The sequence below is a fragment of the Pelmatolapia mariae genome, linkage group LG16_19, assembly GCF_036321145.2.
Source record: "Pelmatolapia mariae isolate MD_Pm_ZW linkage group LG16_19, Pm_UMD_F_2, whole genome shotgun sequence".
NCBI lineage: Eukaryota > Metazoa > Chordata > Actinopteri > Cichliformes > Cichlidae > Pelmatolapia > Pelmatolapia mariae.
Genome location: NC_086241.1, coordinates 65848543 through 66136900, shown reverse-complemented (window position 1 = coordinate 66136900; position 288358 = coordinate 65848543). Strand labels below are relative to the sequence as shown.

The 288358-nt window shown below is 41.2% G+C and overlaps 7 protein-coding genes and 1 non-coding gene across 13 annotated transcripts; 7 read left to right on the top strand and 1 right to left on the bottom strand.

The window, feature by feature from the left end:
• Positions 1 to 84624: 84624 nt before the first annotated feature.
• Positions 84625 to 87423, top strand: marcksl1a (MARCKS-like 1a). The gene is made up of 2 exons (XM_063498023.1): positions 84625 to 84941; positions 86055 to 87423. The coding sequence occupies exons 1-2, from the start codon at positions 84858 to 84860 to the stop codon at positions 86577 to 86579; spliced, it is 609 nt and encodes a 202-aa protein (XP_063354093.1). The 5' UTR covers positions 84625 to 84857; the 3' UTR covers positions 86580 to 87423.
• A 950-nt stretch (positions 87424 to 88373) lies between these two features.
• Positions 88374 to 88455, top strand: trnas-gcu (transfer RNA serine (anticodon GCU)). Its single transcript has one exon. It is a non-coding gene; the product is annotated as a tRNA-Ser (tRNA).
• Positions 88456 to 91204: 2749 nt separating this feature from the next.
• LOC134644729 (gap junction beta-4 protein-like) lies at positions 91205 to 99426 on the bottom strand. The gene is made up of 4 exons (XM_063497768.1): positions 99327 to 99426; positions 94678 to 94885; positions 91621 to 91922; positions 91205 to 91538 (listed from the first exon to the last, which is right to left on the bottom strand). The coding sequence occupies exons 2-4, from the start codon at positions 94846 to 94848 to the stop codon at positions 91205 to 91207; spliced, it is 807 nt and encodes a 268-aa protein (XP_063353838.1). The 5' UTR covers positions 94849 to 94885; positions 99327 to 99426.
• Positions 99427 to 104420: 4994 nt separating this feature from the next.
• LOC134645716 (protein tyrosine phosphatase type IVA 2-like) lies at positions 104421 to 112428 on the top strand. Of its 2 annotated transcripts, none has more exons than XM_063499263.1 (8): positions 104421 to 104527; positions 105082 to 105224; positions 106510 to 106635; positions 107692 to 108323; positions 108413 to 108505; positions 110017 to 110147; positions 110956 to 111030; positions 111118 to 112428. In XM_063499263.1, exons 4-8 carry the CDS (start codon positions 108228 to 108230, stop codon positions 111227 to 111229), a joined length of 507 nt encoding a protein of 168 aa, XP_063355333.1. In that variant the 5' UTR covers positions 104421 to 104527; positions 105082 to 105224; positions 106510 to 106635; positions 107692 to 108227; the 3' UTR covers positions 111230 to 112428. The 2 variants fall into 2 exon arrangements, with proteins under 2 accessions (XP_063355333.1, XP_063355332.1); XM_063499262.1 differs by lacking the exon at positions 104421 to 104527 and adding an exon at positions 104832 to 104919.
• A 3444-nt stretch (positions 112429 to 115872) lies between these two features.
• On the top strand, positions 115873 to 172108 carry LOC134645733 (apoptosis-stimulating of p53 protein 1-like). 3 transcript variants are annotated; one of them, XM_063499298.1, is made up of 24 exons: positions 115873 to 116309; positions 131949 to 132096; positions 133980 to 134087; positions 138332 to 138396; positions 151308 to 151403; positions 155688 to 155744; positions 156329 to 156449; positions 156710 to 156789; positions 156884 to 157051; positions 157473 to 157613; positions 157701 to 157896; positions 158250 to 158375; positions 162759 to 162826; positions 163094 to 163292; positions 163389 to 163616; positions 163709 to 163927; positions 165191 to 165341; positions 165460 to 165497; positions 165578 to 165945; positions 166053 to 166190; positions 167606 to 167739; positions 169136 to 169302; positions 169391 to 169590; positions 170524 to 172108. In XM_063499298.1, exons 1-24 carry the CDS (start codon positions 116301 to 116303, stop codon positions 170563 to 170565), a joined length of 3267 nt encoding a protein of 1088 aa, XP_063355368.1. In that variant the 5' UTR covers positions 115873 to 116300; the 3' UTR covers positions 170566 to 172108. The 3 variants fall into 3 exon arrangements, with proteins under 3 accessions (XP_063355368.1, XP_063355369.1, XP_063355370.1); XM_063499299.1 differs by lacking the exon at positions 158250 to 158375 and having other exon boundaries at positions 115874 to 116309; positions 170524 to 172107; XM_063499300.2 differs by lacking the exons at positions 115873 to 116309; positions 131949 to 132096; positions 133980 to 134087; positions 138332 to 138396 and adding an exon at positions 140758 to 140879 and having other exon boundaries at positions 170524 to 172105.
• Positions 172109 to 172255: 147 nt separating this feature from the next.
• sdsl (serine dehydratase-like) lies at positions 172256 to 177830 on the top strand. Of its 2 annotated transcripts, none has more exons than XM_063499302.1 (9): positions 172256 to 172317; positions 174309 to 174462; positions 174550 to 174586; positions 174675 to 174814; positions 174904 to 174992; positions 175079 to 175312; positions 175399 to 175529; positions 176876 to 176962; positions 177098 to 177830. In XM_063499302.1, the coding sequence occupies exons 2-9, from the start codon at positions 174316 to 174318 to the stop codon at positions 177199 to 177201; spliced, it is 969 nt and encodes a 322-aa protein (XP_063355372.1). In that variant the 5' UTR covers positions 172256 to 172317; positions 174309 to 174315; the 3' UTR covers positions 177202 to 177830. The 2 variants fall into 2 exon arrangements, with proteins under 2 accessions (XP_063355372.1, XP_063355371.1); XM_063499301.1 differs by lacking the exon at positions 172256 to 172317 and adding an exon at positions 172956 to 173083.
• A 9694-nt stretch (positions 177831 to 187524) lies between these two features.
• On the top strand, positions 187525 to 248204 carry syt14a (synaptotagmin XIVa). 2 transcript variants are annotated; one of them, XM_063500156.1, is made up of 9 exons: positions 187525 to 187583; positions 200428 to 200475; positions 215006 to 215158; positions 218767 to 218994; positions 233365 to 233636; positions 233721 to 234170; positions 235629 to 235818; positions 236353 to 236409; positions 241538 to 248204. In XM_063500156.1, the coding sequence occupies exons 1-9, from the start codon at positions 187571 to 187573 to the stop codon at positions 241849 to 241851; spliced, it is 1725 nt and encodes a 574-aa protein (XP_063356226.1). In that variant the 5' UTR covers positions 187525 to 187570; the 3' UTR covers positions 241852 to 248204. The 2 variants fall into 2 exon arrangements, with proteins under 2 accessions (XP_063356226.1, XP_063356227.1); XM_063500157.1 differs by lacking the exon at positions 236353 to 236409 and having other exon boundaries at positions 187526 to 187583.
• Positions 248205 to 250150: 1946 nt separating this feature from the next.
• On the top strand, positions 250151 to 269938 carry sertad4 (SERTA domain containing 4). Its single transcript, XM_063500158.1, has 4 exons — positions 250151 to 251745; positions 265362 to 265534; positions 266801 to 266919; positions 267127 to 269938. Exons 2-4 carry the CDS (start codon positions 265381 to 265383, stop codon positions 268006 to 268008), a joined length of 1155 nt encoding a protein of 384 aa, XP_063356228.1. The 5' UTR covers positions 250151 to 251745; positions 265362 to 265380; the 3' UTR covers positions 268009 to 269938.
• The last annotated feature ends 18420 nt before the right edge of the window (positions 269939 to 288358 follow it).

Sequence of the window (288358 nt, the reverse complement as noted above, 5' to 3'; positions counted from 1 at the left end):
GGCAGTGGGTGATATGACACGACACCCACTGGCTCACTGTGAATTCCCAGGACAATGACTTGCTCTAACCCAATATGTTCTCATCCCAGGGTGTAATATAATGCCATTTTGCTGGATGCCACCTGTGTCACCCTATTCTCGTTGGAAATATTGGCAGCCCAGACACACCTGTCCCATTTTCAAGACCCTGTTTGGAGGTTTGACAGAGAGCTTTGTGAGCCAGGCGACGGTGGTTTGTATCTCACTGAGACCTTAGTGTTTTTCATAGTGTTTCACTTTGATTTCACCCAATGATCTGTTTCATTTTCCTTTCACTCAGAATAAAAAAAAAACCTACTCAGTTATGTTTTGGAAAGCATAACTGTGGTTATGTTAAAACGCGCACACTGAAAAAAGACGGGCTGGGATTGACGGGCCGTCTCACTAATGCCATAACTCGAAGTGTTGAGCCCTTCTGCCAAAGGAAACTGTAAATGAGCCATGCTGTGACAAAACAGCATTAACTCACACCGCGGGAGCGAGATTGGCCATTTCATGGATTTTGAACATTTGACTGTTTGATTTTCAGCCCAACTGATGGCAGCGCACGCGTCCTCGCATACAGCTCACCAGGAAATGTCCAGAAAAGTTCAGAGCTGCGGTGCATGTGTGAAAATGGATTTAGCAAGGGATCGCTACTGCTGGAAGAGGTGCAGGGTACTCACCTTACCCTTAGAAGAAGGGGAAAAGAAAACAGCAACTGCAGGATGGGTGGAGAGGACTGAAAGAATGCCAGAGCAGCGTTCCTCCCTTTCCCCCTGACTCCCCCTTCATCATCACACTCCTCCAGTCCCATCATTCCTTGTGGCAGGAAATGGGGCGTGTGCCCTTTGACCTGTCAGGAATGTTTTCCTCCTCCGTCCCAGTCGCCCCTGACGGTCAAGCCCGTCACAAGCTGATAGAGTGGAGCCTGTGAAACAACACCGTCACCTCCTGCCCTGCCCATCCATCCGCTTACACGCGTCTACATGTGCGGTTTACAGAGAAATGCCTCATTTTTATCTCCACTCAATTTCTGATCTAATCACATAACTCGCTGTGTGCATCCTCTCACAAAGTGTTAACAAAAGTCAGGAAGAGGATACCTATGATTTGATGTGACACGGAGCCTGGCAGGCTCAGAGAGAGGCCTATCTGTCCCCGTGGCCGGCTGCCAGCTGCAGAGTGAGGTATTGCACTACAGCTGTGGGTGAGCTGCCTTTGGTAATGACTGTGAATGGGCTGTATCTACGGGCCATTACTCTATGGACTCAGCTGAGGCAGCAGGGTAATGCTGACTAATGGAGATTAACTTTTCAGCTGATGAATAGTATACCCCGCCGATGAGGCTCAGCAACAGCCACTGTCCCCGTTTGCTGATGCTTATTTGTTCATTTTCACAGCAATGACCATTAAAAGGAAAATTAGTTGGCATAGAGCTGTAGATAAGTTGTTGTTGAATGGAAGGGGAGAGTGTATATGCTCGCCAGCTATTAAAGTGTGAATCTATTAGACTGTATAAACCAGACAGCAAATTAATTTGTGTGTATTTACCTCATTGTAGCAGCAAGATTGTTTTTCCTGCAGTAAGCGCTTTGTTAATGAGATGACTGAAAAGCAATATTGGATGCAAACAGAAGTCTCCTTTTATATGAGTTGACAATACACTCAATTACCAATATTTGCCGAGCTTCGGGCCGTGACATTAAAGAGGAATTCTGTGGTTTTAATATTTCATATAGAAACATATCAGGCATGGGCTCATGTTATGAAAATAACCCTCTGTTTTCATTCCTCCGCTGACCGTTTCTGGCAAGGTGCCCTCTGGGGCTTTTCAAGATGGCTGTTTCATCTTATCACCTATTAGATCCAGATGAGACCCAGGCCTCCTCCTTCTGACCGACCCTGTCTCAACAATTCAAAGCAGATGGTGGCTAGCGCTGGCCAAAGCCGCCGTCTGAAGCTGTTGCGGTGTGAGCGCGCCGAGACAAGATGAGCCCGTGTTAGCTAGCTCGCAAATTCTCTTCCATTAAAGGGAGCGTGATGGAATGTCAGCGGCTGTTAAGCCGAGCTGGAGCTCATATACCGGAATAATCGTTTGATTTAAAAACATTGATCCTAAATGCTGTTTTCCTTTCGCGCAGCAAAAAGTGTCAGTCAGGATTATATCTGCGGCGTGACTGAGGCATGATCTCATAAACGTCCGAGAAACAGAATATGAAACAGAAGACTGACGAGACCCCTCCCTTAAAACACACATCATTACACCCGCACAATCCAAAGACAAGGGTCACAACATGTCACACACTCATAAAGCACTTCATTTTATGTCTCGAATGTTTTCTCCGAGGCCTCTTCCTTGATTATACAAAATACCGGTTTATTTTTCCCAGTCTTCACTTGAAAGTGTTGTGGGCCAGTGTTCCTTTGGCACCTTTTTTATTTGATTTCTATTGCTGTTTAAATATTTTTAGTTTACAGAAATTAAAGAGCTTGCACTTGTTTTTTTTGCTTGTTCTTCAGTTGTTGCACCTCCAAGCAACAACTGTGAACACCTGAGCTGTGCACAGTGACAGTCTTTGTGAATCGACTGCAGTCTTTTTTGACACTCGCTCACTGTTGGAAAACTAGAAAATGACACACACACACACACATCCACACCAAAAAGGAGGCAGCTTCTCTGTTGTCAGGCAGATTTATTTGCAGTTCAGTCCTCATGTTCTGGAAATAACATCCATGCGGCAGGTAGTAGGTGCTTTAAGATGCTGCTGTGAGCTCTGTTGTCTGATGAAGAGCAGGTGTGCTCCTTTTCTTCTAGTTCTGTCCCTGTTACATTGTTAAAGCTCAGCAACCAACTAAAACAACAGTATCGTAAGAAATATAGAATATTTCATTTCCAGTTTGGGTAAATTGTTATTCAGACAGAATAATTATAGAGCATCTCACAGTCCTGGTCAGTGGCAAAATACAAAAGACTGCTGACTTGACAGAGGTTCAGATGATGATCATCGACATCCACAAGGAGAGGAAACCGCAGAAGCTCATTGCTGGAAAGGCTCGATAGTTATTTTATGGAAGTCTATTATAAGGAAAGGCCCACAAGCATCAGCGATGACTGTGGCCGCTGGTGTCAGTGCATCAAGAGCCATGTCACACACAGATGTCTTCAGGAGAGGAGCTGGAACTGTCACTTTCCTAATATTAAGGCAGTTCCGATCCAGGGACCAGCATCAGAAGGGTTTGACATGGTGCAAGGAGAAAAGGAACTGGACTGTTGCTCAGTCGTCCAAAATCCTCCTTTTAGATGAAAATAAATTTTGTATTTCATAGAAATCGAGATCCTAGAGCCAAGACGAACAGGGGAGAGGCAGAAAATCTGAGATATTTGAAGTTTGGTGTGACGTTTCGCCAGTCTGTGATGATCTGTTGTGCCGTGTCATCTGCTGGTGCTGATGTTGGTTGGTCCGGTGTGTTTTATCAAGTCCAAAATCCATTTCAGAGCATTTCATGCTCCCATCTGCTGACAAGTTTTATGGAGATTTCCTGATTTCCTTACCCAGCAGGACTGAGCACCTGTCCACAGTGTCCAAAGCTGCTGCCAGTTGCAATCAGCTTGCCAATTCGCCTGACATGAAGCCCAAAGAGACTTTTTGAGGAATCCAGAATCCAGGGGAGCTGAAGGTTGCTATCTAAGCGAGCTGACAATCTGAGATACTGGATTTAAGATTTTAATGAACTCCAATAGAAGCCACGATCTTTAACATATTAAAGGTATATGTATAAGGGAGGTATGCATAAACCTTTAAATATGAATGCTTCAAGGTTTATTTTTTGAATTAAATTACAAAAGATGGACAAAAATGAGTTTGACTTTTTAGATGCATGGGTACATGAAAGATTTTTGAGCACATTTAGCAAAAGCTAAATTGCTAGATTTCCTTTAGGAGGTGGTAGATACCAAAAAGCAGCCATAGATATGTTTGGGGAACAGACACACAGCTTCAAATGAATGCAAATGTTGCTTTTCATCTGCTGTATGTGTTCAATATCTGCCAGCAGTTTACCATTGCGAATAAACTACTACTGAAGTTCAGTAGTACGAACATATATGGGAACATCCCTGACAGTTTTGAAGTCTTAGCTGGTTTCCTACCACTGTTCATAAACATCTGCGATGTTTTTCTGAATAGAACTTAAAAGCTAAAATTCCAGATATGGATTAAAAGACGACTATCAGCCCAAATCAAAGCATTCCAGCATGAAATTCCAAGCCTCGTTACCCACCGTGTCGTGTGTGCTTGCTTACCCTCGGTTTCCTGCTATCATGCTGTGAGGGCCTCTCCCCTCTTTAATCTGTGTTTACATTGCCGTCTGTCTCAGTTTGCCCTGGTTCCAGCCCCTGCCATGTCAAGAAACAGGGATTTCTCTCTGACCTTCTGTGACTGGATGACCTTTGGCCTTCCATATATGCGTTCACAGTCTGACACCAGACCAAAACTCCACCTTGACAATCTGTTGTGCAGTCCAGGATGCAGCTGCAGTCGTGCTAAAGAGGAAAATAATAGATGGACTGAAAGCAGAGAGAGCTGGGGACTGAATGATTTGCTGCTTGTCTGATTTTAACACGGGATTTTCACATTTGATTTATTGTGTTGTCATCTCTCCGTCTATCTGACTCTGTTTTCTCTGTCTTTCCCTCCCTCTCTTCTCCCCTTTTATTTCTCTCACTCTCCCATCGCCCTTACAGCAGTTTCCAATTAAGATTAGGCCCCAACATGGAGGAAGGCCAAAGCACTTTTGCACTGGTTGGGGGTGAAATGAGATTTGATAAATGGCTGAGAATTAATAGGTTATAATAAATAAATAGTAATGAGGCCAATAAAAAGATAGCATGTCACGTGTTTCCATGAACAGAGTCTGAGTTCATCCAGTGGAAAACTGCAAATTCAATCACGATAGAGTCAATTTAGCCATAATTTCCAAATCTGCCGGGGACAATCATCATTAGGTAAACTTCCTAATATAAAAAGTCTGCAACCTTTTAAGAGTTTATATGTGTGCGCATGATATATATATTTTTAAATATGTACTTCTGTGGATGCAAAAGGAAACTATTTAATTTTAGTTAAAAATGCTTATTTGAATTATGGTTTCTGTGTGGATTATTTGCTTACTGGGAAGTATCTGCTGGCTACCTGGGCACTGCACACAGCCAAAACATATAATAAACATGTAATGTCATCAGGTGTTAGTAGGTGGATGTTTTCTACCCTGGGATGTAGCTGTGCTCTTTCACACTCTTCAAAGTTTCTTTGTAAACAAACATGAGCAGGCTGTTTGCTGTAAGCTTAGAAATGATGCAATTTCTAAAATTAAACAAAATCTTTATTATCTTATGACTCACAGACACCATTTAACTTTTATTGAAAAACAGATTCAATTTTTATTCTCTGATATGTTGTTAGGTTAGTTTCTGTGGTGAGTTTGCATGCTCTCCTTGTACCTACGTCAGGATTCACCAGCTACTCCAGCTTCCTCACACAGTCCAAAAGCATGCATGCTAGGTTTGGTGATTCCACGCTGACAATAGGTGTGAATGCACAGAATTAAATGTTGCTCTCTTGCAGCATAAGGTGTTTCGAGTGGTCAGTAAAAGTAGAGTGCTAAATAAATGTGAGTCCATATATCTGAAGCATTATTCCAGCTGCAGACTTGGTGAAAACCTGAGGCCTGGAGTTATTCCGGAGGTATATGATCGTTTGGATGGAGCACAAAAAACTGAGTGAAACAGCAGTTCCAAAATCTCTCAAAACCAAAATCAGTGAACTTTTTGCACCCTCTCTTATAAGCGTCTGAGCATAATTAGATACTTCCCAATTTTAAAAAACTGAATGGATGTACAGTATGGTGCTTTGGATATGAATGTCATTATTTCTTGAAATTGAAATTCAGGGGCACTTATTTCTCCTTCCTGAAGTGCTATTAATCTCAGCCCTCTCTGAAGCCACCAAAATTCAGCCTTGAAATATGCTATTCGTTTTCCTGCAGACAGTTTGGCTTCTGTTAGTGGACTTATCCTGCAGCTGCCTCTCCTCTGCAATAAATTAAAAAAAGTTAAGTGAAACTTTGACAGCACAGGTTCATTTTCAGGAAACAGTTGTAGGCAAAACATAATGTACTGCATAAATAAAATAAAATGAACATTTTAATGATATTATCTTTTTTGTCATTAACTAGTTCCACCTCTTCTCATTTCCCAGGTGGCAGTTATATATTTTTGAGGTAAAAAAATATACGTGATGTAAGATCATCTTTAGTCCACGTTTAGTCTAAGAGTGAGCAGCAAAAGGTTAAACAGAGATTTCCACAGTCAGCAGATGTCTGTAGCATCCTGCACACTTTCCTCAGGTGTGCACCACGCCTCGCCTAAACCAAACAGCTTTTTCCTTGTAGCTGAAAACACGTTCGACATGGAAAACAGCTGGAAAATGTTCTGTTAAAGCTGCTGGTAACTCACAGATATACACAATATGTCCTATGCCTGTGTTATGGCAATAGTGAGGTCAAAGTTATAGATACTAGGGAGCTGTTAGCATACATCGTGAAGGGTTAATGATGAGAAGTGGCTGTATTTTTATCTACCAGGATGATCCGTGCACCAAGGTGCACACGTTAAATAACACCTTGTGTGCAACTGCGTGCCAACAGAACAACATCCCTCATTCACAGTCACGCAAACACATTATCTGAGGACATTTACAGCTTTAGATGATTAAAAAAAGGGTTATGTTAAATAATGGTTACAGTGCTAACCATTTGAAGCATTGGCATTTTAATAGCTGTTACAGTACACCATCACTGTGTCCTTGATGTTTTCAGAGAGGAGGAATCCTCTCTGGCAGGCATTGATTCATCGTAATGAAGACACTGGGTCTCCCTGTAAAGAGATGGCACTGATCAGAGGAGAGACCTGTTCATTCCACTGCAAGTATAGTTCAGTAAATATTTAGCATGTGATTGTTTTTAAGAATTCATCTCCTCCAAAAGGAAATCAGACATATCTTTGCTGCACTGATGTGTCCTAACACTTTGACACATGTGTGTTTTATGAGGTTACAGTGAGGCCATGATTAGGTTGTTGGCGGAGTGTTTTAGCATTTGCATGTTCCCATGTGTGTGCAGAGTCCATTGATCACGCTCGAAGCCTGGCAGCCAGGAGCCAGGTAATGGATGATGCTGCTGAGAGCTTTATGAACTCAGTGACCTCTTACAGTCCGACTCACAGAACGGGGAGCAGCTCAGACAGCAAACAGCATCTCAGAGCTTTGGGACAAGAGTCACCAATTTAATTCAGCTGTTCTCTATAGGGTCAGGTAGGAGCAACCACCCTGAGAGGGCGACCAGATGAAGGGATGAAAAACTTGTAGGAGGATGACTGACTGAAACTAAGTGGTGGAGAAGATAAAAGGTGGCCTTATGACAGATGCTGGGATTTACTCTAAAATGTGACACTGATTAAGTGATCTTCAATCAATCTATCGCCATTCCAGCTGCCAGAGCTATGCAATGAAATGTGCGTTTCTCACAATACAGAGTGCTGGTCACAGCGAAATCCCACCAAATGCTGTTTGTCCAGTTGGATCAGATGCTGGAGGAAAAGCAGCCACCCCTCGAGATGTGTTGATGTGACCAGCTCATGTTTCATAATGTTTCTTTGTTGATCTCGCTGCGGCATACCACAGAGACAGCCCCATGGTGGCCTCCATCCCAACTGCCACCATAATGCATTCCACAGGAAAACATAATTGGGACACAGAGGAGTCATGATCACAGAGCACCAGTGCTCCTATCCTACTCCCACTCCTCTGGGAAAAGGTTCCCATGCAACCCTGCATAGACCACTGTTAATCCGGCCATTTTCACAACCTCACCGTCAGTGCTGGATGAAACAGAAATGCATTCCCATCTCAGGGCGTTAGTGTTCCTGCTGGCTTCATACATGCACACACAAAGTCTCTTTTAGGGCTGGTAGCTTGATGTATGAGCCACGGGAGCATCATGTTTAGGATGGAGTGGGGGCGTGCCTTATGCATCTGCCAAACGCTGCACGACTGACACATGGTCCGAAATAATGAAGGGAGCAACAGTCGAGTTTATTAGGAATGTAAGAGTCACACAATGAAAGGTACAGACAATGTCTGCAGTGGATCATTTTGATTGTTTTTAACACTTGGTTCACTTCTTCACTTTGCATGCTATAATTTTGCTTTTCTCTGCATCATGAACCAACAGCATCACAGGAGGGCGATCTGTCTGCCTTTCTGTCCTGGCCTTACGAGCGAGGTGGTAACAGGAAGAACTCCGTCAACCAGGCGGTGAGGTTTGTGTACCATTTTTTTGTTTCTTTCTTTTTCACTTTATTTATAATTTCCAAGAGACTCTGATTTTGGGTTATGGTATGCCCATTTATAAAACGAAAGGACAGTTAGCGTTTCCTAGACATAAGTCCTTGTATGACCAATTTGTAGTGAAAGATGTCGCACTACATGCCTAATCTTTAGATGTTCAGATGTTTTATCAGGATAATGCCTTGGTTTAGTGCTTATAGTTTATAGTTTATTTATTTATATAGCACATTAATGACAACAGGAACATTGACCAAAGTGCTGTACAAGAATACAAAATACCTAGTAAAATAACTTATAATATTGGTACCAATATTATAACTGTACATTCAGGTAGAGCACACGAGAGGCAGGGCACACACTTGGCTGTTCCCTCTGCTATTCACACAGTGGTTCAATTAGAAATGACATAAGCTGTGTACTAGGAGGCTGGCAGGGTAAAGACCATTTAATATCCAGCTCTTATTCAATCAGACATTTGCATTCTCACATCTAAAAACATTCAGGCTGCAGTGCAGTGCACGAGTGCAAACATGTTTAGGGAGTTCCAGTCGCTCGCTGCGCCACTGTCACTGAGAAAGAGCCACATGTGGAGCCTACTACAGTCACAATTCTCAGATGGTTTCAGTGATTTGAGTCACACAGAAGACTCGACGGCTGTGTGATTAGATCTTCTTCCAACAGCGCTCCGAGTTATCTCACGGGGTTGAAGCCTCACGCGGCACTGGAATATCCCCATTAGCAGCTGGCACATATGGCTGGAAGTTTCATGTGGAGAAAAATCCATTTTACATGGTGAAAACACTGAAATGGTCCTTACTTCAGCTGTAAATCAAATATATTTTTTAGTTATTAAGCTTTTTTTTTTAACTGCATACACCTGAATCGCCTGCCCTGTATTAAACCAGTATTAAAATACTGACTCTCAAACCACCAGGGCCCCGTGGTGCAGTCCTGTTTGACCATTGCAGTCAGTCTCGAAGGAAATGAGAGCGCCACATTTAGTTTTTGCTGAGCTCATGATTTTCCAACACTTCTAAAGAAAGAAACAGAATCTCAAGATAAGAGGGAAGTGATGACAGAGCTTGCTCTATAGTGAACTTTCTTTGCCTGGCTCAGCCAGTGCAGCATCATTTGAGTGAATTTCCATTGAGTGTTATCCATTTTTGACTGTCCTCACTTGGCCCGGCCTGGCTGTGTTGATTGGTATTGCAGAGAGTCCAGACGAGACACAGTTATCCTCTATTGATCTACAGATGGCTATCATGTAGGGTTGTTCAATGAATCCAAGCACAGGGGAAGCATTTAGCTCCATGTGGTGTTTTTAAAATCAAGCTCTTCACTAATATACTGAACAATTCTTGAAAGTGACTACATGCAACTTTTAAAAGTTAAAAGGAAAGCTTTTCAATGGTGCATGATATAAATCCTTTTTCCTTTTCATGTTTCATAAATTTCATCAAATTCAAAGGAGTGTCAGCAATGCAAAACAATATCAAGAGCAGTAAAGCAAAATATGCATGCACATCTCTGCATAGCAGAACTAACACTGTGAACTAACACACTGGGCTTTTAACGCCATCACCTTAGCAAACACTTACAATTAATCCTACTTTCCTACTGTTGCATTAATCCAGCAAGTTTATAGCACAATTCTTACTACTCACTGGTCTTTTCAGTGTTTCCAGATGTACGACTTTGTGTAGGGTCAGTAGTTCTAAAAAAGTATGAATTATCATACACTGTCTGCATGAATGTCCATAAAAACTAGGTTAACTAGATTCACAACACCAGTAAAACCAAGGAGATTGCCTACAAGAGGTGCGCTACTGTACATCAATGGAGCCAACATCAGGAGGGCTTCCTCCTTTAAATCTTTAAATTCCTGGGAACTTACATCCGGGAGGATCTCTTTTGGTCTGCCAACACAAAGGCGGTGGTAACAAAATTGGAGATTATGTATCGGAATGCCAGGAGTGGGACCACGCCTCCAAACACACTCCTTCCGGTTCTCATCTATATAGGTTCCCCCAGTTCTGCAAGCTGTCATTCTCATTTACAATTCTTTAACTTCTTCACTTCTATTTAGTACATGGGGATCTGCCAGGCCCGGGAGCCGCCCCCAGTCCACTTCGAGGCCTTCCCCAAACGGCAGCTCAATTCATGTCCAAGCATTCACCTTTACCTACTAAAACACTGTCAAACCTAAAATGAGGACGTGGGCCCACCTAGTGAAATAAATAAATAAATTAGCCCAACAGAGACTAGATTTCCTGAGAGTGCTGTGGAGAAATCACATATAGCAGAAGCTGTTGTTGGAGTACTACTGCTCCACCATTGTGAGTGGTTTGCCAGCTGCTCAGTGCCAGGCAGGAAAGCTGCGCACAGGGTCACTGACTCCACCCAGAGATCCATCAGCAGGGCGGTGGGCAGCTCCTGGTGTCTCAGCAGGGCAAGCAAAGTAATGAAATACTCTTCCCACCCTGTGCACCACTGGCCAGAGGGCTGATGGTACAGATGCATGAAAAGAGACTTTAAAGTAATTTCCTCCAATGAGCCTTCAGAACTCTCATCTCCTGTAACTAAAAAAGGCCTTATGAAGATGTAAAACGATTTATCGAGTCATTTTAAGGTCAAAAGCTAGTCCTTAGGGTATCACATCATGTAATCATGTTGTGAATGTGTAAGCTCTATTTCATGCGTTCAGACTCAGTGCAGTCGTTCACACAAATCACATCATGTTGCTGGATAAATCTGAGGCATTTATTTTTTCAAACCAAGCTTCATTTTTTCCCTTTTTTTTATGTGAATCCGCACATCTGATTATTTAGATCACTGCATTTGGCAACAAGTGCACTCATAGCTCAAAACGTACACCAGTACTGAATATGCAGTGATATGGAGACACAGCTAGACTCTGTTCCAGGTCAGTCAGCTCTAAAATTATTTGTCTGCCTCCTCAGTTGTGGTCCCAATTCTGCTTACAAGAGCTCAAACTGCCCCCCTGACATCCTGAAATATGTATGAAAGTGCTTGTGATACGTCTTTAACTCCTGGATCAAACCATGAAATTCTCCCTTGTGCTGTCATCTCCTGAGAATTGGATGAACCCAGAGTTTCTGTTTCTTCCCTTTCTTGTTCAGACACATCAGGACCGGCTCATCATGGCTCGATGCCGACTTCATTTTTTTCAACTGAGCTTTTTCTGAGGACACATTTTCTATAAAAATGCAACACTGTGTTGTATAACGCATATACACACCAAAGTTTGGAACTGAAAAATTCTGAATTTTATGTCGCTTCTTCGCGATGCACCCAGTGTATAAAGGCCCTTAAGCTGATGGTAGTTGTTATTTCAGGTGCTGTTCAGTCTTGTAATCATCTTTGGGTTTCAGTTGGGATACATCCATAGATTGGTGCAATTTTAACAGTTTTTAGTGTTTCATACACACATTCTTAATGCCATATTTTATTCCCTGCATCTAAAAAAGAAAAAAGAAAATTCAGCCAGAAAAGATAAAACTTATTTGTCAAATACTGTCACTTCATTTTGTTTGCCACTTCATATGCGCCAGACTTTAGGGCACAATACGTAGTCAATGTCACCAACAGCCCTCAATGGAAGAGTTGATCCAGAAGCGACGACTGCAATGGTTTGGCCATGTCTGCCGCATGAGCAACCAATGCCCGACGTACCACCTTCTGCTGCAGCAGCACCCCGCCCACTGGAGAATCAAGCATGACTCGCCCAAGACGACTTGGATCAAGCAAACTGAAGACGCTCTTAAACCGTCGAGCAAGGAAAGGTCAAGGCCACAGATCGCAAGGCCTGGAAGTGCATCGTTGACCAAGATGAAAACCCTATGGCACAGTGGACGACCTCCCCTGCCAACCATCCAGAAGAAGAAAAGAAGACTTTAGGACAGGGAATTACCTGCAGGTTGATTTTAAATGTGGGACATCATGTTAATATGTGGGGCAGGGGGAGAAAGAATAAGATGCTTTTGGTTATTTGGGCGCCCCCACCCACAGGACCTATCTACCCAATAAAAACCTGACCTCCAAACTGGTTAACAGACACAGCAACCTGAGTGTAAAACCTGACGAACCAAGCTAACAACCACCTGGTTAAATTCTGCTGTGAATGAACTGAAGCAACTTTGGTTACAAACATTTTGGTACCCATGCAGACATTATGTCAACATAACAAATTAGTGTGTGACAAATGGGGCGCTCTCACAGCCGTAAAATAAATCAAACTTACTTCTCCACCTCGTTTAATTACAGTTTTGATCAAAACAAACACCAGCAACCACACGTTCTTAACAATAGTGAATCATTCCTGTCCCAGCTCTTGTAATAAATTTCCAGTGTCAAACAAAACCCCAATGCCACAAAGGAGAGAAACAGTTCGCAGACTTTTTAAACTCAGTACCCACTATTTTGTTTAATTTTGCTACCATAATTAAAGCTTCATATTCATGGGAAACAGAAGACTACACACTGATACGTCAACACTCACCAGCAACATCATTTCAACTATTTCTTGCAGTTTATTTACACTCGGCCTGGTGCTGAAAATTAAATGAAGGTTAAAAGTTTAACGGAGCTGCAATGAAGGCCTTTGGAAGGATTCTGATGTATAGAATGACTTAATTACATTCACAGGATTACTTTCTGTGATTAAAGAACTAATTAGGAACTGGAACGAGTTGAATATGAGACAAATAATAACTTGCAGGCATTGTTTTTCTGTTTGCACTGAGCTTTGAAAGCATTGTTTTCAGTCAGTACTGAAAACAGCTGGAGGGAAGGTAACGGTCTTTTGTGGGGGTTTGTGTGTGTGTGTGTGTGTGAACACTCACTGCATGCATTAGTAGATGACTAGAGTGCTGATGGGAAGTTGGGTGTGGCCTGTGTGTGTCCTTCCCCTTTCCTGTGTGACACTAAGCAGTCACCCCTGTGTTTACAGGAGCTGAGCAGCTGAGAGGCTGCAGAGGTGTCACTTCCTGCCACCAAGATTAAAACACATGCACAAATAGCCCCTTGCTTACATAGAGAGGGACACACAACTGAAATTTAGTGCCAACAAAGCAATGCTCATTTGAAAAACACACCAAAGACATTTAGAAAAATAAATAATGTTTTGGAGATGTATGAGAATAAATAAATGTGCATGTGCGCATGTAGGTGTCAGCATTTATATTAGAATAGACTACATAAAGCGCATTCACGCGTTCACACTTCTTGTGAGATTCGCACATATGATGAGGCATCACAAACAAATGCACAGAGAGCTCTTACAATAGAGGCTTGTTCTTGAGTCTAACCAACCAATGCAAGATTATTTTAATGATATAAAAGCAATCCCTGCATCGCAGTTTTTATATTCCAGCAGTTTTCAGTTTGCATCACTAGTACACTGTACACACACTTTAATAATGGGTCATTTCACAGTGAGCTTTTTTTAACCATGTCTAGTAAGAGGAAAGTTCACAATAGGATGCCAAATCCAGTAACTAAGATTCAAGCAGACACATCAGTCTGGGACTAGATTAAAAGTGCTGACTTTAATAAGTGCGCTTAAGTAGAAATCTCTGCAGCGTGCATGGATAACATCCAATGAATGGGTCACTGATGAGCAACCAATGTGCTATTTACACAGTCATGTGCTTTTGTTCAAAGCACCTTTCATCTCCAACTTACACAACTACTAGCATGTATAATAGATTCATCTCCAGTGCTCCATATTTCTAAAATAGACATTCAGAGCACAAGCAGAGTGTCGCTCACTTCTTTCCCCCGCTGCGACAAAAAAAGAAAAAAAGATGATCATAAAGCATTTTACGTAAGAAAGAGATTGAGCAGGATTATGACGATGGCAAATGTACACAGCCTTGCACATAAACACATGGTTAGCAGTGGACGAGAACAATGGCACAAGATCACACACACGCAGATGTGATTTGGGTCAACCAGCAGTGGACCAAGGTTTTAATTCTGCTAATGACTAAAATCTGTCTGTCTCTTTAGCATGGCTCGCTTCTGCCAAAGGTCACCATCTGAGGACGCACTCATCAGTAGGCTGCTAGTTTCTGCCTCTGCTTTGACTCTGATGAAAAGAAAGATGAAAGGGAGGAGGGAAGGAGAGACTGAGTGTCTTGTTTCCTCTCTGCCAGTGGAGGAAACTGATTGAGCAGGGGTGTGGGAACGCCAAAGCCAACAGCTAGGGGCTCAGCGGGGCGCCGAAGGCCTCCTTGGCAGGATGCAAGCAAAGGGGATTGTGGGAAATTACACGGGATTAGAGCGGGCGTCTAATGCTCTCATCCAGCGGGACATTTTCATCAAGAAACAGGGCTGTTGGACAGGCACAAAGAGAGAAAGAGAGAGAAACCTCAGCCGACCCTTTTCTCCAGCTCCCCAGGATTAGACTTTACAGAAAGATTCTTTCTTCTGCTTTGTGGTGCCTCCTTACAGAAATTGTCAGTGTGCATGGGAAGAAGGGAGCAGACAATAAGGAAGAGAAGGAAAGCATTAAGGATGCTGTTGGGTGGAAGTCCTGATGTTTTAGTTTGAGGTTTCACTACAGCTATACGTTCCTTTTGACTCCGAATGTTGTTACAGTGTTCTTTCTGCTTTCTGTCTAATGTTATAAAGAGAACAGAAAGAATCAGATCACCTGCTCGATCCAAAGACACTTTATTTGATAAAGTGATCAAATGCAGAGGTTTGCTGGTGGCAGCTGAATTACCACACCGACAAGCAAACTTCCTTACTGGTGGACATAAGCAAGAGTCGCCTGGTTAGGTTGTAACCCAGCCTGCTAAAATGACATTACACTCTAAAGTGGTCACCCTGAGGTCGGCAAGGTGGGTGGCAAGAGGAGAAAATGCAGGTAACCTGAGAAGGAATAATCAGATTTAAAACAAACACAAAAGATAGTTTACTTTCCTTAAAGTTTAGAAAAACGTTTTCATGTGCCTTAAGTCACTTTGTTCAAACGTTATTAACCAAGACCATCACCTTTCTTTCAAATAGAATTACTCTGCTTTCCCTATTTAGTCCTCTCTTCCTTCTCTCACCCCAACCGGTCGCAGCAGATGGCCCCGCCCCTCCCTGAGCCTGGTTCTGCCAGAGGTGTCTTCCTGTTAAAAGGGAGTTTTCCCTTCCCACTGTCGCCAAAGTGCTTGCTAATAGGGGGTCATATGATTGTTGGGTTTTTCTCTGTATGTATTATTGTAGGGTCTACCTTACAATGAAAAGTGCCTTGAGGCAACTGTTGTTATGATTTGGTGCTGTATAAATAAAATTGAATTGAATTTAGTCAAACATAATTCATACACTATTTTAATTAGAAAGACTGGGATAAGTCCATTAATCCCTATGATCTCTAACTGCCAGTTCGAATGTATCTCTATAAGAGGTGAAGAGCAGAAAACTCTATCATCTCCATGTTAATCCTTCTGTGTGTAAGGAACAGCCAATCCAAAGCTGAAAATGGGAAAAAAGGGAGAGGAAAGAGAGCTAAAATGACTTGTTTAAGACAGGATGAACTGAGGGGCAGTAAAAGATGAATAACAATTATTTCAAACTGTAAATAATGGAAAGGTATCCCATCCATCCACCCATCCCCTGCTTCATATCATCATATCCCTACTCTCCAGCTGCCTTCTCCAGAGGGACACTGAGGTGTTCCTATGCGAGCCAAGAGATATAATCTCTCCAGCGTGTCCTGGCTTTGTTCGCCAAGAAGGACATGCCCAAAACACTTTGTCTTGAAGATGGAGAAGCCTAAACCACATCAGCTGGCTCCTTTCAATGTGAAGTAGTAGCAGCTCTACTCAAAGTACAGAATTCCTCACCCTATCTTGTCAGGGAGAGCCCAGGCACGCTTCAAAGGAAACTCACTTCTGCACTCTTCATCTCTGATCTCATTCTTTTGGCCATAGGAGAGGGTGGTAAACTGACAGCTTCACTTTCACACCGGTACACCATCTGCATCACTACAAACACTGCACCATTCTCAGGATGTCACCATGTAATGTTCCAAAAAAGCTTGGCACTTGGGAAACATTAAGGGGAAATTTAGGAAGTTGTGGGAATCTAACCCAAATTTCAAAAGTGTTGGGATGCTGCAATGTAAAAACTATAGTAATAATAAAATGAAAACAGAATCAAGTGATTCACAAATCTCACAAACCTGTATTTTGTTCACAATAGAACATAAAAAAAACAAATCAAATGTTTAAGCAAAGGTATTTTACTGTTTCATGGAAACGATGAAGTCATTTTGAATTTAATGGCAGCAGTATGTCTCAAAAAACTTGGGGCAGAGTCAGCAAAAAGCTGGAAACACGAGTGCTTTAAAAAAAAAGCAGGAGTAACATTTTGCAACTATTTAAGTTAATTATTAACAGATTGGTAACATGACTGGTTATAAAAAGATAAAAAGAGTATCTTAGAGAGGCAAGGTTTCTCAGATGTAAAGATGAAAGCAAACACAGAAAGATATTTGTTTCCCTAAGGATTAACTATTCTGCTTTCCCTCATTTGGGTTTATCAGTCTGTAGAAGAAATTAGTTTACAAATTGTTAAACACTTTCAGGATATTGTTGCTGAAAGTAAAATTGTGAAGATATGAAATATGTCTTCAGCTACATTATCTAGAAATCTATAGAAATCTCTGTGTGTAGGGGACAAGCTGAAAATCACTATATTAAAACTTTTTGGAGAATTTCGGAGAACCTTGAGCTAACTAAAACTAAAACGAACTAAAACTTGGGATATAGAAAAACAGTCAACACAACATTTTTCAAATGTTTTCTGAACTCAAACTGACATTCAGAGAAACTTAATTATCAAAATGTCATATATAATAAGTATTGATTAAAGAATGTCCCTTTCACAACAACATTTTTTAACATTCCTGCTGTAAGACAGTGAAAAGAACATTACTAAAAGCAGACAAAGACAAGGCATTAATATGTTGCTTTGATATGTAATATGAATCAAAGTCAATTTATTACTCCGATACCTGGACGACATTTGGGGCATTTGGACCCACTCAACTGAAGAATTTGAGGAGTTTGTTCAAACCCTAAACAACCTAAACAATCAATAGCCTTCAATCAAACTCAAACAGACCCTGCACCCATCAGAAATTAACTTTCTCGACACCACCCACATTCAAAGGGCAGGTTTCAACAAAACTGGTAAATTTAGACATTAGAGTATACTTAATACCTACAGGACATGCAGTTCTTCAAAAAACCAGCTTCCACCCAAGACACACATTTAAGGGCTTTGTCCATTCACAACTCACAAGATTCAGAAGAATTTGCACATGAATGGAGGACCTGGAACAGGCAACCACCACCCTCTTCCAAGTACTTAAAGGTAATGGTTATTCACGCTCCCTACACAGGGAAAATCAGGAAAAAATCAAATACGATGGATAATGAACAACCTCGGAATGAAGAACCTGACCCAAGATTGATCCCAATCACCTCAAACTACTCTACCCTACGCGGTTAGGGCCCACCAAAGGCTGAAGCGGAACTTTGAGGAGATTCTCGAAGGGACGGATATCCAAGAAAATTGTAAAATAATTTCGGCTTACAACCCCCCCCCAATCCCGGAATGGGACCGGGACATCCCACCCCCAAAGTACCCACCAGTACTAAGGAATCACCAGGATCAAAGGACCTTCTTCCAACAATGGAGTGGAAACCTATTTTCGATCAACTGTGACTATCTATTACAATGTTGGAAATGTCACAAACAGTCTGTGGGGGAAACGGGAAACACCCTAGGGACAAAACTGTATGCCCACCAACACCAACACCACATAAAACGGGGCCCAAAGACAAACACCACACTAATAAGACATTTTCAAAAGCACGGACTTCATAAGTCCCCCAGTTCTTCAGCAGCTTCACTGGTTGCCCATAGAAGCCAGGATCAATTTTAAAATCTTACTTCTTACATACAAGTGTATCCATAAATCTGCTCCTTCATATTTGTGTGACCTGCTCCATATCACCACTGTTTCCCGCCCTCTCAGATCATCACCTGCTATTCAACTTACTGTTCCGTCCTTACACCTTATTACTATGGGGAACAGAGCTTTCAGTCGCTCTGCTCCCCGGCTCTGGAACTCTCTTCCTCCTGCACTAAGAAATATTGACTCCCTCTCCGTATTTAAGACACAGCTCAAAACACATCTGTTTAAACTGGCTTATTCGCTTTAATGCTGATTTTATCTGTTGTCAAGCTCTGTTTTGTAATTTTAACTTATTTTATGTATTTTATGACTACTGTTCCTTTTATTAATTGTGTTTTTTGTAAGGTGACCTTGGGTTTCTGAAAGGCGCCCTCAAATAAAATGTATCATTATTATTATTATTATTATTATTATTATAACCATAACAGCCAATGTTTTGGAGAGCAAGATCTCCTGGTCCGTAGAAATGAGACGACGGAGAGAGCACTGGTGGATGGAAAGGGTTGAACAGCTGGGCCCCCAACAGACTAAAAATCACGAATTTGGCAAACATCAAAAATTACTTTCTAAAAATCACAAATTGAGTAAACATCAAAATTCACTTGTTAAAATGACACATTTTCATTAAAAACAATTTAAAAACACATTTCTGTTTAAAACAAATGTAAAAACATACAATTTTTACATTAAAACCATAAATTCTTTTCTTAAAAATACTTTTTTGTTAGAATCCTTTAAAACACACATTCAGTCTTATGGCAGAATCATATCACAAACTTTAAAATACCTTTGCTTAAAACTATTTGAAAGTAACGGAGAAAACTCAAGGTTGTATAAAGGTGCACAGGAGAGAGCTGCTCATTCACACCTTGACCAGCGAAGATACAACATCTGCCTCTGCTCAGTCACAGTGCATTTTACTGTGCAGGTTGAAACATTGCTGTGGAGGCACACATTTTTTCATAAATATTATTTTTGCTTTTATGTAATTTTATTTTAATTTTCATTTAAAAACAGTTCATTTCTTTTCTATTTCTTAAACATTTATAAAAAAAATTGAGTTAGAAATATCTGAGTTAAAAAATTACAAATTTAATTTTGAATTTGGTAACCAACCAAAAGAAAAACTTAGTTGGACTGGAGCCTGGTGCATAACGGCAGACGCTGCGGACAATCCAGGGTTCAAACCTCTTGCCGAGGGATGAACCATGCACCGCCCACCTCCAATTGGAGGAGGGGCCCTAACTTTCATTCAAACCAATATCTGGCTAATAGGCCAAATTGTGGAGGGTCACTGAGAATCCCCTAACCCTAACCATCCCACCCGCACCCTCTTCCTCTCAACCCCTTTTTCCCTCCCCTCCACTTTCCTCATACCCTCTCATGGTTCTGGATCATTTTAATCCAGCATTTTGAATTTCATATGTTTTGGGTTGATTTTGTATTATGGGTTATGTTCTGGTTCTCTTCTTGTGCTGTGTTGAGTATTATTATTATCCTGTGTTTTGGTTTCTTCCTTCGTATTTTGAACCTCTCCTGTTCTGTGTCTTTGTGTCTGCCTTGTCCACGTCTCTGTGTTCCCTCTGTTCCCATGTCTGTGATGTCGTAGTGTCTGCTCGTAAGTCTGTGTCTGTCATGTTTCCTGTTTTACTTTGAAAGTCTGTGTCTAGTTTTCCTTCCTTTGTCTCGTTAAGTCTGATTTCTCCCAGCTGTGTTTCGCTCCTGTCTCCCATTCCCTGATTACTCCAGTGTGTATTTAAGCCCTGTGTTTTCCGTGCCTTGTGTCTTATCGTACCCTTAATATGCCATCTGTTTTGTGTCTCGTGGTCCTGTTTCTTTCCCAGCGTGAGTGTCCCAGTTTGTAGGTTCTTAGTTTTGCGTTAGAGGTTTTGATTTGGAGCCAATTTGATGAAGGGGAAGTGAAGGACGTCAAAGAGTGCCTGAAGGCAGGATTAGGAATAGAAAACTGAGCCTGTCTCCAATCAGAGACAGGAAAGGCAGTGTCCATCCCCCTTGTTATTCTATGTAATAATTTGTGAAATCAATGAAGGTATGTATTTAACAAGTATATTATTTATGGTTTTACTGTGAAAGGAAAAAAAATATTTAATAATAAAACCAACCAAATAAATCCAATAAAAGAAATAAAACTCCTCAAATTAATAAATCAGTGATTTGTGTCCATTGCTGCAACATTTCATCCAAGGTCTGGCCTTCCTCAGGCGAAAGCACACAAAGGAAAGTGAACCATGAGATTGTGGCTGCCATGAAACTCTCAATTGAGATGTGCTCTGTTCGAAAGTCTGAAACAGAGCTCTCTGTCATGCTCCTTTTATAACCTCTGTTCAGTAAAGTTTCACCTTTGGTTTTTCCTTTCTCATTCACATACCCAAGTCACAGAAGCCCATTATTGTGTATGTGGCCCCTTTCATTCAATTTTAAATAATAGATTCCCCATGGATTACGATATACTTTTATTTGTAGTAGATTTTTATACCCCCTCATGTTTACACATCATATTGGCATTACAAATTTGTAATTAATTTTTTAATATGGAAAATTTTTACATGTGTTTTAATATGTATTTTGTACTTGCAAATCATAAAATCATAAAATTTTATCTTTATAGTATTGCACATTTTTCATTCTAAACTTTGAATATTTAAAGACTTTTAACAGCCCAAATTTCTAATTCCCTCCAACAATTTTATCAACCCTACATATTCTCCAAATTTATAAATTTATAATTTTCAATTTTTAACCCCTCCATCCTACCCTACTGGAGTTAGGGTTAGGGGCGGTTAGGGTTAGGGGTGGGGAAATTTTCAGTGACACCCCCCAAATTCGGCCTAGTAGCCAGATATTGGTTTGGAGTGGAGGGCTACCATGTAATGCACGGGCTGACACATGTCGCTTATGGGTCACTTCTGACATTGCAGCAGGTACACAGAGTTTGATAGATTACCTGCTCTCTGTTGAAAGGTCGTTCGATTTTGGTAATTTCTTACCACTGTGGGGTCTTTTGCCGCTGGGATCTACTTATCCCATCCCGGGAGTTTGGCCCTTACCAGTAGATCCTGAAGATTAGGGTTTTTCTTGTATGCTGAAATTATTTTGCAGTTTTCCTGCATGACCGACCCTTGAAGTGTCCTATGAAAGTTCTGCTTCAAGACCTGATGTGCTTTCACTGCGTAGGAAGAATAATTTGAGATGATCAGGATTAGTTTTTGTTTAGGGTCCCTTATCCGGGATTCATTGACCGTTCTCGGTGTTAGACTTTTTCTTTATCTCCCTCAGTAGGGACTGGGGGGTAGCCCCTGCTTCTTAGGGCTCAATCAATGTGGTGATTGATTGTTCTCAGTCTTCATTCAGTGTTCAGAATGAACTCTGAGTTGAGAGTAGACAATGCCCTTGAATGTATGTTTTGGATAGAAGCTTGTTTTGTGTAATAGTGCGTGGGAGTCTGTGGGTTTGAAGTATATTTTGATGTCCAATTTACCTGTTCTGTTGAAGTCCAGGCCTTTGAATGTGGTGGTGTCCAAGAAGTTGATTTCTGTTGGGTCTAGGGTTGGTTTGAGTTTTATTGAAGGGTGGTGGTTGTTTAGGGTTTGGACAAATCCCTCAAAGTCCTTGGCAGAGTGGGTCCAGATACCCCAGATATCATCCAGATATCTGAGGTAGATTAGAGGGAGTTTGGAACATTTGAGAAAGGCAGATTCCTCCCATTCTGCCATAGACGTATTTACGTAGGCCAGCGAGAAACATTTACACATGGCCGTTCTCTTGATCTGTAGGTAGGTCTTTTGGTTGAATACAAAGTCATTACAGGTTAGATTCATGTGTAGCAGGTCCAATATGTGTTCATCTGGTCTTTTCTCATCTGGGTTGTTTTGCAGAGTTTTTCCATGCCCATGTGCGTGTCAATGTTTGTATAGAGATTTTCTACATCCATGGAAAACAGAAAACATGATTCGGGTATTTGTGTTAGGGATTTCACTTTTTCAATGAAGTCATTCGTGTCCTTGATATAGCTCCTGTGTTTTACGGAACTGGTCCAGGTATTCCGCTGATCCGTATGATTCGCTGCCACAATCTGAGACGATTGGGCGTCCTAGTGGGCATTTCCCTGGGATTGGCCAGTCCGTTGGGGGTTTGTGTATTTTTGGTAACAAATAAAAGAATCTGGGTCTTTTGGGGGGGGGGGGAGAGATGTGCCTTTTAATTATTATATTTTCAGTTAATGAGAAAAGAGAACTATTACTTCAGAAGCTATTTTGGAGCAACTTATTTAAACAAATAGTTGGCATTTAAAGTATGTCTTTGGAGAAAGTGGAAATCTGTTTGACTGGGAGGTCTAATCGAATAAATGGGGCTTTTATTTGCTGATGAAAGAGGCCACAATGATCAGTGACATCAAACTGGGGTTGCTCAAAATTGTTTTCTTTCTTCTGCTGGACCAGATAGCATTATCTGAGTTTCATATCTTTAAGAGGAAGTGCGAGTGAGTTTGTTGCATTTTTTCTCATCTTTGAGGTAATATTTGGTGTTTATTCTAGTTTCACATCTTAATATTTAGTCTCTTAGGAGAAAGAAAAGTGAAAATGGGTATATATCTAGGTGTTTGGACTGTGCATGTATTATTCATTTCATGCATGCTATTCTTTTTATGGCAGTTTTTATAGATATTTTACTTAGCGCTCAGTGCACGTTTGATTCGATGGCAGTGGTAGTCTCTAACCGTAATGGCTCCCTGTTCTTCTGGATATCTCTGACCCTGTAAGTATCCATTATAAAAGCACAATCGATGGCAGCTTTTGAAAATGCACTAACAGTCAGTGCTTTCCCCTCGGCTGAACCATCGGGTGTACGAGGTAAAGGGAGTCCATAAAAGCGACAAAAGAGTCCAGTCCCTGCTGCTTTTAGCGAGAGGCTGTAAACGCCGATGAGTTTATTTCCACTTTGCTCATCCTAATGCTTCAGGACATTTTACACACAGAGGAGAGAAAAACACAAAGCAATCATTAGTATACTTTTCCTATGGTTGGAAAAACAGGAAGGGTGCATCTTTATAGGGAAAAATAAAACCTTAATAACCTTTTTAATATTTGGGATGCCAGGTGCCAACTTCTCTGGTGTGCATTTCCCCTTTGACTTGCCTGGGCCTGTTCTCTTTGGGTCGCTGTTGAATGCAGTAGGACAAGTCACTGCAAAGCCAGGTTTAGATGCCCATTAAATTTGGCCTAATCACCTCCAATATAGCCGTGACTGCTTTGTGCAACTGGTCGCGCAGGCATAATTGGAATGTCGCCAAGTGATATTGTGTACAATCTAATTAAAAGATTCAAACTCCTTCATTTCTGCTTTTAAGGTTATCCATAAGTCATATAATTTCATCAACTATAAAATGTGATTTACATCAGAAGATCAGATTACTTCGACTGCTATGAATGCCACATTTCATACAAACAGAGGAAATGTCTGTGGCCCACTGCAGAACGAATCAGTCCTTCTAACTCCACAAGTCCCATTGATCATCTGACACTAACGGGGTTTTCCTTTTGACTGATGCATATGAATTTCTCTCTCTTCTTTTCCATTCTTTTTCCTTTCTACTTAATTTATGTCATAAAATATTTATTTTTGCCCTTTTTACCCCACAGCGCTGCTAACGTCACAAGAATCCTAAATTCCATTTGCTAACTGATACAAAAAGCGAAGTCAAACTTCAGTTTCTTACTTTCTACTCAACTAATTTTCATTTGAGGATTTCGAACGTCTGTCCTTCATCTATGCGTCAAACCAGTGGTAGTACAATTAGCACTAATTCCCACTAATATTTTGTTCAATTTGGTGCCAAAGGGCAGCCTTGGTAGAGTCGAACACCCATGGGGAGTAAGTCCATTCACCAAGGAGTCTGTGGACCCCTATTGTCTCCTTGGCTTCAGCAGAGCACTATTCAGGTTGATTTAATAGCACCACAGCTCTATACGCGAATGAAGCAACACTGTTCCTAATAAACTGGCACCTGAGTGTGTATCAAATATGAACACAGTGCTATTAATGTTTACTGTGATCCACAGCTTTTACGAGCACTTTGTTAAATACAGCACAGCCTATAAAGCTGTACTTTGAATACCACAGATAACACGCTGCAACTGCCAACCAACACAAACTGGAGGTCACATGATTCTGGTCTACTAATCCTTCCAAGAATCAAAGACTGCAGGCAGCAGGACTTTCCAAAGCAGAGCGCCACTTACACAGAATAACCACAAAGGAGGAGAGGGTACAGACAGTCTTGGTGTTCAAACCCAAAGACTGTGGTTCTCGTCTGTCTCCTGAGGGGCTCAGAGGCCCTGGGGTCCCATTTTGCACCCCACCTCGCTAATCTCTGCTCTCTCCAAGAAGCTGCAAATTCTCAGTGTAGAGCTGTGATGAATAGCTTGTATTTTATGATGCATAACAAGAGTGATTACTCACAGAGCTAATTATTCTTTTTGAGAAGTGTAGGGGGGAGACCGCGGCTTTGTCAGGAAGCATTTTTTTTCATTTATTGTAACCTCAAGTAACCCAAAGCAGGCAGGGAAAATAAAGTGAAGTGGTTTCTGTGTGAAGAGATTACATACAAACAACATATGGTTCTTCTATTTTATTTGGGTGTTTCCCTGAGTCCTCCTCTGTCATCTGGTTACCTCAGTGGCTTGGTTTCCCTACCTCACAGCTCATTTGTTTAGCCACGAGTCAACACGCACACAGGGTGTCACGTATAAAGAAGCCATTAGATAAACAGCGTAACTTGAGAAGTGCTTTCCCCCGCCAGGTTCGCGTTGTCAGCGACTCGATATCAACAGTTTTAATCTTCAAATTACTTCACTTCTTCCACCTTTGATCTATATCCAACCTCCCACCCACCCTCAGGACACAATGGATGTTTCACACATTCAGCTCAAAACTATGCCACTTCATGCCGCTTTGCATTGCTGCTGAGCAAGTGACTCACATTTGTGCAACAGCTTCGAGACAGGAAGTGGCAGCGTACTCAGCGCTTACTTAGAGTGTAATAAAGTTTATTGGTGTTTACGCTTCACTGATATTTTTGCTGTGGAGATTTTTATCATGCACAGAAGCTTCTTTAAAATTATAATTTTTGGAAAAAACGTAATTTAACTGGGCAATGAATGAAAGATAAGATCCAGGAGAGTTTAAAGCAGTAACCATAACAAACTTTGGCACAATAACTTCACACACAGCCACCGGTGAGTGCACTAAATATACAGCCTGTCCAGTGCAAAATCAACACTGTCACAGCTGGCAGCCTGTTTGCGCTGCCCAGACAACCGTCAGGCTCTATAAACAATGCCTCTGTACAGCCCCTGCCCCAGCTCGTGCACCCCACCGCACCATCTGTTTGCATTGCCTGCTGCATGACATCACCACCTGGGGTCAAAACCCCTCCAGCCGATTGGGCGGCTGGAGCAAAATTGCTGATCGGGTCCAAAGATCACAAAGTAGTGCCAAGAGGTGACATCAGCGTGTGGAGCTTAGCCAGTGACCGAGAGATGCCTGTTGGACTCTAAAACAACACACAACATACGATGTGGACCTTCATTCCATCCAGCAGATGAAAAGGATGTGAAGCAGCTGAGATTAAGTGTGTGGTAAATCAAAAAATGTGCTGTGGTTGTGCTTTGGATCGCTGTTTCTTACTGAATCACACATGCACTGTTTGTGATGACTTGACAATAGATGTGGGATCTGCTCCCCCCCTTAACTGACTTTTGTGTGTCTCTCCTTTATGCACATTAAAAACTGGTGACTAATAATGCATGAAATGTGTTGTAATTTGTCTCATCAGATGTACTTGTGAATCACAACTGACTACTGTTATATACACGTACTGTTTTCGAGACCCACAGTAATGACAATGCAAAGGGCCTGCTAGAATTCCTTTTTATTATCCGTCTTCATTCATCCATCCATTCATTTTCTGTTGTCGTCAGGGTTGCCATCAAAGCAATGACACTCAGACCTCCCATCCATATGTTCCCAAATTATCTGAAAGATGTAATCTCTCAAGCGTGTCCTGGGACAGAACTGGGGGGTGGGGGTCCTCCCTGTTGGACATGCCCAAAACACCACAGCGAGGAGGCAACCACAAAGTCAGATGTTGAATCACATCACCTGGCTCCTTTTAAAAGACGCTTTTATGCTTTTTTAGGGCCTGATGCTCAAAAATTAATTAAATCTTGAACACATGTCAGGCATGATTACAATGTATATATATTATGGGTACTGCACACAGGGGTGTGAAAAACTCCATAACGCCTCTTACAAAATTGCACTAAAGGAGCCTCACCACTGTTTCACATACATGTATGAAATTTGGGACACATGTGCTACTCTCCAAGATGCTGGAGCTATGTCCTAGGATCTTTTACAGAGAATTTAGATGTGTCGCTACAAAACGAGTCAAACCACAACCTACTTGCCACAGGAAGTCAGCACTGTAAAACTAGAACCCCTTTGATGATATAAAGTCACAAATGGTGTTAAATTTTCTGAGCCTGAAATTTTTTAAAAAAACTGAAGTTGTCCATTTCAGACCCTTTGACCTTCACGCCTGCCTTAACAGTGATCTTGGCCCTTTGGAAAGTTTTATAACACCCTAGGGGTGATTTTTGACACCTTCATATTTGATAAACAAATAAATGCTGTCGTCAAAGCCAGTTTCTCCCAGCCGATGGTCCTTGTGAAGGTTAATGGTGCGTTCCATTTGTCTTGGAAGTCAGATGCTGGAGCTGGGCATGACGTCATTCCCAAGTTGAGCGCATCCCAGTACCTGCTTGGCTCAGCTCCGCACAACTCAACTCGGTTTTTTGGGGTTTCCATTAGGGTGGTAGGAACTTGTTTAGTACCTACTCAGACAGGTTTCCAAGCAATGTTGGTCAATCAAAAAATGTCATGTCAGCAGACCACATGCAACCAATTGGCCTGTAAGTGGTGTCACTCAATGAGTCATGAAAGCGACTCCTTCACAAAAATACAGACTGCCATTTTTGAATCCTGGCGATGAGGGAAATGACTCCAGAAAACCAACACCGTGGTCCCGAGTCCAACAAAAAGCCACAGACCACACAGCAGGTCTATCACCGCCTCAACGTCTTTCATTGTTGTGTTTGTAGTGCATACAAATTACTTTATTGAACTTTTATCTATGTTGCTATAATATCCCACACCAAGTAGAGTCAAGTTGAGCCGAGTGGGTACTGGTGGAAAAGAGGCATAGGCCCTGACAGGTACACCACCTCTTGACCTACAGCCCCGTGACGATGGATGGATGGACTTCATTTTGTCCTGGTTTGTCCTGGTTATTGTAATGGTATCTATTTGGGCTCTGCTTTCTCAAATGCAACTTGTCCAAAATGCTGCAGCTCAACTCCAACACCAGACACACACAAGTGAAACCATAATTCATCGGTTTTGCTTGTTTGCACTGACTCCCAGTGCATTTTAGAATTAATTATAAGACTTCAAAGTTTATTCTTAAGCCAGGAAATTGGTAAGCACCATCTTACCTTTTTGATCTTTTAACTCGCTAAAAGATCAGCTGACCAGATGCTTCTGGATGTACCGAGAAGCAGAATATGGCACAGAGGAAATCAGGCCTTCGCTGTAGCTAACCCTAAACATTGGAACAAGCAGCCCCTTCACATTAGGACCTCATCAATGCTCGACATTTTCAAAACCTGCCTGAAATCTCATTTTTATTATTTGGCATTTAAACCAGACTGAGTGTCGGCTTCTGCTTTTTATTTGTGTCTGTTTATTTATAGTGTGTTATTTTGACTGTTTTGCTTTTATTCCTTTTCTTTTAGTTGTGTAATACTTTGGTCAACTCTTGCAGTTTTTAAATGTGCTTATAAATTAACTAGCGGGATTTATGTCATAAATATCAGCCGATACACGTGACAGCTCCAAATTATTACATTATCTGTTTTGTTTTGGGGGTTTTTATCCATAAAAACGCCACATATGCAGATTTGTGTTTGTGTGTTTATGTCCAGTGTGCTCCAGCTGATTGAAAAAAGCCAAAATCTCCAAAAGAAGCTTTATAAGCGAGTCACGTCTTAATGGACCGCTCTCCATGTAGCTTTGGTCCCTACAAGCCAGTTCCAGGAAGAAAGTCCTTTATCAGGACAAAGTAGGTCTGTTTTCCAGTCATTGCTGTTTAAGTTTTTTGTTTCCTAATGAAAAATCAAACTCCCCCTCAACATGACACTGATGAATCAGTTAGCTTTGAAACTATGTTTAACAATCTTTGACTAACCAGACTCCTGGAGAGCTTCCCACAAAGACTCACAGGGAGCACAACAGGAGGCCGCATTTACTGCTTTAGCGAAGTGGATAAAAGCTGGTCCCAGCAGCAGCTGTAAGACTCCACATACACTCCTGGGCTTAAACCTTCCCTAAACTTGACTGTGTTTGGAACAAAGACCCTGATGCTGCTCAGCTACACCGTTTTACTGACTGATGATGATGATGGGGACTGTGGCTTAAGTCTATAATCTACTGTTCACTATATGAAGCTCGTACTTTAATGCAAAGAGAGGATCATCATTTTCTGTCCCTGAGATTCTCATTTTTAAATTGTGACATCGGTGACCTGAGAGTGAGGAAATCCTTAAGTCCTTCTAACACCAGACCTTTCGGCTGTTGTGTTAAAAAAAAGTGGTATTTGGGATTTGGGGATTTTCGTAAGCCACTGTGTGCTTTTTTGTCCTTGTCTGTCCCCTCTTTTCATACGACAAAGAAAGAGTAAACTGTCTGTAAATCTTTGTTAAATTAGGGACTCTTTACTCATAGACGTAGCTGGATTACCCAGTTCCTTTTCTCTGTGAGGCTGGGAAAGGTAGGGGATTTTTTTAGCGCCTTTTACTGCACCTATTTGTAAATTCCTCAGTAAAGGTGGAAAAGAAAAGCACTTCTTCTTTTTGCTTTCAGTTTCCTTTTTTCCCCCTGGTCTAGTAGTGCGTTACACAATGAGTGAGTGTAAAACAAACCTTTAAAGCGAAAGACACTTTGTTATTGAGGTGGTGACAGACGTTCTGCCCCACATTTCACAAGAGAAGTCATTGTTGACGGCTGAGGGAAGCACCACGTGTGGTAAGTCGGTGACAGGGCATAAGAACAGGCTTGTGTTAGTCATTGTACATTACAGTTAATGCATCTGACAACCTGGCACTGAAACCACTGTACGAGAATCAGCGTGAAATCCCATCACAGTGTACAATTATGTCTCTCACACACTCATAGATAAATACAGTCATGCCGTAGTTACACACAACCTGTGCCCTTCTTGTGCAAGTGCTGGGGGAGGTGTCTTTTTGCTGTCTTGTCTGCATGGCGGATGGGCTTTGACTCAGTTATCTGGCTGGTGGTGGCTCCTTTGAGGAAGTTCCTCTGACAGCGCGAAGCCTGCATGTTTCTATTATTACCAGTAAAACAGTGACGTCTCTGCAATAAGTGGCAGCGGTTATGTGTTGCTTTACTTGAGGCCTGTGGTGCTTAGACTTCGCATAATCTTAATAATATGGATGCAGGTTTATACCTGGATAGATACAATGGTATCCAGTTGGACGGATGGAAAAACACAACGCGAGGAATTTTAAAGGTTCACACTATTTCCTGGTAAACAGAGACATTCTTTTATTTTAAAGAGACCTGCAGAGACATGGGTGAACGTTATCAATCACTATAAATGAGGCAACTCAATTTGTTCTTCTCACCCTCCCCAATGTCACTCTGTAAGGCAGCATTGATTGCAGTTATATTCCTGTCAACAGCAGCTTCATTCTGCCAGAAATGAACAAGTTACTGCACATCACCTGTTTTATGTATCGCTACGCCTCGTCGCTGCCACCAAAACTGTAACAGCGCGAGGCCTAACTGAAAATGAGAAAGTAGTTCTATTAAGTGTGATAATTAGCAGCTCAGTAAAGTCCTGGTGGAATATGATGGATGGCATCTGTTAGAACAGCAGTGTGTCTCTGTCATCTGTTTTAATGGGTTTTTTAACAATATGCAGGCTCCTTGGTTCAAAACAAACCTGCAGTGCAGACAGTAGTCGGCAGATTTTGGTTGCAACTTTTTGTTTATGATACTTTCAGAGTGTGATAGTTTCCTTATTGATAATGATCTGAAATCAAGCCTAAAACTTTTCCGGTACCTGTCATTTATCAAAACTTGTTTTACCAGAGTTATATAAAGCACTGGAATAGCCTCCAGCCTCCACTGGCCATTAAATTACAAACTGGTTGGTGCACCTGATGCTTTTGGCTCCAAGTACAATAAACTTTTTTTTATCTGTTTGGTGATAAAAATCTCTGCCCTAATACAATTTTGCCCACCAAGATTAACAGCGTGGTGAAGCTTCACTGTATAAATTTATTAGAATACTCCACAGTCATCGCTCACCTCAAATGCTCTTTAAGTCAAGAGAGTGATGGATTTTTCCTAGGTATGCTGGTTTTTCTCCTAGTACTAGTGAAAGAGGGTCTGCGGTCTGCAGAGGCTCTGAATTTACCAGCATGTACATCAAGTCTGAGCAAATATCACACTAGCAGTCATTCATGGGTTTCAGTCTAGTGCAGGAGTCTTGCCAGTGTGATTTTTTTTCTTTCTCCATGATAGGATGGATATGTGGCCCTTGTTAGGTGGCCTCGGGCTACAACTGAAAATCTGCTCTGTCATTTCCTTTTGTCAAACTTCTAGAAATAGTGGAGTCTACAAATGCACCATAAGAAATCTGTGAGGCTGCACTCACTTACAGCAGCCCCAGCATTTTTTTAGTTTTGATGAAGCACTACAGTTTTCTACCTATGCCAAAAATAAGTGAGGAGGACCAGTTAATTTAAGCTTTAAAAAGTATTTGTTCTACACATGTGACTACAGTTCAGGTAGGGTTAGGTTTGTATGGCCCCTCTTAATCCAAAGTCCAATTAGAATATAGCATATATGTAAGGCAGTGAAACAACCAAGCAGTTTATCAGGACAGAGGCATCCTGACAACTTGATCAAATCACACTTAATTTGGTGTCAGCACATGAAACAGTGGCACAGATATTACCTCAATTCCTGTTTAGCAACTGTGCCATTGATTTTCACTGGCGATAAACAAGAAACAGGTTTTGAAACTCTATAACCAGCTACTTTCTCACTCGTGAACAGTACCGAAAGATCAGAGAGGTGAGGTTCCATGTTGCCAAAGCCGGTTTAAACAGACAGGGTTCGAACCACAAAGGCCTCTGCCTTTGACCTCTGTCCAATCCACAATACACCGAACCGCTACAGCTCCTCCTACAGTCAGTGAGCCTCAAGGAATGTCTGATTTTGGCACCATAGGTTAAGGTGCTCTCAAAAACACCCCGAGCCCAGGCTTGGCTCCAGGATGGGGCCCCAGTGTCTTAGCTTTGTTGGAGCTTTCATCATAGGGGTCTTTTGAATCAAACTAAGTCGATGCCCTCTCCTCCTTCTGGGATGCAACTGATCAAAACTGCAAACGTAAAATCAAGTAAAATCAAGTTCCATCTGTGAAAAGAGAAAAGAAAGGGAAATATAATCGACAAAACAAAACTGTGGCTCAACACTTCTGTGTTGAGACATGATGACAATTTCTGTGGTTTCTTTCATTTTTGAAATACGCGAAAAGAAAATGACCTTGGTACTTCCTCTTTCCGTTCTTCAGTTTCATTACAAAAAGTCCGGGTCACTAGTCGCGGCACAATTGAGGAATTTCAATTATTCTGAAATATGATGAAAGAAGAGAAAAATCTGTGGGGTTTCCATGCACTTTCCTGGATTTGACCATCTCTTTGCTCACTCCATATGAAACTCTCACACATGCCCTGTGCAGAGCATGATACTGGAGAGTGACAGCGTTTTATGTGTGGTTATTCTGTGAATAATTTATTTTAACTTTAGTTGAGAGTCAAAACATGTTTCTGCGTGTTTCTGGAATTCAGTTTGAGCTCCAGTAACATGGGCCTATATTTTTCAGCAGGCTTTGATATTGAGAAGGCAGCACAGTGTTTTGACAGCTTTTAGAGTATGATGGAGAGAAAGGGGAGGGGGATGGGAAAGGAATAGAGGAGTGTGGGGAGGTGGGTGGGTGTGGCAGAGAAGGAATCCTGGGCTGTTCAATGTCACACGAAGGAGGGCTACAGGGAAATAAAAGGAGGATGGGGGAAGGTTAGAAGGACATGCTTATCAGGATGTTTGTGGAGATAGATGGGAGCAGGCTGGATGTCTGAACCACAACAGGATGGGGAAGTACTCCAAAGGGCAGGAGCTCATGGAGATAAACACATAATATGTACCGCACCTTCTTGCCAGGCTTCTCTCTTACACACATGCTCGCATAATGTCAAGTAACACTGCATAAAGGCTCGGGGTGTATGGATATTTAATGAAACACCCCCACTCTCATCCTCCACCAAATCTGCTCACTAGCACGGGAGTCCAATGGAGGAGGAAGAGGAAAGTAGGGCACGTCTGCAGATTTAATGAGCCCCCCCCCAAAAAAGCGCTGTATGACAAGCTTATGTTTGCTCCTCCAGTAGAGCTATACTCTCTTCAAAAGACAAACTCCATTCTCTTCTGACATACAGAAGAAATGCGGCGTTATTGAGGCCAACCCGTCCGATTTCCTTCAATTGTAAAACATGGTGGATTTTGTGGATACTTAACAGCGGGATGAAGGCCAGAGAAATGAGTCCCATCTACTGCGTGTCACAGCAATCATGTTTGATCGTTTTTAGAATGTAATCCCATTGAGTGGGCTTACCCTGCATTAAATCTCAAAGCCTGCTTTTCATTTCCGAAGTGCATTAGTTTGAGTCACAATGCTATTTTTCGCCGACAATTATTCAGAGATCATTAACTCAAGAATTCTCCTCATATCTGGAAAACAAGAGGGAAAAAACTGGGATGCACTGGGGATGTGGGAAAAAGGCTAAAATTAGCATAAAGCGACAAAGAAGAAGTTTTGGGGGTTTTTTGATGGTCATTAGGCCTCAGGGTGAACCAGCCTGAGGATCTGTGGTGCTAGTACCTGCATGGCTTTCTCTGATGCAGCTCTGAATGAGACTCTGTTTTAGAAGAGAGGTGCTCAGGCTGATTTCACCTGAGGAGATTCTGGATGCTAAAACAGATACGTAATGTCCCTTTGGTATGGCTAAGGAACACACCCAGATGCAAAAAGGCACAAATGTAAATACTTCACAGCAAATGCACATACTTACCAAGCAGGCAGCACTCGCCAGAACCAAGACAAAACAGGCAGCCATGTATCCAGAAACAGCTGAATATGTGGCTAATTACATCTTGAGGTAGGTCAGAGCTCATATTTGTCCTTCCCCCACACAAGACCTTATTTACCACTTGCAGCCTCATGCTTTATGCTAGCACTACACCAAGTCATTGTGTCTGTAATTGAGGACATGGGTTGTTTTCAACAAGGACGCCGTGTTTTACTGACCCAGGGTGCGGCGTGTGGCAAGGTGACTCAAATGTTTGCTTATTGGATGTCAGTAAGCAGGTTTTGCAGGAAGAATGTTAGTTTGTTTGTTCGCATTCTTGCTGCGAGGAATCACAGTGTGACATTTTGGTTTGTGGTCACGGTGACATTGATTCAAATAAAAAAAGAATAAAAAAAAAAAACAAGTTTACATTTTTTAGAAGACCACAAATTAAGAGCAGATTTTAATTATTGCTAGCACAATAAGCTCACCATGTGTTTCTTTTGTGCTTTTGATGGGATTGTTTTGCTTCTGTGTCTCAAATTCCTCCTTGAAAATGTAACGACAAACCAGCACTGCTGCATAAAAAGTCTCCTTCGTGACACAATTCCTTTGTTCAGTCTTGTCAATACCTGTTTCTTTTTCCAGTCTGAAATGAAAAAAAAAATGCAGCTCATCACGTTGTCTCTGAAAGTGTCTGTCATTTTCACCTTGTGTGAGATGGAAGAAGGAAGGGGGCACAGGTAGCAAAGCAGAGGGAGAGAAAAGAAGGATGGATGCTCTGCAGAGTATGTTTGATTGCTGTCTGATTACAGCTGCTGCTGGAGGGAAAGGCTGAGACGTTCTCCCACAAAAACCTACGCACACAACAGCGAGTTCATCTGAAGGCTGCTGAAATCAGATAGCTGGCTGGTTGGGACTGGGTCACGAGAAATAGGCTATAACCGCCACAGAGACAAATCAACTAGAGACGTGTATGTCTGTGCTCGTCAAGTGGCAACATTTTAAAGTTATTATCATGTGAAATGTCTTAAATAGCCAATGTGACATCACCAGCTCGGTTTGTGGACTCTTTTTTTCCTGAACAGGGGTCATAATTTACAAAATAAACGGGATGTATTTATTTAGGCTTAAACCTAATGATTGAGACCATAAACTCATTAGGGACATGTTGGCAGAGGACATAAATCAAGTTAGCAGTATAGTCTTTTTCTAATGCATTTCTATGCAATGTGGCTTCTTCTTGCAACCTGGGAAGTTGCCCCCTGCTGGCCATTAAAAAACGTTTTAAGGAGTCACTTTTCGACACTTCTATCTACGACTTACTCATGTTAAAACCGTACTCTTTATTTTTTTTTCTTTTTGAAGGAGGTTTTATGTGTGTGTGTGTGTGTGTGTGTGTGTGTGTGTGTGTGTGTGTGTGTGTGTGTGTGTGTGTGTGTGTGAGTGTAACAACATACTGAGGCTAATGCCATGCAGGCCTCTAGGTGTTTAGATGGAGTGGGGGTGAGTGGGTGTCGGGTCTGGGGCCCCTTCCATGCCATTTTATCCCCAGCGGCCCCTCTAAAGTTACCCACTGTCTGTGACTGTAGCCAGCAGGTCTCACATCACTATATTCACAAAAGGCTCTCTGTAACTAGATAGCCTTAACTGGTCCTGCATTGCTGTCATATTTTGGTCAACATGCATACTCTGTCAGTTACACATATACACTCTTCCTCTTTGTGTATCCTTGCACCTCTTCTCCTTGAGCTCCTTTTACCACCTCTAATCCTCTTTCCCATGCCAGAGCGCAGACTAGGTTATTACAGTTCCACTGTGGTTAATGAGAGATGTGAGGTAGCTACAAGGTAAATCACTCATCACTTGGCTGAGTTGAAACTGTGACAAAGCTGCTAACAAACAGCAAAAAGTGAAGCGTAGGGTGGTGGGGAAAAGGGGAGTTTAATTAATTTTTTGCTTTCTGTGGGCACACTTACATACAAAAACAAAAAATATCTATATGCCATCTTTTTAAACTAGACTGAAATATGTACAGACTGATCAGTGTGTGTGCTCCTGCCTTTATGTCTGTGATTAAATAGGGCCACACAGCTAGGAAATGAGTACACTGGGTAATGCTGTGGCTGTATTGATTTTCTGTCTGCCTTCGTCTCTTTCTGCTCTTCTCTACCACCACCTCCCAATCAAGGAAGCCTCAGCTGAGCCTGTATGAGCCCCTGTACGTGAGGCGTTTCACAGCTTCTCCACCCCGCACCAGGGGAAGGGAGGCTACTGGTGGAGTCCTCAGAGGTACCAGGAAGTGGAAGTTGCCTGCAGGAACACCGTCGACACAGGTGTGGTCTTTCCTGGAAACACTGGCTTTTTGGACGTGCCCTCAAGTCTAAACGCAGGCTACTGTCACCTCCACACTGGTGTGAGTAGACTGTTGATGATGGGGAGTGTGTGTATATTTATGTGTCTGCTGCCATTGTTTTACAATGCGCTTGAAAGGTCTGATTTTGAAGAGCTTCTTCTTAAGTTGAAGCTGGACGTCAGCACTCCAGCAGAAGTAGACAACAGATTACTAAGGACTCAATCAGCACTCTGCCAGCTTATCAGAGGCCTGGTGTGGAGCCACGGTCAGGAGCTCTCCTCATGCTGTCAGCCTGCTTGCATGACACCAAGGCCACATCTTCTCTTAGAAAGCCTGTGTGCACAGGATCACCTTATCTGTGACCGCACTGACCACCTTCTGTCATTATTGTGGTTATCACTAACTGATAAGATTGCATGAATCACTCTGTGTCATCAGTAACCCACAAAAACAAAAAAGGACTGCCCTAACATACAGTTTTAAAAATATTCCAGTTTGATAGTTACTACATGCCTCTCTACTGCTACAGTAACTTTCAAAATGTAACTCTCCAGAGTTGAGACCTTGAAGTAGAGTTGCAGTCTAAAGACTGGATTGCAGACATGGACAAGGATAGCTGGAGACACCACAGCTGAGTAGTCAATCCTGTTACACTTCTTTGAAGTCCACTGCCCGGGCACATGCATAGTTTCTGCATTCTAATGTAAATTCTCCACAAATGAGTCATGGTCCGCCAGGGTCCCAGTGACATAAGATTCATTCAGAAAGTATAAAACCCGTTTTATACAGCTCTCTCTTCCTCCCAAAACCATAGTGACTGCATCTACTACCAGACCATCAAAAACAACCTAAAAAAAACATTTTGTGGAAGTATTCATGAAGAGAGTAACATAACAACCTCAGCTACACCGAGGAGTAAACGAGCTAAATGTGGACTATTAAACATTAGGTCTCTCTCTCTCTTCTAACTCCCTGTAATAATAACTGATCAAAATACTGATTTACTCTGCATTACAAAATCCTCATTATAGCAGGATGAATGTTAATTTTAATGAATGTCCCTGAGTCACGCTGTCAGAATCCCTGAAGCACAGACCAAGGAGGAGAGGCAGCAATCTTTCACTCCAGCTTATTAATCAACCAAAGACCCAGACAGAGGTTTTAATTTATTTGAAAGCCTGACTCTTAGCCTTGTACAGCCTAACTGGAAATCTCAAGGGCCGGTTATGTTTGTCGTTATCGATTGTCCACCTGGCCCTTACTCAAAGTTTCTATCTAATATATCTGACTTTTCAAATCAGATTAGTTCAGATAAAATAATCATAGTGAGTGATTTGAGTATTCATGTAGATGCTGAAAATAATAACCTCAACACTGTATTTAATTTATTATTAGACTCGACTGACTTTTATCAAACAGTAAATGAGATATATGCACACTTCAAAGCATTCTAATCCGTTGCAAAGAAATTGGGATTTCACAAATTTAGAAGATCTTTGGCCTTAAAACAGAGTTTTTCACTCTATGAAAAATCCATTTCTAAAGCTAGGACATCTTATGATTTGTCACTGACAGGGACAACCCCAGTTTTCTTTTCAGCACTTTGTACTCATGGGAAGCTTTCTTCCCACATGAAAGTTATTCACAGAGTACTGGTCCCTTAGGCAAAATGATGAAAAAACACAACATACATTTTCATTGCTATGCAGATGATACCCTGCTATATTTTTCCATGAAGCCAGATAATACACATCAATTAGCTAAGCTACTGGCATGTCTTAACCTCCTAGGACCTGGCGTCCACATATGTGGACATCACATTTTGGGTTATTTAGACCAAAATACTTTAGTTATAGACACCAAAAACGTTTTTTACCCCTAAAACTGGGTATTTTTCTGTGGATACTTGCTTTCAAAAATGCAGCTTTCAGCACTTCAACATCAGCTTCATTTTTCAGAGGTTGTGTCTCTGTAGTTTTGCAAAAATCTGACCAAAAACCAGAGTACTGAACAAATTAAAAAATTGTCCTGATCTTCACTGCAGTTATTTAGGAACAAGAGCAAAAACTAGTAGAGGTAAATCCCCTGTGGACCATGAAATATAAAAAAGTAATAAGGTAGTCAGTCGTATTTGCTGAGATATTTGAGTGTGGCACAGCGTGGTGGACCAAGTGAGGGCATATTAACCCAAAGGTGTACATACATGCAACTAAAATTATTATTTTAATCTTGTAGGCTGTAAAGGAAATGTTTACAGACACATAGCCTTGTTGTATAGCCACACATGCAGTACCACACTGACCCCCATACCCATTTTTTTCATCACTAAATTGTCCATTCCCAATCCCCCCATCACCAACCCAATATTCTGTTTATATAAATATCCTCTACCCCTCCAGCTACCACATCCCTCCACGACCTAGAGGACATGACCTAAATGGGTGGGCTTAGTAATGGTCTCTATGCCCCACAGCATCTTGTTGTCATGACAGCAGAATGGTTGTGACTATCGAGGTGTGTCTGCCTGCTGAACTGATTGAGGCAATTGATATAAAAGCAGAAGAAGGGAGGGGTGAAAAGAGGTGCGATGGCACCAGTGGGTTTCAAGAGAGAAAATGAAACAAGTGAGGTGAACACTAAATCATTGAAAGCATTTCCCTGCAGCACAGCGAGACAGAAAGAGAGAGGAACAGACACAGGGAGTAAAAATGAAAACGTGAGAAAAGGGGAGAAAGTTGGAACCTTAAGCAAATGAACAAAGTGGCCTGGCACCACTGTGAACCAAGAGACTTTAGGAAGCAAAGGGGAAAGATAAAGAGAGATATTTAAAATAGAAATAGATGATTTTGAATGAAACGGAGAACGGTAGATGGTTACAGGGGAGAAAATGGCATGAAAAAAAGAAAGAAGTGAAAAGAGAGAAAAAGCCAGAGGGCTAATGGGCTTGTGGCTAATCAATCCTGAGTGATGGCCACTTTAGAGAGAGCCAAGCTGACAGATGGAGACCATCCCTCTGCTTTAACTCTCCCCTGACTCCTAACTCACCACACCAGGGCACATCAGAACCCCCCCAACCCTAACAAGCCTCACCCCCCCAGAAGGCATGTAACATCACGCAAATTCAACACACATACGGAGGCGCACTCGGCCCAGCCAGCGTCTGTCAGATCAGCCGATCCATTTAATGTGTGAGAAATGGCCATAAAAGAATCCTTACTGTTATTCCTGACGTGGATAAGTTTGAATGAGTGCAGCATCAGTTGTTGATTGATTCTCCATAACAACTGATTGGGCTAAATGAGCACTGGGATCGATCGCTGGCGACAGGAGGAGGGTATGGTAAATGAGTTATTACTCATGTGGCCAGCCACGTGGTACTTTTGTACACTTGTTCTCAGTGAGCAGAAAGAGAGACAAGAGTGTTCCCATTTATTCAAGATTACTGTGTAAATCAGTCACGTGCTACCACAGCAAGAAAGGCGCATATTTTCCACATGGCTGTGCAAACCCACAGCATGTGGACAGACATGGACAGCGGGATAATGAGTGGAAAAAAAGGGAAAATGGATGTTATTTAAAGATCCCCAGGATGCTGCGGTTCTTTGTAAATGCACAAGGTTTGTGGAAGGTCAACCAATAATACTTAAGAGTATTTCATACTATGATATTCAAACTGGTGCTGAAAAATGAAGCCAACGTGGAAGGGCCAAAAACTGCTTTTCATCTATTGGCTCCAAAAGTGAGTCAATCTCCAGACTGTTGTGTTTAAATGAGAAATAAACATGTTCACAGCCTGATACAACACAAAAAACAAAAGGTTTTGCTCTCTAGCCAACACTCTCATTCATAACTGTTTAAATTGTACTAGGAGTCATGCAATATAGGCTTGTGGCCATTTTGGTTTCAATACAGGCAGCTGTCTGTAAGACCTCATTTCCACTAAATTGACTGAAACTGACATCTCGACTGTCTTTGCGGTCTCATATAAGACCCTAGGATACATACAAAACCCTAGGACTATGACAGTGACTTCACAGTGGCTACAGCCATCTTTTATATACAGATGTACAATATGATGGAGAAGACAACTCTGCACACTTTTACTGTCCCTTATAAAAACACAGCAGTTCAGAGCACAACTGCCAATGAAATATTTCAATTTAATCCACAGCATCAAAAGTATTGCTTCATCATTAGAAGTTGTTCACAATCCCGTCCTTAAACCAAGCCAGAGCCCAAAGCAGTGCCAAACAAGAAAGCAGCATCATAAATTGCACTCTGCTGGCCCCAATAAAAAAAAGATTAAAGGGAAAAGAAGAGCAATCCAGCGACAGGCTGCTTGGACAAGGGTTGGATGGAGGGCTGCTATCAACTCCTGAAAGACAGCAGGAGGGAGGGAGGATTAGGGGGACAGTGCTGAGGCCTCCACTGATAGATATTCAGCAGACAGTCGCTTTCTGTCCTCACTATCAGCAGGGATGTTGCCACTGGGTCATGCTCCCAGGCACACAAGCTTCTTATGCAGCAGTGTCAACAGCTGCAAGACTCCAGTTGCTACTGTCTGCTCGTTTGCAACTGCATATACATTCATTTCTGAACATATGCATGTGCCACTCACATTTTCGCTCCCTGTACCAAATCATACAATCCAGCACACTGTCTGGTCTGTCCTTAGCCAGTCCTTTCGCCGGGGAACAGCTCTGTTTTCCTCACCCAGCTGTCACGTCAAAAGACAGCCAGTCAGTCAGCCGGCGAAGCAGCAACAGTATTCTTCCCCTAGACGAAGCTATGGCTCGGATCCTTTACTTCCTGAGCCATGGAAAAGGGTCAAAGCACAAGCCACAGATGGCAGAACTTGGGCCGTGCTTTGGAGAAATCCAACTCTGTTCAGAGCTGGAGAGCTAGAAGGTCAAAAAGGCAGAGAGAGGGGAAAAAGAAATGGATCTGGCTAGAAATGTGTGAGGAAACGGAGCGTTTGTTTCCACAACCCAGCGCTCACACACTGGAACACATCCATTAGGATTAGGCGAGAATCTTTATTGCTTTGCAGATCATGAGGTATTCTTTCAAAGCATACTCATTTTCATGCGTATTCATAATTTTCAGGCTCAAGTTTTGACAGTGTTGACTTTGCAGTGATGTGTGGTACTAAGATCAAAACGTTCCTAGACTAGATATCTTTCTTCGCAATGAAAAGCACCTTTGAGGGGGAAAAAAGCATCTAATCCACTGACATTTTTAAACTAAAGTCTGGCCTCTTTGCACTGTGAGAAAATCACCTGCTGAGCTCGGTAATTGAACGTCTCTGTTCTTCTATTATTATCCTGGTTCACCTTCGAGAGGCTGACATGCTTAATAATGAAGTCTTTGTTAATTAAGTCAGCTGATTAGGGACCTGATATATAATTAAATTCTCAGAGAATAGTCGAGAGGAATATCTCAGTTTCATTGTTATCCCTTTTGGTCTTAATCTGTGGCCCCTCGGTATCTGCTTGTTAAGTTTGAAGAAAGAGCCATTTCCGGAGCCAAAGACTCCTTCAGATCCCAAAAGTAAACAAACACCGAGGCACCGCTAAGGATTAAAAAGTGCCTTAATTCTTTCATCTCCAACCGAGTGATTAGTGTAGCTGTTTTGCCAGGTGTTAGAATCAAGCACAACATCCAAGAAAGGCAGGATGCTGAGCCGTGTTAGCAGTAAGTTACCCTACCAGTCAAAAGTCTGGCCTGTCTCACGCCTGGGTGAGTGAATTAACCAATAAATTGGGGAAGTCATAAAAAAAAGTTTATACATTACTTTTCAGTGCCATCAGCTCCAAAACCTCACCTCTCCATGTTACAGTAAGTTCACATAAAAGTCTTTGGAATGAGGTGAATTTGGAAAACTTCACTGTTGGCATGAAGGGCAGCAGGAGGCGAATGATTCAACTGTGCTTTTAAATAAGCTATAGGTTCACAAGGGCACTGGTATTGTTTGAATAAAGGATTTTCCACCTTTGTTTTAAAAAGTATTTCCCTCCAAATGAAAACAAAATCTATGTGAGGCTCTACCAAGAGGACATCAAAGTAACCCTAACTGCAATCTTGGCTGATAAGAAGCCTTCACACAATAACACGGCACACAATCTGATGTCAAAAAAGAAGATAAAAATGGCATCCCACACACAGAGATGCAGTTTCTGACACCCTTTAACCTGGAAGGAATTTTTTAAAAGCTAAAAAAAAATTTGCATGCGGACAAAAGTCATAAAAAAACTATCCGTGTACATCTGGGCGGGGACATAGTGAAAGGAAAAATGGAGAGAGCTCGGAGAAGCGTGATTTCATGGTACATTTTGAAAATATGTTACTGTAACTTGACTCCATCCGTTGGCTGGACTCCTCCAAAGTTAAAATTTCACTTCTAAAAGCACCATTACAATTTATGTTGAGCGTGTACATGCAGCTTTTCGGCAGCACAGTGGTTCAGTGATTAGCACTGTTGCCTCACAGCAAGAGGGTAGTGGGTTCAAACCCAGGCAGGGTTCTTCTGATGGTGCTTGTGTGGGTTGTCTCCAGGAGCTCTAATTAATCCTGCACCAAGAGAGTCTCACAAAGTCTCTTTCTCACTCTAATTGCTCGGTCACCCTGGAGTGAAAACAGGACAGGACCTTCCTTGCGAGCAAGAAAAAACTGTCATTTAATTGTAACTAACTGCCAGTCATGTGACCAAGTGTATCTATTTAATAACAAATATAATAGCATTAAATTTATTAGGCTGTTATTATTAACCTATGTAACATAAATGGATGAAAACGTATATGTACATGCCAAATGTCATTTCTGAATGTCTGAATTAGTTACTGATTAGTCAGATGCAATCTCTTTGTTTGCCCAAGATTGGTGGCACCTGCAGGTAAAGAGGGTCATTAATTACAGAACTGCCAGTTGTAGTTTATCTCCCCATGAGACCGATCAGACCAAAGTTTATCTTTAAAGTCAGAGTCCATGCAGGAGTAGAAAAGATATCAGCTTACACTAATAAATGACGCTGACTGTGACAAATGAGGTAATCATTAAAAACTAAAAAAAAAAAATCTGATTAGTCAAGTGCTAATGCTTGACAAACACCCTTTTCGTCACACCCTCTAATGTTGCTCTCTGAAAAATGATGCCGGGTGGCAGAAGGCGGTGTGGAGAACAGGTGACAACACTGCCTGGCCCCTCCCTTAGATGGCCAGTCAGGCTCAGTTTACTGAAGAAAGTCACACGGCAGATGGTGTCCAAGGAAGTGAATTAGCACCGAGATGCCTCGTCCACATGCACCAGATGGGGGTAGAAGGAGAGACAAAGAAACTGGGGGAGAAAAACAATGGCATAAAGGCAGCGAGGGGTAGGGGGTTGGGGCAGTGAGGATTTCTTCTGGGCTCATTTGTTTGTTTGCTTGTGGGTGTTTTAGCCTTTGTTGGGCCAATGCAGAGCTTGGCCAAGTTCACGAGCCTGTCAACTGTGATTACACCCATTCGGGGACTCATTTAGAGTCCAGATCTCATGTGTAACACCTCTCATTTTCATGGTAATGTTACATGTGTTGTGCAAAGCAAAGCTGGTCAAACATGCTAAACTGTGTTTTGTTTTCTGGTTGAAAAGGTGGAGATACCGCTGGCAAAAACTCAGGGAGAGGGTGCCTCATGTGAGTAAGAAATAACAACCGCATTGGTGTTCACCCAAAACCTGTTTCTAATATCACGTTTTTCCCCTCTGATCCCACTTTGCAAACTTTCTTGTCCTGTGAGGGTTCTTGAAGGCTCAGAGTGACCCTAGCGCCCAGATACTTGATACATAAACATTATACGAGTGGCAGATCGCTATTTAGAAAAACAGAAATAAGTGCAGTCCTTTGTGTTGGAGCTGGGGAGAAACAGCCATGTTTTGGTCAAGGTAATCCCACAGTGTGAGTGCTTCAGGAATGGGCTCAGGAATGTTAATAAGGAAGAAAAAGGGCAACATGATTTAAATGCCACACAGATGTGGCCTATCGGTGATGCAATCTTGCAAGGAAATGAGTTGTAGCGCTCTCAACCGCAGGGCTGTGTTGGAAGCTGTTCACTCTGTGCTGACTGTACACAAGGCTGTGAATGGAAATGTCAGAATAAAGTTGTTCTGTAACCCAACTCTGAAAATGTCCCAGGCTATCTTGTTTTTCAATCTCGCTCTCTGTCCACACCCCTCCACAGCCCATCTGGCTGTGATTACTGGCCGTGGCCTAATCCTGCACCGTGTCCCTTTTTCACACAATGGGGAGGGCCAGTTCTCTATTGTGTCACTCATCCCTCTTCTTCTACCTCTTTTCTTTGCTCGCTCCCCTCCCACCCATCCACCTCGCCCTTTCTCCATCTTTCTTTTTCGATCTCTGTCTGTTTTAACTCTTGTTCCTTTTCTCCTCTTTGCCTGACTGCTGCTGCATCTGTCACTAGCCGAGCGGCAAGCGTCTGTGTGGCCCTCTGCCAATGCTGACAGCTGGGAGAGAGAAAGAGAGGGGAAAATAAATGGCGGCGGGGAGAGAGGGAGGGAGGGCGAGCAGAGTGGGGGTCGATACATATCAACACAAGTCAAAAATTCCAATATCACCTTTCTGACTGCGCACAACATTGCAGAAGTTGCAAAAGAAATCAATAATAGTGACAGATAAATAACATTAAGGAGTGGAGCAGCAACTCGCAGCAACTGCATGAGCAAGCGTGTGCCAGGCAACCTTTTGTCCTTTCGCTTTTGAGAGATTACTTTTACTTCTTTTCTGTTTTTCACAGTATTCAGTTCCTTTGCCTTTGGCCACACTGGAAGTGGTTTAAAGAAGTCATATGCCCCTCCGTCCCTTTCCCTGCCCTCTTTTGGCAGGCGGCCCTGTTTCATGACACTCGGAGAGCTGGTCAAGTGTCTCTGAGTCCACTGCTCTATTTTATTGACCTTTGTTTGTTTACAGGAAGAATAAAATAATCACCGGATGGATTTTGTGTCCAAAACTACAGCATGAGCCTTGAATTTAAGTCATTATCCCCCAAAACAAGTCCCCCCAATTAAACGACATGTACTGCTGGCACTTTTCCAGATGCTTTACTATATTTAGTATTAAATGGTAATAATTCAGATTCAGGTGTAGAAATCATGTGAACCAGCTGTTTGCATCTTCAGGTGCACGGTTCATTTTCAGGGCATGGTGCTACAGTTTACTGCTTCACATGAAGAACAAGGACCAAAAAAAAAAGAAAATAGACAACCACTCACTGCTAGTGGTGGTTGATGCTGCAATTTAGGGCCAGAATTGCAGATACCAATACAGTACTTTCAAATAATAAAAAGCATGATTCTTGTTCTCAGAGAATATCTTCATAGAGGTCAATCTTTGGATCTCTGTAACATTGACCTCTACCTCTGTGCTCGGGCTCTGGGTGTGTCTAAGGGATTTACTTCCTCATCAGTTCGTTTCTTTTTGCTGCTGAGTCATGTGACTGCAGGACAACTAAACACATCAGAGCGTGAAAGAGGGGGCGGAGCAAAGTGTGCAAGCATGTTTGCACAGACATGTCTACTTTCTGATAAACGATAGAGAAGATAAAAGTTAGAGAAGAAGAAACAAAGTATTGATCCTAATATCAGTCCAATACTCGTACCGGCACAGGTATCAATACTATCAATATTTGGATCGATCCGCCTATTCCTACAAACTCGCTCAAAGTAGTTGACAAAGGGAGTGGGTATGGGAGGTATTTCAAACCTTGACTACGCCACTGAGACCATCACCATGGTTGTTTTTATGGAGCCAGAAGTGATTATATTTGAATAAGGGGATGCTAGCATGTTTGGTTAGCGAGGAGCATCCACAAACAGATACCTGCCTGTTAGTGCTAGGTAGTAAACTGGAAATAAAATCACTCTTTGGATGGTTTGTACCTCACAGTTAGCCATACTGCTTCTCAGATAATTCTGTATCAAATGTATGGTTGTCATGGATGTATAAACATGAGCATTTTATTTAAAATTAATAGCTGTGTTTCCATGTATGTGTCGAATAACTCAGTACTGGTTGCAGACTTATAGATGTGCACCCATTTTTGGGGAGGGCTGTGTTTTCCTGAGAGGACAGTCTTCATTATATGGAGTGGCTTGCAAGAGAAGTCCCAAGATGCATTGCTTCACTCAACATTCTGCTGAAAGACAGACTTCAGCAGGCTCGGGTGGGCTTTCGGGTGGTCTGACCCAAAGTATCAAGTAGCAAGACTTTGATGCTGAGCTACAATATATGTTTACATAAGCTAATATGGCAAAACGAGAGTTGGTATTAAATTTAAACAGTTGTGAGAAAAACTGCAGTTAATACAAATTTACAGTGTTGTAAAGTAGAGGCCCAGCGTGCTAAGCCTTCAAAGGCAGCAGATTAGTACATCGCCCACTCTCCTGATGCGGCATCGCTCGTGTGTTTGTATTTAATCCCGCGTACGACGTCAAGGGGAACACACTGGGTGACCCATCTTATAAATATTTTGCAGTGTGTTTATTTGGCAGCACAAAAGTACTCTCTCCCTCCTCTGCCTGCAGTTTAAAAACAACACTGGCATGTTTATAATATATACATACCAATATAAGAGAGCTCTAGTGGAAAAATATTTCTGTATTTGGCATGCAGGAATCTCAGGAATCACATGGTTCCTTCCTGAGATAACAGAGGAGAGGACTGCAGAGGGGATATGGGGAGTTTGGAGGGTGGGATGAAACCAGAATGCAGTATTCCAGCAATGAAGAAGGATCGTTGTTGCACTTTTTAATACTGTGTGGTGAAAATAAATATGCTGCGGGGGGAGAATGGAAGAGATTTATCGGAAAGATAAGCAGCAGATCGTGCAGGAAGAAAGAAATTAGGAAAAAAGAAGAGTCCGGGATTTGTTTCCACTGAGGTTCTCCAACATACACGATAAGCAATAACACTCAAGAGAGATGAAGCTTTCCCTGCGCAGAATACTAAACGGTTCACTCACACTCGGGAATGAGCAGGCTGTAGTAAGTCTGATTAAACGGTGGGGGAGGCAGGCAGGCAGAGAGCGAAAAGAGAGAGAAAAAAGGAGTAAATCTCCATTTTTTTCCATTTGGAGAATGTATGTCAGTAGGCTGCACTATCTGCCTGGCCCACATCTCTCGCTTCCACTTTCTAAGCCTTTGTGAGAAAGACTGATTCAGTGCAGTGAAGTACAGTAGTCTGTTGCCAATGCAGTCAATTCATATTCAGAGTGCGTACTCCACACTGTTGCACAGCTCACACTGCACGCTCACATCGACTGGCTAATGGATAAATTGAAGAGGTCTATCTGGGCGGCACATCATTAAAGTCGCTGTGCACTGGAACAGTTTTTTTATGTACTCTGAAGTGCATAATAAGCAGCATATGCTGTAATGTCAAGAACATTTATGCTAAAAGGGTTAAAAATACACTCATCTGCCACTTTTTTAGGTACACCTGTTCAACAGCCTGTTAATGCTGTGTATGCAGTCCTACCAGCTCAGAAAGGGAAGGCAACTAAATCACACATTGTAACCAAAATCAACAACATGAGGTTGGGGAAAAAAGTTGCCTGTTCCGATTCAACATTCAGAGGCTCAGGTTTGGGCATAAACAGCATGAAAGCGGTGATCCATCCTGCCTTGTATATCGATTTCTTGGCACCATTTGGACTCCTTGGTACCAAATGAGCCTACCTGAGTATTTTTCTGGCCATGTCCATCCCATTATGACCACAGTGTACCTGTCACCTGACAACACAAATCTGGAGGAACTGTGTGATGCTCTCATGTCCATACAGAGAAAATCTCTGAGAAATGGTTCCAGCATCTTGTTCCTTCTGTGCCATGAGGAATTAAGGCAGTTCTAAAGGCAAAAGCATCAACCTTACTGGATAACCCAGTCTACATCCTGAGCCACATCCACCCACAGCCAAGTACCAGTTTCCCACAGTTTGGCCCATTCTTAGTGCCTGTCCCGTCAAATTAAAAGCTCAGTTTTTGTCTGCTAGTTACTGAAAACTAAAGGAATTCTGAAATCCAAGTTCTGGGTTCTTTAACGCACTGGCCCCAACTTAAGGGCATTTTTTACTTTTTATGTCTTTTGCTCGAGCACACAGTTGAGGGCCACACATTAACAGGTCATTGAATCAGGACTCAGTAATGCTCTGTCTCTTTTCCTGACCAGCAGCAGTTACTGTGTTACTCTAACAACAAGGAGCTAGTAAGTAATATATAGAAAGGCATGCAAGCATTATTTATGCTAAGATAACAAAATTTCCTTCACTTTCAGGTCATTTTTATTCCCAGACTGTTCCAACCCCTTGAGGAGATTTCAAAGCGGATATTGAAAAACAAGGAGCATCCTGTTGTACACTGACACTGGAGCCAGAGGGGACGTTCATCCCCACTTCATAGATTCAGAGATGGGACGCCACTCCTCGTTACCACCAATTATCCGGCCGTCTGCGCGATCAATGAGACCTTGGAATGTATTTCCTCAATAGGTAATGAAATTTAAAACTTTTTAGATTATCAACAGCACTTGGGGGAATATCCCCCCAGCACAAACACAATTACCGGTATATGCGCACGCTCCCGGCCCCCAGACCTCCCCGTTGTCTCAAATTGAATTAGAACTTTAATGAAGAAGTTATTTACCTCTAGTCTGTCTTACCCTGAGAAAGCCAGGCAAAGACAAAGCAGACGTAAAGATGCACCACAGCCTCTTGGCTTATCTTAGTTTCTGTGTGTGAATGTTTAACAGACTCTGGTGATGAGGAGCTGTGCTTATGCATCTGAGAAATGTGCTCACATTCTGTTTCCTGTGTTGTGGTTCCAATGCCAACAGCTGTAGGGGAAGTCAGAGGGTGTTTGTGGCTTCGGCACTTGTCTGTGTATATATACACAACCTGCATGTGTGTGAGCGTACGTGGCCTGTTCCTCCACTTCTCTGCTGGGGCTGTTCTGTTTCCTGGTTGCAGGTGCTGCTGTGAGATCACTTCCTGCCGACTCCCCGTTGTGTGCGTATTCATGGGCTCCAGCCATTTCCTGTCCGCAGGGAAGAGGAAACTATAGGAAACAGGATGAGCATCCAGGGCTGGAAGGGTCACAAAGAGCTGGGTGAGGTGGAAGAAGGGGGTGATGACCCTGGAAATAGTGGAGAGGACCTCAGATAAGTGGAGAGACCCAATCAGGGCTTGTTTGCATAAGAGTGAATATGTTATGTGATTTTTAAAAAAAAGCTGTGGGTAAAAAAAAGAACAGCAGAACCCCATTTTATATATTTTCAAATAGTTAATTTTGCTAAGCCATTGTTTTCCCCCCAGGTCTGTATAAATATGAAATTTGTTAACTTAGTTTAACACAAAGGCTTAAATGAAGGTGACCTAACCACGTACTGTGCCACGTAGTGTGCCACGTAGTGTGCGACACAGTTAAGCTCACATCATTTTAATACTTTTTTTTTGTCCCAATGTCTATGTCCAGGTAGATAAAAAACATTAAATGTGTCTTTAACTGCATGCTTACATGACGATTTCATTTCTATGAAGAGCTATTAGCTGAAGATTTGAAATATCCCAGCATAGTGTGCAGCGTATCCTTTTAAAAATTGAGGAGACTGGACAAATGAAGAAGCTGCAGGCCTAAGCAAAAACTATTGATAGCAGATGAAGAGCATAGTTCATCTGAAAGTCATGTTCTTATGAAATGTTGGAAAAGAAAAAGTGAGCAAAGATCTAACACAGAATCTGACAGATGGATATGGCCCTTCATCTACTTTTCACCAAAGCCACCAAAGGAAGGGAATCAGGGGGGAAAGGTAATTTGGTACACCAAATTACACAAGAACTGGACTGGAAATCAGTGGCAACAGATCTGATGGCGTGAAATGAGAAATTTCACTTCCAATACAGATGGAGGAGATCAGGAGAGTGGTACAACAGTGAGTGTCTACAACCATCTGTAAAACACTGTGGAGGCTCTATCATGAGGTCAGCTCAGATTTTGATCCACCATGCAAAAAGATCTAGTAAGCATCAGAGTGGCAACAGCTAACACCTGCACACACTATCGATCATGGAATGACTCCCCAGAAGCCAGATCTCAACATTATTGAAGCAGTGTGGGATCATCTTGACAGAGAACAGAACAAAAGACAACATCCAAATAAGAGCTTTGAATGTTCTTCAGGAACTATTCCTAAAGACTACTTAAAGAAATTACAAGAAAGCTGCCTAAGAGAGTTCAACACAACTGAAGAATAAAGGTGGTCGTACCAAATACTGACTTTTGACCAAGATCATTAGAATTGTGCAAACTCAGTTTTTGCCTTCTATACTTTGTTTCCTTTTTTTTTTCATTTTTTAAAATATGTTTCACTAAACCACTGAATTTATTTCATTTTCCAAGCAAAATATAATGTGAGGTGGGGTGGCTTGAGACTTTTGCACCGTACTGTATACCTTTCTTACTGCATAGGGCCACTGGGTCCATGTTACATCAGCCAATACTAGTAAAACATTCAAATGTTCACTTTTCTTTCACCATTGCAGACACTAAGAGATAATGACAATAAGTGCAATGATGAATCAGCACAGGACTTCTTGAATAACCAGAAATGACTGGAATCCTTTAGGAACAGCCACAGTCTATAACCTCGTCAGGATGAGTAAAGGTCATGAGGCAGACGATGATGAAGTGAACCTTCCTGTTTGTTTCCCGTCGTTAACTCTGTCATATGATTTCCAACTGACAGCAAACTTCTCTTCGTACCTGGAAGCTGTCAGTTGGAAACTGGTGACAGGGGACAGATGTGACTCATGTATGATCACATACTGTATCTACTGACACGTACACGAACCCGTTCATTACCCACAGGCAATGTGAGGCACGAGCCCGGGCAGGCCTCTCATTTGATGTTTCTGCTACACTTCTCGCTGTCTGTCTTACGCTTCTTCCCTTCAGGGGCAAAACTCTGTGAAACACATTGTGTGAGCTTTTAACGATGTTCTGTGTGTGGGTGTTGATGCACAAGGCAGCAGGTTCATGACTTCTTCAAAGATATTTCTTCACTAACATTGGAGGTTATTGTGTCCTTTATGGACTCTCTAAACAGCCGGTCAGATTCTGGTCAAAATATAATTGCCAAAGAGTTCCCGAATGTGCTATAACTTTGAAAGGGCCCTTGCGATAAGAATCTTTTTATTATTACAATCAACTGCCCTGCATGTGCAGTAAAATGTATTTTATCTTCAGGGTCACCTTAAGCATTTACTCTCTCTCTCTCTCTGTATGAGTGAACAGAAGAAGAGGAAAAACTGAGATACCCAGAATGTGATCCGCATCTTTCCAGGAAATTCCTCTCCATCTTACAGCCTATCTCAGCTCCATCTGAAGATGAAGAGGATTCATCCGAAGTCAAAGAATGATCCAGTACTTGTTTTTGTCGAGCTTTAAAAACAGCCGCACAGATCCTGACTTACACTCAGCGCTCTGTTGACCTCTGACCTTCACATATCCTTCCAGAAGTTGTTCTATCTCTGAAACACTGCGCTTCATCTGCCCAGCTCTCTGGTTATGCTCTGCTCTTGTGTGTTTGCAAGATTTATGAATGAATTGGTGGGCCAAAGCCTGGCAGAGTTTCCTGTCTCGCTGGTGTGTGTGTGTGTGTGTGTGTGTGTGTGTGTGTGTGTGTGTGTGTGTGTGTGTGTGTGGGGATGGAACTTCCTGTGAAAAGATGTGTGATTTCCCATGCTCACACAGCTGGGCTGTGAGGCAATCTGGGAAAACACCCTCTGCTATAGGGAATATTAACAGGAAGCTAAAAATCACTCACTTGATATGATGAAGTTTGACGTTCCTGTTCTGAAGAAAGCCTTCATGAGGAGGAAATAAAGATACCTCATTTAATTCTCTTTTCAAGACCCTGCTTGTTTTCCATGTGTTGCTGGAACTCCTGGAGATACGTGACAAAGACAGACAGAGCGTTCTCAAAAGCACATGGCATTCATTGGTGTACTGAAGCATTCCAGGAATGTAAAGATACACAGGATGAAGGATGGAGATGGCTTAAATGCTTCAGTTCTCAAAACAGCTCAGTATGAAGCAACAAAGCTTCACGCCACTCAATTTCCAGAAATTAAAATGGATATTTCCAATATCAATATATAAAAAATATCAGCTGCACTGTTGTTTTGTTTGAGACTTCTGTTAAACTAAACACCCCCCTGATCTCTCACCTTTCCCCCAGAGTTGTGTCTTCAGGAAAAAATGCAGCTCCCACTCGAAGAACATGATGTGTATATGTGTTGAGATAGCTGGAGTGATAGTCATCTCATTTTTTACTGTGAAAGAATGAATAGCTGCCTTTTAAAGATCGTAGATAGCTATGAACCTCAGACAATATGAACGATCAGATGAATATCTTTGCACGAAGTGCTTCTTGGTTTTGATATAAAAGCATTTTTCAGGCATTTCATGTGCAGCATTAGTGGCTTTATCAATCACATAGTGGTGGTATCTATCATGCAGATGTCATTTTTACGTTACGCTGATGAAAAGCCAAGTTACGCATGCATGTGTTGCAGTACTTGCAACAGACCTTGTGATTCAGAGTGTTGTTAGCACAGAGTGCAGTGACGTATGACCAGATATTTGAACATTTAGATCTCTACACCAGCGTGTACGTGCATGCACAGGCTTTTTGTGCATTAGGAACAGTTATATTGTATCATAAATAATGTCTATATAACATATTATAAAATAAAAAATGCAACTGATCAGAAAAAAGAGAAAAGCATAATCAATGCAGTTATATGTAAGAATAAAAAGCGCATCCACATAGTTAGACATTAGCAGCAATTTGGTCAAATTTGGCAACTTGTGGTCAAAATAACTGCTGGAGACATGAAGTGGGTGAGTCCCAAGTTCTCAACTTTCAGGAGAGAGACTGAAGTGACTTCCAACAGGGGTCAAGAATACTTCTGGTTGACTTGATTATGATGACGGGGTTGTAGCTGAAAGAGTCAGATCACGTCACTTTTATTTATTAAGCACATTTAAAACAACAGTATCTGACCCGAAGCGATTTATAGTTAACACAAACATGTTAACATTCCAGGTGTCTAAAAGCAAAAATACAAAACCCCAAAACCCAAATAATCTAAAGCCTAACAACTATAATGAAAAGCAAAGTAAAAATTACACTAATTTAAAAAATGTGAAAAATAGATAAATTAGCGCAAAAAACCACTGGGTAAAATTATATCATCTGAGTGTTGGGGTTTTCTTGCTTGTGCAGTCTTTGTCTTATGATTTTCAAGCGTTACATTAAGTCAGCATGTTCAGATACTATCAGTTTATTGGAAACGAGTGATAAAATTTCGATTATTTGAATCTAGCATCATGGTAGATTTGGGAGACATGGTAGTTAGCACTGTTGCCTCACAGCAAGAAGGTTCAGTTTTCAAATCCAGTGGTTGGCTGGGTGAAGATAGAATGTTTTGGCTGTGTCTGCATGGGCTCTCTCCAAGTCTTCCTCAGTCTAAATACATGCATGTAAGGCTAACTTGCAATTCTAAGTTGCTTCTGGTTGTGAATGGTTGCCTGTCGCTCTGTTCAGACTGGAAACCAGTTCGGGGTATACCCTGCATTTTGCCCTATGACAGCTGGGATTGGCTCCTGCTACCCTGAAATGGATAAGTGGAAGAAATTCATGGCCCATATTTGATACGACACAGAGAGAAGGATTGTGTAGATTCAACCAGCAGAGAGGCTTTAGAGAAGCCCTCCAAAAGTAGTTTGAAAGTAGGTTGATTGAAAAAAAAAACTTCTCATCTTAAAAGTTTAGGGATCAACAACAGCACAACAAGCAAGAGCAGGATCAGTGAAAGTAAACAGGTACAGCATGCAGAGCTGGGTCATTGGTGGCAAATATAGACTACGAATGCAGTAGCATGCTAGGACCTTAACACGCTGTGTTAATGACTAACAATCCCCCATCCTCTGTCCTCTTCTTATTTACGAGGTCCTAATTGGCTGAAGGCTGCCTTTAGGAGGCAGCCGGAATGGGTCAAATTCATGACACAGACTCCTCTGATCTCTCCTGGGGGTCGGTTAATGGGGCAGGAGCAGACAAACACACTGACTGGTTATCCCCCCAGGAGGAGTGTGTCGCAGGGCCATTAACACTTTCACAAAAATATCTAGATTTATATGAGGTGTTAAACCTGAAGGGACAAAAGTCAATATCCTGTAAAAAAGTACAGACAAGAGAGCATCCAAACTAAGATGGTCTGTATGTGCTTTATGTAACTCTGCAAACTCAGGAATAATGATGAAAGATGATTAATCTGCCGTTCAGGTATGAGATTGTGCTGTTAGTCTTAAGTGGAAGCTCGTTGGTCATGAAAGGATTTCCTCTAAGGAGCCACAGCGTCTGCAATCTCAGCCACATACCCTCATCTTTCATATCTCCAACTTCACTGACCCTACTTATCTGCGTGGTTAATGTGTTTTGTCACTGAGAATAAATGCCCTGCTATCAGTGTTTGCTCTTCAGAGTCTCATCAGTTTGTGACTCAGCTTCAACACATCCACTATTACCCAATATTCTCTGGTCTTCCCGGATTCTGCCGACATTGTGAATTCTTTGAGAGTTTATCAGCGTGACGTTTCAACTCTTTAAATCTCTCCCTGTCTCGCTCTGAAAATCTTTTACACATGTGTCATCCAGTCACGTCTCTGGGGAAAACATGTAAAGGCACTTCCTGTGAGATGACTGACCCTGCATCCTGTGTGTGCTCCGCCGCCCAGCGGGTTACTGTCACTTCCTGCATGACCTGAGGGCACAGAGGGCTGAAGTGAACCAAAAGTGTCTGAGAGGGTAAAAAAAAAATCCAAATGTGATTCAAAGTTTGAGCAGCGTTCCAGGTGTTGTGCGCGCCTAAATATAAATCTTCATTATGACATGATGAAGGGATCATTTTAAAATCCCCAAAGAGGCTGAGAGGGAAAATAATGAGTATGCAGTGGCTCATTAGTCGTTCATTTTCATTCAGGAACAGATCCAAAGCTTTTGTCCCACTTTGTAGCTGCAGTGAAGCTATTTTAAAATGGAAAGAACGTGCTTCCTGCTGAAGCAAAAATACTAATTATAGCAAGTAATAATTGACTAAGTACCCTCTTAATGTGCTATAACCAGTTAAAATGAAAAAATAATAAAGTAATTCCACATTCAGGGGTTGAAATAACACTGTAATGTGCTTTGCAGATCCAGTATGTCTATATATATAGTGGGGGCATGACTTACAGACAGATGATAAAGCCTCGACTGGACCTTTTATACTGTTTCTTATTATCTGTCTTATGCACACTGTTGCATTGGCGTATCCTTAAATGAAACATGACCGATGTTTTAAATAATGAGGCCAGCATACGTACATGTAATAACTGTGAGCAAAACGCTCAGTCACCCTGAATGCTTGGGTTCAAACAGCTGTTTCCAAATCTGAGTGCTTTGTGATGTCAGAGAGGGCGGATATTTCTAAGGTCTCAGTCACCCTGGCCTACAGATGAGTTGGCAACCCCCTGGCAATCACAGGTCACTGGAAAAAATGTGTTTCCTCTGACAGGTTGTAAGCAATTTCACCTGGTTGCATTTCTGTGGTTGCTGACCCAAAACCCTTCTTGTGAAAGCAGCTCACCCATAGTTTGCATAGAAGATGCTGACTCCAAACATTTGCCAACTACTTTGTGAGATTCTGTTAAACTTTAAGAGATTGTCATGCTTGGTGTAACCAACATCTTGTTCTTTTGCAACTTTTACTTTGTGATCCAAACCAAACCATTTACCTTCAGCTTTTCAAGTTTCACTACAAAGCAACACTGCTAACGACCAGACATTGCAAGGAGGTTTTGTGTAGCTTACTGCCAACCTCTTTGCTGCCACTAGCTGGGAGATACACAGTTTTCCTTGGTGAGCAAGTAAGCAAGCAATTTTCGACAAGCAATGGCGAGAAAGTTAGCCATTATATCCCCTCTTTTTTTCAGCTAAAGTGCTACACCAAGGCTCCAAAGCTACTCTGACAAGAACAAATATCTCGACTTGGAAATTAACATATCAGGCCCCATTAAAGGATTTGGAGATAGTTTACTGAAGTGTTTTAACTGTGTTTACATCATCGGAGAGAAACAGCACAAGAAGTTCAATAGCAGCAAATATGGTGGAAGGCTTTTTATGAGCTTGGTGTCTAAACAATGAAAAATGATCCAGGAAGTTGGAGTAATCATGTCGTGTTGTTTCAAAGGCTGGAATTTTAGTTTCTGCCTAGAGAACTTTGTTTGTGTACGGCTGATAGTTATTCAGCAAGATGAACATTTACACCAGGAATGAAATTCATGTTTAGGGAAAATCAATGACTGAAACATCCTCCTGAGGCCTTTCCTCCTGCTTAGTCAGAACCAGCCTCAAACTTTACTTGCATGTCTCCAGCTGCAGCCATTATGTTTGGCAAAGATTGAGGGAAAAAACTGCCTCGGTTCCCTAGTGACTGTGTCAGCTCCTCGTTCTCTTAAATTAAATAAATCAAAAATGAGCACAGGGGGTGTTCCTGAAAACCTAATAAAAACCTAATAAAAATCGGGACAACTTCTTTAACAGAACAATAAACAATGTTATAGTGCTCTCTCATCTAATCTCTGGTTGTAAATGATTTAGAGCTTTATTATTTTTCTCATAACTTGATAACTGATTGTCAAACTAAAATCTGGGTGAAGCAGGAGGCAAATATCAGAAGATAAACAGAAAGTTGTAAACGGGAAGCAAAGGATCAGCTGAAGTTCAGCAATGACAAAACGAACAGAAATGTAACTGGCTGGAGTGACGATTAGGTGAAAACAGAAGATTATAATCACAGTGGAAAACAGGCTGCTCTAATATAGTGCGCCATATTAGAGCGGCACTGGGTGGGATTGTTATCCATTACCAGAGGAAGCACTGGGAAATGGAGTAATAAGGGGACAATATTTTACATATAGACATATTTTAAAATAAAAATGCATCAGTGCCTTTTGTCTAAATTAATAAACAGCAACTGCTCACTCAAGTTTATTAACTCTAGACCTCTATTTAGTTTCACTTAGAGAAGACTAATTATTTTTTAGCAGGAACTTATATTTGACTTCCTCCTGACTGTTCAAAAAGGGCCAACCCAAGACCCAACAAGACAGCATCAGTGACAACAGACATAACACTGATTTAGTCAAATTCACGAGAAGGAGGAACTGGGTTGCAAAACAGCTTGTAGAAGCAGCAACAACTCTAACTCTAAGGTAAAGAAGCTTATATACTTTGCCCTTTGTGTAATCACTAACTGGCACCGTGGGCTGCGCTTGTCTCTGTAACCTTTTCTATTTTTATATTTGATCTGTATATGTAGACATGGCACCAAATGTACAAAAGAGCCTTACACTAATTCCTGGATCCATATCCTGGCTTGACTCAAAGGGAGTTTTCATACCTGCAATGATTGGTGCGTTGAACTGAATTTGGTGCAGTTTAGTGTGCGGGTGTGAACATGGCAATTGCACTGGACCAAAATAACTGCCCTGAGAGCTCCTCCTCTAAAGGGTCTCGGTGCAGTTTGTTTATGGTGTGAACGTGATCCAACCTCGATCCAACCCAACTACCAGGTGTACATTGCAGGTTTAAGCTATGCACCGTCCCATAGCAAAGGTCATTAGGGTCTAATAACTAGCGGTGAAATAAAACCTACATTTTCCATGTTCTCCAAAAGTCCCGAGCACAGCAGCTTCTTGTATTTCCTGTATTTACTTTACTTGATCCCCACAGAGACACATCTGACCAGTAAACACACTGAACATGCTCATGTGGCTTATAATGACACATTACAATTTGCTCCTCCTTTTCCTTTGTTTAACCTGCCAAAGGAAAAGGAACCCTACCACCTGTAGACGAAACTAGAAGCTTGCAAACTCACCGACTGATTCGAGGTCTGTCCCTCACTTTCTTCTTCTTTGGTATATGTCACTAACTAATAAATGATGAAGGTGATTTTTTGCACATTAATAGGATTAAGAGTAGGATGTAGCATTTCAGAGTTGTCAGGGGAGTTTCCACTTTCCACTGTTTACAAACTGTGAGTGTTTCATTCGGGCGTCATCTACAGCAACTCCAAAGAAAGAAAGAATGCACTTACAGATGGACAGTATAATTACTACATGGTTACTCCTCTTTGCTGTAAAAGAAAATCCTCACTGAGTAAGTGAAGATTACAGATTTCCAATCTTAGCGAGGAAGTGCCACAAATGACCCTCATTCTGACACAAACCCGAGGAAGAATGCAGTCAGGCACGCACATGCCCTCTATGAAAAGTGGCACCCGGAAAAAGTGTCGGATTGTTTGCACTACAATGTTATCAGTGTGTTCACGTGGTGTGGTGAGTTTGTGCGAGTTTTGCATGCATGTTTAAACAGCACCTCGCTCATACCTCTCATAACTCAGATTCCTCAGATTTTGCATGTTTACAAACAGCTGATAGAGATTCTGCTTGTCCTCCTCCATCTTGAGATGAAGCTGAAGGAATGCTGGGATTTGGATAGTGAAGACATTTAACAGAAAAAAAAAGAGTTTTCTTCATCCCCTTCTCAAAGACATTCTCTAATCGTCATCTCTCCATCATTAACCTTTTTTAAGTTTTGCTTCTTTATGATTCTCTGTGCACAGGGGGAGTAAAACTGTTTTAGCTGAAGCTCACAGGACTCCACAGAAACCCATATACATGTTTGTGTCCAATCCAAGTTGGAAAAGAGAAGCTTTAAATGGGCGTAATTGTTCCCTCTCACCATTAGATAAGCTGCTTTTTGGGCCCAAAAGCCCAAAAAAATCATATTTAGAGCAGTACCTTCCAAAATACTCATGAGTATGACAGAAACTCTGGGCTTCAGTGTATCATATCATATTCTAGCTCTGCTCGTATCTTTTCCCAGTAATGCATTCAAATTGTTACCAGAAAAAAGATTCTGTAGCATACGGGACAATAGTGGACTGTGACTATCAGTGACACCTTTTGGGAAGACTAAACCTCTGATCTGGAACTTAACATGTAAAAGATGCTGAGCTTCTAAAACAGTGGTCTGGCCCTCATTTTATAGAAATGCCAAATGTCATTAAGGACAGTGCATGTAATGTCACGCTACTGCCTGACAATTTTTTTTCCACTTGAATATGATGAAAAATGAAACCACCAGCTCAGTAATGGAAGAATAAACATTTCCATCAGTGTCACATCTACATTAAAAGTTCCTTTTAAAGAACATCTGGTGATTTGCCTATTTACATAATGCATCTGTATCCGAATCTAAATTTAGCTTCTTGCTTAGAACAAATTTGACATTGTTGCACGCTACAGCAGTGAGGGTGATGCATGCAGTCATTGGACTATGCAGTGAACTGTCTGCCAACCTTAGTTATTTTCCCCTTTTTATACTGCCCCTGCAGAGATTTTAGAAAAAGAGGAAATTAGCTATTTTCTCATAAACCTTTGCTTTTCCTAGTCAGGATATTTTCCACATGATGCACCCCAAGCTAACAGTAAACTCGCTGAACTATTATCTGCAACATTCATATATTTGAGCTATCCAAGGTGATCTGATTTCATCAAACATCTTCATTCTCACCTGCATCTCTGTCCAAGAAAACAGTGAAAGTGGTTTTATTAAGATTATGTGGAGTGGTCAGTCTCATCTCCTCCTTACGTAGGAGAAATGCTCTTGGTGTGCCAACACTGGCTTTGGTTCAGAACATTGAGTAACAACACCAACAAGTGAAGCCTTTGCAGTTTAATAAACTGTAGTTCCTTTAGTGTCCACTTGTGGCTAGCCAACTTTACAACATTAAAAGGCATTTTTAAAGCCTGCTAAAAAAACAAAACAAAAACTGTGGATATCTTCAGCTTTATAAGAAATCTACACGATGGGATTTACCTATCAGGATAATGGATACTGGCACTTGACATTTGTCTGAACACAGGCTGCTAGAGCCTCACCTTTGATGCTTTCAAGCATTTTAAATGTTATTATCTGACAGATAATATGGTGGATAATTGTGCTAATATCGGGGCGATCGTGGCTCAAGAGTTGGGAGTTCGCCTTGTAATCGGAAGGTTGCCGGTTCGAGCCCCGGCTTGGACAGTTTCGGTCGTTGTGTCCTTGGGCAAGACACTTCACCCGTTGCCTACTGGTGGTGGTCAGAGGGCCCGGTGGCGCCAGTGTCCGGCAGCCTCGCCTCTGTCAGTGCGCCCCAGGGTGGCTGTGGCTACAATGTAGCTTGCCATCACCAGTGTGTGAATGTGTGTGTGAATGGGTGGATGACTGGATATGTAAAGCGCTTTGGTGTCCTTAGGACTATTAAAGCGCTATATAAATACAGGCCATTTACCATTTTAATAGCCCCTCCACGAAGTTTGTGCCCCAGTTTTGGTGGGTGAATTTTTTTATTAGTCTGTTAAACATTTTGTGTCTGAAAGTGTGGAATATTAAACCAACTGGTGACATCAAGGTGGCTGTGTTGATTTTTTTATACACAGTCTGTGCTCCAGAGGTCTCTCAGCTGCTACCGGGGAGCTGTGAAATTCTGTACATGACTTTTTTCCACTCGGAGAATAAAATTTATTGTATCTGGTGATCCTCTAACCTTTTCTCTATTAGCATTTCAAGGTTTTCATTAAATCTGTGACATCTCTGTAGCTAAACAATGGATTGGCACAAAATTTTAGCCAGAATTTAGTGTTTTATCAGATGAGACTGGTGACTTTGAATGATCTTCGGTGCCACCATGAGATAGTCATTTTGTGGTTCTGAGTGAAATGTTTCAACAGCTACTGGAATAAATATCATGAAATTTGCAAACGAGCAAGTAAAGTTTATTCTGAACACTCTGTAAATACAGCACTTCCTATACTAGACTGAATATTACACAAACACATTAAAAGCATATCTATTTTAGGCTGGAATAGTTTCATGTTTCTATCTATTAATAAGGTTTTTTGTTTTCAACCATGCAGTATACTAAACTGCTGATCTTGCAGCTATCAGTCGTATTTTGCAGCTTCTAACTCTTACATTTTATCTTTGTTTCCAGTGCTGACTTCAGCTCCCCTGTTGAGCCCCCATGTAGTGCTCAGGACCAGCACTGAGTGAAGGACGACATCAGACCATTTTAAGGGGATCGTGTTTCCTTCTGATGACCCAGGGGACAGGGGAAGGGGGGGTGGACCACTTCCTGTGGCCATCCAGCAAGCACCAAAAACGCCAAACCCTGCAAAGGCCAGATCAAACAGATGGACTGGACACAGTTCAGGAAAATGAATTTCTGCTGTAACTGAAGCTCTTCTGCTGTTCTTCTTTGCAGACTCACATTTCCTTCAGTCAAAGTTTCACTTCACCATTTCTGTTCAGCTTGATATGCTTGTTTCACGAGGTTCATTTATTTTTTGCCTCACTTGTATTCAGTTTCCTTCTGTCTTTTCCTTCTCATCCACTGCAGCTATATTTCTCCTTAAAGCTCACACCTCATTTCCTTTGAACCCACTCCACATTCATCTCATGTGTCTGCTCACACTGTTGACATACAGCATTCCCTCACAGCGCTGACACGATGTAGCCCTGCATCTCTTTGCTCTCCAAGATGAGACAGTTGTGCGACAGAGGCGTCAGATCTCTGACTATGAACATCTGGAGAATGTTAATGTAATCAACACAAATCAGATTCCTCTAACGGCCATTGGCAGGAGCTCCGGGCTCTGAAGGCAGAGATGGACTGGGGAGAAATGGAGGTAGCAAAAAAGGAAAGGCAGAGAGTGAGTGAATCAACGAGGAAAAGGTTGCTAGTTTGTGTCCTAGAAATCTAAGCTGACATGCTTTAGAGTATATAGCACATTCCTTTTCTTCTCTTGCTGATGGCTGTGGGGTTTTGCTGATACAGAGCAAAGAGAGAGCAGAGTGGAAACACTTACATGGTGAGAAAATGGGGCCCTCTTCGCAGCACAAATGAAATTCCACCCATGAGATGTTTGATCTTGTAGCATGGAAGCAGAGAGGGTTTCGGGGTCACATATGTCTGTGTGTAATAGAGAATGTGATTAGTTTGCCTGTTGAACGTGAGAGTGAGCCATTTGTAATGGTAACCTCTGACCTGGGCTGTCGTAACTACGTTTCCTCTCCCTTGGGTTAGTGTTTGTGTGTGTGCGTCGCGGGGGAATCGGATGTACTTCCTGGTGCACAGTCTCCATGTATCGCAGCGTAGTGACTGACTGGGAAAATAATGATAATGCAGGAGCAATGAGGTCATCCAGTTAAAGGGGCTCTCTCTCTCCCAGCCGAGTGACCCAGATTGCTGTAACGGCCTAAGCAGATTCTGGCCCAACCCCTAAAACCACTCCACCCGCATCGAGGGATTGTGGCCCCCAGGCCCACACAGTCGCCTCCTTTTACTTGTTCTTATAGTGGGTTTATCACTGTGAAACCCTCACTGTGCACTACTCCACTGTCCACAACTAACCGTAATCACTAATGTCATCCACACATGGCTGCTACACCATGCTACGCTTGCATGCGCCACATAAATGTCAACCTGTGCAGTCTGCTTCTGAGGATGCACACACACAAAAACATGCCATGTAATATATATAGCCTGTTTATTATCCTTTGTGCAACCCCCTGCATAAAAAGAGACCTGAAAGGAAGGAAGGCAGACAAAAAAGAAGAATCGAGTTTAGAGAAGGATGTGAGGAACAGGATGAGGGAAAAGGAAAGAAAGATACTTGGAGGAAGCCTGGAGAAGGTATTTATACTCTCCTATTGAGTCAAGAGACAGACAGCGAGGCAGACTAACAAGCATTCAGCCATTAACGAGGCAGAGGTATTAAGCCAGGTGGCTGAACCAGACGGTATGCAATCAAAAGTGGAGATGAAAACATCCAAGGGTGAAATTTTTAGGCACCTGAAGAAGCTTTTGTGATCTTAAAGCAAAGACAGGCATCATGTAACAGCTGGCAGCAAAGGGCAAGTAAAGGCTGTCTGATACAGAGTGGAGAGAGGTGGTGAGAGTTAACAGAAGGAGCTGTTCTTCTGAGTAGATGGCAATAATGAGTAACAACCAGCATCCAAGCCCTGTGAGATGAAGCCCTGCTTTCAAATTTTCAGCAGGGGTGTTTTAAGGATTTTCTAAATGGGGTGGCACAGTGGGGGATCAAGAACTGTTTGGCGAGGGGAGTGCAAAGAAAACAGGAAACAGTGTGAGAAAATTTCATTTTAACTCAGACAGACCTCAAGCATGCATGAACTTGCATATCTGCTTTGTAAAAGTATGGCAGCCACATTGATGCACAAATTCTAACTGCAAGGTGAAAGAGGTGACAACATGTATTTTGGTTAGAGAGGTAAATATGCATTATTTTATTAGGTGGTAGAGTTTGGGGGGGGGGGGGGGGGGTAGAATCCTTTGCAGAGTGAAGCAACTAGGATAGAAAGAGGGGGAGTCTATTTATCAGAGTTTTGCATCGATTATGACAATGAAAAGCAATTAATGAAATGGATAGGTTGTGGTTAAGGCATGCTGGAAAAGAGACTTAAATGCTGAACACACAGGCAGGAAGAATTAAATGAATAGTGATATTTTTATAAATCAATGCAAAAGGGGGGAAAAAAGTAAAACAAAATAAAAATCCAAACACAGAGCGAGAGAAGCATGAGAAATGAGAGACAGACACGCGGATGGAAAAGGTAATCTGACACAGGTGGAAACAATCAAAGACAGCTGAAACCAATGAGGACGCTGCAGACGATCACAGAAGAGTGAAAGCAACAAAAACAGTACAACTCACAACAAACTACTCCTGTATCACTCCAGGCTCCCTTTACACATGCTGAATGAAAACTGCAATTAGTTCTAGTTGAACCGAAACATACATTTTTTGCGTTTTGTGTGATGAAACATAAACTGCACCTAAAAAAGCCTCCAGGTGAGTGATAGCTAGAGGTAGACTTGAACAATAATTCAGGTGGAATGTATCTGTATATATGTCAGGGGAACCAGGCTATCTTATAAAGTTAGCCACTATGTTTACCTGAGAAGAAAGTTCCTGATAAACTGGGTCTGATCAACAAACGGCTCATTGGTCAGGCTGACATCATGTGATTGGACATTAAAAGTTGTTTAACCTGCCAGCTCCACGTGACACTAGTGCTGATCATTTTTTTAGTGACTGCTCCTCGCAACAGAGGAGCAGTCACCATGTCTCCTGCCTCCTTCATGCTCTATCCAGGCTGCACGCTCATCTAAATGCAGTCCTTTCAGTAGTGAAATCACATCTTCAGCACACTAACTCTGTTTGTGTATAAGGTAACCAGATGCCCCTGTTTTTTGTTGGCTGAAAATCTGCTCAGCTGTGGTTATAGAGGACATGTGCCTATGCATGCATCCTTATTGATACCCAAAGACGATTAACACAAAAACAGCATCTCAAATAACCGATAGAAGTCACTCCAACCAATAAAAGGTATAAATGACCATCCTGTGATGATAAAAACAAACTGTAACCTCCATTCATTCTTATAAGAAGTTGAAAAACTTGAATTCACATTTTAGAAATAAAAAAAAAAGGCAGAATTAACTCAAATGTTCAAAAGACTATATTAATAAGGAGGAGTAGACTTGATGCATGGATTGCTTCGACTCAATCCTGCTTGCTCTACTATTGCTTGTCACAGCACACCAAAATGACCCTCAGGCCAATGTCCTGGAAATGTGCCGCTGCTCCCAAGATGCTGTCTGCCCCTTGCAATAGCGTTATTTTTATGATGTTTTTGCTACTATTAGCCCTAATTCCTGTAGGTGTTACCTTTCGTGTTATTTTAACACTGCTCACAAGTTTCTGCATTCCAATCACACCTCCCCAGCTGATTTACTGCTGGTGTTTGACTACTGCGACAGCAAATAACAACAAAGTCCCATTCGCTGGAGAATATAGGGAGCTCTACATTTAGTATAGCTATAAGAATTTGACAGAATAAGTCAAAAATAATATTAAATATGTAATGTGTCATTTTTGTGGCTTTGAGGGATTGATTTTGTTTCAATCTTCATGTGCGGTTCTTAGAGACAAATCTGACAGCATATTAGCACGCATTAAGATAAGCCTGGTTGGATTTAATAAGCGAGGGCTCGAGAGGACACAAAGTTTGCAAGGCAGCTTGATTGCTATGCAGACAGATACAGCAATGTCTGTGATGGTTTCAGAATATAAGTAAGTATTTTCAAGAAGTTAAGGTTTCCTTGTGTAGAGTGGTTTTTTACTGCATTCCCTGTGGTGAATCTTTCTGAGAGGCTTTGTATTTGGTGGTGGTGGAGGTCTGTTTTGTATGGATGGAGGCCAAAATGCAGAGAAAAAGATGCTGTTTCCAATTTATCTCCATTATTGTTGACATGGCTTCAGCAGAGCTCAGAGGGGGGAGAGGGTCAAACTATCACCTTTTTCTGCCCCCGAGCTCTCCCACAGCTGCCACCTCCATCCTAAACAATTACTGTCAGAAGGCTGTGTAACTTACTGCACACCCTTTCTTGCTAACGCTCATCAAGCACAAACCCAGACCAAGAACAAACCAGTAGAGGATGGAAAGATGTTGGCATTTCTAGAAAAAGCAACCCTCATAGGCAGTTTTACCACTTGGCAGCCACTTTTGAAACGCCCCTGGCCAAACACAAAACCAAGGCCTTATTTAAAAGAATGGTGAGACAGCCATAACGGCAATTTCAAGGGTTCCCGGGACATAAAACATGCATTTATAGAGTCACCAGTCAATTTATAAATAAAATAAATGTTTAAAGTTTAGTAACTTTGCCCCGAAGTAAGGTTCACTGTTACACTAAGTAGTAACATGCTTGGCTTGATGCTTCCCTGTTGGGTTTTTGAGGGGGTAGAAATGACTTTTGTGTTATACATCAACCAGTTTGGCATTACATAATTTTCCCATAGTTTTCCATTCAGGATTCTTCCAGCGGTTTCTAGAAGAAGCCACACATTTTATAAACTGCTGACTTTTTAAACCCTCTTTCACTGTAGCCCAGGAAACCTTCTGTAAACTCCATCGATTTAACCGAGGCGCACGTGTGGGGCACTTGTGGCAGCTCTGATAATTGCAGGCATGCTGTGTGGCGCTTAAACATTTTAAAGCGGAGTCCCAAAAAGGCAGAGGCCAGGGAAAACCAGGTTTGATTTTTAGTCCTGCTTGATGAGATCCAGGACTTCCATGCCTACAATAGTATACTGTCAGTACTGTTTTCAGAGGTGTGGTAAGACTTGACTGATGCGCAGAAGCCAGTCATAATGAGCCATAAACTTAGCGCGGGGCGCGTTAATCAGCTTAGAAGTTTGTGACAACGCCTGAGAGTCAAATGGCGGGCTGCGCGGTAAAACCACAATGCATTATGAAATAAAGAGCTAAAGGCAGCCACTAACACAGTAATGTTATTGAGTTATCCCATAACAGGCTCAGCCAAATCCGCCTGCTGCACTTTGCTTAATGTACAACAGCTGGTGGCAGCTGGAGCCTGTGGCGGCCATAATGGATATGATATCATATCACAGTTCCCGCCCACTCTAACCTCCCATGATTCCTCATCTGTTGTCGGCTGCAGGAGAGTAGGGAGGGTGGCAGTATGAGTGGTGAGTGTCTGCAGTGTAGATATCATCCACAGCTTTCTGCCTCTTCTTTTATTTTTTTATTTATTTGTTTGTTTAACAAGAACAAAACATCGTAGCTGTCCCATTCAGTGTCTCTTTGTCAGCATTCATCATATCTTTCATATTTAAGCCTGACACCGTCATCATAGAAAATCCTAAATCACAATTTATATTCAAAGTAAAGAGTTCTGCTGATCATAATGTAAAGAAATATTTGACTCACATGTTCATGTTACTGTGATCACAGCCAAGCAGATTTGTTACTTTGCTTTAAGGTGGGGTGCACTAATTGTAAACATCAAATACTTTAGAGTACTACTGCATAAAGTTGCAAGTGGAATTTCCTATATTAATGGAAAATTAAAAAAAAACAAAAAACAAAACATGAAGTGTAAGTGGCATGTTGGTGCATGGTTGTGCGATGGGCTGGTTAGTACTATTACCTCACAGCAAGAAGGTCCTGGGTTCAAATCCAGCTGTGGAGTTTGGATGTTTTGTCCAGGTACTCCAGCTTCCTCCCACAGTCCAAACACATGCATGGTTAGGGTAAGGTTAATAAGTGTACCCTGCCATGCATCCCATGACTTATAGGCTCCACCCAAACCATGACTCTGAACTAGGTAACAGGGGGAAAGTGTATGATGCAGGGAAGTGATGCAATGTTATGTATTGGATTAGACCCAGTTGCCTAATGCACGTAAATGTTTTCAGCAGCAGGTAATGAGTCCAATTTCTCTGTACAGAACAGCTTCAGCTCTAAGATGTTTGCTGGTTTCCTCACATAAACTGTTTGTTTAGGATTCTTCCTGACCTTTTGTGTTAGATTGAGGTCAACACTTTGATTTGAATATTCTAAAACATCTTTATTCCACTCTGCTCTCTTTCCTAGGTCGTCATTTTACTGCCATGTTTTCTTATTTATCCAGAAAGTGTCACCTGGTCTCTGTACTGACCATGAACAATATAAAAGATGGGCATGTCGTGAAGTCAGACATTAGACTCTGCATTTTGAAGCTGCAGCATAGCTAGTAGTTAGATAGTTTGGTTACCCCAAGGCGGATCTGCATCCCCAGCTGGTATCGAACCAGCAACCGTTTACATAGCAAGCAAACCACTGCAATATGGAACCACTCCCTATATTAATATTAAAAAACCAAGCATCACTGAGTTATTATAAAGACTAGAGTGAAAAATGAAAATGTGAAAATCTACAAAACCTGAAGGTGTTGGTGTTGAATCTCCAAAATGCCGGTAGCATTCCTGTCCTTTAACATGACAGATATTTCTCCAAAGCCATTACTGCTGTAGCTGCTGTGTCATGACACCAACACCAAAGGACCCTTTGTGCATAAGAAGGGGGCATCTGACGAAACAGAGTTAAACTACACCCGAGGAACAGAGCTCATTATTTTTCTCGTGTGCTGAGTGCAGCTGTCTCTCTTTGTGAACCACTGTTTATTTCACAGACAAGTATTTTGATACTTTCCTTTTGAATTTGCAGGTCTATTCAAAATTTGTAGCTCTATTACTTATGTTGAGCCATCTTGGCCCATATGTAGTAAAACAGGCCCAAACCATGATACTACCACCACTATCTGCACAGATGGGAGACAAAGTTTCTTATGCAGGAAAAATGGACCATTAGCACTCAGCTTACAATATTGCTAACAGATGCGGCAAAAAACAATCTTCTGCCAAAAAGACACTTTTTTTGCTAGAAAAAAAAAGTTGTGTGAAACCTTCTGTGGCTCCAGATGAAGATGCAGTTAAGCCTTCAACAGATGAAGGGAATAGATACTGTGCTACTGTAAAAGATCACTCTGAGTGCTGATTACAGTTTGGTGTTTGGGTCGGTCAAAGCGGGCCTTCCTGCAGTGAAAAGCCACAGAAAGTTTGAAAGTTAAAATGCTGACTCTGTGACTCAGTAGCCGACCGTGAGTCAACCTCAACTTGGAAGTTTCATGATGGAGATCTGTGTGTGTTTGTTTGAAAGACTGCTCAAAGCCAGCAGACATGAAGTTCATCAGGTTCAGACTTCTCCATTCATGTGATCCCCATGCCGAATGAATTCCATCACTGTCGTCATGGTGTTGTCCTGGCAACCACTTAAATGCCTGTCATTGATGCTGCTGCTCAGTCAACAGGGAAAGTGAGCACAAGACAGAGAGTTGAGGTTGGGGGAAATGCAAAAGGATGGCAGGAGGAGGTCGAAAGGGGAAAATGTGGAGTTGGAAATAACTCTGGGAGATTTACAGTAAATGACAAGATGAGAGTAAATATTTGATGCGAGCTGACCATTAAAACATTTTCAATAATGTAGGGAGCCTGCGAGCACTGGCTGACATGCTAGTGACTTATGCAGATCCTGTTCTGTTCACGTGAATGTTGTCCCCACCTCTTTCCCCTGCAGGGATACTGGAAAAAAGCTGGGATGCACAGCAGGTACATGGTTTATTAATGATTACGACTCTATTTTTGGACTCTGTGTGAAGAAAGATTGCCTTAGAGGGCAGAAAATGTCCGGATCATGGACTTCACCTTATATCATGCAGGTTACATGGGCTTCATTCTTCTCCTTCTCATCGTTCATAATGCAGAAACATGAACAGATGCAAATTTTGCTTGCTCTTATAGCCAAATTGTCTTTCCTGTTACTTCTTTGCATTCCCCCCAGCTCCCAGTTCTTACTCATACAATCTCATAATGAAACAAATCTCTTTTATATTAATTTTTTGGCTTTGTTTTAGTTTTTTAACAGCTCACAAATGTAGCTACACATTCATATGCATATTTCACTCGTGTCGTGACATAAGAACGCCACTCTGCCCTCCCCTCAGACTGGGAGCTACAAGAGTAATCCATTTGCACAGCAGCGGAGGGGAGAGAGGGGCGACCAGAGGGACCAACATGTAGAGAAAGGGAAAAGGAAAAGGGCTGTGAGAGAGTAAGGTGCACCTGCAGACGGTCAGAAATAAAGACGTAGCTCATAAATGTTCTACACACAAACAACTATTAACTCAGTATTTGCAAAATAAGTAAGATGTTTGTATGTGCAAAGGCCTGCATGGCCTCTGCTCTTTGATGAATCAGTGGATGATATATGACATGTAATGATGCAAGCTGATGAAAAAGTGAAACGCGAATGTGCTTCATGCCTGCAGGGAGCGGGTCAAGGGTGATGAGAGCTGTCTTTTTCTATATGAGGCTGCTGGAGAGAAAAAGTTACACTGACTGATTTGATTTTGAGGAGTTTAATTGGGTTGTCACCTCAGTGGGGTCAGCGCCAGATAAGAAGGAATCAGCTATAACAGAGAGGCATTTGAACCAAATTAATTATAGCTGATTATAAAAGTAATAACAGCTATGTGACTTGCATATGGCATAGATACAAGAGCATAGTTAAGTACACATTTGTGCTTGCATTTCCATGCCAGTAAACCAAAGGTTATAAATAAGATGCACAATAATTTGCAATGAAGTTAGCAAAGCAGGAGACATTTCTATATAATTAATCTAAGCTTGTACACTTTCACAGGTTACACAACAAATTAAAGCATAAACAACAACCCCTTAAGCCCAATTAACAGCCTGTAATGCATAACCATTTAAAAGCGCCACGCTCATCATTTAATGTCTCAATAGTTACAAAACAGCAAAGAGTAAAAAACCTGTCAAGGTGCACAAATGGATATATGAACTCATGACACGCTAGGACTGATAAACTAATGAATGACTTCTTTCTAATTCCAAAGAGACCTGGGGGTATGAAGCAAATATCAGACACTTATCCCACACACTGTCTTCCTGCACGCCATATTGTAGTGTCAGGATGAAGTGTGGAAGTAAACGAGCAATTAATAACCAAAACATTAGCTTGAAATTAGTTGTTAGTGCCATGACCTATTGCCTGTGTTGGTCATGTTCCAACAATGTCCACATCAATGGACTTTAATTGTGAGTTTTGTGACTTTTTAAAGCTGCACAGAAAATGCCCTCATTAGCATTGCCTACGTAACATCTCTATCTGCTTTGTAATATAACTGACTGGTTGGTCACATCACGTAGGTGGTAGCTTTTAATTGTGTTGGTTAGAAAAACGCTTTAAAAGGCTCTGGCTTCATTTTGCATCACAGGCTTCTCTCTTTTACTATGAAACTAACCTATAAGCCGAACACTGATGCTGCACTTCAGACAGTGTCTGGGTTTTGGCACGTGTCAAACTCGAAGCCTGTGGGCCAAATACACCCTTTAAAAATTTCCTTTCAGCCAGCCCTTCAATTTAGGTTCTAGCTGTCAGCACACAGTCACAAAGGTCCCATGCACCAAAATGACAGGCACACTTCAAACATACCTGCAAGTTGACATGCCTGTTAACCCAGAATGCCACCAAAAAGCTGGTGCTGAAGGGAAACAATCTCAAGAGCGATTTGAGACTGAGTATTTGATTACAGAGTGTAAAGTGGGACCCACAAGATATCTGTTTTCCAAGAAGGGAATTTATGCCAAGATATAGAGTCATAAACACTGAACAGAGACTTAAAAAGTCACTGAACTAAAGAGGCATGCAGCTACAGCAAGCTAAATCTCACAGTGATGGGGCTGAAAAGGATTTTTCTGTGCAGTAAATTTTATGGCAAAAGGCCAGGATGTATGAGAAAGGCAAATTTCTCCTTTTTATGTTTTTAGGTAACACTTTATAATATGGCCCATGACTATTACTATTACTATTTTACTATTTTACTGGAAATTTACCAGAAAAACAAACAATAGTTCTCAATCTCGCGCTGTTTAATATTCGTTATGTTAATTTGTGAGACTTTCGCGGGCGATCGTGGCTCAAGAGTTGGGAGTTCGCCTTGTAATCGGAAGGTTGCCAGTTCGAGCCCCGGCTTGGACAGTCTCAGTCGTTGTGACCATTTCAGTTCAAAATTTATATCTTTGTTGATGAAAAGGCGTAATGCTAGTAACTGTCATATTCAGACAGTCAAAACCAAAGTTATGATGGATTTGCAGCTTTGTTGATTGGTTGAGAGCTTTCTGTGGACTTCATTATATATGCAAAGATTAAGTGTGAAATGGATTTTCTTGTCATTAAACTGCAGCGTACTATGTCTGGCCCTTGATGTGATTCTCATTTCCCAGTGTGGCCCTTAGTCAAACCAAGTTTGACACTTGGGTTTAAGGCAGTATGTAAAACCGCTGCGTCTGTTTCCAAACCTCAACACCATTACAAACACCACTGATCAAACATGTAGTCTGTTTAAAATCCCACAACTCCCACACTGGCTTTCATCAGCACTGCCACATGACTGTCTGCGTAACTGCATGAGAGGCTCGGGCCAAAGCAAAGACAGGTATCTTTCCATTACGGCACTCTGCTCTCATTCGTTATCCTCATCTGAAAGGTGCATCTTGCTATTGATTTCTCCCACCTGCCAAAAGCTTGGCGAACAGCTGCTCAATTGGACAGCCACATTACTCATCCTGGACACTTAGCAGATATCAATAATCAGCCGTTTCCCTCTTCTCTATTTGGAATAACAAGGCCATACATCAGGCCCAGCAGTCACTAGCTTGCTGCCAAACTGCTCGAGACTCCAAACTCTCTCAGCCCTTATAAGGTGATTCAGTCTCTGGTCGGACAGGGAAGAAGATGAGTCTATAGGTTGGGACATTAGAAAGACACCCATCACCGAGAGCTCTTGTTTGTGTCCAGCTCTAAATGCTGAGACATTCAGCTCGTTAAGTTTTATTTCTCCCCATAGGCGAGCCATTACGGCCCTGAAACACCCTCTTGTTACACTCTGACACAGCAAATTCAGAAACACCCGTGCAAATGACACGCTCATCGATCAAGCTGAAGAAAGTGTCCTTGGCCAACCTTGAGTGTGTCTGTGTTAGTGCAGTGATGTGTGAGGGGGGTACACACAGGTGCGTAGTGAGTCTTTGTATTGAGTTGGATCCGAGCAGGACCCTCTGAAGATTTGAGGCGTTTAATGATAGCACTGGGACCGAGATAAAGCCAGTCAAAGCGCTTTGCTGCCGGTCGTTAATTACTCCGGATCACGCTGACCTTGACGAGACCAGGGTCACACAGCCCATTAGGAGGAGCGACTCGCCTCCACCCAGGCAACTTTCCCATGACACCCCCATAAATCTCCCTAAAAGAATCCCAGAGAGCATAAACCCAGGCTCCGCTGCGCTGAAGACACTTCTAACTGTCTGCTAAACATAACTCGGCAACTGGTGTCAGTCAGCTTGATTTCCTTTCTCTGCCCACTCTCACACAACTGCATCATAAAAGTATTATGGTTTTGGTTACGTTTAAATTCAGGGAGATAATCTGACACCATGGAATGTTTCAGGAATGAGTCCCTCCGGGCCAAATTCTTAAGCGTATGAAAGAGGAGCCGCTCCACCATTAGCCAGAGTGACATCCATCATCAAATAACCTTAGCAGTTCAACTGGCCCTGAGGGTGCTATATGCAAAAAATCAGCGCACAATGCATGGCGATCAAATCCCCCCCTGCTGTTTGATCATCTCCTTGTGACATGTGCTTATCGCTGCAGGCATCTAGAGGCCAAAATCCAACCGTGACATCAATAAAGAGCTGACAATCTCATCAAATTATGAGCTTTTTTCTGTCTTTATCTCCCCCTCTGTAGGTATACGTATATAAAGGTGTCAGTCATTTTTATTGTGTTCAAGCAGATTATATCTCTGACAGCCCCGAGTGATGCCCGATCTGCTTATATGTTGGGTTTTTGAGGATGTTACACAGCGCCTGATCAAATGGTGCAGTTGGTGCCCTTGGCCCAAATACCACACCTGCTGTCACCCCTGTCTCTCCTGATGCTAAGAGCTTTATTGTGGACAGACGCTCAGGGTCTTCTAAATGCTTAACCATTGATCTCCACTCCCAGCTCATCACTGACCAATAATAACCTAGTTAGTAAGCCCCAGAGGGACATCACACAAAGACAGGATCTCCCTTTGGGGGAGTCAAATGCTCTTTTCTTCCCTCTGCTGTTGTTGAAGCAGGTGTCTTTCATATTGTGCTTGTCATAAGGAGATATACTTACACCATTTTGTTTTTAATGTCTCTTTCTGACAGGATGGTATCTCAGCCTCTGACAGTGAGCGAATGTATGAGAGAATAATACGGGCAGTAACAGTAAATCTTACTCAGCCTTTCACTCATTTTCCAATGATACCCAAACTTAAATAATGACCCACTGCACCTACTCTCTTACCTCACTACACTTTCCTCCCTGTCCCCTCTTTCAACCAATCAATCCCCGATCAATCACGTGCAATCGCTGTCACAGGACAAGCAAAGAGTTACGGGCTAACCAGGCTGTCAGACAGTTAATGCAGACTCAACTGGGCAGTTTGGTCAAGCTAGCACAGATCAATGCTACCTGCCTCAGCAGGCCAGTGCAGATGAGATCAGCACACACAGCCAGGCGGCTCTAGATTAATTCACGAGCCGAGGGGGGAGAGGTCCGCTGGTATAGCAGGAGCTAATGCAACTGGGTTTCCAGTCTGATGATAGAGCTGTGAAGGCTGGCTTGAGGTCAAAGCAAAAAGGCAGGGTGAGATTTTGACAAGTGGCAGCCGTTGTCTTTGTAGCCTCGGAGTTGTTAATCTAATTACGAGAGGGAGCCGTACACTGTTACATCCTTCAAGCTGGAGACTTCTAACCTCATTTACACAACTCACATCTGAGGTCTTAAGAGCAATCGCTCAAACCTACAGATAGACCAGACATTTAAACTGGTTTTAATGTAATCATCTCCAGCTCCATATTTCTATTCTTGGACTCCATTAGACATTGTTCTCTGGCTTACACTGAGTCTTGGTGCACCTTTTCAGTTCATTCAGTCTGTTTTAGCTTCTCTCCCTTCAAGCCAATTTTGTTTTTGGTTAGCTACCCCTCACAAACAGGTTTGAACAGCACGTGGGTTACCTGTGTCTGAGATGGTCATATCTCTTTTTAGTGAGATCATACAGAGATAAGAGTAGAAAAAAATGTATGAAATTGGTCACTGAGATCAGTCTGAAGCCTGAGCTTTTAATTCACAGGGATTAGTTGTGCATGTTGTCACCTTGTTAGCTGAAATTATGGCCATTTTAAAGATGAGCTTCCACCATTGTAACAGAAGCTGGCACACTGAAGCAGCCATTAGAACAACATCAAACTGTAGGAGATGTATGTTCAGATCTTAGCTGGCAGAAGCTTCCTATGTTTGATTTCAGAAGCACATAACAATAGAAGATAAAAGGCATCATCACTCTAGTTTCTGTTTGAGTGGAATAATTCAAACGCACGTGTACGTACCAGGAAAAACTCAGTCATATGCTCAGAATAAACTAAGACCGAAATTATGAATAACCCAGACTCAACAACTCACTTCTTCTCCTGAATTATTTAATAACTCACAAAGATTTTCGCGGTTCACAGGGATGTGCTTTTATGTAACCGTGTTTTGATAAACTGGACGGGGACAAGAGAGGGAATTGGGGGCAAGAGATAAAGGGGGCGGGTTATAAATAGGTCACTCACAAATACGCCGCAATGATGCTCCATGACAACCCAGCTGCAATAGCAGATGGATAAAATGGAAAAGTGGAGCAAAATGACAACCAAATAATGAACCGTGCCAAAGTGGAACAAGCAAGCAAAAGAGGAGGAAAGTATGCCACCAAGCCACCGTAACTGAACCCACACTTAAATGTCTGCGATGGGTGGGCAGACGGGACAGGCACATTTTTACATAATTAATTTTAAAAATGTTGGCTTATAAAAGTTAACAGTGGTAATAATCCTCAATTGGCAAACCTCCTCTTATGGGTTAAGAGCGTAGTTGATTGTGATCAAACAGCGAATGAGGAGTCAACAACAGAAGTTAGCTCCTTTTATTTTAAGAGGTGCAAAGTCAATGAATCCGACCACACGCGGCTCATTAAAGCACAATGGCCCAGGGTCGACTCTAGACATTTATTTATTTTTGCTGCAGGCCTTTTTCTGCACTCTGCCATCTCTATCGTTCCTGCTGTGTGTGTGTGTGTGTGTGTGTGTGTGTGTGTGTGTGTGTGTGTGTGTGTGTGTGTGTGTGTGTGTGTGTGTGTGTGTGTGTGTGTGTGTGGTAAGAAGGGTGGGGTATATTGTTAGAAGTGGGCAGGGCACGATTTGACTTTTTGCCCCTGTGCTCTGAGAGAGACAGGATTGCACTGCAACAGCTGGGATGAGCGTGGCCATAGTTGAACCTGCAGTAACAACAGCTACACACACACACACACAGACACACACACTTGGCAAACCTGCAGAAAAACATAGCAGACTCTGTACTGCAGTTTTTGTGGAGACATTGATGAGCTTGATGTTTTACGGCTTCCACACAGATTAATAAAGAGCCATTTGCAAATAACGATCACTATTAATTTTCCAGTTAGTTTGACATGGTATTAGCCCATGACAGAGAGAACAACAACATGACCTCAGTGACATTAAGCTCATTATGTCTAGACAGAACTAAACGCCGCTGAACATCCTATTCTTCTCTGGATGAGATTAGTGTTGCATGGAGATACGAGGAGGGGCGTGTCTGCCGTCTTTTATTTCAAAATGATGATATCTAATGTCTGAGTCATGCGTAGAGGCTGAGGGGGAAACCCTCGAAGTTCTTTCTTCATCTCTTTTCTCTCTCTTCTCTTGGGCTCCCCTCCCCCCAGCCCACGCCGGGCAGCCCGCTGTGCCTCAGCGGGCTGCCAGGTCATACTTAACACCAACCACAGCTTCTCCACAAACCTCCTCGCTCACCATCCCCCACCCGATTCTTAAATCTGCATTACAATGAAGATGGTAGAGAGGAAAGGAGGAGGTGGGGGTGGTTTGAGCAGCCGGCGAAGAGAAAAAAAACTGACGGTGGGCTCAGAGAGAGTGATGATCTCACAGATTGGTCGAAAAAAAGCCCCACATAGCGGTTAACCCAAAACTGAGCTAATGAGTGTATCTGTGTGTGTGTGTTGGGTGTCTAGCAGTTGGGGGTAGATTCATTTGCATGCGGCTGCACGCAAGTGGTTGTTGTCATATATATTTCTTTGTGTACAGCAAACAAATGGCACTTGTGCTGTCAGCTATTCCTGAGCAGCAGGGAAGATGTCTGTTTGATTTTGTATCAAAAGCAGCCCTTTTTTTATGATATGCACGAATGCAAAGCTGTCATGTAATATAGCTTATCATGTTTTATTTATCCACTTTCAGCAGTGTGTCAGCATGTCTATGCTTGTGCTCATGGGATTTCTGAGTGTCATAGGTCAGCTGACATTTTGCAGTTTTGACAGGAGGAGGTGTGGATTTGACTTTTCAAAAGCTTCATCGAGCTGCCTTCTGCCTGTTTTACACTGACAGCTTTTTTGAGACACACGAGGCCCATTACGGGAATAAAAAAAACACAATACGCCCAATTTTTTAACATCTAACACACAAGCCTAGACATCACAGGAAGTTATATGTAATGCCTATACTGCGAAAGATCACATGTAATGCTGTCAAAGCTTTAATACATAATAATTTTGCATGCCTGTCACTAGAACTTCATTCATTCTGAATTGTTTAGTGTTTAAAGTGATAAATTGATGTTAGATGTTAGTAGGTGAGACCTTCTAATAAGATCTGCACTGTGACATTTATAGAGCAGGGTGTTTATTCACACTTGAGGCTGACACATTAAATGGTTGTCAGCTCAGCTGAAATGGTTTTCATGTCTGAACTTTATTTCCTATTTTCATGCTGATTACTGCTTGAAAAGGGGTTTCAACTTTCCAAGAAAGCCCACTTTTAAGTTTAAGTATGTAAGTCGCTGATACAGGGTAAATATAAATGTTGCTGAAGTCATAACAAAAGCTCAGATTTTATTAAAATAATTGCAAGAAAGCCAAAGGAGACATGAGTATGGTACTGGGTCCAACTTGGGCACTAAAACAATGATTAGATTATGTGACAAACAAGCCATAATCAGTCACAGAAGTGCTGATTATGCACATATCCACAGCATCAAATAGGATAATTTATCCAAAAGGAGTTGTTTGGAGTGTGTGACGTGATGCACTGGATTATGGCATAAATTAATGTGATCAGTCACTCCGAGTGCAACCTACATCACAAAAGATCATGGGGGAAAAAGCCAAAAGAAAAAAATCAACTAAGACCCAAAGGCTGTCTCAGAAAGTCTGGAAAGGTTCTCACAACCATCCGTCCAAGCTCCTTATGGGGACTTCATGTAGCTGACACAGGGTTAGCTGACATATTATCTGCTACACAGTGATAAGCTACAGGTCTATGGTTAGGCTAATATAAACATATTAGCACAGGGACAGTGATGCAGGATGAGGGTTAAACTGCTCTCAGCTAACATCCATGGTAAGGACAAACACCATCATATGGAAAGAATAAAACAATGAAGATGGAAGAAACATGCTTCCTATGTGGACATCTCTTTGAAGTTAGCCAGCTTCAGCATAAATGTGAATATCTGCAATCTTATAAACCAAAACGTATTCTTTATGGTGTATCAATTGTACATCCTACTTTTGTAAATTACTTATTAATAAAAAATTAATTACAGACTCTGAAATTGTCATCCTTGGCTGTTTAAGCTGATTTTGCTTTTGTCTCTGAAGCTTGGACGAGGAGAACAATCGAACCATAATGTGGGAGGGATGAAGAGGCAGAGCGGAGGAGGAAGAGCAGGCTGTGATAATGATGAATGAGATGATGGCACACTGACCTAGTAATGCAGCAGCTTCATTGCCAGTGGGGGTAAGCTGCCCTACTACTACTGTACGCCCCTGTCTGATACACACACACAGTCATTTTTCCCTCTGCCTCACTCATCAAGCCTTTCTGCTCTCCTTAACCTCTCACCCTTTCCTCTTACTTGTCCTACCATCTGTTTTATCTCTCGCTCCCGTCGTACCTGCCCTGCATGTTATGACAACAGACAGAAACAAGGCACCGTTGGTGGAATTTGCCAAGAACTGTTCAAGCCTCGAGATCAGAGACAAACACGGGGAGACAATGAACAGGAGTCAACAAAGACAGAAAGAATTTATGATGAGGAAAACCAAAATAAAGCCTGATGGGGAGGTGGGGAGGGTAGAGGTTAAAAGGGAACCACGCTTAATTTCCCTGTGGTCACAGAGAGGCTGAGAGTCTTGCCTGCTTAAATTGTGGGAGTCATCTCAGATAAGCAAACCTCGGCAAAATGATAAGGCAAACAAACAAACAGAACGCCAAGGCCTTCCCTTCTCCTGCCTTTCCACGGAACCACGTACCTCTGTAACATCGGCCAGAAATGTTGATAGAAGCAGCAGTTGCCATGGTAACCGACTCTGTCCCCCTGTCTGCACGCATGCAGAAATGTAGGGTGGGTTGGGAAGGTGGGGGGAGTTTGTCGCGTCATGTCTGCCACCTTAGGCAGGGAGGTGTGTGTGTGTGTGTGTGTGTGTGTGTGTGTGTGTGTGTGTGTGTGTGTGTGTGTGTGTGTGTGTGTGTGAAGGGAAATCTACAGTAAACACATCCACTGTTTCTTTCCCTCCATTTTTAGAGCTTGTGTTGTTTTCCAGGCTCCCCCTGCGATGTGAACGACTGTTTTATCAATGAGGCGAGTCAAACATGCAAGCCTGGCTGAGCACTGGACATCCCTCCTGTATCCCTTCCTCCTCCTCCGTCTCCTCTGAGAGCCACTGCCAGACCCTGCACAAGCCCCTGGCCAAGATGGCTGCCATGTGCAGCTTTGTGGTTGCCTGCTGGTGAGGGCCTTTTTGCAGTCAATAAGCTAGTTGATCGAAATAATTAGCATTACAATGGGCTTTCTTTTAAGTCGACACGCTCGTATTCATGGCAGTGAAGAGGGCTGTGCACCTGATTGTCCTTGTAATTAGGTGCTTGGCAATGCAAATGCTGTGTTTAGGGGAGACATAAAATCGCATTTACATCTCGGCGTATAAACAAAGCCGCTTGGACGCCACTTTTGAGCAAAATTCAGTGTTGCATTAGCATTTTCGATGCTTTAAATAATATTATTTTCTACCCTGAAAGGTGCTGTACGATTGCATCAGTTATTTAGGTACTCGAGCTCTCAGCTGTGAGACAAACTTGAAGTAAAACCAAAGGAAAGCACACAGGAAACAGCCTGCACTCTTGTTTTTGTGATTGTGTATGCATGGATTGCTGACAAGCTGAGGAACCTTGGGAAATTACATATTCATCATGCTGATCTGCTCAAGTAATCTGTTCAAGGTGACTGTCATAAAGATAACTTTTTCTCCTCCCAGAAGCAAAAGGAACTCCAGAGACGTGTTTCTGATGCTGCTCCCTCGCTCCAGCCCTCCTCTCTCTTTTATTTTTTTATCCCTCTCTCTTTCTACTTGTAATGCGCAGTTGGCTCGCAGGGAGCGAGAGAGACAATGGGGGCTTTTTGGTGAGAGCTCATCCCATGTCAGGGCATGAAAAATGGCCAGCAGCACAAACAGGGGCATTGACCGGCTCATTGGGGGGGGGGGGGGGGCACAACGTTAAACGTGACAGAAATAAGCAGACAGGTCAAGACCAGGGGTACTTCTTCAGGCACATTCTCATTTTTCTCAAGGAAATCAGGACTTGTTATCATCACAGTGTGCATCCTACAAGTGTGTGTGTGTGCTCTGCATAGTAAATAAATAGTAAGGCCTCCATGTCAGTGCCTTGGCTTTTTTTGTGCTTATTGCACTCTTAACGGCACCATTTTTCATTTTTAAATGGGTGGTTGGGGAAGGCCATTGCACCTCATTACCTATGGGAGTTGTATCTCTTTGCCGTTTGCTGAGAATGAGATGAGACGATTGATTCCACATTCAAACCTGTGAACCAATATAGAGCGACGAGCACTTTAAAAAGTGGGGAAACAGCCAGCACAGCTCTCTTCACCCTGAAAACACTCCAACGTCACTTTTAAATTTGCCTAATAGCTTATGTCCTGTTTTACCTCTGCACAAGTGGTTTCATAAGGACCCACATCCTTAAACTCTCATCATGCAACAGCAGCTATTGTTTCTTTCTTTTGTGAGTGGGTGCAGGGACCTTTACCTCTGGACAAAGGTATAGATGTAGGCTAAGCAAAGGTGCTTAAATGCTAAGGGGGCAATGAGGCCAAGTAGGTGTAAAAGAAAGCATGCAGAGGATTTTAGAGGGAGAAAACTATTTCTTTTAAAGCTGAACCCTGATGTTCTAAGACCCGCTAACACTGAGTCTTTTCAAAGCAATAATGCTCATGTTTGGTTCCTGACTAGGAACCAAAATATTACACCTACTCTCAAGAACCTTTAGTGATTTCAGCCGTTTTGTGTGGGTTCTTCTTTCTCATTGCCAAGGCTTTCTCTGGTAATCAATTACACTCCCAGTACAGCTCTAAGATGTCACTTTGCAGTCTTTGAAAAGCCTCCCAGTCAGTACAGAGCGCCTTATAATCTTATGTCACTTTTAAAACTGCTGATCAACAGTCTGCTTCCTGTTTTTCACCTGCACATGCATGTCCAGTGTACATCTACATACAAGTAGAAAGATCCCTGTATTAACGCAATATTAAACTTTTGTATACGCTTTCTTCTAATACCCAGGTCATAGTGGTTTGTCATGTGATACCAAAAAGAGGAGGGCCAGAGTGATATGCAAAGTCTGCTGGGAAACGCTTCAAGGGATCAGAAAACCACCTCAAAAGCAATGGATTGAAACAGAAGTTGGTTTGTGATTATATTTCTGTTTAACAAACAACACTGAAAGCATTCAACCTCTATTAAGTACGGCTTTGTTTTATTTTCCTTTAACAGTTTGCAATTACACAATCTTATTAGCTACAGAAATGCAGAAAAAACATTCAGATATTGGATATTGATTCTATAAATAGTGAATGAGATTACATTGTGTACTACATACTAAGTAAGAGTAACGTCTCATACTTGGAAAGAAAATACTCATTAAGGGGCATGCGCCCTCTATAAGAGAAAAGAAGGTTAAATATATGTTAATTAAAATAATCATTACAATAATGGGAGTAGCTGTAACAATAGTTGTTGCTTCCACTGCTGATAAGACACTGTTATCAATCTGATGTAGGCAAGACTGCGAGGGGGTGTGAGAGCAGGAGGCCCAAAGGGGCAATTAACCTGCCTACTTTACACCCCTGCCCCACCATCTTTGAAAGTTTACAGATCAAGTATCCCCACAGTCTTTTTGAAGCATTCCTGCGTACTCAGAAAACCCACATGCAAAAATCAGGCCAGAAGAATATGGAAATTTGAGGTTTGTTTGACTTTTTTCAAATTAAAGTTGACCTTTAAGTTTGTCACCCAGTAAAACACTTTTTTTCTCCAGCCAGTGACTTTTTGACCTTCACTGCTGTTGAAATAAATCTGGGCTGACCTCGCCCCGCTAAGCTGCCTGACAGGGACTTGTTTGGATATCGTTCCTGTGCCGAGGACTCTGGGCCTCTTCCCAGTGTCTTTCTGATTTTTAATATTCTTACCTAAGAGATTTCTTATTGTTAATATCATTTTTACTCCCTTTGGTTCCAAATGCTTGATGCCAGACTGAACGTAATTCCCACAGCACGACCTCACGGGTACACCTATCCTAGTGTTTGTTTCTGTGCCTTTATTGTATGTGTCTCATCCTATTTGTGGAAGAATTCAGAATCACAGAAAGTCACAGCCAAGTAGGACTGTGTTGGTCACTGGAGTCTGGTGTTCCATATCAGAGGAAAGGAACCACACAACCATAATTGAGCCATGCATCCACTAAAAGGTGAGACCGGGGGGGGGGGGGGGTTAAAAACATCATGTGTTTCTCTTTCTTGACTCAGTTTGGGAGAATGTATGGAGGTTGGTTAGGAGGGGTGGGGAGGTGTAGATGTTGAACCCCTCAGAGTGTGTTCCACTCTGGGAAGCTTGGCCCGCAAATGGCTGGGGATCATTCTCTGGGTGGTGTATGCATGCCTTGCATACCACAGCTGTGACATGTGTGTGTGTTTGTGTGGAGGGGGGTCGTTCTAGTGGGTGAACAGGGGGAAAGAGATGGACCCACGTAGGGATGCTCTTAATGAAGCAGGAGAAGGGGGCTCGGCGCCGTGTTTTTGTTAACGTGGGGTCACATGAAGGATAAATGATGGGAAAGGAAATTTGACAATTAGGTTTAAAAGGAAGAGGCTGGTATACAAAAGCATGTATGCAGGATATAGAAGCTTTCCACTGGCTTTCATAACTCTTAAAACACATGACCCCTGACCTCTCGGTGAAAAAAAAACGCAGTGTCACTGCGGCGACCGTGGGATGCACTGTTCTAGCCAACGAGACCTCATTAATAGCCGACAGTCTGATTCACTGTCTCGCTGTCTGTGTTGGTGACAAAGCGGCCCCAGTGCCATCTCAAAGTCTCCTCTGAGTGCGCTGCGTGTTATGTAACAGGTTTTCTCTTGGAAAGCCGGGCCCTGTCACTCAAATTCCAGAGGAGGCCATTAAAATTCCTCGCTTCTCATTGATGTGCTGTTGTTCTGCGATCATCGAGTTCTGCGGAGGGCCTCTTTGAGATAAAGGATGTTGCCGGGAGGCTGAACAGCAGATTAACGTGGGACTCCTCAGAGAGCTGGAAGTTCTAGGCTTGGAATAATCAAACTTTTTTAGGGGGATTTAAAATGTTTATCCATAACTGATGGCTTACTACTTCAACCATTCGGCTACTACTCTGTTTACCAGATATTCAGTATGCTAGTGAACACAACTGCTTCAACTCCAAATTGATATCCTTAACTGACAATATCCACTGTTAGCCATGACTTTGATTAAACATCTGCATTTTAGCTACAACTGTAACTACTCATCACCACTACAGATGAAAAGGAACAGTTTTACTTGCTGGTGATGGAATAAAATTGCTGAAATACAGTGTGTATACATGTTCGTGCTTATATGTTTGCTTGTTTCTTCTTTCATCTAACTGTTAAAGCTGAATCTGTTTTTCATGTGTTTTGTCTTAAGATATATTTTATGTTCATTCTTCACCTTCAGGCACACACACACTGATAAAAAATACTTTTAGTGTTGACTTTTATGCTACCTCTATTTTTTCTCACAGTTTATTGAATGGTTATGATTTACTGATCACGTCTTAGACATTATTTATTTGAGGAGAATATAATTTTCTATCCAATGGGTGTCATATATTAGACTTTTTAATCAAAACAAGAGACACATTCACATTTAGATTTTAATTTCAAATAAAAGATAAAACGTCTGCTTTAAAATGCTTTGATGCACTTCTTTAAACTTTTATTAAACTAGACTTTTATTAGAAGTATATTTCCACTGCTTGTTCTTACCTTCACTTAACTTTTCTGCTCACCTGTTCGGGTCAAATCTCTAAAACTTGTCTTGTTTTCCAGAACAGATGAATGAATTTTCCAATTTGTGCCAAATTATAAACAATTCACAAGAGAACAAAGTTTAAAATGTGTTCACAATCTTCCAGACATCTGAAGCAGCTGGAAAATAAAGTCTTGCTGATGCTCCAGCTGAGTGGCAGACTGTGGCAGTGACAGCCCGGAGAAGGAGGCCCATCCCCCCGCTGCAGATTGGACAAAGCCCGGTCGCCACGCCCAGGGGAGGGGTCTCCGGTCGATTTTGAGGCGCGGTTGAAATACTCACAGCCGTCTCCCTGACATCCTTTAATTTGAGCTCAGCCTCCGTGGGGTTCACACACGCTTAAGGGGGGGTCTTCTCGTCGACAAACCTTTGTAAGGGAGAAGGAGATCCTGTCGGATTTGCACCTCTGTTTTTTAGGCGGAAAGCTCTCACCTATCCCAGAGCTGGATTTTTAAATCTCAAAAACTCCTCGAGGGTTTTCTTTTTCGATTTTATTTTTTGTTCATAAAACCTAAAGGAAAGACAAAAATGGGAGCCCAGTTGTCCAAGGGTGGAGTAGCTGTTGAGGGCAAAGCCGCCGCCGACCCTGCTGCTGCTAAAGCCAATGGCCAGGTGAGTAAAGCGGGCCCGGTGCGCCCGAGCATCAGCGGGGAGCCACATGGCACCCGACGCCCACTGGCGGCATGGGTGCCGCGGTGGGGGGCTGGCGGTCGCTCGTTCGTGTCAGGGTTCGTTCATAGCTGTGGGGGAAAACACTTAAAACTGAATTTAGCCTAAAATGAGGGCATCGGGAGACCTCCGGCTGGGCAGCCGTCGAGCAGCGCGCAGTTGCCCGCCTGCCTTTGTTAATTCCGTCTGCTGTCCCACTGGGGAGATTTACGCGCACATTTCACCCGAGAGCGTCGGATTTGGGTCCCCGTGTGAGTTTTGAGCGTGTTTTCTGTCATGAGTTGGGCGGGTAGTCGCTCTGAGCGTCGAACAAAAGATGCGAGGCGAGCGGTGCAAAGGATGCAAATGCGCTCTGCTGGAGGCGCATTTTGCGGAGTTGCAAACAAAGCGCGTGCAGGCGCCAGTTCTGACCCCATTTCCCCCCCGGCTGTTACCCACACACAGTCTCTCTCTCTCTCACACACACTGTGAAGTGGGTTTCCGCGTAAACTTTGAACAATTTAAATATGTTAGAAGTGAATTGTGCGTTTCGATTACTGGTGTGTGACTGATCCGGTCAGGATACGCGCTATTACAGAGATGCCCAGATGAACTCATGTGACCCACTTCGAGACGTAAAGACGCCCCTGTTGCTGCTGTTGGTGAGTGCGTGGACTGATTGTGGCTTTGTCTGAGCTGAAGCTGATGTGAGCTGTCTGCGCTCTTGCGTGGAGCTGGTAGATGTAGGATGAGAGCGCAGAGCAGGTTTCACGGGGATTCCTTTGTTCCCCAACTTGCTGGTAGTGTTGATGTTTTTGATGTAGCACTACTGCCCCCGTGTGCCAGCTCAGAGTAATACAGACAGCTGTTAAATTCCCCCCCCTCCTCCCACCACAGTCAGAGCTGCTCTCCTGAAGAATAACATGGATTAACTGTAGGCATAAATGGGCTAATGTTAATGTGTTTACAGTGCGCTCATCTCATTATGCATTAATAATTCTTCGTTTCCACAGGCAGTGTGTTTGCGTTGACCCACCCCCAGTGTTTTAATCCATGACTCTCTCTCTCTCTCTGCAGGAGAACGGCCATGTCAAAACCAACGGCGATGTTTCAGCCAAACCCGACGGGGAAGCAGCGGCCGCGGATGGAAATGGAACCGCGGAGCCTGCCAAGGAGGGCGAGACCAGCGCCGGAGACGCTATCGAGCCCGCTCCCGCGGCCGAGGGCGAGGCGGCCAAAGCGGAGGGCGAGGCTGCCAAGGAGGGCAAGAAGAAGAAGAAGTTCTCCCTGAAGAACTCCTTCAAGTTCAAGGGTATCTCGCTGAAGAAGAACAAGAAGGGCAGCGAGGAGGGCAAGGAGGAGGCCACCTCCCCTACGACCGAGGACAAGCCCGAGGAGAACGGCCACGCAGCCAAGGAAACCAAAGAGGAGACGCCGGCCACCGAGGCCAAAGAGGGTGAGGCCGCAGAGGCCGCTCCTGCACCCGAGGAAGAGGCCAAGGCCGCCGAGGAGGCCCCACCAACAGAGGCCGCACCCACCGAGGAGGCCCCTGCCGAGGACACGACACCCGCAGCCTCCGAGGGCGAGGCCAACGCAGAGTGACTGCACTCCAGCACGGCACCTGAACTGATTTTCCAAGATTAAAGTATATAAAAATATATATGAGAGACTCGTGCCACGCTCTTAAAGTTATAAACAAAACTACAAAAGAAGACAAAGGATATATCACGTTTGCTGATTCAACCACCAGTTCACTGCCTTTTATTAGTTCTTCGACAGACGGAAACTCACCGGGCCCTCTCATGATGAAAGTGTTGGCTGGCGTCGCCCCCTCATGGTACACACAGGGACAGGCGTGCGGCGAAGGTAATGGATTGGATGTGGAGCGAATCAGGAATACTGACTTATTTTCCCAATTCATGGAGAAGCATCCTTTTAAACAGCGTGGCAGCCCTATAACATCTTATTTTTCTTTCTCATCTTTTTTTGGGATCTAAAAATTGTCACCGTCGGCGGAGCGGGACAGATCATCTCCTTCACTCGAAATGACTGATATATGGACACATAAACCTTTCAGATCATCTTATTAATTTTTAGAATTCTACATTCCTATGTTTTACCCCCAAATTTCAAGTATTTTGTCATGTATAGGGAGGAGAACATCAAGGAGGGGAGGTGGAAAAAGATGTCTTTGTTCGTGCATTTTGGTTCTTTTTCTGGCTAAAACCACATTCGAGCTTCTTGAGTGTTGCAGTGTTCACATTTCAGAATTTATGGCGCAGGGGTTGGGATTGTGTACAAAAAAATGTGAGCTTTTTATCTGCAAACTGTCTCTGTAAATATGTTTTGGCCAATATTTTTGGTTCTCTTTATTTTGCTATCGTTTGAAGATGTTAATGGTTTTACTGTAACTTTTAATAAGGGTAAATAAATGTTCGATCCCCTCTGTCTGTCTTCTGCCTTGTGATTCGCCAAGACCGGAAAATCTGGCTGCTTAAACCTGCAATCTGGACTGATTGCAGTACCACATATAGATGGGATACTATAAACTGGATTCAAACACATGATGGCATATTGACACCACATGAATAAATATCAGGTGTGTATATACAGATCATCAGCAGTAGACACCCTGAGAAATTAAATTATTAACAAAAGGAAAGATTTACAGCATCAGTATCATGCAAACTTAACCTTAATGCAAGAGTTGCATGACCTCATCCCATTGCGTCATGAGTTTGTGGTCATAAAGCATGCTGAGTCACGTGCAGCAAAGCATATATATATATATATCCTTACATAATTAAGGACGCAACATATGGGATACGCAGGCACTAGATGCCATTTATTTGGCGACCCTCTAGTTGCAATTGGTGGTCTTTATCCCCCTCTGCTGGACAGACGGCTGTACTGCAAGTGCCTGTGCCGCCTGTTGCCTTCCGGTTAATCATGCTAACCGACATCATGAACGTTTCGTTTACACGTTGTTGGTGTTTGATGATAAGTCGCAGTTGTAGCCTCCTTTTCCTCACAGCTTTGGTAAGCCTTTAACCACACACACAGACACACACACACACACACACACAGATTTAAATCGATCACCTCGACGAGTCCACACAGTGGCTGCCACCCACTCATATGTCAATCAAGATTATCGTTCGCTCCTATTGGTAGTTGCTAAGTTGAGATAAGTTTAACTCAGCCCACTTTGTTACGTTTACTTTTTTGTTTTTTGCAGACTTTTTACAGTGAAAGCCGTATTTACTGTTAGAGTGGCGCAGAAACAAAAGCGAACATGGCGTCAAACGCTTTAGCTGCCCACCATTTATCTACGTATCATGTTTGCACACTGGTCCCGCTGATGTCCAGACTCAGTAATATTCGTGCGGGGTCACAGACGAGGTGGCCGAGTGGTTAAGGCGATGGACTGCTAATCCATTGTGCTCTGCACGCGTGGGTTCGAATCCCATCCTCGTCGCAGTGAATGTTTTGTAGGTAAAACCTGAAATGGGTATTATTCCGTGTGACAGTTCAACTCGGATCCTTTTTTAACAACACGTCCCGTCTTGAAGTAAAGAGACATTTTAATTTTTTAAAAGATCAGTCGCCCTTATTGGCTTTTTTGTTAAACTGCTTTGATGAAACCGCATTACTCTTGTCTTTTAAATTCCTTGTGCAACAGGGGTGTCAAACATCAGGGTTGAGGGTCAGAACTGGCCCACCAAAGGGTCTAATTTGGCCATCTGGATGTTTTAGCAATGTGCTAAAACTATAGTGAAGTCATGTCTTACTCTTTTTTAAAAAAATTTGTCTTGCTTTCCTTTTATGGAGTCTGGCAACATTAAAGATGAGTAAAAACATTTATTTAATTTATTTATAAATCCTGACAGGTTTTTAGTTACAAAAAATGTAATGTGTCTATTTTCATATGGATGCAATGATATTAAATACTAAAAGTAAACAGTATAAAAGATGTTACATTTATTTTTTCATGCTGTAGTTTTTAACTTCATGAGCTGTCTGTGTTTCATGAATTTGAATTAAAAGTCTCACAATCATCATGAAATACCGCTGGTCACTTATTCGGGCAATTATATTGAAGCATTGCCTGACATACAAATAAAACTGTATGTAGTTCAAACAAATTTGAAGCATTATTGATATTAACTTTAACTTAAATGGCCATAAAGTGTGCAAATATGCAAATAAATGTCACATTTGTTCAATTTTGAGAATGCTGCTATCTAGTGGTAACATGTTTAAACTATTATTGTTCCACATTTTGACTTTTTTTTGCTCCGGTTTCAGTCAGATAAATATGACAAATTAAAATCTCTGCCTCGACTATGGTGTATTTGTGAAGTACTCTGTGTTTTTAATGGCCCAGTCTGAAAAATGAAACCTTTTCAGACTGCGTTGTTGAAACAGCAACAACGCAGCAGCATTGTAGGATAATACTGCACATATACAGCTTCATTCCTGCAAAGAAAAGACAGTCTACACAAACAGTTTATAATCAGTTTTCTTTTTTATTACAAGCAGATAAATATATCACTGTAATGTCAACAACAGCCTGTTATTTATATAAAAAATAATCTTGGACCACAGCATGTCATTCCAGCTGATTCTTAGTCAGAGCAGAACTGAGTGCGAAGATTAAACTAGAGATTAAAGTAGACATGTCTCGTAAAAATCACACAAAGACTGTAGCTTAAGGTTCACACTCTCCACTTTAAATATTAAAAATCTAATAACCGTAATTAAAGGTACATTTTAAAACCTGATGACTAAAGCTCATCTTAACAGGCCACACAGCAAAAATGTGTCTAAAACATGTCTCCCAGGTGTCCAGCAGATCACTTGTGTTTGCTTTCTAACCATTCCCAAACTTCAGCTCTGATAACGGTTAGCGAGAGTCAGATATTTTCTTCTTTACTGTAAAACACTGCTTCCACCACCTGACAGCTACTTCGATTGACTTCTTTCCAAAAGTGGGATATAAAAGATATAAAAGGATCATAAAATGGGGCATAAATGTAAAATTTTCAAATTCTGTGGCTTTAACGAAATTCTTGGACTCAACTGCAGTACCTGTAGAGTCCAGCAGGGGGACCACTGACCACAATTTGGATATCACTGTCCAGCATTTTTGCCTGAAGGTCAAAGGGCCCAAGGCACAGTTTTTACACCCGTTTGCTGCCATTTAGGTACCACCAGATTTCTTTATCAAGAGCAAGCACAGGAAGAAATTGAAGGATGGCCTGTTTCATCCATCCATCCATCTGCTGCTCCAAGCTAACCAGAGGAGCCCATCCTGTCCCTGCCCTTGGTCTAACCTCACCAGTGTGCCCCAAGGTCTTATCTCATGCTCCTCACTTAGAAGGCACCTACATGGCACTTTAGTTTAATGGAGAGACCAGACACCTTATCCACGATCTAATTTTTTGGCCATAGATGAGACCATAGATGATGGTGGGAGTGTAGATCGATCAGTAAATCAACAGCTTTGTTTACATTTGGCATATTTTTCTGTTTACGTATCAGAAAAATCTCTCAGAAATAAAAACCACACCTGATGTTTTTAACTGGGGACAGACCTCCTGCCTCCATGTCTGCCCTGTGACATTATGGTGGCCTTATTAAAGCACAAGATTCAACCACCGTAGACCTCAGATCAGAACAAGCCGGGATGTATCTTAGTGTAAAGCAGGAATCTCAAACTCATTTCACATCCTGTGACACATCTTAAGTGGCTGAACCAGCCAAACTCCCCTTTCTGTCAGTGTAAAGATGTTAAACTACACAGTGCAGTTTCAACAGTGCAGTTTTAGATAGAAAGTGTTGTAATATGCAATATTTACAATGATGTAAGACAATTAATTAAATAGTTGTTTGCTGCAGATTCTTAAATCAATAACCTAAAATTAAATTCCATTTAATTTATCTTGTCAATACGGAATAACCTGAATGTTTGTCCTCGCGTCTTTGTGACATAAACAGTGAAAAAATGCGATGTCGGACCGCTGACAGTCCTCTTCTTCAGCAGTGTTTTCCGGTCAGCAGCTCTAGGTGCCATTTCTTTAACCCAGCTGATGTCATGAACGTTTCATATGCAGCTGGATGAGAGGATCATAATCCACAGGAACAACCCTTATTGATCAGTTTCAGTAGTCTTATTGGGTACATTTTGTTCCTGTTGGCGAGCCATGATTGCAGCTTTCAGAATGCTAGAGTACTGTAGTTTTAGCATCCTTCCTCTTGCTTAACTCCAGCTCGCTGTCGATCACTGTCGGATCTCTCCTGCTTCTGCACTGAGAGCGGGGCGGAGCAATGGTAGTGAGCTCGTGCTGGTCAGCGAAGACGAGCCTCTCGTTCTCATGTCGGATCTTTAATATTTTCATGACGCGCTTGCCGATGAGGTAAATCATTTCGAGGATACACATGAGGATGCAAACCGCACTGGAGATGACCATGAACAGCATGAAGATCTTTTTCTCCGTTGGACGGCTGATAAAGCAGTCAACGGTGTTGGGGCACGGGGACAGCTGACACTTGGACAACCTGACAGAAAAGAGTACAGCAGGTTTTAACGAGTTCAGAACAACACTGGTTCATTTTAATAACAGTAAGCTACCAGCATTACCTGGGCAGGTCATATCCATGATATAACCGATACAGGATATAGAGAAAAGCTGAGTCAAATCCAGCTTTGAAGATCAAACTCAGCAGATACGTCCACCATAGGCCTCCTCTCTTCTTGCCAGGGTTGGCGTAGAGGTGCGAGCCCTGATGCAGCTCGACGTATTTCCTGTCCTTTCCTTCACGGAGTTTCACGTGAGCCATCACCATCAGAGACGGGCAGGTGACAAAGATGAGCTGCAGCGCCCACAGGCGGATGTGGGAGATGGGGAAGATGTGGTCGTAGCAGACATTGGTACAGCCGGGCTGCAAAACAAAGTCGGGGTCGTAACTCGCTTAAGTTGCTCGTCTCACGTCTCAGATGGAGAAAATCAGCAAGAGCAAAGGATTTTTGCATTAAAGAGAAACTTGGAGAAAAGAAAGTGGCTGTATTTTTATTTTAGAGTACAGCTAATGCAGATGTCATATGATGATAAATACAAACAGAGGGACTATTGTGGTGTCAGAATGAGAAACTGATGCAGAAGGTTTTAATGCCTCTATATGACGCTAAAAACTGACGATGCTTTGAAACCAGTTGCTGCTTTTAGGGCATAAATATAAAACAAAAACAAAGTTTAAGACAAAAGATACAAAAAGAACCAAGTTAGTGAGACATGAAGTATTTTGCTTTTCTTTACTTTTTGCTTGCTTTTATTTATTTGAGGAGATATCCTATAATTATAATATGCTGTACACAATATGCTTTTAATACAAGGCTTTTAATGTAACACCAACACTAATTTAGTCTTACAATCTAATTTGATAAATACATGACAAACTAAAGTAAAAGCTCAAATAAACGAGTGGCTGCAGAGGCTTTCACCGAAGTGCACAACTGAATTAACATTCAGTCGAGGTTTAAGGCATGCATTGGAAATGCTGGGTAGGTCCCGTATCGATCGTGAGAGGAGAAGATCCCACTGATTAAATGGAAGACAAATAAATTGTAGCGCATAAAAGCTGCAAAACTGGCTCCTGTTTTAATAGGAACAGTGAGCAAAGGAAGGTTTGCCTTTATGATGTGTGGAAAAGTCATCAATAATCATTTTGTGGTCACGTTCAGTGGCTGTGATGCTCGTGCATTAGTGTGAACAGTAAGGATAAACAGACCACAAGGTGAAGGTTCATAAACCCGTCCTATTGGTGGCATTTTTCAGCGCACCTGTACTCTGAGAGGGAAGGATCAAATCACTACGTTATCTTATGATGTAACATCTCCGTTGTGATGGGAGTGGCGTCCGGTGATTCTTGGAACACAAGAGATGGATTAACAGTATGAAAATCATGTGAGTCATATTTATGAAGTTACATTTGTTTTGTTCACGACCGCCGTTCATGTCGACTGAACTTTTTTACGATCACTTCGCTAGTGTCTTCCTGATGTTCGGTTCGACCGTGTTGTCTCGATGTGATATCTGTCTGTTGTTCTGACTTTCATCGCAGTGTTCGACTGTGTCGTGCTGCACGTCACACACATCACACACAGTCAAATGACATAAAGACTACATGCAAAACAGAGCGCTCACAACACGAGACCACAGAGGTAAAGCTGCACTGACAGACCCAAGTCACTGCTGGGCAATTTTTCATCTTTTAGTTCATATGACAAAGTTTCAGCATTCGTCATTATATGACAATTTCAAATTTAGAATAAAAAGTTCTGTATAGAGAAGACTGAAACATTATATCAGAAAGCTGCACTGAATTTATGTAGATCCCAGCCTGCCAACATGTTGTGTCTAAGAGGGAGTTTCGTCTTTTGCAGTTACCTTTGTTATCACTCGAATCACTTGAATGTCTCCAGAGCCAAACATATTTAATTACTTAACATTATAGGGCACCAAAAGTTAGATGCATTCACTGAGTCATAGTACTTTAACAGCAATATGAAAGAATTAAAAGTTCAACTTATGGGATAATATAATTAAATAAAATTTTGTATCCTTTAAAAACATGCAGGATTACAGATTTCCTGCTACCAAGAAGGTCAAATACAAGGTCAGTGTAGAGGTGAAATAGAGGCTTCATTAGATTTATGATGATGCTTAATATATTTTAAATTTCATTAAACTTGGATGAAGAGCAGAGAGGCCGTCTGAAAATGAGGAAGGTTTCTTCAGTGCATACAGGTGACGGGGTAATTAACCCTGGATGTGCTCCCGACATGCAAGGGCATGTCAGCGTATGTTTGTGAGTCGTCAGGAGATGAAAGGACAGAAAAAAACAAGTTCGTCCCGAAGACGAAACAGCTAAGAGCGAGCTGAGCGATGTCATATATGCTAAGCAGTCACACCTCGATTTGTGTGACCTTTACGTCTCATATGATGGTAAGCTGGGGCCATGACTCACAGACATGTTCTGCCACTTTGAGACGTGTTGGCTACATCGGTTTCAGACGCACTTTGGCTGAACATCAGGATGTTTTGACAGGTAAGTAACTGTCAGGCACGATGTTTATGTGGGTGGAAAACAACCTTGTATGTGGAAGACTTGGTGAATCAAACCTGAGGAGGAGTGAGGCTGTTCTGGGCTAACATCTTTGTTTTCAGTTAAATTTCTTCACTGAGGCTTTATTATAATCCAAAATGACTCAATTAGACCATCCAAAGGCACTGTATGTGTAAGTAAGTAATTTGGTACCTGAATCTTTTTCTTTAATCAGCATCTTATTTATTAGGGAGGACCACTGGTTGGTGATAGTTTCTGCATCATTAACCAACACAAATTCAACTTTTGAGGACAGCTGACATTAATTTTCAGCCCATTTTCTTTTCATTTATCTGTGCTTTGGACTGTAAAGCATATTCTTTCAAACCAAGACCACAACCACCATCACCACCTCTGAAGTGACTCGGGCAGGTTAACTTTACAGTTTTAAAAACGTCTCTATATTAAGTGTAAATGTGGAAAATCAGTGGCCCAGATTTCCCTGAAGGGCTTATGAACCAGTGCTGTAACATTCTCGACAACTCTTATTTCTCCCTGTCACTGAAAAACATTGGGTTAGCGACAGCCTTACCTGTCGGGTGTTACACACAAAGTCTTTGTTTTCGTCACCCCACACCCTCTGAGCTGCCACCACGAACACCAACACCCGGAACACGAACACCATGGACAGCCAAATCCGCCCAAACGCCGTGGAGTACTTATTGACTCCGCTCAGCAGATTCTCCAATCCTGACCAGTTCATCCCTGTCGCTGCTGGACTGGCCTTGGAGATAAATGCCCTGTGAAGGAAAACAAAAATACAAGTTACCTTCCCTTAGATTTAGCTTTGCATTCCATTCTAATTCTCAAATTTGGTCTTGCTATCGCTAAGGATCAGCTGCAACTCGCCCACTTTAGCACATACATGTGGGTTACATAAATACATGTCTGGGCTTGCATGAATTCATTGGTACCAGCCAAACAAGAGAGAGTGCACATTTAGAAACACTGTAGGTTTGCACAACAGTACAACTGCTGATTCCCTTCAATGCCCAATAAATCATTATTTAGGCTTATTCATCTTATCTGGATCCTCACTAATGAAACTGCATGCTTCAGTAACTGTAACAAAATGTACACAGGTAAAATAAGATAAACTAAGGGCCCATAAAATGAACAGCTGATGAATAAAACAAATATACCGTTTGTTTGCATTTGTCTACATGTAGAAAAATGTGACCACCACAATTTTATGTTAGTTTAAATTAGCTGTGACAGCTGACATCCTTTGAGATTGAAGCATTAAATCTGGGGAAAAGTGCCAAAAACCAGCCCCAGAAACAAGTCAGGCCCTGTGGACTTAGTTTAAAAACCCAAATTTAGAGCAGAAACAAGCACACTTAAGACCGGCTCATTTTTTCCTTTTCATAACAAATGTACAGGAGATTAATTTTTGTTTAACGCACCCATTTACAGTGTATACAAGGCTTAAAGTTATGTATTATTGTGGGTGTGGTCCCCTTGGTTGACAGATGGGTGCCTGCACAAGTGGCTAACGCTCTTTATCTCATAATGGCGTTTGTCATATTGGTGCCTTTTGAAGCTGACAAGTCTGTGCTCCAGTTTTATTGGTCATTGGAATTCTAGTATTAGAACAAGTATCTGATTCTGAATGCATGCAGTCGACAGAAGCAGCTTGCTAATGAAGCAAGTGTTAAAGCAATATGGTCACATGTCCTTCAGCAATTTGTTTGAGCTTGTTAGAGCATCTAACCACTTCTTTACCTTACAAAATGTAAATGGAGCACTCAAAGTGATTTATATAACATGCCTCATTCACAACAGCATTTTTTTTTTTTTTTTTTTTTGCTTTCTAGCTAACATTCACACACATTCATATTCCGATCGATGCATCGTAGAGCGATTTGGGGTTTGTATCTTGCCCAAGGACATTTGGCATGCAGACTGGAGGAGCGAGGGATCAAACCATCAACCATCCAGTAAATCTTTGACCTGCTCTGCCTCCTGAAATGCAACCAACACATTTCTTTCTTGCAAAATGGATTATTACATCATTCTTAAGGACAAAACAAAGCATCACACACAAATGTGCAGGGAAGCTTGTGAAAATCTTGAATTGTATTAGAGTTATTGTGTTAATGCTTTTTTATTATAGACATTTTAGCTTCTCATATTAGAAAAAGACTCACGCTCTTCTCAGTTTGACTCTGTATGATGTCAGTGGCAGTGGATATACCCAATACGATCATCACAGACACACTGCTCTGGCATTAAAACCTTAAAGGCAGATGAAATGGCTTGTTTCAGATAGAGGATAAATTCAGAGGCTGCCTTAAGGCTTGGGATAAGCTGAATAAGACTTATTTTGAGCAATGGAACCTCCAAAGTTACTCTACTACGGTCCAAGAATAGAAATATGAAGCTTTAAATAATTGAAGGTGTTTCTTAAATATGTACACATATAATCTGAGCACAACATGACTCTATGTCTGTGTGATTTTAACACCTAGAGAGTCTTTTATTAACACTGTGCTCTTGGATCCTATGTGCTCACAGGTTATCTGTCAGTATCGACTGTCTGCATATTTGCTGCTGCTGAATGACATTTATCAATGAACACCCTAATGACATGCACCCCAGTATAAATATAGCTTCTCTACGAGGTTATGGTTTCTGAACACTGTGCAGTGTGTGCAATCAAAGTGAAGTTTTCTGAACTCTCAGAGTTTCCAAAGCTTGCAAAGCTTGCAAAGACAAAAACATGCTTTTGATGCTTTTTGCTACATTTCTGCTTAGATTTTTATGTGCTTCGGGCAAATGTTAAATGCAGAAATATAGGAGAAGAAGCTTAAATGGAAGGTGTGGGTGTATTCTTTCAAAGAGAAAAGGATGAACTTTCAAAGTACTGCAGTCGTTTAGACTGTTGTAGACTCCCCTCTACAACAGTGGAAGAAAGAAGGAAATAAAATCCATATGGTTTCTGTAACACGTACAGGCCTCTGTGGTTTCTGGCGCAGTAGAAGGTCAGTCAGTGTTTAGAAAAGAGTTAAATATTTGGAATTTACGAAAGAGCATTGGCTCAGTTTGGAGGAGTTTTCTCTGTTAACACTTTAAACTCCAGATTAACTCCTGCAGCAGAGGCTAAATAACATACTGTAGGTTTCAGCAGGGGGGCTTATTGTTCAGAGACTGTGCCTTCAATCAGCATGTGGCTTATATAGCTGCTTTGACTCTCAGGACGAAAGAAAATGGAAAAACTGGAAAATAAAGGACACTGGAAAATTGCCAATTATGTACAAATACAAAGGTTCAGGGAATTATTATTTAATGCTTCTTTCCCTTTTAAATAACTGTCAATGTTAAATTGTCTCTTTAAGGTTCATTTATAGGCTCATTTTATGTTTATGTTGGGGTCAGTATTTTTAAATTGAAGGCAGTATTTCAGGATGAATGTCCTTTTTTTAAGACAAATTAAATATTGTTTTAAAAATAAATAAACTGTTAAATCTTTGTAGAAACGCGTGCAGGGCAAAAAGTATTTTAAGATTCAAACTAAGCAACAAAAAGGTCGATAATACAATGCATGCACAGACCAGCAAAACGGTGACCCAACTGAGACCATGAACTCAGGTATGGCCATTATTTTGGATGCTCAACACTGCTTACAATCAAACCTTTGACAGGTAAAATGCCACTAAGACACCTTCACCAAAACTACCAGTTCAGCCACTTTAACACCAACGGTTTACTCCTGGTGGATGGGAGTGGCATGCGTGGGAATGCAGGGGTGCAAGTGAAGGGATTCAGAGCAGCAAAGTGGGCAGAAACAGGAAATGTGGAAAAAAAACAGCACGAAAAGCACAGACAGTTCTTCAGTGGACATTTTTCACTTGAGCTACTTGTATGTTATTATTTCTGTCGTCTGCACAGTTAGCTGAACGATCAACAACAGCATAAGAGAGCAGCCGACATGCAGCTGTTTGTGACGCTGCCCCCTGGTGGCATTAATCAGTTATAACATGTATGTGACAATCCGCAAAGCTGTCCGTAGGCTCTACGTAGGACCAACACACAGCCATTATTAGCTAAACCATTGCTCTGACTTTTTGAGGGTCCAGTAGGTTTACGACATGTAGAGCAGCCAAATTTCATCCCCAGAGTGAAAACTTTTTTAACTTTTTATAAAATTCTGTTGCTTCTTTTTTCTCGATTTGACATTTAATTGTAGCTAAAATGACACAATTTATTTAACAATTGTAAAAAAAATTGTATTTAAAAATTGTATAACCATTTTTGTTATACAAAATCACTGTTATCGGTATTTTAGCTGTGCGGAAGTGAAGAAAGGTTTGAAAGTACTTTTTGGGACCTGTTGTGCTGTTGGACAACAGAAGCAGAAAAACATAAATGAGAACAGCTTTGATGGGATTTCAGCTGTATTTAAGTTTATATGAGCACAGAGAAGAGGACAGAAGCAAACAGCCCGTAATGTTAGCCGCGCTCTGTGCTAAGACTAAACTTAAAGGGATTTCCCAATTTTTGTGGGACAATTATCGTTTAATAAAAGGAATCAGTAGTGGTTTCTACTAAAGCCACTGTGGCCGTGCTTTGCTCAAAGCTTTTACAGTTCAATTTAACAGTAGTGGACTGAGAAGCAGCTGATCATTGGTGGCGGGCATTCTGACAGTTTGTTAGTGATGCAGGAAAGAACCAAAAGAAATACAAACAAGCCATCCCAGGATCCTCAGCAGCAGTGTTTTGTACCATAGACATATATTTGGTTACAGTTATATAAGAGGCTAAAGCAAAGAGAAAACCTAAAAGACATAAAGGAGGCACTTTAATAGAAACTTTATGTATCATCGGTGGCTACATGGAAAGTTTTTACTGTTATGTGAACCCCGCTCCACCACGCCTCGGTCTTTTTGATGAATCTAGAGTTAACCACCATTTTTTCCCCTCATATTCTAACACTTAGTCATAACAAAAGGAAATGTTATTTCCATAGCTGGTTATTATTTAAATGATTTTCCCTATTTTTCTAGCACATAAACAACTCGTGTTCACCTTTTGCATTACTTTTAAAAAGAACAAAAACATACTTTAGCTTGGCCTGGGGAAAAATGACTGACTCCTGGATACAGTTTCCATGTTTACCGCTCACTCCTGACTTTAGGATACAGTAAAATTAATGAAAACCAAACAGAGAAAGGAACTTACTTGAAAGTGAAACGCCACTTAAACACCCCGTGTGCCGACACCAGCAGGCGAAGACTAAGCACTGAAGGGAAAAGCTACTTTCAGCTTTTCAGCTCCTTTTCTTTCCCCTGCTGCCTGTGTCTACTCATTCTTTCCTCAGAACGCCTGCCAAACCAGATTCAGCAGCTGCGACGTCATGACAGACACACACATGAACATAGGCTGTGTAGACTCCACTCCCTAGAAAACATGTAACCTAACACGTTATAAATAAGTAAAGCAACAGACACAAATTCTTCATTGAGAAGGAAGACAGAACATCCAGCTATGTCAAACAGAAAGCCTGTTGTGTTTGTGTGTGTGTGTGTGTGTGTGTGTGTGTGTGTGCGTGTGCGTGTGCGTGTTTGTGTGTTTGGGGGTTGAAGAGAGTAACTAAGAGAGAAAACGCCACACCCTGAATGTGGACAGCTTGTGGAAACTAATGCAAATAATCTCAGATGGCAAACAGCTTAGCAGAATCATAGTATATCGAACAGGGTTGAGAGCAGATTGCAGCAGTTTATCTCAGCCTGTTTAATGATTGTGACACACAGTAGAGTAACAGAAACGAGCGTTGACAGCCTGGATCTTTGATCTGTTTTCTCATAATTCACAGGAGAAAACTGGATAAACCTTTCAAGTTTGTGTAACCATGTGCGATAGGTTGCTAATCAAAACAGTTTACAGTATAGGAAAAGCCTGCTTTTTGCCCGTCTCATCCTCCAGTGTTGATTCCTTCTGTCTCAAAAGAATTTTCTAAGATAAACATGTTTTAATGAATAAATGTTTTCATGAATTTCTGGTTTTCCATAATAAGTGTTAACTTTCTGTTCGGTCTGTCTGTGGTTCTCAGTCATCCAGGTCATTTTAATCTTAGCTTGGAAAGAAAAGCGTCTGGACTTTAAGTTTCTTGAATTGGTGGAGAGACACTCCCATAGGGCTTAAATATGAGACTCTCCACCAGTTACTCTTAGAACTGACGAAGCTTCTCGGGTGAGATGTGAAATGTCTTCAAGAAACTTAAAGAAGTCCAGACGCTTTTCTTTCCAAGCTCCTTAAATTTCTGGTGTGACACTGGCATTCGTAATTTCATTCCTATAGCACATTGCATTACATGCAAACTCAGTGTGCTTAATAGAAGATAAAAACATAAAAACTGTTTGCATTTTCTGCCTGCCTCTGTTATCAGATTACAAGCAACAGTGCCGGGAACCCATATTCACTGCAGGTTTTCTCTATGTTGAACAAACCAAACAAAGATTTGGACTAAGGGTAAAATAAATTTTCTCAGAACAGAACAAAAATGTGTTTTTCAGCCCTGAAATTTCCATGTGGATATCCTCTTTATTTAAGACATTGTGAGGGCTGAAAAATGCTGGAAAAGGTACACTTCTTGAAAAAGGTGCCAAATTTTAGTGCAACCCTGTGTAGATACTGTAGTTTGGAAAATATAGTATATTGTATGACTTATGCTGAGATTATCAGAGTGAAATCGATTCTGAGGGGCTCGAGTCGAAACTTTTTTCCGATTTGACTGATTTTATATGAAATAGCCTGCATACAAAACGAATAGCAGGACGTTTAGGTTTGGAAAAAAACTGGAAAAAAATTTTTTAAAACAGAGAAAGTTAAAATACATGTTTTTTCTCTAATACGTTATTTTAAAAGTAAAAAAAGACTTGTGTACATGATCACATGTTTATTTATGGTTTTGTCTGAATACTGGTTTTCTGTAGGCCGGTTGATAGGTGGAAGGCTTCATGATAGCATAGGTGGCATAAAATCATATAAATTTGATGTTGTTGTTGTGAAATTAAAATAATGTGATGTTTCGATGCAAAGAGGGGTGAGGTGGCTGGCACCAATGCTTCACAGCAAGGAGGTCCCAGGTTTGAATCCAGTCTGGGGTTTTTCTGTGTGGGTTCTCAACATGCAGTCCAGCTTCCTCCCATAGTCCAAAGACCTGCTTGGGGTTAAGTTATTGGGCTATTCTAAACTGGCCATAGATGTGAATGCTTGTCTGTTTCTATGTGTTAGCCCAGTGACAGATTTGTGATCTGTCCACGGTGTACCCTGCCTTTTGCCCCATGTCAGCTGGATGGATGGACGCTTTTGTAAGATGTTATAGGTGCAGAAATGCTAAGGCTGGGTAATTTTAGCCTATTGTCAGTGATTGTTATGCAACAATGATTTCATAATACAGATAAGAACCCTCAGAGACCTGAGACCTGCCAAATTTACCTGTTTGGCAAGTTTGGCTGCTCAACTCTGGATCACGTAGGAAGAATTCACAGTAAGATCATGGTAACACTCATGTATTATAATTAACTTTATTCCAGTTAAATCCAGAAGTGAATTTAAGTCCATACATACACAGTCTTAAACACTCAAGCCCTATCATTTGTCAAAGACCACATAGTACAAAATTATCTTAATAGAGCATTTTGTTCTCAGACTACTGGCTTACCTTCTAAAAGGCAGAGCCTTCAGCTATCAGACTGCTCTTCTTTGGAACCGGCTACCAGTTTTGGTTCAGGAGACAGACACCTCTACTGTTTAGATTAGCTTCATACTTTCCTTTTTGATAAAGCTTATAATTAGGGCTGATCAGGTGAGTCTGAACCAACCCTGGGGGTCGGGGACTGGGGCTGCGGGATCGGCTTCCAGTGATGCACTGAGCTTTTCTCCTCCTCTCTTTTCCTGATGTATTTATATGCTACTACTGCATGCCATCACTCTGTCGGTTGAGTTTTGTCCTCGTTGATGCCCCGCAGATATGGAGAATGGTGATTTACGACAACTTTTCAGCATCTATTGGAGACCATAGACATACCCTAAGGAGTCAAAATCTCTAGAAAGGGACATATGATGATGATGACGATGGTGAAGTACTTGCTCAGAGTGGTCATCTGATTGTTGAAATTCTCTCTGTATTATTGTAGCGTCTTCCCCCACATTCCCACGCACACCCACTAAAAACAGACCTGCAATAGAAACGTATTTATTATCAGTGAATAATAAGTCTGACCATATTGAGCCCACACACACTGATAACACAACAGCAGTAGAAATGATGACGCTGGCACAGTTTAACGTGGAGCTGGAGTCTGTTTACACACCGCGAAGAGCAAAGAGGCGGAGCTGTTACTGAGACAGTGAGCTCAGGTAGAGTGAAAAAAACAGCAGCTGTTCCTGTGATCACCATTAAAACCTTTACTGGGAAAAGGCTAGCGGAGTCCTTTGTCAAAGCACCTGATCAACAAACTCTGACACGACCAAAAGCAAACTCTGTAGCTGCTCCATCCACCGCTGCTCCATTTGTTTTACACAGTCAAAATCTGCAGTAAGAGTCCAGAAGTTGTATTAAAATATGCAGATGAAATGTTAATCATACAGCGTGCTGAATGCTGACAGTAGCCGTCCTGTTTTACATGGAAGCGATACCTGCAGCAAACAGGGGTGAGTATAAAGGGGGGCATTGGGTGTACTAGACCTTGTTAATTTCAAGGCTTTTGTAACATTTTTAACACTGTAAGTGAAATAATAGCAAATATTGTGTTAATTAAAATGCACGAATATTTAAAAATACAGAAAAAAACGTTTTTTCACAAGCCAATATTTATTTTTATTAAACTTTGATCCACTGACCTGATGGTTGTTAGGTTGGACACTGAATTATTATTAATATTAATTATTAATATCTACACTAACATAGCATCTGTTTTCAGCAGCACTTGCTTCCTATTAAAGCCAGAAAGCCTTCCAAGAAGACAGAGTAAAGGTGCATTTCTATGCCTTAGTTTAGTTTGCATATATGTCTTATTTTATTTGTGACTTTTGACTGTACTTGAGATTATTTATACATTTTACAATTTAAGAAAATGTTTTCTCTTAAAAAATATCTAATTTAATATGACACGTACATACAATCAAAGGGGTTTAGTTGTTTTTTGTGGTTTTTTTGACAGATGTTATATGTAGTTAAACCTGAAAACATTGCAGTTTCTAAAATGGAAAACAATGAGCAGTTCATTTTGAAAGATCTGTGTTTTTTCTCCTTTGAATGTTTATGATTGCTCATTAATAAGACAAAAATATTATTGGATTACTCAGTGAATTGATGGAATAATCTATAGATTCATCGTTTACTAAAATAATTGCTAGCTACATCCCTAGCCTTTCCCCTACAATATAAAGCGACTTGAGGTGACTGTTGATGGCCTATGTGACAAAATACACCAAAAAAACAAAAACAAAAACAGAAAAACAAAACACCAAAACAAAAAACATTCACTTATCCTTTGGCTTTTAAAAGTTGACATACCTCAGCTGTTCAGGTTCAGGTTACTTTTTTGTATCAGTGGGCAGATTTAGTCTGTAATACATGATCATCCCTTTGTGGATGATAAGCATAAGAAAACATACTGAAGAAATAAATATTAAACAATCTACATTTGGTTATGTGGGATATTAAAGCTACAATTTGTTCATCTGAGCGATGAGCTAACTCCTATATATTTGTACTGTGTTGCTCTGCACAGGAGGAAACTTAAATTAAATTTGCAAAAAGAGCAAGTCGTCAAATAAAATCAAACCAGTTAGCCATTATAATGGTCTGTAATTAATGGTCTGTAATGTAACTGAGTTTGTGTTTCTTATGGATAAATGTCCAAACCATAACATCAAGGTAAAGGAGGACGAGAAAATGGAAACTTGTTTCTAACAATTAAATAAATTAATAAAAAATTGCAGAGAGAGGGAAGTTGAAATTTTGAGTTCTTTCAAATTTTTGACTTACTATTTCTAAATTTCAAGATACATCAGATACATCACATTTTTTCCTAATTCACAATGTGGTCAAATTGGAAATGAGAACATTTCTTCAAACACAACAGGTGCTGTTCAGTTTTGAGTGAGTGATTATCATTAAATTAAGCAAAACTTTCATATAAAACAACATAGTGTCATTGAGCTTGCGAATAATGGTCTTTCTTTTCATTTTTTTTTAACAGGCTAACTTAAACCGGAACATGGGTCTTCAGCAGTTTTATTTTGGAAAGATGGTGACCGGTAGTCATCATGTCCTACGTTGCTAACTTGACGTTTCTTTTCAACATGTCTCCCTCGCAGACTCTCGTCCATTATTAGAAGCTTCTGGATATTTTGTGAAACTGCTTCGTTTTGTAAGTGCTTTTGTTCACGCTATGCGTTTCAAATCTACGCTATAGCCGTCGCTATTGTCCGGCTAATGTTTCGTGTGTTAGCAAGGTCACTGTACTCGCTGTTATTGAAAGCCGGTGAGCGTTTTAGCCTGGAAGTGTTAGCCTGCTTTTTATTCTGCTTGTTGATCTGGTTTCTAACTGACCTGGCTTGCGGAGCATTTAATGACAGAAGGTGCTGTTGTTTAGTCCAGTAAGACAGTTTGTAAATAATATGCTGACATTTTGTCTTAATCTGCGTGTGTCATAATCGCTCTATATGTGCCTTAAAAAACACAAAAAAGCCAGCTGGCTTCTCGGTAATTTAACTGTAACAGCCGAGTAGATTAATTTTAAACATGGATACTCTCGTACAGGTATGTAAGTGATTAGCCTAGTTAAGTGTCATGCTTCTCGGTTTATTTTTCGTTTTTTTAAGTCATATTGCGTTTGGTTATTGGAATATCAACATATAAGCTAAAACGCAGCAGCTGAAGTCATCGATAAATATCGACGTGTTTTCTTCTTATTCGCTGCAGGTTAGCACTAAGCTAACGGGCCGTTAGTCAGCCAGGACCCAGAAAAACAGCAGCAGCATCATCATCAATGGTTTGTCTACATCCCGGAGCCGTCACATTTTCCTGTGTCCGCTCAATGAACCATCTCCTCAGCTCTCATCACGGTGAGTATATCACCACGCTGCAGTTCGTGTTGGACTCGGGTGACCATATTTCCAGATAAATTACATCTGGGATAAGTTTAGGGCCGTCTAGAAACATTATGTGGGCAGCTTGGAGAAGGGTAAGGACGGGAGATTAGCGCATCCAGCTGGTAACCTGTTTGTCTGTGTTCATGTGCTGGTATCTCTGACGTGAATGTCAGAATGATCTCTGACAGAGGTAAACAGAATAAACAACTTGGTTAGGCTAATATTAGATACACGTCTGTGTTTTAGGTTTGCGGTTTTACAGGCTGAATCATTTGTTCTCTGTAAGAGTAACACAGATGTACCATGAGATTTTGGGTCAGGTAGGAAGGTCAGACCAAGACAGCTACACCACTGAGTATTTCATATGTCAAGTGTGCAATGCAATTTAGGACAGCTCTCAAGGAGATGTGGTTTTGGTTTGCAAAGTTACACAAACCAAGAACTCTACCCCAGATTATTTGTCATCCCAAACTATTATCCAGCTATCAGCTATCATGCACAGGTAGCTTTATTAGGTAGTCAATAAGCTTTATTCATGTCATTAAGCTTGTTATGACTATGTTAAGACTATATCTCTGACTATAATCCTTCAGTATTCACAGTGGCAGTTCACCTATCAGTCTGCTTGATCATATGAAGGATAAATATCCTGTATTTTCTTTCCCAGCTTTCTAAATAGAAAAGGAAGCTACATTTTTTTCTGTACTTTTATGAGGTTGAAGGAAAACTCCCCAAAGTGCCTTAGTTCTAGACTTTTCTCTACAGGAGCACAACAAAATTCTCTAAGGTTTTCACACAAATGAATTGATATATTTTACTATATTTGGTAGTTAAATACTCAGATATACTGGAATAGATTTTGCAAAAAGTTCAAAACATAACCAAGCTGAATAGGAGATGCTACTTGAACTCAGTGGGCTCGGGGTTTATCCACCTGCTTGTAAAACACAGCACGAATATCTTGACGCACTAAGGAAATACCAAACTGTAAAAACACTCAAGACCGAGATCGCAGATTTCACTCTAGTGTTTGCATGGTTGTGTGTTCTCTCTTTGTTCTTTTTCAGTTGCTCCTCTCTCTCGTATCTTTGCTGGGTTTTAGTAGGGATGAGTCTATGTATCACTTTATTCTTTTATGAGCCACGTGTTTTTTGTGTTCACTTTTATAAACCATTAAATGGTTACAGGAGGACAAAGGGTGAAAATGTTGTGCACTCTGGTCTCATGACTTCATCTCTTCTTCATGTCTCGCTCTCAGGCTGCACATGTATGGCGTTTGCGAGGCTTGGAGGGGAGTTTTGCCAAGCCCAGCACCTGCTGCTTATTGTGGACAAGTGAATAGGAGACGTCAGCTAGGCACACTCACTGCCATTCACGCACACAGGTGAGTGATAAAGGCAGGCGGTGCCTTCATTTGAAACTTTGAGAATAAAGTCTAGTCCTTGATGTGTTATCTCTACAGCATCAAAAGCTTTACTTCTACAGCCTGGCACCCATGGCTCCATTTTTGTACTTTTGTTAATCGTACCATATTAAAGCTTAAAGTCTTCACTTCAGTCTTAGAGCCCACTGTGGTAAAGATCGTCATGCAAATTCTTTATAAAAATGACTACTAACCATGATTTAAGGAATGCTAATTTTTTCAAACCAGTAAGTTTCTCCTGAAGGTGAAAGGGAATCAGCTGCATGCACAGCATGAATTCATACGCAATCCCTTCCTGAACTCAATAAAATACATAATTTTCACACAGTAAAACAGTTCAGAAAGGTAAAAAAATGACACTCAAAAAGGAGCTCAGTTAAACAGGATACAATGAATAACCTGTTTATGTTACAATAAGGAGCTTAACTATAAATGATGAGGTGGTAAAGATTTTCTGTATCCGTCTGTGTGGCAGTGGAGCTGAAACGACTCTTTAAGTGTTCAGCTGCATGTCCAGTAAAATGTGAACAGGACAGTCAAGCTAACTATCCACATCCGTTTACCACAGCCACAGTCCCATCAGCTGATGTAGGAATCCAATCAGTGTGTTGTTTCAGACTGATTCAGATAACAGTCGCAAATTCCTTCAGTGAGCGATACGGACGCGTTCCATCAGCTGGCAGTTCAGTATTTGCAGTAACATGTCTAGGATTGCACTGCAGAGATTAACATCTCTGTTTGTCTCAAAAGTCCTGAAATCACAGAAAATTCACTAGTAGACACACATAAAAACTTGAATTTATAGAGACTTTAAAAACCATTTCATCACAGTAAAGCAGAATGTGTGTGTGTGTACATATATATATATATATATATATATATATATATATATATATACATATAAGCATCTCATTTAGATGAGAATTACGTTTAAAGTTTACCAGTAAATAAAAAGTCACAGTAAAGCTTTTTTGTTTTAAAGTGACCTTAAATGGCCGACCCTTCCTGTCCTCATAGGTCCCTACTGCCATCCCGTTCAACCCTTATGAAGAAGAGCCACCCTGCAGTCTGTGAGCTGTCTCGGAGAGAGGGGCAAGCATTGGTTTCAGCCTGGGGGTTTCCTCTCTGCTCTTCTTCTTTCCAGCTTTTCCTCTCCTCCTCTTCTTCTTCTGCTGTGATTTGTACAAGTCTTCTCTGAATGGGCTAATAGAGTTGAAAGAAAAGGAGGAGAGATCTGATCTTTTTCAGTCTTGATTCAATCCGCCAGAGTTTAACTCTTGCCAAGCCAATTTTACTTTTACTTTATTGCCAAGGCAATTTTTTTTTCTATTTCTTGACCAAAATTTTGTATTTTCGTGAGATTGATTTAGTAACATTCACTAAAAAACACTATTGTTTTTCTTTAAGTGGGAAGATTTTGTTTGTTTGTTTGCTTTGCATTTTGTTTTTTAACAGTCAGAAGGGTTTTTCCTCAGACTCTGTTACTCCACTCTTTGAAGCACAGTACTTTCCAGACTTTTATTCTTTATTAATAAGCTTCTCTGGGTATAAAAATGAACCGGCCGGCTCCAGTGGAGATCTCCTATGACTGTCTGAGATTCCTCATCACGCACAATCCCACCAATGCACAACTCGGAAGGTTTATAGAGGTAACACGTGTTTAAGATCTCTGCACGTTTTCTCCTTTGGAAGACACAGAACCAGGGTGTTGTGTTAAAATCTGTGATTTGATGTGTAGGATCTGAAAGCATTCGGAGTAAACACCTTAGTGCGAGTGTGCGCTGCCACGTATGACAAGACACCGGTGGAACAAGAAGGCATCCAGGTTCTGGTAGGTGATGCGTAGCAAACAGTACTTAGGCGGCTGTAAATAATGACAAGGGCAATTTGTGAAGAGAGACTCACACGTTGAGTTTAATGCAGCTGCTGTCATTAAAGGATTACGCCAGCTTACAGTACCAAAGTCTAAAAACACACAGAACCTAAATCAAACAATAGAGTTGGCTGAACAGTGAACGTCACCCACAAAGTGAGGAGTAAGAACATGATCTGCAGGGTAGTTAAAGGATTAATGAGCTGAAAGAAGAAAATTAACCTTCAGGTGACTGAGTTATGCATTTCACTGTCCTGCTGTGATATTTTTCCGTGCATCCATGAATCTGTTCTCCCTCTTATCTGGTTCAGGTCATGGTTGAGTTGGAGTCTATCCCAGCAGATTACGAATTTGTCAGTCTATTTTTCTACAGCTTTTCATGGTTTTTTACATGTACTGGTGTGAAGAGAGTTATGGAAAGGTGTGGGTTTATATATATTTTTTTAATATTATAGACTTTGATTTTATTATAATGTCCCACTTCTCATCACTACATCCTGATGTTTTCTGGTGAAATGTGGCTAGACCAGTATTGAAAGATATCCTAAAGAACCTGTTCTTTGACACCTAAGCAGCCAGAGCAGACAAACTGCAGATTGTGCAAAGATGGATGTAGCCGTGCTCATCGGCTTTAAAAAATATTACAGTTTCCAAAATTGGTATAATGTTCTGTTCAGTATGATGTAAAATGTGTGACCGAGGGCATAAACTCATCAGGAAGGTTTTTATTGAGGTGTCAGTGAGTTCACAGTCTGAAGTCTTTTTTTTTTCTTTTCTTTTCTTTTTTTTTTTTAATTCTCCAACATCTACTGCCCCCTTCTGGCCACACAACAAAGAATGCAAGTGTTAGGCTCTTCTACCTTGGCTTCACTTTTCAGACCCTGTTTATGTTAGTTTACTTTAGTCTTACATCACAGCGTTTACAGCTTTAGCTGGTTTGCAAAGCTCATTCCTAGTTGGGTCTTTAAAGCACAAGAAAATCAATATGTTATATCTCGCTCACAAGACCTAAGACATACCTGATGATTTCAGGTATATTTGTACAATGTTTGTGGTTCAGTTACCCAAATACTTCGTCTTGTGCTGAACACAGTTTCAGAATGTTTTTAAAAAACATAACTAATAGCATAACATTTTGGAATATCTGTAAAAAATAATGATAAACAATTTAAATAGAATATTTACACACAAATTATTTTTGAAAGAGAAAAATCATTTGCGTGTAAATTAATCCAATACAAAAAAAAAACACTTGGTCATTTTAGTCGCTAAAGCAGCTTGGTTTTCAGCAAAGTACTTGGTTTTCACACAGCACATTATCCTCACATACACTATAGAACTATAATTATAGAAACGTCTCGTGCATTAAGGATGGGCACTAAAATAATTTAGAGGTATTTTAAAAACCTATGAACGCTGACTGGTCTGCAGTAAAACTGAGCTCAAGTTAATGCTTTACTCTTTTTCAGGATTGGCCATTTGATGATGGATCCGCCCCCCCAGACCAGGTGGTCGATGATTGGCTGAGCCTTCTGCAGACAAAGTTTCGAGACGAGCCTGGCTCCTGTGTGGCTGTGCACTGTGTAGCTGGATTGGGACGGTCAGTATGAGGCTGACACGTGATTTATTCTGATGTTTAGTACACAATAATTTTATGTTTGGTTAGTGTGTGTCTGCTTGATCTTTCCTACTTCTAAGCCTTATTAAACAGACAACAGCCACTTTGCTCACACTTCAAGATAGTAGTTCCTATTTTGGTAATGAGCGTAATATAAACAGTCACTGTGCAGTTTAACACACTTTAAGGATGACTGCAATAAAGTGACAGCTGACAAAAGCATTCATTTTGCTCTTGCTGTGGTAGCTTCAATTATTTCCCACAAAAAACCTGCCAAGTAAGTCACACAGTTGTCAAATAAATCAGAGCTCTGGAAACCTTTACAATTGGCTGGCTTGTACTTGTGTGTAAGTTGGAGCCTAAACATATGGCAGTGTTTTTTAGCTGCAGGCTGCTCTTGGTGACTCAAAGCTCCAAATTGTCCGTCAGTAGTTGTCTTAGCTGCCATAACCTGACATGCAAATGTAATACACATTGTGTATTTGACTGGAAGGGTATCAGAAGAAATAACACAACCAGAAGAATGAATCCCACCCTACTCTTAGCCACTGTTTAGGCAGACAGCATGCAGACTAAACAAAAGTATAAATATTGGCAAAGGCATTGTCCACTTGTGAAGGCTACAAGTGTAGGCTCTTAAAAGTTACTGAGTTGAATTCTCTTGGAGGCAAATGATTAAACTAGGAAAATATCACCCCCAACAAATGCAACTGAGTCACCTGTTATATTCTACCACCAGTCACATACAGGGGTTAAAGTTTAACTAAGGCTTCTTGTTGTTTGTCCTCAGAGCGCCCGTGTTGGTGGCTCTGGCTCTAATTGAATGTGGGATGGAATACGAGGATGCGGTGCACCTAATAAGACAGTGAGTACTAAGCTTTGATTCTGCTGCTACTCCTTTTCTTGCATTGTATTTCGGAAACTGAGCCTAATGTCTCCTTCATTTTGCCAGGAAGCGCCGTGGAGCTTTAAATGCCAAGCAGCTGCATTACCTGGAGAACTACAAGCCTAAACTGTGTCTGCGCTCCAAAGATGCCAACGGGCAAAGCTGCTGTGTACAGTAGGACTCTTTGCAAAAAGAAAGTGGAGGTTTTAAAGGGTTTTTTTTCCGTTTCTTTGGTTTCAAACCTCCCCTGAACATGTAGCAAAAACCCACAAATACTTAAACAGAGATTTAAAAGCTTGTTTGTCTGTAATGTAAAAATAAAAAACCCCAATAAGATGTGATGAATAATGCAGCTGGCAGTGTGTTTGACAGTGTTCTATAGTCTGCAGCTTGATATTTGCTCTAAGCTAAATGCTGAATAAATAGAGGCTTGTTGGTTTATTGCACATCAATCTACACAGTGACTGGGAGTGATTTATTTATGAGTCTGTCCTCACTGATCAAATCAATGTCCTGCAACCAGAATGCCAGAAGAATTCAGTTTGAAAACACACAATATTTAAGATGAAAACATATGATGACATGTGTTCTCAGTGTGATGCAAATGTTAGATTATCTACTTTCCTTTTATGTCCCAAATCAGTCATAAGCTTCTGTAGAACAAACTTGTGTTGGCTATAAATATTTGGCGCTGACCTCCATGGAAGTGGACTAACATGTGGAAGAACAGTTGTTGAATGTATTACCAAAGGAACATGTAAAGGCTTTGGTAGATTATCCTAGTAACTGATAAGCATTAAGAACATAATTAAAATCATCCAAATATTCTCATTTCTTGCACAGCATCATACACGTTTGAGAGCCAGTGAACAGTATGGGGTATTAATCTGCCCGCTAACACTAAAGCATGGATAATCTGCTCGATGAAAATCTGTGATCCACTCTCGGGTCCATTCAGACGCATTAATGTTCACTATTAGACGTTAGGGAATAAGTTAGCAACACAATCATTCAGATGATTTTAGAGCCAAAGTTGTTCTCATCTCTCTGATCAATAGGATAATCTCTCAAATACTTTATGTGTTCCTGTTGCAACAACCATGTAATGGCACTGTGGAGCCACAATGGCTGCCACTGCAACATTACTGGCCATAGTTCTCATCAATCTCTGGCTCCACTTAGCTCTTCGGTCAGTGTTTGTAAGATGTATCTGGTCTTTGTGCCATTATTTTCTTATAGATTTTATTTTATTTGTTCCTTCCTGTATCCTGTATCTGTTTGTATCTGTTATTTATTGTTTCTTTGTGAGATGTTTGTCTGATGGATAGGGGGAAAAAAATCTTAGTCTTGGAAAATTAAAGTGTTTAGTAATCATAACTGTTGGTTTTTGTATGTTTTGATGCAAAATGAGGCAATTTTGGCAGTCCCAGTGTTATTGGGACTTAAGAAAATACATTTTTTTAAATTGTCTTTGGTATCAATTGATAAATTTGACAAATATTTAGAGTGATAGCCACATAAAGGAAACTGTAGTCAGACCAAATTATCCGGGGGGATGCTGTGGTCCTGATAATTTCAGCCACACGTATTTTTTTTTTGTTTGTTTGTTTGTTTTTGGCACAAATATATTTAAGTTTAATTAAATAAACCCCTTAATCAAAATGATATGCAGAAAATCCCTGCATTGTACGGGTTTAAATTTTTCAGACGTATTAATAATTTATCCTCACAAAGCTCTGGCCATCTTCTGCATCAGTTCAGCGGTTGGACTGTTACCCACGCCTGATTTCTGTGAAGTCGCCATTGCACAAAGCGAGCCGGCCTCCGGCTGTGGTGGTGCTTGTCTGAGTGGAATCACAGCATCACGTGGACCCTGTGGATGGCTGAAGGTTGATTGGTTTTATTGACTGACCTACAAAAAGAAAAACATGCACAGGAACTGACCTTGAACTGACGAGCTGCAGCTGATTGATAATAATCCACCAACCGTGAGGGCCGATTTATTAGGTACAGTTTACTAGTAACTAGTTGGACTGGACTTTGACCTTCAGGACTGCCTCAATTCTTCATGCTCCAAATATGCTCTGTGGGACTGAGATCTGGTGACAGTGGGAGCCATTAGAGTACAGTCTAAGAACTGTACTCTAATGGCTCTGTACTCTCAGATGGTATGAACACTCTCAAAGTGTGCTCATAAAGTGGGACGTGGGAGGGATCCATGCTTTCATGTTGTTTGTCTTAAACAACATGAAAGCATGGATCCTACCATTTGAACACTGGAGCCGTGGTGGTTCTCGCATGCCTGGAGCGCTGGGACCCTCCACTCGCACCGGGGTGGGTGGCCTCTACCAGGGTTGACTGCCTGTCTCCTCTGGGACTACCACTCCTTGGCTGTGGGCGCCCCATCTGGGACCTCCCTCCTCCTGATGGGATGAGCGCGCAGAGGTGTGTGGCCTTACGTCTTTAGTACTCTTGGGGGCTGCGGATGGCCTGGTTCTCCCGGACGCATCTCTTCCTGCCTCTGGCTCCTGGTGGACGCTATTACAGCTTCCCACCTTCATTCTCAAGTATGTTTCATAACAAAGACACACTCACACTCTGTCTCTCTCACACACGCACACACTCTTCCTGTCCTGGCTTAGACATTGTCATACTGTATACCACATACAATGTGGTACAAGAGGAGCCTATAGAGAATTTATAGAGCTAATCTTGGAAAAGCAAAATATGTTTGGCTCAGATCATAATTCTGATTGCAAAAGCTGCCAGACAGGATTTAAAAAACATAAATAAATAAAAATAATTAAGTCATTTTCACTGAGATTTAAAAGAAAAACCACAAGCTGCACTTTGTAAACCTTCAAATGTATTTAAAGCTTTGAACATGAAGGTAATTTCTGTTTACAAGTGATTGACCACATCACAGTAATAACAGGTTTTAGTTGATAAAGGCCTACAGCATGTCAGAGGAAGCATTTCAATCAACTTAGGGCAGTAATTTAGTCCTTTATGACTTTAAAATGAGCATCATGGCTCATTGAGGACATAAATACACACACAGGCAGACAAATCGTCCTTGGCAGCAGAGGACAGCTCTGTGATAATCTGCTGAATTTATGACAGCTGAGCATCTCTAAGCTCAGTGTAAGCTATATAAACCCTGTGTGTGAGTCCACGGCGTCCTATATCGTCGTTTTTCCTTCTTCCCGTTTATTTTAAAAGGGGATGGGAAATTTATTGGATAATTTGGATTGAAAAAAATATCTTGCCCAGCAATTCTGCTGTTATAGAAAACTAAAATTTTGCAAAACTGTAAAGTTTATTCAATATTTTAATTGATGCTTATATTTTTACTGTTTACCTAAATGTTTTTTTTTTGGTTAGGTCTGCAGAATGAGCTTAAAGAATCTCAGCTTTCACATTCAGACTTAGCAATTGAGACTCTTTATTCTGTATCCATGTACTCTCTTTCAAAGGACCAGGAAAACTGACTCCCGAGGTGTATAATGGACATGTTATTTCTTACATTAATTAATTAAACAGTCTGGCTTCTATTCCAAGCAGGACGTCTGGTATTTTGATGTTGAACCGACACCAAAGTGTGATTAAAGGAGAAATGTGAAACTGGCCATCGTTGGGCTGCAGCAACAAGAGCCACCAAGTCAGCGGTTTGACTAAAAGTGGCTACATGTGCACAGAAGATGGCTCTAGTGGATGATCGCAGGATCCTTTCCATGACTGAAAAATCAATAAATAACCCTTTTCAGAGCAACCAAGCTAGAACACTCTTCAGGTGGCAGGCATATCTTGATGCACGCCTACTGTGAAGATGAAAGGAAACACAAGTGATTCATCAGCCGCAAGAGCAGAAAAAGAAATGGAGCCAGAAGTTCTTTTAATGGTTGAAAATCAGATTAAGATGAAACCAGAGAGAAAAAATTAAATAAAAGGCCAAAAGGTCTGAAGCCTACATCACTTTCTGTCAGACAGGCATGGTTTCTGCGTCTGCATGTCAACTGAATCCTTATTGGTTAAATTTAAATCCAGGTTTCTGCCATATTTCTGCTCTCAGCTAGAAAACGTTACGCTATATGACATAGTACATATATCAGCAAATTTACTCGTATAGTTCCATCTCAGACTCAACTTTAAAGTGTTGAGCCCATCACACATTTTATAGTGTAAACATGAAGAAGTGAATAATTTTGTTTTGACTAATAAAGCAGAGACATTGTAAGAAAGAGATAAACCTTTTAAAGGCTTATTTTATGGCAGAAACCTAGAATACCAAAGCTTTAAATAAAAAATAAATTTGACTGGTGGTTCTTTACATGCAGTTTTGATGTTCTGGTGATCACTAAAATTAAAGTTAGAAAATACTTTACAATACCTTTCCAAACAAGCGTTTCTTATAATGATGACACTGGCTTTGAGAAGTATTTTTACTTCAGTTCATTTAAAGCTCAGCTAAACCAGCTATGACAGTATTTTACGGTTTAATGTGAGTACTTTTAAGTACCACAGTGCTTCATTCAGGACTATATGTTCTTTGGAAATACAGGAACTGAAAAGTCCGAGTCACCATGAATATACCTCCACATATTCTGCGTAGTTAGGCGAGTTTGCAGGAACAAGGCACTCTGTTTGTAGTGTGAAACTTTTTTTGTTGCTCATGAGGCCGACAGAGGGCGCTCGCACTCAAAAATCAGATAAATTAACACAAAATGATACGGAGCATTACTTTAACGATTGTTCAGCCACCGACTCTTACTACAGGACTACTAGAAGAGGAGGAGGAGGAGGAGGAGGAGAGCAGGGGTCAGATGGGAGGGATGATCAGGACGGTGACCCAGTTCACCCCGCAAACCAAACCGGACGACCGCCCACAGCTGATCAAAGGATGCAATTAGTGAGATTTTAAGGGTGATTCCAGTTTATAAAAACATCCAGCTGCATTTCCCCCTGGAGAGAGAGAGAGAGAGAGAGCGAGAGAAAGGAAGGAAGGAAGGAAGGAAGGAAGAGGGAGGGACTGAGGAGTAGAGAGGAGCTGGAGTTTTAGGTTTCCCAAGCATCTGGATGTCTGGCAGGGAGAGACGAAAAAAGGAAAAGGGCTCGGATTTATGGAAAGCTGTCTCGAAGCAAAGGTAAAAGGCAGAAAAAGCACGCGCAGAGGGGAGAGAAGAGGAAAATAAGGAGGAGAAAGTTGTTTTTCCAGCGGGACGGGTGCAGCATCGCAGCGAGCAGCAGGAATGTTACCGGTGAGTTTTCATTCATGAAAGGTTCCAGGAGTTTATGGATATGCAACTTCTGAACCGAAGAGTCGAGCTGAGGCAGCAGCCTGGAGCCTACAGCTTCAAACACACGTCAAACCCTTAGAAATAAGCTCATTTCACTCCTGCAATCTATGTCTGGATGAGGGTATAGTTTGTTTCAGTTCATTTATTAATTAAACATTTTTTTAAACGTACTGTGTGCATTAATTTAAATGTGCCAAACCTCAATATAAATACATGCTGAGCTTTAACTTGTGCAAGTGGAACTACTGATAGACAGGATAAGGATAAGATAAGATAGGCTGGGATTGAATTTATTTGTTCTAAAAGTTTGGAATTTCCTGTAACACAGCTGCCAAAATATTAAATACTACCTCTAACAAAATAGTTGAAATAAGGCAGAAATAGGTCATTAAGGTATTGATACCTAATAGAAAAAAAGAAATCAGATTCAGTGGGTTAAAGGCTAAAAAAATAAAAAATAAAAATTAATAAAAAAATATATAAAACTATGTAAAAAGTTTTATTTCAATGCAACAAACTGGCTCTATAGTTGGACTCAATAAAACTGTAGTTTTCTAATACACGAGAAGCTCAGCGTGTAAAGTGTTGTGACAGTCCAACTTTTACCCTTGTTTTCCACTTAACCGTTTAATTTTCAAGAGCGGCACCAACTTGGAAACCAACACACAGTTTAGGAAACGCTTTGAGCACTTCCCATGTCATCTCCAGGAATGTTAGCGGTGAATTTTCATTGAGAGACAAGGAAACAAAGAAATAACTGAACAGCTCAGCACTTCTCACATTCCTTCAACTTTAGTGAGTGCATGTCACACAACAGCCAATCATCAGCCAGAACCAACAAGACAGCTGATTATGTGGCTGTATCCTGATATTTTTCACCATGTTTTTTTCCTAATATTTACACATTCGTTTGGAATTGTGGGAAACATTTTTACACCAGACTTCATTTAGTCTGTTTGAGCCAGATGACTGCAAAGTGACTCAGTGCAATACTTCATGTAATTTTAGATTTTCTTCCCATCTCTGAGGGGGCCTAAGGGCACATCTTTCACCATCTTACGATGCTGTGATTGCAGCCATTTCCCAACTCTCTGTGAATGGAACTCACAGCCATTTATTAATGGTCATGACAGGATTAACAAATATGAAACTGAGATCGTGGTGCAACTGTACTGTTGCAACATCAGATGATGTTGAAGAAGTCATTGAAGACGTTTTTGACACTAAAAACTTTCCATCCAGATGAACAGAATCAAGTTTCTGTGACTTGGCGGAAAAATGGACATGACGACAAAATAAACTGTGGTTCAGTGGTTTTGTGCTGAGATTTTCCACAGTTGTCCCAAATTAACTCCTATCAGTGTCTTCCTATTGGTGTCTAAGCAAAAGTCTTTTAACCATTTATAAAGCATTAACTACATCTCATTAAGCCTTTATGAACAGCCTTATCATAATGTGCGTTATGCAGCAGACACTGGAGGTTCTCTGTATGTACACACAGGAAATATCTGCAGTCAAGCGCAGAGTGCCTGAAGCGTTTTTGTACTGCCAGGTCCATTTGTGTTGGTTTTTGGTTAGGTGCCTGAAGCGGGGTCTGTGTTTAGTACCAGCTTGACACATTTTCACATTTTGTTCTAGAACATATAATCCCTGAAAAGATAAAAAAAAGTGGAAAAAAGTGCATTTTGGAACTGGTACGTGCTCTACAGAGGGCGTGTGCTAACGAGGGGCGTAATATTAGAGTCTTCTCATCATCCTGCTCTTTTCTGGTCCACTGATAGCATTGCACTTCTTGCATTTGCATTTATATTTGCACTTCAAACATCACGACAGTGGCACAAGCCATTAGCCAATGAGATCCACCCTTTGCTTTTGGTATCAGGTTTCAAAACACCAAGATAGTGATGGCGAAAACAGCCATCTTGAGGCTTGAAAATGGGACTTCACAAACTTAATGGGTGATGTGACAGTAGCCACCTCCATTCACTGTCTGTAAAAGGCTTCATCTGCTTCATCTACTTTGCTGAAGGTCCCGACGAATGTTATGTTTCCATTCACACAGTAGAGTTAATGTATATATATGTTTGCGTTCGTGCTTGTGTTGACCTGCATCTTTTAGGGCCAGTCGGAGAAAAAGTCTCAAATTACCAACCCTGAAATCGGTGGACATTAGTATTCCTGTTTCCCTTCCGTCCTTCCTCCCTCTATTCCTGTTTCTCTTTATCTCTCTCTCTCCCACATGACACATGGCAGAAAACACTACACCTCTTTGTGGCTGCTGTCAGCTCCAGACAATACTCTGAAGATATACAGAAGTGTTTACTCTATAGAGCGAGGCAGAGAAAGAGAGGCATGGAAGCCTGCTACCTTGACTTTTGACCTCACCCTGAATTTCCAGTCCTCCACCTCGGTTCAGGCGCTTTCTCTAACCTTTGATCCAAAGTACACCATCTCCTAGCTTGTTCTGGAAACCAGCCACTGTTCACTGTATTGTTTTGACAATTAAAGCTCTTTTGCCCTCGTGTCTCCAAACAAGGGCAGCTCGCGAGACTGACACAACAAATTCAAAACAGAGCATGATATCATCTGGCAACTTCTTCTGAAATGTTGAGCAGCCGGCACATATTTTCCTGGGTACAGAGCCGGCAGCACTGCCGTCAGTATCTTCTTTTTCCATGAATAGAGAAAGCTACAGAAATGTTACAAACGCCGTACAATCTCTCATTTACTTTCTTTTATGTTGAACTTCATGAAAATTTTTGCATCTTCCTCAGAATTTTTGTTCAAAGCTTTAGCACAGAAAACCTATACTCTTACCTTAAAAGACTCATTTACAGCTCCATATTTGTACTCAAATGCTGCTACTAGAGTTGCATGATTCAGACTCGTATATTGACATAGTAACCACTGGCGCTTTTGTTTACCGTATAATATGAAATTGAAAGGACAGAGTATAAGAAAAAGCTCAATAGCTTCCCTTTAAAAACATTTCTTCACTTAAAATGTAATGGTAAATACAGAGGGGGTGTGCCATGTTGGTGACAGAAGTTACATGTAAACGTCACGGAGCAGAGTCATTTCTATTGGTTTAGGACGTTTATGTTAGAATTTAACTCAAAGTGCTGCTGGATCTAAGTTAAGCGTCAGAGACACACCTGAAATGCTCTGGACTCTAAATATTATTTTATCTTTATTCATGTATTTTTACCAGTAGCAAATTTAGCATTGTCCGTCGCTAACATCTGTAATACATCATGTCTGGATTGGAAAAAACAAAGTTTTAAGCTTGGTGAAAATATTTGTAAATTGATCAAGTGGCTTTTTGCTTTGGCGTATTTATTTATTTTAGTCAAATAACTGTGGTATTTTGTGAAAAGTTGTTATGCATAGACTTTGTAGAAAAAGAAAGACTAAAGAAAGTCCATGAAAATAAATGATTTATTAATACATAAATCATTGTATTAATAAATCACTTGTATTGCGCCCCAAGTGTGAGAATTGTTTCCTTCTCATTGAGCTGGTAGCTCGTGTTTTACTCAATGCACACAGTTCCTATAGAGACGGTACTGATTGTTCTGTGGGTGAGGGGGTGTGGATAGTGAGAGTAGGGTGTCTGAAACACAAATCACCTTCAGCTGTCACTGTGGTCTACTTTTGCACATACACACACACACACACACACACACACACACACACACACACACACACACACACACAGAGGCCAAGATCTGGCAGTAGGGAGGCTGGTGTGACTCTGGGATTGTTTTTCGGTTTTTTGTTTTTGGTCCTTGCTTTTTTTGTTTAGAAGCTTTAATTCATTTAAGCACAACATACCTTAATAACCAGTTGAAACATTTTTGGATGCAATGAAACCAAGCAGCAACCTCCAGAGCTGAAGAACAATCTGAGTTGAAATGCCAAAACATGCAGTTCCTGTAGTGGCCACTTGAGGCTGGCTTCAGAATGAGTCCCCCACCTGAATTTACATATTTAACCCATATCAAGCACATTTACAGGTGGTACCACAAACGGTTTTGGCCTTTGCAGACAGGTTAATCCTATCCATAAAGGCCACTTCTTAATATCACTCCTTCACCTGGATAATTGCATTAGAGGCGTGGCCACATTGATTGACAGGCAGCTGGAGCCGATTAGCGATTTCTTGGCTTCATCTTCACTACTTTGAATCCTAAAACTGTACTTTCTCACTATATTTATGGTGTTAGTGTCTTTAAAATCATTTTTTGAATTGAATTATCTGACCAATTTCATGGCTTACCAAAGCGTGCTTCAGTTTTAGTGAGTGAAATCCTAGCATTGTATTAGTCCTCTACCGAAGTTACCCAGACAGTTTATGAATGCTCGCGTTAGTTGATAAATGAACACTCCAGCCATTCATCCATATCAGGTAACTTCTGGCTAAAAAAGAACAAAGGACGCCCACCACGATGCTCCGTGGAGCTTCTTTTATCTGGTCTGTGGTTAAAATCTCCAACTTTACAACAAAAATGTTTTATCTGCAGAGGTTTTATCCTCTGCAGATAGTTTCCTACCTGTCTAACAAGTCTACAGGTGGCTGAAGGACTTTAGAACCATAAACTGTATGACAGACGGACATCACACCATCACTTCACTGTTTATTGACGTTATGGTCCTAAGAGTTGAGAGATTTGAGTGCCCAGTGTTCTCAGCTTTTCAAATTGTGACTTTGTTATCAGTCAATGAGCATATCTATGTATTTAAAACAGAAATCACTTTTTTAAGCAGAAGAGTCGCCCCCTGCTGGCCTTTAAAGAGAATACAGACGTGGAAGCTCCTTCCATCTTTACATCATCTGTTTACATGGTTTCATTCACCTGGATATTGGATTTAAGGGCGTGGTGTCCTGACACAGGCAGCTGTAGCTAATTGCTGTCTGTTAGATTTCACGTTGCTAATGGAAGTCACTGAACTAGACCTCTACGTCTGTTTTGTGCTGTGGGTACCTTTTGGAGCATTTTTAATGGTTTGCTTAATTGTATTTTTGAGTTAGCTTAAAATATGTCATCAGTCTGCCCTCAGTGAGCGCTGCTCCATATCTCCTTGTTTAAGGTTTAAATCCCTCCAGTTTAACAGCAGGTGTTCCTTGAAGCTGCCTCTCTGGAGGGGCCGAGCTATTTTCTACTCAGTGTGCAATACTTTCCAAATTTTCTCCCCACCCACGTTGGCTGATTTATCCTTTCATGATTCATGATTAACAAGTGAACGCACTGTCGTTTGAAATATCACAGAAATTTAATTTAAGTTGTGTGGGCTGCTGCGACCAGCTGCTCTCAGATCTTCTTCCTGATTTAATTTAAGCTCCTAGACCAGAAAGATCTAAGGTGGAGGCAACGATGTAAGAGCAGAAGCAGTCGCAGGACATGCAAAAAAAAAAAAAAGTGGAAAATGCTGCAACACTTTGAAAAAAGGAACCGACTGCAAACCATTTCACTCCCCGGAGAACTTCTCTCCATGAATGACTGGTAGAGCAGGTATAGGAACACTACACTCCCACATCCCCAAGACAGTCCATCATCATTCAAAACAGCAATGCAACAGCAGCCCAAACATCATCCAATCATATTGGTTACATAATTCACAGGAAAACGACACACTTCCTGACACGGCCATTATGCTTGGTTATACAACTAATGCGGTGAAAGACAGACTCACAGTCTGTAAATACAAGGCTGTCTTTGTAGAAACTTTATATGTCGTAGGCATTCTGAATCATCGAGGCCTAGATTCAAATGAAATATGAACTTTCAGCTTCTTTGAAAAAGATGATGAGGGGGATTACATGGATTGTGGACCAGGCTATTTCTTGGTTGTTGGCATGCCAAGAAGTCATGCTTCCTCACCACCAGTCGCTTGGTAGTAGACTGATGGCCCCAAAGCTAAATCAGCTGCAGTGTGAGGTCTGTTTTATTGTCTCAAGTGGTGGATTCCAAGTTTGATTAAATATTCCCAAAGTGAGTTTGATCCTTTAGAGATTTTTTAGGGAAGAGAGGCTGGATTTCAAGTAACTCGGAATCCTATTCATGATCAATGGGGAGGGGAGCATGAGGTGGACTGATGGATTAGTGCGGAAATGCAGGCATTTAACTGGCCTGCTGTGGTGAAGAGAGAGCTGAGCTGGAAGGTGACGATTTCTTCTTAGCAGTCCACTCTTAGCAGTTTCCTCTGAGATCAGCCTTAGACATAGGGTCAAGAACATCTGGAGGGATTAGAGCCCTGCTCCATATTGAAAGGAGCTGAGGTAGCATGTACATACCTCCTGGGTGCGTACTATCTGTGCATACAGGTCTGGGAGGACGCCCCTGGGTAGACCCAGAACCTGCTGAAAAGATTATATATCTCATCTGTCCTGAGAAAGCCTTAGGATTCCCCGAGGAGGAACTGAAAAGCATTGCTGCAACCCCAACCTGACTTTGGTTAACTGAAAGGTTACGGAGGATGGAATTCCCTTTTTTGGGTTATTATTATCCTAGTATGATGAGTTTTACTTTTTCCTCATTATTTTAAACAAAGAAATAATGAGGTTTATAACTTTCTTGTTTGTTTTAAAGAGACACATTGGTACATTAGATCATCTAGAGGCTGAAATGAAGGTGAACCTGTGGCTGGATGTACGTACGTTCATAAAATTATTTAAACAAATATACTAAAATATTCTGATATTTACACACTCAGTCCTGAAAGCTTGCAGTACTTGCAAACAGACACAAGTTAGTTTACACGGTATTAGCTCACTGAATGATTGGAGCTGTTTAGGAACTAATTGTAAGCACTTGTCCTTCTAGTGGACAGCTGGTGACAGCTGATAAACATGCCTCAGTGGTTTCTCATATGCCTTAGTGTGACGTGCAAACATGCACACTGCAGTCAGCGTACTTCCAGTAGAGAAGCTGTAATGGACAAACGGTTGGAAAAGTGGGTGTGAGAGAGCCTGGTTGTCTCTGTTCTGTGCCTGTATTGTATGTTGTAGGTGGTTGTACATCACTGTCCTCTTTAGGAACTTGGACAAACATTTTGTGTATTAAATCCAGTTCCTACAAACACATAGTAGATGTTTGTTGGTCTGAAAGCCCTGATAATACACGTGGCAGTTGCAGACTGCTATCATTTATAAGAAAACACTGCCTATTATGTGATTAAAAGTTAATCTTTCCACTTATGTATTAATGACACGTGTGACTGATGAAACCTCTTAATGATGCTCTTCACTTTAATTCAAGTATCTCTGAATACAACTCTTTAATCAAGAAAAGTCCTTCTCACTCATCACTGTCTGGCTCAAGTGTCTCCAGGCAGCAGCTGCAAAGGATTGTGGGCCGTAAATATCAGTCAGTCACATGATAAATAATCTGTGTTGAAGATTTCTGATTATGCATGTGCAAGAACAGGAGGAACAGTAGATTTAGTCACAGTGCATGTTAATGTAACGTCTCTTTTCTACTGAACTGTGTACTGATTTTCTGCCAATAGCTGCCGCAGAGACAGAGGGTATCTGTGTGTGTTTGAGCACATGCACCCAACATGTGACCTTGTGTGACAGGAAGAGAGAGCGAGGGGCGAAGCTCTTCTGCCAGTGTACCTTCTGTGTCCTATCTGTGTGTGTGTGTGTGTGTGTGTGTGTGTGTGTGTACGGGTTCGTACTATCCTGGTGGGGACCAAAATCTGACTTTTACTATCCTGGTGGGGACTTTCTGCACCGTGGGGACCAAAATCCAGGTCCCCTCGGGGGTTGAAAGCAATTTTCACACTCAAAATGCGGTTTTACTGTCAGGGTTACAATTAGGTTATGGTTAGGTTTAGGGTAAGGGTTAGGGTTAGGCATTCATTTTTAATGGTTAGGGTTAGGGTAAGGGGCTAGGGAAAGCATTATGTCAATGGGATGTCCCCACGAGGATAGCAAACCAGACATGTGTGTGTGTGTGTGTGTGTGTGTGTGTGTGTGTGTGTGTGTGTGTGACAGTGCAGTCATGCTGCAGCATATCAGTGCAGCCTCTCTAATCTCTGCCCTCCAGCTTTACCACTGCTGCTGCTGGACAGCTTCAATCCACACCACAGCTCAAATAATACAGAAATGCTCATATTTCTGCAGATTTGTAGTTTATTAGGAGGTGGTGTGGTTTCATTGTTATATTTAGGTGTTTCTCTTAAGTTTAGGTTTTTAAAAATTTTCACTTTGCAGTAATTGTTCAACAAACATTAAACTGACTGCCCGCTTTATTAGTTACACCTTGCTATAACCAACGTTTACCTCCTTTTTGCCTTAGAGCTGCCTTAATTCTTCATGGCATAGATTCAACAAGGTGATAGGATCACACAGCTGCTGCAGATGAATTAGCCACACATCCATGATCTATGATTTACACGTGTTCAAGATAATTTGAGCTTTGTGAAATGGCGTGTTTTCCTAGATAACCTAGCACCAGGATAACTGTGGCCATAAAGGGACTAACATCGCCAGCAACAGTACTCCGGTAAGTAGCGGAGTTTAAATGACGCTCAGTTGGTACCAAGGGGACCAAAGTCTGTCAAAAATATCATACCATTACCACACCACCAATCTGAACAGCTGATACAAAGCAGTATGGAGCCATGCTTTCAAGTCATTTATGACAAATTTTGAAAATTATCCAAATGTTGGAGCAGAAATCAGGACTGAAACGACCAGGCAGTCTTCTGTGGTAAAATTTGTATCCCCAGTTTCCAGTTCTTGGCTGAGAGGAACTGCACTGTGTGCTCTTCTGCTTCTGCATTCAGATATACTCTCATGCATACCTTGGCTATACTAAGTTATTTCAGTTACTGTTCTCTTCTCAGCCTGAAGTATTCTGGTCTTTTTCTCCCGACTCTGGCATTAACAAGGGATTTTCAACCAGAGGACTGCCGCTCACTGATAGTTTCTCTTTTTCAGACCATTCTCACCCTAGAGAGGGATGTGCAGGAAAATCCAGGCAGATCAGCAGTTTCTGAAATCCTCAGATCAGCCTGTCTGCCACCCCTAAACGTGACACACTTAAAGTCACTTAAATCACCTTTCTTCCCCATTCTGATGCTCTGTTTGACCATCAGCAGGTCGTCTTGACCATGTCTACATCCCTAAATGCACTGGGCTGTTGCCATGTGATAGTTTTTTTGACATGTGAGTCACAATTGACAAAACTTGGAAGAGCTATTAGCTATTTGCTTGGAAGGGCTAATAGCAGAGTGTTAGGAGAGAGGGTTAACTCACAGAGTTGAGCTTTTTGTTCTTTTATAACCAGTTAGCTGAAAAGTACAGTGAGTGATAGACTTTATGCTTCCCTAATACACAATAATTTACTCATTAGACATAAGAATTACTGCAATTACAGCAATTAAGTCAAATTAAAAGCTCATAAATGAGCAATTTATAACGTGGAACAAAGTCACATAGTGACCTCATCCTTTCCTCATCTTCTGATTTGCTCTGCTTCTGTGTGCATGATTTAAAAAACAAAAGGTTTGATCATATTGCCCTAAATAGAAAACATGTCATTCATAGTGCAACACCTGAGATTATGAAATACAGCTGTAGCTTTACTTAATCTAAAATAAAACTATCTGTGATGCAGCTGTACCAAATACCATCATCTCGATGTCTCGAATCCTCCCTGCTCGTACTTTGCTCCCGTCCTCCACCTGCATCCACGATGACAGGGACAAGAATCAGGGATGGTCTTTGTTGTCTGTTTTCCTTCTTGGCTCCATCATCTATGTTCCTGTGCTTCCTGTCCTCTGCATCTAGCTACTTGATTTGTTTTTTGGGTTTTTTTGTTTTAACATCATCTTTATATGACTGTGGTTAACAGATGTTCTTTAAAATAAAGCTCTGTTTTGTTTCCGTCAGGTTTAGTTGTATTTAAACCAACTGCAGCCTTTCACAGCAGCTGAAAGTTGGTTTACTTTTATCATGAAGAACTAAACTTTGACCTAAAACTGATTGGAGACAACCGTCCGAGTTTTACAGTCAAACCTTTGACTCAGTCACCGACAAAAAAAATAGAACCGCCCCCGTCATGCCAGATGTATGATGAACATATAACAATATCAGCTCCGGCTCACGGTCTACTCCCACCAACAGACACGAACAGTGTCTGGCCTTTCCTTTCTTATAGCTCATCCTCCTCACCCCCTCTCCTTATATTTACTGAAAGCCGACTCCCTTCCCTCCTCCCTCACTGACACCCTCTCTCATATTTGTATTCCTTGCTCCACGTACATTTCAAACACTCTCACCTACAGACACACCACCTTCTCTGTCTGACACCATCAATTATATATCTCACTTTCGCTCTCAAACACACACATGCACGCACACACACACGTGTACACACGCTGGTGTGTGTGCTTCTGCTCAGTGATTTTCCAATGAGGCGTTTTTTGGGGCTGGTTTTAGAGCGGCTGGTGTTTCTGTCTGAAAACTTCAAACTGAGTAATTGCAGGAAACAGAAGAAGAAGAAGAAGCAGCAGCTCCAAACCAGGAAAAGCAAACAATGGGTGAGTGAGTGAGAGAAGAGCTCTACTTTGCTTTTTCATATATGTTCTTCTCAGTCTAACATGATGAAGTTAGTTGTGTGAGTTTTATTTAGTTTTTGCTAGGAAAGGTCTGGACAGAGTTTTCTGTACTTGAGTTTTGGGCCCTGATAGAGGCCAACATGTTGTTTTAAAATGACTAATAAAATGAGCATTGATTGTTTCCTGCAGACACTAACACGGGCTGTTTGTCACCCTGGCTCACTCTTCCTCTATCTGACTTTCTGTTTTTTCCTTCTCTAATGCTGAAAATAGCCCGAGTCACTCCATTCAGCCCCACAGGCATTTCAGGAACTACAGCTCAATCTGCCTCTGTGTGTCTCAGTCACTGATAGCCAGGAAGGAACTGTCATTACTGTGAGGTCATTATGTTCACATTATCAGTGAGCACTAGTACAAGTGATTTTTACTGATCATAACATGCCGTCTATGTCACGGTGCTTTTGAGTTTCAGATTCTTGATGAACATTTTTTTAGTTTGGGTTTATGTTATTGTTCTAATGGTGAGTTCTGTTACTAAAGCTTTTATTCCTGATCTTTACATTGTAGTTTTCCTAGTAAGTTCTGGTCCCCGTGAACTTTATTATTATTCATAGGTTGACTGTCAGTTGTTTTGGTTTCAGGCTGACTCTGCTTTAAATGCTTGCTGACATTAGGAAAGTCACTAAAGGTCTGTTAACTTTAGAGGTCTGCATGTGCACAAAGTACAGAGTTCGAGTTAGGACATAAATGTGCTGCTGCAAAATAGAAAATTGGAATTTCCGGTTTGTGATCTTTTGCTTTGTGTCACTGATACACATTTACCTGTGACTTCATTGGGTACACCTTGCTTGTACTGAGTTGGACCGGCTCCTTTTTTTTCTTCCAAGATTTCCTAATTCTCCTAATTCTGTGGCATAGATTCAACAAGGTACCAGAAAAATTCCACAAAGATTTAACTCCATGTTAACAAGATTGACAGACAGATAGATGGTGCATCATCCTGCTGAAGCCCTGTGGTCATGCAGGGATGGACATGGTCAGCAACAGGTGCCCAAATTGTGCTTGTAGCCATGCTTTCATTTTTTTTATACCAAATGGTGAATCTACAATCCAATACAGCGCTATTATTATAATATAGCTGTAGGTATAATATATGGTACCTGGGACTTTCCACCATTTGGCTTTAGAAATGAAGAAGCCTCTTACATGGGAGGTGAAACGATATCACGAAACTTAGATATTTCTTAACAAAGTGGCTCACAAAATCTTTTTTCTTTTCATGCTTCAGTTTGACACCATAATAAGGTTTTCAATTCCAGGTAAACTGTAAAAGAAGACTGTAGTTTGGACGGGGATGCAGGAGTTATGTGAGGACAGTATGTTAGACAGAGCTGGGACAGAATTTGGAGGTAAAAAGCTTTCTATTGTACGTGTCAGCTCGTGTTTTTATGCAGTGTTCATAATAACCCAGAAGAAGCTTTTGGAAAGTTTTATGCAGGACGCCATCAGCGAAGTGCAAAACAGTGTTTGTTTTCTTCTTAGACATCGTGTCCAAGCCTTTAGGTTTATTGCAGCTGATTAATGTGGCAGCCTGTGGGCGATCTGAGAGCTCAGCTTTACCTTCATGCGATTGAACTGCTTCAGCAAATAAACTGATTTATTTATTTAACTGAGGAATTTGAGATCTCCTTTTATTTTTATGGTTTGAAATAATTTTGATACAAAATACAAATCATACAACTTACTTACTTAGACCAGCCTGATCTGATTGTTTAACAGAAAATACAGTTTGTTTTAAACCTTTAAATGATGTTTGAGTGAATCATGTATTGCAGGATGCTAGCACCATAGATGAGCTGGAGGAAGCTCACCTACAGTGAAGCTACAGTATTTTACTGTTTTTACATTATGGTTATTCTGGTGTTGATGTGTTCGTGCTTTGATTTTTATTCTTTGCTGTAGACTTGGTTCCCTCAGTGTTTTCCTCTCTGTTCCTCACTCTGTCTTTTGTCCTTGTCTTTTGGTTTCTTTGCATCCCTTCTCAAGAAAGTCTGAGTTCAGATGAGCAACAGTGAGGTTTTAGTTCCAGAAAGGCTCATCAATCAATTCATCTTCTCTTTGTCTTTTATCAAAGCATCTGTTATGTTCCTCTCTGTGTTTGCTGCTTTGTTCCTGTTTGATTTTTCTGCATATTCAGTGTTCTTTTGATTCTGGTTCTGGTTGGACTTTTGTATTTCATTTGAGACTTTTGATCAGCCACAATAAAGGCCTGCCTCATTTTTTATAATGTTTGTGTTATATCCCTCATTTGACTTTCCTTTGTACATCAAGACTGTAGATGTGTAATAATTGAAACAATTTCTCGAGACACACAAATATTCAGATTGCTAAAAGATCTGAAAGACATAACTGTTAATATGAGACACCTGATTAATTACCACTAAATGACATTAAAACCAAAGGCCATGCTGGGAAATAAATGATCCCTCACAGGCCAAAGGTTTAGGAGAAACAGATTGTCTCACACCACGAATTTTCCAGTTTCACAATTAAAAACATTACAGGGCCACATGTAAATAAATAAGTGATCACACTCAGTCACTCGGAGGTCAAAATACAAGAAAATGTGCTGGATTTAGAAAAGAAATGAGGTGAAAACAAGAAAAGCTGAAAGTTGCCTGTGTTTTGTCTCCTTAGACTGCTCAGGGCCACTAAAATGAGTTTTTCTGATAAAATCAAAATGAAGTGAAGTATTATTTTTGGGCACTTTTTTCTCTGGTGTCACAGTAATCTGCATTTCCATCTTTGTCAGATATCTAAACCTTTGCAGACTGTGTTTCAAATACAGCATTTATTATTAGTGAAATTCACTGACAGCGTGTTTGCGCTGCATTCGTCTTTGTCTGCTTTGTGTAGTCTTTTTTTTATTAAATCACTTAAAGGAGAAAAGAACACTGGATGATTTGATTACAAAAAGTTCTTTTATCGCAGCCGGCACCCCGTGAGTGTAACAAATGATGTTTCTGACCACGTGAAAAACATAACAGCGCTTCTGAGGCCACGATTAGCCTACTTTGAACGATTTGTGGACGAGTAAAACCCCTGGTGTGTTTGCAGGGTTTAGGAGTTTGCTCGTGTGTGTGTGTCTAATCCAAGCTTTAGAGCCCGTGTCCCTGCTCTGTCCGTCTGCATGCAGCCAGAGATTACTTGACATGATCTGGGACAGGTATATAGAATACTGAGGATTAGTGTACAGAGTATACTTTGAGTGTGTGCATACTGTAGTATCTGCACAGGAAGAGTGTGTGTGTGTGTGTGTGTGTGTGTGTGTGTGTGTGTGTGTGTGTGTGTGTGTGTGTGTGTGTGTGTGTGTGTGTGTGTGTGCGTGTGTGTGAGAGAAAAAGAAAAAGCAACACTGAGATTAAAAAGTGTATCTGCATCTGTGAGCGCTGTGGTGTGTCGATGCACTCCTATCCCAGATTACCCTAAATTTATCTTTCGACTGCCGGCTGACTATCTGGCGTGACATCACCAGTGACATCACTGACGATAACACAGGATGTCCTTTTCTGATTGACATTTTAATTTTTTGGCTGCAGAATTTACAGGATTCGATAGCAAAATTATTGAGAGGGGGATCAGTACTCTGCAGATCATCTTTAAAATCCTAAAGTGCTTTTTCCGTTTATGTTAACAGAAATAAACGGACACTAAAATGAGAGTGAGCCCACGGTTCTCAGCTGGAACAAAGTGGAGTGCCCACCCTGGTTGGAGTTCAAGTGATCTGGTGTCTTGTTGATTGGTGACCTGGGGAGGGCGTGGCAGATTGGTGCAGCAGTAGTAAAGATGATCTTGCCCTCACCTATCCACAAGTTTTAGGTAGTGACCAGAAGAATGAGATCATGGATACAAGCAGCAGAAATGAGCTTTTTCCAGGGAATGTCTGGGTTCTCCCTTAGAGATAGGGTGAGGTGCTCAATCATTCTGGAGGGGCTCAGAGTAGAGTTGCTACTCCACATTAAAAAGAGCCCGTTGAGGTGATTCATCTGACCCGATGTCTCCTAAGCGAGGTGTTTCAGGCAGGTCCCAATTGGTGGAGACCCACGGGCAAAGATGGAGGAGATACCTCTTCTTTGACTGTTGCCCCAGTGACACAGACCAGGATTGATGGATGGATGGATTAGGCTGGGTTTGCCATTGTCATAGAGAGAATTGGCCGTGTGTGTTACTCTGTGTACAACCAGTTATGTGTCACAACTAATAGAGTAGGACAAGATTCAAAAACAAATTAAAGAGTCAGTCTTTACTGGGCCAAAAAGTAAAGAGGACGTCCATAAAAATCAGACAAGCAAACCCAACAAAGAGTATTCAGAGGCAAAAACCAGAAAACAGAATTATAACACTAAAAAAAACTTCACATGGAGTACAAAGAGAATCTGGCACTGAAAGAGGGGAAGACACACATTAAACTCACATTAAAAATTAAAGAAAAGAAACGCCAAAATAAAACAAGACAAAGACAACAAAGACAAACAGTAACTCAGGATTCAAAGTGAGACCTCACAGTATTGATTTTGTGAGGTTATTAAGCTGAGATCAGTGTTGTGATGACATGGATGAAGGACTATATCATGCTTTTGTTGAACAAAATCTGCCCCTGCTCCTTGGTCACCTTCATATCGCCCAACATTAACATGTGTTGTTTTTTTATTACTTTTGTGTTAAACTCATTTTTCACTTGAATATCACAGCTGACTCACCTGTTGTCTGCACATAATGAAACCCAGCTGCAGAGGTGGTCTTGACTTCATACTGGGATTTTTAGCTTTGAATGTAATCATCGCTACCAGCCACAATAACTCCTTCAAAATAAGAGTTTAAATATGGCTGATAAATTAGTTATTTAATCAGCATTTGTAGGTTGGTGATCTGATTCCAGCCAGTGAGCCATAGGAAACAATCTTACTGAGTTTGGGGGTCCATATAAAATAATATATAAGTGATATTAACCTGATTTTTCTTTGATTGCAGGTGATCCTGACGGTTTACCTCAATGACACCCAGCAGATGCTAACTGAGGTCCCTGTCACTCCGGCGACCAGAGTTATCGATGTGGTGGAGTACTGCAAAGAGGCCGGTGAGGGGGAGTGTCACCTAGCTGAAGTATGGAACGGGCATGGTGAGTCCATTCATTGGCTGATAATGCTTATTGATTAGAATCACTTAAGGAAAGCAGCACATGCTGCAAATGCAAGACATTAACTTCATGAAAGCCTTAAAGTGAAGACACCGAATGCATTATTCAGCAGCTGCAGATTCACACACGGAGCTGAAAAGTGGCATCATTTGATCAGTGTCAGTCCCCCTCTAGGTGCTTAAATTCAGACTATCTTCTGTCACATCTCTGGTCCGGTGGTGGATGCTCATATTAAAACCAAACTTTCAAATAAGGAGGTCAGTGTAAGTACAAATAACCCCAGGAAGCTGTAAGCTCAGTTCTGCTCTGTTTAAGTCAGGTTTTCTGCTCTCGCCTCAGTGATGTCAAAGAGAGGGGATATCCCTAATATATCCCTAAAACAATCCGCTATTCATATCTTCTGTTTACTTATAATCATAATCCATCCATCCATCTAACGCTTATCCGGGGCCGGGTCGCAGGGGTAGCAGCCTAAGCAAAGAAGCCCAGACCTCCCTCTCCCTGGCCACCTCCAACTTGTCCGAGTGAACACCAAGGCATTCCCAGGCCACCCAAGAGATATAATCTCTGCAGCATGTCCTGGGTCTGCCCCGGGCCTCCTCCCAGTGGGACATGCCCTTGAACACTTCACCCTGGAGGCGCCCAGGTTTATAATCATAATCAGTAAGAAATCTTGACCAAAGTTAGAAATCAGCCAAGACAAGACAGGATATTACATCTAGAAAATTAGCTGAACAGGACTGGACTATTCTCACAGTGTATCTCTTTATGCATATACTCATTAATCATAAAGAGTCCAGCTCATATAATTAGTATTGGCAGTCTGTCTTTGGAGCATCGGAGCACTTGCATGATTATAATCTTGCATTAAGAGACAGGATAATCGACACGGCGTAACTCAGATCTGGGTCACTTGCTGTGAAGCTAATTATAAACCGAGTCAGACCTACAGTATGTTGCGGCTTCAGCTTGTGAAATCAAGAGTGCTGTGTGCTCCAAGTTTACTATATGAATAGACCAGCCCATCTCATTCACACACTGAGGGCGTCCATTAAAGCGTGGCCCACATTCATTCAGTCATAGCTGTCGACGCGGTGATGCCCGCGCAGTAACGGCGGTGCGTTTGTGTGGCTTTGTGATGTGACTGAGCGGCCAGACAGGATATAAACGTCTCTAATACTACACCATGTCTTAGTGAGTGTCTGTGTAAAGCAGCACATAATAGATGGCGGCATAAATTGTGTGCCGAGTGTTGGTGCGTGACAACAGGCTGTGCCTGAAGGGCACAGCTGGCTTACTTCACTGTGAAAATATTGATTCGCTGGGTTTTTTTCTGGCTTCATTTTTCCACACTAACATTTGCAAAAAAGGGTAAAAATAAATCCTTAAAGCCCCCCTCCACTCAAAAAGAGGTTTGGGGTTTTGCACGTTTCATTGTCACTGTGCAGGTTGCTGTCTTGCATATGTTGCATACATGTTGCAAACCTTTCAATCCTACATGTGTGGCTTGATGTACAGCCAACAACAATACAGCTGCAATTTTGAATTCTTATTAATTATTCCAAAGCAAAGATTATTCATTCTCTTATAAAGAGCTTTTGCACAGTTTGTAAAAAAGACATATTTTACAGTAGCTATGTGTGGAGGATACGTTTATAGACAATTTTGGCCGTACACGTGCACAGGTAATTTTTTTAAATTAGTCAGTGAAATTATACATGTCGACCTGATAAAATTGTAAATGTGCTGTTTAACAAAGTAAGAATTCTGAATTATCTCTTTCTAGCTCTATAACACAATAGTGTGACGTTATGTAATTAGTGGGATCTTTGTCAAATGTTTTCTCACCCTTCGTCTGTTCTCAGAGCGAGTTCTCCCTCTGGAGTTGTTATTGTTGGATCTCCTTCAGCAGTGGGGAGCCAGGAGGCCCGAGGTCAGCTTCTACCTCAGACACTGCCCTTCCTGGACACAAGGTACAGCAAAACAAATACACATACACGCTGAATTCATTAAAGCTCTCAGTAAGAACTAAGTTTATATCCAGCTGTTGGTGTTAAACAAAAAAAAAAAGGATTTGGGGGTATTATTTGAAGAGAACGTGGGAAAAAAGTGCTGTGCATGAGGTTTAGAGGTGAGTTCAGGGCCTCGGTCAGTAATTAGCCAGATAAGATGATTAGAGTTACATAATGGCAGGGGTGTGACAGCGAGGGGGCAGACAAATGCTGCTGAAACGCCAGGCGATATTCTGCCAAAACAACTCTTTGATGTGCTGGCAACCATAAAGAAGAACTTTGTGAAACCAGGCAGGCGAAATGACCCGTTTTTCCCCCGTAAACTTCTTCGTCAACGAATGAGCGATTGTGTAACGTTTGTTGAGCGTTACGAGCCAAAGCATTCATCAGCAGGCGTGTACTAGCGTCACTGTAGCGCTGGTGTGTTTTTGTGCCTGCGTCTGGTGCTCCCCACAGGGACAGGACAACCTCACCACCTGCTGGTTCCTGTCTTGCCCCTCAGTCATTAAAAAGCTCAATTATCATTCATTAGAATCTCATTATTATCGTCTGTTAGCGAGCTGTGAAGTCTTTTCAGAAAAATGAATTAATCACCACCAAGTTTTTTTCATCTTGGCTCAGCCCATTAAAGCTTTCTCGTGTCTGTTGAGAGTTTTTCATTATGGTGTCTGGATCTCAGATTTTATCCAGTCACAGTTCATATGCCAGGAGATCTGTGGTAACATAAAAAGAACAGCAGCTATTTGGTCTGCTGCTGTGGAGCGCTTCTCTCTCCCTGTGGTCCGCCTGCTTCTTTAGTACAGATGTGGTTTTGCGCTGTGAGCGCACGTAGCTACAGAAAGAGTAACATCATCTGTGCTTGTAAGGGATGGATTTGTTGGTGCAGCCCCCTGCGGCAGCCAAACTGTCCCCGCACTTCTGCTGCCAGCTTGTGTTTGGCTCTGCACCTAATACAATAAAACAGCTTCTTAAATGAGCCAATAGCTCTCCAGGGACCGGAGCATCACATTACCCTAATGCATTACCTGCTCCTAGGCTAATTTAGCTTCATCTGCCCTCAGTGCCTTATTGAAGGTGCCTGTGGTGAGTTTGCGCTTCCTGTGCAAGGATATCACTTTCCATCATCAAGACTTCTGTAATTAATCCACATTACCTAAAAAGTATGGGTCCTTCCATGGAGAGCAAACTGGTCTTATTTGAATGGAACAGAAGTAACTTAATAGAAGCAATATGGCCCACAGCACAGACTGTATATGAGTGATGGATGTAACCAATGTGTGCTTGGTTTACATCCATGGTCCAAACAAATATGTTTGAAAGAAGGATATAGGCTAACATTTGCGAGATGCATGCACAGGCTGTGAGTATCACAGACACACGACTAGAATTTCATTGAGCAGTTCGTTAGTTCAGGTTAGCATTCAGAAAACCAAATTATTTTTAGATATCTGTATTAAACTCCACCACTTGGTGCAGTCATTCATCCCCAACCCAGAGAAGCAACCCTCTTCACCTCAAAGGGAGCCATAGCTCATCATCAGACTAGGATACCTCCTGGATCCCTCTGAGGTGAGGTGTTTCAGCATGTCTGCTGGGTAGGAGATCCTGACACTTCTGGAGTGATTATATCACAAGGAAGGTCTGAGCATTTCTTCTCAGACCGCTTCCCCGCGATAAGAGTCAGAATATGGATGGACTGATGGATCGATGTCCCACGGTGAAAGCCAAAGTGTAGAGTACACAGTATTTTTAGCTATTGATCTGCTCGATGTGAACTTTCTCTCTGCTGGTGCTTAAATACAATTTTAACTGCTTTATTGAATGGGGAGTGCTGCTGTGGCTGCTTTATTGGCTGGAGGTGAAAGTTGGAGCTGCCTGGGATTAGCCCAGATTGAACCTGTCTCATCTCAGTAGATCTAAGATGAATCCTGCAATTAATAGATTAAAAACAGAGCTACATAATTACATGTAATTAAGTTATTTTAAGGTATTAGGGAATTAATGAAATAGTATGAAGTAAGAGATCCAAAAATGTTGAATGATCAACATTTACATGAGTATAGATTATTCAAATTTTGAGATGAAGAGGAGGATATCATCAGCACACAAAAATATCGTGTAGGGCACAGAATCTGTTTGAAGTACTGTTGTACTATTATTGACAAAATTTATAAAGCCCTCTCCAAGTCCAAACTCTTCTAAGACCTCAAATGAATAAGGCAACTCTACCAGATCAAAAGCCTCCTCTGCATCCAAGGAAATAATAAGCTCCTGTATCTTATTCATTATAGAAAACTGGATAATTGTAAGTAATTTTCTTATGTGCTCTGTTTTTAACTAAACCAGTCTGGTCTGATTTAACTAAGAGAGGGAGATAGTTCTCGAATCTTTTAACCAGGATTTTGGGGAAGATTTTGCCGTCAACATTGTTTAAGCTAGTTGGGCGATAAGAGCCACACTCGTCAGGGGGTTGACCTTTTTTGGATCTCAGGCTATAAAATTAACTTTGATAAAAATCAAGAGCAATGCCAGTTGGTTTTATAGTAAAACTTCACATCCATCTATTTCCCCTTTCTTCTGGACTGACTCTGGATTAGACACCTTCTTGAGGCACAATTTGACCAGAGTGCAAAAGAAAAAAAAAGGAAGGACCTTACAAGATGGATGAATCTGACAGCTTCGTGGATGGGTAGAATAACTCTTATAAAGATGAATATCCTGCCAAGATTACTTTATTCTGTTCAGTTGTTACCACTATATATTTCTAAGATAGCAAAAGAGACTGAAAAAGACTTTTCTAAATTTATTTGGCAAGGGAAAAGACTGTGCAGCTCTCTGCAGAGGGTTATCCTTCCCTAACATTAGACATTATAATTGGGCATGTCATGGCAGGCTCATCCATGAGTGGCTTTACTGTTATCTTAAACTCCTTTTGAGAAATGGGGATGTAATGCCTTTGATTTAGTAGGAGAGCTTACATGTAGAAAATAAACCCAGCTTGAAAACGAAAGACAATCCAATTCTTCTAAATACAATGATAAGCTGGCGAGATATAAACAGATATAAATTGGTAGGAAGGATTTAGTTACCCACATTACACCTCCTCTCAGCAAGAGAGATTTTCTCCCTGCCGTGAATTTGCTTGTATTTGGATCCTGGCGCAGAAAAGGTGTCAAACTAACAGCAGACCTGTTTGATGAAAATAACAAACTTATGACCTTTGCCCATTTTCAAAATGCCTTTGGCCTTCCTCAGAAAGATTTTTATGCATATCTTCAAATTTGTCACTACGTGACGTCACAGGATTCCTGCTCACTTCCAGGCTCCATAGAAAAAATATTGTGAAGTTTACTTTAAATAAAGGTTTTATTTTGGGTTTTTCCAACATACTGCAGAAATAATATAATCACAATGCTGGGAATGTTCTCAGGATGATTTACAGAAAGCCTATGGTGAGGAGATTTGGGAGATTTAGTGTAAATGATCCCATTCCTTATTTCTAAGTAATAAATAAAGGAATTCAATATAAGATAATACATGGAAAATATGGTGTCCTGTGGTAAATAAAATACATTCCAACAGGTCACCCTAGGAATGTGTATTCACTGTTTTTGGGAATGCCCTTATATTTCCAAGTTTTGGAAATATGTAGTTAAAAAATAAGTGTAGTTGTAAAAAGTAAAGTTTGTAAAGATCCTGGGCAATTTTTATTGGGGCTGCCCAGTGATCTATGTGCTGACATCCTTAAAGGAGAGCTTACATTCAACTGAATATATTAATATGTCATAATAATTAATTATGACATATAAGGACAGATAAGTGGATCCCTTTTTTCTTTTTGAGTGCGAAAAAAGGATTTTCTCTCTTTTTTTTACTATATTGTTATCGTTCTTTTTGTGAACACCAATTATGTCGTCAGCATTTGCTGTAAATATTCTCTATTTTGAAAATGAAGTGTTAAAATAATAATAATGATTAGTATGCGGTGTATGGGAAAAGAAAGCAGATTTTCACATCCTGTTCATTTATCCTTGCGATAAAGAGAACACGTGCGGTTCGGTGGTTAATTAAGGCCGAGGCTCTGTTTCTGTGTGTGTCAGTCACATGTCTGCCAGGTCACAGGGCTCAACACACCCAGGTCCAGTTTTAATATGCTGTTTCAATATCTCTGCTCACATTTCTTTTCATTGTTCATTTATATGCAGGAAGTCAGCAGCCTTTGGAGCAGAGCTGGACCACAGCAGCAACAGCAGAAAGTGCTAATGACAAGGTTGGTACACGCACGCACGCACGCACGCACACACACGAGGAACACGACAAGCCACGTTCTGCATCTCCAATTGGCTCAACCTCAACATCCAGGCTTTCATTGTCTCCTGAGATTTTGATTCTGCACAGTTACAGCATGTTTATACACACAGTGATGCTTTTTATATGTAACTACAAAAAAATATATCATGCAGTTATTTAAGCATGACATCAGCTCAGAGGTTTTATTTATAAAACTGCAGGATTCATACTGATGTGCATGCACCAAAAGAATATTCTGATTTATTAAAGTGTGATTGTTTCTGTTCCTCTGGAGCTCCACGTTAGGTTCAGATTTGTAAAATTTCATCAAAACACCTCTGTTATAAAATTTGAAGATGAGGACTCGGTGAAGAGTTGCAGCACACAGGCAAACACCCACAGCTTTGAGACCATCCATGTCAGTTATGACTTCCTTGATTCCAGATAACACACGGCCTCCTCAGGCCACAGCTTTGGGCTGTCTGTGGTTTAATGTGAACCTGCAGCCAGTTTGGCATAGTGCCGTCATTGTGAGGTTCAGGTTATTTCTCCTGGTTTAGCTTCTGTTTAAGGTTTTGTGTTTTGCTTGGATTTTGCATTCTTTGAGTTATTAATCCTCCCGTATCTTCTTTGTCGTCATCATTAGTCTCTCGTGTTTTGTATTTAGTTTTACTTCTTTTGTGTGTGATTAGTTTTAGCTGTGCCCCATTTCCCACCTGTTTCCTCTTCCATTGATTGCATGTCTGTGTGTTTGTATATAGCCTCAGTTTCCTGTTGTTTTTTTGTGTGTTAGTGCCCTGTGTGTGCTCTTTCCAAGAGTTTGGAGTGTTATTTTTGTTGACTTAATTGCAGGTTAGTTTTCATTTACTTTGTTTTGTCTGTGAGTCCTGCATTTGGATTCTGCTTACTGCTAAAAACTGTGGCAAGAGCAAAGACTGGAAAAGGAGGGAAATCGTAGCCTGTAAAGGTAAAGTATACTAGCACAGAGGTGACAAACATGCAGCCCGGGGGTCAAAAGGTCACCTGGATGTCTTTGCAAGAATGGAAAATGCAGTTTATTCTCATTTGTTTGTTTGTTTTAATAAGCTGCACTGCTGCTCCTGGTGATGTCATGTCAGCAGTCTTTTGCATACATAGAAATATCTGGAAAGTCAATTCTAGATCTTGAAAATGGTTAGAACTCAAAATTCAAAGTCAACATGTTTTTGCTTTTGTAGACTCGCTGTGATTTGCAAATGTAATAATACATGCTGCTGAAATTGTACTTAAAAGATAACTCGGGCTGTTTTTGTAAAATGATGATGAAATGATGAAAGCATTAAAAGACATGTTGGTTATCATGCAGCAGTTTTACAGGTCCGGTCCACTTGAGATCAGATTGGACTGAATGTGACCTACAAACTAAAGTGATATCTGGCAATCTAAAAGGGTTAACCAAGCTTGTTTGTACCGCACATATTGGTGTTTCATGCATGGAACAATAGAGATACACTAAGTGTTTATTGGTGAGCTTTACAGGTGGATTTGGTTAGTCATACCCTCTTTTTGCAGAAATGTTCCTTTAATTTATTTTGATAGCTTTTGGGTTTGACTTTCAAAATAAGTGCAAGAAATAATCCCAGTCAACGAAGGATAAAAGACATCTGGCTCTTTAAACTTTCCTTAATAGTATTTAATTTGAGGAATACAAAATAAACCCCATAGTCGCAGCGAAGTAATTGTATGAGTGTGTCTTTGTGAGCCAGTATTCCCACACGTACAGCACAATGCATGTGCACGTTTGCGTGTATGTATTTGTCTGTGTGCGTAGTGCAGCGGATTAGCCGGGGGATTAGTGACAGTGATGATTGAACTGTTCTACCAGGAACAACCATGCGAGCACACAAACACAGCACATGCACTATACATGCACACTGTAATTGCTGTTTATAAATTCACAAAGAGAAAAAAAGGGTAATTAGTCTTTTGTCACCAGCCTGAGTCAGTCCTTCAGCTAACCATGTTTTGCTTTGCCAGCGTGCCTTATCCTGTTATCTTGAGGTCATGCAGTAAAAAGAGCAGCTGACCTCATGTTTGGTGCTTTTAATTTGTCACTAACAGCTATTTTGAACCATGCAAGCCATTGTGTTTCAGCCCAAACTGCACATTTGCTTTGTATATCTGGGTTAGGCCTCGGCTAGCCAGTCATAGACTGTTTTTGTGCGTATTGGTGTTGGTCAGTCTGCTGGATGGTCAGCCTCTGTGTGTGTGTGGGTCAGTCAGTGAAGGTAGGATTAGCTTGGTCCCATGACATAACCAGGCTAAGAGGATTGCTAGTGAGCCAAACAGCTCCTCCTCCCTCTTCTCTTCTTCCTTTCACCTCACACACTCCTTCACACTCTTAAGGTCTCCGTGTTTCTTCGTCTTCATCCTTGAACATTTGCTTTAAAGCAAAAAGATCTGAGGCACAACGAGACAGAGGGGGTGAGTTTTGGTCCATTTCTTTTTATATGGGTGTGTGTGTGTGTTTGAAGCTACGTTGATGCCATTTCCACTTTTTTTGACCTTTTCACTTTAGGTGAAACAGTAGAATAACTCCACCAAACAGAAGCCAATCTAAAGGTGACTTTGAGCGAGTGAATAATTGTGTATAAGCTTGTTTTCTCCTCCTTAAACTTCTGAGAGATATTCTCTGACTCTGGTTGCACTCACACACATTGGCTGGATGCTTTACGAGCAGTTTGTCTATGTGTCAGGGTGGAGCGTTTGGCCGTGTGTCTCTCTGTGTGTCAGTGAATCAGTGTGGTTTACATCTCGTGAAAACAGGGTGTGGCTTCTTCTTGCTTGACTGTGTTATTTTGTGTGTGTGTGTGTGTGTGTGTGTGTGTGTGTGTGTGTGTGTGTGTGTGTGTGTGTGTGTGTGTGTGTGTGTGTGTGTGTGTGTGTGTGTGTGTGTGTGTGTGTGTGTGTGTGTGTGTCAGCCTTACTTTGGGATTTGGAAGCGTGTCTCCGAGTCCGGGTGTAGCTGTTGGCGCTGTGTAATCATATCCAAAAGCGCTCACTCACTTACGCACACAAACGCACACCAGATGCTGTTTCTTGCCACAGGGTGATATAAAGATGACAGCGATGTGTGAAAGAGATCGGCGTGTAGTAGTTTTTAGAATTGTTATTCACTAATTACAGTGATTCATCTCTTTAATTTTTGACTACAACAATCCAGGATAAGTGAGTATTCCCTGTTTTCTTTAAAACCAGACTTTGTCATTCTCCGACAAAAAAGGACAAATACATGAGCTCCAAGAGCAGCCTAGTAAAGTCAGTCGAGTCTATCATTTTAGTTGACTAATTTATATTTGATGGTTATATTTTATAAATTGTAGTGACATTTTTTTTTACCTGTATTTGTGGTTCCTGGATGATGATTTTAGTTGTGATATTTTCATCTACGCCACAAGGTTTTCAGTCCATCCATCATTACGTGTGTGCACAGCTACGGAGAAAATCATGTAGAGTTTCATTTATGCCTCAAACTGCTCAGATCTTTTTTTAAGTATTTCTGAAGATGTTACCACAACAGATGGATCCACATGTTTGATTTGGCACAGATTTATTGTTATATTTTTTAGATGTTGGATGCCATTCTGACGCAGCATTTTCATTTATCTGAATTTGGGACCCGCAATAGAAGATGACTGGCTTGTGAGGCTGGGTTTGTGTCTCCTTCTGGTCTCAAACTGGTAATCTTTTGTGTGTAAGGCATATATATTAAGCCCCAATCACAGCAGTCTAGAGACCAGCCAGTGACGAATTGACAATCACCAGTCATGAGGGATAAATATGTATTCCCCAACTGGATTTTGGCGCTGGACTTTGCTATCAGTCGCTAAGTGAATTGGTTGCAAAAAGGTTTGTAGTACAGCAATGAAAACCTCTTTGCAGTTGTTTTGGCCACTAGCAGATTGACCTGGTTGCCCACAGTTTGAAACACGACTCGTCAAGCAGTAGTGAAACTGTGAAAGGTGTGATGTACCTTTTGAATTGTGTTGGTTGTAGCAGAAAGCCACACCTTTCTCTGGAGCTCGGAGAGTAAATGGCGAGTGTTTGCAGACAGGTCATCGTGTGGATCAATGTTGATTATGGATCGATTTCACCTGGCCAGCAACCTCCTGTAGCCAATCTCTGGTTACCGAATTTCAGTTTTCCCCAGTAATCTTTGGTGGCCTGAAGCCTTAACTACTGCAACACGGAGCCACAAGTCAAAAAACATTGATAGACATTCAATTGTAAACTCACAGTTTTTGAAGTATTAACTCTGTTTGCTGGTAGCATATAATTAGTTATTAGCATATACCAACCTGGTCAGGACCCAGCTAGTTTTTAACAATATTAGGGAAAGGAGGGCATGGCTGTCTAATGAACAGTCCAGATGGGGCTGGTTGGGAAATGTGTCATGTTTTTATGCTCGCATCTCAGGGAAAAAACAAATCAAGAGGATTCCCTCTGACACATTTGGCATGGCTCTAAGTGGTGTATTTTGCTAGCATATACTGTCCTGCTGTTAGCCAATAGTACTGATGCATAATAAATTACAGAAATTAAATTTTCATGCTGACATTAACTGCATCAGGGAGCCTTCTGTGTCCTCAAACTGTGCCGCTCTTTGAAGGACTGACACATACTCTAAATTAGAGATGGTCGCTGTGTTGTTTCACTTTATTCTGTTTAGGAAAAACATGTTAGCATATAGTTTCTCATCTGACTGACACTGTGCTACTTGCTCAATAAATGAGTAGCTGTTACTACTTAATGCTGGTGTCTTGCAGGCCTTTCCCTTTGCAGCACACCCTCTTACAAACCTCGCCCCTGACCTCAGAGTAACCACGAGAGCCGTCACACACTTTGAGTTAAGGCACAGAATTCAGTTTGCTGATCCTGCTCTGTGTAACTCAACCCCGTCCAGCTGCATGTGGGAGCACTGCTGTGGGATATATTAAGCAGTCAGGTGTGTCTGAGCGCTCTTGACCAAACACACATCAGGGGATGTGTTGATTTAAATTAATATGAAGGCTTTCAAAGTTCAGGGTCAGGGGCGTCTGCGGACTTAAATTGCCTACTGTGACGCAACTCCAGGTGCTGCTGTGCCGAAGCTTCCTATACTCTTAAATTAAATGCTGTTAACTGCTTTGCCCAAGGACACAGACGGGTCACATGATGGACAAGTTCAAAGATGAGCTCTTTCAGTTATAGGATGTTTGCGGCCACCAGGCCACCCTGCTGTGTGGATGTTGGTTACTGAAGCTCTCCTGATAACAGAGCTTTCCCCTTTGGTCCGGCCTGGGGCTTCAGGAATGTCTGAAGGCTGTTATTGTAGATTTAGAGAAATATTTTTACTGGAGGTGCACAGCAGATGGGCAGGGGATGGGTTTTATTACTGGAGGGACCTATGATCAGAACAATGTGTGTGTTTGTATGCATAACTTTGAGCACTGTTGAGAAAGGCAGTGTGCACACACTAAGAAGGTCAAATATCTCCATGTGCTTTAGATTATAGGCACGATTGCACCATGAGAAAGTAGTTTACGGCTGAAAAACACACACTGCTCGGGTTGCCAGGGTTGTCTGACACCAAATATTACTATCCAAGCCTCAAAGCCACCCCCTGGTGTCATCAAAGCAGCTCAATTTTGTTTGCCCTAAACTAGGGCTTCCCCACCAGTTAGAGCCAACAAAACTGACAACTGAGCAAAGCAGGTGAGCCCCCACATGGTTGAGATCAAAACCCAGATCACACACTCTGCCATCCAGGCATGTAGATGTTTAATCATTTTTTCAAGAAGGAAACGTGGCAAAGCATAAAAAGCACGTCAGAAACTTCAGTCACCTTCAGATCACTGTTTTCCACCTGGACCATGAGTGAGAAAGCAGCTCCTCTGTCTATGAGGAGTCCACGGCACAAATTGCTCTTTTCCAGTCTAGAACCGGTTCCACATGTTCTCACCAAAAACAAAAAGTTGGGTAACTTCAATGAAATGAAAATCAGCACAGATAAGTGGATCCAAACTTCTATTAGTAAATATTTTGTTCTCGGTATTCTGTAAATGTGGGCTGTTTCTGAAAAGACACCAAGACAGAACTGGCTCTGCACTGGCACAGCAAAGTGTTGGTGGAAAAGGGTTTTGACAGCCAAAATGTGGATCCTGGAGCCAAACAAAGCACCAGAACACCTCCATCTAAAAGCAAAGTCCAAATATGGATCTTTGAACATCCTCATGTTGCATCTATAACACTGTATCCAAAAAATATTGAAGCTCTTTATTGAAATCTTTGTGTTATGCATTGTTAAATGAGTGATGCAAACCTGAAACGGACTATTCGCCTTTCGTGTATATGCTATAAAACATTTAGAGCAACAATGCAGGCCACAACAAAAAAACACTTTAAATGTAATTGATCTTTAGTTACAGAAGTAACTAAGTTAAAACCTCTGTTATCTCCCTTAAACTTACCCAGCTTAGAAGAATGCCCTGTGATCCTCTTCTTAAAGTGGCTGCAGACTGAACTCATTGATGGCACCGGTGTAACAGTTAATGTTCTTGGTGTTTCCATTGCAGCCTGCAGATACTAGCGTCAAGATTTCCATTTCCTTAAAAACCCAAGTAATTTTGCCAACCTTCCCGTAATACAAGGAGTCACTCATAGAAAAGAGGTCACGTTTTAGTCAAGTTTGGAAAAAACATTGTAAGAATTAGATTATTGGGAGATCTGAGCTTCAACTATTAAACTGTTAAAAGTAACATTTTTGCTATTTCTTCTTGGATATGTGCAAAATTGTCATATCTAAACAATTAAATTGATTTTAGTGTTGTTCTGGCAACATATCTGTTGGCTGTGATTTCCATTAAAAGCCGGAGGTTGTGAGAGTTTTGATGTCTTTGATGTTGTTTCACGAGCCTGAAAGAACAATAAAACTTAAATGTTCAAGCATACTGCATCTGTGTAAAGGACTAAGCAACTGTTGCAGTGAAAATGATACAAAGTTTCCATCCATTATAAAGAAATAACACTCACATCCTAAAGTACAACATGTTAAAATCAGTGTTGCTGGTTAGAAATAGTTGACATAACTCAATATACTATACACACAGCACAGTCACGCCCATGGAGAGCTGCACCCAGAACAGGAGGAATAACTAATGTGTGTTTGTCTGTGTGAAAGATAAAAATGTGTGATGCAGCATATAAGTCACATGTCACTCTGTGTGTGTGTGCGTGTGTGTGTTGTAGACAGCAAGATTGAGAAAGAGAGAATGAAAATATGACGCAGCAGCAGTCAGCTGTTAACTGTATAGTGTGTGCACCATGCATACTACCACAGCCATTGATCATCTTCACCTTTTTTACACCACACATCTGGAGCAGGAAGCAGAGGTTGATGAGAGCAGCTAGTGCCCCATCAGGCTGTGGTGCAGTGATTTTCCTTCTGAGAGAAAGTAGGAGAAAGAAAAAGGGAGGTGTGAGAGGAGAGAGAGGGAAAGAGAGTGAGAGAGGATGTCGCTGCAGCAAAAAGCCAGCTGCAGAGAAATGACAAGGACTGAGAGAAAGCGAGATGAAAGAATACAGATATGGAGAAAGATGGGGCTTAATAAGCAGGGAGAAAAGTGAAGGAGGAGTGGAGACGAATAGATGAAGAAAAAGGTTGAGGTCGAAGAGACTGGAAACTGAGAGCAATAACAGAAAAAGAGGGAGGTGATGAGTTCCCTTCTCTCGTTTCACACCTATTTGTGTTTTTTCATGTTTACTGTGGCAGTTGAAAGCGGTGTCACATCGGTGGGATTTGCTCTCTGTAAAAACGTCACATGAGAACGCTCTAATAATCGAGAGTTTTTATGAGAGAGAGAGAGAGAGAGAGAGAAAGGAGGAGAAGGGAGGGTGTGTGGGCCGAGCGAGTGAGGGAGAGCGAGTGTCGTAAATCTCAGCACATCACCAGGCGGACGAGAGGGAAAGTTGTGATAAGGATCGCTCTCATTTCCTCCTCTTTAAGCGGTTCTCGTGCGAGCCTCTGGCAACGCTTTTCCATCAGAAACCATTAAGGTCCGGTGTGTCTCTGAGACGCTTGTGAGGATGGAGTGGAATGAGGTAGATTTGGTGCAGGAATTTACTGTTGAAGGACAATGCAGCAAAATTAAAGTCCGCTCCTGCAGGATCACATGGGACAGCCTGCAGGTAAATACAGCACAGCGGGATGCTGGTAGGAACTGCATGTCAACGTCAGCGGGGGGCTCACAGCAACACAGTCTGCAGGATGTGTTAGAGTGTCTTAACAGCATGAGCGGCATGACACTGTGGTTAAGTGTCAGGTGAATTTTTAACTTTCCTGTAGCTGGAGTGCATGTTCCCATTTGAATCAGTGGAAAGCTAGAAGCTGAAGCATTTAGAGGACTTCAGTGGCAGGAAATCCCGGGAAAACTGTCTCACACACTGCTTTGACTGACAAGCGATCCTCAGCCTCAGTCCTGCAGACGGAGGTTTTTAAACTGAGGAAGTCAGCAAAACTGCTCAGGGTGTTTACAGAGCAATACGTATCATGTTTGCTTTTCTGAAACCAGCTACAGTCGAATCTTCCGAGCTTTTTCTAGATGCTTCCAAAATGTATTTGTGATGGCTCCAAAATGTGAAAAGTGCTGATGCATTGCAGGGTTCTAGTTTAGTACATCTTCAAATAACACACACGTGTACTCCTGTGCAAACACTCATGATACAAAAGCAATAGAAAGAAAACAATTACTTTTCTTGCTTAAAGGTAAAATAGGAGCAGGCTCTGCTGTGATGGAGAGCAGAGGCAGAAAAAGATGACAATATAAGTTAATGAATAACGTGAAAAATGGAACAAAAATCAGACACGGCAGGAAATATTTTACTAAAACAGATATTCAAATGAACAGCTCTAAAAGGTCCTCAGTGCTGGCAGTAGTAGGATTGTTATGCATGGAGCATGAGGAAGAATGCTGGAAACTCATCCAGGTGACTGTACGGGCATTAAACTGCAACTGGAAACGAGTCCATCACCATGCATGACTTTGAAACTGACTGCTGGTCACTAGTGGGCATTTTAGGCTCTGGTTGCCTTGGTAAGCCACTAATGTATTTACCATGAGGTCATATGTCTATCAGTGGCATCCTGCACTCTGTGGAAGTTGAGAGAATTTATCTCAGGTTCTGCCACATTATGTCACTAGGTGCCTGAAATCTATATATGGTCTCTGGACGGCTTTATATCAGAGTAAAAATGAAGTGTATACTCACTTTAGGTGATCAGTGCTGTGCCTGAGCATGTTTGACCCCCAAAGTCAGACCATCCATCCGTTCTGCCCTGTCTGACTTTAACAGGTGGGTCCGAGAGGACATGTTGTGCATGTTTTAACTATGTAATGTGTTTTAACATTTTGGTACCAACAACAGCATTTCTGAAGTTTAACTGAAAATCGCCATGTTAACAAATTCATAAATCAATAAGGCGACGAGAAAGGCCGATGTGAAACGACAGCAATTAAAGCATAAATACATAAACTCATGAACCTCACGATGCTCTGCAAAAGCACTTTTCTTCATGAGAAAAACGCAGAGCGTGCACTAAAAGAACGAGGAACTGAGAGGAAAGAGAGAAAGGAGCAGTGGTTTCAGCAGTGGATAGAAAAGACTGAAGCATGCTGTTGCGCAGTTTTAGTTTCGTCTGTGTGGAGGGGAGGCTATCAGGCTCAGGCATGGCACAAGACGAGTGTGCCTAGTCTGACTGCATCCTTCATCAACCATCTATGGTTACTGCATGTAAACTCCTGTACTTTTTGCCGCTTGTCTGATGCCCCACCCTGTAGTTCCATCTATGCATTATATACATTTTAAAGGGATATCAGACTGAAAGGGCTTAAAAAATATAAAAAACCTTAAAGTGTCTTATGCTGATTGGCTCTGATATTTCTAAAGTATCTGTGCTCTTGAGATATGAGAAAACAATGCAATTATTGTTGCACATCAAAGTGAGGAACCACAGGATCCCAAAAGTCAGCAATTAGCTAATGATATGTGGCGATACTGCCTGGAAAACCTTGTGTAATGTGCATAATGTCACTGTCTAACACATGATGTATTACAGTGGAATACACTATGTGTGCATTATGTTTTACTTAGATTTACGTAAGTCAGTCCACGGTCTATAGCGCAGTGTGGCTGTCAGGGCTATTAATCACCAATACTGATATTTAGCATAGCACTAGTGCTGCTAGAGTTAGAGCTTCCAGTAGTTAAATTGATGATGATTTTAATTTGTTTCACTGATTTCATAACTTGTGTCATAACCCAAGGGCGCTGTTCAGGGTAATGGAGCTTTTCATCAGTGCCTCCCTTAGTCATGGCACATCTAAGTCTCCACATCAGACATCAATAGTTTTTCACACATTTAACAAAATTTGCAGTGGCCTCCGTCCTCTTCGACCCTAATTTAAGGTTTGGAAACTATTTCTGTCTTATCACTGGGAAAAAAAAAAAAACATTTTTACTTGAACTACTCAACCCTTATTCCATTAAATGCCAGTAACAACAGACACTTCTGTCTTCAGTTTCTATGTGCGATAATTGGAGCAGTCCCCAAATTCGGGCCACTGAAGTACTGTCAATAATCATATTCAAGTCAAATAGACACCAATGTAGCTCTCACAGAGAAGACTGTAGATTATTTAGATAAAAAGACTGATTTGGGATTTGTTTTTTCCTTGAGCGCCATCAAAAAAAACCATCCATGGTTTCAAGCAGACATCTGGCAAAAACCTGCAATGATCAGAACTCAGAACTCACATAAGTAAAAATGATTTTAGTGCACTGAACATAGATGAACTGACCCTTTAAAACTGTGTATCCATAGACTGAGTATAAAGAAGGAAGTAGCCACTGTAATGTCAGCCAATAACATTGTAATTGCTGGTTTCTGAAGCATTTTGGCCATTACCATTTCAGCTTTTTGAAACCAGATGACACAAGTGAAATTCGTGTGACAAAGAAACAGAAGGACATTGCATACTCAAGGTCTCAGGGTCACGAATAAGGACCATAATTTATAAATTGAACATCATGTTTTATTAAATTGGACTTGAAACTAGTGATTGAGCCTATAGACTCAAGAGAAAAGGGTTTACTAAAGTAATCACCAGTCAGTTGCCAAGAATTTTATCCAATCTGTCTTGTTCTTGAGCAACCGGCCCCGCTGGCCTTTACAAGGGATTCCCATTTAAGGCCCTTCTGCACTGGTTTTACTGTTTAGACCTCTGTTACTGATACTCTGATACTCACTGTTTGTGAGTATATCATTTGTACTAATAACCATCTCAGATTTTGCCATACTCGTTTATATTACTTATTATGTTGTCCCACCACAATCTGTTAACTCTGGTATTCCTCAGGGTTTCATCTCAGGTCTCGACTGATTCCTTTTAGATGATCAAACTGCCCTAATAGATATCTGTGCCATATAAGTAATCTACTATACTAATCATATAGTGTTTCCTCGGCTGACCAAGGAAATAAATACTTCTTGGTGATGTAATGCAATAAACTAAGCATAACTTAAAAACAAGAAGCTGATAAAGGCAGTACCATAAAAGTAGCTGCAGTTAAAACTAATTGTTTATAATATGTTTCACAGTTTTTAAAAATTATTCACAACACACATTCTTGCCCGGTGATGTGGGCAGATGGCTCACCTGTTAGGGGTTCAAAATTGGAAACAACAGTCACACGACGAGTCTTAAAATGGAAGATGTTGATGGGAGCAAATTTCAATAGATATCAGTGTACAGAGTCTTCATCTTTAATGCTCATGTATTCATTTGCCCATAAGACAGTTTCTGTTTTTGAAGAACATCATCTGAGTCACTTTGACATTTGGAAAAGCTTCAGATTTGAGATTAACTTCACATAAGAATACAGTTGCAGCACAATAGGCGGAGTTTGTTCAGCCCAAATGGGAGTGATGGATGATATTCATACGTCAATGTTACTCTGGTTTGGGGGTTAAACTAAATGAAGCTGTAAGCCTGTCTGAGGTTTAATAGTATGATCGCATTTTTAATCCCAGGTTGAAACTCCATTTTCTCTGTCCTAGGATGGCTTAAGTTGATGTAGTGTATTATGTCATAATCAGTCATTCACACAATGATAGTAAAATATCTCCCCTGTAAGGCCAGACCTTTCTGGTGTTGTAGGAGTCAAACTGTCAGACAATAATTATTAAATATTATGATACTGTAATGTAATCGTGGAGCCATGTTCTGATAACCTGGCTATTAAAGGACAGATGTAGTCATATCCAGCTTGTCTGACTTCACTGTGAACTGGAAATGAATATAACACACCAGGTGCAGTGTGTGTCTGTGTGTGTTCATAAGTAAATGTGCACAATAGTAGGATGTAGCTGGGTTGAAACCTTCCGCTGTTGTCTGCTAAAGGCATTCCTCCCCGTTTCCCACCCTCACACGTACACGCAAACACACATCAGTCTCTAGAAAGACATTCCTGAACAAAGCACTCTCCCAGAGATGTTGATATCTGTAAGGAAATGCTGTGAGGGAAAGGGGAAGATTCTGGCGATTTTTTTTTTTTTTTTTTTTCTTAACCCTAAACTATAATTCTGTCGCTCTTCCAGAGCCACCAGCTGCCTGCCTAATAACATTCAGTGAAGCTGCTCAGTGACCTAAATTGTGAGGTGATATATGTGTGCAGCTGTGCTTTATCTCCTGTCACTGTTTGGGTTTTCATCTCAACAGCAACAGTGAGACATGTAATGGATGGAAACTGTGGGAAAACACTGTCTGTCTCTATGTACATAATGTATTAATGTATAACCCCTGTGTGCCGGTGTAGGTTCCCCGTGTGGAGCTGACCCTCTCTGAGCTTCAAGAAATGGCCACAAGACAACAACAACAAATAGAGGCTCAGCAACAGATGTTGCTTGCTAAGGTAAAACACACACTCATACTGTACACGCACACACAGCTGCTGGATGGATTGCCTGTCAGTTAATGTAAGGTTAGCTACATTAGAGTCTGTCTGAAAAGGTCGGCTTTGAGGCCCCTGCAGCCTCAGATGAATGTGTGTGTGCATCACATCACATGCATCTTTTTTGTGTGTGTGTGTGTGCGATTGAGTTCAGGGTTTGAGGAACGACGTGAAAGATTGGCTCTGGAGGACAGATGTCGTTTTCAGACGTAGGCTGGGGAGAATTGAGTTGAGACTTTTTCCGAGGCTGCAGTTTCTTACATGCACCACACAGGAGATAGTCTGGTTCAGAAATACTCAGTGAGGTTTACCTGAGGGAGCTGCCTGGGTGTGAGCGTGCAGGAGGAAGCGCACATGACAGCTGCTCTCCAGACTATTACCAGCGCTCTTCTCACATCAGCACAAATCGATGAAAACTCGCACAGTTGAAGGTCACAGTAAGTTTGTGCTGGGGAGTTTGCACGTTAAGCCCAAGGTGACATGGGTCAAAATATTGCTACGCCCAGATTAAGTTTTTTTGTTGTTGTGTTTTTTCAAATACATGTATACCCAGTCAGTTGTAGATGTGCACACGTTGTTGATGTTGAAGGGAGACAGTTTGAGCAGATCTGAGAGACTGGACAGTAAGGGTCTTTACATAGTGCGTCCGTTTGGTCATGAAAGAGTTTCTGTTTTAAAAGAACATAATTTGGGTCGTTTGAACATTTGGAAAGCCTTCACATAGGAGCTGAACTTAAAAATAGGAACGCAACTACAGCACCACAGGCTCAGTTTGTTCTAGCCCATTTCAGAGTGTTGGAACTGTAAAAGCAAGTTTTGTTTTTCCTTGCAGCCGGCTTTGTTGCAGAAGACTGAGCTGTAAAGTTGACAATATTGTGATTAAACTACATGATACTTTTCTTGTAATGGAGAATTTTTTCTAGGCTGACCATAAAAAAGAAGTTAGACTTGTAGAAATGTTGTTTGGTGGACCTTGCTAGTGCTGAGATTTTGGTCCATATTGATGTGATAGCCTCACACAGCTGCTGCAGATTTATCAGCTGAACAACCATGATGCAAATCCCCATTCCACTACATCCCAAACATGCTGTAGTGGACGGAAAGTGAACTCATTGTCATGTAAAAGAAACTAATATGAGATTAATTAGAGTGTGAGATAAGTGTGGTCATAGAGGCATGGACATGGTCAGCAACAACGCTCAAGTAGGCTGTGGTATTTAAACAATACTCGGTTGGTGCTAGCGGGCCAAGTGTGTGCCAGGAAAATATCTCCTGCACCATTAAACCACCACCACAAGCATGAAGCATTGATACAAGGCAGCATAGACCCATGCTTTCATGTTCTTCTCTCCCCCCCTCTGGGCGACGCCTCCGCTGCATTTCCTGCAGGACTGAGAGGAGGAGAGCCACCTTTGTCCCCAAAGCCACTCTGCTTTTTAACACCAGCAGATAAGACCATTTCCCACACCAGAAACATAAACTACTCTACACTCTTTTCATACTACAGACACTTTATTCACTTTTAGTCACTTACAGTTATTTATTCACCTTTCAGTCACTTTAATTTAAAAACTGTGTAATTTTAAAACTGTATATACTGTATATTCTGTGTATTTATTGTCTCACTCTTATTGCCTGTTTGTATTGTCCTTATCGTCAACGTTATGCTGCTCTGTTGTATGTTAATTGCCCCTTGGGGATAAACAAATACTGCCTGGATTCAGAACAGAGGTCTTTAGCAAAGAAAGGGGTAAAGATGCTTCTTTTTTGATGTGGTGTGAACTCGACTTTTTCTCACTTTTGACTCTTCTGGCTGATGTTTAGAAGGCTTCAGGGCTGCAGCACATGTGAGAAAATATCTGGAGACACAGATCATGGTCATTCGGCCCCATCCCCAGATTCAGGAAGTGGCCTTCTGAGTTAGCAGGAAATGAGTTCAGCAGGGACCTGCAGCTGCTGGGAAGTTTACCCAGTATTGTACTCCAGGAAGGAGTCAGGAAAGTGAGCCAAACGGCATTCATTTGGTAAAGTTTTCGATAAAATGCATCAACCACAAACTTTTATTTGGCCATTTTGAGTTTTTCAAGACTGCTGTGGAAGTGATTTTTTTTGCCTGTCAGTTTAATGCTGATATTCAGCTATTTTTTCTTTTCTTTTCTTTTTTTTAAAGCAGCAGTTTAACTGCTTCTGTAATTTGACAGCTATTAAGTGTTTCCTTCCAGCTTGCTCAAGCATTTCCTTGCTGGATGAAAAAAATTCCCAGGTGCTGATGTAGAAGCATTTTCTGTCTTCTCAACATTAATATAACGAAACGTAGATTGATGACTTCCTGGAAAATAAAAAGTCGAAAACATAAAAACTTTTATTCCTGCATTACGTCTGTAATTAAACACCCTCCTGTTATGTAATGTGTTAGCAGGGCGGCTTCCTGCCAACATGCCCTTTTCTCCTCCCCTTTGTGTGTGTGTGTGTGTGAAAGAGAGAGACACACAAACGCATGCACACACGCACACACACACAAACGCACACACACACAGGTCAGCCGTACTATGTGCCTGCAAAATACAGAGTGAGTGGTGTAAACTGCTTCAGTCAGCATCACACATCACAGCCTTTCTCTGTCTCCTCACTGTAGTTTATTGTGTGTGTCAGATACATAGATACACACAAGCTTAAATGAAAATCAATAGCAGCTTTGGATCCAGAGTTGGATGTGATGATCGGGTGAAAATAAACTGCATGCATGGCAGTTATTATAGTATTATGCTGTTGACTAAGGATGTGCACGGCTAGATGATTAAGTGTTCCTGCCCTCGCTATTCAGCACTGAAAACACTTCTCGTTTAAATGAATAATTTATATTTTATGAATGCATAAGACCAGCTGACTGTTAGGTCTAATACATGGGCATCCAACATGTGGACCACGGACCAGTACTTGCACACCAAAGGGCCCAGTTTATCCCACGAGATTTCTTTGCAATTTGTGGAAACTGTACTTAAGTCATTAAGTACTCCAATTCACTGTTGCTCCTGGTAAAGTGATGCCAGCCTTTAATTAATTCCTCATTAATGAGGAATCTGACATTCTGTTCTTTGGTAAAATATTAGACGAGTGGGGTAACTGGTGTCTCCAAGTTTGGCTTACAGTTTCAGCTTTATTAAGATCTTAAGGCTCAGGTCAAAGTCGAGGTTGAGCTAGATGACGGCTGTGTGAAGCTGCAGATGTGATGGTACAGAAAATGCATGTTTTATGTAGAGTAAAGATAAACACTTAAACACTGCAATAAGCTGCTGGTGCTAATGCTGCTGATATATATAATCTGGTATTATGTGTGTACAACATGATATACGGTATGAAGCGGTAGACTCATCTATTTCAGCAGCATTTGAAATAAGATTTTATTTATGAAAAATAAGATTAACATGCAGGTGTGCAAAATGAGAGGTGACAATGTGAAAACATGCATGTGTTCTCAAAGCACCAAAAACCAGGAAATATTATCCATCTTTCCATTAATCTTCTTAACCACTCAGCCAATTCAGGGGTGCAGTGGGGGGCTGGGGCCTATTTCATCTGTCACAGAGTGAAACGTTGGGCACTCCCTGGAAAGGTCACAGAGGAAATCAAATTCATGAGCACCGTGAAATAATTCTATTATCGGTGCATAAACTGAATGTGAATTGTTTTTCACTGAGAACTCATTAAATTTTTGAATGACAGCTTGACAAATAATGAGCCAGACAGCAAACTGGCCAATCAGTCGACAGCACCGGCCTGAATTCATTAAAGACCCAAAATATTTGTGTCAGAGGCTCTTTTAAAACCACTTGAAACGTAGTTTTCATTTATATAGTCATTTAGTTGGATTTAACAGGCAGTGCTGAAAACGTAACCGAATAACACCAACACGTTTATCAAATTTGAATTCTGCTGATTGAAGCGCTGACATAAAGGAACAAATCCCACTGTTGCTCCTCTGTTTGTGTAGGATCCTCCTCAGTCAGTGAGCTGATTTAGAAAACAGGCTTTCAGGTTCTCGAAGTGAAAAAGGGCTCGACCTCGCTGAGTTTAGTTGGTATACCACATAATCTTATTTTTATAGTATAAAAATAGTACTTTCTGGCTGGGTTTGCAAAACATGATTTAGTTTCTTTAAAACTGAAAAAGCCATGCCACTTTTCAAATGAAATAAATGAAAGTCTGGAAATGACTCTACTTTCACTGAACTTGTGTTTCCTGCAGGAACAGAGACTGAGGTATCTTCAGCAAGGAGGCAGATCCAACCAGGGACAATCACAGGTGCGATCCACACCTCTGTTGGTCCTCTTTGAGTCTATGCAGCACAAGGACACCCTATTCAAAGTTAAACTCCATGCTTTACTCACACACAATTGTGTGAGTGATCACGGTAGCAATATTTTCATCAAACTAATACAGGTTAAAATACAATAATCTGCATACTGCTTCCTTTATGTGGTTTATATCTAATAATGTGACTGCAGTCTAACCTAGAGGCCAGTTCGTTGAAGGTGAAGTTCCCTGTTTGTCTGTAGGAGGGCTAAATGTTAACAGGTGCTGAAGCTCTGTCTTTTGATTACTGCTGTCTGCAAGTCTTTTCCAAGTCAAGCAAATACCTGCGCTTTCATTGGATAACCTTCAGAATTCATTTGAGCATCTTCAAATTAAACACATTGTAGGCATTTATTCCTGAAACTGAGACAGTACATAATCAACTAAAACGTGTATTTTTCTGCATCTTGGGTCACAGTTTAGTTAAATTACAGAGCAGGTATCCTTTCAGTATACCTAAATGACTGGAAGTGCCACCACCTGAGTGTATGGGGAGTTTTTAACCACTTTAAACACTGACTTCTCTTTTTCAGTCTGAAGCTGAGAAGCTGCAGCGGCTCAAAGAGCGAGTGGAGACTCAGGAAGCAAAGCTGAAGAAGATCCGAGCCATGAGAGGCCAAGTCGACTACAGCAAACTGATCAACGGAAACCTCTGTAAGCCTAAACACTCTGTAACACTGTAGAGTTGGTGACTGTGGATTACAGGCCCTGAAGTAAACGACTGCATATTAAAAGACCATGAATTTAATCTCATAAAGCCTTGATGCTGCAGCGTGAGGGATTTTTTTTGACCATTTACTCATTCACTTACAGTGTGTTCGGTGTTTATATGTATTTCTGTAGAATCTGAGCACTAAAATATTAATAACTACAGCGATGTAATTTCAATCTGACTTCCTGCTCTCTGTGTGCAGCTGCAGAGATTGACCATGTGAGCAGCCTGTTTCAGGAGAAGCAGGCGGAGCTGCAGTCTGCGGTGATCAGAGTCGACCAGGTACAAAAATTTATTTGGTTTCTATAAACTCTGAAGCAGATTTGATTTGATAAGATATATGTGCACATATATGTATTTAATTTTGGTCTAACAGTTGACTCAGCAGCTGGAGGATTTGAGGAGAGGACGCCTGCAGCTACACTCTGGTGCACCAGGTCAGGGGGCACCCACGGGACCCCAGGGTGCAGGCACTGGTCATAAAGGATCGCCTCTTTCAGGCCCTGCAGCTCTGGAGCTGAGGAAACTTTACCAGGAGCTGCAGGTAAACTATACCCCGAGCAAACACTTGGCCTTTGCCAAGCAGTCTTTACGGCTAATTGAAAAGATGTGTAGTAAATGTTTATGTCTCAATCTGGTTGGAAAAACAAAGGACACCTGTTCTTCCTCATTATAACCAACACCTCCGCTGCACCACCACACCATCTAAGCATGTGGGAACAATATGTTTTAACTGTCTAGAAGCTCATGCAAACAAGCAATCCCATAAACACTGTAAATGCCATGAGGTTATACTAGTTTGGTACCTACAGTGGATATCATGTGGCTGTCTGATCACAGCTATTTTAAAACCAATCAAAAACATAATAAAAATGTTGCAGAATATAAAATGTTTAGTGGGATACCTTCTCCTGCCTGCTTTCGGTGTCAAAAATCATAAATGTGAGTAAAACTCTTTTTTTCAGGCTCGTAACCGGCACAATCTGGAGCAGAGCAGCAAGTTGGCCCAGAATAAGGAGCTGCTGAACAAGAGGAACGCCCAGGTGACCGTGATGGATCAACGCATCGGTGACCTGAGAGAACGCCTGCATAAGAAGAGAGCAGAGGTGCAGTGCGCAAAAAAAAAGTCTGGTCTGTTTTCTTTATCATGTAATATGAGTCTCATTCTGGGTCTCTGTGTGTGTCCACTTCAGTTAAGTCGTATGAATGGAGGCACTCTGTCCTCCCCTCAAAGCTCTTCCCACCCCGGTGCTGGAGTTTCGGGTCGAGTAGCAGCTGTCTGTCCCTACATCCAGGTTCCATCCGAGGGGAGACAAGAGCCAGGGTACCCGCTCCCAGCTGATCCACCGCCCAAACCCACCCCTCTCAGCCACATTCGCTCCCTCTCAGGTTAGTGGATGGTTTTTTGTTGTCCCATTTTAAGTCTCTGTGCTTTACCAGACTTTGTTTGTCTTTATCGCTGTCTGACCTCTAACTTGCTCTTCTTCCATTTCTTTCTCCTGTCCTGTTTTTTCCCCTCTTCCCCTTCTCTGTCGGTGTTGGTGTTCTCTCCAATGTTCAATGATTTAATGTGGTGGTTCTGTGATTGCTGTTTTGTAATGTGTTGTGGTGCTGGTGTGGGTCTCGCTGTTGTTTTCGTCATTCTGATGTCATGGTGGTGATGTTTACGTCTGTGCTGTTGTTTGGTGGTTGTTGCTGTCTCGTGGTTGGTGTTGCCCGTGGTGGTGGGTGTGGCCTTACAGAGGAAGAGAGGAGTGCCATCAGGAAGCCTCCCAGCCAATGGAAAGAGTCAGATTTAGACATCGTCCTGTCAGAGCCCACTGAGCGGTGGGAGGGGCCTCTGTCCCCTCAGGGGGGCGACAGTAACAGTGAGTCCAGGAGAAACCACTAAACAAACTTACTCACCGCTGGGTTTATTGGTGATAGCACGATACTAGCAGCACCTTGAGCCTTAACTCCTCATTTTTACACAAAAAACAAGTTGCTCAGTTGCCAAAAGTCACCTTACACAAATCCAAATGTAAAGTATCAAAACAGGGTATGGGATAGTAGTGAAAATTAGAAGTTTATAGGTTATAATATTATTTCAACATAGCACCACAAGTTTATGTGAAAAAAATTGGGTTGTTCTCAAAGAAGGGGAAAGATTCACTTAATAGATTTTTTGAGTGGACGTTTAAACATTCTGTTATCTAGAAACTACTTGTGTGAGTTTTTTAGGGTGAATATTTGGTAGTATGGCTCTGTAAATATGGCCTCTAAGGAGGTCAGGGTGCAGCTCTTGAGAGTAACTGGAGACACGCAGCTTGAGTTAACACAGAAAGTTAATGTCAGATGTGTGATCTGAGACAGCAGATTTGGAGCCTTGTAGAAAACACAGTTTTGCAGGTAGGGGACTGAGGTTTTGTGTACAGCTCCTCATACACGAGGCACATAACATTTGTTAAATCGGTTCAAATGAGGTCAGAGGTTTCAAATTAAAGCTTGAATATGTGGGAAATAAATCTAGGTATGACGCTATTTTATATATTTTTTTTTAGAAAGATCCAGTGATGGTGCTCATTCAGAGCAAGATGTTTTATTCGATTTATAAACTGTGTGTTTGTGTGTGTGTGTCAGAAAAACATAGTAGTTATCATAGACTGTATTCCTGCTAATTTGTGCAAGTTAATTAGGAGGTTAGTCCAGCAGTCTACATAGCGATCACTGTCATTTTCAGATAATGGATTTTAAAAAGATTCCAGTATGTTCCCAAATGCCACAGATGTAGTTGAGCGGTTCAGTTTAAGGAACTGAATTTACTAAAAATTGACCTCCGTTATTGTCATGAAGGGGAAATTTAATACAGAGAGCTTAAAATTTCTGTGTATGTGGTTCTAAATGTGTTTATGTCTGCTGTAAACTTGAACATTTTAACATGGGAGTTTATAGGGACTGACTCACTTTTGGAGCCAGCTGCAAAGACCCAAAATAGAAAAGGGCATTCACAGCACACATTTTCTTAATCTGACTCCCAGAGTGGATGCATTCAAACCCAGCACGCTCGTGTTTAAACCGCTATGCAGACCAGATGGTAAAGAGACAAAACATAATTGAATCAGCTGCTCAAAGGACCCTAAATTGTAAAGGTCGAGTGTACAAGGGCGCAGACATGCCATCTGATAGCCAACAGCTGCTCAGGGTTAAGAAGCACAGCTTCAGAAAATAAACCAAAGTCTGGCTTTAGACTCAAGTTTATTTATTCCGACATCTCTTCCTACACAGTGTGGAAAAACACAATTTAAACTGCTGATAACTATTCTTTTCACCTACACTGAAGTAAAATAAAGAGTCTTGAACCAGCTTTATTTCAACACCCATTGTGTTCTTGAATCCCAAAGCAAATGCCACAGTTCTATTAATGTTGCTGCTTATGTAATGCGGAAAATTCGTAGTTCAAATCAACAGTCTACTGGGCAGGGGGCCATTGCACATGAATGAGAGAAAGCCTGAATTGTAGCTATCTATAGTACGTGTGATGAGTGTGTGAGGGAGTCGGATAACAAGAGGTTTTAGGTGAGAGGGTGATGTCATCGAGGAGATTAAGCCCAGAAAAAAAAAGCAAAGCAAGGAATCATTTATTTGTTTAAAATATGTTAAACAAAACTGGCGCATATTTGCTAGAAAGTGCTGAAACGATGGATATTTATTAAACTACTTTTTATAATCATTTTATATTTGGATCTAAAGCATTCTGTTGTGCATCCTGATGGTTGGGTGGAAGATGCTTAGTCGGAGCTGTTTCTGGTGAACTCCTTCAATTCCTTCTCATTACGTGAGGCCATTTGTAAGCAGTTCTTGTAGTTTGACTGTATATGAAAGGTGGCTGTTGACTCTGGCTCTGAAAAGTTTTAAAACTGTATTTTTATTCATGGCCATCAGGGGGCGACTCCTCTGGTTGTAAATAGAAGTCAGATTATATAAAAGTCTGTGAGAAAATGATCGTGATCCTCTCTTATTTATGACCTCAATAATTGTGATGTGTTTAAAAAATCGATTTTTTTCTGATTCAAATCGATTTTAGTTTGGAAAAATGCAATATCGATTCATTAAATCCTGAATTGATTTTTGAATATAAAAGTATTTTGCGAGAAATGCCAGAATCTCATGTTAAAGCTCACAAAACTATTTCAACAACCAGCAGAACTATTAAAGAGCAGGTAAACGGATTCTGCAAAAAGATGTAAACACAAAGTGCGGATCGTTCACCTGACGGCACGTACACGGACACGCTGTCGGGGCTGAAAGCTGACATCTCACAGATTCTGAAACTGCAGGTTTGGTCTCTCTCCGACCAAAATTCACTGAACCAGCAGCAAAATAAGATCAAAATTACGCTTCACGTTTGAAAAACATTGTCATGAATTCTCTCTTACTTTTGCAGTTTTGTCTGTTTTTAATACGAAATGATTTTATCTTGTAAAACATGTTCGCATTTAAAGAAAAATAGACTATAAATCAGGTTATGCTTTAGCATGTGTGCCTGTTGATTTCGTTACTGTATGAGCGTGCAGTTTTTCAGTCAAACCTTTATTTAAACAGGAAGTGAAATCTCTCTTGTGAAAGCGTCCTCACAGCATTAAATTAGATGTTTTTAAATGGAGAGAGAAACTGGAGCTCACAGGGGAGAACTCAGAAACAGAATGGTCTGCCTGGAACCACAGAGCCACCATGATGCTGTTCAGATACAGTCTCAGAGCTGGGCTGTTATCCACGTCAAAGCCAGGAGGAGAGATTTCTCAGCAGAGCATTGCACTTAATCATTTGTTTGCATTAAATGCTGTGGCTTACATAATAAGCTAAGCAGCTGATTGTTGCAACATCATATTTTACAGACAGAATATCAAACTCAAACGCTTAAAAATGGTGAACTAAAGAGACTTGAGTGGTGATGACACTGAAACGCTTTACTGCATGACCCGTTTGTCGTTTGCACCAGGACGTACCGTGACTGTGCTGTAAACTGTCTTTCCTCTATAACACTGAGTGACTGCTTCTAATCTGGGCTCTCAGGGGCAGGCGGCCAAGTTTCCACCTCTCACAGAACTGACTGCTTGTTTCCTGTCGTGACTGTTTTCTTCCTGAGGTCAGCAGGTTAAAGCAGCCAACAGGTTTCGCAGCACAACTTACTGTACAGACTGCGTGGCTCCTGGGTTGAAGAGTTAATCAGTATTAGTCTGGTATGAGCCAGGACTGTGACGTGACTGGGCGAAATGGTTAGGTAACAGTTTGGAAATGGCTGCTGGAGTTTTACATTATGTGGAATTTTATTTAGCACCACTTATTTAGCCATTTTAGCACCACAGCTTTGATGGTGACTCTCCATCAGTCATTTCTAATTCACTTCTGCAATACCTTGGAAGATCACCTGACTTCTTCACAAAGCTATTTCCTGTTAAATGTCTTCAAGGGTGTGGCCAAGTTGCCATGAAATTCCAAAGCATTGAGCTAGGCTGTTGACCTTAGCTGTCACAGACAACAGTGGCTGAAGATTTACTACTGTGACTCTGCACCGAACTGAGCCAGTTTATTATGTAACAACACCTCTGCAGAGACAGAGGCTGAGTTAAACTTCACATTGTAGAGTTTTGTTCTGTTTTGAACCTTCATTGTAGCAGCTTCCTGTTTTTTAGAGGTTTTATTCTTCTAGCAAAAATAGTTTAACTGCAGCCACGAGTCATTTTCTGTGACTGCTATTGTCAGTCACTGTGCGTTATTACAACTTACATTATATTGGCTACGCATTTTAAGTATTGATGAGTTACCTTTACTTAGTATTGTTATTTTAGATGTCCTTTTCAACCATTCATTCTTAATTTTCTCATTTTTTCTTGCTAAGGACCCATTTTTTCTTTTTTTTTTAAAATTTAATTGTAAATTGTAACTCTTGAAAAGTGAAAGGTGTAAGCGCCTGGAGTACGCCTGGTTGGGAATCAGTGCATTGTCCGCTTGGATTTATGTTGCCGAGTAAACTACAGACATGCTCTGTGTATGCTATTTTAGCAGCATTAAAATATACATGTATATGCAACAAATACGCATTATATACACTCCCTTTACCAATCATTTTTTTTAGTTACTTAACCATTCATAGTATCTTTTTTCATCTGTCTTTTCCATTTGGATTTATTTGCTTCTTTCTCACTTTAATTTCCTTTCCTGTTTTGATCCCTTCCTCGGCTCTCTGACTCTCTGCCGCTTTCTCCCTTCAGCCAATGAAGCACCGTGGCCCACCATCAGTAAGAGCGTACCAGACTGGAGGACCAATAGTCCAGAACAGGTACTGGTGTAATTCTCAGTTATATTAGCTATTCTCATGAATTCTGTGATCATAATAAATAATTTATTGCACTGTAAGCGATGTTATAGAGGCATTAAGGCTCGCTTGAGGCTTCTGCTTAGCAGTGAAGTGATGGTGTGAACTTTTCAACTCAACATGTCTAAGGAGGAAAATCTCCATGGAAAGCAGTCATGAATGTCTTTGTGTAAGAAGAAAAAAAAATAGGTTATGCAGTTATACTTCATATCTGTGTCTCCCTCCCACCAGCTTCCCTCTGGTTATGGTACGTACCCCAGTGCCACCCACCAGGCAGCTGCACATCACTGCGCCACGAGCTCCCTGCCTCGTTCTGCCCCTGGTACATTGGGTTGGCCTCGATCTGGTGCCACCTCATCCCCCCATTCATCATCCTCCTCTTCACAGCAAATACAGCACCGTATTTCTGTCCCTCCTAACTCAAGCCAAGGTAATAAAAAGTTTTATTTATTAAAATAAAAGCTTATCTTCTTCTTCTTTCAGTCCTGTTGATGGTATAACTTTGTTTTTCTGTTTCTGCGCTTAGGTTCTGCCACCACCTCCCAGCCCTCCCCACTGTCCCCACAAACAGAGCGGACAGATCCCCCTCCAGCGGTGGCCGTACGTCCCTATGTCCCGGACCATCCCTCCAGGCCACAGTCCCCTAGGAAGGGCCCTGCTACTATGAACAGCAGCTCCATCTACAGCATGTACCTCCAGCAGCCTCAGGCCAAAAACTATGGATCTCTGAGCAACAGGGCTACTGTCAAAGCAGGTGATTAAACAGCAATTACCTGTTTAGACAGTTTGACAGCTTCTGCAGGTGAAAACAAACCATAACCCATCCCTTTTCCTGTCTCTCCACAGTCTACGGTAAACCCATCCTCCCCTCCTCCTCCACTTCTCCATCCCCTGTCTCTTTCCTCCAGGGGGGAGGAGGAGGAGTAAAAGTATCAGGGGAGGAAGCTACAGATAAAGATGGAGGAAAAGGAGAAGGAGGAGAGAGCGGCGAGGGCCAAATTCAACCTCCACCCAGTGTGGACAACATCCCTCGTCCCCTCAGTCCCACTAAGCTCACCCCAGTTGGTAGGTGCAACTAATCACCAATAAATGTGACCTTTCTTTGTTCAAATGTTTCTACTTCCTGTATGTGTTTAATACCAGAAAACAAATTTCATGTTAAAATAAGAAGAGTGATAAAGGACGCTGAACACTGGAACTCGACAGGAGGAAACAAGAAACACCAGAGAAAAGATTCACAGATGTAATGAAAGAGGACATGCAGAGGGTTGGTGTGACAGATGATAGCCAGGGATAGGATGGAGGCAGATGATGGAGCAGCACTTAATGCACTGTCACATTTTAGGCCAAACTTTGTAGATATAAACCTGCTTGTGCTGAAAGAAAGTATATTTGTCTGCACGCTGAAAAAGATGTCACATCATGTTAAATACTACACTAAGGTTGAAAAAGCTCATTTCAAGCAATCTAGATATGCAAAAGATGTCTATAAATTAACACTCTTTGAACTATAAAAAATGCATTTGTTTATTTTCTGTTTGGGTGTTACTCTGAAATGCATGTCTAAACACTTTATAGTTTATTACAGTAACCCAGTCACTTTGTCACACTGGCTGCAGAAATATTACTTACTCACATAGTTTCATAAATTTCCCGTGTCTTCACTGGTCTCTTTGAGTGATACTCTTCTTATTAGCTTTTTATTCTTACTAACGCAGATTCCAGCCTCCTTCATCATTTAACCACAAATTTTATGAATCTTAGTCAGTTGTGCAGTCAAGCATTGATTTCCTGGGAGCAGCCCTAGAATTAATTCAGAGGAAAGAGCTAAATCAGCCATTCTCAAACTGTAGCCTGTTTCCAAATCTCCTGAAACACACCCAAACCTTTAATCACGTGAGCCAAATAAAATATATTTAATTCTTTCTTTTTCCAATGATACATTTAGATCTTTTTTGTACTTTGTCCCCTGATGACAAAAATAAGATGCAAGAACATGTTAAAAAAAGACATTTGAAAAATCAATCTCTCTTGGCCCGCTTGAATTGTAGCCCACACCTTGGAAATCATTCAAAGGAAATACTAAAAACAGGACTAGATTTTTAAATCCCAGAATATCACATTTAGATCTTTTTATACTGTAAGTCTTAAAGAAAGTTCTCATTACGTTATGGTAGTGTGCTTATCAGTCACAGATCACGCTATCCCGAAGAGCTTTTGGGAATAATTTCAGCAAAAGAAAAAAGATACAATCTCAGAAAAAAAACACATTTTGCCAACAACAAATGACAAAAGAAGAAAGTAGCTTTAAAGCTTTGTCCCCCACAGCCCACTCTCAGCTCCGATACCAGAGTGACGCAGACCTGGAGGTTCTCCGCCGCCGCTTCAGCAACGCGCCGCGGCCCCTCAAGAAGCGGAGCTCGATCACTGAACCTGAAGGCCCTCAGGGGCCAAACATCCAAAAACTGCTCTACCAGAGGTTGGTGCTACCACATGTTTAACTGCACCAGGACAAACAAAAAACTTTCAGGAATTTAAGACAGAAACAGAATCAAAATGGAAAAATGTAATTTGTTTTTGCCGTTTTTTGTTTGCAGGTTCAACACATTAGCAGGAGGCATGGAGGGAAGCTCAGGTAAGACACCGACATATGATGGTCAGGTGACATCTGTGTGCCTAAATATATGTAGATTTAAGTTTCTTTCTTTATTCCAGGCAACACTTTCTACCAACCGGACTGCCTTTTGGGAGATATGGACAACATTCATTCAGCTAATGGAAACGTAGAACGTGGAGATAAACAGTTCGCTGCAGCAGCCACAGAGAGTGAAGCCCAAAACCTGAATTCGGATTCCCGCCGTTCGTCTCCTCCTGCAGTTACAACAGAATTATCCAAAGAGACAACAGCAGCGGCAGAGACTGGCAACGGCGTCTCACCATCGACCCAATCAAGCCCGATTCCTGTACCTGAGAGACCAGAGGACCAAAATAATAACAACCAGAGAGGCTCTAGTCCTGCTCAAAACTCAGTTGGCCACATCTCTCCTTCACCATCTCCTCCTGCCCCGCCCACTCTGCCTAAGGTATGTATAAAACGACACAAAGCATACACATTAAACCTGGGCATCTGTCACACAACAATACACCAGGTTCATTTTCTTTCCTGTTTCTCTTACGCTGTTTGCTGCAGGTAAAGCGAACCAACCTGAAGAAGCCGTCATCAGAGCGAACGGGTCACGGCCTGAGAGTCAAGTTTAACCCTCTGGCTCTTCTCCTGGATGCGTCATTGGAGGGAGAGTTTGACCTGGTGCAGAGAATCATATATGAGGTAAATCAGAACATGATGTTGTGCAATTATAGTGCTCTTATAACAGAGTTATAACTATTCATACTTGCAAAGATTACTGTGTTGCTTTGCAAAGGTAAAATTAAGTTGAATATAGTTTATTTCTGTAACTACATCAGCCATAGTTCCAAATGATTCCTAAACGCTGAAGCTAAAACAAGAAAACTGACTCACAGACATTTGAAAGCACTGTTTTAGTTTCATCACTCATCAAAGTGACCTCAGTTTGGTCGTCGGTTTGGATGATGCTCTTACCTGGATGAATGAGCAGGCATCAAGACAGGTCTTTGAGGACACTTTTCATGTGGTCAGTGATTAAAAAGCAGAAGCACACCGACTGTGATCAGGTTGGAGCACTGATGAGACAGGAATGGATCGCTATCATTTAGGATTTGGGACAGAAGCCAATATCCAGCATCCCACTGAGCCCAGAAGAAGAAGAAACTTATTGTAGTGAAGACACTGAAATGTGTCAGAATGAGTGAAAAGGCTTGAGATATGCCGTTACAGTAAAGAGACAGTAGGGGTTATCATCAAGAGAGATATGATCTGCATCTGGAGAATGACCTAAACCACAAAAATCTTGTGTCATACAACAGTAAACTTAAAAAATAACGAGTGCATTTGAACTCAGAAACTGTCCTAATGATATTTTCTTTAGTCCTGTTGAACAAATAGTCTCTGAAGTGCGAGGTAGCAGCTGGTCAACTATGGAAAGTTGGCCTTTTTAGAAGACAAGGGAAACTTCTGCAGAGCCTTCAGATTTTGAGATAACTTTTAAGCAGAGCTGAAAATCATCACACAATGTGGTTACACTTGTAAAGGTTACTTTTCTGTGTTGCATTAAAAAAAAACCATTGGGTTATGCAACAGTGTAATATTTTTACATGCCAGTAATTACACCCACATGCAGACTGCCTCAACAAATTTGCCATTTACCAGGCAGTTTTAAAGCATTTTCAGTACCTTCCTGACAATGCTTCCCTTTAATCTGTGCCAGTAGAGAGGAGGTCTCAGCAGGGAACTGTACAAGTTATAGTCGGGGATGCACTCTGTAGCAGCAGAGAAAACAGAGCCTTACATCTTTCGATGGAAACCCTGCCATCACTCACGGGAGAAGAGAGTCCTTACTGACTTCTTAGGTTTCAAACTGAAGTTAATGTTCTCAAGGAAACAGTCAGACCCACAACAAGCTCAGTTTGATATTATTACACTCTGAGGCTGTGAGACTCAACAGTTTTCAACCTGCTCAAAACATGTTGTTTCCTGACTTTTGCACTGAGGTCATTCTCAGCTTCTCCAGGCTGATATCACCGTTGTGAAGGTGAGCAGCTAATAACTTATTCCGGCGTTCTCCAAGTCAAATATTTCTTTATACGCATCTCTTTTTATTTCAGGTGGAAAACCCCAGTATGCCCAACGACGAAGGCATAACACCTCTTCATAACGCCGTCTGCGCTGGTCATCACCATATTGTGAAGTTCCTGCTGGACTTTGGAGTTAACGTGAACGCAGCCGACAGTGACGGATGGTCAGTGCCTTCATTCGGTCTGTGCGTCATGCAGTAATACAGAGACTAATAACAGAGCAGCAGCTGCATGAAGGACTTGAGGGCGTTTGAGTAATGAGCACGCTTTGTGGTGGCGATGCTGGAGCTCGGCTCAGAGGCAGCAGTGACAGAGATAATTGACTCCAATTTCATTTTGACTCAGCTGCCTTAGCAGTATTGAAGGAGGAGATTACTATATGCAATTAGGGTCTGTATCCACAAGTTACTTGATTTAATTACTGATGCATTTGATTCTTTCATGGTTAGTTTAATTTAAACTGTAGTTGTTTTAAAGTGCATTACAGGAACATCTTTTTTTTTCTTTCTTTGATTGAAAGTGAATGAACTTTGGCAAAAAGAGAAATGTTCATGTTGAAGGAGGACCTAATCCTTTTCTTTATTTCCTCTCACATGGAATGTGCTCAGTGCTGTGAAAAAATATAGCCCACGATTCAGTAGCTTGCAGAACCATCTTTAGCAGCTAAACTAAGTAACTTGGAGAAATCGTTTTTTGTAGGATTTCATCACTCTCTCACATCAGTGTGGAGGAATTTTGACCAAATCTTTTTTTGAGGTCTGGACTTTGAATGGGCCATTGCAGCTGTTGTAGATTTCCTGCTGTGCTTAGGATCATCGTGCCCCTGCATGACCTAGTTTCAGTCAAGCTTCAGCTATCACATTTGACTCTAGAATACTTTGGTATACAGAGAAGCCCTTGGTGACTCAATCCTACAAGGTGCCCAAATCATCATCCCTCCACCACTGTGCTTGAGAACTGGTACGAGGAGTTTGTGCTGATATGCTGGTGTCTGGTTCTGTTTTTATAAAGGTGCTAACACTTACCCTTCTAATTCCTATGGAAACAAACGGTAATGGTGTACTTCATTTTTCATAGGACTGCATATACTGACCCAATTGCGATGCTCATATTAAACATAGGCAAAGTTTCAGATTTCAGATACTGCTCTAAATGCTTGGTATATGCAGTTTTTTCTACTTTTAGCTCAATATGATATCAAAAAGAGGGGATAGCGCTAATAATAAGGGGAATTCATGAGCCCAATACTGGCTTATAAAGCTGGATCAGACCCACCTATGGGTGAATCTATTTGTGAAGGAAGCTAACGGCAAAGGGACAGCAGTTTGGTAGTTTTGGATATCTGCTATGCTAACAGTTTTGGGGTTTTTTGCTGTTAAGTCACAAACTCTGCCAGTCATACAAAATTTGATCAAGTGAGTTAAGGCGACTAAAAAGCTCAGCTGACTCTGCTTTAGGTCTACAAAAGATCTTCATTGCAATTACAGTAACATAATATATCATCAAATTTACTGTTTTTTCTTCCTTGCAAGGTCCCATTTAATGTTGTTGTCTTCACAGGACTCCGCTGCACTGTGCAGCTTCATGTAACAGCGTCCACCTCTGTAAGATGTTGGTGGAGTCAGGGGCGGCCATTTTTGCCACAACGATCAGCGACGTGGAAACAGCCGCGGACAAATGTGAAGAAATGGAAGAGGGCTACACCCAGTGTTCCCAGTTCCTTTACGGTAGGAAGATACAGACGCACTCACCTGCGTGTGCAATTACCATCATCGCACAGGTAAACGTCTAAAGTCATCGTTGTGTCTCTCACAGGTGTGCAGGAAAAGTTGGGTGTGATGAACAAAGGTTTAGTCTATGCCCTGTGGGACTACACAGCCCAGCAGTCTGATGAGCTCTCCTTCAGCGAAGGTGATGCTATCACTGTGGTGCGTCGCCATGACGACACTGAGACAGAGTGGTGGTGGGCGCGCCTGAATGACCGCGAGGGATACGTGCCCAGAAATCTGCTGGGGGTGAGAGAACCGAAACCAAAACAGCGACTCTGGTGAAAATGTTACAGTGAGAAAGTTAGACATTAGTATAAGAACAGGTACAACTCAAGGACAAAAAGAGAGAGAAAGACTTCAAAGGAGTCGATGATACTGTGAGTTTTATCTCCTCAGGCAGAGTAGAGTGACCCTGATGATATAAACACGGTCACCTTACTTTAGCAGTGCCAGGGGGACCCAGCTGAGGATCTAAGCCTGTAAACATATTCATATGGTGCCAACAGTTGTGCCATGTAGCAGCAAATCATAAAATCAACTGTAAGACATACAGAAAGCCAGTGGAGAGAAGCCAGATTAGGGGTTATGTGAAAGTAGGAAGTGGAGATGCTGCTCTGTGGGAGGCAAGAGAGAAACTTTTCATGTGTACCACAAAGAGCAGAGTTGCAGTAAATTGGTCAAGAGAAAACAAAAGTGTGGACGACTTGTTCCAAGTCAGATTTTTAGAACAACAGTTTAAGTTTGACAATTACTTTATTTCAAAGAATAGTCCAGTTTTATTCAAAGGTTAGGGCTGACTGAAATTCTGCTCTGAAGTTTCAAGCAGCTGGTTTCATGTTAGCATATAAGACGTCAAGGACACTTAGAAAAGATGAGATTTCTGATTTTGAGCTATTTAACTGCAGAAAAGTTTGCCCCATCCAACTCTTGGTGTCACATAGATGGTGTAAAAGAGCAGCAAGAGTATGTCAAGTACCTGTCTGTCCTATGTTCTGTTCAGTTTATACCACACAGAAAACATGCAAATGCAGGAAGACCTTCTTCCCACACGATGCCCCTCAGTCTGCTGGCCTTCAGATGTTCAGGCACCTTGAGAACATGTTGACATGATGTTGTGACCTCACCTACATCCTCGCTTGCTCTTTCTAGCTCTCTGTGTCTGTCTTGTTTTCTCTGCAGCTGTATCCAAGGATCAAACCCAGACAACGCTCACTGGCATAAAGCCCAGATCAGGAGCCTCATGCTCGCAGAGGGGGCATGCATGCAGGAAAGAAGAAGAAGAAGGAGAAGAAGGAGCAGAATGAGGGGAGGACAAAGATGGAGCCACTTTCTTCTATTTATGTGGATGCAACAGAGCCAAATCGTGATAGATGCAGTGTGCATTTTCACCGAGATGTTGCAGAGCTGACGTAAATTCATAACTCAAAGTGTTCAGCTGCATGAGAAATGCTGAATGAAAAAAAAGAGTATTAAAAAAGCCATTTAAGCTTTTTAAAGCTCCACACAGCTTAAAATATGAAACAATGAGCTTGGAGTCATAAAGCTCTGTCTGATATTCTCCAAATATTCTTTAAATGTCGCTTTATTTTTGTACTGTGTTAATTTAAAGAAAAACAAAACACCCAGATGGATGTTTATGATGCCAGCCTCATCAGCGACATAGCAAAGGAATGCGCTCTTTCTCAGCTACAGTGGAAACACCTTCACGCTGCACGGCGTGAAGATTTGTAAATGCAGTAAATTTACAGGCTGAAAGTACGTGTGAGATGTGAAATGTGAAAGTGGAGCTGGAAAGAGGAAAGTGAGGGGAGGGTAAGCAACGTTAACGGGAGTCAGGTTTCGGCAGAAAATGAATCAGAGGAAAAGAGTTGGAAGTGCAACCACAAGACTGTGACACGTGGAAGCTGGGATCTGCATCCACCCACGCACGGTGAAGCAAAAAGGTTTGAAGTCAAGTCAGAATAATGGGCTGCTTCTGAGTTCATAATCTGACATTCAAGCATTTGTCAACTATTATGGGATGAATGCACGCTCTCACATGTAGATGTGTTCAACTGCCAAAATGGTTGTTGAGGGTAAAGGAGGAGAAAGGGGGAAAAGAGGAAGGAAAACAAGAAAGAGGAGAAAAGGGTGTGAAAGTGAAGGATGGGTGATACTTTTATTTAGAGGAGATAAAAAAAATGCTGCTAGTTGTTGCATATTTTTCTTCCGACTAAAGATACCGACCCTCATGTGAAAACTGACAATAACCCATTAACTAAAAGCTACTCTGTCAATCTGCTGTTAAATACGTTACATTAAAGCTCCTGTGGCTGCCCAGAAAGGTGGCTTCAAGGAAAACCCAGCCTTATTCTGGCCTGGGAAAGATAACCCGTGTCAGTGTTAAAATGGGGCTAAATTAGCCGTGAGTGGAGGAAGAACTGCTTCCACTGCTTCTGTGGCCACAGTCCCTGATTTATATTGCTTTATTTAAAACAAAACATTGCTTTCTATTATTATTTTTCTCATTACTAGCACACGCTGCTCCTGTTTCTTTTCATGTGTCAGTGCTGGTGCTGCTCACTGCTGCCACCTAGTGTACAGGAAAGGTTTGCCACAAAATAAAGCGCCGTTTTCTTCAGCACGTGCTGTGTAAAATATGAAGCAATAAGATGAGTGATGTTTGGTGTGAGAGTGAGATATTGTTCTGAGAAGTACTTACCATCATTTTGTGTATATGCAAATTGTAACTATACAGCTACTGTACAATATTAATAAAGAAATTATAATCCCTACAGAGAAAAACAACAATGACTCAGCTCGTTTTTTGTTTTGTTTTTTTCAAACAATGCACAGCTGGAACAGTTAGTTACAGGCAGACACACGTGAACTTACATAATTACAAGCCTCAAGAAATAAACCGTGGACTTTAGAGTGGGATTAAAGTTCAAAGGTGATTCAGGAGAGCCAGCACCGACAGAAAGCTCTTCACTCGTAAGTTTTTTCCAGATTAAAATCCTAAATGCAATCACTGTGGAGTTTGTTATGTAATTTAACTAAACTCTAATGCTTACCTACAGGAACTGAACTACAGAAAACTGTCAGCCTTTTATTTTGAAATTTCAAAATAAAAACACTTGGCAAACCGATCTGTGAGGAAATTTCAAAATATGTTGAGTTGGACAGTTTTCCAGTTTAGTTCTTATTGTTAAACTGTTCACTTCAGTTAGTTTTATTAGTTGGAGTTTAGATTGTATTCACTGTGAAATGGATGTTGTTTGATGAGTTCAGAACTGTACAAAATTACAAAACGCTACTAACACACATACTCATGTAAAAACCCAGTTTACATGCGTACCAAAGCTGGCTTAGAGTTAGTGTGCTGACATAGTTGGCGAAACTGACGAATTGTTAAGACATTTTTTAGATGTTATTTAGTTATGTTATCTTGTAATTTTATTTGACTAAAATGATTTTTTCACACTTAGTTTAAGTTTATTTTAGGTAAACGTAATATAATCTTGTTTCCAGCAGTAAATTCACTTTAAGTTTCTACAGTCTTTGGGTTTAACCTAAACACTTACCTTTATGTTGAAGCAGTGACCGGAAATAGTCTTGTTGCTATTGGATGCTTTTCCGGTACAATGTGCAACATTCGTATGTAGCGTAGCGTCTGGTGAAACTGTAATACATTTTCCAAAAGTAAACAGTTAATTAATTTTTGTTGCGGGACTCATTCACGAAGACATTTTAACCGAACGTAAGTCAGAGGTTTATATAATGGTTTGTATTTGATATCCCAAATTACAACGTAGCATGTCGGACGCTTTATGTTAATTATTGCTTTGTTGTGTTAATAAAGTTCCGCTGGCAGACAGGTTTTGCTGCCGCAGAGGCGAGAAGATTCAGACTTTGAGTGTATTTCTCCCAAATATTTATATCAGCAATTACACATTTTTTTTTCTTTCCCAAAGTGAACTGTATGTCAAACCTATTCTCTTAGCAACAAAAAGCTATTATCTGTTTTTTGTCTTTTTTTGTTATTACTTTGGTTTGGTTTTGACCCTTTCCGGTTTTTAAATTGTATTGTTTTATTTATTTATTTATTTTCTGGGAATACGGTGAGATGGAGGCAGGTGATCCGCTAAAGAGAGCTGCTGAAGATTAAAGTGAAGAATATAAATACCTGATTTTCCACTTTGGACATTTTATTTTATTACTGAAAGCAGCACTGCCCATGCATGGTACATAATTCAAACGGTGATAGTAGTTAATATTAAAAACGAACCCATTTACAGTGTAGTTACACAGGCAATAGACCGGGCACTTCAGGAGAAATACTAAAGAATTCACACATTGGGGTGTGTTTATGTGATCTGGCACATTTGGTATCAGTGGAAAATGTGAGATAATTTTTCGAAGGAAGCCAAGGAAAATAATTTAACACTCGGGTTTATCAGGAAAGAAGCAGAAACTGACGGTGACAACAACAATGGAAGGAAGGAAGGAAGTGAAGGATGGTGGTTTTACAGATTTCGGTGGAAAGTGGGAGAAATGATTTGTGCAGTAAGAAACAGAAGAGATGAGAGTAGAAAAATCAAAGTTACAATATTCACAGTAGGTGAATACAGTACACAGAGAAGGGTGTGTGTGATATTCTCATGGTTACTAATAAAATATGATGCACAGTTGATTTTAAATCAGATCAGAAAGATTAAAGTGAAATTACACATGAAAGACAGTCTACCAATGAAAAATGACTCAAGAGTTCAGTGCCTTAAATTAACACAAATTGTGCAGAGGCAACTTCTTTGTTTCTTCTCTTTCTTGAGCACTGCAATCTGAGAGCTGGTGATAGTTATGCTCTGACTACCAATAAACCTAACAGAAGACGAAAATGTGTATAAAAGATGAACAACTTTTCCACTGTACCACCCACTTGCACTCTGTGGAGTTTTTACTGCTTCTTTTTCATTGGCATCTAGGTGCACCATGGCAGAGGTTTTCCACCTGAAGACACCGCTGCTGGAGAGCATCAACATGTCCAAGAGGGTGGGAGCCACTGTCTATCTAAAAATGGAGAATGCACAGCCCTCTGGTTCCTTCAAGATCCGCGGCATTGGGCACCTCTGCCAGCAGGTGGGAATCTTTACAGCCCCCCTCACGCATGCTCCCTTCCTTCAGATCCACAGTGTCACACAGTGACTGTTTAATGTGTCGTTGCAGCTCGCCAGACACTCCAAAGGAGTAATCTGCTCTTCAGGTGACTCTGTCCTGTTAAACATCATATTTTCATTACAATGCAGTGTCATTGGTGTGTTTCTTTAGTATTGAAGGTGGTGTTTTTTTAGGTGGTAATGCAGGTATGGCTGCAGCATATGCAGCCCAAAAAATGGGCGTGTCAGCCACCATCATAGTTCCCTCCTCCACTCCTCCATTGGTGGTCCAGAGACTCCATGATCAGGGTGCTACTGTCAGAATTGTAGGCAAGGTGAAGCTCACTGATATGATGGTTTAAAATCCAGAATTTAGATTTATTTTTTATTTTTTTAAAGAAGACTAAGACTCTTATCTTTGCAGGTTTGGGATGATGCCAACACGGAGGCTCTCAAACTGGCAGAAACTGAAGGGCTTACTTATGTTCCTCCATTCGATCACCCCTTGCTATGGTAGAAAACCTCCTCATTAAAGCACAGAGCACTTTAAAACGACTCACTTTCAAACTGTACCTGTGTCCACACACTCACCCATACAGGGAGGGCCACGCCAGTATGATTGCAGAGGTCACTGCCTCTCTGGGTCCCAGCGTGAAGCCCGGAGCTGTGGTGGTGTCTGTGGGCGGAGGGGGCCTCCTGTGTGGGGTCATCCAGGGCCTCAAGGATGTGGGCTGGACAGACGTGCCCATCGTCGCAATGGAAACAGTGGGGGCACACTGTTTCAATGCTGCAATTAAAGCGGGGAAGTTGGTCACTTTAGATGACATCACCAGGTTTGAGTTTAAAGTAGTTTCAAAGTTTTTTGCAGTGAAGTGTTTCGAATGTACCCTCATCCATCCCACCTACTGCCTCTCCACAGCGAGGCTAAATGTCTTGGAGCGAAGACGGCCTGTAAACAAGCCTTCGACTACAGCCAGAGCAGCAAGCTGACAATCATCTCTGAGCTGGTGACCGACCAGCAGGCTCTGCACGCTATCCAAACATTCCTGGGTGAGTGTTTTTTTCCTCTGAATTTGCCTTTAAGCTTGGTGATGAGTGTCAGTTAATGAATTTTTAATTGGTTTTCTTCATATTGCATCACATTTATTCTCACCAATTGCTATTAAGTCAGTTTCCAAATCAGCATGGTAAAGAAGGGTTTTTGCAGAAAATTAGAATGAGGTTTTACTCTGTAAAAGACTTCCTGTACATAAATGCTTTCATAACCAGTTTTGCTTCCCTGTATAATGTTTTTCTTCACTTTGAGCTGCTGGACAAGCATGTCTTTATGCCCCAGAATGAATGAAATTAACTGCAAACCATACAGGCCTCTGGAAGCCATTTTCTGCCCTCTTGTGGGATTCTTGTGGGCAGAGAAAGTCTAATGATTAATGATAGAGCTACAGCCAGGGGAAGGAAGTAATTTATTAGCACATTTATTCAAGCACTATACTTGTTGGTACTTATTATTAACTTATACTGAACAACATCAGTTGTAGTTAATTTATCTAATACAACAAAATATACTAATCTTATATAGCACAACACTTTGTGAAATATTAGACTAGGGCTGCTTTGCACTATAAACTTAAATATGTAACTAAAGAACACAGATCTGTGCAGCAATACTTTTAATTCTTCCCTCGCACATTACTCTTCTCAGATTTATCTGGCAACCACCAGAGCAGCCTGTCCTCCGTGGTTTGCAGTAAAATGCTGCCTAAATTTCCCTCATAAAATGATGGAGTGTCACAAAAGCCCCTACACATGCTGATTTATCATTTTATAACAGAACAAACACTTCTCCATTGAGACTTTAGAAACATTTTGCTGTCGGTTTATTTAAACTTCATATCTGTATGAAGTCAGGAGCCCCACCCACCTGCTGGTCAAACCTTCTGTTTGCATGGGCCAGCCACTCAGAGGACAGTTTAGGTTTTAAAGGGTAGCAACACTTTCTGTTCTTCCTGGAGATCCTGAGGTATTCCCAGGCCAGATGAGATGTATCGTCTCTCTGACTGTTTCTGGGTCTATTCTAGTTGGGTGTGACTGGAAACCTGCAAAGAGAGGAACTAGGGGGGCATCCTAACCAGATGCCGGAGCCACCTTCTACAGAGGAAATGTGAATTGTACAAAGCCGGTCCACTTTAAGTTGGTTTTTGAATGATTCACGCATGCAAAGAATTTAGGTGAAGGGTCTGAATACCTCAATGTTCACACCATGACAAAACTTTTTCATCAGTAACTTTTAAACCTGCTGCTTTGTGGCTTTGCTGAATAGTGGAAAATGTTTGAAAAATTATGCACAACTAAGTGGAAATTGCACCGGAGTTAATGTGATGGCATGCCGGTTGCAGATGAGGAACGCGTGCTGGTGGAGATGGCGTGTGGAGCAGCGCTGGCAGCTGTCTACAGCGGTATCATAGTCAGATTACAAAATGAAGGTAAGTCCTCACCTTCCTTCTGTTTTCTTCATACTGAAGCAGCTAATGAGTACTTTAGTCCATCAGGCTGAGATGGTTGAGACCTTCTCAGTTCAGAGAAATGACTACATCAGTTACTGCTTCTCCTCATTTTAGGTCGTCTGCCAGCTCTCTTGGGCCCTCTGCTGATGATTGTGTGCGGTGGCTCCACCATCAACATGGAGCAACTGACCAACCTGAAGCACAAACTGCAGAGCTAAACTTCTGTATGCGTGCAGGTGTGTGTATGGGCAGGGTGTGTATAACAATGAAAAACTTCAGTGAGTGGAAGGATGAGCTGAAAAATAAAGAAATGCGCAGTTTTACTGTAAATTTAAAAGCAAAAGTCTCTTTTTGTAAAATTTAAAAGAAAGTTTATAATATTTTAGTGTGATTATATGTTAAGTAACTGAAATAAATCTCTATAAATGATTAAGTGTTTTAATTTAAATGTCATTTTGAGTAATTATTGCTTAGCATGCAGTTACACAGTTTTGTCACATGGTGGTGTCACAGCTCTCTAATCAAAAGTGCCCCACAGTTAGAAACACTACAGACAAGTATTAGCATATCTTTTTTTTCCATTTTGTTTGTCAGAAAGCCCGCAGTAAGTTTCAGTGAAGTGCCAGTCACTGTGTTTACCCACATGTGTGTTGACAACAAAATGAGTATTGGTTGGTGACTCTCGTAGCAAGAAACGGCACTTGCTCACTGATAATATCTCTGCTCTCATCCCTGTGGTGTTCAGCATGAAAGGAGAGAGCATCAAATATGGGCAGTTTTGACTACATGCAATGGAAAAAAACAGTATAAAACCCAGAGCAAAGCGACGAGATAAAAATAAAGTGTTTGCCATGCGTAACTGAACTCGTGGGTCATTCATTGAAATATCCATCACTGCCTTGTCCCCCCAGAATCAGCTGATAAGGACACTACACTGCACTGAGGTGTCACAGTTTAGTAAAGTGCTATCTTAAACAGAACTGCCAAAATAGCAATAAATTGCAAAGAGACACCTGGAAATTTTTCATATTATGAATAAATACTAGTCGTGTGCAATGCTGCATATTTTGGTATTGATACAATCGATATTTGGATCGATCTGCCCACCACTAATAAATACCTATCCATCCATATTCTTCTGCTTATCCAGGTCAAGGTAGTGGTTGAGGTGGAGCTTGTCATAGGGTGAGGGTGGGGGACACCTCAGAGAGGTCACCAGTCTTTCGCAGGCCTCACAGCTCGCACTGTAAGGCCACAGTCAGTTGGTGCATTCAAACCCTCACTTGCTGTGAGGTGGTGGTGCTAACCACCAAACCAGCTTGCTGCTTAGCTTCATTGCCTTCCTCTGATGTGCATTTCCGGCACTCCCCCGTGCATTTTGGGATACTCTGCTGATTTTTCATGCACATGTTACTGCACATGAAAAATCTGCTGGTCAGGTCGTTTTTGCGATTGGATTGGTTTAACTCTTACCTCTAACCCTGACAGCTGGGATCAGGTCCAGCCTGTCACAATACTGAAGTAGATATGCAGTAAAAGAAGATATTAGATATTTTAAAGGGCAGTATTAACTATATTTTTACATTTTTGAATTTAAGGTGGGGTTGCAGGGTGGTTTAATGCATGCAACCCCCCCCCCCCCCCCTATTTCCTAGGCTGTTGCTTTGATTTGCTTTAAGTGAAAACAACAGACCTTTGCTTCTGGATTGTTTCATGTCACATTAAAATTAGCAGTCAGGTCACTTTGTGTTGTGTGTAGGCGGCTATTACTATGGAAACAGCTCCTCACTGCTCTGTGCAGAGTTCATTTTAACAACTTGTAGATAGTGTTTGCCTTCTCAGCTCTCAGACAGTTGCATAAGATGTCAGGTTCTTCACAAAGAGCACTGGCAGATAATGGACTTGATGCGAACACTTGCATAATCCAGTGTATTTCTTTGCATTGTCTGTTCAGAAGCAGCCCGAGCGACAAAAGATTGAATTTTAAAATAAGAACAGCTCCATGTGTAATCTTGTGGAGGTGAAAATGGGAGTTTTTTGTGATGATAAAATGATATTTATGATAAAGGTTCATGTTGCAGTGTGTGTTCTGGTTCAATCTGCATTTCAAACAGCCTTTGAGGCATTTGTTATAGTTTTATAATGAAAATATTAGATGGTTTCCTTTGCAGAATAACCGGCAATGTTAATAAAGACTTATGCAATTTGAATAGCTGCATAGACAGAAGAAAAGCCTGGAAAATAAAAAGGCTGTGGCATTGTATTAATGAAAGGTCTGTATGCTACAGGCCAGCAAAACTGCTCCTTTTACAGAGATGGTCATGCTTAATGACAATCAATTAATCAAGTGCATTTGGTGACCAGCACCTGCCTGCTGCTTATCTTATTAATTCCCTTAGAAGAAGTAAGCATGTACTTCATTTTTTAAAGCATGACTGAGTCACAGTTCTAGTAGCAAGACACCACAATGTCCACAGTGTAAAAGAACACAAACAAACGTTGGTGCTCTGGAGGGGGGGGGGTATCTGTTTTCTGAAAATTGACTGGCAAAAACTGCATTTTGGGTAAGCATTCAAACATTGAACATTCAAAGGTCATATCATCCTGTGGGTTAGATGGCTGCTCAAAACAAGCTATAGCTGGAGCTCGGTCCCAGATCGCAGCTCTCACGCATGGATAATGACCCTCAAAGCAGGGTGGGTGCAGGACCAAAAGTGCTCATTGCCCTTTTCATTTGGTGCATTACTCAAAATTGTGCAACACATCAAAAAACTAATCACAGTGTTTTTATTATTGAATGTGAAATAGTGAAAATCGTCTTCCTGTTATGCTCCTCTGATCAACACTTTGCTTGGTTTTTAAGGACATCTGTTGCTGAAAATTTTAAAGAGGTTGAAATCTGTCATCACGTCGTCCCTGTCGGATCTGATTCAGTAACAAAGGAGCAAATATAAAAGCAGCTTATCTCAGGATTAGCTCAGACAACATTAATGTATATGCTTCTCATTCAGCTGCAGTCTCTGGTTGAAAGCAGAAACCAGTTTATTCCAGCAGTAACCCTGAGCAGTCTGGTTAGACTAGGTAAATCCCAGGAGCGCAGTCGACACTTCGCACTTCAAGGTCACACATGGTGCGGACATGATTGTGTTGTAAATGCTGCTCACTGTGACACAACAGCCTCACAGTCCATTCAGACGACCGGGAGAAACCGGTACGTGTCGTCTCACCTGCTCACCTGCTCTGTTAACGGTTGAGCAATTTTCCACTCTGTTCCCACATGATTAAAGATTCTTGGTCTGCATCATCCATCTACCTGACCTGCAGCTGTGTTCCCACCTCTGGTGGATGTGATCTGGGAAGCGGGCTGACAGAGGAGCTAATGGTCGCAGCAGCCCATTTCTATGACAACAGAAAGCTTTGATGAGCCCAGCAGAGGGCATTTGAACAGAGCTGCGGCTATAAATAGAACAAGTAAACAAGTATGAGCAGAGGAGGTGGCGAGAGCGGTTCATGTCTGTGTTTATGTGTTATGCACGTCTCTACATATGTACATGTAATTTGCACATATTTATTTATGCGATTAATGTCCCATTTATCCTGTCCATGAATCCCCTCCATTTTTCCCCTGTCAAACTCTTGGAAAAAAATTGTTTGATGTTAGGTTTTATCCCACCTTATGAACACAGTTTCCCACATGTGAACAAAGTCAGTGTAGAAGTATTCTTACAGTATATACTCACCGCATCAGCAAAGGATGCGGTTAGAGGTGACTTCACTTCCACTGACTCTAAAAGAAATTATTTAATCATTTCTCACCAGGATGAAGCTGTTTTGTAGCATTCATATAAATGAAATAATAAAAATAAAAGAGACAAAATATATTTCTAATTGCAGCTGAATACACAAAGAAAGGAAGCTTGACATTTTGTCTACTAATTAACGATTTATGTATGGGCTCTCTTACTTTACAAAGGTCTTGCAGCCTGTTTGTCACGTACTGCATGTGGCAGTGTAAAGGTCACAGTGAGTGGTCAGTCCTGCTGAGCTGAGCCGGCCGGTGATCAACATTTTTCACCCCTTTTGTTTTCCCATTGTTGAATGTACCCTACATGCACAGGCTCACTGCAGTGAATGCACTGTAATTGATGTTCATGTCAAAGAGCGCGGTGTCCTGCGAACACGCTGCTTTTAACTCATGCCACACAGCGTGAGGCACCGCTCCTTTTTTACTGAGAAACTGTGTTTCTAAAATTAGTAAGAGGAGCAGAATGAGGATGCAGAGACGGCGTGTTATTGATGCCTTGATTTGGGAATGTTTGCTCATGTTTTTTGACAGGGAATCACAAGGTAGAGCTGAGCAGCTGCTGTGCGTATCCAAGGCAACCTGATGACGGCATATATTGAATCTTAAAATGAAGCTTGATGAGTTTAGGATTTCATCATGGCAACAGGTTCCTATTAAAATACTTGTTATTCAACAGCTGCTCGGTTTCATGGGCTTCAGGAAAACTCAGATACTTTTTATACTTGTACTTTAATTTTTGACAGGATGATCTTAACTACAGTTTAATTTTGATAAAAATGAATGAAGGTTGGTTGAGCTTCATCCGTAAACGGGGCGAATGAAGCCACACAGTGAGCTCAGGTTAGATCAGATACTGTGTCCACTTTATTAGGTACATGTTGTTTGTAAAAGATTGGATCTCTTCTGCCTTCAGAGCCGCCTTAAATCTTCATGGCATAAATTCAACCCTCCTCTGGGATTTTGGTACATATTGACATGACAGCATCACACAGTTGCCCCAGATTTCTCAGCTGCACGTTCACAATGCAAATTGGATCTGGTGTCTGTGAAGGCCATTTCAGTAGAGTTAACATCAGTTTGAGATGATCTGAGTTTCAAGTGCCATGGTGTGTTAAGAAGGTGATGAGTACACTGTGGTCATAAAGGGATGGACATGGTGAGTAACAATGCTCGGGTAGGCTTTAAACAATTATCGACTGGTACTCAGAGAAGAAAATATCTCCCACACAACCCCAACAGCTTGAACTGTTGATATAAGGCAGGATCAATTCGATCAATTCTTTCATGTTACGACAAACTCTGACCTTAACATCTGAAAGTCATAACAGAAGACTCATCAGGTGAGGCAAGGTTATTCTAATTCTCCTATCGCCCAGTTTTTGATGAGTAGCATACTGGAGCCTCATTTTCCTTTTCTTAGCTGACAGGAAGGACACCCAGTGTGGTCTTCTCCTTCTGTATTCAGAGAAGCTCTTCTGCATACCTTGTTTATAGCAAGTGTTTATTTCACTCACTGTTGCCTTCCTATCAGCTTGAGGTAGCCTGACCCTCCTCTGGACCTCCGACTTCAACATGTCATTTCCTTCCAGAGAACTGCTGCTTGCTGGGTATTTTCTCCTTTCCAAACCATTTTCTGTAAACTCCAGAGATTATTTTTTGGGAAAATCCCAGCAGGTCAACAGGTTCTGAAAAACTCAGACCAGCCAATATGTCACCAACCTCCATGAAACATTCAAAGTCACTTACATCACATTTCTTCCCCGTTGTAATGCCTAGTAGTGCTTTAGCAGCTTGTTTTGATCATGTCTAAATACATAAACGCACTGAGTTGCTGCCATTTGATTGGATAATTAGATGTTTGTGCTAATGAGCAGTTCAACAGATATATCTAATAAAGTAGTCAGTGAGTGTAAAGTCTTTGGACCAGCTGTAGCTCACAGCAAGCTTAAATTAGTTTTAGGTAACACCATTAACGATGCTCTAAAAGGCCCGAAGGGGGATGCCTTGGTTTTGGAGCCCGCCTCAAGTGGTCATTAGAGGAACTGCAGTTTTTGCGACTTCTGGATTTCAATTTTCAGCTCCAGAGGTTGTTGTTTATACATAGAAGCTGTTTAAAGCAGGGTATTTGTGGCTTGTAGGATTGTAGTACAATAGAAAATTACAGTATACCCACCACACCCCAGGCAGCAGTGGTTTTCATTTCAATAATGCATGCTGTATGAATATTTCATCTCAGTGCTGTATTTAATGCCTGACCTTCAAGATTCACACCACAGGGAGGCAATGATTTCACACTACACTACACTGTGTAATTGTCGGTAAATCCAGAACAGTTCAGGTGTTCTGATATCTCCTGGAAACTCAAAAGTGCTCTTTAAGTACGCTAACAGAAATGATCAGCTTGCATAAAAACACTGGAAATAACTTATTGCTCTGCGACTGCTGTACCATCAGTGATGATACTGATACCTGCCACTCAGGTGAGGGATGTCAGTGGGCTGTGTGTTGAAAGAAGCTCGTTCTTTGTATCTGAAGAGCTAAGACAAACACTTCATGTTGACTTTTTTTTAAAGTGGCAGTCTGTTCTTAGGAACCAGAGCCCTCCTGCTTTATTTTTCAACCGTCAGCAATTGGTGATTAACATCTGAGGTGGTGGGTGAAGCAGCACTGAGTCATGTGAAGCACGACCGAGAAGCACTGCTGAAATGAAAAATCTATTTACCTGCAGATGTATCAAAAAAAACAACAACACCTAAATATTTAAAATGCAGTATACTAATATCCATTCTTTACATAAAATTTAAGTAAATGGCATGCGATAATTAGCAGCTGTCAAACCAGCTTAGAGGTACATTACAATCATCTACAGTTGACACCTTTTCTATTGATTTCCACTTACTGACCTGTAAGCCACACCATTCAGCAGGTGGAGCCTGATCCACAAATAATCAGTCTTTAGGTTAATCACTTCAGGGGCTGAACTATTCAAAATACTTCCTGCCTAAACCATCTAAATTAATCTGTGCTTCCTTCCTTCCACAGGTCTGGCCTCCATCAGCATCAGCTGAACATCTAGTGGCAAGAAATCAGATCTCAGCAGAGAAATGCTAAATGAACATAATCTTTAATCTGTGCTTCCAATTATACGTTACCAATTAGATTTATAAATGACTTAAATGAAAATCTGTGACATGTTTTACTGAGTTAATGAAGAGGCCCTTAATTACACACTTATACAGTTTGGGAGCTAAAAGCACATGCTGCAGCTTTTGAAAGCAAAATTACTGTTCAAGCTTGTTTGAGTCAGGATTTCAGCTCTCAACAGATCAGGGTCTCCTGTGCTTTTCATGCCGACATGTTTCCATTGGGTGACAGTTCAGGACTGCAGGCAGATGAGTATAGTCCCTCGATACAGAGGAATGTGTGCAGAATGGAGAAATAAGCAATAGCACTGTCTGCAGTATCGCAGCATATTCTGTGCCATATGTAATTACCTTATACACATGCTGACTTTTTGATGTGCAGTGACAATAAAATATGAATAATTATCATTAAGGTCTAGTTGAATTATTATTTGATTGGACCAAAGGGCAGGCTTTTGAATATCCATCTTTGTCTTTGGACTGCGGAGCTTTAAACAGACATTCAAAGCTGCTTTTCAGCTTTGTCTCTGCATAGTTTTCTCTGGATTTCCTGAATCTTTCACATATTTTAGGGTCAAAATTATCAAATTGTCTTAAATGTATGACAGGGCCTGATAATTCAGGAAGAAGGATATGAAGTTAAATTCTGGACTAAACAGGACTGCAATTCTGTTTATAGCCATGTGCCAGTGCAGTATTTCAGAGTGAACTCCCCTCCTGTCTTTCAGCGCTGCCAATTAGGTTTTCCATTGCACTGAATGCACTGACGATACTGTTACCCAAGCATTGTACTAATAATGGCTCATTTATTGTATGCATTGCCTTAAAAAAGGGGGGGAGGGGGTTGAAGCACACTGGAACATGCAATAGAAAATAGAAAAATGTCCGTTAAACTAAGATGATGAAATACATTAAAATGATCAAAGTGAAGTTTATATCTGTCCTCATTCTGAGCACTGCTGTACTGCCAGCTTCTTTTTTACTTTATAGATACTGAAAGCCTCAAAGGCAAAAGTTAAAGTGGATAATCTCTTTAGCAGGATTGGAAGTGTTGCATAAAATGGAACAAATGGGCCAAAACATGTAGAACGCACTGCAGAGCTACATCTAAAATATCTGTCCCATTAAGCAGCCTGTCTGTGTCACTGGGATCTGCTGCACTGCATTCTTTTCTATTTTGGAGTTCTGCTTCTCATTTTTATTGACCTTATGTAATTTTCTTTTGAGGTTAAGCAGCACTGCTTAAGAAAAGATGTAGGAGGGATTTTTTCTTTTCACTGTTTAACTAAATTCCGGTGCTGCCACTACAGCACCTCCCTACTTTCACTGCATTTCCATCGCCATGCAGGGTCCATCACATTAAGCGCTGTTCCAAGCCAACTAGTTTTAAACGGAAGTGGGTTGTAAAAGCCCTCCAACAACCAGTCTGCATCAAGGCTTACTAGAATAAGCTCACAAAACTGACATTGCTTTCATGTCTCAGCAATAAACAAAATGAACCAACTTTCAATATTTATTAAAAAGAGTTAGTTTTAATCTAATTTCTATTACTAAAGATAAAATTAAGACAAAGCAGGGTATGAATGAAAATTAATTGCAATAGATAAATTTTCAATAACTGATGATCTCAGTGCACTATCTGATAATCTTAACTGCTCAAGCTGCAGAGAAAGTTTCTGTTTGCATCATAGAAAGGTGAGGACATCCCAAAGCGTGCCTCTGTATTTCTACCACAATACCTTTTAAGACTCTCCAGTGACTGCATGTGTGACTCCACATGGAGTGGGAGGGTGTAGGAGCGGGACTGGAACTGGACCTTCAGCTGCAATCAAAGAAAGTTATTGTTCAAACTGGACGCTATGGAAAAATGTCTTTCCATTTTCAGGTATTTTTTAAGAAGCTTAAACAAGCTGGTGTGTCTGTTACATGAAAACATGAGAGTGAGTGAGAGACTGATATCACTGGAGTTATCACTAGAGCTGTATATTTCAGTTTTTATATATACTTTATCTTTAAAATAGACCCTTCAAATCAAAGGGAGAAAGCCTCAGTGATCAAACGATCCCATGTGAACAGCACTATGGCAACAGTGGGAAGACAGATCTCCATTTTAACAGAACCACACTCGGATTGGAATCAGTTGAGGGGATAAAAAGACAAAAGAGAAGCATAGAGAGAGAAGGACAACAGAACATAAAACATGAAAGAAGACATTCTGAAATTGTTCAGGACTGTTTGTTCAAAACTAAAAGAATCAGTGACAATTATTCTGTTCTTAGTTTTTATGGACAGAATTTCTTGGTGTAGCCAAGTGGCTCTCAGCTGGCCTGGGAACGACTTGGTTTCTCCTGGACAAGCTGGAAGAAAGGCTATCCCGTAACCCTGTGCCAGATAAGCAGAAAAAAGATGGACTGATGGATGGACCAGTTTAACGTAGCTGGTTAAAGGAAAGGGAGCTGATAGCTGAAGGCTCTGGTTCTCATTTAGTTTCAAAAACCACAAATAATCCTGTGATCTGTTGAGATGATGTGTTACTGTAAGGTCCCTAAGATATGACAGAGGCTGATAGTTAAGGAAGAAGGAGATTACGTTATATTCTGGATTTAACTTGGTGCCATTTTTGTTATGTACACCACTTTGCATTTCATAATCGGTTATTATTAATCTCTGGTACTTTTCCACAGTGTTTCTGCTGTCCTGTCTTCCTCCCCTCACCCCCATCCAGTCGCGGCAAATTTACCCTCGCTGAGCCTGGTTCTGCTGGAGGTTTCTTCCTGTTAAAAGGGAGTTTTTTCTGCCCACTCTCGCCAAGTGCTTGTTCATAGAGGGTCATAGTGGGTTTTCTCTGAACTATTTAGTGTCTTTACCTTACAAAATAAAACACCTTGAGATGACTGTTATTGGGATTTTGTGCCATATAAATAAACTGAATTGAATTGCGACTGAGCCAAAATCCCTGTTGGCACTCTTATGCGACCTGTGTGCTGCTTTGATATTTTCAATCGCAAAAATGTTTTCTACCATATATTTGTCAGTCTGTGATTTTATTGTAATAGCTGCGCAGTGAACCGTGGCTAACAGACGCAGAGGAGCGAGATTTCTTCCTGCAGAAACCTTGAGGCAGATACTTGATGCCCAAAGTGACGATAAAGGCAGTCAGTCATTTTTATGTGAAAGGAATTAGCTCCTTTCACATAAAAATGACTGATGATGAACGTTTTAGTATATCTGCATAGAAGCAAAGGAATTAATATGGGTATGATACACAAGCAGAGCAATTAAATTATCCCATTCTACCATTTTAGCCGCTATAATGTCTTGTGAACCAGAATAATTTATGTTAACACAACAGATTTTAGATTCAGATGTGTCAGTATCTAAATAATATTAATATATATAATCTAATTAGTTTTGTTAAGCGGACTAGCAAAAAATCTGATAAGTAATAGAATTTCTGATCATATGATTCAGCCTGTATCCTCTCAGCTGTGTGTGGTATTTGTGCAGCAGACATTCAGCTTCCTCCCCGAGCATCTCACGGACTGTACCACACCGTGAGTTCCCCCCTTCCCTCACCCTTGCAGTGGGCCGCTCCCCCTTCTTTACCGCCCACTTTGGTTGAAGCCAAAACAGAACATCATGGCGATTGATGGTAAGTAGGCCAATAACGGCTCTCCTCTCCTTTTAATTAACTTCAGCTGGAAATGATATGTGTCAGCGGTGATTTGCCTCTGCTTAAAAGTGTTCGTGAGCTCAGGAGATGAGTGCTTGGTTCGGCTGGAAGCAGTGAAAGTTGTTTTTCTAATTTTCTTTTAGACGGTAATTTTCCTTTGCAGTGTGATAGAAGAGAGGCAGGAAGAAGCTGGAAGCGGCGCTTGCTCTGTTTGTAAAGGTGGTGCTGAAAGGAAAGCTCCACTCCGCTCTTTAAACTGCATGACATTCATTCAGACCGAGCTTGTGTGTGTGTGTGTGTGTGTGTGTGTGTGTGTGTGTGTGTGTGTGTCAATTTCACGGAACTCGAGCTGTCATTTGGTTTGCAGCCTCGCTGCTGCACGTCTGTGCTTTACAACTCGGAGCAGAGCTCACACAAACCACATTAACGCACTGTTAATGCGGATAATGAATGCCGTGATTTCTATTCCAGTGTCCACCGTGTGCTTTTACTGCTCACCTTACTCCGATTATGTAACTTTGCAGGTTGTAAGCAGCTTTGGTGCTTAGTTTGTTTGATCACTTTGGATCCCATGCTCATATTGCTGCAATACATTAAATGTCACAGGAAGGAGGACATGCCATAGCTTAATGATAGATGACCTGTTTTTTATTAATATAGAGTTCCCTTTTTTGTGTTGATAACACAGAACCTTTTCTTTACCCTATCAAGTTATGGACCAGTACGAGTGAAAAGCTAGAGTCTGCACTAAAGGTGCAATATAATTAAGATCTCTGCAAACATGCAGATATGTTGACCAGTAGCTCTCCCCCCCCCCAATTAATAAATTGTAGCCGCTACTGGTAAGGAGGAAAAGCCAGGTTACCCAGTGATTGTAAAGTTGTTGGTCCTGCCCCACTCTTTCAGTCTGCATGCTGACGTGCCCCCGAGCATGGCATTTAATCCCAAATAATCTGGTTTCTTCCTGTTTTGTGAAGGTGCTGAATGCATAGGATGAAATATTGTATGAGTGTGTGTGGATGAGCAGACAAGCCAGTGTACTCCATTGTGGAGTCTTTACAGGAAGATGCTAACATTTTTTAATTGCATTATTTGAAACAATTCTCTATAATTTTCCAATCTCAAACATAACTCAACATATTGTTACAACATTTTTCCCCACTGACTCCCAGGCCAGTAGATAGTAGAGTTTTACTAGCCTCTAGTAAGTACAAAAAAGCTCATTTAATTGCTTTACATACTGCTGGTTTAATCTGCACAAATATTTCAATAATGAAAATTCATTAAATTAAATTTCTTTCCCAGTTTTAGACTTGTCCCTGCAGGCATTGCTGCTAAAAAGAGAGGTGGGCAACTGCTCTCAGCCTGCAGCAAAGTTTATGTGTCAGATTTATACAACCCTAAAAATGCAGTCATTTGTAAATCCGACAAACCCAGTTTTTTTCCAGAGTAAAACATAGAAATCAAATCAAATGACTGTGAAAATCTAACATTGTAAGAAAAATTTGAATTTGAATTTTGTATCAGGCAAGAATGGGACACCTTTCTTCTCCCAAAAGTCCAGCAGGTGGTCTCCTCAGTTCCCAGACTGTCTTGAATGGTAAACATGGCCGGGCCCCAACTTTATTGAGACATGTTGCTGCCATCATATTCAAAATGATCTTTTTTTCCAGCCTAATCATTTGAAATCACTTTTAAGTTCTGCTGTGAATGAAATATGGGTTCATGAGATTGTCAAATCATTGCATTTGGTTTTTATTGATATTTTACACAGCATCACAACATTTTGGAACCAACTTTTCACAGGCCTGTTCACAGGTGCAGCAGTGCTGAAAAACCCACACAGCCTATGAAATGCAGAGAGGATAAGTCAGTGTTAGTCCTTTTAAATTGATGTGTTCAGCATTTCATTGTGTAACTGTGTGAATCTATGCTGGAGGATTGATTTCAGTTTAGTTAATTTAATATGTTTGATACAGTATGCTCTCCTGCTATGTTTCCTTTTTGTTTAGTATGTAGAATATCAGAGTTGGAGATGAAAATTCAGAAATGTTGCCCACCTACCCGGGCAATATCCAAGCTTATCGATTCTTGATTCTTTGCACAGTACACAGAAGATAAGAAGCCGGATGCTTTTTATCTTTCTACTATTAAACCTATAAAAATAAACATATGTGGACCTACATTTTTCAACACAGAAAACTCAGGCAACGTAGAAACATCACTGATAATGGCACTGGTGTCATCTAAATCTTATTATCTTAGCATCTGAACCTGTAAAAGTTTAAAGTTCTCGCTAGTCTTTGGAGGGAGGTGATAAAATAATAGGTCGTGAGGAATACAGGACAGCAGAGATCACCTCTAGAAAACAGCACAGTGACGTGAACTCCAGCTGTAATCTAGGCAAATAGACCATCCATTCTCTTTGGGCCTTCGGGCTCTGATCAGCACATGAAGTAAAGAAACACTTTAAGCGTGAGAGTCATTCATGTGTGATGGAAGAGCTAAATTTGCTGCTGCAGCTTTGTCTTTCAGTTTGCTTTTTTATGTCTAAAGTTTTAACAACAGGTTCAGGACTTTAAACAAAACAGTCACGTGGATGAAACATGTCAGATTTCACTTTGAATAATAATCAGAAAACAATTAGTGCTCACTAAATATATTAGAAAACTTTCCACTAAGGCGTAGGTCACCGCCTCTGTTCTGCCACCATCATGCCGCCTCCTTCATGCCATCTGACGTAGAGCTTTATTCAACCACACCCGTAACCTCAACTTCCTCACTAGCATTAGTCAGCAAAGTGCCGTTTCCTGAAGAGTAGTGGTTTGCTGGAGCTAGTCGGCCCCGCCGAGATTTATGGAGCAGCTGTGGGGCTGACTGACACCTGCAGCATCCAGGGATCGGTCTCTCGGCACCAGTGGGAGGCTGTGTTTCTGTCTGTACTTGTGATGTTAGGTTGGGTGAACGTCACGAGGTGTTGGAAAACACAAGTCGATTAATTTCAAGGCAACGAATTGAGCTGTGGGGAAGGCGTTGTTTAGATCACAGCACATCATCTAATTTAAAGTAGGGATATTTCTGATGAATAATTTATGAGCTTTTTAAAGGAGAATTAGTCTTTCAGTAAGAAACCACTTAAAACTGAGCACAAGCTAATGGACCAGATTAAACACCGGCCATGCTAATATTGCATGTGTATTTTAGATCAACGTTTTCAGTAATCTCTGAAGCTTGCGGCATTTGTGCTGTTTATCAAGTTACACGTGCACAATGTCAGCTACGTTTGCAGACTGGTGTTCAGACACCTGTGCAGACTGTGGTTACTTGTCTCTCCGCTCGCATTATGCAAGTTTTACTTTATATCACCAACAAACAGTCGCTCATTTTCTGCATCAAAGTGTACCGGTTTGCACAGCTGTCATCTACTTTTCAACCCTCCTCGGGGAGGACGTGTCAGTCGCCTGTTGGGACAGCAGCTCCAGCTAATGGCAGGAGATGGTGTAACATCTTAGAACTAAAAGGCAAGCAAGGCTGCTGTGCTTCAATAATATAGGAAAGATTTCTTCAACCAACTGTTATTTCTGGTGCAAGATAGTAGAGCAGTGTTTAAACTGCTGGTCGAGGAATGACGCACAACTCTTAATATCAATATCAAGAAACTCTTTCTGTGCTGTCAACACTTTTAATAATGTAGTGTATAAATCACTTTAAACCGCAAAGACATGCAAAGGTGCAACATATGGATGGTTTCACTGTTTAAGAAAATAACATTTATTCTTGAATTAAATATTAGAAAAAGTGGTGAAAAAAACAAAAACAAATTTAAATTTATTTTCAGTTAAATGTCTAAAAAGAAAAGAAACGAAGGGATATCACCAACTTTACTTGGGCAGTCTGTCTGCGTGTATTAACACCTATCCGGGAATATTTTGCAGCTCACGTTAGCTTTTTATTTTAATGATTAATCACTGGGTAATCCTCTTTCTTGGCCTGCAGCTGACTGGCCTTACTGTTTCTCCTCTCATGATCTGCATTAAGGAGGAGGGTCAGTCTAACCACAACCTGCTGCAGGATGAGAACTGGTTCTTATGCTGCTCCACCAGTTTTACCAGTGCAAAACAAGGATGCACATGTTGCACGTTGCAGAGAAGAATCAGTTATTTTTAAATCTTTCATTTTAGAAAGCCTGTATGTATTGAGCTTCTCACACACCCATCTCTTCATCTATAAACACAATAGGAATCTGTGGGAAAAGCAGCAAATTCTCACATTTAAGAAGCCGGAGGGAGTCAGTTTGCAGAAGCTTTTGCGCATTTAAATGGGAGATGCATTTAAAGAAGAAACTGGCAGGAACATTATAAGCATTGTTAATTTTTTCATTTTTAGCCTGAAGGCTTGAGTGAAGTGCGGTCTCCAATTTCACCTACCTTGATGCCTAAAGGCTACTTTACAGAGTACTGGGAGACTTTAATAATGTATTCAGTGACATTTAGCTGTGTCATCAGCTCTGTTTATTTTACTAATGCGCCGCTGAATCGTCTTAAACCACCATTATCAAAGCCTGCTGCTTCCCAAATGTTAGAGCTCCTAAAGCATCACATTTGGACATGCCCGGCACGCTGTTTGTGAAAAGATCACTGAGCAGTTTAAAGCTTGTGAAATTTTAAAAATCTCTGAAAGTAGTCTTTAATTTGCTTAAAAGAGACCAATTTTACAGAAACCAAATGTTGTGTCGACGGGCTCCACTGCATGCATCAGCTCCTGCAACAAGCTGTACTCAGATCGACTGCCACCCCAAATGGATTTCACATATCCTGGTTAAGTCCGGCTCTCTGGCTGGCAGATCGAAAGCGGGCAGCTCGCGTGCGTGCTGTTCTGTCTGCGCGGCGTGCATGAAGACTTGTCGAATCCTGAGCCAGAGCCAAGTGCAGAGTAGGCAGGCCAGGATGTGTTGAGCTGTGGAAATATTATGTGTTAAGTGGAGCTCTTCGTGCTGACATTTAAACTTCCAAATCGAAGTGAAATCCCTGCCAGGTCACTTTGCTTCTGGCACCTTTTTTCCACCGGTTTTGCCAGTTAGAAATATATGGCTGTCCCATATGTCATTTTAGATCTGATAGACAAAACATCTGAAAACATTAGGCCCGTGCTTCCTCTGGACTGGAGACTCGATCTCCATTTTCCTCTCCATCTTCATGACATGTCACTGTTTGTTATTGCAAAGCAAGAAACAGGATGTGAGGCGATGATTGCCAGTATCTGCCGACCATTTGAGATGAAACAAGCTGTGAGACAGTGTAGCTGGAAAAGAGCACATGTTCCTTGGAAAGCAGTTATTATTGTTAATTCATTATATGATGCTCCAATTAAAGTTCATCCCATATTTTTAGAAAAACCTGGATAAACTGACCACGTGAGGTGTTGCATGCAGTGAGAAACCTGTGGACAGTTTTTACCTGTTGATTTGCTTTGGCTGTTTTTGCTAATTGGTTTGTTTTCAGGTCAACTTTAAGACGTAGTGTATAAATCTAACAGCATGAGGATTTCTGTTGTCTCCACAAAACATTTGAACAAATCTCTAGTTAACACAACTCAGCATTACCAGTTAAAAATATCTCCCCCAACAGCTGGTAGAGTCCAAAATGAAGTTTTTTGGTCCATATTGACATAATAGCATCACACAGATACTGCACATTTGTCAGGTGCTCATACATGATGTGAAACTCATGGATGAAAAACACTCAGACCAGTCCATCTGGCACCACATTCAAAGTTACTTAAAGGAGCGGTCCCCAACCCCCGGGCCATGGACTGGTCCCGGTCTGTGAGTCGTTGTGAGAGTTGAGGCTCGGGTGTGACATTTATGGTTTTCAGGGTTTTTATTGTTTTTTTTTGTTTTTTTTAAATCATTTTTATCATTAACTCAGTTTCCCTGGGTCTTTTCCCGTGCGTCATGAATAAATGTTCTTTTTTTTTTTTTGTATCGGTACTGGTTTTATTTTGTTGTATTTATCCGCAACACCTTAAAGGCCGGTCCGTGAAAATTGAGGTGGGAAAAAGAAAACATCACCTAAACTGTCAGCTCAATTGACCGAGCAATGATGTTGTATTAATGTTAAATTGTCATCTTCATTGTTGGAGTATTCAGCATTATATATTTGAACATAAACAAAAGTTAAAATAGTTAATGAGCTAACAGAAATAGTCTATCTGGACTGAGACAGGCTGAGAGGAACCTGAAAGGACTTTCTGTTAAATCTGTTTAACAGATTAAGTAAATTAAACTCACTGGTTTGATTAAGAACACTGTCAGGTGTCATTATCAGCTTCCAAGACATGATTAATCCTGGACTAAAAGGAAAGGCACTGAAGGCTTCCACAGAAAAACTTTGACTTGTTTATATTGTAAGATGAAGATGAAATGTGGACATAGACCTCACTCTTCTGCGTGGTTTCAGACTCTTGTCTTTAACTGTTTATCTCTTGCGGGATGGGAAGCTTTTAATGAGCAAGCAGGTTTTTTCCAGAGTGTATGTTTCCCTTGGACGCGCTCACGTGGTCCATGTTTTTTACCCACTGGCACAACAAAGATACAAAGATGAATTTACAGGCAGTGCTCTGGCGCATCATCAACAATGCTTTTGCTGTATATTTGATTTTCCTGTCATTTCAGCGCTTGTTATCCATTTGAGGCAGACTGAGGGATTTGTTACTGGGAGGATTTTGTGCAGTTTAGCGACTGATTGGCTGTCCACTTGGCATAGGACCAACGAGGGAGGCTGGCAAAAAAATAAAACCGATTATAAGCAAGTAGAGCAAATGTTAATTCATAGCTCATTGTGACATCGACAGACTTTGTTCCAGTAGCAACATCCAGAGACAGATTGGGTTTAAATATAACAGCTGTGGGTTGATTTGGAGTTAATTGTCTGTCATCTTAATTTCATGTTCAAGCTATTAACATCTTATGAGTGACGCTAAATTAGGCAAATCAGGTCTAAAAATAAAGAATCAACTTTAGCATGTTTAAAGAAATGTTTCCATCCGCTGGGATGTTGGATGCTACTGTATTACGAAGCAGTGGTTAGCTGTGATTTCACACCGGGAAGGAAATCCAGTTCAGCAGACTGTGCTGTGGAGATGTAGGTATGAAGGAAACTGGTGCTTCTTTGCCATCTTAGAGCTGAGCTGTTGGTAAAGCAGGCTAATCTTTATTATACTGTATCATCCAGCAACTAATTGGCTTAGCTGGAGCTTATTCTGAACTCATCGCAGCACAAACATGTTTCATGAACAGCCTGATGTGGCACGACTTTCCCTCCTGCAGCTTCAAGAAGACATTTAGTGATTTTCCTGCACATGGCTCAGTTCCCTATGTACACTCAGTTGTACTCGCCTATTTTTGGCTATTTGTTTAATATAATTTATTAATAAACAAACCGAAAGAGATCGTTTAAATTAGTCATTCAGCATTTTTTCACATACACATGAAAAAGTCAGGGGATTTCGAGTGAATAAAAAGAAAATACACGTTCTTGCTATTTGTTTAATTTCAAACATTTTTGTATCAGGCATACCAAATATAACTTTGATTGTTAACAAGAGAAACACAATAAGTTTGTCTCCCTGAGTTTTCTTTACATAACACTTCCTTTTCTGCACCGACCTCAAACAGGAAAAATTATCTGTCCGTTTTTGTTTTAGCTGAACTTTCTGTGCCGCAGCCTGAGTTCATCCATCTCTCCTGGCCAGACACTTACGCCTCGGCAGCCTGATTACAGGAGGCAGGTCGAGGAGATTCCTTAAAAAATCTGGGACAAACTCTATAAATGCTCCCAGTCTGGCCCCAGACGTCTGAATGAGGAAAGACTGGGAAGCCACAGACTTCACCTTGATTTAGTTTGCAGTAGCAAGACATGCTCCCTGGTGAAAGCAAGGGGGATACACAAGAACCCCAATCTTCATGCCGTGTATTATTGACAGCGGGCAACTTGTTTGGAGATCATGTGATCATGCGAGCTTCCATGTAATGACAAAAGCCTGTCTGTCCTTTTGCATCATCAGCAGACATACACCTGTAAACTTACTGCATAAATCAGATTTTTTCTTCTCGTTTCTGAATTGCAATATTAAAAGCGAAGTTTACACACTGAAGCTTATCTGGAGTCTCTTATCTCGGTTCATCACATACGTCTTATTGTATGAGAAGAACTGGGGAGGAATTTTCCTCAAAAACTCTGTAGCTACATCATCCATCGTTTATATTGTCGACTGTGCTTGTCATGAGTTGTGACAGGAAAAGGGAGATAGTAAACGGACTGGTAGCCTGTTAATATGCTGCTTTGGTTTTTTTGCTCGTACTGAATAAGTGCTGTTGGACTACAACCCAAATTCACACGCACACATTAATGCAGAGCTTTATCGAAACTATTGAGTCACTTTTAATGTATCACAGAAACACTGAAACACCAGTGGATGCACAGTGGATTCCCTTAATCTGCTTTGTAGTTGGTTTGTAAAGGTTTTGCTCTGTCATGGAGAGACTAGTCAGTTTTGTGACATTAGCATTGGAATGCAGCAATGCCAACTGAAATGGCTGTTTCAAGTTTTTATCAGCTAAATATTTGGCTGGTAGCGCGATACGAGCAACCAGCACTGCGGACTGGCAACGGGGAAAATGTTATTTTTGACAAACATGAAGTCTGTGTGTGTTTATTGTGTGTGTGTTTGTGTGTGAGATGAGTGAAGGAGGAATGAAAAAGGAGCATCCTCCCACACACAGCTGCCAAATCGAACAGCAGATCCGTCCTCGGCTGCTTGTTTGGCAGGAAAGATTTCAGGCGCAACTTCCTTAAGAAGCTGTGTTTACATGCAGTAACTATCTGTCATACACCGGCTCAGGTCTTCAGGTTTTATCAGGTTAATGGATTGATAGCACTTCCTGAGGCTGTTTGAGCAGCGCTGAGTTGCTTTCATGTTCACTGAAAACTGATGGTGGTGCTAATGATGCTGCGTGTTAGCTGTGACAGTGTGAGAGCTGGATGTGGCCATGTTAGGAAGCCTGAGGTCTTTACTGTGAATCGATTGCAACATAGCCAGGTTATCTCGATGCTATCTGAATTCACTTACCATTCAAGATTCAAAGCGTTTATTGCCATTTGTGCACAGAAAAAGCATTTCTCTGTACAATGAACAAATAGATAAAATACAAATAGCATAAATAAATAAATGGAGACCAAAAAAAATTGAATTTGAAAATAGATTTATGTGCAAAACAATGGCAATCAAAATAAGCGGTGACACGAAGCTACCAGTGTATCAGCAGCAGAATTTTTTTTTTCTTTTGTAAAGGAAGATGAAATTGTACTATGGGAACAATATGAACATGGTAAATGTGTCATACAGACAGGAAAGCAACACAGCTGCTGCAGACAAAGCAGTGCTCTGAGTGTGTGAGGGGAAAAGCACTGTGCAGCTGTACAGCACTGCTTTTGGCCCTTTGGTCAGCAAGACTGTCAAAGCGTCACTGTAGTAATATATAAATACAGTTGTTTTTGACCTGGCGAGCTTTGACTCTGACCCTCTGCTGGCCATCAAATGCTGGCCTCTCTCTTGGCCTCTCTGTTTAGAGAGGACCTGGCGTCCACATATGTGGACATCACATTTTGGGTTGTCTAGACCAAAATACTAAATTTTGCTCTACAAGGGCCTGATATCCACTTAGGAGGACATTATACTGCCACTGTTCTATCGAGATTTACAACGAATGGCCTCTTATGTGGATCTCATTTTTCTCAGAAACAAAAATCATTTAAAAAAAAAATCAGGTAATTCTTTGTTTTTACATTCATCAGGTCCCAATCAGTCCAAATAATGAAGAGAAATTGAAAATGCATGCCATGAAAGAGTTCAGGTCTTAGGAGGTTAAACCCATTTTCTATATTTTCTGTGGTTTGTACAAAAGAAAAAAAAACCTTTTACTTTTGTAAATGGTAAATGGCCTGCATTTGTATAGCACTTTACTTAGTCCCTAAGGACCCCAAAGCGGGGTCCTTAGGGCATCCCATTTTAAAGTAGCCTTTTTTCTCATTTGTTGGATTTAATTTGATACATTTTGATAGTTTCACATCTTTTTCTCTTTTTTTTTTTTCACTGACAAACTGACCTGGACTTCTCACCGTGTCCCAACTGTTAGCTTGGTACAAGTAATGCTGTGAAGTAAAGGTCTAGACTCTTTGGCTTTACACTGCTGTGATGCCTTTTGTTTCAGTGCTTTCAGCCTTTTGTTGCCTTTGTTCAGCCCTGTACAAACCACAACACTGTCTGAATTCAGCCAGAGCTGCTCAACCTGTAGGCAGATCCCAGAGGCAGCCGTTGAGCTCAGAGACCGGGAGGCCCTCACAAGTGTGAGTAATAGTTCTGAATTACAGTCACCGTCTGAAAGGCCGTCTGCGGCAGAAAGCTGCTGTGAACTCTGTAAAGAGTTTGAAAAACGGTGACTGGGTGTCTGCCTCATGATATACTGAAGCTTAGGTGGATGCCCACTGCTGAGCTCACCGTGGAGCTGCCATCCATCGAGTCCGGCCCGCTGGGCTGACAGAGTGTTGATAAAACTGAGACCGACAGAGGATGTCAGCGGCTGAACTGTTGTCTGATGCCAGACTTTCAGATCAAACTCCCTTAACTATTTGTTTGGTTGTTCCCATTTTTATTATGATTGAATAACAGCATGAGATACTGTATTGTTTATGCAACAATCAAACTGTGATACACGATTGTGTGGTTTATTCCAGGATAGGCAGAGGGATTAAAAGACACCCTGTGCTTCCAGTTTTTTCTCATGGATAAGGATCAGTGGTGCTTTGTGCAGTCAGATCCATTTTCAATCCATGTTTAGTGAGCCAGCGAGCTGCAGTCAGATGGATTTAAGGATGTTTTAAAATATGTTGAGCCTTTGTTTTGCACAAAGATACACAGTTAAATATCTTACAGTCTTATGTTGTGGGCTTTTTAAATGTCAGAGGGGCTGCAGACTGACTGCATGTATACTCAGGTTTGGCTTTGAAGGTGATTCCTTACAGGTTTAATGCTCCCTAAAAGAAATGTCTTTAGAGTTTTGTTGTAAGCGAACATCTTAAACCACTGCACATTTCTAATGTTGTTTTAATATTCAGTTAGTATGTTAAAGTTTGTATAAGTAAGGACGTAATGATGAGTAATGATGATTGATTTTTTAGCGACTGAAATAAATAAAGGAATAAATAATTTATATTATGGCTGAAATGTAAGAAAAATGCTAATGCGGTTATGAAATCAAACCAAGTTTAATCTCCAATTGGTGTTTTCAAAATTTTAAGCACTGCCCCTTCCACTGTGACCCCTCAGCACAGGTATTTAAACTGGTATTTTTTTCTCTTACACTCTTCACTAAAGGTGCAATCGTACCCAAAAAATAAAAATAAAAATCGTGTTACATCTCGGAGAACTCGTGTTGGAAATAACTGATTGTTAGAGGCCGAAAATGTGCACGAGTGAAAGCTTTTCCACTTTTGGTTGATAATTATTATAATTCATTATTCACATTTAATTTCAGAAGATTTTTTATTGAATGATGATACACAGTGAACATTTATCATGAAGGATGGTAAACAATGAAAGGATGACATACGGGTTTAGACACTGAAAGCTGGTAGGTTATAATGATGAACCAGGGAGCCCAGTGAAAAGTACTCTGCAGCACACTTAGCTTAGCATAAAGCCTGGAAGCAAAAAAACAATTTCTACCCATATAAATTAAATGAATGATAAATATTGTGTTAATTAAAGATAGAGCTGGGCTGGAATAGTTTGTCCACTTCAAGGATTCATGCTAACCCTTCTCCTAGTTTTGAACAGTTGTTACATATTTACTCATTTCTTTTCAGTTCTTGTGTTATTTTCCTGTGCTTTGCTTGTTCAGAGTGAGACTGTGCAGGTAAAGTAGATGATTCAACTCTGGACAATATGCTGTAAGCTCCACACATGTACGCACACCACACACTTGTGGTATGCACATAAGAAACACAAATCATGCACATTGCGTTCAAAAATAACAATAATGTAAATACTGCGAATCCATGTACATATTGTAATTACTCTAAAGGCTGCTCTTGTATCAGTGTAAATGACCCTGCTACAAGTGTATGTGTATATCTGTTGTTTGTATATTTTGTATATACATATGCATACTGTTTGCACTTTGGATTAGATGGCAAACTTTCATTATTTTTAGTAATGTACTTTTCAGTGACAGTCTGACTGAATGTAGCCTAATTTAAAAGGTAGTGAAGTTGAGCTGAAGATGTTTGTAGCAGGACAGAAACAAGATAAACTGATATAAAAATCCTCACGAATAAACACATGCAGTGAGGATTTTATTTGTGAAAGTTAAATAATTTTCCCTGCAACTTTTAAAAACCTGCAACGCTTTCCTGCACAGAAAAAACAACAATAAATAATGAGGACCCACAGACCTGTCATCCGCTGAAACCTTGGGACCTTATGTGGCTAGTTAGTGTAGATAAACACATGCACATAACCAGTTATTGTGCATAATTGTGCAATAAAACTTTAATAAATGTAAGAAGGATGTTTCTGTGGTAATCGTCCACATCCAGCCGTCACCATCCAGTCTCTGTCCGTGTCTTCTATCCGTGTTATTCCTGTCCTTCTGTGGAAGTGTGTCCGAATGCGTCTGAACATATTTAAATGTGCGACTGTGATGTTTTTGTCTTCTGTTCCCTCCATCGCAGCGTGGCTCATTGAAACTGCATTGTCTTTCCAGGTGGCGAGCGTAACTGTGGAGTACATGAGCTGATCTGCGTCAGAAAAGGTAGGGCAGATCAGAGCTCTGGGAGGTTGACCTTTGACCCATGCACTGCACCTCCCGCTCCACCTGTCTGATCATTTATCACCACTAAAAACATCTGTGTGTTTGTTTCTGGCTGTTTCGAGTTGTACCGTGTTTACTGTTGGTCTGCTGTACGGTTTGGTTCTGTGTGCTCACTGCTTGTGTTCATGGTGTTTGTAAAGCTTGTAAAAGGTGATCAGTTAGAATTATCTGATGTTGCATCTGTGATGTATAAACGCTTGTGACACAAGAAGTCGCCTTTTTATTTCTATAAAAGAATTCTTTTTTTAACGGGTATGTTTGTGTTTGTCATAGTTAGCGTTTCCTTTATGTATGACCAAGATTCTAAGATGCTCCAATGTCATGATTTATGGTTTTTATACATTTTTCTGGACAGAAGAGTTAAAAACACGCATTTTAAACAATTCATGTCTGCGGCGTCTTAAAGCACAAACCTTTTTTCATTGTTACTGCAAAATCTTAAGGTGTTTGAGTAAATTATGTATTACAGTATGCTAGCATCGTTTTGACACTGAACTAGATAAACTGTTGTCATGGCAGCCATACAGCAGTCATGATGTCACTTTTGCTGCGTGCTTTCATTTGTGATGGTAGCACTTTGCAGCCAGCTTTATTTCAAATGCAGTGAACAAAAATAATGCTTGCAGAGCTCTAGCATTTTAAATATTTAATATGTTTGCAAAGGTTAAAGCTAAAAGCTAAAATGAGATACCCAATTATGGAATAATTACCTATAAATTATAACATCCGCTTGTTGCTCTGATAACAGAAGCATTTAAATTCCATTTTTATTTAACTAATTTAAATTTTTTAAAAATATGCATGACAGATTTTTTTAATTAAGTAATTAAAGCATTGAAAAAAAACAATTCGCCCTTCCAGTACTCCAAGATGCCACCATAGGTTTACTTCTATTTCATATTAAGCAGTCAGCTGGTCACTCAGAAATTCAGCTTTACCTCTAGTTAACACTTTGTTTTCATTGATCTAACACAGTTATTCACCGTATTATCACAAACAGATTGTATGTTATTGCAACTTGACTATATTCAATTCCAAATTGATAGCAGACTGGCTCCATCTAATTTCCATTTTATCGCTGTCTCAGTGCACTAAAGTCACAATAACCATGTGACTGTACTTTTAATCTAAGCATTTTGTTGCATGGGGAATGAAATGTTTATAATAAATGCAAAGAATGCAAAATTAGAATAAAAAAAAATGTTTTGTTAAGCAACAACTATTAGATGGGATTTCAATGATACCAGATACAAAGTTACTGTAATTACATAATTGCATGTAAGGAAACACCAAAGTTAATCTTATTATAAAGTTATTACAAATTGGTTTTCTGTTCTCTATTCTGTTTGTCTAAATTGAAGTAAGAATTTCAGTAATGAAATTGGGCGATTATTAATGTAATCAGGGAAGTCTTCATGTGGCGAGCAATTTTAATAATCTGAAATATTTTATTTACCATGTTGATAACTTAGAAAGAAGTGGCAAAAAGTCCTTGTAAAACTCTACGGTATTCAAGCGCGGGGATTTATTGTTCAGCATCTGGTGGGTGTAACCACAAGCTTTTCTCAGTTCATCTGCAGTGAGTGGTTTGTTTAAATGTAACTCACCGAAGGGAGCTACAAAACGTCAGACAAAGCAGTGTCAGACGATAATATAAAAGTACTTCATATATGTCGTTATACTGACTACATCATGCATACATAAAAAATGGGAGGCAGGCCATGAATGTTTGAGTGAAAGTATGTGTGTATTTGTTTATGACAGAGTTTGATAGGACATAAAAACAGCTTCTTGAACATTAGTTTAGATTTTGTGTTGGATGGTACAGGCTTTCAGAGATTTAGGAGCAGAACTTTAGGGTTCCCCTGTATTTTTTAGAAACAAATAATAACAGATAAGGAATAAGATGAGTTTGTAGCTGCTCAGTTTTACTCATATTTTTCTATAATTTTCATTATTAGAAAATAAAAACACTGTAGTTTGTATTCTGTAATCAAAATTCTTGAGCCAGTGTTGTGCTGTAGTTATCAAAACAACAAATTACTACTTCTGCATTAATATCTTATTTGCATATGAAGAGTTTCTTTGTTTTTCTTTTTTAATAATGCTTCAATGTTCTGCTTCACTTTAGTTGCATTGGAAAGGTTGTTGTTATTCTTATTAAAGGTTATTATCACTGAATGAAAATCATATTTCAAAAATATAACTTAAGGCACTTAATTTGTTTTTTAACAAATTCATCTTTTAGAGCGAAACCTCTACATGCGTCTTTTAGTGCATTTTCCACACAAGTCTTGAGTCCAGGGGACGGTTTCACAATCAGTAAGGAAGCGACCGGAAACATTACAAATGATGAAAGCAGAGTTTGAAATGAAACTCTGAACAAACTGATAAATGAGACTTCACCCGTTTAAATGTCACCTGATACCATTTGCATCTTCTTGGTGGTTCTGTGAACATCGTGGCTTTTGCCAACAAAGGGAAGTGACATTTAAAAGGTTGGATATGACCTTTATAGTAACAGAAATCCTCACACTTGTGTCTTGGAAGAGGCTAAGGATTTAGCAGGGTGATACATATACTATCTACTAAGAGCTTTCACTGGATATATTTCTCTCATTTTTTATCCTTATATAACAAAGACATCAATTGATTTGGTGAAGAATATCTGAAGTGAGAGGATGTTGCAGGAAAAAAAAGAGAGAGGTGTGCACAGTGTTGCCTGAGGAAGCTCCTAAAGATCGAATACTTGGAGCCGAGAAGTGTGCAGGCTGTTTTTGTCTTTTTTGGGTTACCTAAAAAAACCCTCCAATGCATGGTTAACCTTAGTAATTATTTTTCACTGTCATATATTAATAACAAATCCTGCTCCTAGTCATTTCTCAGTGAGCAGACATGGTTTGTTTTCGATGCAGCTCATATATTGACGTTCCTGACTTGCCAGATTTTCTATTTATTTATTTTGTTTTTTGCAGTTTTACACACTAATAAATCAAGTTAACTAGAAGAGTTGCAGCTTGGCATGTTCGGTGAAAGTACCGAGCACTTCTCTTTTACCACGGCATACTCATGTTCATAAAGAAAGTATTTCAAACTAAAAAATAAATATGCACAAGTGATTGCAGAAGGTCCTGATCATGATGGAGGAGGCAGCTGAGTGGTCTGCTTGTAGAACTGTGTGTGTGTGTGTGTGTGTGTGTGTGTGTGTGTGTGCGCGTGCGTGCGTGCGTGCGTGCGTGTGCGCGTGTCACATAATTGGGTTTAATCCATTTGTTTGAAACTACCACAGGTGTTGTGTGTTTGCATGTGTGGCTACTCTGTGGGTAATGTGCTTCAGAGTATGTGTGGGAGTTTGCATGGGAGCGCTGAGAGTGCTTATGAGCTGCCTGTGGAGTGTGTGGGTGTCTATGTGGATTTGAGGTGGTTTGGTTCTTTATGACAGTTTGCATGTGGACGGGTCAGACTTTATCCAGCAATGTCCTCTTCCTCCTCCTGGAGCATCACGTGAGATGTAGTTCATCCACTGTGTCCTTTTAGAAAACCTGACTTTGTAAAAAGAAAGCCGAGGACGCTTCTGGTTCTTGATGTCATTGCATTGAATGTTAAACTATTAAAAGGCTTTTCTGGTTGTAGTTCTTGGTTCTCACTGGTGTGAAATGTTGGCAGCTACAGGAGTTTTATTTTAGACGAACATGAAAACTGTTGGATCTCCCCAACCAGGGAGGTGGTTGTCATCTATTAACTGTTTTTTGAGGAGTTGAAGCCAATTGCTTTTCTTACACTGATTAAAGCGAAATGCAATTTTCATTGTGCCTTTTCTTTTGCATTCACCAGTGACTGGAGAATCAATTTTTAATTAAATCTAATTAAATCTCTGAATTACTGCTGATACGGAGTACCCATCCAATACCAGAATTAAATTGAGCTTTACTCCTCACTCTGAGAAGGATAATGGGAGCCATTCAGTTTTGCCTGAGGCAACATGAGGCATGGTTTAAACATTTCACATGACAAAATGTTAAATATGTGCATTACTAGTAAAACCTAATTTAGTTATTTTAGTAAAGCAGGATCAAGAAAAGTAAAAGAAAAACATTTTTGCTCCACTTGTCACACAGAAGGAGTGGAGCACATCTTGTTTTCAGAGGAGAATGGCCAATCTGCTTTGAGCTGTTGGAGAGGGAGGACTAACTCAAACATACGTTTGTTACAACCCAGATGTTGTACCTTAAAGCCAATTGGCTACAGCAGCAGAAGACCACACTAGATGCCACTTCTGTCATGTGAGAACAGACACAGGAACTGAGAGTACATCTCACTCAGGCTCAACAAAAATGGACAATAGATGAATGATTTGATCAGAAATCTGGCATCTCTTAGTACCAACCGAGCATTATTTAAATGCCACAGTGTACCTGAGTAATTCCATCCATCCATCTTCCGGGCCGGGTCATGGGGGCAGCACCCTAAGCAGAGAAGCCCAGACCTCCCTCTCCTCCAGCTTATCCGGGAGAACACCAAGGCGTTCCCAGGCCAGCCGAGAGATATAATCTCTCCAGCGTGTCCTGGGTCTGCCCCGGGGCCTCCTCCCGGTGGGACATGCCTGGAACACCTCGCCCAGGAGGCATCCTTGTCAGATGCCCGAACCACCTCAGCTGGCTCCTTTCGATGTGGAGGAGCAGCGGCTCTACTCTGAGCCCCTCCCGGATGGCCGAACTTCTCACCCTATCTCTAAGGGAGAGGCCGGCCACCCTTCAGAGGAAGCTCATTTCCACCGCTTGTATCCGCGATCTCGTTTTTTCGGTCACTACCCACAGCTCGTGGCCATAGGTGAGGGTAGGGACGTAGATCGACCGGTAAATTGAGAGCTTTGCTTTTACACTCAGCTCCTTCTTCACCACGACGGACCGGTGCAGCGTCCGCATCACTGCGGCCGCTGCACCGGTCCGTCTGTCGATCTCCAGCTCCTTTCTCCCATCACTTGCGAACAAGACCCCGAGATACTTGAACTCCTCCACTTGGGGCAGGAACTCATCCCCGACCTGGAGTGGGCACGCCACCCTTTTCCGGCTGAGAACCATGGCCTCAGATTTGGAGGTGCTGATCCTCATTCCCGCTGCTTCACACTCGGCTGCGACCTGTTCCAGTGCGAGCTGGAGGCCATCACCCGATGAAGCGAACAGAACCACATCATCCGCGAAAAGCAGAGATGAGATTCTGAGGCCACCGAAGTGAAAGCCCTCCGCCACTTGGCTGCGCCTAGAAATCCTGAGTAATTTTCCTAACCATACCCATCTCTTTATGACCAAAAATTATGTATTTTCTGATGGCAATTTAATGCACCAGCCAAGTTCTAAACATCTCAGTTTGGTTTCTTATACATAGCAATGAAGACACTGCACTCAAATGGCCTCCATAGTCATCAGGTCTCAATACAATAAAGCACCTTTGGGATGTGGTAGAATGGGGGGTCACATATCAATGTGTTGCCTATAAATCTGCATGCTGTCATAATAGCTGCTAATCTATGCCATTAAGGAATAATACAGCTCTGAGGGTAAAATTCAATTCAGTTTTATTTATACAGCGCCAAATCACAACAACAGACGCCTCAAGGAAAAACTTTTAACAGGAAGAAACCTCCAGCAGAACCAGGCTCAGGGAGGGGCGGGGCCATCTGTCGCGACCGGTTGGGGTGAGAGAAGGAAGACAGGATAAAGACATGCTGTGGAAGAGAGACAGAGATTAATAACAAGTATGATTCAGTGCAGAGAGGTCTATTAAAACCATCTGAAGAGGTCTGACGGGTACTAGCAAGGTGTACCTGATGAAGTGGCTGATTGTATATACATATACAGGTCCTTCTCAAAAAATTAGCATATTGTGATAAAGTTCATTATTTCCTGTGATGTACTGATAAACATCAGACTTTCATATATTTTAGATTCATTACACACAACTGAAGTAGTTCAAGCCTTTCATTGTTTTAATATTGATGATTTTGGCATACATAACTCATGAAAACCCAAAATTCCTATCTCAAAAAATTAGCATATTTCATCCGACCAATAAAAGAAAAGTGTTTTTAATACAAAAAAAGTCAGCCTTCAAATAATTATGTTCAGTTATGCACTCAATACTTGGTCGGGAATCCTTTTGCAGAAATGACTGCTTCAATGCGGCGTGGCATGGAGGCAATCAGCCTGTGGCACTGCTGAGGTGTTATGGAGGCCCAGGATGCTTCGATAGCGGCCTTAAGCTCATCCAGAGTGTTGGGTCTTGCGTCTCTCAACTTTCTCTTCACAATATCCCACAGATTCTCTATGGGGTTCAGGTCAGGAGAGTTGGCAGGCCAATTGAGCACAGTAATACCATGGTCAGTAAACCATTTACCAGTGGTTTTGGCACTGTGAGCAGGTGCCAGGTCGTGCTGAAAAATGAAATCTTCATCTCCATAAAGCTTTTCAGCAGATGGAAGCATGAAGTGCTCCAAAATCTCCTGATAGCTAGCTGCATTGACCCTGCCCTTGATAAAACACAGTGGACCAACACCAGCAGCTGACATGGCACCCCAGACCATCACTGACTGTGGGTACTTGACACTGGACTTCAGGCATTTTGGCATTTCCCTCTCCCCAGTCTTCCTCCAGACTCTGGCACCTTGATTTCCGAATGACATGCAAAAGTTGCTTTCATCCGAAAAAAGTACTTGGACCACTGAGCAACAGTCCAGTGCTGCTTCTCTGTAGCCCAGGTCAGGCGCTTCTGCCGCTGTTTCTGGTTCAAAAGTGGCTTGACCTGGGGCATGCGGCACCTGTAGCCCATTTCCTGCACACCCCTGTACACGGTGGCTCTGTTTCTACTCCAGACTCAGTCCACTTCTTCCGCAGGTCCCCCAAGGTCTGGAATCGGTTCTTCTCCACAATCTTCCTCAGGGTCCGGTCACCTCTTCTCGTTGTGCAGCGTTTTCTGCCACACTTTTTCCTTCCCACAGACTTCCCACTGAGGTGCCTTGATACAGCACTCTGGGAACAGCCTATTCGTTGAGAAATTTCTTTCTGTGTCTTACCCTCTTGCTTGAGGGTGTCAATGATGGCCTTCTGGACAGCAGTCAGGTCGGCAGTCTTACTCATGATTGCAGTTTTGAGTAATGAACCAGGCTGGGAGTTTTTAAAAGCCTCAGGAATCTTTTGCAGGTGTTTAGAGTTAATTCGTTGATTCAGATGGTTAGGCTAATAGCTCGTTTAGAGAACCTTTTCATGATATGCTAATTTTTTGAGACAGGAATTTTGGGTTTTCATGAGTTATGTATGCCAAAATCATCAATATTAAAACAACGAAAGGCTTGAACTACTTCAGTTGTGTGTAATGAATCTAAAATATATGAAAATCTGATGTTTATCAGTACATTACAGGAAATAATGAACTTTATCACAATATGCTAATTTTTTGAGAAGGACCTGTATGTAGCTAATGAATTCATTATCAGAACGATATTTGATCCAAATATAGGATCACAGGATTTCTCTTCATTTGTAAACATGTAAGGGAGCACAGCTGTGGGTGAGCCTGTGACCCACAAAGTGTTGCAGTATTTATATATTTGCAGCATTATAATCTGACAGTGGTGTCATTTCTGGGAGGAAAATCACTATTAAGAGGGTTTATTTTCCATTAACAAAGACACCTGTTAATTCCATAAAGTCTGTCCCAGTTTGTGAAAACTGCACATACAACTTTTTGTATTTTTCTGATACTCATATTTCTCTAAATTTAATTAGGAGTTTAATCCTGAACTGATGCCTTTCATTGATCTGTTGCCATGAGGAGGAAAGTATGAGTTATGCTGGAGGAAATGCCAAATATGTGTATTTTCTAAAGTACTTGGTTGAAATACTCCCTGTTAATTCACTTCACACATTAATTTTCAAAAAGTGGCTCTTTTTAAAGGTGTTTGGTACATTTTATAGCTGTTACAGGGTTGCTTTCCCACATAATTGTTCTCTGTGCTTCTTGTGTAACACAGTCGGTTATTGTTTAATCGTCCAGTGAGTCATCAGTCAGTCCCACACACGGGGCTATTCTCAGTATTTTAATGGAATCTGGCTTATTTGGTGAAGTAAGTCCAACAGGAAAATGATAGATGATGTTAGACAGCTTATACCACACAGCACCCACACTTTAACACAGCACCAGTTTTGCTGTGGAATTAAAAAAATTTTTTTTTTTTTAATGAAATATTTTGTTTTGTTTTTTAGCAGATGAAAGGAGTATGATGCAGTTTATGTGTAGATAAAATAAAAATATATAGTAGTTTGAAGTCAGGAGTGAAACTCACTGTAGATTTCCAGGATTTAATATTCTTTTTCCTGTTTGAGGCATTTGGGGAATTATACAGAGCAGGATCCCTCCCGCTCCATCTGTGCTGTGAATAATTCAGTCAACAGTGAGAAGCTGGTACAGTGTGAGCAGACAGGCATTCCCATGAGAGAACGCCTCCCGCCTCCTGCTCCCTTAGCGCCGTGTGACCAGACACTGAAAGCTACCAACAATAATCGGCTCATTACAGACAAAGAGGACAACAAAATTAAAATCTGCCACCTTTCCTGACATGCACACATGTTTTAAGGCTAACAGATGAATATCAGGTGGAAATAAGCACACGGCAGGTTATGTAACTGTTTTCTGCTTCTTTAGATGTGAAAGAGTCTGGTTGTTTTGTGTGGCAGTCTTGTTGTTAAAGCAACAATTACTTAAGCTTAACTGGGACGATGTTATGCGTAAAATAAGCTCCAGATCTGTATTTTTAATTTTGAACTCTAATAGAGTAGATTTGCATGATTCAGAGTTCAATAAACATCTGGGTTTAACTTGTACTGGGCCTTTATGCAGCATTGTGAAGTCCTTTTTGAAAGCCTTCAGATAAGAGTTTACTCGCTGCCACATACATATTTTGAAAGTTTATGTCAGGAATGAGGAGATGAACTGACTGCTAACAACTTGTCAAAAACAAATTAATCACAAGTCATTAGAGCACATCCCAGATAATCCTCCTTTCTGAAACAGAATGATCAAAATTTACAAAATGGTCTCATTGTTTTTATTCAGTCCGACCCAAAAAAGTGACTGAGGCCATAAACGCATCAGGAAAGTGTTTAAAGTCTAGGAGCTGTTTCCCTAAAGACTTATATAGAGCTGGAAGGCTCTTATTATTTTTCTTATTTTTTAACATGTTCAATGTATCATTTTGGCATGTCAAGTGTACAGCACTTTGTGTTCAGCTGGGGGCTGATCTGAAAGTGCTATGTAAATAAATTGCTTGCTTGCTTGCTTTGCATCCAAAACTGTCGCCCTCAGTCTCCCTTCCCTCAACCCAAGTCAGTCGCGGCAGACGGTGCCTCTCCCTGAGCCTTCTTCAGGTTCTGCTGGAGGTTTCTTTCTGTTAAAGGGAGGTTTTAGTTCCCACTGTTGCCAAGTGCTTGCTTAGAGGCAGTTTTCTGATTGTTAGGGTTGTCTCTGTATTATTGTGGGGTCTTTACCTTACAGTATAAAGTACCTCGAGGTGACTGTGCTTTATAAATAAAGACAGAATTTAACTACAGGTTGTCTGTGTCTGCCTTTTTCTGATTGCTGTGCTTTGTAAACCAATGGTTTGAAAAGCTGGTGGGCGGGGCTTCCGTGCTCACAAACAGGACTATATTAGGGATGACATAATTGAGACATTACAAAAAACAGAGTGATAGTAAGCAAGTAGTAAGTACATATGGTGATCTCATTATTAGAAGCTTTGGCCCTCTTTAATATGAACACCACCACCTGTCTAAGAGTGAAATAAACACCAGCTTGAGAAAACTTAAAATTGGTAAAAAGATTTGTTTTACCTGGTAAGATGATTCCCAGTGATGACAAAATACGATCGACCAGCTCATTCTTGACTGTAGGAATGATGTTAAGTTGATGCAGAGTTCTGTCACTGGTGTAGGCCGTAAAATGGGAAATAAACCCCACTGCCTGTCGCTGCGTCTGAGGAGATGCACCTATCAATTAGTGTTATAGCACATTGATGTTGCTACATTAATTTTGCTAGTCAAAGCCACTGGGGTTAACAACTTTCTGGCAGAAACTCTGAACAGTGTAAAATATTACAAAAATAAGGACAAGCATAATAGTTCCCCTTTAAAAGAACAGACTTATTTTTCCTTCAAACTTGGAATGAACCTGGTTTTATTCTATCTTGACAAACACACAATAGACTGAAGTTCTTTCCTCTTGGTGCCACTAATGGCTAAAACCAGTTAATTGTTACAGCCATTATATTGGAATTAAAAATAACAGAGAGCCAGCCATCATTGCCGCTGATGGAGAAACACGTCTTCTAAGTACTTTCTTGCCAGATGGGCTCATTATCTCCCATTTGTAAGAAAGGCAGCAGCTTGGTTTAATTGAACAAAATGGACTTTTACATGTAGAGGTTTCCATGCTGAGCAGAGCTGCATTCATCATGGTAAATGAGCTCAGCAGTAATCTAAAGTCTCTCATTGCACTTAAAAACCTGTTCCATCTCTCCACTTTTGTGACTGTGCATGAAATATTGTAAAGCAGAGTACCTCTGCCACCCCATCATTCATGGGCGTATATCAGTACACCCATGATTCTTTGGGTCAAAGAAATTATTATGTATGACTGGTGAAAGATGTGTAGCCACATAAATTGAAAAAAAAAAATAGGTGGACTGTTATTTACAGACCCAGACCTAGTGCTGCATTTTTTATTTTACTCTGCACAACTTTTCCTGCAATTACAGTTTAGTTATTTTAATCAGCATTTTCTTTTGTTTTTACAGTAGTCAGTGTTTGTACACAGGAAACACAAGCTAGTTGCATGCATTGTAACTCATATAGAGGCACCCAAAGAAACAAGTCAGGGAAAGGGAGAAAAGACACTGAAGTAGCCTAATAGTTGTATCAAAGTTTATTGCATTGAATTTTAATGCATGCTGACTTTTACATTTTGGACTTTTGTTTGAGGAAATGTTCTCTAAATGGACCTCCTTGATCTGTATTTGAATGATGATGTAGATGATAGATGTAGCTTTTAGATCTGAAGTCAAGTTGACGCAAAATGGCCTTAAATCTGCATTCTTTATAATGACCACCAGGGGGCGGCGACTGAGGTTGCAAACACGAGTTCTGATGCCATAGAAGAATATGGGAAAATGTTTTATTGATGATTTGATGGGCTCGGTCACTCCATTCTGATCATATCAAACATGTTAAGTTCATTTTATGTGTTTATGTGTATGTGCATTATACGTATCATTAGGATTATCTAGGATATGTTATAGGTTGTGGGTTCACAGTAAAATTTACAACCCACCAGTCACCGTTGGTTTTAAAGCACCAAAATGGAACCAGTGGAAATACCATCCTGAAACTTCTTAATGACATTCAAAAACAGATGGATCCTACCACAGCAGCTAGATCCATCTTTTATACATCTATAAGTAAGGATGCCATTGGTTGCATTATGTGAAATGCAGGAGCCAGGTGTAGGTGTAGCATGTTAAACCCTTTCAAGCTTTGGAAAGAACATTGAACATTTATTCCTCATTCACTCCATCCTGGGTTCTAAATTCTTCTCACCATCACCACTGTGCACCACTCTGTATGCTCACCAGTATTCAGATGGATGACAGAAAGCATACAGACTGGTGCTAAAGTTTTCTCTCTGTCACAAACTTTCACTGTGTATGAAGTGTTTGAGCGAGCAGCTTTCAGAGGTAAAATCCCCTGGTCCTCCCCACATGTTCTGAATACAGAGCAATTCTGCAGCACTGAGGAAACATTTGATTCCATTAGACGCCACACTGAATCTGCTGGTTTTATCAGCCATTGATCTGTTCACCACAACCAGCAGCCTCTTTGCAAAGCTCTGTAGTGTAAGACATAATCATTCTGTAAGAACATGCGTCATACTTATTAAAAATGGCTTTAATGAGTGCCTTTAATGGCTTTAATAGGCGCTTTACTTCCATTGTAGTGTTTATTGTCTAATAGCACTTCTGGTTAGCACGGCTGCAGTCTGTCATTAAGATGGTTGATCTATCAGACATCACAGCTGAGACAATTCTGAATGTTTCTCATTATGCTGGGGAAAAAGTAGAAATTGTCCCTGATTTTAAATTTTGACTTCAGCGAGATTTTGGGATTAGTTTAGCTTGTTAACAGGATTATTCAAAACTGTGTTTCATAAACATTTCAGTAGAAATCAGGCTCGGCCCTGCTTAGAACTGACTAACCTTTGAAGTTGATCTGGATCCAGACACCTTTAAAAGGGCTCTTTATCATCTTTATCATCAAAACCTTTAAAAGTTCCATTTTTTCCCCTTTAGTTGACAAAACAGAGGATGAGCAACAAAATGAGGAGAAGGAGAAAATGGTCAGGGGTGGATTTGAACCTATGATTCCAGTCTGTTGCCAGAGAGTTGCCAAACAGAAGTTGGCATTTTAAACCATATCTAAAAAATATACACTTACCAAATACTTCATTTTTTACACTGTGCTACAACCATGCTATGTTTCTCAGAGCTTATGTTGTCAGCCAGGTGAATTTAGAGTTCACCCAGCACCTCGTAGGTTTGAAGCATAAATTCTGTAAACCCTCCAAAATTAGTGACACAGTTACCAGAATAACCAGAATACGACAGCTGTCAATCAGTTGAGCTGAGTCCCCTATTGCCCTGTGGCACATGAGTTGTGCTCGCAACATGTTGGCAATGTAAATGCATTTGTCTCTGCAATTGCCTTGTGATTGAACGACTGTTTTACGCTCAACATCTGGATGACCAGCTGGTTGCTGCAACTACATGCAGTTGATTGTTGAATGCAAAAAAAATTCAACACATTCACTGGTCAACCACCTATTTTTTTTCCATTGTTGCATGGAGGTTTCCATCCTTGTATTGTCCGTGTTTTTATATGTAACAGTTATAACAGCTCACTTTAGACAGACAGTCCAACAAGTGAAGTGAACCCTCTGATCACAGATGAGTTGAGATTACAGAAATGCTAAAAAAATCTTCTGAACTGGCTGCAGGTGGTGACAGCAGGTCTCTGAAGGCTGATTGCAGCGAAATCTGACAATCAGCCTTCATTAGTTTAATGTAAGCACAGTAAAAAAGTGGTTTAGGACATAGATGATAGGCTTATTTGATCACTTTGATGCCACTAATGGAGAGAATAGAAAAGCATCCTGACGTTTAACCGTCTGTGATGGCGTTGCACCTCCATCCTGATGCCAGAAGGTCATGCATGTAGCTGAAGGTCATGCATTTGTATTCGTTTGTCACCAGTGCAGTCAGGATACATGTATCACCTGGGCAGGTTCATTCTGGCGTAACAAAGCCTCGCTAATGATGTTTGTGTCCAGACCTAACTGGATCTCCTGATGTGCGGCACTCAGTGCTGCCTCTAATGAGATCTGACTCGCCCGTGCGTCTGGGGGTCTGTGTGATGCTGCACCTGAACCCGTCACTATGGCAACCAACAGGTTGCGTTTCTACAGTGACACAACCCCTCTGAGTGTCTCCTTCACTCTGGTTTATTTGCCTCTGTGTCTCTCATCTGCATTGTTTGTAAAAGTGTTTTTTTGTCAGATGCTAAATACTGACACAGTACAGATGTTTTTTCTGCATTGTACCCAGCGAAGGTTTCAGCTAGAGCCAAGATGTGTTCTAACTGTACTAACAACTAAGATGTTTGTGAATGTGGACATTAGTAATTTGTTTTTATTTTTAACAACTGGTTAATGTAATTTGTGGTCGTTTTCGAAAAAGTAATATATATCACACGTTACTTAATAACTGATCTAAAAATGATTTATTATGTTATTTTTTTCTCTACTCACCAAGAGGACCTGAAATGTTTTATAATTATGAGTGAAAAGCATAAAGATTAACCTTAGGCTAACTTCAGTCTCTTAGTCCTACACACTGACAGAATTCCCTATTTTGAAACACATGAAGTGTAGAAAAGTAAAAAGTCAGATGTCACGTCGATGTTATTGTAGAAATAGATACAGATAGAAATTGAGAGTTGAAGTTGGACTGCATTTTTTGGCACTTATTTTGTTCCCTGTTGAATATTTGGCTCATACATTCATCTGTAACATCACTCTACATTCTTTGCTGCTGGCTTTGTGTTCACATGCTGATTTTGCAGATGTTTTGCAAAGAGGTGATGTCCTGTTAGCATTAGAGGATAGTTGTTGTTTCTGGCCTGGACCCAGGTTTCACTTAACTGTCACTGTCACTTCCTCTGAATATTTTTTTTAGCTCAGAAAAAGTGAAAGAGGGTGTGAATAAATTATTACCATTTCTTACAACATGACAACCTACTACATTAGATTTAAGGCTAAAAACAGCTTAAGTAGTCACGTTTTGATATTTAAAAATACCGTATTTGTTTTCTAGTCTCTCCAGAGGTGCTGGGGTTTCTGACAGCCATCGGACTCTTCATCATCCTCATGACTTTCCTCTTTTGGTACCTCAACAATAAGTTGGCACTAGAGAACCCAGGGAGCCTTCAGTGCCTTGATGAATTCAGGAAAACCACTGAGCTGCAAGGTGAGCATGCATAAATTTAAAATGAAAGCACATTTGGTTGTCTTTCTTTCACATCTGATTTTCTTTAGTGCCTTTGATCCCAGCACGAGGCCCGGCCTCTGCATGGAGGCATTTTCCACTGACACTGGCCTTTCTCAGCCCATGCCAGGATTACTGTTACTGACAGCTGTAGGACTGTTTACTTGTCATCTGCCCACGGGGGCTTCAAAGGTTTAAAAGGTTGGTGGCCCCCGGGAGCCACACAGGGAGTTTGCTCGACTCAGAGAAGCCATCTGCAGAAAACAAAGGGAGGCAGTGTAACACAGCAAAGTGACTAATCTCAATGACCTTCTGTGTCGATAGATTTGGAACAGTGACTGTTTTGACAGACACATGAGACAAATATTAGAGTTCGAATTGTCACCGGTCTGTTGAAAAAACAGTTTACAGTCTCCTGATTCTGTTTGTTAAAGATGTATGTATTGAAGACTGCATGTTGTTAGTGGGAATGTATGTTGAGTTAGTGGGAAGGTTTGCAGAGCAACCACGGATTGGGTTATTTTAAAAGCTGTGCTGCCCCCTGCTGGAAAAAATACAAAGCTACAGTGACAAAAAACTAGCTTCACGACTTCACTTACTGCTCTGATCAGCTACATTTTTATTCTCTGCTTTATTGTGTTTCTTTCCCTAATTTTAATTATACCCTCACTGAGCATCTGCATCACATTGAGAAATACCTTCTTCTTACTGAGAGGACGTGTAACTAACTATAGTCTTTAAGTGACCACTTAGAGCAGGGATGTCCAACTCCAGGCTTCAAGGGCCGGTGTCCTGCATGCTTTAGATATCACACCTGAATCAAATGATTAGGTCATTATCAGACCTTTGGAGAACTTCAAGACATGTTGAGAAGGTAATTTGGCCATTTAAATGAGCTGTGCTGGATCAAGGACACATCTGAAACCTGCAGGACACTGGCCCTTGAGGCCTGACTTAGAGTTTGAATATTTAAGGATGGCAAAGATAAAAAAAAAGAAAAAGAAGAAGGATATCTGTCTTTTATGTTTTCCATGAATAGTTGTCAGCTGTGTAACAACTGTGCACAGAGCACCATGGCAGCTTCATTATTGGAAATAATTTTCATTACTGTTTAAACAGCCTCCACTGTGACTTCAGGTTGCTGCACACGTTCAAAGTTTAGACTATTGAAAATCTTGGTTCACTCAATCTCAATCTGTCCTCCATGTGGAATCACACGTTTGCCTGTTTAAGGGTCTCTTTAATGGTATTGTGAAAACGCAGCAGCTTTTATTGAGACGCCCTCGCCTTCCTGCAGTGGAAGGCAAATTGGCTCTGGCAATTTGTGCTTTTGTGTTCAGATCACGTCCATTAGCTTTTGTAAAACACACCTGTTACAAATCTATCCAGTTTCTTTTCAACCTTTGTAGTAGTTTCAAAACGTGTCACCTGTTCAGCATTTAAAACAACAAAAATCCTATTTTGGCGCTTAGGAATGGGGCATAGGAGAATACCTGGAGAATATCTCATCCGCCGTACCTTGGCCAGGCTGCCAGTCTATCACGGCACAGCTAATAAATAAATTTGGAAGCTCTTTTTTAAAAGCATTTACGAAAGCATGCTGTTGTTGTGACTTAAAAGGCATTAATTGAAAGTTGCATAATTGTTGCTGGATTGATACAACCAAAGCAGGTGAGCAGATTTGGCTAACCATCAGTTAACCGAACTAAATGAGTCTATGTATTTGACAGATTTATGACTCGTTTAAAGGATGCTTTAGTCCATAAATGCTATCGAATTTAGAAGAGATTTAAATTTAATATGTGATGAAGAAAAGTCGCATTGAGTGATAATTCCAGTAGAAAGTGTTGTAGAATCACTTGGCAAGAACAACAAGAAAACCCATAAGAGTATATGACATCAGAGTATGATGACACACAGACTGAAAACACAAGCAGAATTTTAAACATCTTGTAAATTTCTCTGAATTCAGTCACTACATCACGCTGGATGTGTGATGGAGGTAATTTGGTGGAGGAGAAACCAAAAGGAGAGAGTAATATCGCAGGATGAGGGTGCAGATGTTCCTTTTTAATCACAGGGCTCTTCTGTTTTCACTGCAGTGACTTATCAAAGGCTTTTCTGAACGATCAGGAGCTTTCTGTTCAGAATGATCCAATAAGCTACAGCTGCCAGAACCAGTGCAATGATTTTTTCCCTCATTGATTTTATCTGTTGTGTCCACCCATACAGTGTATATTTTTATATATAAAAAAGATGCTTCTTAAAGTGAAGCCAAAGTAAAACTGTCTTAAACCTGAATTCCGTCTAATAACCAGCAGGGGGCATCTCCTCTGGTTTCAAAATGCTGTCTGATTGTAAAGTCTATGGAAGGACATCCCATCAGATCAGTTATATGAGGCCTCAGCAAACATGTAGTGCTTACAAAACCTATTAGACCATCACCCAGTGTGAGGTTTAATCCTCAGATGTTCTAAATTAACAGTATTGGTGATTCTCAAAATCAATTTTATGTTTTTGTAATGGTTACTCCACCAGTGTGTGCAAGCTCTTTAATCATATTCTTTCATGCTAAAATATAATTATTGTTGTTATCCAAACATTTTCAAGTTTACTCTTTTAGAAACAGCAGAAAAACAAGGTAAAGCACATTATTAGTTTTTGATTAAGATGCCAGATTTTCCATTATTTATTTGCTTTCTTGAACAGAAAAATTACTTTTGGTGGTTGTGTCCGCTCAGATTTGGGTGTTAAAACAAGAATTCACTTTGTTTTTTACCTGATAAATATCATTTTTATTTTAAACAGCTTTTTCTAAAGAACTTGTGTTTTCTTGCTTTTATGACAGGCGGTCTAATAAATGTACCAAACACTCGACCTGATGAGCTTATAGACTTAATCTCTTGTTTAAAGCCTTATTAAATACAGTGCAATGTTCATTTTGCAAATTATGAACTTCATTGACCTTCATTCAGCTACATTCAAATCCTTCATGACGTCCTTCAACCTTTTGAGATGTCCCAAAAGGTTTTTCTAAACCTGTCATCATCCACTTTTGTCATCTTCTGTGGGTTTTTTTCAGCTCTTCTAGTGAATTCTTCCTTTTATTTTTATAAAATGTAATAGTTTGTTGATTTGGTCACATCTAAAGGTTCTTTGTTTTTGTTTTGCTTTTTCAATCTAATGATTAATAGCCTCCCTCACTTGTATCGACATCTCTTTGGGTCTCATATTGAGAGCTCCAGCAGACAGCTAGTTCCAGATCTTTTATCAACATAATTTTTATTTCTATAACGAGGCAACGGGCCTCACATGGCCATAAAACAGTCAGTCAGTGGTCAAGTTACTTTTAAGCCCCTCAAAATGTGTGACTGTGTATAAAACTTCCTAACATAAAGCCAGCAAATTCCTAAAAATACCTCGAATTAATGCTAAAAGTCTTCAGTTCAATCACACCATGATTGTTTTTGTTTTTTTTTTATTTAATATACACTGTGTGTGTTGAATCATGTCTGAAACAGTTTTTATATAAGACAGTGTGGAGGGAAATGATTATGGAACTGACTGTATTGTCCTCTATCCCCAAACAGATAAGGTCTACTCCGACGCTGACTTGCAGGCTTCATCGTCGGACAGCGAGGATGAACTGATGGGTCAGTATCAGGAAGCGGTCAGCCGCTCCCAGGGCCTCAGAGGAGGAGCCAAGGTGTCCTCTAATGCCAAGCACACTGGAGGTTTCAGCTGGGAGAGCCGGCAGAAGTACAGCCCGCTTACTGCTGATTATGATGGCTACAGCAGTGAAGCCTCAGCTGATGATGGTGGGTCCTCCCACATTTGACCGTCTTGTATGTTTTCCATGTATCCACAGATTTGACACAGTGAGAAGTTCAGATGTTTCCTTCATATCACCTCAGGGAGTTTTTGTTAGATGCTCACAGTCTTCTGCAGCTCTGTACCAACAAACACAAGAACACCATATGTGTAACACACACACTTATACACACTGTCAGTTAATCTAGAGAGGTGATCAAAGCGAGGCTCCCGTTCAGCACACTCTCCGTGGGAGGGTTGTGAAACAGTCAACTGTCTGTATAATGTGCACAGCCGCAGCCTCGCACTCTTCCTTCTTTTTTTAATCACACGTCTATGTTTCCCTTCTGCCCGACTCGCCATTGCTGCGATTGTTCTTCACCCTTTTCAAGGTGGGTTCAGTCACAGAAGAGCGCTGGCACTGACCTCCTTGGATTAGTTTGTTATTCATCTGACACATTATTGGCCAAGAAGCATATCGTGTTGATTTAACGCTATACAAAAAGTCACTCTTGACTTTCTCCTCAGTCAATGTTTACCCAACTTTATGCTTAAAAAATAGCTTTGCATGGCATAAATGACAAGACTGGCTCTGCCTAAAATTAAGAGAATGTGCATGTCAACACTTACAATGGACGTTTTTTAAGCTCGTAGCTTCCTGAGGTGCTCCTTTCACCTCTATATCCAGCCTCCCATCTAACCCTGTAAGAACCATCCTACACTATGCCCCTAAATGTGAAACTAGCCCTTTAGGGAAAGCAAATAAGCAAATGTGTCTGTTTCATAGAGAAGAAAACTGTTACAAGGAATGTCAAATTCATTAAAAAGTCCCCGATTGACCTGTTTTTCCATCCTGCAGAAATATATCGGCAGTGCTGTTGTTGCCTGTTTTCGTCACACCCAGACAGGAATGTTTGTGTCTGACAGTATTTTTCAAAGACAAAAACAATCTAGTCTTTGCCAGGGTCCTTGATTGGTGAATCACGTCTGAACCAGTTTTTGTGTTATATAAGACAGTGGGTTCAAGTGCCGGGTGTCTGGCACAGTCTATTTAAAGCCGCGTTTGAATGCGTAGCTGGGGGAGAAGTAGTACATGGCGTGCTTCTGACTCCATTAGCAGAGAGGCAAAGGGCTGCACAAGGTTGTTGTTGAAGAAAAGCAGAGCGTCTCCTGATAACCACTAGATGGTCTCTGTTATCTTCAGATGATGCTTTGAATTTTTAGGTCACTATAGAAAATAATCCCACATGGGGAAATGAGTGCTATTCAGTAATATTATACTCCAGGATTTTCAGGTAACTCTGAAAATCTGGAATTTCTTACTAGCAAAGAAAAACTTTAGAATGAATTTATATTTAATCTGCCTTGATTTAGAGACACGAAAGAGCCAATTAGAGAATATTGTCCCAAAGGTAATCATCGAAATCTGAATTTTGTTTCTGGTGCCTCAAATGTAACTGTCAGTGCAGTATTTCCTTTGCAGCTGTGACGCTTTAAAGCAGCATATATCTGCTTACTTTGAAAATACTGCACTACATGCACTACATGTACTCACTGGCCACATTATTAGATACACCTTGCAATACTGCGCCTTAACTCTTCATAGTTCAGATTCAAAGATGCGCTGAAAACATTCCTTTAAGACTTTAGGTTAAATTGACATGATGGCATCACACAGTTGCTGCACATGTGTCGACTTCACATCCATGATCTCCTGCTCCACATCCAAATGGTGCTCTATTTGATTGAGGTCTGGTGACTGTGGAGGCCATTAGAGTACAGTGAACTCACTGTCATGTTCAAGAAGCCAGTTTGAGATGGTTTCAGCTTTGTGACGTGACCTGTTATCAGAAAATGATTACACTGTGCACATAAAGGAGTAACAATAATCAGGGACGCTGTAGCATTCGAACAATGCTCAGTTGGTTCTAAGGAGCCCAAAGTGTCAGGACAATGTCCGCCACACTCCAGTTTGCCTCCCAGCCATTCTCTACCTGCTCAGCAATGTCTACGCCCACCTGGACAAGCTGGCGTGCACTGTGGGAATCATGTTTTTTGAACTTCTCCAGTGCTTTCAGGCCAGCTCTACTGGTGATAAATTGACAGTGATGCAGGTGGATGCCTCCCTAGTGACCTGGATAGTTTGCTAAGTGACTGGCAGACCACAGTATGTGCGCCTGCAGCACTGTGTGTCGGACAGTAAGTGTAGTAAGCGACACGGGATCCCTGCGGGGCACTGTCCCCTCTCCCTCATCTTCCCCTTTTACACCATGGACTGTAGCTCCTGCATTGAGGCCTGACACTTTCAAAAGTTTTCTGATAACTCAGCCACAGTGGGCTGTATCAGGCTGTGGTGGGTAACTTTGTTATCTGATGCAGGCAAAAGCATCTGCAGCTTAACTTGGGCAAACTGTATGTGGATGAGAACAACGCTGACTCCTATTTGCGTTTATGGGGTCTGGGTGGAGTCAGTGGAGGATTACAAGTGTCTTGGTGCTCACAACGACAGTAAAATAAACTTCATTAAAAACACAGAAGTGCTCTCCAAAAACGTATCAACTTCTGAGATGACTGAGGTCTTTTAATATCTGCCCGATGATGCTCACGGTGTTTTATGAGCCTGTGGTGGCCTGTGCCATCATCTGTACTGTGGTGTGCTGAGGCAGCAGGTAGCAGCAGACTCAATAAACTGTCCCACAAGGTCAGTCATGCTGTGGGTGTGGAGCTTTTAGTGTCTTTGTTTTACTTATTTTTTAGTAGAGAAAGTTTACATCCATCCATCTTCTTCCGCTTTATCTGGGGCCGGGTCGCGGGGGCAGCAGCCTAAGCAGAGAAGCCCAGACCTCCCTCTCCCCAGTCACCTCCTCTAGCTTATTCGGGGGAACACCAAGGGGTTCCCAGGCCAGCCGAGAGATATAATCTCTCCAGCGTGTCCTGGGTCTGCCCCGGGGCCTCCTCCCGGTGGGACATGCCCGGAACACCTCGCTCAGGAGGCGCCCAGGAGGCATCCTTGTCAGATGCCCGAACCACCATAGGTGAGGGTAGGGACGTAGATCGACCGGTAAATTGAGAGCTTCGCTTTTACGCTCAGCTCTCTCTTCACCACAACAGACCAGAGTTTTGATTCTGATTACACCTCCAGCAACCTGAAATGTTGATACAAGGCATGATGGAGCCATGTGTTCATGTTTATGCCAAATTCTGACCCTAGCATCTGAATGTGACACTCATTAGGCCAGACGACATTTCTCCAAAGCAGTTCTTCTCTGATGTCTCGCATCAACAGGAATTTTCATGCAGAGAGGTCACTGCTTTTCACTTCTCAGGATCATCGTCTGTGAACGTCAGAGGTGCTTGTATAGGATCAGCAGTAAGTCAGCTGTTTCTGCCTACCTGGCACCAATAACAATGTCACGTTCAAAGTAACCCCCACCCCCCCAATCGGATGCTTAGTTTGCTCAGTTCATGATGTCATTGCGACCATGTCTCGATGTTCAGTGCAAACAGTAGCTGCCATGTGATTGGCCGATATTTGTTTTAACAAGCAGTTCGACATGTGTACCTAATAAAGTGGCTGGTGAGTATATATTGACTGAGCTGTTTACTTTGGTTTGAAGTCATATTTGTTTTCTTGCACAAATCCATCACTGACTTCTTGCCTGTTGCAGGAATGTCACGTAGTGAGTGTTCTTTGTGCGCGAGAGAGAAGCAGGGATTTGAGTCACAAGAGCCTGCCAGCAATAATTTGAAATTTACTTGGTTTATTTCTGACAACATGTTAGCTACGCAAGGTCTTGTTTTGATTTTTTTCCTCATGATTCTAATACCCTTAAAGGTTTCAAGGATTATCCAGATAACTGGCAGATGATGTATTTCTTGGCTGCCAAGAAAACAAATTCAAGGCAAAGCAGTTGTTTGTGTGCCTTCTGTAAAGTTTTTGGTTCATCAGATCATAATCAGCTTACTTATAATTGCTCGACTATAACCAAAGAGGAGGTAAAAACTCTGTCCATTCGTAGCTGCACTTTGGTTGAAAGTACTGGAGGATCATTATTTTCCTCCCTGTGGTAAGGCTTTGATGGCTGTGGTTTTCTCTCCCACCAAGCCATCGTGGATCAGCAATAACAAAGCAGCGGCCTCATGCCATGGCTGACATCGGTTCAGGCTTTCTCTGCAATATGGAAAGTTTCATTAGATAAATAGGTGAGTCGTTTCCATGATTTTCCACGAGCGCTAAAGGACACGCATTTCATTATTTTTTCAAGCAAACAGCCATAAAAGCTTCCTCTCCACACCCACAGCTACCGCTGTTGTGTTTGTCTGAGTATGAAGAGCTTCATCCTCAGGACATATGTATAAAACATGAGGAGGATTGTGCCAGAGCTGCAGAATCAGAGTTTGGGTGCCCCGGTGGCTTCACTCAGACTCCAAAAATAGGAAGTAAGCAGAAAGCAGAAAAATTATCTAAGGTTTCCCTTCTCTGAAGTAAGGCCCTGCTCCAATGGCCACTTTGAGAACTGTGTTGCACAGCATGTACCAGTGCTTTTTGATGGTTTTTCTCACTCATGTGGATAGTAGGATTTCAGCTTATGGTCAATGGGCCGTCCAAATCATTTGCTGTATATGATTATAAGTAGGTCCATATATAAACTGTGTTGTCATCGTATCCATATTTTTATTTTGTCTTGTCACCTGTACTTTGCTCTTGGCAATAATTATAATAATTAGTGAAAAAAAACAGTTATTATAAAAATGATAATAATTAGATTTAAAGATTAAATGTAAACTTTATCCAAATATTCTGTTATGTTTAATAAAAAACTCTTTTTTTCTTTTGTTATTATTTTCTTTTAAGAGAAATATGGTAGACACTCACATTTCTGTTAACTTACCTGTTGCTATGGTTTCAGTTCAATTTTAATTATATATCACCAAATCACACTTTATTTTGTAAGGTAAAAATGATTAATGACACAGAGAAAACTCAAAAATCAGACAACCCCCTATGACTTGGCGACAGTGGGAAAGAAAAACTCACTTCTAACAGGAAAGAAACCTTCGCCAGAACCAGGCTCAGAAACAGCAGCCATCTGCTACAAGAGGTTGGGGATGAGGTTTCATTGATTGTGGCTTTATTTCATGCACTTTACTCAGAGCTGATTGGCCTAACTCTGACCAGAAAGCTCAATTAATCAATCCAGAGTTCAGGATTTGATTCAGCTTGAATGAAAGTGGTTTCACTAATCCAACATAAACCTTGGAAAGAAGCAAATTAGTTTTTCACATAGAACAAAATTCATTCACTTGTATTCTGAATGAGGGTGCAGCGATGACTGGTGCCGTGTTGGAAGTCGGCCACATTTTAAGGGCCTTGTTTACTTCCAAATGGTTACCCAACCAGCTGGTGGCACTCAATAAGAGCAAAGACCGTTTTATGAAGCATTAACTAATAAAAGTGAGAGAATGTTTCTCAGCCAAATTTTGTTCATCTCGCACTCAAACCTGCACATTTAGCACTTTTCTCACATGAAAATCGGTGAGGTGTAAGTGAGATCACGATAGCTTTATTCATATGCTGCAACTCAGAAGCAAAAGGAAGCTATTTTTAGTATCCACACCTCTGAGCACATGTTTTACAAAGAATATTGTAGACAGAGAATAAATGGGGATTGAAACTGGGAGGAGGGCATTCAGTCGTCATAGTCTATACTCTGCACAATTTTTAAGGGATTATTTCTTGAGTGAAATGTAGTTCCAGCAAGTAGTTCCAATCCTGTACATTGTTTTCAGGATTAAGATTTAGTTTCTACCACCATGCTAAGCCAGAAAAATAGATCCCGGCTGTGTTTCAGAGATTCTTTAATGAATAAATTAATTATTTTTTTCAAATATAGCTTTCACACAAGAACTGGAATGCATTGCAGCTGGGTTCAGTCCACTGTTCTACAGAGCCACATCTTCAAGCATATTTTATAAGCTTTTAAGGATCTATAAAGTTGGGGGTAAAAAGGTCTACAATAGGGTGTGCAACTGTTAAAACGCAAACCTGACCCATTGTTACAGGATGCAAGTCGTTAGAACCATTTTATTACAGAAAACGTGCTCTCTACTCATTCTCAGCCAACACATGCAAAACAAAATACTATATTTTTTCCATATGTGGAATTTTTTTTTAATGTAACTCGAGTCATGCACTCATACTGCTGTGACCTCGCGGACTCTGACCTCGCTCTTGTGAAGACCTTTGTTGGTCGACCCTTTCCGTGGAATTCCTTCAATTCCCTTCAAAGCTGCAGAAAAACTAGCTAATCACTAGCAACTGCCACAACTAGCTAAACGTAAGCTAAAGTGGCAGTTTTTCGTTGTTGACGCTGTCACCGCTACGAGATTTCGGAATGGCACCACTTACCTCAACATCCAGTTGTGAAAGCTGCGTCAACCTGAGCCAAAAAGTGATCGAGCTGGAGCAAAGGATATCCACGCTATACCAAATCCACGGGGCTGAACGCGATCTTGACACGATCCTCCTTGGCAAAGCTCAAACCACCGCTACTAGCGCTGAGCTAGCCGACACAGTGCACCACTCAGCTGTTGTGTCCCAAGATCCCGCCAACAGTCAACCCAGGCTCCAAACTTGTGTCGCTGGTGTTTCTGCCACGGACGAGAACTGCTGGTTTCAACTAGGGGCCAGACCCAAGGCTCTGGTCAGCTCCACTCCACTCCAACCAGCGCCATGGACCATGGTTGGGACGCGCGGTGGCTGCAGAGGGGCCAGGAGGATCCGTCTCTCGCACCCTCACCCCTCCGGTGCGGTAGTGCTGGAGAATAAATTCAGTATCCTGGATCCTGTGGACTTTCCTCCTCTGGCCGCTAGCCCTCGCCACCCCGCTGTGTCGCTGAAGTCTGCACCATCTCCACCACTACGTCCCCGGAACCGTGGCGGGCAGCCCGGCGCTGTGGCGCAAACTCGCCGCGGAGAACTGTTCTTCACCCCGGCTCCTCGGAGAAGAGGACCCACGGCGCGGCTACCTGGGAGTCACTCACGCGGTCCGGCTGGTGCATCTCCATTTGAACACCCCCGGTGCCGTGGCGCAGGCGTCTCAGATGGCCAGCAGTCCCCGGTGGCATCTCCTCTCTCCACACTGGTCCTCGGAGATTCCATCGTCAGGAACGTGCGGATGAGGGGGGCGCTCACGCTGTCGTTCCCGGGAGCCACCGTTGTCGACATCGTGGACAGAATTCCCAACATCCTGGCGTCCCACCCACAGGCCAACCGGCTCATCATCCACATCGGCACCAATGACATTCCCAAACAGCAATCTGAGCTGCTGAAGCTGGACTTCCTCCAACTCTTCAGCCTCCTTGGTCAGTTGCAGGTGAGTGCTTTTATCTCCGGGCCCACCCCCACCTGCAGCAGAGGGATAGGCCGTTTCAGCCGGCTGCTCAGCCTTAACACTTGGCTTTCCTCCGCCTGTGTCTCCCACGGCGTGGGTTTTATTAACAATTTTGATGCCTTCTGGGAGAGGAGACATCTTTTTGGGGCAGACGGACTCCACCTCAACGCCTGGGGACGCCGTTTGCTGTCCGCCAATTTGGTATTTGGCGTACAGCACTCCCGCACACGGCCCTGTCATTACCCCAAACCGACACTACCCGCTGATCTGTCCGCCACTGACTGATGTCCCCCTGGTCCCAGCTCCTATATTTGTTCCACTTTTAACAGTAATACACAAAACTCTGGACTCGGACCTCTCTCTCCCACAGTCAACACAATACCCGTCATAATCACAAACAGAGAGCAACACAATTATCATAAATCCAGTAACTCCAAAAACATTAATAACCTCCGGCCTCTTCAAAAATCTCAGACTTCATTGAACTCTACTGTCAAAAATCCACCAGTCTCAATTAGTATGGCACTTTTAAATGTCCGCTCTCTGTTGAATAAGTCTTTTATTATTAATGATTTAATTTTAGATAATAAACTTGATTGTTTATTTCTAACTGAAACATGGCTGGGTTCGGATGCACCAGTTGTTCTCACTGAGGCCTCCCCACCAAATTTTCATTTCTCTTTTTCCTTTAGAAGTGGTAAGAGAGGTGGTGGGACTGCATCTTTAACCAACAACACACTCACCACCAAACAAATTTTATTTGATCATTTTACCACTTTCGAATTCCACGCTATTGTTTTTAGCAGCCCTCCAGTTTTATCTGTCACAATTTATAGACCACCTAAAGACAGTGCTGCTTTTATCAAGGAATTCTCAGAATTTTTAACAAACATACATTCAAAATATAATATGATAATTCTAACCGGTGATTTTAATCTGCACATAGATAATCCTTCTGACCCTACATCAAAAGAATTCTTAAACATTCTTCATTGTATGGATTTTACCCAGCACGTCACGCAGCCGACTCACAACAGAGGACACACTCTGGACCTGGTCATCACCCATGGGCTGTCCACCAGTGTGTCCTCTGTTGTTGACTTGGCTGTCTCTGACCACTACTTTTTAACATCACCGGTTTTATTCAGCGGGAGACCTCGGTGCGAACTGTGAGGAGGCGCTATCTAACCTCTGAAGTGGCTGCAAATTTTACCAGGGTTTTAGACGAATGCCCCCCTGTGATTCTACCTGCACCCTGTGATTTTATTTTTAATCATTTTAACCTCAAACTGAAGAAAAGCCTTGACTCCGTTGCTCCACTCACCACCAAAAAGATTAACGTAAAACATGTATCACCCTGGAGAAACGAAGAAGTCAAAAAACTCAAAAGAAATTGCAGGGCAGCAGAAAGGAGATGGAGGAAAAATAAAAATGAAATCAACCATCAAATACTTTGCAAGCAACTTAAAATTTACAATAATACACTAAGGAATTCAAGAAATTCATACTTCGCCAAAATAATCAGTAATAACAAAAATAATCCCAAGGTCCTCTTCTCCACCATAGATCACTTATTTAACCCTGATTTTAACAGCTCCCAAAGACCCCCCACAGACTCACTCTGCGAGCAGTTTGCAGACCACTTCAGGGGAAAAATCAACACCATCAGATGTGATATTTTATCTTCTCGTGTTATGATTTTAAACACATCTGAAGGCTCGATTGTACCTGAGGAGACACTGGACAGCTTTGTCCTGGTTAATGCTGAGAACCTTAAGAAAGTTTTCTCCACAGTGAGACCCACCACATGTCTTTTAGATCCAATCCCCTCTCCACTTTTTAAAACACTTTATGGATTTTTTGAAGCTGAGCTTTTATACATGATGAATTGCTCTCTTCAGTCGGGCGTCTTCCCTGCTGCCTTTAAAACGGCGGTGGTGAGGCCCCTTCTGAAGAAGACCAATTTGGATTGCAATGATTTTAATAACTACAGACCTGTATCCAACTTACCATTTTTAAGTAAAATTTTAGAAAAACTTGTTTTTACTCAGATTAATGATTTTCTGAATGATAAACAGATCCTAGAGATATTTCAGTCTGGATTTCGGGTGAACCACAGCACAGAGACCGCTCTCCTAAAGGTTTTAAATGATCTTAGATGTAACTGGGACTCCCAAAAGCTCACAGTCCTGGTGCTACTGGATCTAAGCGCAGCGCAGCGTTTGATACAGTAGACCACACTATACTTTTAAACAGATTGAAACACATGGTGGGCCTCTCTGGTGCTGTACACAACTGGTTCACTTCCTATCTCTCAGACAGAACTTTTATGGTGTGTATGGATACATGCTCCTCTAAGATCCATAAAATGACATGTGGTGTGCCTCAAGGGTCGGTTTTAGGCCCTGTACTTTTTAATTTGTATATGCTCCCTCTTGGCGGTGTCATCAGGAGGCATGGAGTGAACTTCCACAGTTACGCTGATGACACTCAGCTGTACATCTCCGTGTCTCCTGATGACACCAGACCAATGGATCCCCTTTTTAACTGTATTCTAGATATAAAATCTTGGATGGCAGAAAACTTTTTACAGCTTAACCAGGACAAAACTGAAGTTTTAATCATCGGTCCTGAGGCTCAGAGAGAGAAACTCTTGTCTAAATTACAGGCATTTTCACTATGTCCTTCACTACAAGTGAAAAACCTGGGTGTTATTCTTGACTCTGAGCTTGGTTTTATCCCACATATTAAACATGTAACCAAAATTGGATTTTATCATCTAAAAAATATAGCCAGAGTCCGCCCTATTCTCTCTCGGGCCAACACGGAGATGCTGATGCATGCTTTTATTACCAGTCGCATTGATTATTGTAATGCCCTGCTCTCTGGTCTCCCCAAAAAGAATATTTCACCTTTGCAACTTTTGCAAAACTCTGCAGCTCGTGTGCTGACGAAGACCAGAGGGCGGGCCCACATTACACCGGTTTTACAATCGCTGCATTGGCTCCCCGTGTGTTTCAGGATCGATTTTAAAGTTCTTTTATTGGTTTTTAAATGTCTTAATGGTCTTGGGCCTTCTTATCTTTCAGATCTGCTTTTACCATATGAACCCTCGCGGACCCTGAGGTCCTCTGGTACTGGCCTTTTGATTGTCCCTAAAGTCAGGACACATACTCACGGAGAGGCAGCTTTTCAGTGGTATGGTCCTCGACTGTGGAACAGCCTGCCGGAGGAGCTCAGGGCCGCAGAGAACGTTCATGTTTTTAAAAACAGGCTCAAGACCCACCTTTTTAATTTAGCTTATAACTAACGCTTATTTATTTTATGCTTATTTATTCTATCCTGTTATTCTATTTATATTATTAATTTAGTTTTACCTAATATCTATTGATTGTATTCTTATTCATTTTTTATCTTCTTACTGTTTATACTTATATTTATATTGTATCCCACTCTTATTTATTTTATCTTTTTATCCTGTTTATATTCTTATTAGGTTATATCTCCAGTGTTTCCTCGGAGGGGGCTCTCTGCACCGGGGCTGTGATCGACCGTGGCTGCTGGGGCTCTGTGGATCCTCTCAGCCTGGCTGGGGGGCTTCTTTGCCACCCTCCTGCTGTGTGCCCAGCCTGGAGGCTGCGGTCTGTGACCGGCTCCCGGTGCAGACGGCTACCTGTGATAGTGTTTCCTCACTTGGCTAATGCGTACCCAGCCCAATTTTACTCTTTAAGTGTGTGTGTGTGTATATGTGTGTGTGTGTGTGTGTGGGGGGGGGGGGGGGGGGGGTGTATCCATGACCGTTTCTGTTAATGAGAGTGCGGGGAATGAGTGGGAGGGTGGGGTGGGGTGGGCTGCTTTTAACCATGTAAAGCACTTTGTGCTACAGTTTGTTTTGTATGAAAAGTGCTTTATAAATAAAGATTGATTGATTGATTGATTGATACTAGGTGTCCTTCACTGTGTGTCTCTGACCCAGTTTTGTTTTGTCCTTCCATCGAGTGTTTTAGAACCAGAGACTTTAGTCTGCATGAGGTCTTTTATTTTGAAAATTGACTGAATTTTCCATTCGGTTCCACTCAGACTTCCTGCCTCCTCATCTGCCCTGAGCAGCTTTAAACAGCTTCCAGTTAAATAAATAAATGAATGAATGAGTAGATTATCCACTATTTTAAGAGATACGGAGCAGAGGGTCACTTCTGGGGCACGTCTGGAACTGAAAGCATTGTCTCAAGTTGGTGAGGTCAGTGCTGGAATGTGGTGCAGCTCTTCTCAGTGTGTTTCTGGGAAAAAACTAACGATAAAGTAGTACCTTGTTTGCATTTACACCATTGAAAGTGGCTTTAACACTGACACAACTGGTCTCACAGGTCGATAAATATCAGTTTTATGTATTTATTGGTAATATAGCAAATCTATCTGCTTCTTTCACCTGCTTTGTTTAATCTGGGGTGATGGCACTTCTGTTTTCTTTACACTTAGCCTTCTACATAATCTGACGCTGATATTTTTGCTTAACTCCTTTTAAAACTTTTAGAAAGGTGGCAGGAGGTCAGGTGTGTTTCCTCCTGCTTACAGTTGGGAAAAGGACAATCGAGTGCAGCATCTCTCATTTATCATCTAAGATATTTTTACCTGCTTCTCACAGGCGAGATTCACAAACTGTTTTCCCACTTGAAGAGGTACAAGAAGGCAAAACAAGGCGAACGCCAGCAGAGAAGGGATGAAAGGGTGGGTGAGACGAGAGGAGGAATGGTAACCGTCCCAATTAGCGGGCTGGAGAAAAGAGTAGTGCTTTTACACGGCGGCTTCTATCAAATCAACCGCCCCCGGCTCAGCGGGAAAAAGCTGCTCAAAATGGATTTGCTCCTTTTATCAAGCCCTCCATGACACTTAGTTAAGACTCCTTTGCCTCTATCCTGCCACTGATATGTGCCACTTTGAGCTGGTGTCTCACTGACATTATTAAGAGTGAAAGTTTCAGGAACTTGGGAGAAAGCTGGAACATTGTGTTGGAGTGGATTACGTCATGACAGTGTTGGCTTTTTCCAAAAGTTAGAGGAAAGAAGAGATCGTTCTTTTCAAGTTATGTTCTTCTTCATCTTTTGTTTTCTTTTCTCTCTCTCTCTGCCCCCTTATTTTTTTCTGCAACAGGCTGAGTTTAAAGCATTCATTCCTCACCAGCGTCCCTCTGGGAGTATTAGCATTGGCTGCTCAGTTATTGTGAATCCAAATTGGACAAAGGAGTCAGGTTTGAGAATGCAGCTGACAACACTATTCAGGGTTCTTTGTAAGTGCCATAGAAATGTTCAGCACAGCCTCACTCTTTGCCTTCCAGGCAACTGAATCATTTAGAAAGGTGAGAGGCATAAAATGTGTGGCAGATTAAGAAGTATTCAGTTCAGTCCTTTTAATGGTGTGTATCTGATGTTTTATTTAGACTGTGAATTCAAAAGATTCCTCTCGCAGAGCGTATTATACTCACGAGGGCAGCTGCATCAGATCTGTTTGTGAGGCTGAAAAAGAAGTCTGAAAATTTTCAAACAAAATCATAATAATGGCAAATTTACAGATCAAAATAATACTGATAGAGTTACAATTGAAGATTAAACATTAAGACTCACCTGGTATTGTTACAATTAATTTATTATCTGTTAATCTTTAATAAGATGTACAAATTACATTTGCATAGCATTAATTGCTATGCAAATAAAACTAAGTACACCCCATGACTCAGTAGTTTGTGGTCCCACCTTTAACTGAAGTAGTTGTTTTCTCTCACAACACTGTGGAGAAAGTTTAGCCCACTCTTCTTCAGTTCATTGTCGTTTTCTTTCCTTCCACAATTGAGCTGAGGTCTGGACTGTGACTGGGCCATTGCAACACCTTGATGTCTTTCTTTTTCAGCCATTCTGAAAAAGAAAGACATCAAGGTGATTTGCTGCTGTGCCTGGGATCCTGGGGTCCTCGTGCTGTTGAATGACCCAGTTTGGGCCAAGCTTTAGCTGTCAGACAGACGGCCTCACATTTGACTCTAGAATACTTTGTTTCATGGTCAACTCAGTGACTGCAAAGTGCCCAGCTCCCATGGCTGCAAGACGAGCCTAAATCGTCACGCCTTCACTTTCGTGCTGACAGTTGGTGTTTAATTTTCTCCAAATGTGATGCTGTACAGTGTGGCCAATCACCTCCACTTTGGTCTCATCTGTCCGAAGGGCATTTCTCGAGAGGTCTTGTGGTTTCTTCAGATGAAACTTTGCAAACATAATCCATGGTGCAATGCCAAGATCCGTATCTTTTTAAGTCTATAGGGTTGATTTTGAGTACATGGTGTAGTTGGTGTTCCACTACCATACCCAACCTGGTAAAAATGTAAATACTTTAGGATTGTCCTTGAAGTTACTTAAACTCTGTTAAAGTTTTACATTTCTCTCATTGTTTACAAATAAAAAAATAAATAGAAAGATCAAAACCTTCAAAATTGAAAATAATTGCCTGTGTTTCTGTAGCTTTGCACAGTGTCTCTTTGTTTTCGGTGCCACAGAGCTCCATTTATTTATTTACTCTGCTGTAATGCTCACATTCGCCAAATCAGAGGCTGAAAATAGTCTTTAAGAAATGCACGATTTTCCTCCAGTTTGAAAACCATTCAACCCCCGGCTGTTGCGTTTTTGTTTAAAAAAGAAAAAAAGAATAGATATGTGTTTACCCTGTTTTATGGATGTATGTCTTTTAATTGGATAAGGCTAAAAGCCACTGACAAGCTGGGTACGTTGGAAGGCATTAAGACCTTTTTGGTCTTTTGATGCTACGATGTTTGTTGATGATGATGAGAATACAGAATATCACCACCTGCTGCTACAGTGAAGCACTGATGAAGCTGTAAATGTGTGCAACCAAATTACTTTCTTTAATGGTTCCTATTAAATGATGTGCTATGATGCGTCTGTATTTTGTTATTTTATCTATTTATATCCTCCCAACCAGTCAACTGCATCCAGAGGATGAGACGGACGCCGCCACTGGATGAGCTTCAGCCACCGCCCTATCAGGATGAGAATGGCTCTCCGAGGATGTCCTGCACCCTGTCAGATCTGGGTGATGCCAAGTGTGATCTGTCCCACACCAGCGGTAGCCCCCACCTCTCTTTTGGCAAGTGTCCCAGTGAGGGCAGCGACGGCCCTGAGACTGAGAGTTACCTCAACAAGGGCTATGAGGAGGACGTGCCCAGTGACAGTACAGCTGTCCTCAGCCCGGAGGTAAATACCAGTCATGCAATATCAGAGTAATACTATAGATTGAGGTGTTACTTTGAACCCTGAACATTTCATTGGTTTCCGTAGGATATGTCAGCCCGTGGATCAGCAGCCCAGCTACCGAAAGGTTATGAACCAGATCCTGTTGCAAAATACGGGACCCTCGACATCGTGTTTGACTACGACTCAGAGGAGCAGCAGCTGTCTGTGACCATCATGGCAGTAACTGACCTTCCAAGCTACAAGCGCACCGGTAACATCTCCTGGCAGGTTCATCTGGTGCTTCTGCCCACCAAGAAACAGAGGGCGAAGACGGGGATCCAGAGAGGCCCGTGCCCCATCTTCACGGAGACCTTCCGCTTCAGCCATGTGGAGTCAGAGATGATCAGCAATTATGCTATCAGATTTCGCCTTTACAGCATGCGACGAATGAAGAAGGAGAAGGTGCTCGGGGAAAAGGTGTTCTACCTCACCAAGCTCAACCTTCAGGGAAAAATGTCGGTGCCGGTCACATTAGACCCATGCTGTGCACTCCCGGTAAGGAGGATCAAAGCAGGTGTTGGCTTTCAAGCTGCCACTCATCACCTCACTAATTACTTCTCTTTGTTGATTAATCTTTCATCTAACTGGATAACATTTTCAGAGTGAGATCACATTTTGCAGATCATTCTTACTAAACTGCCTGTTTTGTTTGCTTGTTGGTTTTTAATGCTTCTCAGGAGTAGATGGTAGTGCGACACTGCCTCCATTTCATCTCAGGGAATAAACAAGAATCAGTTTACTTATTTGTTTCCTTTTGCTCACTTTATTTCAAAGGCTACAAAGAAGAAAGGCAGCCTTAAAAGGCACCTACAAATTTATCCTGCATCAAATCGGTCAGATATTAGTTTTCTTTCCCTTTAGTAACAATATTTTTATTTATGTAGATATCCAGGTGTTGAATTAACCCAATACAGCAACATTCAGTGCTTAATTCATTGAACATAAGATAACTAAAAATGTAAAGAGTATTTTTAGCCTTTCTAAAAACACAAGTCCTTAAGTATAAAGAAAAGATGTGCATTACGTAACCTTCAAATGTTAGCTTGCCCAGTGTAACACAGGCTCCTTTTTTTAACGGGTTGGCTATCTGTTTGGAGATATCATATTAAAATCTTCCCTGAATCGGGTTTATTTTCCTCACGGTTCTTCTCCATGGCCAGCTTCTGGCCTAGTCCAGCTTCCTCCTTCTCTGATGACTTTATGAGCTCAGTCAACAGTTTGAGGTAATAATGAATCATATGCAAAGTTTATTTTGTAAATGTTACTGTTATTAGCGTTCAAAAGTAGGATTATCCTGGTTAAGCCGTTATCCACTGAGTGTGATTTCAGTAACAGATCATTAATCCCACTCTGGCTACCACCATATTTTATATCCAAGTTATAGTGGTAGCTAGCATTATTTAGTGTGTACTATACTACACTATTTTGCCTAAACACACACACTGTGATAGTAAATACATCATGTATGTAGTGTATTAAAAGAAGTCAAAGCCAGAACCTCGTAGATTTGAAACCGGAAAACTGGATACATTGTAACTGCATGACGGTGATTTGCAAAATCAAATAGGCATTAAGGTATTCAGCGGCTGTGCCTTTATTCAGGAATATAACCAGAATACAACTGTGTTGGATTACAGATGAGTTGCGCTCATTGGCACAGACAGACTGAGATTGATTGAAACATGCTAGCAATCTGTCTGTGTTTATAAAGTAGATGGCAGTTATTTGCGTACCTCACCGGTCTGTCTGAGAGTGATTACTTGACGTGATCGATGAATGCGAAAAATTCAGTACAATGACCAAGTAAGGAGTCTGACGTCCTGCTGGGACAGAGCAGTAAAAGGAGGGTGTAGTGAACTGCTGTTTGAATTGTAATTCATTTGTGTTTCGGAAAATCCTTAACAATTAAAAACTGATATTAAGAATGTTCTGAATGTTTGCCAACTCTTTCAGGGTGGCGAATCCCAGGTCAGCCTCTCAGATATGACATGCAGTGAAAGCGCCTCGTCATTCCAGTCAGCCAGTCAGGCTTCCACACCGGAGATCCTCGTGGGCCTGGTTTACAACGCCACAACAGGACGTCTCTCTGTGGAAGTCATCAAAGGCATCCACTTCAAAAACCTGGCTGCTAACAAACCACCCAGTAAGTACCCTAAAACGTTTTGTTGTCCAGTTAGAGAAAGAGCAGGATAACACTTTTAATGTTTCAAATGCTAGAGCGGAAGAGGACAAGTTGAGCCTGTGCATAGGAGTTTGTTTTAATCTGAAGTATCTCCTGTAAACATCTGTAGTCAAAGTCTGTATATTTTACATACTATGTGCTTCCTTACGTTCAGTCAGAGAGGGACTATGCACAGCGTATAACTTCTCCGAATCAGAGATAGTGTACTCTATCTCGGCCACCACCTGCTTTTCAGTTTTCCTCTGGTTTGATCCCTGGTTTCCCTCATTTCCCGGGCAGCCTCCTCAGTCAGCTTCCAGGGATCTGAGCAGCAAGTTCAAACAAAAACTGCCTCTTGTTGAACTTTGTGCAAATGTTGTTGTTGTTGGCCTTCTGACCCTGTTTCTCTTTCCTTGCATCTTCTGTTATGTCTGCACCTGAAACTCTCTCACCCTACTACCTTTTTGACATCTTGGTCCGCTGTTTTTCTTACTGCTGTCCAACCCTTGTTGTCAGATGGACTGTTCTGTTGTCTAAAACACTTGATAGGTGGACAGGTTTATATTATCAGAGGTGAGTTTCTGTTCTTCCCCGTGAAGTGCCATCAGTGTTAATTTCACATCCTTTTTTTTTTAAAAATACATCTTCATGGATGCAAATAGATGTAGGTAAATGGAATGACTGTTGATTGGAGACACACTAATTTACCTGGCTTCTATCATTAATATATATATCTAATTTGATGCTGTAGTATGTTAGATTGACTTAATGTCGCCTCATCCCCCAGTCAGTTGCATCAGATGGCTGCCGCTTCCTGAGCTTGGTTTTCCTCATGTCTTCCTCTTAAAAGGGAGTTCTTTGCTCCCACCGTTGCCAAGTGCTTACTCTTACTGGATCACATGATAATTGTGATTAACTTTGTCTCTCTGTAATTTATAAGATTTTATAGTATGAAACAATTGTTGCTATAAAAATGTAAATTACATATAACAGCAACTGTTTATGCAATATTGGGAGCCCAAGCTCTTTGCACCCATCCCAAATAAGTTGAAAAAAGTTAACTAAATTCTCACTTGGAAGCAGTTTTGATAAGATAAGATTTTCCCATAAAACCTGAAATATGACTTTCTTTAAATTCATGTAAACTTTGAACCATAGGTGCAGGTAACTCTTATTGCATTTTAACTCTCATCCATGAAGATGCTCGGCTGTTGTACTGTAAGTCTTCTTGCTGTATTTCTGAATGCGTATCACATCACGCATGCATCTGAGATACCCCCTCCTGGCCTCCTTTACCCGTTTCTTGTGTTGCCTGGAAGTCCTTCGTGTTTTCACTCAGCCTTTTTCATGCTATGCCGGTCTAGTTTTCTTGGTGTCTGATAGCCAGCAAGAAGGAAATGTTGTCATTGAGTGCTGGCCTAATTCGAACAGTACGCTTTGCACATTTTACATTTTTCAGCTTTGCTTCCAGCATATGAAACATAAACAGAACTTCTGTAATAGAGTTGCATAAATATTCATCTAAAAGCCACACTGTACTGTCCTCCCATTAACTGCCATGTTCCATGTATTCGTGAATGTCTCTAACTAATAACTAGCTGTCAGATTTTGATATTGTTTGTACATTCCTGAATAGCATATCCACATACTTTATAGTCTTCAAATTGTACTTGGAAAATAGTCGCATCTGGCAACACTGAAAAAAACCTTTGTGCAAAATCCTCACGAAGGCCTTGATTGACTTTGTGCGTCCTTACAAAGTGGAAAGAGCACGGTGAAAGATGCGGAGCAATTTCAAAGCTTCTTTTCTGCCATTTCAAAACAGTACCGAGCCGACGAGTCAAGTTAATCATCAGCCGCAGCCCCTCTCATTCAGCAACAATGCCAAAGAGCCATGCATCACCGCTACTGACCACTTAAGACATCCACAGCTCTACAGAGCCCATTCAGCAGCAGTCAAAAAAGAAATCAAGGCTATTTTTTTCACTCTGCTTTTATGTCAAAGAGAGCAACTGAATGTGTGATTGAAGGCGGTGAGCTAGGCGTTGGAAGGCAGCTGGCACTCGACAGCATGAAACCCTCAGCAATTCATTCCTTATACCCCTCTTAGACTGGAACATAATACACAGCATTATTACAGAGTATGGTTGTAGACGAGGGGCGAAACACTCTCAAAGATCCATTGTGATTGCCAGTCTTGCCTCGCTTACTTTCAGCTGGATTTATGGCTTCAGTTTGTGCAATGATTTCTGCATTGAAATGAGGAGTGAATAAGGAAAGCATGAATGCTGAAATCACTTGATAATGGCAGTGTTTTTCCTTTTTGCTTTTTCCTCTTCTGGGCTAAATGAATGAGCTTTATCGGGATTTTGTTTTTTGGAATGTGATCAGCGGGGTAATAAAAGGTGGAAAATGTCGCAAACTGCGAGTATCAGCAGTACAAGTCGTGCTTCTAAGCTCAGAATTCTTAGATACTTTAATCCCGACTCGATATATTATGTTCTGCCTTTGATTGCTAGGGTCTTGAGCTAAATATGTTTTTTCATATCTCATCTGAAAGCTTCATATAATAACATATTAGAATTATGCACCAGCAGTCGTACTAGTAGCAAGTGTTTTTTCTGTTCTGTTTCACATTAAAAGCCCCTATATGCATGAAAACCTGGCAACATGCTTGCATTAGTTGCATAACGCAACTATTAAAATAAATACTAACAAATGAAATTATCATTTTTATTCATCAGATTATTAAAAAATAGATTATTTAAAGAGTTTCTAGTGCAGCTAAGGGGCAGAGGGCAGTAGGGTTTTTTGCAGATCATTTGGTTGTGCAAGCTTCCTTGAGCAATGAGAACTGGCGCCTCCAAATTTAAGGCCACAGTTCTCAGCCAGACAAGGGTGGATTGCCCACTCCAGGTTGGAGATGAATTGCTGCCCCACTTGGAGGAGTTCAAGTACGTCGGGGTCTTGATAACAAGTTGCGCCTCAAGTGGAGGCGTTCAATTACCTCTGGGTCTTGATAAGGAGCTGGGGAGGAGTGGAACAGGAGGCTAACAGGATTGATGCATCAGTGCAGACGATGTGCCACTGTGGTGAAGAGTGAGCCAAGTGTGAAGGTGAAGCGGCCGATTTACAAGCTAAATTTCAATGAAGCTGTGTAAAATAAAGTGCAATAATTTGCAAGTCTCATAAACTTTTATTTTATTCACAACAAAACTTAGAGAGAATTCACTATTTTAAGGAAAATATTGGCACATTTTATACCTGATGGCAGCAACACACACTAAAAAAGTTGGGACAAGATCAAGTTTACTACTGTGTTATTTTAACACCAGTCTGTAAACATGTGCGAACTCATCATGACACCAGTTGCTGGGCTTCTGGGTGAGGAAGGTTGTTCCATCTGTTGTTATGGATGCAGACCTCTCTTTAAAAAGTTGCGATCAGATTTGTAGGCAGCAAAGTCCATAGGGACTAATACGCCCCATAGCATCAAGCATGCAGGCTTTTGAACAGCGCTGATAACAATCTGGATGTTCCTTTTCCCCTGTAGTCAGAAGGCTGCAGCGTCCAGAGCCTTAACCTGCATTTGTGGATGGCACAGTGAACTGTGTTCACAGACAGTGATTTGTGGAAGTGTTCCTAAGCCCATGCACTGATTTCCATTAAGCAATCATGCCTTTTTCAAGGGCATCCAATACTGATTTTTGGTCGTGTCCCTCGCACACAAAGGTTTCTCCAGATTCTTTCATTAGATATTTGGTACTGTAGATTATAACATGTTGACAGTTTTGAATTTTGCTGACTGGTGAACCTCTGCCTGTATTTACCTCTGAGAAACTCTGCTTCTCTAAGATGCTCTTTTTATGCTACTGACTGTTGCAAATTAACTTAATTATTTGCAAAATGATCTTCCAGCTGTTTCTTTGTAATATCACTTACTTTTACAAATGTTTTCGAGACATGTTGCTGCCAAAACAATTCAAAATGAGTCAAAAAGTAAATGTTTTAATTTAAATATATGACCTGTTTTTCTCTGTTTTATTGTGGATTAAATATGGGATTATAGAAAAGCAAATTCTGAATGTATTTGCATTTTACACAGTGGCACAACTTTTTTGAGTTTGGAGTTGTACCAGTCCCTCCTACCTTCATAGCCAAACACTGTGGGCAGTCCCCGAAAGAATAAGATTGCGGAAAAAAGCAGTGAAATGAAGTTCCTCCCATGAGTGTTTGGGCTCTCTAGGGGAGTAGCTTAGCCATTCAGAAGGAGCTCAAAGTGGAACCACAACTCCTACAGACTGAGAGACCCAGCTGAGGTACTTCTGGCATTTGAATAGAATACCTCCCAGTGAAGTGTTTCACCATTCTGGGTCTGCCCTGGACACACTGGAGTTGGGAATTTATGGAAAAACAATACTAAACACATTTATTTTTAAAAATGATTTTCTACACATAAATAATTAACAAAAACTTCAGTTCAAGCTTTTCTGAACAAGTTTCTGGCATGATGAAAGAAAAACGCATGTGCCCATACACAGAAAAGAGTCTGCTTGAGAGAAATAGACCTTAACGGGAAAACTGAAGAAGACCTCTTTGCATAGTGAAAGAAAAATAAATCCAGAATCTGGGAGAATCTGGGTTACAGTAAGTGTCTATTGCCAACGTCATAAGGGCAAATGCATGGCACCCAAAAAAATCTAAATAAAATCTATATATTTCTTTATTTCCTTCTGAACATGATACAGGTATTGGTCATATTAACACTTTAATGCTGGCAAGAAATGTTTTTAAATGGAAGCAGTAATCACATTTTTAGACATGCATGAAACAAATGAAGTTTCCATGAACTGAGCAGTGGCGTTCAATTCATAAATCATGAAAAACACTCAGTGCAACAACTTAACCTTCTTATTTTTCTGTTACGCAGTTCCTCCACAGATTTTATTCAAGACTTTTTTGACTGTCTTGTATTTCCCTTATGTTTCTGATACCTCTCACCCAGATTCTCATTTAGTGTCAGCAGACCTGTATATCCTGCACAATATGTGAGTCACATTTTGGACAAAGCATGTTTTGGGACTGCCTCGGGCTCTAAAGTTTTAGCATAAGTCATTATGTCAAATAATAGCAGCTCTTCATGGTAATTTGTGATGAACCACGTAACCAGAATTAATTAATTTTGGCTACGTGGTTCGTTTCAGAAGGAGCTCCTAATCCTTTCAAACACAAGCAAACCTATGACTAACTTTCTCCAGTCAGTTTTCATCTTCTGCATTATCCCCCATTTCAGATTAGACATCAGTAGTCGCATAGCAACAAGACTGAAGTAACGCTCCCTGCGCTCACAGCTGTGCTTTGTGTTTGATCAGGAGAAAAAACGCATCCTATGTGGTCATGCTCTTATATATCATCCGCTGTGACATTATTACAGAAGTGAATGCTTTGTGGGGAAAATGTGTCATTCTTTGCTGCAGAGGAAACAGCTGCAGCAGGTCGTCATGGCTGATTACAAAGAGGAAAGGTGAAGAAACATAAGGATTTTGCACAAAGGGTCTATTATTTAAGTCTGGTGCCTGAATTCTTTTCTTTCCTTTTTTTTACTACTAGAAAGCTATTGTAGAATCTCACGGTTTAAAAAAAATATATAAAGATGTATCATTTCCCTTGTAACTCTCTCCTCCACCTGCTTCCTCTCTAGATACATATGTTAAGCTGACCTTACTTAACTCCATGGGCCATGAGATGTCCAAGTGTAAGACCTCCATCTGTCGAGGTCAGCCCAACCCAACCTACAAAGAGACGTTTGTCTTCCAGGTAGCTCTTTTCCAGCTATCGGACGTCACGCTCATCCTATCCGTCTACAACAAGCGCAGCATGAAGCGCAAGGAGATGATTGGTTGGATTTCGCTGGGCCTCAACAGCTCTGGAGAGGAGGAGCTCACCCACTGGACTCAGATGAAAGAGTCTAAAGGACAGCAGGTTTGCCGCTGGCACAGCTTGCTGGAGTCTTAATGGCACAGCAAGATAGCGTGCGGGCATAGCTACACGGCGCCGCCGTCGTCGTTGTCCCAGATGGGCAGGAAATGGAAATGTTCAACTGGGAAGCGGGAGTGCGATGCCGTCCAATGAACCAGCGTCAGTGGTGATGAAGAGACGGGAACACAACCACATGCATCTGCACTCAGTTTCTCAGCTCGGCATGGCATAAGCGATTTCATGGCTCTGTTTGACTAAACAGTCACTGCCATGAATTAGTTTTATGATGAGACATGCTATTTTCCATATACTGCCGTGTAATGACCTTTAAGTTTTTGTAGATGGCATCTTTTTGTCTGCTGAGCCGGTTTAGCTGGGGCCTGCTCCAAGAGGAAAGTTTTAGACAAGATCATTGAGCAAATTACACCTGGTAGCCATGTGTACCCACACCTCCAGCCGCATAAATAGAAGTAGGAGTTTCTAAAGAAGGTTTTAATTTTTGTAAATATTTTTTTAACAAATATTTTCCAGACCACCTCCTAGCAGATCCTTACCTCAAAATTTAGCTAGAGATAACTTCTTACCTGGAAATGTCAAACGAGGCTGGACATTACCCTTGTGTCATCCCCATCGACTTCAAAAGCACAAGAAGTTTGGCAGTTTTTAAAATGGCAGTTCTACAATGGTGTAAAATAGGGACTGTAAAAGAATTAAAAAGGAAAAAAGCTTCTGAACTGCAAGACCCACCTGAAAGTTCCTGTACTTCTTTAAAATACTACAAGCAATCTGAAGTGCTTCAGTCAAAGGCAGCTGGACTCCTTTTAGGTTTTTGAAGACATCGTCACCTCTCACCTGAAAGGGTTATTTGCACCTAAAGAAGAAGAGACACTGTAAAATACAAATGTTCAGATTTTGGATTGACACCTCTACTCACGTAAGCGTAACTCATGATCTTAGGTGGCACACTAGACAGGACTCCGAATCAGTCTTTAGAACTGAAAAAAATCTTCTGAATGAAAAGTAAAACCTCTTCAGGAACCTAAAGCAAGTGCAGCTGCCTTCAGTTCAAGCACTTTAGATTACCATAACTTAGACGACTGAGAACCCATTCAGTCATAAATAGTAAAAAGGGACTTATGGGGGAGGTAAAACTAGTCACCATGGAATTTCCATAAAATCCTAGTTCTTACACTGGGAATGAGGTTCATGTACCTCAAGGTGCAAGCCTTAGCTTGTTTAGTATATTACAAAGAGTGACAATCCAAACAGCAACAGCAAAACATTTAACTCAGTCAGAATGCATTAATGGTAAATCAAAAAAGATAAAGCAATTAGAAGAGATAAGAGCCATGGATAAGGACCTGTAAACAAAGAAGCAAAAGGCCGGTCTAACAGCAAACAGGAACTTCCAAAGCTAAAAGAAGAAAAGAGACACCAGTGTGTAAGCGCAAAAACCATTTGAGGTTGGTTCCAAACGTGAGTCAGTCCCCATAGACTCCCACTTTAAAATGCCCAATGTAAAGCATTAAAATCATTAAAATGTTTATAGTCTGTTTATGGTCCATCAGCTAAGCCCATTCTCTACTAATTGGAGTCACTGAACTGGATCTCTCCACTGTGTTTATGCTGTTTGGAGCACCTTTAATAGAATTGTCTAACACATAAAATAGCTTGCTGTGTGGTACAAACCATCCAAGAAATCTCTCACCCCACCCTTTTGTCTACATATCATTAATTCTGGGTCCAAAAACCTAGTATAGCAAAAATACTGAGTCCAAACCAATGAACGCCTTTATGGTGTCCATCTTTTACATAGTCCATAGTACTGACATAAAGCTATGGACCTTTTCAGGATTTAGGGTGGCATGACTGTAAGCATTAGTTAAAAGAACTGCTAAAAGGATCTGAGCAGAATTTACTCAGCTGGTTAGTTGAATTTCTTCAGATGTCTGATGTGTGAGTCGGAGGTGTGGATACACAAATCTACCATTACTGGTCATGCTAACTGCACTGACTCTCTTTCTCTTTGGACCAAAAAAAATCCTAATGGCATTTCAACTCCTACAGTTCACCTTCCCTCTGTCTTCAGGCTTTAGAAGATCTGGACTGTGACTGGAGACTTTGCACTGGCAGGTCTTTTTATCAGATGTGACCAGCTGATTAGTAATGATCATGTCTTAAATCAGAAATGATATTTTAGTGGATGTTTAGAACAGAGAAGGGAGCACTAGAGGAAGAGGACTTTTCATTTTCTTATTTTGTTTGTTCACCTTTTTTCTGACTGCAGCTTTAATCACTATCACATCATTTTAGAAACATGCATGCCACATGCTCCGTCCATAAATGGGAAAATTATAAAGTGAATATAGGGACTTTTTAAATTTTAAATGTCCTTTACCAAAGTTTATTTCATCACGCTGCATTGTAACCAGTGTAGTTTCATTCAGGGTGGTGGGAGGTTATAAGGCAGTCATAAGAAAAAGAAAGTCAATTCTAAGGTTTTTTTATGTATCAGGAAAAAATGTTAAAAATAATCTAGGACTTAGCTGGTTTTAAAATTGCTCAAGTGCATCGTCAGATGAACAGTTTTTAGTACGCCCCTCTGTTAAGGACCACATTTATTTTGTCCTGATAAGTAAAACCCTAGAATTGATACTTTCTTTTTCATGGCTGTAGATTGAGTGAGAATTATTACACTTTAATGAATTCCTCTCTGCTGACACTACTGAGTTACAAGCATAGTTTTTTTTTAACTCAAGTTTAAGTAGAATAAATAAATGTGAAGAATAATAGAAGATGTCAGACACGCCCTGACATCACTGACAGCCGAAGTGCCAGGGTTTGTGTCGAGATGACATTCAATAGTGATCGTGGAGAAGAAATGAGTGTTTCAGATTGTCGAATATTTATAGAAAACACCAGTTGGAGGACACGTTGACTGACTGGGATATGCTATATGTAGGTTAGTTAGATGGTTTTGTGAACATGACTTTTCATTCGAAGGTTACACGCAGTGTCACGATTCTTTAAAGAAATTTCCGACACCTTTTTGAATATAAACGGCTCATTAAATCACAGCTAACAGGTGAGACTAAAACCTACTTGTTACCTTTTTCTAACCTGCTCTGGTGCTATAAGAGACCTGTGGGTGTCCACACAGAAGCCCTTGCCTTATGGTTTTTAGTCAGTTCATCAACTTCTTAAAGAGTTCAAAACACAGACACACCCTGAGAGCACACAGACCTGCATCCACACTTACAGAAAGCACACACAGTGCAGCAGCACTCAGCCTCGCTGGAGGGAATTCAAACTTTTGAGGCGATTTCATTACAGCAGCGAGCACCGACAACCCTGCAGACTGTCTACGGGCTTTTTAGCTGCAGCCGCTTTATCTCTGCGTTTCATATACAGATAAAAAAATATATATATACTCTTTACTGTGCCTGTGGTTGTGGTGAAAGGTAGCTTTGTGCAGTGTTTACCAAGTGTGTGTGTGTGTGTGTGTGTGTGTGTTGACTGGAGAAGGTACAGTAAAGGGGTCGTGGGGGGGCTGTGATATAGGTAGAGTTGTTGCATTTTGTTGTTGGGTGTAACCGTTTCTGATTTTAATTACTGGTTATTAGAAGAAAACAAGCCAAGTCCTGATTGTCTGACATATGCTTTATATTAGTAACTGTTTTATCTATTTTTGTATCAGCAGCCGGGAGAAGAAAATGTGTCAAGCCAGTTATTAGTGAATCAAATATTAACCGACTCCGTGAGCAATACTGTTCTGGATTGCTACTCTTTATGATTCAGTTTGTTTACGGGGGGGAAAGCAACACACGTCTTATAGCTCAGGTCTTATTTACGTTCCCTTTTCTAAAACCAGAGAGGGGTGTGATGGAGACCGGCTGAGTTCATCTCAAAGCAATCTGTCAAGACTTCTCAGCTTTGATGCTTTCTAACAGCTTGAAACAGAAGCACAGCCTTTACAGCACAACAGTCAAACACACAATGTGAAAGACCAAAGCTCATTTGGAAGTGTAGAGATGCACCTGTAATCTGAATCCAAAAGGTTTTTATTTTATGGGATCAGCCTGGAGCCTTTGAGTGAATTTGTATAGTGTGATATTTGATTACCTGTGGGGGGGAGAAAAAGGGGGTGTGTGGAATTCAGCAGAAGACGTGCAGGGATATATTAAAGTGGGATCACAGGCCCCATAGTTAATAATATTACAATATTATTATCAGTAAAGTAACAGATGAAAAATATTAACACTGCTGGGAAAAAAAAATCCTCTTCTCTGAAAATATAATTATGCTGGAGAGAACTAGTACCTGAAAACCAGCTGGAAATGTTATCCGTAACACTTGATCCATGATTCATGTTCCCTCCAAATACGGAAGCAAAAGAAGGCCAAAACATTTAACTTATAGATACTGTTACGTTTATAGATTTGAAAAAATGAAAATGCTTTCACGTTGTAATACTTCAGAAATGTTGTTAAAGTGTTTTTAGAGTTTGCAAAAACCAGAAAGCAATACTATGACAAAAGGAAAAAAATCATACAATCTGGACTGCCTTTAGCTCTGATGACAGCATTCAACGTGGGATCATTTTGATAAATTTATCCAGCATTTTTTTTCCATCTAGCACTGAATTAATTTCTCACTATTATCTTGTTTGACGATGGGAGAGGCAGAAATCCCAAATATTCTCAGTGGCCTTAAGATCTGGACTCTGTTGTGGTCGATATGTATGTGAAAACCAAGTCACAAGTTTTCTCCCTGAGCCCCTCTTTCACAATCTGAGCCCAATGATGCCTGCCATGGTCATCTTTGAATATGCCCGTGACATCAGGGGAGAAAAACATCCATTGATGGAAAAACCTGGTCATTCACTATGTTAAAGCTGTCAGTATATCAGCATATATATGTATCAGTATATTCAGGAAGTCAGCTAACCTCATTTTTTTTAAATGTACAATTCGCTGAACCTAAACCTGACCAACTGAGGCAAACCCAGTCACAGCACTGCCCACACAGGCTTGCCCAGCAGGTACGAGGCATGATGGGCGCATGACTTCATCCACCCCTCGTTAGTTAGCCATAACTCTGGAGCAAGGTAAATCTGGACTTGACCACATGACCTTTTACCATTGCCCCAGAGTCCAGTCCTTATGATCCCAGCAACGTACAGCCGATTTTTCTGATTAGCCACACAGATAAGTGGTTTTCTTAAGACTACACAGCTGTGTAGTTCTCTTAATTTCATATCTATGATGACTGTGGTTGATTCTGATTTCACCAAGTTTTTAAGTGATTGTGATCACGATCAGTCAAGTTTTTTTTTCTGACCACTATCTTTCCAGATTTCAATAATGTGTTGTACATTTCTTAACCCGGCTTTAGTACTTTCAGCTTCTCCAAAGTTGTTTTCCTTGCTTGATGGAGGCCAATAATTTGACCCCTCTGCAATAGAGCAGTGCATTTTTTGGGGGGGGGGGGCTGGGGGGGGTTTAGGAAAGAGAAACTACTAATTTCATCAACTGAAACAAACACTTTTGTCCTCAAGCAGCTGCTCGAGGACCCGAGGGCCAACTGGTTCATCTGCTGCCAGCATGTGAGACCATGAAGTGCTTTAGAAACAAGTGAAAATACTTGAAAGTCAATTTAAAATGCAGAATTTAAAGTTTTAGGTTAGTTCAGGGTCGTTTGAAGAAGTTTAGATGTACAACAGCAAACTTTTGACACATGAATTTTCTGTTTAATGTAGTCTGTTTACAAAAGCAGAAGTAAAATTTCCAATCAGGGAATTAAAAACAGATCTCTGTACGTTTAAATTCAGTGCAGTGTACATATTTAAACTCTGCTGGTCTTCTTTTGCTTCCGTACCAAACGACAGAAACCTGTTTAACATCCCTTTGACGAGCTCTGAATGTGTTAATCTTTCACAGGCTGTGTTCCACTAATTACGTGGTCGGACTTGTACGTTTACGCTTTGCTGCATCGTTTCTTACGCTTTCATTTAATTTACAAGTTTTTAAGAATTTTCTGGTTTTTAAGGCTGGCTTTAATTTGTGATTTTTTTTTTTTTTTTTTTTAGAAACTACCTATGCCACAGATGGCATCGGTGCCTTACTGTTTTTCACTCAGCAACCTTGTGTCACAGTGTCTTAACGTACCTGTAAATGTATTTTTCTCCTGTACTTTGGACTGACTTTGATTTGTAAACTGTCTTATTAATTGACTTCTGATAGAGAATTTCTATGTGATGATATTGTTTAAAAAAGAAAAAAAAAAACAAAGAAACATCATCATGTAAGAGTTTTTTTTTTTATTGAATTGTGTGTTGCATTTGAATCAATGTCCTAAAATTTGCCTTAAATTGCATTTCCACAAAATAACCAACAGGTGGAGCAACCATTGCATCCTGTTTCTTTTTTTTGTCAATGTTTGAACTTCACTTACTTTATAAACTTTTAACTCTCCTCCGTTAAATGTAAACCACCGAAATTTGCATGAATTCAAAATAAGCGTGGCAGTGTTGTTTCTCGAAATCAGACTGCCTGCAGCTCATGCGGAGAGGGGCTCACTTGTACAGTGGCATCTTTTGATGAACATTTCTGCCCCACAGGCAAAGATATCATAGCTACACCCAAGTGTACATCTAAATACCTCTCTGTTGCAGAAATCCTAAAAATGGCACAGAAATGGAACGCTAAAAAAACCAAACACATCTTTAGGTGGATATCTGTTACTCTACACCTAAATATGTTTGCACTTGTTGTACAAGAGTGTAATTAATTCCAGCTTCATTTTTATTGCAGAAAGATAACTTTAAAGCTGTCAGCCCTCCCCCCTCTTGTCGGGGACTTTGCTGTGGTGAAGTGACACCTCTGCTTTGTGTGATCCTGACACCCAGCAGTAGTTTGAGCTACATATAAAAAGAAGGTAAAGAGAGAGAAAACAAGATCAGAGATACAAGGTTTTCACAATTAACTGTGTTCCCCGACACGTTCCACAGCTGAACGCAGAACAAAGCGCTCTCAGGGAGAAACACTGGAAAATAAGATTCAGTGGCTGCTGTGGAATCAAAGGGGAAATGCATAACAGATGAGAGGGGATTGCTCCCTCCCCTCTCTTTGTCGGTCACATCCCTGCAGAGCAGATCTTCCAACACACAACCTGTCTGAAAAAAAAAAAAGCTGTTAGAATCCTTCAGGTGCTGTCGGAAATTATATTATTACAGCCGGAGGGCACGTGGACGTTTGAGAAGGTAAATGAAGTCAATGGTGTAGCCAATAAAAACAATAAGCAACTGCCAGGATGGCTGAGCAATAAGTAGTCCTGCAAAACAAACAAAAGAGGCATCAATTTACTGACATTAGTTAAACTTAACTGAAGCTGAAGGAGATTTTAGTAAGTAGAAGAGAAAGTAGTTCTTCAGGCAGATATGAACGAAAGCATCCAAACTTACAAAAAGGCACGCACACTGCTGCAGCACTTGGCTTCATTAACTATAATCCAAACACTGAGGTGATTTCATTTCTCCAGTGAGCATCAACAGCCCTACAGAGTGTCTGCAGAATACCAACATTTGATGGCTCCAGGCAAAAGCCGAAGTACACGCTTTTTAGAGACCAGGGGATTATGTAAAGTGGTTAATAAAGAAAATATTAAGTAGATTAAGCAATACCCATTGTCTGCAACTTGGATTCAAATTATTCTCAACTACTGATTAACAGGTTTAAATTTGAGCCTGAGGGATGCTGGATTATTGGGGCCAAGGTGGATGTTTATGCTACATACAATATACTTATAAGGAAAGTAATGATTGTTTAGAAACTAGTCTCTAACTTGCACAATAATTAGCTAATATCTTCTTCTACCTTATCCTCTGAAAAACAAAAGCCATGCAAAAAAAAAATACATATATATATATTTTAAATTCACAATATTTTTCAATGACGTATTTGTTTATTGAAGGAACTAAGAAAAGGAACTTGGAACACCGGCATCCTTGGACAGTATTTCAGAATCAGAATACTTTATTACAGCATGTTACAGAATTTTACCCATGTGTCTGTCTTACACTGGTAAGATTATCCAATGAGCATTCTGGGCACAGAAAGCAGCACATGAAATCTATGTTTTGGTGTTTTTATTACCAAAAGTATTTGCATATTTATATTTTCGTGTCATCCCATATACTAATGGAGTAAAAGGACTGAGACAGGGAATAAACAGCAACAGTAGCTACACATAATCCTGATGAAAAACAATAAAAAAGCACAAGCTGTTTCATTTTCCACTTAATAACAGATACTTTATAGTTTTGGTTCTGCCTTTACAACGGTCTTAATTCTTCATAGCATGGATTCAACAAGGTTCTGGAAACATTCCTCTCAGACTTTGGTCCATGTTCCCACGATAGCATCACAAAGCTGCAGCTGATTTGTTACCACTTTGAGATGATTGGAGCTTTGTGACACGGCGTCGCATCCTGCTGGAAGAATCCACTAGAAGATGGTAGACCGTGGTGGTAAAGGGACTCACACAGTCAACAACAATACGCAGGTAGACTGTGATGTTTAAAAGATCCCCAGTTGGTACTAAGTGTGCGAAAAAACATGATTACAGTACAGCAGCACTGTTAGCCATTGATACAAGGCATGATGGATTTATTCTTTCATGTTGTTTGTACCACATGCTGCCCCTGCCATCCAAATGTTCCAGCAAAAATCGCCACTCCGGGCAGTGTGTACAGTTGGCATCAGCTTCCTGTCCTATGCTGGCAGGTGACACCTAGTGTGCTCTCCTGCAGCTCTAGTGCAGCCGCTTCAATGTTTTACTATGTGTTATGTGTTCAGAGATGCTCTTCTGCATAACTTTGTTGTAACTTGTGGTTATCTGAGTTGCTGTTGCCTTCTTATCAGCTCAAAGCAATCTGGCCATTTTCCTGTAACCTTTGGCATCTTCCAGAGAAGTGCTGCTCACTGGATATTTTCTCTTTCTCTGACCGTTTTCTGAAAACCTTAGAGATGACCGTGCCGGGAAATTCCAGTAGATCAGCAGTTTCTGAAACACTCAGACCAGCCCATCTGGCACAAACAACCACGCCACGTTCAAACCCACTTAAATCACCTTTCTTCCTCATTCTGGTGGTGGCTTTGAACTTCGGCAGGTCGTCTCGACCACGTGGACATGCCATTGGAATTGGCTGACTTTTAATTTGTACCCAGGGATCCCCCACATAACAACCCAGCCACGGCCCTATCACGTGTTAATAAAAACGCTTTTCTGTGGGTGCTTTTTGCAAAAATAATATAAAATTAATCGACATACAATAACGCGGGCGCGATAAGTCACTCAAACGGGAGAGTGGGGGAAGTTCCGAGCAGGCCGTGAACTCCTCAGCAGTAGTTGACTGGTCGGGATGGAGCTGCGGCGCTGCTGCTGTTGTTTTCTCTCCGCCGCACGTTCATATTAACTGTCAACCGACGGGAGCAGCTCGGGACCCTCTGCGCGGAGAAGCACCGTGAATGGACTACCACAGAGAGAGCTGGGGCTCGCCTTTATCCCTCCGCCGAAGAGAAGACAAGAAAACATCAAATAAAACAGCTGCAGCATCTGTCAACCTTTGCCGTCTAGGAAAACGCGCGGGTGCAGTAAGAAAAACGGCGCGCGCTCACTGATTAGTATGTAGACAAGTCGCTAATTAACTGGTAATTACACAAGTAGTATTTAAACCCGCCTGTGCGCCTCGCGTGTCTGCCAGGAGTCTAAAATTAGACCGAGGCAGAGCCGCCGGAGGACGCGGTAGTATTTATTTAGTAGTTGTTGTTTTTTTGTTTTTTTTCGTTTTTCATTAACGCACCTTGGATTCCTGCCGTTACCACAAAGCAAGTGTGGAGCCGAGGACGAGGTCCAAACAATTCAAGTCAGGTAAGATCATATCTGCTCGCTCTAATGTGTGAACGTGCTCAGGATCCCGGCGCTGGAAAGTAAAAGTAGGCTATTAAAATAAAGTAGTAAACGGTCTGGGTTCGTTTTTGAATCACTGCGCGGTCCTTGTTTTCAGTCTGCTTGTTAAACAGTAGCTTATGATTTTGTTTTAATGTGCTACATGTTAAGTTGTGAATGGAAAATGTTAATTGAAACTGTTTTTGTGCGTCCTCCTGAATTGTGTGCGTGATTTTACCGACCTGAGTAAACTGTTGGATAAACCTGATTTAGATCTTGCTACCTGCGGGACTAATGAGAATCGGGGCGCTCAATAGCTCACTGGTGTGACATGACAGACACCCAGGTCCTACACATTACGCAGGCTGACATAACCAGCCACCCTCCTGGCACCCATCCAGCCTCACTTCATTATTTTTGTGGCGACTGCTCTTGGCTGCAAATCCTGAAGTGGCGGTTGCCTGTATTACTGCTGCCTTCTGAAAGGACAGGCTTTTAGGCGATTTAGCTCAATCCTGATCTTCTGTTGTCTCCTTGATGTCATTTCTGTGCTTTCTCGGGCTTAGAGTCACAAGCATCCACTGCTCCCAGGGTGGACTATTAACACCCTGTTAGCCCCAGATGGGATTAAAAAATTCCAGCCTGGCATGCGTAATGGAGTGAAGGCAATAAATAAACATCATCTCCCTCCGCCTTTCTGTATCTGCTGTTTTGGTGAAATAAAGGCTTCGAGTGCAGCCGGCTGGTAATAGGGTTGGATGCGCTTCACCTCCTCTCGCTGCCAACAACATCCGGAGTCACTTGCCAGGAATTCCACCTTTGCTATTTGTTTCCCTTGGAGGGGGGTAAAAAGTGCTATGTGGAATATAGTGAGGCACGCAACAGGGAGAAACATCCAGGTCAGACAGTACAGACGAGAGGGGTTGTAACAAGAGGAAGCGTCGGGGCTTCTGCAGCACGGTGGACGGCTTCTTGGCATCCAGCTCGGGCAAGTCCGATGCCAGATTCCTTCTCTTTGCCGCCTGCCAGAGCCCCTCCACCCCACCGTCTTTATCAAAAGCCTCACTGTGATTTCCCCCTTTCAGTTCTGTTGCTGAGCTATCAATCATATCTCGCTCTCAGCAGACTCTTCTGCTCATTAAGGATGTGAACCTGTAGGTAGCCTGCAGCCCCCCCAGCTATTCATCTCCCTCAGTGGGGCGCAGAGACTCACATCTGGAGCAGCATTGCAAAACATGGCTCTTAGCAGACATGTAGTGTACGCTTAAGGAGATTCAGCGCACTGGTGCCAAGCATAAAATTAACAAGTGTGCGGCTCATACACAAACCTGCACTGGTATGTAATTAGGCAGAAAAGCAGAAAAAGGATAGATGTAGTGGATTATAGAGACTCCACTGCAAAGGAAAGTCTGGAAAAATAACGCTGAAGGGATGTCAGTGGTGAAGATAGCTGGCTGGCTTCACATCATCCCCTTTGTCCCTCTCTTTCCCTGCTCTGTTTTGTGTAAAAGGTCTCAGCCAAGACAAGTTGAGCTGCTTTAGTGAGTGTTTTTGTGTGTGTGTCAGGACCGCAGGGTGTAGCCCCAGACTTTTTTTTTCCTCCCCCCCTCAGGCACAGCTTTCCCATCATGAATGCTCCTTTGTGCTCCAGAATGACACACAAGGACGGAGAGCAACTTCAGAGGAAAGGATAACGCAAGTTTGTTTCTGCACAATTAAGTGTAAAAATAGAGGAAGGTGTGACACGGCTCTCGTTTATAGCAAGGAGCTCACGGGCAGTATTTACAGCCCGAGATCCTCCGGCTCAAGAGGAATTTTCTCAAAGGTTTCTTTCAGTGCTTTAGTGTGGGTGTCTGGGGTGAATTTAGACCTGACAGAATTAATGCAACATGTACAAACACTGCTTCAAAATGCCTCACATTCCAGAAAGGAAAAGTAGTTAATCACTTATCATAACTGCTAACACATGTGCAGTCTTGGAGGATTTCACTCCCATTTTTTTATTAGCTTAAAAAAAATCACCTTTGGTTTCATGCACAGGTTCAGAAGGAAGAAGAAAAGTGGATTTGTTATACTGTCATCTGACAATGTGGTGGCTTTTTCTTCTTTTCTTTTTTGTACACAAACACACACGATGCCCTTGCTTGTCTTTAATGTGCGGCATGTCCACCTCTGGGAGCATCGGCAGTGACGTACTCACACACAACCCCGGCCCGTGAACCCTCACAGCCACAACAAGCCGTCCCCAGATAGTCCATAATGCAGCTTCCCTGTCACAACACATGTGTCACCGCTCAGCAAGAAGAGCGCCCGGTGAAAACCTCGAGGGCCCTGAACCCAGCTTAGTCACGCCACCGTGGCCAAGACGGCCCCTCTGATAGCTCCTGACAGGCTGCAAGCTGGCACAAGCACAATCAAAGATGCAACCCAAAAGGAGAAAAAAGCAAAGAAAGAAAATACTAGCGTAAGAGCAGAGGAGGCAGTTACTTGGGGAGCTGCAGTTTTTGACCTTGAAACAAACACCAGACAGAAATCATTTTTGCTTTCTGTAGCTGTTCGATAGAAAACGTAAATCTGGACCAAATAAAAGCATAACTCCACTGCCTTAGAGTCTGCACAGCTCCAGCTCAGATGGTGGGAATTTTGCCTCGTGCTGTATTTCAATTTTAATTGGGACATTCAGAGTAGCTGGACTTATTTGTGATTTTTTTTTTTGTATTGCCAGATGTGTTCCACTGGTGAAATTCTGGTCATATATCAGTGTTTATTTGGGAGGGGGTTTTTTCAGCTTGGTTTTGGCATTTATTAGCCCACAGGAATCCTCTTTGTAACCATAACTGACCATTTTAAAGTCGTCGTTGCATTACTAATGAACATAACACCAAAAAACAGGAAAAAGCATCCAGTATCTGCCCACGTCAGTCGACAAGGCCAGCGATACGAGCCCTGTTGACATGTGTCTCGGGGCTTTTTTTAAATCCCTGAAAAAAACCTGTTGATTGACTTTTTGTTGACACCTCTGCAGCATTTCTCTCTGATTTAGTCAGCATGGCTACTGCTTCTGTTTGACTGCGGTCCACTTCACTAGCAGGGGGCTAATTGCTTTCCATTTGAGTGTCTAAGTTTTGATTCATGGCTCACAGCGCCTTGTTGTTGCTATTCTGAAGGAGATCTTGATGTCATGAAAGCTATTATCTACTCTCTATCTGTTCCCTCTCGCTGCTTCACCCTCTGATGCCAGCACTCGCGCACACTATCCGCCCCCACTTCAACAGGCGCGTTGATGGGTCGTAGCTTCTCCATATTGAGAAGAAGTGGGCTGCGTGTTAGCTTACAGTTCTCAGTTAAAGTATGCTGATCACCCTCAGTTCATCCTCTCTCATAGAGTTTATTAGTCATCCTGCCACTCTCTGCCAGCTGGTATTAACCTGCAGTACTTATTTTTTATGCAAAGTGTGTCAGCATCTAAATCTCTGTTTATATTTTACGTATTTTTATTAAATAACATTCGTTTTTAAAGCATCGGGTATACTAATGATAGTGTTAAAAAGAAACAAAATGCTAATAATAATAGTAAAAAAACACATTGTGGGTATTTTATTATACTAAAGCAGGGATTTTATTCTGTTTCAATTGATTGATTAATAAGTTTAACTTTAAACTTTTCAGAATTTCCAAATAACCACAATTAGTCCAATATTTCCGACTGATTTTATGAACGGCCTCACAGATGGGATTATACTGGTTTTATTCATCCATTTTCTTCCTCTTATCCAGTTCAGGGTTGCTGAATTGGATAAGTGGGAGATGACAAACAGGATACACCCTGGATAGGTCACCAGTCTGGGATGAAGCTGGAAGCATGTTGGCTTTAAACTGGATAAAACAGCCACGCCAAAGGAGCTAATTAAAACAATCAGACGGTCACACATTATAGCTGCTAGCTCAGACTTCCACACTGTTATTTGTTCCTCAATGGTTAACAGTGACCATAAAATGTGAGGTGTTCACAGCACTATGTTCCCTTGTCCTGCATAATGACAAATTCATTGTATACAGTTTTCCACACTAGCTCAACAGAGCAATAAGATGAACTGGAGATGAACAAAGTCAAAAGCCGAAGCTTTTAGTTTAGCAGCCCATCTGCATTTGTGGTCATAAAATCTGGGTACCGACCCTGAGATTGAAATCAGTTTGTTCCAAAGGATGGATGACGTACGGAAAGGTCTCAGTGTAGAGCCGCTTCTTCATGCCAACGGGAGCCAGCCAGAGGTGATGTGGGCATTGGGTCAGGGTGCCTCATGGGTGACTCCCTTTGAAGGTTTTCCATGAACAGCCGACTGGAGACTTTATTATTTATCTGGCCTCGGAACGCTTCAGAATCACCTGGGAGGAAGTGAAAAGTTTTGCTGGGGAGAAGGATGCCTCCAATATCCTGCTAGCCTGCGTCCAAAATGACCTGGCGTTGGATAAGTGGAAAATGATCGCTGACTCAAATGCAACTCCAAGTTCTTATAGTGGTCAATTATTTAGTGAGTTGAATTTTGAGGCAGGCACACTACTAAATTAACATTTTTAACATTACAACGGCAAAACAAGTCAACCCCAAAGCGATGGAAAGCCAGGATTTGTTGCATTCTTTTGTGTGTTTCGTGTATTAATCTGAGGAGCTCGTTGCTTCACATATATTTGAGTTTATTCTCTAATTTTTTGTCTCGCTGTATCACTTTATGTACAGTTTGTTTCCGTTGCTCTTTGTCACATTTTCTGATTCACCAACTCTCAGCTTCGCACTTTGAAGGTGCTATTTTAACTCTGTGTTACACAAACAGGTGGGTGGAAATGCAGTTAATGAAGCGCAGAATCAGTGCAAGCAGCTGCACCCTTTTGGAATGACATTTATTGACTGTGTAAGCTCTCGTTAGTACACATTTCTGTATCCATATTATAGATGATGCTGTTTAAAGTTTTGAGTTGCCGAAAGGGTTTCTGGCTGCTTTTGTGCCACATTTAATTGTACTTTATTTGCATTTGCAGTCAGATGCACATTTCTAGAAGCTTTCAGTATTTGAAAGCCTCTCTAGTGAAAGCGAGACTGAGGATAGAAAAGACCACGTGTTGTATTGATGCATCTGGCCAGGTATCTCTAGACACAACAGGTACTCCACATGTGACAGGTTTCAGTGCCGCTGTCCCCGTCACATCACATCAGCATTCAGTGTCTGTGTGTGAGCAGAGGCAGCAGGCATCACACTATAAAGAAAAGCAAGGGAGCAGCGAAGGCAGTGCCGACACTCAACTTTTTCCTCTTCCTGCGAGATCCAAAGTGCCTGCCGTGAGATCACAGAGCTCTGAGGAAGCCTGCTGTTGAAACTCCCGTCAACGCAACCACAGGCAGCTCTTTCAGGGTTACACCCACTTATCTTCCCACTGTGGAGATGTGTCGCTTAGATTTGGTCCACCACACAAACTGCCAGCACACGCACGCACCTGCCTGTATCTGTGCAGGAGCAAGTACTGACACACACAAAGGCTGACAGTGACAGGAGCTGACGCTGTTGACAGTGAATTTTTTTAAAAGCCTTTTTTTTGCTTCATGCATATGCATAAGGTCAATATCAGCATGCTTCTCAGGGCTTTATACCCGGGGCTTCCAGACGGTGTCCCACAGCAAGCCTGGGTGTGCTGTTATTACTGCAGAGGTACAAAAAGCAATTAATACAGTTTAAATGTACGATATTAGTCCCAACCAACATGGTGCCATACCAGCTGTAAAGGCACCTGAAAATGAAATATGAGAGAGAGTTTGTCTACTTCAGAAGAGCTGACGGTCTGATGAAGTGTTTTTAAAAGCAAAAAGAAATGTCGGTGTCATGCTCCAAAGGGCCCTCATCTGACATTAAAGTCGACATAAAGTGACATAAAAGTTTTTTTAGGCAGATGTGTGTTGAAATTTTGGTTTGCCCTTTGCTGTGCTTTGGGGCCAGAGAGTTTGATACCCACTGCTTTATAATGCATTATATTAAATGCATTTCACTTCACCTTACTGTCATTCAGTGCCATCAAAGGAGCCCTTCAGTGTCCGAGCACCTCGGGAAATACAGAACTCATTCATTTTTGGACTTTATTATAGAAACTTTGATATATCCCAATTTGTATTTTAAACATGAATAATAACAATTTAGTGTTACAGATTTTTCATCTTTTGGACAACAATTAAAATTAAAAAGGAATTAATTTACTCATTAAAAGAGAAGAAACTGCAGTTACATTGATGTTTCCACATTTTACATTATTGCTCATATATCTCTGTGTCAAAGGTCATTTTTTTACCCAGAAGCACATAATCATGACCCCAGTGTTCAAACTTATAATATTACCTACTTATCTAGAGCTATATAACATCTGCAGCAGGTTATTTATTTATTTATTTATTTTTTATTAAGATTTGAGGACTGCAAACATAGTTGCTCCTTGTCAGAATTTGTTGAATTTGTGCTCTTGTTGCTTTGGCTGTGCATTTGTTGCAATGGAATATGGCAGAACAAAATCTTGCCGACACACTCGTGTCCTCTGCACAATTCCCTGTTGCACAATTTATCTGCTTGATTCTGCGTGGTTGTTAAGTCGTGACACATTGCATGCTTGTGTGCGATGCTCTCAGGCCGTCCGGGATCTATTTTGATGCGAAAACCACAGACATCTTTTCCCTGCTATCTGCTCCCCTAAGGCTTGAAGTAAAAACCTGGCCAAAGAAACAGGGAGTAAACACTTAGCACACACACACACACACACACACACTCTGTTAAACACATGCTGGATTGATTAGCATTTTTGAGGCCGCAGAGAAAAATACTTTGAGAGAGAGCACAGAGTTTATTAGAGACATGCTTCAAAGCTTCTCAGAATCAGTGGACAAATAAAATCCCCCATGTTTGGCTGGTGCTCATTTTTTTTCTCTTAAATACTCCTAAAAAACTGCAGCTGACAAAATGCAGACAACACGCTCTCATATATTAAAACACTGTGAGCCGAGGGTCCTGTTTTACCCACCTTAATGTCATAAATGGCTGTGACTACAGAGTACCACGTTCAGCATAAAAACCTGCTGTGTGTGTGCGTGTGTGTGGATGCTGTGCAGCAGTTGCAAACAAAATGTGAAAACAAAAGCTGCTGGCAGTGGTACAATGTTCACTTCTAAGGCATGTAGCTACAGAAAAATGAAGAAGAAGATGAACACCGAAGTCCAGTAAAATCCAGCTGTTAACACCGTCATAGTTGGAGGTGTATGTGTGACACCACTCACAAGATTGTAGCTGTGGTTTCCAGTCAGGGGGGTCACAGTACAATAGGAGGTGTCACTCCAACATTCACGTCAAGAAAAACCAACTTCAGCTGCAGTTTTCTGCCTTTTTTTGTCACATACACTCACCGGACACTTTTTTAGGTATACTTGCTCAGCTGCTTATTAACACAAATATCTAATCACATGGTAGCGACTCAGTGTACTTAGGCATGAAGACGTGGTGAAGACGACCTGCTGAAAATCACACCGAGCATTAGAATGAGATAGAAAGGTGATTAGACTTTAAACGTGGCATAGCTCTTGGTGGCAGATGGGCTGGTATTCCCATCTCTAGGGTTTACAGGGAACATTCGATGTTCAGGGATAAAACATCTCATAGATGTCAGAGGTTAAAGAAAATGGCCAGATCACTTTCAGCTAATAGGAAGGCAACAGCAACTCAGATAACGCAAATTACAACACAGAAGAGCATCTCTGAGTGCAGAGCACATCAGCAGAAGAGCACACCAGAAGCCAATCCTGTCAGCCAAGAACAGGAAGCTCAGCTTCCAATTCTCACAGGTTCATTAAACTGGAGTCATGGATTTTTCAAATATTTGAAAACCACGATGCTGTGAGTCATATGTTCCTGGCACACTTTGTGCTCCTTGGTGCCACTGAACTTTTTTTAAACATGACACCAGATCTCATCATCGGTGTTCAGCTGAAAAATCTGCACCCTGCTCAATCTTTTCCATTAAGAATCAAGAATTGCCAGTACCAAGAGTCCAACCTCGTGCTAGCAAGGTGTACCTAATAACGTGTATCAATAAATGGACACCTAAAATAACCAACATGAGCCATTTACATAGATAATGAGATGCAGATTATTAATGCATTACAGAAGCAGTTTGTAGGAACAGCAGGAACAATATGTATAGCGTACATATGAACACAAGAAGCGAGACATATCAGTAATTAGATAAATACAGTTTTTATGTAATATTAAATGCATTATATAGAAGCTTTATTTCTAGAACTGTGCAAGTTTTCCAATAAACCTGTCACGGTTCTGTTGTTTCAGGCTGTCGTGTCTCTTTGTCTGATCTCAGACCGACTCTGTGATGTTCCCATTGATGGGCTGCACTATGAAATGAATTTGACCTACTTAGCTTTACCTTGGGGGTTATCAAGGAATGTCAGGATTAATGAACTCTACGACACTAAAACCATAATTAAGATACACGCTAACTAATGTGGAGCTTGTGCCCTTTCATGTAAAAGCAGTGGGGTTTGCTTCGCCCCACTGCCGGTCACAGATGCATTTCTGCGTATTTCTCATGAGAAGGATCAAATGTAATCCATATCCAAAACAAATGTGAGGAATTTTAAAATCTAATACAGGATGAAGGCAGAAGGAAAGCTGAGGAAAAAACACCAGATAAGTTCTGTTAATGTGTGTCATGGATTCATCTATAATCCTCTCTATTGTTGGATTTTGTCCCTTTATTTAGGCCCAAAGAACAATAAAAAAAATTTAATTAAAACTTGTCAGGTAAAGTCAAAGAGTTTAGACTCTTTGTTATACATATTCTGAGCTGCAGGGCATCTTCTAGAAATGAATTGTGATGTTGTTTCCCAAAAGAACACATTGGTCAGTGAGCAGATCCGATCCCAGCTGCAACTTATATTTCATAGGATGGTTTACTTGGGAAGTTTAACCTGACATTATAAAGATTTGTAGTTTCGCTCTCAAAGCTCTTCTACTTGTGGCTGAAGATCACAATGTTAGCTGTACGTTTGCAGCCGTGGTGCAGAATAAATTTGACACCCTAATGGTGTTGCATGATAAATGACTATCTAAGCATGCGACGTGTCCAACACCTTTGCAGAGCTCTGTGATAACTGAATACCTCCATAGAAATGTGTGTGTCTGAGCACCGTGGTCAGCACTTGTGGTCCTTCCTTGGCTTCCCTTTCAAAATGTTTCAGGACACATCAAGCTGTGTGTGTCTGAGTGTGTGTTCGCCTGCCTGTCTCAACGCTGGAGGGAGTGAGTCAATCACAGCAGCAGAAATCATCCCTGCAGGCGATCTGTCTCCACTCATGACAAGGCTCCTAAGGCACTTATCTTTCGTTCCCTGACTCATACCATCTATCCCGCCCTCCCTCTGTCTCTTCCCCCCCTCAGTCTTCCTTCCTATTCTCTATCACTCTCTGTATCCCTCCCACGGTTTGTCTCGTGCCCTGGCACAGCAATTAACTTCTCATCATCAAAGAGTGTAATGAAAAAGAAGGCGAGATGGAGAGTCAGACAGAGTTAGGGAAGCTGTGAGAGAAGAAAGATAAGAGGGATAGAGCCAGAGGAGCTGTGACTGAACAGAGGTGAAGCACTCACACAATGCTAGCACACACTTGTGCGCACTCAGTTTTTTTTTCTTCTATTTTTTTGCCCCTGAAATGCACACATTCAGAAAAAGAACGGGAGGAAGAGCAGGATGATCTCCCACCCTAGGAGATTATTCTCTCCTCGTTCCTTGCTTTTATTCCTCAACCCTCCGTTTCTTCCTCCTTCTTCTTTTACAGACACACACACTTGTTCTCACTGCCTCCTCCTCCTCCCCCTCCTTTTCTTTGAAGAACAAGAAGTATTGCTGCACATGTAGGGAAGCTGCTCTGTCGGCATTCTCATTGTTTTTCTTCACCCCCTTGGTTCAGAGAGCTGTCAACTGTGACCGCTGTTGAAAGGATGTCAGCGAGAGACTGAGAGAGGGATTCAGGCGGAGAGGGTGGGGGGATGAAAGAGACGAGCGAAGGAGGGAGAGGGGATGTCGAGATGGAGGTCCCTACGGAGGGCAGAGGGAGTAATGGCATGCTTGTTTCTTTGTGCCCGAGCAAACGTTGCAACAGCAGCGGTAAGGGGAGGTGATGGAGAGAAAAATAGCTGAGGGCAAAAAAGCAGCTTGGGGTGGAGAGATGAGAGGGGCCAAAGCTGCTAATTAAGCATGGCACTAGCGCTCAATAACAGTGACATAATTGGCCCTAGTTGGTGGTCCTTAGGTGTGGAAACCCTCAGCAGTGAAATGTAGTTCACAGAAGTATGATTTGACTCATTTGACAGCATGTTAGAAAATGTGCATAATTCATAATGTAACATGGTGGATTATGACCAAAACCAGAATAGCTGAGTTGCAGGCTCCAGCGGGGAGTCAGAAGAAAACCCTCAAGCTCTTTCTGGCCTGTTCTCCGACTGATTCCTCCACATGTGCCGACATTAAAATCTGCTTGCTGAATTTCCCCAACCACAGTACCACAGTCTGTGTGCCCGTTACCTCAAATTTAAGGCAAGTGTTTAAAATCATCACTTTCTCCTCCATCTATAGTCAAAATTCACCAGCTGCTCCTCTAAGCCTATTTGTGTATGATGAAGATGGATAAAGCCACTGTGGTGTCACCCAAAATCCTGTTTTTAAAACCTCAAGCATCTTAGCTTTGGTCTGACTGGTGAAACCGAGGGAGACTGCATCCATACTTGAACTAACAGAACCATAATTTACAAAATGAATATTAAGTACGTTGCATTAAGTTGGCTTCAAACAAGAAGTTGAAATGATTAAGTAGGAAAGCACTCTCCAAGTTTGTCTCCTTTCTGAGCTAACATGCTATGTTAACCTCTTGTACTAAATTTCTTTGTTCATTTAGAGGCTGCAGGGAGTCCTTCATCTCATTTCTTCATTAGAGTCCTGCAGCTTCCCAGCCCTTTTTTTCTTTTCAAATCAAATTTGTTCCCAAATGTTCAGCAATTGCTGGACTGATGTTGGTTGTTGGACGTATCACCCAACCTTATCGTCCTGACCTTATCTGTCTAGGATATATCCTGCCTCTTTCCCAGTGTCCCAGTGTCATCTCCCTCCAACCTTAAGTGGATAAGCAATTAAAAAAATGGGTGGATGGATGTTTTCCTTACATACCTTTACACATGTCACTTTTTCATTGTCATTTGTTCCACACAAAATATTTTGTCTACTATAATCGTCTTTAGTTTTACATGTTTCTCCCATTTGTACACTTTAATGTACTTTATATACACTTTACCAATATCCAGTGTTCTCTTCTGCTTTTGCATAACATGACTATTGAAATCTTGAAAAACTGTGACCGTTCATACCAGGCAGATCCAGCAGACAGGAGCACAGACCGGGACAGAAGCTAAAGCCATGTGAACTGGTCAGCAGCAAAGTGGATTTTAGCTGCCTAAAAGAAATCAATATTGGTTAAAGTGTGTGCACTAACAGCATTTTAACCTCAAAAGAGACTGGTTGTGTCACTGTGTGACTTTTTTGATTAGTTTGAAAGCAAAGCTGCAAAAAGTGACGCAGCTTTGTTGAAGAAGTGATTTATGTAAAGCCAAAGTACGAAAACGTAAATGATATTGTCTAATTCTGCAGGTCTATATGTGATATGATGAGGAGAGACTATTGATCTTTGGTGTTACTCCTGTCTTCTCAATGTTGGTGGATTCCAAAGAGTGTGTACTCTAACCAACTTTTAGATGTTTTTGAGTTTACCCATCGCGAGGCAGTGGATGTTTAAATGACTCCTCTCTAGGTCACACCTTTGCAAAGAGGCTGAGTTTCATGCAGTGACAGTAATTCAGTGGAGTGCCAAACACTGTTTTTTGGTTTGTTTTGTTCTCTCTTGATGTTTGCATTTAAATTTTTCCATTGCAAGCTTAACCACTTGTTCTTTTTTTGCGTGTATCTGTATCAGCTTCATTTCCTAAATATTCACTTCACTTTCATTGACCCCGTTGGCTATTTCTTCCGATGCTGCAGCTTGTGCAATCGCGGCTACGTGTAAATCCTGCCGTCATGAGGTCGTAGCTCACAGGGGGTCTTGTTCATGAGTGAGGATAAAATGGAGCATAAAATTAACTACATTGCCAGATTGCTGCAACAACTGCAGTGGTGTAGAAAAAAATAGCACAAGACTGGCGATGTTGAGTTTTAAAGCATGTCTGCTGTATGCACCGCCGTTGTGTGTAATCCATTACTCCCCAGGGACGAGTAGATTGGATTGGTGAGAGCAGCTCTGTCTGAGCTGATGTTTCGTTGGCTTTAGGTGTGCCTGATTAGTCAGTTAAAGGCAAACGCTAGGAAAGCTGCACAGAGAAATAAAACTGTTCAGCCAAGCAAAACTGGGAGCTTATTGAAGCGGACATTTTAATCAGCTACCCAACAGGGGTGAGGCTGAGATGGTGTCGCCTCAGTTTGGTCTGTCAGGATGGATTGTGGGCGATGATATCTGTTCGTGCGGGCAGGTGGAGGAGGGGAAGCTTTGAGGAGGAAAGGTGGTGACAAGGAGGTCCGGCAGCTGATAACTCAAACAGCTGGCTCTGCATTCTGCATGAAGGGGGGAAAAAATCAACAGTGAACCAAATGACAGCCATTCACTGTGATCAAAAGAGCGATTCGGCGTCTCTCTGCAGATTCACAGGATCACAGACAGATTTTGGCTGTCGGGCCACTCGGCATCTTCACAGTAGGGCTCTGTTTTCAGATTGAAAAAGCTCAGTTGGCAGGTTACTGCTGCTCGCTGCCAAGTAATATCTTGGTGTCTTAGCGGCGTCACTTCAGTTTCAAACATAAGGTGGTACAGAGTGAAATATTTTGTTCTGTTCACACTTAATTCAGCATTAATAAGAATCAAATAAGCGCAGTGCCTGTTGGAAACATGTTGTCAAATCGTATGCCCTGTGCTCCGGTCCTGCTGGCACCGCGCACGTCATCTCCTTCGCTTCCTAGATTATCATGTTGTTGACACAATCTTCCCAGTGTGATTTGATGTGTGGGATCCATTTCACCGAACAAATTGGTGTCAAACATCTCGCCAAGTCTCCTACCAACTAATCAATAGGGAATTCATGGTGTGAGTGGGTGTCATCTCTCCATCTGTCCCTCGCTTTACAGAACTGCGCATATAACGGAGCTGCCAACCATCTGCCAATTTTTAGCGCTCGCCATTATTGCCGTTCAGATGTGTCATGCAGCTCGAACAGAAGCTGGTTACTCCTCCACGCAAAATCAATGTATTTGGCAGCATCAGATAAACAGCTTGTTAACATTTACTGCGTCATTAGGGGAACATATGCAGAGCGCTTGTGAGATTTATGGAAACCGGTTCATTATTAACCGCTAATAGTGGATAAACCAAACTCAGTTTATCATTCTGTTTCCAAATACTGCGTATGTTGATGTGATATCTTTATAAGTGGAGGCTGAGCTCGGTTGTTCTTTTATTCTGTTTATTCCAGACCTGATTAGGAGAGAGAGATGACCCTTGTTTTGTCCATGAATCCTTTCCTGGACCCAGAGGGAGACCCTCCGCTCTCCACTTACCAGCCCATATGGGAGTCGGAGCGCTGCACTAAGACCTGCCTGTCAAACCCCGCACCGCCATGCAGCTCCGAAGAACAATTCACTCCAGGTACACACAGACTGATGTTTGCACAGTTAAGTTGTTTATTCAGACTTGCACAATTGAAGTTGTTGAGTAAAACAAGCAGAGTTAAAACAGTTGTGTGGCCATACTCGACCTTGTAATCTGAGCCATTTGCCCAAGCCTCATCAAGGCGACTTGCTCTCCAGGAACCAGAATGTAAGCGTGCAGCGCTTCTTATGGGAGGTTGTAGCAGATGCTGTTGTGTTGAGCGGTCAGCTAATTAACATGGTAGCAGGCTGGCATGTGCTTCTTAGTTCCATTTTAATTTAGAGCCCACTCATAAGACAAAGACCCTGCAAAAGCTTCAAAAGATATGTTGGTATTTTAGTCTTGCATTAGACAGATGTTTCAGCTAAAGTATTAACTCTGACTCCGACCTTTCTCTGACCCTGGTCTCTGAGGTTTTGTCCCCTGACTTCACCCCAAGACTTGTGGAAAAAATTTAGTCGGGGTTGCCTCAAAGTTTCTGTGTCTCTCTTTGGCACTTCTGAAATCTTAACATGTATTTCAGTGTCTTAAACATGCCCGTAGTGTGCACATTAATTTCAGTTTAAAAATATTTCATTTATATTTACTATTTTTGGCTTCTGCATAAACGCCTGTAGGGACAGTTTACCCCAAAATCAAATTGATCTGTTTTTGCCTCTGGCCTGTGGTGCTTTTTATAAATCTAGATTATTCAGGTGTGAGTCACATAGTGTTGAAGATACAGAGATGTCGCTTTTCGCTCGCATACGAGGCAGATGACACTCAAGCTTGCAGTGCTTAAAGCGACCAAAAATACAGCAGCAGTGTCTCTTTGCAGAAATCACGAGACCTGATTATGCAAATAAATATATAAGAAATCAATTCCACAAACCTTGTTGTGAGTAGTTTTATGTATTTTAGCTGCAAGGTTTGTGGATTTGTTTAGTAACTATGTTGTAGGTTCTAAAAGAAGACACCGCTGCTGACTCTTTCAAATGTACTTTTGGCATGATACCACGTGTCAGCTGCGTCCAATATATTCAACATAAGGTGGATATCTCTACTGTCGATTTCTACAAAACTGGGCACCTCACATGAAATAATCCAGCTGGATAAACAGCACGACAGGCTGGACTGGGAACTGTTCCTTTAAAGAGCTGGAGTCTAAATATTCTATGTTCAGTCGGTGATTAATGTTAGCTAATGTCACGCAGTAATGGTGAAAACTTTTAGTTCATCAGTGCAAATGATTAATGGTGATATTCTCTCTCCCTCTCTGCGCAGAGTCATCCTGCAGACGAGTTCCTGATCATATTTCAATGTCGAGGATCGCATACTTCAAGAGGAAGTTTGTTGATGATGATGATGAGGCACCCTTTAGCTTCAGGACATACTGCCAGACTGTAAGTATTGATACAAACACACTGAGACAGAATAAGTGGAAAGACTGTTGAAAAGTGAAGCGTTTAGTTTATTCCGAAACACAAACTGTATAGTATCAATGCTATTTAATGCAAATATTTTAAAGTCCAGCTATTTCCGTCTCTGTATTTTGTTACTAATTGAGGCAGGTCACTGACAGGTAGATCTAATGGAAAACTGTCCTTCAGGTTGCACCGGTTCTGGAGGAGCGTGCCCACGTGCTGCGCCTCTCCCTGGAGAAGATGCGATTCATCGACGACCCCGAGGCATTCCTCCGCCGCTCCGTTCTTGTTAACAACCTCCTTCGGCGTCTGCGAGCAGAGATCCTGCTCCAGAGCACTGACTGGTGCTTTCCGCCCAACCCAGCGTTTGCCTCTGGCCCTTGCATCCTGCCTCCCAGCACTAACCCCGCTCACCAGGCACTCCACAGAGCAGTGCCCGCCCGCATCTGCTTAGCGCCCCAAGCCGGGCCGCCCTTACGCAAACGTTTCCGAATGGTCCGTGGAGGACAGGGTGATCTCCGCCCTGACTGTGCCCAGACATGCTGCTGCATCTACGCCGCCGCGGCCGCCGCAGGACACTACCTCCACCTCCCATTCTCCATGTACGATGCAGCGCTCTCCTGCTCGTCTGCACCGCACTCCTCCTCGTTTTTTCAGCTGGCCAGCCATAGTAAGTTAGGGCTGGCAGTGGCCGTGGATGATCGTGATGATGAGGATGACGATGTTGAGGAAGAGGAGGAAAATGAGGAGGAGGAAGAAGAGCGGGAGGAAGAGGAGGAGGATGAGGAAGACGATGATGAAAGAAGACAAGCGGGGCCTTCGGTCGATGTTGTTAGCAACAAATCAAGCCAGAAAAGTAGGACTAGGACCCTGCTGGGTGATGCACACGGGAGGACAGAGGACAGCTGCATGACAGATAGGGTGGAAGAAGAGGAGGGAGAGCAGGAGGAAGAAGAGGAGGAGGAGGAGGAGGAAGAAGGCGTGAGACAGTGCCAGTGGGACTGTACTGCAACAGAAAGAGGGCCACACAAGCTTAGCTTTTGGCATCGGAGGGCTCACAGACAATAATTCAATAGCATTCTAAGTCTGCTAAAAATGTAATGATGACGACAACTGTCATCGGTTGAAGATTTTTTTTGTCCTCATAACAGATTAAGGTGGAAGCTACCTACACTATAGAAATGCCAAGTCAGCTTTATTTTAGTGGGTCATTATACTTCAGGGTACACAGACACAGCTGTCATTAGCATTAGTGAGATGAAGAAAAACAGCCTCTTCTTGGCCTCTGTTGGCACTGCACACATTTCTCAAACAATTATAAAGACCAAGGTCACATATGGCGGGGTCTTAGGTCCCCAAAGTGAAGTGAAGCTTGCTATTGCACTGTCTGCAAGACCATTTTCAAGCCCCACAGCACAAAGGAAAAGGTCTCAAATGGGGCTTTTTTATTGGTGCGACGGTCTCGTTTCAGGACCCTAAACAAGCCTATGAAATAATGGGTTGTGGATCTGGGAGTGTGTGTTTGCTTCTGTGTGTGTGTTTGCAACATAATATGTAGCATTTAAAAAAAAAAAACTTGATTCTGAGCTGTTGTTTTTATTAATAAATCGGGGTGGTGGGGGGGGTCACACATGATTATGCGTGACTGCTGATTTTGACGCTGACTCAGGCTATGGCGCGCGACTGCTGCGGCGGCGGCACGATATTGTTTATTCTTCAGATTACTTTAAAACAACACAATCATGAACATTGTTAAATCACATTTTCAAAGTGCCTTAGTGTTTTTATAGATTCATGTATATGGCGTGTTTATGTAATTGTTCTTGTTTTTACGTAGCTATCTTGCATTCCAAGCGACTGCGTTTGACTAAAACAGGACACGGGCATGTAGTTAAATGCAGGGATGTTAAAAAAGTGTTCAACTAAATTTAGACACCTGAAAAGTGTTTTTGTTTTTTTTGTACTTTGGAATGCATGTTTTCTAGCACCTCCTCTTCTGACAAAGCACAAACGTTCTGCAAACTTTGAAGGAGGGATGTTTAAGCCTTTAAATGCTAAATGTTTAAGACCTCATTTATACTCGTCATATCCGACCGGAGAAGGTTTGTTGTTGGTTTACCAAAAATCACATGAATCTAAAAAACATAAAACTGGATCACACACTCTGAATTTAAAGATTTTGTTGACAGCATGATAATTAGATTCTGTAAATATATATAGAGCAATGTTGGTTTTGTTTGTTTTGGTTTTTTTAAAGATTGCTGGTTGGTGGATTTGTTTCCTTTGCACAGATCCAGTCCTCCCATTTATGGTGTTTATGGTCAGCTGTATGACACGCTAACTATTAACACCTTCTGATTTAATCTCTTGAAAATAAAACTATAAGTATTTTCCAAAATGATGAACTGTGACTATGACTGAAAGTATGCCCATCCTCTCGAGAGTCACGTCTGTGTATGTGCCCTCAAGTTTTCTTGCGTCTTTGTGCATCGGAAATCAAGCACAATGTACTCAAAGCACATTGATTGGGGAGAAATATGTCAGGCCAATGTGAAATACATACACTTTATTCAAAACTAAGGACAGGCACTGCACCAAACCAGCTCTCACACTTAGGAGACTAATCGTGGGGGTCTTGTTTGTTGCTGTGTCTCGTTTGGGAATTCTGAGGATCAGAAACTGAAGCCAAAGCTGTTAAAAAAATGGACATAAAATATCCAGTTGTTGTAATTTCCTTTTTCCCATGATAATGACCTTAAGGCCCAAAGGGTTTGGATAGATACACTTACATTGTTAGGTAGAGTCACCCACATTCAACCGTAAAAAAAGGAATTTAAAACACCGAAACCCATTCACTATCAGCGGTAATCTTAAAAATGGAAGACGGAGCAATGTTTGTGTGTGAATCGAGAACATGTAACTGCATTGTCTTATTAAAAATAACAAAAGAGCAAGCCTGCTCTGGTAATTTTGTGTGATGTTCTGTGACAAGTGTAAAGATCAGTAAAAGAAATGTTGAAAAAACATCGCCGCCTCTTTTATTCTTTTTACATCACACTGATCCTCGCAGCTTTTTTAAATACGACAATGCAGCGGGGGATGTGTGTGTGAGTTCCCGCTTATTGAATTGCTTCCCGTTCTGTCTGCTGTTCAGTGGAGTGCGGTGCCGCAGCACACCGCTCTTGCCAAATGTCTCTCAGGTGTCACTTTGCTGTTCAATTCATGTTAATCTTTTTGACATTACGCTCGGAGCAGTCACCTCCACACTTCTCCCTGCGCTCCCTAGCACACCTATTGTCCCTGCAATGCAACATTCACATAAAGCGTCTGCTTCCTTTAAACCCCACACTTGAGACAGGGACGTTTTCAAAATAACACATCCACATTTGTGATTTTAAAAAAGCCTCCAGTACTTGCATATTTCTATTTTCCATTTCTCTTGTTAAGCTTTAAGTTAAACATTCGTTAAATAGAGTAATGACGCTTCATGTGTGTAGCCTCTAATTACTGGATTATTGCTAATGCTGTGCAGATTTTTCTATGACATTGCTACTGGTTGCTTGAAAGCAGCTAAGCCATTGTGGCTTAGAGTTTCCATGTGAGTGTGTGTCAGTAGGATGTAACAGTGTGAAGCTGGGAGGTTAAATCGCAGGTCTGAACATCTTGACAGCTCTGTTGCGAGGTGAGGATGGGAGATCATCTTTTCATGACACTTCTGCTGCAGGGGTGTTTGGATCCTGCTGCTCAGCCTGGCCCCATCCCTCTCTCTGCTTCCACTTCAGATCACTCACTGTTACAGTCTCATTTTACACTTTCTGTCATTGGACTCGGTCATAAATATTATTGCAAAAGAAACATACAAAACTGAAATTATCCCTAAAATAATGTTTTTATGCTGTATAAAGGAAAGTACACCTACTTTAACTTGTAAGGTTTTACATATCAGAAGACAATGAAACCTGGTCATTATCAGGTCTTAAAATTAGGTAAATGCAACTTCAGCTGAACAAACTATATTACACCGTGTGCTTATTTCATTTATTTACCTAAATCTATGCCAAACAGAAAAAGTGTGTGAAAATATTAGAACACTCTCACTGCTTCCAGAGCAATTAAGAGGACAAGTAACTGCAAATCAAATGCATTTGATTCATTGACCATTAATGCGAGCAACTCTATGAAAACAGAGGTTTTGGCAGTTTGCCAGCCTGAAGCATTCAGGTGTGTTAACACAATGCCAGCAGTTATTGCCCATACACCTGGGAAAGGTTATAAGAGAATGCAAAGTCCATCATTCTGCAGGGAGAAAGATTATTCACAAGTGGGAAACATTCTTGACAACTGCTAATCTTCCCAGGAGTGGACAAAAACACTGCCCAAGGTCAGCCTGCAAAAGTGCAAAATACCCAAGAGCTCCATCTCAGACTCTACAGACATGTTAAATGCTAAAGTTCATGAGAGTACACTTAAAAAAAGCTTGAACAAGTATGGTTTTTCATCTCTCTAAAAGAACATGACTGCACAGCTTAGGTTTGCAAAGTTGTATTTGAACAAACGACAAAACTCCTGGAACTCCTTTGGACAGATGAGCCCAAAGTGAAGCGAAACGTTTGGCAAAAACCAAACAGCATATCAGCTCAAACACCTCAACCCAACTGTCAGCACGATGGGGGACAACTGATGATTTGGGCATGTTTTGTACCCATGGGACCCAAAGACCTTCCAGTCACCGAACTCTTCTGTATACCAAAGAATTTGCCTCCATAAAAAGGGGGCATTCAAGGTCTCCAGAAGATCTACCTAAGATCTACTCCAGTGGTGCAAGTTTTCACTTGCGTCTTAGCATTTCCTGGTTAGATTTGAGTGAAATGTCTTAAAGAATGGCCTCAGTCAATGTTCAGACTCTCAGTCTGACTGAAATGCTGTAGGCCTCAGGAGGTACAGCAGGTCACCTTCTGATCGGAAGGTTAGTGGTTTGATTCCTGGCTCCTCTAGTCTGCATGGGCAAGATACTAACCCCAAGTTGCTCTCCGATGCATCCATCGGAGTATGAATGTGTCTGAATGTAGTTAGGAAGCACTAAGCATAGAAGAAAGTGCTTGGATGAATGGGTGTGATTGGGTGAATGTTGTATGTTGTATAGAGTGCTTTGAGTACTCCGGGAGAGTAGGAAAGCCCTATTTAAGAATCAGTCCATTTATGAGAGCCGTGCATGAGGTACAAAAAACAAATAATTCAAGTTGTTGCTACTAAAGTTGTTACTGATCTACTGAATGAAGGGTGTATTTTTTTTTTCCAAAGGACTGTATGTATCGTAAAATTACTTAATTATTAAATTTAGATAAGCTGTATTTAATTTTCAATCATTTATGGTTTTTAGATAACCATTGAAGCAATTTTTAGCTAACCTATTAAAATCATTTGTCTTTAACTGACAGTTTACTAATTCTAATTACATGATTCATCCATTACTTTTAGCTATTTCAATGATTTTATCAAATCCCATTTTCCCATTTTCTCTTATTCCTTTATTTTCTCATACATGTGATTGGAAGTCATTATTTCACATGATACATGATACGCTGTTAAATTATTTTCTTTCCAAACTCTTTGTTCTCACAACATTTTCTTATAAAACTCAACATTAGGAATTTGGACAAATCTTATAAAAAAAAAAAAAAACATTGTCCAACTGCTGTGTGTTTGTATGTGCGAATGGCACACTTACACTTTTGTCTACATACTAACACAAATCTGTTTGTGTCCCTTCTCCAACCCCCCCATGCCTAAGGCAAAGACGAGGACTTACCAAATACCACACTCATCCACGCACGCATAAACACAGACACAAGAATATCGCCGGGCGAGTACTGAGGAGAGGGGAGCCGTCATTTGTCAACAAGGAACTTTGGCAGCTCACAGTTGCCATGGGAACTGTCTGTTGCCGAGGACTGGTTTTGCATCACAAGGTCCTCAAATTGGCTCCAAAGCCTCGGAGGTCCCACCCCTCCTCCACCCGGCTCACCTCCGTCTCTCAGAGCTTCAAACATATTGTCAGGTTTTTCTTTTCTCCTCCGGTTTCTTTTTTCTTCTTGCTCTGCTGTCTGCTGCATTTCAATCCCCAGTCAAGTTTTCTGATTAGCAGGGACAGCGATAGATAGATAGATAGATAGATAGATAGATAGATAGATAGATAGATAGATAGATAGATAGATAGATAGATAGATTCTTACATATCAGGGATCCCTTTAAACCAACAACCACAATACACAGTTTAAAATAACAAGGACTACAGCAGTGATTTGCCCTCTGCAAGTGCTCACAGATTGTTATGCCTGAATTTTCATCCATGTCACCGCAGCTCAAGCCCAACAAGTCGATCCCCGTAGGATCAATTTGATTCAGCTTACATAACAACCACAGTTCTCTGGCTGTTGTTGATGTTTCTGGGTCTCTCCCTCCAGCATAATGCGCCTGCATTTCAGGGCTCAAAGAAGCTGTTGGTGTTTGATAAACACTTGTAATGTGTAGGATTGTCCTCAATCCTGGACTGTGAAGCACGTCCCCTTCACCACCCCAGTGGATATTTCACGGTGCCAAGACAAAGTTTGTGAGACGGAAGATGAAAGAATGGTTTTATTGGGTAGGAAACCTGACTTTGGAGATAGCTGGTCTCAGCTAACCATGTTTTTCTCAGTGTTGTTCTGAATGGGGCAAACAAAGCTGACGCATGATAACACAGACTGGTGACAAAAGCTGTGCAGTGACACTGATTGGCTTATGAGGATGCTTGAGATCTAATTAGCCTGTTTGAGTAGATTAAAGACTGTTTTGTTGCTTTGTAAATGATCGTGCTTATTTGTTTAGATCTGGTTTAAAGAAAAGAAGAAACAAAGCACTAGACAATAAATTTTTATTTTCACATTACAAGCTTGCTGAGCTCCTCAAAAGGTCCTCAGTGACTAACGTTGAACTTTCAACAACTGCAGTTCCTCTAATGACCACTTGGGGCTGGCTTCAGAAGCAAGTCAATCCACATATTGTCCCATGTTAAAAGCCCAAACTGTAGAGCAGAAATTAACATTTTACTGGCTGGTAAAAAATATTGTTTTGATTTCTATTGCTAATTTCTGTATTTTTATCTAACGTGCCCCTTAAGGCTTAACATTATATATAATTGGATGCAAGGCCTAATTACTCTTTATCATGCTGCTGTAACACAAATATTTCCCTTGTGGGATCAATAAAGTATCCAACTATCTATGGTCTTTTTGTGTGATGTGTAGCTGTCTTGTGGACATAAGAGCTGCCTGTTCGGTTTTCCAGTAGGGACTCTGCGCTCTAAAATCTTTAACTAATTTTATATTTGACCCAAGATAACATCACTTTCAATATTACACAGAAACACCTTGCTTTCCAACTACAAGGAGCATTGCAGTACCCAAAACGGAAACTAAAAGATTCCCAAACAGCCCACAAACCAACTTTGTCATCATGGTGACTCTGCAGAATGGGCCTGTAAAATCAAAATCCTTACCTGACTTAAATTCAACAGATTACCTGTTTTTTCAGATTACCAGATTGTCTGATCATGTCACAGTCCTGGGTCATTTGATCCATTGTTTTGAGTTTTCTTATATTATGATGTTTATTGTTTATGTTTTAGTCTCATTTAGTTATCTTAAGCTCTATTTTGCCCAGGTTGCTGTTAAAGTTCATTGTTTATTAGATTCCCCTTGTGTTTTTGCCCTCTTGTTTAAGTCCCACTCGCTCTTCATGTGTTTCAGTAACGTCTTTGTCTCCTACCTCCTCCTCTTGTTTACATGTTTCCGTCCTTGTGTTTCGTTCGGTTTCCCCTGTTTGTCATGTGTAATCTCCTTGTCCACTCAGGTTCCCCTTGTGTCTCTGTCCCGAGTCCCTCTCTGTGTTTATGTGCATATGTCCCTTTTGTGTTCCCATGTTCCCTTCATGTTTATTCTTTATCTCCTGCCTATTATGTTTATCCATGTTCCCATGTTGCTCGCTCCCTCTCTCTCTCACGGCAACCTTGCGAGTCCCAGGTTATGTCTCTCCATGTTTCCTGTTTTATTTTGAAGGCCTTGTGCTCCATGTTCAGTGTGTTTAGTGTTGCTTCCCCTGTGGCGTCATGCTCATTTCTATCAGCTGTTTCCACTTCCCCTGATCACCTCCACTTGCTCCAAGCCAGTGTGCCAAAATGGAGCTCTTTCTGCTTGAAATGTATTTTTACAAAGTGGATGAAATTACAAAACTGGTGAGCGGTCCTGGTGTTGAGGAAAGACTGTGCTGGTGTGGCCAAAAAACACCTTTAACTGTAAACCTGTCAGCTGAAAGCTGCAAAGACATGACTGGAGATGCGACAATTGTCCTCAACAGGAAATAGATGTCAGTTTGACATTTGTGAAGTTGGAGATTTGTGGTGAAAGCACACAGTGCAACTGGTCAGAACAGGATGTTGAGGGAAGGAACGAAACACAGCAGCTGTATCCATCTGGACGTGCCTAAGAAGATGATCCTGAACAGGAGATCAGCCAAATCCAAATTAAGGTAAGGTTTTCTCTTTTTCATGGGCCAGTTGGCAGTTTAATTCATGAGTGGGTATGGATTCAGACTGGTTCCAGATCTGTCAAAACTGGTTCCTTCAACTTGACTGTATAAGCAAGTAGCAGTAGACTAAACACTGCAGAGTATTTCCACACACATTTCAATCTTCCCTTGTCACACAACATAAGAGAGTGAAAAGGAGCACAAATATCCGACTCTAAATAAAAGTTAATGTGGCTAATGTCACCAAATAAAGAAATTAACAGGAGTTTCCACTTGGCTGCGTAAAGGGAATGAATGGATAAAGTGGATGAAATACCAGTGTGTCTCTTTTGTTTGCCTAATATGCTGCTTTCAGTGACAGAACACAACTGTCATTTAAGGTCTCGCATATTAAACGTGACATTAATTACATTAAGGTTGCTCATTAGTAACCTCTGCGATGCTTCAGCATTCAGACTCTGGCATTTAATTTCTTCTCTCATTGGTCTTTAATCGCTTTTAAAAGTGTTGCTCTGACAGTGCAGCAGGGGATTGAGAGTCAGCCGTTCTTCTACTGTGAAGAACTATAAGCTTCCAGCATCCAGCTGCGAGTTTGAGGAGTAGCAATATGAAGGGAGGAGGGCAGTGTGAAAGGCCACACCCTGTCTGAAGACTGATACCTTTGGCAGTAATTCAAGTTTCCTTGTTGAGGCCCTGAATCACTCTTCTTGTTTCAGCATGTAGCAGCAATGAGGTCTGACGGACCTGAGAGGAAGAATGAGGTTAAATGTTGGAGGAGGGGAAAGATGGCCCGAGAGCATCCACAACATGTCCTCCTTTAACCTTGTTCTATATATGTTCTGCCGCATTCCCCGTTTTTCCACCACCCTAACTGTACAGCCCCTGAGATCAGCTGTTAAGCTACACATCTCTCCACCCCGGCCTACCGTCCTATTTCCTCAGGTCATGTCCTTTACTGTTCTGTACCACGGCTGCTTTGAACTGTCTGGAAAATATATATGGAATCATGAAGGGCGAGGATGGGACGACAGAAATATTATGTACTGGGGCCGCTAGCTTTGATGTAACCTTTTAATCTTGCTTGTACCAGCCACTTTCACTCTTTACATCTGAATTTCAAATGCCAACCTTTTTTTTTTTTTTTTTCTCTCTCTCTCCTCTTCTCGGCTGCATTTGTCACATGGAGAAAGGCAGGTCATCTGTGCTTGATTAATGCCGTTCTATTGGTCTCTGGACTTGTTGTCTCTGACCCCAAGCATGATTTTACTGGCACTGTGTTTTGAAAGTGCATGTGAGGGGTGCAACTGAGCTGAAAGGAGTTAGCGGGTCATTTGAGCGCACAGACTGGTCAGTGGTCAAATTCAAATTGGTATTAACACTTCCCTTTACCACCAGTCATTGTCACATGATTGTCAAAGGCCACAGCACAGTGGAACATGCCTACAGCTGCAGGGAAGTTTACTGGCCATTGCACTACCATGAGTGGCCACTAGGACAAATATTTCCATGGTTACCATCTGTTTCAGTAACCATCAAATGGAAAACTGAAGCCATCAAATGATTATTTGTTGAACTTGACTTAAAGTGTCTATCTTGTTTAAAAAAAAAAACATTCTCACTGGGGTTTAAAGAGTGTTGTATGTGAGACAGGGATCCAAGCGATGGTGCCAGAAATTCATGCGCAAGACATGAAACACCTCTGAAAGCCTCTGCTCGAACATCTTGAACCGCTCAGTTTTATTTACAGCTGATATATCCATAAAAAGTATTTTTCACATGCGATCAGAAAATTTCACAGAGGTTCATCACTGTCACCGCTCACTGTATCCATACACGTGTAAATAAAGACTTAGAACTTTCCCTGTGCCAGCGTTCATCAAGGCAAAAGCATGACTCAGACTGCCCTCTGAGTCATTTCCACAGCTCTTCTTAACCTCAAATACCCCGAAACTCCAGACTCTAATTGGCACTCGAACTAAATTCTTATTAGTTGGTTTCTTTGTCTCCTGTGTTTCTGTGGTTTAGTGCAGAATTATGGTTCCCAGTGTAACCAATTAAAGTGCAGAAAAACAAGAGAGAGAGCGCATAGAGATGGGTCAAAAGTACATTGCTGAACTATATAACATATCATTACAGTGAGCGTGCAGTGATTCTTGGGTGGGCACTCAGAATACTGATGCGCGAAGTGGTTTTCACAGCAAGTTACAACAGCTATTCCTACCTCGCATTTAAATTCCAGTTATACCCAAGCCATCTTTTAAACTAACACAGGCACAATTATCACTTTCATTGTTAGCGAGCGATACGTAAACCAGTGCCTGTGCATCCATTTAGAAAAAGGAAAAGCAAACAGGATTTTTAAAAAAAAGTTAAAAAAAAAAAAAGCACCAATTTGATTTACCAGTGTTTTTATGAAATGCACCAGCTAAACTGATATACAGAGTAGGGAGCTTTGTTAACAACATCCCCTGCATATTCAGTGCAAATGGAGTTTGGTTAAATTTCTTGTCGTGCTTTGTATTTCCAATACAAGGGACTCGTCTCGCAATGCCATCGGGACTCAGTGTGTTCCCTCAGTCGTTGCCAACTCAACGAGTCGGCACGCAATCCAAACAAATAAAAACTGACCAGATTTATGAAAAAAGTAGATAGTTTGAACTGCAACGTAAAACTGGTGCTAGCAGAAAGACTGTCATGAGTCCCACTCGAAACATTTCCTAGCTTCAAAGTAACCACGTTTACCAAGTTTAGCTTCAGCACTGCACAGACAACAATGCTTTGTGAATGGGTGAAAGACAAATAACGCTATAGCTATTTAATTATTCTGCTCACTAACAAGCTAGGCAAGTGTCACATCACAGTCAATAATAAGATAGCTATAGCATTTTAATAATACAGCAAGGAATAATACAGCATTTCTAAAGCAATTAATAATAAAGCAATTGACAATATAATATTTTAACTAAGGAATGCTATCACCATCCTTTTAGGGGTGGCAAGAATGATATATTGTGGTATCTCTACTATTTTCACAAATAGGTATGTACAGTTTTATGCAGTGACTCAAACTGTTTATGGTTAACTTAAGCTTAAATTCTTGGTGTTGTGGTGGTTATTTCAGCTAGACTTTGATTCTTGTGGATGATGGTTTCTAGTGTTTGTGTGGCCAAGAAAGGTGTAAAGGCTTAGCTATTAACAGGCCACCGTGACTGAGACTCATGTAGCAATTAATGACTCACAGTCAGTGTTCCTGTCTGGGGCTGTTTTCCAAATGTTAATAAAACCCGTGTTCCTGTAGCTGTGACAATGTGACAAAAATGTAAAATTTAAATCCCTCACAGTGACAATTCCTGAGTTAATTTATTACAAAGTTATTGCAAAACTAAATAAAACTAAACAGACAATAAGAGTCTACGTGCAGCTTAGAAGCCCCCAACTGGAAAACATGAACCTGTTAAATAACATGTTAGCATTCCCCTTGTAAGCTCAAACCATCACTATGCGGACAGTCTCACTGAGCTGCTAGCATGGCTGAGTCTTAGATCCTTCATTATTCTCTGGACAGGAACTGTTAAATAGACTGCTATTGATATAGCGCTTTTCTTCTCAATTTGAGCAGTAAAAGCTTTTTCTTACCACAAGTCTCATTCACCCATTCACATAGATTCGTGCAAACCCTTTATTATGTCCAAAGTTTTTACCTAACATTCACCCACACACACTCTGATGAATGCAGGGGGGGCAACTCTTGCGCACGAATATTTCAACATGCAGACTAGGCGAGCCAGAGATCAAAACATGCACTTGTGGACATGGAAAGTATAATGGAGGCCTTAGTCCTATCAATTAACTAGGCTACAGTAGTTATATTGAAATCCAGTGTTGGGCTTTGGTATTGTCAGTTTCATTTTTCTCAGTCAAACATCAGTATTTCCCAGTTTTTCCCCTAAATTCTCTAAAAATGTCATTCAAATCCTTGACCACTAAAGAGTTTAACAGTCCTGTAGGCACACATGAATTGTTATATTTTAATAGAAAACTCTGAGATAAGCACATGAGCATTAATTGACTTCATGCAGGGTTCACTTCTCCCACTCCATATTGTTTAAAGGCTTATATGCAGATGTTACTTTCATTCTTTAACATTTAAACCACATGGAAATTTCAAGCATCTCCAGGAGTAACGTACGTGTGTGTGTGTGTGTGTGTGTGTGTGTGTGTGTGTGTGTGTTCTGTACACCACTGGGAAAACTCACCAGGTGGCTTTAGTTAGGAGAATGGCTGTAGTTTCACTGGTGTGTAGAAATGTATACGCCCCCCCTGACCCCGTCTAAGTCAAACACTTCGCCGCTCTCTTTGGGGCCCTCAAAGCCTCCAAACAATAGACGTAGTGTACTCGAGACTGCCACTGAAATGACCACTGCGAGAGCTTGCCTGCATTAGCCTGCTTTGTCCCCATGTTAAAGTGACATCTGTATGTTCATTTCCATGTGCATTCTGGTTCGTTTGACAGTGTGTGCACACACTTTTTGCCATTTCTCAGTGAACTAAAGAGGCATTCTTTGAGCAGTGGGCGGCCCAGAGGAAGCACAGGGGCTTTCAGATGGTATGGCAAGGTTGCTGTTTAACTTGGACAGCCTGGCTGTTATTTCTGTCTAACCTGTGGCAAGCTGGCAACACTCTCTGAAAGGAACCTGGAGGACTACCGGGAGGAAAACTAAGTGTGTAGGGTATGAATGGGAAGCGGCAAGATACAGACAGAAAGAGACGGAGACCTCACACACCAGAAAGTTAAACTAGAGTTTAACCAAAGGGGGGAAAAAAACAAACCGAATCAACGAGTGTTAAAAAGAGGCCCAGCGAGTCATAGCTGTTATGACTGCATTTCTGTGTGTAACGTTTTAATGTTAATGTGTTTCTACGTGAGTACCAGTGTGCCTATGAACATAAAAGGGCTGCGTGCATGTGTGTAAGTATTAATGATGGTGATACAGCTTCACAGTAAGGCCACAGCAGTGTTTACTGAGCTATAAGTGGACACACAAGCTACAGTCGGGAGATTTGACTGCTGCACACACAAGAACACATGAGCGAATAGCCAAACAGAGCATGTCTTCCATAGAAGAAATATAATCTAACCATCCAACATGTTAACATCAATTATACCTTGAATAACTATATACAAAGTGTCAAAGTCCAGAGGCTGTTATGAATAAAGTCAAGCCTGATTTCATGGAAAAACATGAAATGGTACTAAAAATACAATGTTTATGTTCATGAACAAGTTTACAAATTATCCTCTCGCCTTTTTTGTTAAAGACGGCAAGACTTTAAAACAAATGTATGTTGATATGAAGTATATTTTGTGCCTGTCAACCAAAAATAATAATAATTAAAAAATGGAGCTTTGTAAAAATGGCAGCTTTTGTATTTTAATCCAAATCATCATCTTGGGCTCACTCTAACCATGTATCGTTGTTGTCTCAACATAGCTGGGAATTAATTAGAACACCAATACAAAAGAAAATGTATCAGTTCAATGTGGACTGTGTGTGGACACGATGAGTTACACCAAATATAGAGTCTTACACGATTAGTCCTGGAAAACCTTAAATGGCATAACCAAGTAAGCTGTCAAATAAATCTGTTTAAAGAAAAATTTAAAGAAGGCAAACAAATACATGCAAATGCCTTTTTTATGGTTATACAATCAGTATCTCATGGTTCATATAAGAGGATCTAACTGAACCACAGCAACACAACACTGCTGTTAAAATTTCCCAGCCTTGATAAATATACAATATTATTACACATGACCAGATTTAAGCACTGTGACAGACTGGTGACCTGTTCAGGGTGCACCCTGCCTCTCGTCCTATAGCAGCTACTATAGGCTATAGCCCCCCTGGCAACTCTGAATTGGATAAATGGAAGAGAATGAATAGATGGATGGATCATGTTTAAATGCACATTTGTGTTGTGTTGTGTTTTTTTTTTTTTTTTTTTTTTTTTTTTTTTTTTTTAATATATATTAAGAGAACAAACAGAAAGGGGACTGTGCACACAAATTAAGTTAGGAAAGTGATTGAAGATGCTGGTTACAGCTTCTTCTACCAAATTCTTATTGCATTTGACCTGAGCTGGTACCCAGAGTCATGTGGTTCATGTGTAATTGGGTGGATGCAAAAAAAAGAAAAAAAAAAAAAGCTAAAGATATATTTTTAAAAATCTATATTTGGTTGCATGTTCATGTCTTCCTATAGTTTTCTCTCTTTGTGTCTTTGTTTTGAAGCATTTGGCTGAATCTGAGCAGAATGCACTTGTATAGATCTGCGGTCATCCTGCTTCTGCTGTCAGCAGTTAAATTACCAATAAATACCAGTTTTCAAGTTCCAGTGGCACCCATGCATCTCAGCCATAACAGAAGTGCCACCATGCTTGTCTTTGCATCATAAGCTGTGCGTCTTTTCTCCATCTTTATTCTTTCCATCGTCACTGTTTTCTTTTTGGATTTTTCTCCTCTGCTCTGCAGCCTGCAGCCTCTGTTTTCTTGGCTTACCGGGGATTTGTATTTTGTGGTGAACCCTCTGAGGTTCTGATCATAAAATCTTCTCCTCATTGTTGACAACATTTACCTCCAATCTGGAGAGCATTCTGGACTTGCTGTGCAGTCATGAAGATTGTTTTTCTTCACAAGGCAAATGATTTTCTCTACATCAACAACAGTTTTTTTTTTTTCATTTTTCTGTGTGCACATGCACTGACAAACTGACAGCCTTTGATATCACTCCTCACTTGCATGCTCTTTACTCCACAAACTGACAGCACGTGGCAGAAAATGCGTTCACTGACAGAAAACACCAGCTCAGTCTAAGCAGAAAAGGTATGAGCTCGACCAAATGCCTCAAGGCCAGAAACAGTTCAAGCTTATTTGATAGTTTTGTAAATTTAACTACTGCAGAAGGCAGGAGGGCATAGATCTTTGCCTTTTGACTCCATTTTACTACAAGAAGCAGACTAACTGCAGTAAAATAATTAGAGTAGTGTTTCTTTGCAATGAAAGTAGACTTATGAAATGATGTAAAGCAATAATAGCTGATTTTTCTCATCGTCTGAGCTTCGTTCAAGTTTGGCCATTTTTACAGGTTATTATTTAGCAACAAAGTATTCAGTTACATTTGAACTTTTTTTAGTCTGGGTACTCTGTGATATTAATCAACACATATCAGTAAAGTATAACTGTGGTGAATAAAAAAAAAAAAAAAAAAAAAAAATGCTGAAGCTCTGAAAACTGCAGTTTCACTAATAGCCACTAGGGGCATGCACCAAAAGGGAGTCACAGACTTTAATGCCATCAAACATGTTTACTGCCTGCTACAAAACAGTTTTGCTCAATATCCAAGAGTCTATATGGGGGGATTTTATTTATAACTCATCCATCTAAATTTTAGTAAGGTTTACATTTATAATTGATATGTGGATGTTGACATGCTTCATTTGATGGAATTGGATTTCTCGATGATGTTTTGGTTCATCCAATATTCTCTAACGATATAAAAAATTATACAACCAGTAGCTGCAAAAGAAAAGTGTTTCCCTGGCAAGTTAACCATGATTCATGGCAGTTTTTGAAAATCAATTTCAAAGAAGGCGCTGCACCAAAAACCTCATAGTCATTGCTTTGTTTATCTGCAAATGCATCTGAACTAACATGCCGAGCGGTTGTTCAACTTGAATAATTCCAAAGCAAATTGGAATGGAGAAGGCTAACCTTCAGAGTAAAAGTTGAGCTTCACCACAGTCATACCAACATGATTCATTCATAAAGCACAACATTTTGCTTTGAAAGCAAAACTTCTCCATGTCTGGTTTGTGTTGCATTTTTCACAACTTCACTACAGCTCAGAGAGTAGCTGGACTACAATCAACCTCCTGCTACCAGTCAGGGAATACTAATATTTCCACTCACAACTGATACTTCCCAGATGACTGTAAATTGGTCTGAAGGCTTGTGTGACTGGGGTCTTGATCCTACATTATCACCATGAGTATTACACATCGCAAATGGCAGTCATGTTAACATCACATGATTAGTGGTCACATGATTAGAACTGGAATTCTTTTTGCAGCCGCTGTATCTGCCCCCTGGTGGCCATCAAAAAGAATGTAGGTTTAAGGTGATTATAAAAACATAAAATATTTTATTACAGCACTTAGAGCATACTGTAGGTATTAAAGTGCTGTGCTGCATTGGTTTGAATCATATCAATCTATTAAACTCCAATTTGTTCATGTAAATAGTCTTCTTCACCTCTAAGGTTAATTAGTTCCACATGGTTCCGTGCTTGGACCCATTCCGTTTACATTATACATGCTTCCCTTAGGCAGTATCATTAGAAGACATAGTATATATTTTCACTGCTATGCAGATGATCCCAACTTTATCTATCCATGATGCCAAATAGCACACCAATCGTTAAACTGCAGTTTTTCCTTCCTACTGTCGCCAAAGCTCTTGCTCATAGGGGTCATTTGATTGTTGGGGCTTTTCTATGTTTTCTCTGCATTATTGTAGGATCTTTACCTTACAATATAAGCAGCCTTGAGGCAACTGTTGTTGTGATTTGGCGCTATATATTATTGAAATTTAATTATTCGTTGGTTTTCATTTTAAAAACCTGGAAGCTACGTCCGTCTTTTGTCTAGAGTTATGTCTCAGTGCAGTGACCTGCATCTCCAAACTATCTTTTAGTTAAAATGTAGTTTTATGCAAGAGTACAGCCAGACTCTATTTCACCTTAAGTTGATATCTATACTATATCACACAGAGACATCTTGGACCTAATGTCATAGCTTTTGTTTGTTCATGTTCTTTTAATACTCTTAGTTTGAAGGTTTTAAAATTATTTCCAAGCAAGACCCGTAACAAGGAGGCCCTTTAAAGACAAGGCTACATTCAGCTTTTATGTACAGCCAAAGGACAAAAAATATGTAGCTGACCTAATACTTATGGTCTGGACAACAACTAAAAACATAACCTCACCATTAGATGTAGACACACTTATTTCACTTAAGTTCCTGTTACATAAGGAGAAAAATATGAGAACACATTTTACTCAGAGCAAGAAAAAAAAACAGTGCACCTACAAATCCGTCTCAGTGTTTACTCAAACATTCCCTCAAGGATTGATTACATCTTGAATTGGTTTGGTCCACATGCAATCCTTTTCTAATAAATAAACCATATTGATTTTCCTATGTGTTCATCTGTGGGTGGGTGTGTTTGTTTTATTTGTTTAGGTCCCCCCAAAAAACACAAGCGTTGTCCAGCAGTGGGCCCCCAGCCAGTGTGTTTCCTTCACTCGCCAGGGTTTATTGTTCCTCGGGCTCTCTCTGCTCGGCAGGAGGATGTTGTCTGTTTCTTGATTCTCTTACCGGCCTCTCTCTCTCTGTCTCACTTACACACACACACACACACACAGGCACACACACACACACACACAGACTATTCATGTGGGAAAGAATGGGCCCAGTCTGGATTAAACTATTCCCCTGCGTAACACTAGACAAGGCATTCAATATCTCCAACCTTCTCTGTCCAAACAGTGACTTGGCACAGGCTGAGTGGAGGGCTGGAAAATCCCAGAGCTGCTGTAGAGTTTTTGGTGTGACCCACTCTTTTATTATAACGATTCCATAAATGCTTACAGACCCTTAACTTGGCCCGTCCCCATGAGTGATTTCAAGAAACCCATGAGGCACAGATTCAAACACATTATGTACACATGACACATCAACGTAAGCACACATACATGCATAAAAAATAACCCCCTGTGTCAAAGGTGAATTTACAGAAAACATAGTTTATATATTCTTTAACTTCGTATTGGACGTTCCAGCGGCAGCAGCTGGGGAAAGGACAGCTGGGACTTTTTAGTATTGCTGCTCTGCTTCCACACACACAAGCACACAGGAGGACTGAGAAACTGAAAATTGAGAGCTAGTAAGAAGGAATCACATGACACGCATACTAAAACATGATTTCTCATGCACCCTGGAAAGCAAACAATCGGTAAAGATGTGAGGGGAAAGAAAGCAGTTTAACAAATTTATAGAAAGCCATTAAGCTTGATAGATTTATCTTATCTTATTTTACTCTAACCGGCGCTGTTTCTCCTGTTGAGGCTAATAGAGGCCATCAAAGCACTCAGATGTCCTCACCTCACTCTACCATTTCAAGGCACTTAACTTGTGCTCTGGCCAGCTTTGGAAGCTCAGTTAGGAATTTATCCCTCCCCCCTCTCTCCTTTTCCCTCCCTCCCCCTGTTTCTTACATCTGGAAAATCATAATCTGGCAGCTTACATTGGAAGCAACTAAAGCCAGTTAGATATTGTCTGACTTTTCCCTCCCTTTTCTTTCTCGGCTTTTTTTTCTTTCAGCACCTCTAGGTTCTTTTTTTTTTCCTCTCTCACTTCAGCAGTTTTTCCTCTTTACATGCTTTCGTTGTCCTCAGTTTTCTCTTGAAGTTTTTCCTGGAAGGTGTTTTTGGCAAAGGTGTGAAAGTGAATTTTAACCTTGGTTCTCACCTTCCTTCTATTTTTTTTTTTTTTTTTTTTACAGTGTCCTTTTCTATTTTAAGAAAGTCCCAAATGTTTGATGTTCATGCACACCTATCACTTCATCTGCTTTGTTAACAGTATTGGCTGCTTTTGCTTTGCTCTTCAGTTCACCTCATCTCATCCAGCGTTCTGAGATGAGCTGAGAAAGTGCAAACCAGATGAGCAGGCATTTCGGTGCAGAATGTCAGAAGCAGAAAAAATTGCCAACATCATTAATGCTATTATGGTATTGCATAACGCAAGTGTTGCATTTGATCATAGTTTGGTATCTTGCAACATTTTTATATTACAGAAGTGACATCATCCAATGGTTTTGGGTGAAGCTTAGCAGGCGTAATTGACTCCGGTTGCTTGTGTTGGACACCTGCCAAAACAGCAACCACACCCCTTATTCTAGTATGTAGGCGGATCATTTATTAAAAAAAAAAATTAAATTGTTTGTTTTTTTTAAAAAAAACGTCACCAACCCCCAAATTAATAAGGAGAAGAAAACCATCCATAGAGGTCAAAACCATTTGCTGTAACAGTGTTTAAATATGCACTTCAGGGCTGTAAAATCGCATATTTTTAACTCTGCAGCCTGTGGGGAATCCCTTTGGTCTCAAGTGCCACCATTACCAAGTGGTGGCCTTGAACAACATAGAAAAACACACACCACACATGGACATTGCAGTAACGTTAGAGAATGACAAAAATTCAATGTATTTTGACATAGCAGTGACGTTTTATCAAAGATGGGGAAATGTTATTCTATTATGTTGTTAAAGTTTAGATTTACATAAAAATGTTACATTAAAATAGGTGTTGGATAAATATGCAGTCCTAAGAGAATTTTGTTTGTAGTGTCAGTCGTTATTTGAAAACCATTTGAAATATCTCTATTAATGTGCAAAGCTCTCATTTTTACAGGTACTGCACACTCATGAAAAATACTTCGGTCTATATAGTAAATGCTTTATTTGTCTTGGGTAACGCTTAAAACTTGCTTTAAATGGTTGGCTAGCTCAGGCTTGTTAGCTTGGCTTACCTTAGCACAAAGACTGGGGATGGGAAGAGCCCTCTCCCAAATAGCAAAATGAAAGAAATCAAAGAAAGATTTAAATAACGATAACAACAAATAGAGAACAAAGAACTAATTGGATTTTTACCGGTCACTAAGCAAAGCTGGAGGGATGTTATTAGCAATTAGCATTAGCACATTGGCAATGTCCAAACAATGTGATAGCATTTATTATTCCCCCCACCCCCCTCCAGTTCTGACATTTGTGGTACATATAGTACTTTTTTCCCTTTTAAAAGATATTTACGGTATGTTTAAGTAGCTAAAAGACATTAAAAAGCTTTCTGTGGAACTGATTCCATACAAACGGCAATAACTGCAGCTTTAAATATACTTGTATTATAACTATAGATTATTACATTCATTGAATAGGAGAGGTAAGTGTGTTCTAAAAACATGTGAGTAAATGAAGAGTTGCAGTATGAAATATTAAGGCAAATGTGTCGGGTTATGTTCAGTATGTTTTCATAATCTGCCACATTTGATCTGGAAGCTGTCACAGAAAGTTAAAAACCTGAGAAAGTATTACAGTACTCACTAGAATAAAGTACACATTGAACACATTGGTTACATATTGGTTCAAAATAAATCCTCCAGGATGTTATGGGTGTAACAACCTGGAGTGTAACAGGAGCTCTGTGTGTCCCTCCATCCCAAAAAGCACAATTAGGTCCATAAATATTTGGACTATGATTAACATTTTCTTTAGGTTTAACAGTTTCCCACTTTCAGAAGCTCAAAACTACTTGGACACTGGCTTGGCAAGCTTGCTTCATTATTCCAAACTAAATTAAGATACCAGAGCTGGAGCTGACTACAAGTATTGACCTTGCATTGTGTCACTGAACATATAATTTTCAGGAAATGAACAAAGAAACAGCTGGATAAAATTAAAGTAGACAAAAAACAGGTTTCTAAAAGGGCATGTTAAAGACTAAAGCTCCTTCGTCAAAAGCTAGAATTCGGCATGAAAGTGCCTCGAATCTGTCTTCTATTAATGTTTCCAAGAAAATCCTGAGAAAGATTATTTTCTCTTCAACTCAATAAATTCTTAACAAGACCATACAGCATAAATCGTTAATTTGACTCCTTTTTCTTTTTCTCCTTTAAAGGCTCTTGAGCATAATCATTATTCATCGTAATTACTCATCTCCTTCTTTCCAGCCAATGGGT

Bases quoted from the DNA above. Each gene is read 5' to 3' on its own strand.
- sertad4 (XM_063500158.1), top strand. From the start codon at position 265,381: ATGACCCTTGTTTTGTCCATGAATCCTTTCCTGGACCCAGAGGGAGAC. The intron at 265,535-266,800 runs GTACACACAGAC...CTCTCTGCGCAG, and splicing joins CGAAGAACAATTCACTCCAG to AGTCATCCTGCAGACGAGTT. The intron at 266,920-267,126 runs GTAAGTATTGAT...ACTGTCCTTCAG, and splicing joins TCAGGACATACTGCCAGACT to GTTGCACCGGTTCTGGAGGA.
- LOC134644729 (XM_063497768.1), bottom strand. From the start codon at position 94,848: ATGAACTGGTCAGGATTGGAGAATCTGCTGAGCGGAGTCAATAAGTAC. The intron at 91,923-94,677 runs GTAAGGCTGTCG...TTTGTTTTGCAG, and splicing joins TTGTGTGTAACACCCGACAG to CCCGGCTGTACCAATGTCTG. The intron at 91,539-91,620 runs GTAATGCTGGTA...CTTTTCTGTCAG, and splicing joins CATGGATATGACCTGCCCAG to GTTGTCCAAGTGTCAGCTGT.
- sdsl (XM_063499302.1), top strand. From the start codon at position 174,316: ATGGCAGAGGTTTTCCACCTGAAGACACCGCTGCTGGAGAGCATCAAC. The intron at 175,313-175,398 runs GTTTGAGTTTAA...GCCTCTCCACAG, and splicing joins ACTTTAGATGACATCACCAG to CGAGGCTAAATGTCTTGGAG. The intron at 175,530-176,875 runs GTGAGTGTTTTT...TGCCGGTTGCAG, and splicing joins CGCTATCCAAACATTCCTGG to ATGAGGAACGCGTGCTGGTG.
- LOC134645733 (XM_063499298.1), top strand. The intron at 156,450-156,709 runs GTAAGCCTAAAC...CTCTGTGTGCAG, and splicing joins ACTGATCAACGGAAACCTCT to CTGCAGAGATTGACCATGTG. The intron at 165,342-165,459 runs GTTGGTGCTACC...TTTTGTTTGCAG, and splicing joins CAAAAACTGCTCTACCAGAG to GTTCAACACATTAGCAGGAG.
- syt14a (XM_063500156.1), top strand. The intron at 200,476-215,005 runs GTAGGGCAGATC...TTTGTTTTCTAG, and splicing joins GCTGATCTGCGTCAGAAAAG to TCTCTCCAGAGGTGCTGGGG. The intron at 236,410-241,537 runs GTGAGTTTCTGT...CTTCCTCTCTAG, and splicing joins ACAGGTTTATATTATCAGAG to ATACATATGTTAAGCTGACC.
- marcksl1a (XM_063498023.1), top strand. From the start codon at position 84,858: ATGGGAGCCCAGTTGTCCAAGGGTGGAGTAGCTGTTGAGGGCAAAGCC. The intron at 84,942-86,054 runs GTGAGTAAAGCG...CTCTCTCTGCAG, and splicing joins CTGCTAAAGCCAATGGCCAG to GAGAACGGCCATGTCAAAAC.
- LOC134645716 (XM_063499263.1), top strand. From the start codon at position 108,228: ATGAACCGGCCGGCTCCAGTGGAGATCTCCTATGACTGTCTGAGATTC. The intron at 108,506-110,016 runs GTAGGTGATGCG...ACTCTTTTTCAG, and splicing joins AAGAAGGCATCCAGGTTCTG to GATTGGCCATTTGATGATGG. The intron at 111,031-111,117 runs GTGAGTACTAAG...TCATTTTGCCAG, and splicing joins GCGGTGCACCTAATAAGACA to GAAGCGCCGTGGAGCTTTAA.